This window comes from Oryctolagus cuniculus, chromosome 14, assembly GCF_051225735.1.
Source record: "Oryctolagus cuniculus isolate XC-2025 breed Fujian yellow rabbit chromosome 14, ASM5122573v1, whole genome shotgun sequence".
NCBI classification, from domain to species: domain Eukaryota; kingdom Metazoa; phylum Chordata; class Mammalia; order Lagomorpha; family Leporidae; genus Oryctolagus; species Oryctolagus cuniculus.
The window spans coordinates 10125070-10413427 of NC_142880.1; the positions used below are offsets into that span (position 1 = coordinate 10125070).

Here is a 288358-nt window from a genome sequence, read left to right on the forward strand (position 1 = left end):
AATATCGACATATAACACAAACATTGAACATTTTTATGGCAAATATCCTGACAAAAATGATATTTGCTATCTCAGCTCTATCACATCAGTAAAATTGGGAAAAATTCAAAGGTTAAAGAAACAGCTTATAATGTCCTGTATTACCAACATTCCCCTGAAAACTTATTTTTTGTGTCTGCCCTCTTAGTAATAGGATTTCCTCTTTTTGATCATATAAACCATAAACTAAAATATATTAAATAGAATCTTGTGACTTGAAAATAGCACTCAGAATTTATATATAAATTCTATGCTTGCAATGTAGGAAGATGTTGATTTCCAGAGATAGAATTTAAATAGAATAGTTACAGGTGCATGGTAGCCACTCCTCCAGTGTCTGTCATTTGCTCTGAATACTCTAAGCAGTCCCATCAGAAAGGGGGCCCATGACCTCTTCCAGGCAGCTTAAACGACAGGACATGTGCAGCTGAGACCTGAGACCCTAGGCAGAGTTGCTCCCTCCCAGCACGATGAGGCAGGGCCATTTCCTCTGAAGCCTTGTAGGCTGCCCAGACAGCACCCTCCTTCTTCTACACCATCAGCTTGCCCAGTACCCGCTCTGGGGCAGTGAGAAACTCTAACTGGAGCAGTATTTCATTACTGAGTATTTAATTCCCTGTCTGCCAAGTTTCCTTTCCTATTGGGTATAGGGCTTACTCTAGTCTAGTCACGGTACATATATCCTCTCTCTCCCTCTCTCTCTCTCTCTCTATCTATATATATATAGATAGATAGATAGATATAGATATATAGATAGATATAGATATATAAAACCTCTAAGAATTCCCTTTTTAAAAGGTTACTACACTTTATCAAGATAACTCAAGCCATTATTTGCTAATAGCATTACAGGGATGAGTTAAGTCTGTGCTTCTCACACTGAGCCACACATACCTGTGGTCGATGCAGTTTTGTGATGAGTACTTAAAGCCACAGGATAGACAAGTCACGTCTGCTAATGGTATCAAGTTGAACTGACAGTGAGGAACTGAAACTCTAGCCCACTGTGACCTTGCAGCACATATGATCTGCCCCTCTCACAGGTGTCGGATGCCATCCTTCCCTACTCCCTTCGGGTCTCCACTCAGTCGTCATTTCGTCAACACAGACTTTCCTGGCCACCCCATCACACTGTACATCTCCATCCTACACTTCCCAATCCTCATGTTGCATTTATGTTTCTCCTGTAACTATTATTGCAATTTAAAATAATTATACATTTATCACTGATCCTTATTGTCTGTATCTTCTAAAATGTAAGGTCTATGGGAAGATGCTAACTTTTTTACTGTAGAATGATACACAAAAGTATGGAGACTATTATAGTGAACCCAATTAACACTCAGCTTCAACAAATTTTAATATTTAGCCAATCTTATTCTCTCTATTTCTGTATAGTATTTTCCTTAATGTATCTTAAGGCAAATATTAAAAATAAGATTTCATGCTATTTTATCTGTAAATTCTTCAGTGTGTATCTAGAACTGCTAAGGCCAGATTTTATAGTTTTTAAAATCATCATACCACTATCACATCAAATTAACTCACTAATAATTCCTTCATATCAGTTATTCCCAGTTTGTATTCAACTTGTTCTAATTAGCTCAACAATGTCTACACACTTTCAATTTATTTGAATTGGGATTGTGGCAAATTCTACATGTCACATGTAGCTTTTTGCCTCTTTAAAGTTCTTCTTCCTCGCTACCTCCACCCTGTGCTATTGATTTTTTGGAAAAAAACTATAGATATTTGTCCTCCACTATGTCCCACCTAATAGAGGTGGCTCATTGCCTCTTTGAATTAACTTTCCTTAATTTTTTTATAATCTGGTTGTTATAGACAGAAGATTGATTAGATCAGGGTTCATTTTCACAGGCAAGAAAACTACAACATGGAACACAAAATGACTAGTGTCACACCTTTAGTGAAGCCAAGACACAACAGAGGGTTCTGGTGCCATCAGCCTGTTTCTCCCTTTACGAGTCTTCCTCCAAAGCTAAGCTACTGGTGGAGCATCCACTGATAAGAGCTGCCTGCATTAATTATTGCATGATACTACTCTTTTGTATTTCTTATCTGAAATTCATTTATACAAAGATATTTTTCCCACATTTACTACTTTTCAGGTAAAGTAAATGCCTTACTTTTTATTAATTATCTGAGTGATGAGTTGAGTAGAAATCAATACAATGGGGTCAGTTTGTTATTTTCCTTCTTGTCTCATCATGAACTCATACCTTTTATATATTTGCTGTGTTTTTAGAAAGGTTCTATTTATTATTTACTTAGTAAACTTATTCCTATTTGAAGTTTATTTATTTGAGAGGTAGAGAGAAGGAGAGTTCCCATTTGTTAATTGATTCCCCAAATTCCCCCAACAGCAGAAATGGACCAGGCCAACTCCAGGATCTGGGAACTCAATCCAGGCCTCCCACATGAGTGGTAGGAACACAGCGAGCTGCCTCCAGGGTCTGCACTAGCAGGAAGCTGGAGTCAGGAGTGGAACCAGGTATAAAACCCAAGTAACTTAAACACCTGCCCTTGTTATGTTTTAACCTAGTGTGGTCATTTACATTTTTGATGTTCAAGTTGTCTCAGGCCGAGGGAACGCCTCTCAAGTGGATTCTGTATCCAGTTAATATGATATACTGGTACTATTAGGTAGTTCCCATGCTTGCTGGCACACAAGGTTGTTCAGGCTAATCTTGAATATTTTCTGTTTTGTTTCTAGAATCAGCCACTTCTCCAGAAACAGATTTCTTGTAGTGAAATATTACATTTTTGGATGCCATCAGATTATCATAGTCTCTAAGCCTTTTCAAAAATCAAGCTAATAAAACTAGAGGCCTTTTTATTGAGGAGAGTAGAGGATAGAATCATGAATGCTTACTGATATTTCTAACTCAAATATAAAACTGCAGAGTGTTTTACTGTTTTATGCTTGTTTTCCTCATATATATAAACTCTTGGTTCCTGAATCACTAGCATTTTTAATATTTTATTTTACAGTATTCCTCAGGTTTCAATAACAATAACAATACACCTGACAGTAAGACCTCCTGTTGCAGTTTAAGGGATTTTAACATATTTATTTTCATCTAATTGAAAGGCAGAGAGAGAGAGAGACATATATACATAGAGAGAGAGAGAGGTGTCTTCCGTCTGCTGGTTCACTGCCCAAATGCCTGCAACAGTCACTGCTGGGCCAGGTCAAAGCCAAGAGCCAGAAACTAGAACTGGGTCTACCGAGTGGATGTCAGGGACCCACGCACCAGAGCCAAGGTGCATTAGCAGGAAGCTGGATCCAAAGCCCAGAAGCTGGGACTCAAACTGGCACCCCGGTACAGGATGCAGATGTTACAGTGGCAGCTTAGCAAACTGTGCCACAACAACCATCCCCAAGTGTTTTTCAAGCTCTTGTTCTCAGTATCTGCCAGACGTACACAGGCAAATGCTATTTTTTAAGATTTATTTTATTTATTTGAAAGATGGAGTTACAGAGAGAGAGAGAGGTCTTCCATCTGCTGGTTCACTCCCCAAATGGCCACAATGGCTGAAGCTGCACCAAATCCGAAGCCAGGAGCCAGGAGCTTTTTCTGGCTCCCACGTGGGTACATGGGCCCAAGGACTTGGGCCATCTTCTACTGCTTTCCCAAGCCATAGCAGAAAGCTGAATTAGAAGAGGAGCAGCTGGGACTAGAACCGGTGCCTATATGGGATGCCAGCGCTTCAGGCCAGGGTGTTAACCCGCTGCGCCACAGCTCCGGCCCCTGGCAAATGCTATTTTTAAAATCACTTGTTATGATTAGTTTTTCCATGTGGTTACTCTACCAATTTTTAAATGCCACATACTTTGTTTATTTATTCTTTTTAATTTTTAAAAAAATATTTTTTCTTTTTTACTTAATGTTTTTCATTGTGTGAAAATAAACTCAAAGCTTCATTACAAAATCCATTCAGTAAATTCCAACCTGGCTTCACCAGGTTTCCTCTCTGTCCTTGCAGGTAACAATTTTTAAATTTCTGGCTTATCCTTGCATTATTTATTCCCCAAAGTACAAGCAAGTATATAACTTGAATTTTCATATCTGCTTATTTAATTTTACTAAGCTGACTTTGCTTTTTTAACTTAGCAATACATGAGGTTTCAAAAAGCTCGTGGGAAAATGAAATAAATAGATGCACATTCACATTTTCCATGAAGTTTTTGAAGTACCCTCACACATACAGAGATACTGCAAATGCATGTACAGAAATGTTTGCCATTCCTTCCTGTGTACACGAAGCAGCACACTGAGTGGATGCCTTATGGTTTATTCAACCCTCCCTCTACTGATACACATTTAGGTTAATAGAATAGTATAGTATTTGCATTTATAGTACTTTACATTTTTATCAGTAGGATTCCATTCGATGAGATTTCTGGGTCAAAGGATAAACATACATATACATTTGTTAAATAAAGGATAGGGATTTTTTCCCCACTGTATTTTTTCTACTGTAGGACAGTATTGAACACATAGTTGTTTCTCAGTAGTTTTTAAAGTATGTATTTATTTATTTATTTGAACAGCATAGTGAAAACAAGACAGAGACAGAGACAAATTGGTGGGGCCGGGGGAGTAAAGGAGGAAGCGAGAGATCGTCCATTCACTGGTTCACTCCCTCAATGGCCGCAACAGCTGAGCCTGGCCCGGGCCAAAATCAAGAGCCAGGAACTCCATCCAGGACCCCCACGTGGATGGCAGGAGCCCAAGTACTTGGGCCATCTGCTACTGCTGTTGCAGGCACATTAGCAGGCAGCTGGATCAGAAGCGGAGCAGCCACAACTCAAACCATCACTCTGATATGGGATGCTGGTATTGCAAGCAGTGGCTTAACACATTAAGCCATAACACTGGCCCCAATAATTTATTGTTATTATTTATTCATTTATCTGAGAAAGAGTGTTCCCATCTCTTGGTTTGTTCACAGAACGCTCACAACTGCCAGGACTGGATCAGGACCAGGAGCAGATATTACATTTCAGGTCACACGTGTGGGTGACGGAAACCCAAGCCATTGCCACTGCCCCCAGGATCTTTGTTAGCAGGAACCTAGAGTAGGAAGCCAGAGCCAATAATCCAGCCCAAGTACTCTGATGTGGAATACAAGCATCTCATCTGGCATCGTAACAGCCAGGCTGAACACCCACCCCAGTCTCTCAATAGTTTTTATAACATTCATCAATTTTCTGATCATGAATAGATACAGTGTAGTCAGGTCTCAGATTTTTCTAAGAAAGACATGTAAAAGAAAAGTAGAGAAGTCAAAAGTACCTAGCTACTATCCATATGTGAACACAGACAGTACTTTAACATATTTACTCAAAGAAGGAAGTTAAAGAGAACGGACATTTAATGTTGCGTTTCCAGTTTCAAAGTCTCGAAGGTGTTCTAAATGTGACAGCCTTCTGAGAAAGACCTCACATGTGATGAGAGTTGATATTGATGGAGTGAATATCATTTATTCTAAATGCTTTAGCTGATTTTCCTATCCTATCAAAGAGCCATCTGGGAAATTTACTTGTAACTGTTTCAAGAAGCAGATACCAACTGCATTATGCTGTACATTGAGGTAAAAATCAGGTGGTATATAAAGAAAATACTCTGTTAAGTGTAAGTAACCAGCATGAACAAATTTTATCTTCTTCTCACTGAGCCAGTGTGTCATGAATAACCACTACTTAGTCCACCGAATATGTAGTTGGCCTAAGATGAAACACTGATATTCTCTTTTTTTAAGATTTTTTTTTTTATTTATTTGAAAGGCAGGTTACAGAGAGAGAGAGAAGGAGAGAGATCTTCCATCTGCTGGTTCACTTCCCAAATGACCACAACAGCTGGGCTTGGGCCAGGCCAAACCAGGAGCCAGAAGTTCTTCTGGTTCTCCCTAGTGGGTGGCAGGGACACAAACACTTGGGCCATTGTCTGCTGCTTTTCTCAGGCCATTAACAGGAAGCTGGAATGGAAGTGGAGCAGCTGGGAATAGAATCAGTGCCCCTATGGGATGCTGGCATGACAGGCAATAGTTTAGGCTGTTAGTGCTGGCCCCAAGACGCCAGGTTGTTTATAACAAATATATTTTTAAAATACTTACTTGACCTCAATAATTATAGGATCGTGTCTTAAGAGGCATGTGAGGATAGGAGACAAGGCCCTGCAATGTAGGAAGTTAACTGGAGGAATTAAAATGATGCCTGTGTGCAAAGCTCACACTCACAGGTTCTCATGAAAGAAGAGATGTAAAATCTGCTCCTCAGTTATGCCCAGACACTGGTTTGGAGTTTAATTGCAAAGTAACCACAAAGTCCAGGAAAACTCAAAGAAAAAGTAAGTAGATAATTAAATAACACTGTCTTGGAATATTAGGTCTGATCAACATTGCACATAAATATCAATTCATAGGTTGCCAATTAAAATCCAAAAGTTCCTTTTAGAAAATACAACAGTACTCCAAAATATGCTCCAAAAATTTAAAGACAGTTGAATATTAAAAAATCAATTAATAAGATGCGTTACATTTGAAAATTCTGGGACAGTGTCATGTGAGAATCTCTGTTAATATTAGAAAGTTCAACACAATTCGTATTATTCTTCTTATTAATGGAAATCTCAACAGAATTTATTATAAACTATAATCAGGGGCTGGCACTGTGGTGTAGCTGGTAAAGCCACCGCCTGCAGTGCCAGCATCCCACATGGGCACCGGTTCAAGTCCCGGCTGCTGCACTTCTGATCCAGCTCTCTGTTATGGCCTGGGAAAGCAGTAGAAGATAGCCCAAGTCCTTGGGCCCCTGCACCCATAGGAGGCTCCTGGCTTCAGAATGGCGCAGTTCCAACCATTGCAGCCAACTGGGGAGTGAACCAGCAGAAGAAAGACCTCTCTCTTTCTCTCTCTCTCTCTCTCTCTTTCTCTGTCTCTACTTCTCTCCCTGTGTAACTCCACCTTTCAAAGTAAAATAAATAATTCTTTAAAAAAAACGTATAATCAGAAAAAGGATTTAATGAGGTAGTGAGAAATCAATATATAGATATCAATAGTCTGCATTTATACAAACAATAACTTGATAGAAGACAAAAACAGAAGGCCCAATTTTAAATAACAACAAAAACATTTTAAAATTAGAAATAAACAGTTATGCCTAAAAAAGACCTTGAAATATAGCTTTATAAGTTTATAACATATTTTAAAGCATAAATACTCCTAAAAGATCAAAATGGATATTTGAATAAATAAAATATCATTTACTTGTTTTTACATAGAAAAACATCTTTATTAAGATACTCTATCTGAAATCATTCAGAAATTCAACCAGATCTCAATAAAATTCCAAGGAGATTTTTTAAAGAAGTGACCAAATTGATCCCAAAGTTTATATAAAAAAATAAATTCAAAAGCATGAATGCCCTGAAAACTTTTAAAGAGGCAATGAAGAGCAACTAGCCTTATCATATATTTAACTATATTATAAAGACTTGATTATTGGAAGTGTGTAGTAAAGCCATATAATTAGATAAGAGTTGAAACAGAGTAGAAAGTTTAGAAGTAAACTCAACTGTATATAAGAATCAGAGATAGGGGCTGGCGCCGTGGCTCACTTGGTTAATCCTCCACCTCTGGCGCTGGCATCCCATATGGGTGCTGAGTTCTAGTCCCGGTTGGGGCTCTGGATTCTGTGCTGGTCGCTCCTCTTCCAGTCCAGCTCTCTGCTGTGGCTCAAGAGGGCAGTGGAGGATGGCCCAAGTGCTTGGGCCCCTGCACCCACATGGGAGACCAGGAGGAGGCACCTGGCTCCTGGCTTCAGATCAGTGCAGCTCCAGCCAAAGCGGCCATTTGGGGGGGTGAACCAACGGAGGGAAGACCTTTCTCTCTGTCTCTCTCTCTCTGTCTAACCCTGTCTGTCAAAAAAAAAAAAAAAAAAAGAATCAGAGATAAAGGTGGATTTTTTAAATAAATGGTGTGAGAACAAGTGAGTAGCCAAGGTAAGGCAGCATCACACTAAGATAAATTTTCAGTGGATTTAAGATTTAAATGCAAAAGGTCACAAAAATGCAAGAAAAAAAAAGCAGATACATTTTTTCCTAACCTTGAAATAAAGGAAGCCTTTTAAACTATGGCTCAAATTTCAGAAGCCACTAAACATTTGTTATTCTCCATAAAAATTCTCTGCTATGAAAAGTGTCCAAGTCTAAAGAGAAACCACAAAATCAAGAAAAAGTACCTGCAACTCAGACCAGACCAAAAAATCAGGCAAAAAAAAATTAAAGTCAGGATGAGGCCAAAAATCTCCAATAAGGAGCCAGTGTTGTGGCAGAAGGTTAAATGTCGGCTGTACAACCTACATCCCATACAGGTATCGCTTCGGATCCCAGCTGCTCCACTTCTGATCCAGCTCCCTGCTATTGTGCGTAGGAAAGCAATGGAAGACGGCCCAAGTGCTTGGGTCCCTGCCACCTAAGTGGGAGACCTGGATAGAGTTCCAGGCTCCTGGCTTTTGCCTGGCCTATCCCTAGCTCTTGCAGCCACTTGGGGGAGTAAACCAGCAAATGGAAGATCTCTCTCTCTCCCTTTGTAACTCTGTCTTTCAAATAAATGAATCTTTTTTTAAAAAATCACAGTTTATTTATTTATTTTTTGACAGGCAGAGTGGACAGTGAGAGAGAGAGAGAGAGAGAGAGAGACAGAGAGAAAGGTCTTCCTTTGCTGTTGGTTCACCCCCCAATGGCTGCTGCGGCCGGCATGCTGCATCGCACTGATCTGAAGCCAGGAGCCAGGTGCTTCTCCTGGTCTCCCATGCGGGTGCAGGGCCCAAGCACTTGGGCCATCCTCCACTGCACTCCTGGGCCACAGCAGAGAGCTGGCCTGGAAGAGGAGCAACCGGGACAGAATCTGGCACCCCCACCGGGCCTAGAACCTAGGGTGCCGGCGCCGCAGGCAGAGGATTAGCCTAGTGAGCCGCGGTGCAGGCCACAGTTTAAAAGTGGTCAAATTGGTGAAAGACACCAGCAGACAACCCACAGAAAAATAAATAACATTTACCTTTAAACAGAAATATCTGTACATTGAAAAATATGACAAATAGAAAAATTCTGGAAGATTAAAATCTGTAATCATCCTAAAATTAATAAGAAAAGGATGAACAACTTTACAGAACACAGGGGCAAAATATGGGAATTGGCAGTTCATAGAAGAGTAAATATTAATTGCTGACTAGTGTATGAGAAAACATTCCACTTCAATACTAATGAGAAAAATGTCAATTAACCAATAAGACACCAATATACACTCACCAATTTGTCAAAAATTAAGTCATTGCTAAAATTGGAAATAAGCTAAACTTCCATCAACATAAGATGGATAAAAAATGTTATATATTCAAATGAAAGAGTAAAGCCATGAGAATAATGTTAGGTGAAAGTACAAATTTTCACAACAGTATATAAAATTTACAAACATGAAGTAATGCTAAGTATTGCTGTGAGACAGACATACACATATTAAGTTAGAAACCTAAGTGGGACCAATAAATGCAAATTTAGGACTCGGGAGGAAAAGTGGAGAAATGGGATTAAGAAACACAATTACAGAACATGGCAAATGCATAATTTTTTAAATTTCTCTGCACAGTCTTTGTATGTCAGAACTATTTCAGGACAAAATAAGAGTAGGAGGAGAGAACACAAGCCTTCTGAACTCGGGACAAAGCTCCATTACATCGCATCTCTGTAACTTACTCCCACGTGGCTGTGGCATCTGGACAAACCTATTTAACTTCCCCAAGCCTCACTTTTCTTATCACAGAATAAGGATAATGTTAATAGTAACGTATCCACTTCTTGACACTGTACAGCATTTAGTTATTAAGTAACATGTGCATGCACTACATGAGCATGATACTTCTCTGAATTATTTCAATAAAGTCCATAAGTTTATATAAGAGTACTTCATAAACTTTATAGAAAATGGAATTTTTTTAAAAAAAGGTTGACTTTGGTTTGTAAGGATGAATGCTGACTTATTTGGTGGTTAGAGTAGAATGTGCTGCCTTGAGAATCATTGGGCACCAATTGCTGCCATAGTATAAGCAATAATTCCATGTGTGTTATGCTCTTCATAATTATCACTTTGCTTGAACTTTGAAATGGCCTGATAATATATACAAAAAATTCAATTTCATGTTAATTGTATATGCATTCTCAAAGCATGCTTGGTTGCAGGAAATATACCCCATGCATGGATATCAAACTTTTTTGAAGCAAGATAAACAGCTTTTAATTCCATTGTCCACAAGCTTTCTAAGTGCATCTGAGTTTTCTGGGGCACAGCACTTGTTTTCTTCATTCCACCATGCTTTGCTTTTTTTTTTCTTTACAGACAATCTTTTTATTTTGCACTTCCTGTTTTTTAAATTTTAAACATAGAAGGGACAATTTCTAGGCAATCAGTGGAACAGCTGCTAGGGGAAAAAATAGAAATGAAATAACTAAATGATTGAAGCTTGACACTTAAAAGAATAATTTTACAGTTAACAGCTGTGTATCCCAGAAATAAAATATCTGATAAATACTTGATAAAGAACAAAAATTGCTACCTAATACTGAGAATTCATAGCTAGAGAACTGAGAACTATTGGGAAAAATAACAAAATATCAGTGTTGACAAATTTCCAAACAGGTTATAGTTATATGATAAGAAACAGAAAATAATTAATTCTTTTAAAGAGTCTAAATTATATGGCATTTGAAGCATAAATGAATACTGTGAAATATACTTTAGATCTCATTTTAAGCTTTTAAAATGTGTTTTGATTATTGAACAATAAATGTAGATCATGGTAAATGGCAACATTCTCCTTTATGTCTAAGAATCTTTTTTTTTTTTTTACAGGCAGAGTGGACAGTGAGAGAGAGAGACAGAGAGAAAGGTCTTCCTTTGCTGTTGGTTCACCCCCCAATGGCCACTGCGGCCGGCACACCGCGCTGATCTGATGGCAGGAGTCAGGTACTTATCCTGGTCTCCCATGGGGTGCAGGGCCCAAGCACTTGGGCCATCCTCCACTGCACTCCCTGGCCACAGCAGAGAGCTGGCCTGGAAGAGGGGCAACCGGGACAGAATCCGGCACCCTGACTGGGACTAGAACTCAGTGTGCCGGCGCTGCAAGGTGGAGGATTAGCCTAGTGAGCCGCGGCGCTGGCAAGAATCTGTCTTTTGCCCTTGTCCTCTCTTCTTGGTCTATGGACAGAGATCAGTCTGCATCACAAAAATGTTTGTCTTCCCTACAGAGTGTGCAGAAGCAGGGTAGCCTTCTGTGCGATCACAGTTCCTGAATTTGAGACACTGGGCAAGTTTTATATATATAATTTATATATATATATAAAATTAATTATTTGAAAGGCAGTTAGAGCAGAGGCAGAGAGAGATCTTCCATCCACTGGTTCATTCCCCAAATGGCCTCAATGCCTGGAGCTGGGCCAATTTGAAGCCAGGAACCAGGAACCAGGAGCCAGGAGCTTCTTCCGGGTCTCCCACATGGGTGCAGGGGCCCAAGGACTTGGGCCATCTTCTGCTGCTTTCCCAGGCCATAACAGAGAGCTGGATTGGAAGTGGAACAGCTGGGACTCAAACTGGAGCCCATATGGGATGCCGGCACTGCAGGTGATGGCTTCACCCACTACACCACAGGGCCTGCCCCGCTGAGCAAGTTTTTGTCTCTCTGAGCTATTGTGTGTGTTCTTTCTTTGTTTTTTTGTAAAATAAGAATTAAAGTGTGGTAATATTTTGAAGCATCATCCATATGCAAGACATCACTATTAATTTCAGGGTACATAATGAAATGGGTAGTAAAAGGACTGATTTCTAAGTAATTCTCCCAGGAAACAAAACAAACCCAGAGTCTATTTGGCTTCCTGTTCCTGTGTTTCCCATCTACAACCAAAAGCAGATGTATATGAAAATCTCCCTGTGGATTTCCTTAGCAGGTGTGTGCTTCACAGGTCATGTGGGTTGCATAAGCCCTCATCTATTCCTTATTCTTTTAGCAGGTATGAATTGAGTAGCGTTTGTACTTTTTATGTCTCAGGCACAGTACTAGGAGTTTGGAACACATCCATGAAGAAAACCAACAACAAAGCTCCTTGCCTTCCTGGAGTGTGACCTTGGTTTGAGCATGGAAGCCGGGGGAGGGGAGGAGGCCACAGACCATAAAGCATAAATACTGAAAATCATTAAGTTGCATTGTTACAGGATCATAGTGAAGTAGGGGGAAAAATAGTAGCGCATAGTCAAGGGATGGGGAGGGTCTTGGGGGAGGAATTTCAGCCGGGCTGCAAGGGGGGGTCTGCTTTTATTATCTAACGGGGGTCCTAATGAGAAAGGGACTTTTGAGCTAAGACTGGAAGAATGAGGGCATTGCTCACAGGCGTATCTGGAGAACATTTCGAAAAGGGGATTATCTAGTGCCACAGCCCCGAGGTGGAGCTTTCCTGGCACTGTTGGAAGACAGCAAACGGGCACTTATGTCTGGAGAGGAATGAGTCAGGACGAAGAGCAAGACAAGAGGTCAGAAAATCAAATTCCCTTCATCAGTTTGGAGTCTGCTTCATTGATTTAAACTTACATTTATCAGTTACAGCTTCTAGTGTGTTGCCAGGTTTGCACTAGGAAGGCTTTAGATTTTATTTTTTGAGAAATGTTAATAAAATATAACTAGTTAGACCAAGATCATTAAAAACCATATTTCAGGGGCCAGCACCATGGAGCAGCCCGTTAAGCTAGCTGCTGCTTATGATGCTGGCATCCCACATCAGTATCAGTTCATGTCCTGGCTGCGCTGCTTCTGATCCAGCTCCCTGCTAACGCTCCTGGGAAAGAAATGGAAGATGGCCCAAATGCTTGGGTCCCTGCCACCCATGTGGGATACCTGGATAGAGTTCCAGGCTCATGGCTGTCCAGCCCTGGACATTTTGGCCATTTGGGGAGTGAACCAACAAATGGAAGATCTCTCTCTCTCTCTCCCTCTCCCTCTCCCTCTCCCTCTCCCCCCTCCCTCCCTTCTTCCTCCACTCCCCTCCCTTACCTCCCGTTATCCTCCCTTCACTCTACCTTTCTAATAAAATAAATTAAATTAAATTCAAAAATATTTTAAGAACATCCGATCTTCAGGGAAGGAATTTTTTAAACAGATGTAATTATTTTTAGCACCTTCTGGAATGTATCACTACACTGTTTTATAGCATGTTTGGATAATAACTTGTTTATTCACTTTTTCCAAAATCTGGAATCAGATAAATCCTACATTCAGTTATTTTGCTCAGACTTCTAATTTTAAGTACTTGAATGTCAAAGTAACTTAAAGGAATGTTTTCAGAAGAATGAACAGCGAGAAAACAACACCCCCTAGTATGGCAGGTTTTTACCCATGCAAGCCTGTGTGTCACGGTGGGACTGAGAACAGGGGCTGCGAATTCTGTCCTAAGCAGGGCTGTTAATTGGTGCAGCTCTGAGAGGGGGTATGAGGCCTAGCAGCTCTCCATCCTCACCCAGCCTCTACCACTGAAGGATGACTGGTGCTTGCACCCCAACCCACCCTGACACACGTACACCACTCCTTTACTGGAAATATTGCCAGTGGGAGGGGTCGTCATCACTTTCCAGTGCCCTCCCCTCACTCAGGGCCCTTCTGCTTCATTCAGGAAAATCCAAGGATTGCACTAAGTGTGGGTCATCCTCTCTATACAGGCTCCCTTTGGATCAGGCAAGTGTGAACACTCAGCAAAATTTTCTTTTTAAAAACTATTTATTTATTTATTTGTAAGGAAATGGGGGGGGGGGACAGAGACAGACAGAAATCTTTTGTCCACTGGTTCACTCCCCAAATGCCCACAACAGGTCGAAGCCAAGAGCCAGGAACTCCATCCTGATCTCCCACATGAGTGCTGTATGCCCAAGTGCGTGAGCTATCACCTGTTGCTTCCTAGGTACATTACTGGGAAGCTGGATTGGAAGCAGAGCAGTCGGGACTCAAATTGGTGCTCCGATAGGGATAGCAGCATCGCGAGTGGCAGCTTAACCTGCTGGACCACAGTGCCAGCCCCTCAACACAGCTTTCTTCCGGCATTTTCTTTTTTTTTTTTTTTTTTTTTGACAGGCTGAGTTAGACAGTGTGAGAGAGAGAGACAGAGAGAAAGGACTTCCTTCCGTTGGTTCACCCCCCTAAATGATCACTACAGCTGGTGCCCTGCGCTGATCCAAAGCCAGGAGCCAGGTGCTTCCTCCTGGTCTCCCATGGGGTGCAGGGCCCAAGCACTTGGGCCATCCTCCACTGCCTTCCAGGGCCACGGCAGAGAGCAGGCCTGGAAGAGGGGCAACCGGGACAGAATCCAGCGCCCCGACCGGGCCTAGAACCCGGTGTGCCGGCGCCGCAGGGCTCCTAATGAGCCACGGTGCCAGCCTGCTTCTGGCAGTTTTCAAGATCAGCAAGAGTTCTTCTTTGACACCAAAAATCTTATGAATGAGTCAATTGATGATAATGGACAAAGATAACAAGTGAAGTATCCAGAGTCACCATAAGAAATTCATGAAAAATATTAGCAGATTTAACTATGTAATGAGTTTGTCTTTATAAAACTAAAAGACTTCCACATATCAAAAAATATCATAAATACCTACAGTACTGAAAGGAAATACAAGAAATGTGTTTTGGTGGTTGTCTCCACTGAGGGATTAATATTAAATCCTGACATAGCATACAAATTGCTGGTCAAAGTCTAAATTGCACGGCCTGTGAAAACAATTTACGGTACCTGTTAAGGACCTTACAATTTTCATGTCTTGTGGACAAAATGTCTGGCCTAGTGGTTAAGATGCTGGTTAAGACACCCCTAGCCTAACTTTGGAGTGTCTGTGCCTGATGACCAGCTCTAACTCCTGACCCCAGCTTCCCCCTAATGTAGACCCTGGGAGACAACAGCGATGGCTCAAAGAATTGGGTTCTTGCCACCTACATGAGAAACCCAGATTGTGTTCCCCACACCCAGCTTCAACCTGGCCCAGTCCCAGCTGTTGTGGTCATTTGGGCAGTGAAACAGCAGGTGCAAGCCCTCTCTGTCTCTTGCCCTGCCTTTCAAATAATAATAATTAAATAAATTTGTTTATTTGAGAGGTAGAGTACAGACAGAGAGAGGGAGAGGCAGAGAGAAGGTCTTCCATCCTCTGGTTCACTCTCCAAATGGCCGAAATGGCTGGAGCAGGGTTGATCCGAAGCCAGGAGCCAGGAGCTTCTTCCAGGTGTCCCACTAGTGTGCAGAGGCCCAAGCACTTGGACCATTTTTCACTGCTTTCCCAGGCATGGCAGGGGGCTGGATCAGAAGAGAAATGGCTAGGACACAAACCAGCACCCAGATGGGATGCCAGTACTGAGACGGAGGCTGAAGCACCAGCCTCAAATAAATAAATTTTTGTGACTTTTATCCCAGTAATCCATTTTTAATAAATAACCTAAAATGTAGAGAAGAATCATTTTGTAAAGTATGTTACTATTTTTTATAAAAGTGAAAAGATAGGAAATTTTAAAAACCCAAAATTAAGGGAACAGTAATAGTAGATTGTAGATCAATCACATGATGAAATTGTATCTAGCTGTAGATTTTTTAATGGCTAATGTGCTATGCTGAAGAAGTGAAATGATTATTTTTATTTAATTTTTAGAATGATCTTTTACAAGTCTCGAAAATATATGCTAAGATAGTAACAGTGATTCTCTTAAGGTATTGGAATTTAAGGCAATACTTATTTTCTACTTTAAACTTTTGGTTATTATCCTCAATAGACTAAATACAAAAAAAAATCAGGTTTGATTTTGAACAAACAGGATTGTAAGTGAAGAGGAAAGGGATAGACAGAGAGAAGGATAGGTTGTTTCTCTGCACCGGGGCCCCAAGCTAAACACCAAAAGAGTGGTGCCCAGGGCATCCAAAGCCATCACTAGGTCTTCACATGCTGCCGGCTGCAGCAGCCACAGTTGATGCCCCGTGGTCTGCTGTCGCGCCCTGCCCCTCCCACTGCTGGGACTGATTAATGACTTACACCTGCAGCCTCTCCAAACGCTTGCCCATGGTGGATTCAGGAGTACAAAAGCCAAACACCTTGCCTTAGGTGAGGATAACTTTATATGCCATTTAGCCTCCTTCATTCTCATGGGCCAGGCCAAGCTTGGACTTCCCTGGTCCAGGTTCTATTTCTTCCCTTTACATCTGGGGTTTTGGTGAAGAACACTCCCTCTGTGAATGAGCATCCCTGTCTCAGACTCTGTTTTTACTGGAACTGGCCAGAGACATCAACCACAAACAAGGCACACTGGAACACATTTTCTCTGGTATAGGTGAGCAGGCTGGGCAGATCTGATTATGATGTGAATTTCTGGCTCATGCCTGCAGAAGTGTGGTCATAAATACTCAGTGAACCTTATAGATACAGTGGTCCGGGGGTGCCTCAGAGGAGAGCTGTAATTTAGGCAGAGATGGGGAAGGACATTCCAGGAGAAGGAGAAGCACAGAACTCAGAAACGCAAGGGCTGTCTTGGCAGCATCTGAGTTTGCATAATGTCATACGCTTCCTCTTTTTCAAAATACATATTGATTTATTTGGAAGGCAGAGCAACAGAGAGGGAGGGAGAGGCAGGGAGAGATCTTCCAACTGCTGGTTCACTCCCCAAAGTGCCACAACAGCTGAGGCTGCGCCAGGCTGAAGCCAGGAGCCTGGAACTCCATCCAAGTCTCCCACATAGGTGGCAGAGTGCTTTCTCAGGCACATAAGCAGGGAACTAGATTAAAAGTGGAGCAGCCAGCACTCAAACTGGTACCTATATGGGAAGCTGGCATCGCAAGCGGCACCTTAACCCACTGCATTGTAATGGCAGCCCCAGAATGTGATATGCTTGTCTCTTGGGGACAGTAGGGAAACAGACAGGACCATATGGATTTCAGTGACAGCCGGCTGCCTTGCTCCTGCTCTTACTTCTCCATGGGCTGAGTTTCAGTTCCATGTGAAGATCTGGCTCTGCATTCTCCATGAATGGCGAGAGCCTCAAGTCTCTGTCCCTTCCCCCTCACTCTCGCTCCACACTTCCTCAACAGTTTCATCCACAATCATCTCTTCAGCTAAGGGTTGGGAATCCTTTATCCAAAGTACTTTGGACCAAAAATGTTTCAGAGTAGAATTTTTCAGATTTAGGAATTTTTTTTATTTAGTAAATATAAATTTCCAAAGTACAGTTAATGGATTACAATGGTTCCCCCCCATAATTTCCCTCCCACTCGCACCCCCCCATCTCCCGCTCCCTCTCCCATTCCATTCACATCAAGATTCATTTTCAATTATCTTTATATACAGAAGATCAATTTAGTATATATTAAGTAAAGATTTCATCAGTTTGCACCCACACAGAAACGCAAAGTGAAAAATACTGTTTCAGTACTAGTTATAGCATTACTTCACATTGGACAAGACATTAAGGACAGATCCCACATGAGGAGTAAGTACATAGTGACTCCTGTTGTTGACTTAACAATTTGACACTCTTGTTTAATAGGAATATTTGGAGAGACGTTACTGGGTAAGCACCCCAAATCTGAGAATTGGAAATCAGAAATGCTCTGAAGTTGAACAACTTTTCATTTGATTATTGCTTATAGCCTATACCTATTTTCCTGCTGTTCTATGGTATTTTTTACCTTTGTTAAACTGTTTAGTAGAGCCATTAAGCCTTGGACCATATTGTGGGCTTAAAAAAAAGTTATCCAAAAAATAATAAAATGTTAAGTAGAAAAAAATCCTCTGAACTGTTTCGAGCATTGTTCAGCGCTGAAAAGTCTCAGGTGTCGGAGCATGGTCTCAGGTTTGGATTTTGGATGTTTGGATTCAAGAGGCTCAGCCTGTACTCTATATAAACACACACTACCATGATCTGAATGTTTTGTGTTGCCCCAAATCCAAATGTTGAAACCTAATCCCCAGTGCAGTAGTCAACAGGTGGGGCTGTTGGAGGTGATTAGGTCACTAGGGGTCTACGCTCTTGGAAAGGATTAGTACCCTTAAGAAAGAAGCCCAAGGGAGCTTGCCCACCCCTTCTGGCATGTGAAGATACATTTGGAAGGAGTCTTTTATTTAATTAATTAATTTATTTATTTTTGGAAAGGCAGAGAGACAGAGAACTCACATTCATTGGTTTACTCTCCAAATGTCCACAGTGGCTAGGGCTGGGCCAAGCTGAAGTCAGAAGCCTAGAACTCAGTCTAGCTCTCTGACGTCAGGGGCAGGGACTCAGCTACTTGAGTCATGCACTTGCTGCCTTGCAGTGTACACAGTAGCAGGATGCTGGAATCAGAAGCAGAGCCAGGATTGGAACCCAGGCATTCTGATATGGGACACGGGCATCCCAAGCAGGATTTTAACTACTGTACCAAACATCACCCCTGGAAGGGCATTATCTTTGAAGTAGAGAATGAAGCTCATTCCCCAGACACCAAACTTGCTGATTTCTTGATCTTGGGTTTCCCAGCTTCCTGAACCATGAACAATAAGTCTCCATTATTTATAAATTTCCCAGTCCAAGATATTTGTTATAGCAACCTGAAAGGACTAATTAAAACCCGTACTCATATTCCTTCTTAGCACCAGGGTACATATGCAACAGCTCACTGGAAAATCACTCACCTTGCAGCATTTATCTCATTCAAAATTGACCTCAGCACTGCCCATACCTGCTCTACCTCCTAGATTTTCTGTCTTAGGAAAAAAAATAGCACCATCTATCTACCTGCAAAAGACAAAAACTCAAACATATCTTGTTTCTCTCTCTCTCTCTCTCTCTTTCTTATCAAGCTCAGCATCTCATAGCAAGTCAGTTACCAAGATAGTCCATTCTGCTGTCCCAAGGTTCTCAGAACTTCTTCCCTTGAATTTCCGTCTTCAGAAATTTATCATTTATTATCTAGCTGATTCCTCCTGATAGCCTTCTTACAGACTTTCATGCCTCAGTGTCGTCCTCCCTCAATTTATTCTCCATGGTATTCTCAGAAATAGATTTCTTTTTTTTTTTTTTTTTTTGACAGGCAGAGTGGACAGTGAGAGAGAGACAGAGAGAAAGGTCTTCCTTTGCCATTGGTTCACCCTCCAATGGCCACCGCGGCCGGTGCACCACCCTGATCTGATGGCAGGAGCCAGGTGCTCCTCCTGGTCTCCCATGGGGTGCAGGGCCCAAGCACTTGGGCCATCCTCCACTGCACTCCCTGGCCACAGCAGAGAGCTGGCCTGGAAGAGGGGCAACCGGGACAGAATCCGGCGCCCCGACCGGGACTAGAACCCAGTGCGCCAGCGCCGCAAGGCGGAGGATTAGCCTATTGAGCTGCGGCGCCGGCCAGAAATAGATTTCTAATGCAAAGAGGTGACCATCACACTCACAAATAAAGATTCTCAGAAGCCAATTACTTTTTGGCATAAAAATGACATCCCATTTGCAAGGCATTCGAAGTTTTCCCACTCTGATTTTGGCCGATTTGTTCAGGGTGATCTGCTGCTGCTTCCTTGCACACACTACATGGTCCTGGCAAGACTGAACCATTCATGGCACCCTGAATGTTCGAACTCTACATGTTTGCACTTTTTATGTACTATTCCTCTTAGGGGAGTGCTTTCCCCTGACTTGTCCTGCTTGGAAAAATATCTCAGACATCCCCACTGCCAGCTCAGTCATTACCTCCTTTGCAAAACTTTCTCTAGTTCTTACAGGCAGAGTTAGGTAATCCTTTCCTATTCCCTTATTATTTTGTAATACGCTAATGATAGCAGACCTCCTACTGGATTTGCTTTATTTGCATGGGTTTGTCCTTAAGAAACAAATACCCCAACAGCGAGACAAAGATTGTTCATCTCTGTAATCCCAGAGCCTAAGAGAATAGTTTCAGCCCACTGGAGTTTCAGGGAACGTGTGTTAAATTGATGAAACTCTATTTTGTCTGCATCAGCCATGCAACCCATAATGATTGTAAGACCATAGTTATCTCTCACCACCTCCCACTGCCTGCACGCCCATAGACAAAATGAGAATAATTCAATCCACTTTGCAGTTTAGCTAAATTAAAGTGTTTAAAATGAACTGGATTTGGGAATGTCTATTTGTACATATAGATAAAGCTATTGGCACAGTGAACTTACTGAATTACATCTCAGTACACCACCCTGGTTAGTATTGATGCAAAGATAAATGGTGAGACAAGAGAAAATATTTCAGGTCAGATTGAAGATTTCACATGAAGTTGTTACTGCTGGAAAAACAACAGATTCTGTATCAGATGGATCGCAGGAGATGTGTGGGACTGACACAATGTAGAATAAAAATTAGAATTAGGGGCGGGGAAATTCACACACACACTCAGCTTCAGTCCATTTTCTGTATTTTAAAAATAATTTTGACTAAGCTGTTTTAAAATCAGTCTGCTGAGTTTAAGCCTCCTAGCTCAGCTGAATTCATCCCAGGGCAATGAGAAAAAATTGCCGGCAAGATCGGCGGACGCTGCGGGAGGACCATTTTAAACTGTTATTTGGAAGCTGTTTGTACACAGAAGTCTTACAGTTGCATTTCACTTCAGCCAATTCCAGTCTTAGTGATTTACTCTAAGATGTGCCAGTCCTCAGTAAATTATATGAGAAGGGAACAATGTAATCGTTATTTACCCAAATTGTAATGCATCCCTGTCTTGCTCCAGGAGTGGAATTAAGTAAATAACTAGATGGAAGTGCTCATGGGTGAGACCTGGAACGCCTGCACAAGCCGCGTTTTATTTAGTGTTTGGGGTAGAAGGCAAGTTCAGTATCAAAGAAGTCAAACACTAGTGGAGGTGTTTTTGGAAAGTATAAAGAATTAAATCCACTTGATTCCTGAGTATTTCTTAATGTCAGGTAACTCTGCACAAAATACGAAGAAATCATACATGAAAAAATAAGCAGCTAAATAATAGGCAGGTTGGAGAAAAATCAACCTAAGCAACTCTAGCTATTTTGGAAGGAAAGGAAGGAAGGGGGAGGGAGGGAAGGAGGGAGGGAAGGAGGGAGGGAGGGAGTTGGGAAAAGACAAGGCAGTAGGTAGGGAGAAGGGAAGGGCGAGGGCAGAGGCAGGAAAGAATAAAGGAGAAGATGGAGGGAGAGGAGGTTGATTCCAAGTTTGAATATTTCAATAAACGTGCATAATAAGATTTAAGAAAAGTGGCAATACTCACAATGCAGCTTGCCCAGGTCATGCTGGCCTGAGGGAACAATTAGCACATTGTGTCAGAGTATGAAATGCCAACCTCCAACAGCAAAGCAGATGGCATCCTAGCCCCCAGGCCTCTCCTTCCTCCCTTCACTCATTCAACAAGCATCTATTGAGTATCATCCAAGAGCCAGCACTCTCCCAGCCACCACAGCTACAGAGGTAAGCAAAGTAGGCATCTGGGGGAGAAATGAAGCAAAACGCAAGGGAACTGTAGCTAGATCTGAGGAAGGGGAGTGAGCCTGACCCCTGGATGGCTCGCTGGCTTCCTGTCCGGAGACGCGACCTCTTGCTCCTGCAAGCACACCCGGCATTGCGGTGCCATCCACCATGTTGCCATCACCAGAGCTAAGCGGATGTCAGCATTTTACCCTTGAACTTCCAGAACTACTGCTAGGTAAAACCTCTTTTCTCTACCAGATTTTTCCAGGCTGGGGTATATCATTACAGTAACAAAAAACAGACCCTCATAGTGCCAATAGCTGTAGTAGTTCAACAGAGTTCTTCTATCCTGGGACTTTGCCTGCTTGTGTTAAAATGAAATGATGGGGGCCAGTAGTGTAGTGTAGCAGGTAAAGCTGCCGCCTGCAGTGCCAGCATCCCATATGGGTGCCGGTTCAAGACACGGCTGCTGCACTTCCTATCCAGCTCTCTGCTATGGCCTGGGAAAGCAGTAGAAGGTGGCCCAAGTGTTTGGGGCCCTGCACTCACATGGGAGACCAGGAAGAAGCTCCTGGCTCCTGGCTTTGGATCAGCACAACTCTAGCCATTGAGGCCATCTGGGGAGTGAACCAGCAAGTGGAAGACCTTTCTCTCTCTCTCTCTCTCTCTCTCTCTCTCTCTGCCTCTGCCTCTGCCTCTGCCTCTGCCTCTCTGTATCTCTGTCTTTCAAATAAATAAATAAATGTTTAAAATAAGTAAATAAAAAATGGAATGATGGTGATTTGATTCTAGGAAAATAAATGTATGTACAGTGTTGTTTTTAATTCTAGCAGAGCTGTATAATCTAATGCAAAAAACAACATGGTGTTAGAAAACACAGCTCCTAGTATCTTGAGCAAGTTAATTAACCTTAATGAACCTCAATTGTATCAACTGTAAAACAGAGTACCTCCCTCACAGAGTTGTTTGTGAGGGCGACGTAAATTAACACAGTTGAGGTGTGTGCCCAGGTAGCTGGCCCAGAGTGAGCATACTGCGAGTGTGAGTTCTCCTTCCCTCCTCCCCATCCCGTGCTTGGTCTTCTCACCAAAACTATTTCTGAGACATAATATTTCTGGGTTTGAAATTTTGTCTTACCAAGTACATTGGACATATTTTCAAATACTTTGGAATGAAAAGTTATTTTGCCGTTGTACTATTAAGTTCAAAGTATAGTTGTTTTGTATTTCCCTGAGCCATTTGATGTCTGTGAAGTAAATAATCTGGCTAAGGGCTTCTAAAACCCAATGTGACTAAAAAAGAAAAACAGAAAATATTTATGGAGCACACGGTTTTCCTATTCAGGGTCTCTGGATAACACCAGGGCTCCTGATCAGATTTCCAGACACAAAAGCCAGTGTTAAAATTGCTGCTCTGCTGTGTTCTCCCTCCAGAGCTAACCCGGGACAAAAGAACTGCCTCCTTCACACTCTCGCCTGCTCCTGAGGTCTCTGCCCCAAACTACAGCTCGCACACTGCTCTCTCTGTATTAAAGTCTTTCCAGCAGGTCCAGCACCATGGTGCTGTGGCTTAAGCAGCCACTTGCGATGTCCGCCACCCGTATTGGAGCTTCAGTTCAAGTCCCTGCTGTGCCACTGCTAATGCACCTGCAAATCAAGGATAGAGTTCCTGGCTTCTGGCTTTTGCCTGGCCTAGAACTGGCTGTGCAGCCGTTTCAGGAGTAAGCAAGTAGATAAAAGATCTTTTCCTCTCTGTCTCTCCTCTCTCTCGCTTGCTCTCGCTCTTGCTTTGCCTTTCAAATAAGTAAATCACTCTTTCAAAAAAAAAAAAAAAAAACACCATATTCTAACATCACGTGGAAAAATATTCACCAAAAAATCTGAAGTCCTTTCAGGGCCAAACATTTGGCAAAGCAATTAAGATTCTACTTAGGATGCCTGCATCCCTTATCAGAGTTCCTAGTTCAAGTCCTGACTACACTTTGGGTCCAGCTTCCTGGTAACATGTGCCATGGGAAGCAGCAGATGATGGCTCAAGTAGTTACATCCCCAACACCCAAGTGCTGGGTTTCTGGCTTCAGAACAGCCTGGCTCAGCCCTGGCTGTTGCGGATATTTACAGTGACCCTGCAGATGGAAGAGCTAGCGATCGGTCGATCGATCTATCATCTCTCTTTCCAAATAAATAAAATAACGAATAAATTAACAACTTGATCCAGAAAGTACATGATAAAAGAAGGCAGAACTAATTATAATGACTGCTTCTCTGGCTCCTACTTCAGTCAGAGTTTTAGATGTAGGAGCAGCCAGATTTTTTTTTTAACATCTTGTTTTATGCTGCAGTATGTTAATAAATGCTAGACCTAAAAACAGACTATCAACTATCATCTATCAATAATGTCTACATTTCAGTAGGGACATGTTCAGAATCTAGTTCTTCAATTCTGTTTCATTTCTTGATGAAATGCAATCATCTTTCCAGCAACTAATGGAATATACCCTCAGGCCTGGTGCCATCAGATGCATTTTAGAAAATTACTGTTTTATATGAACATTAATATGCTTATTTTAATTGATGAGTCTTATGTTAAATCATAAAAAGTAGATCTTTTAAAGAAGCTAGTGATGATGATATTTGCATTACAGTTTTTCAAAAAGTTACGATGTCATCAATGTTTAAATAAATCTTGTTGAGTGTCACATGTAAGGGACTCAGTTTTATCCTCTGAACTTGATTTAATTAAAAGAGATTAGGGCTGGAAGAAATTTCAGAGACTTTGGTTTTATTTTCTTTCAACTTTTTTTTTAAGATTTTTATTTATTTATTTGAGAGGTAGGGTTACAGACAGAGAGAGGGAAAAACAGAGAGAAAGGTCTTCCATCCACTTGTTCACTCCCTAAATGGCCTTCATGGGTAGAACTGGGCAGATCCAAAGCCAAGAGCCAGGAGCTTCTTCCAGGTCTCCCATGTGAGTGCAAGGCCCCAAACACTTGGGCCATCTTCTACTGCTTTCCCAGGCCACAGCAGAGAGCTGGATCAGAAGAGAAGCAGCCAGGACTCGAACCAGTGCCCATATGGGATGCCGGCACTGCAGGTGGGGGCTTTACCTGCAGCGGCCAGCACCAGCCCCAAGAGATTTTCTAATCCAATCTTTCACTATACTGATAGTGAAAGCTTTATTGATTTTCCCATGGCCAACAAGCCAAGGTAAGGGAGAGCCAGAGTCAGAACCTGAGCTTTCTGGTCTCTAGGTATCCCACCCTCCGTTCTTCATTATCACAGTGGTTTCTGGATTCTTCCTCTGTGCAAGCTTGGTTAAATAAAGAGTGAACATCTCATGGTCCCCTTCAGGGAAAAGTGGGGCTACTTAATAGTCTACAAGTGCAATGCTTAAAGAAATGAGTTGTATGTAATCAAATAGGCAAGGCAAGATGGAAACATTTGTTGAAATCCTGTCGGAAGACCAGCTTCTTCATCATGTTCCTTTTCCTCTTTAAGAAATAGAAGAAAAATATGCCCAAATTCTAAGTGTCTTGAGTTTCAGGAAAAATTCCCTATTAGTGAGTCAGACTTTTCAGAATAATGTTAGCAGAGGAAGTGACTGTCAATGCGTGGGTGAGGTTTTTTTTAGAAGTCATATGAAAAAAATAGCTCTTTAAGTACAGCTCTGAAACATTCTGCCCCCACTCTCTTCAAAGATTGCTTGGATGTCCAGGCTGCTGTGGATTAACTTAACTTCGTTTTCCTTCTGTTCTCTTGCTATTCACATGCCAAGATTAAACTCAAGAATTCTATGATCATTTTCTTCCAAAAGTCCATGTGCCTCAGCACGTCCCTGCCCTCGCCATTGCTTTTTCATTTGTCTGCAGGGTCCCTGTGCTCCTTCTCCACTGGACAGAATCTTAGGCATCCCTCAAACGCCTGATTCAATTCCACTTTGATAACCTACAAGCTTCTGATTAGTAACTACTCGCCATAGCATTCCATTGTGTCCTAAGAAATTAATCCAGTCTACGTTGTGTATGGTTTGCACAATTCAGATCTAGTTAGAGCCTTGGAAAATACCTGGTTTTCATATGTTCAGAGGCATGTCAAGTACAAGGAAATATAGAGTAAAAGTGATAAAGCCTTTGGTTTCAAGAAACTGTCTGATGTGTAGCATGCAACCTTACACAGCATTGCCCTGTACATGGGAGGCAGGGAATGGATGCAAGTTGTTTATTTGGGAAGTGAGGGGGTGGGGATAGAGAGACAGTAAAGCAAGGAAAACCCAAAGGGTACATTAGTAATGATCAGGTCTGCTCTGTGGGCAGCTGGCGCCCAGCCCTGCTGGAGACTCTCTGGGGAAGCCAGGTAGAACATGCCCTTCTGCAAAGAGGGAGTGAGGACTTAAATCTCTCAGCTGTGCCCTCCCTGTTTGCATGTTGCCTGGAGGGTGGATCTGGGGAGTCACTTCCGGCCTGCCCTGTGTGCAGGCCATGCAGGTAGCAACAGAAGGCCTTGGAGCTGGGAGCCAGGTATCTGAGGCAGGGTCTTGGCAGGTGATCTTCAGGGTGGGCCGGGAGGATGCAAACAGAGCAACAATATTGAGTTTACCTGGTGACATTGAACAAATCTAGTTGCTACTGAGCAAAATGTAAATTCTGAAGAAGTACTGAGTTTACTGTTTTATAAAAATCCAAGGTTTTTTAAAGGATATTTTCCTTACCAAAACAAAATATGTGCATCAGATTTGTTTTTCTGCCCAATACTTAGTTACAAAAAGATTTTGCTTTCATGAATAAATTAGACTGTTCTTGACACAGGCTACTCTCCAAGAGTAGGTTTGGAAAAGGTTTCTGGGTTTATTTTCCTCAAGAGTTTGTCTTTCATATCTTAAAAATAATACAGGCTGATTATAGACTATAAACTATAAAATACACAAGAAGAAATGAAAAGTAAAATTATTCATTGGCTTCAGGAACCACTGAGAATAATCCTGTTTGTTGGACTACTCATTTGCCTTAATAAGATTATTTACTGTCAATTGCTATTGTGGATAAGCTTGTTATGTTATTAAAGGACACAATTATTACCTGTCACTTTTTAAAGATTTATCTACTTATTTGAAAGAGTGACAAAGATGTACAGAGCAGGGAGGGGGGGGATTTCCGTCTACTAGTTCACTCTGCAAATGGCCACAGCAGCCAGGGTTGAGCCATGCCAAAGACAGGAGCCGGGAACTCCATACTGGTCTCCCACATGGGTGGAAGGCACCCAGAAACTTGGACCGTCTTCTGCTACTTTACTTTCCCAAGCACATTAGCAGGGAGCTGGATTGGAAGTGGAGCAGCTGGAATTGAAACCAGTACTCCATTATGGGATGTTAGCATCACAAGTCCTAACACCAGCCCCTGCCTCTCACTATTTAAAACTTAGATTCCTTTTCTTTTTAAAGAAACAGTAGTAATTTTTAAAAAAGATTTATGTATTTATTTGAAAGGCAGAGTTACAGAGAGGCAGAGGCAGAAAGAGAGAGAGAGATCTTCCATCTGCTGGTTCACTCCCCAAGTGGCCGCAGTGGTCAGAGCTAGGTTGATCCGAAGCCAGGAGCCAGGAGCTTCCTATAGATCTCCCACGGGGATGCAGTGGCCCAAGCACTTTGGCCATCTTCTTCTACTGCTTTTCCAAGCCACAGCAGAGGTGGATTATGTGGGACTTGAACAGGCAATCACATGGGATGCCGGCACTACAGGCGGGGGCTTTACCTGTCATGCCACAGCACCAGCCCCAGTAATTTTTTTTTACTTGAAAGCATACGTAGAGACAGAGACAGACAAAGATGTCCCATCCACTGGTTCACTCTCCAAATGCACACAACAGCTAGGACTTGACAGGCCAAAGTGGAGAACTGGAACTCAATCCAAGCCTATGTGGCTATCAGGGACCCAAGTACTTGAGCCTTCCGCTGCTGCCTCTCAGGGTCTGCATTTGCAGGAGGCTGGGACTTGAACCCATGCACTCTGATGTGGAATCCAAGTGTCCCAGGTGGCATTTTTTTAAAGGTATTTTATTTATTTATTTATTTAAGATGACAGACAGAAAGGGAGAGACAGAAAGAGAGGTCTTCCATCTGCTGGTTCACTCCTCAAATAACTACAATAGCTGGAGCTGGGCCAATTGGAAGCCAGGAGCCAGGAGCTTCTTCTAGGTCTCCCACGTGGGTGCAGGGGCACAAACACTTGGACCATCCTCCCATGTTTTCCCAGGCCATTGGCAAGGAGCTGGATTGCAAGTGGAGCAGCCAGGGCTAGAACCGGTGCCCATCTAGGATGCTGGTGCAGGCAGAGGCTTAACCTACTACTCCATACCACAGGCCCCAACCCAGGTAGCATCTTAACCACTATACAGAAAACAACCCAAAGATTTAAATTTCTTAGTCAGAATCATCATCCTAGAGAAAATATTGCAACTAATATTGGAGACGTGTAGAATTTTTACAGATACTGATTTTTATTGATTGTTAATTATCCTGTTTTTTGTAACAGAGCATGATCATGTTAAAATTTGCAACATGTGGGACTTCACCCCTGACCCAGGATTACAGGGAAGTTTTTGTGAATATTCTGTGGATTCTCAAAAAGGTTTTGTAGTCTCAGCTTTTTGAAAAATATGCTTTGGCTATATTCTGCATCCTAAATCTTGATTTCTAATTGATATATTACATCATTCTCTTGCATATACATTGATTAACCAAGCACTTTAATGATGTCCTATAACTATGCCAATTTGGGCAATGATGATGCTCTGGGAAGAGCTATAATTAGAATCTGCTCTCCTACTCATTACAAACTTGAAAGCATAAACTTTTCCTAAATGTCATCCAAAGCAAGTTGAGACAGATTTTGCCAGAAGGACAGCAAAGGAAACGTACTTCCAGAATTTACACATATCTACTCCCTTCAATTGCAATGTTCATATGAAGGATGCAGAGCTTTGTTTGAAGGATCTTTCCAGGAAAGCGTACTGTTCAATATTGGACCACAGATTCATAGCCCATTCTTCAAAGTTTGTCATAAGGCCAACTATATTCTTCCTGAAGTCCTTATGCTCTTTTAAAAAACAGTATTGAGAAATGAAATTTTTGTATAAAATAAGACGTTTAGTCATCATCAAAAGAGGACACAATGGACCCAGCCTTTTGGCTTGATGGGTTTAGCCTCCACCTGCAACCTTGGCATCCAGTATGAGAGCTAGCTTGTGTCTTGGCTTCTTCACTTCCAGTCCAGCTCGCTGCTAATGCTCCTCAGACGGCAGTGGAAGATGGCCTAAGGACTTTGACTTGTGCCCTGCCACCCATGTGGGAGACCTGAATGAAGCTCCTGGTCTCACTCAGGCTCAACACAGCTCCAGCCTTCGTGCCATTTAGGGAATGAACCAGTGGATTCTCTCTCTCTCTCTCTCTCTCTCTCTCTCTCTCTCTCTCTCTCTGGCTGTCCTTCTGCCTCTATAACACTACCTTCAGATAAATAACTGTCTTTTTATAAATATAGTTCATGGGAAATATGTATTGTTAAAAGGAAGACATACAACTTTTTTGGAAATCATTTGAAGCAAAGCCTCATTCTACTGAAGGTTGCATTATTGGTAGAACTGAAAGTTTACAGATCTAGAAAGGTCCTTTTTAGTATAAGAAAAAAAATATTAAGGAAGCATAATTAAAGGAAATACACTTGGATCCTAGTGAAATGCATCAACAGGTAAAGCCAAATAGTAAGAGAAAGCTGGCTTGTCAAGACAGCAGGTGAGTTGTGATGAAGATTCTTCAAGAAACAATGAGAGTCAGCTCTTATAAACGACTGCGACTTTCAATTCTATCTGGGAGGGAAATCTCTGTAAAACGACCTTGTGGGAGCTCTGACTACAAATCCGACCCTGCAGTCATTGCTTAGGGCCTACAGACAGAAAGCCCTATATCTGTTTTTTTTTTTTTTTTTTTTTAGATTTGTTTATTGTTTTGAAAGAAAGAGTTACAGAGAGGCAGAGGCAGAGAGAAAGAGAAGTCTTCCATCTCCAAATGGCTGCAACAGCAGGAGCTGGGCCAATCCGAAGCCAGCAGCCAGGAGCTTCTTCCAGGTCTCTCACGTAGGTAAAGGGGCCCAAGCACTTGGGCCATCTTCTACTCCTTTTCAGGCCATAGCAGAGAGCTGGGTCGGAAGTGGAGCAGCCAGGACTCGAACTGGTGCCCATATAGGATGCCAGCACTGTAGGAGGCTGCTTCACCCGCTAATCCACAGTGCCAACCCCCAAGGAAAGCCCAAATCTAATTTGGTTATCTTGACTTTGTCTGCTCTGTAAGTCACCAAAAGTGCTCCAATTTCCACCACCTTCACTCTCGGTCTTAATATTAGAAAATTCACTTCTCTGAGAAAAGTCTTTGCTCCCTGTTCAGATATCAAACTGAAAAATAGATATTTTGACAGTAACCTGTAGTTAGTCTGGGAACTGACTACTTTAATTTTTGCCAAAGATTTTTTTTGCACTCAGGATAATGATGATGGGTTATCCGATGACATTGCTTTGCAGGTTAAGACACTGGCTTCCTCCCGTGAAGAAGTTCATTACTAGAGACAATGATTTATAGATTAGGACATTCTGACTATTTTCTAATATTAACTCTAAATTGTGTTGTCAATGTTTGTGCTAGTTAGTAATCTGTACATTTGGGTGGTGTGGGAAAACATTTTCCCCAATTTCTTGCATATATATATATATATATACACACACACAAATGGTACACACACACACATATACATACCCCTTGCCACTGAAGGAAAAAAACAGCATTTTTCCCCTCAAGAGTACTGGCTGATTTTTTCAATAGTACAAAAAGCAAAGAAAGAGGTTAAGAGAACTGGTTTCAAAATAATCTTCCTGGAGCCAGGGTCGTGGCAACATGGAAAAAGCCACCACCTGCGATGCTGACACACCATTTGTTTGTCCCAGCTGCTCCACTTCTGATCCAGCTCCCTGCGAATGGCCTGGGAGAAGCAGCAGAAGATGGCCCAAGTGTTTGGGTCCCTGCCACCCATGTGGGAGACCTAAAAGAAGCTCCCGGCTCTTGGCTTCTGGCTTTGGCCAAGCACATCCGTGGGCTGCTGTGACCATCTGGGGAGTAAGCCAGTGGTGGGAAGGCTTCTCTCTCCCTCTCCCTCTCCATCTCCCTCATCTCTGTAATTCTTAAAAGTAAATACTTTTAAAACATACTATCTTTTCCATATTTTTACTATTACTATAGATTTAAGGAAGCTATATGATTCTCTTACTTCAACAACTAACTGTCTAAGCCGTGTGGCATTTAGGAAATAATTTCCTCAGCCTGGAATTACAAAAAAAAAAAAAAAAAAAAAAAGAAGAAGAAGAAGGTTGAAAGCATAGTTTGATTCAGATCTAAAATAAGCTTTAGAATTAGAGAAGTAAAAAAGACAAAAAGGTAATAATTAATGTTGCCAATTGCCTCAATCCAATTAGATAAATGTTTAAAGATTTGTTTGTTTGTTTGTTTTAGAGGCAGCGTTACAGAGAGGGGGAGAGATAGAGAGAGGAGAAAGATATTCCATTTGCTGGTTCATTCCCCAGATGGTGACAGGCAGGCACATGGATCTCCATCCTGGTCTCTCACGTGGGTGGCACAGGACCAAGCACCTGGGCCATCTTCTGCTGCCTTTCCCAGGCCATTGGCAGGGAGAAGGATCAGAAGTGGAGTAATCAGAACTCAAACCAGTGCTCAAATGGGACACTAGTATTGTAGACCAGTGGCTTAACCCACTGGGCCACAATGCAGGTCCAAATTAAACTTAAAACAGTCTGAATGCCTTCCCTTGCTCTACCTAAGATTTCAAGGGTTCTAAAATGCTATTGCTGTAACAACAATAATGGAATTCAGAGGAAGAGAATCCAAATTTGTTTCCTGAAATTGGGATGAAAGAATGGTCACGAATATTTCTACTTATGAGGAATAATATAAATAAAATAAGAGATATTAAATTTGGTTCTCAAGTTACATTCAGTGGTTTAGAATAAGTGCATTCTTACTGATTTTAAAGTTAACACTGTCGAGAATAATTTTTTTTTATTTATTTACTTTACAGGTAGAATTACAGACAGCTAGAGAGAGAGACAGAGAGAGAGGTCTTCCTTCCGTTGGTTCACCCCCCAAATGGCTGCACACTGTCACTGCGCCGAGCTGAAGCCAGGAGCCAGGTGCTTCCTCCTGGTCTCCCAAGCAGGTGCAGGCACTCAAGCACTTGGACCATCCTCCACTGCCCTCCTGGGCCACAGCAGAGAGCTGGACTGGAAGAGCAGCAACCGGGACTAGAACCAGGCGCCCATATGGGATGCCACGGCATCGCAGGCAGCGGATTAACCAAGTGAGCCACGGTGCCGGCCCCAAAATAATATTTTTAATTATTCATTTTATCCTTAAAAAATAATCTTCTGGGGCAGGTATATGGCACAGTGGTTAAGGAGTCCCTGGACACCTCATCCCGTATCAGGGTGCCTGGGTCCTAGTCTCAGCTCTGCTTCCAGTTGCAGCTTCCCACTGGTGCACACCCAGGAGACATCAGCTGATGGATCAAGTGGCTGAGTGCCGGCAACCCAAGTAAGAGACCTGCACTGAGTTCCTAACTCCTGGCTTGGGCTTGGCTGAGCCTCAGCTAGTAAACCAGTGCAGTATCTGTGTGTGTGTGTCTGCCCTTCAGATAAACTAAAAACAAATACAGACTTTTAAACTGAAATATTAATCTTTGGTGTGCACATTTTAGATCCTGGAGATCAAAAATCTAGTGAGTTAAATATTTTGACAAATGTATTGCATTCTGTGTTCCAGATTATTCTGCATCAGTTTTACTTGTAAAATTGTTTGATTTACTCTGTATTTCCAGAATACACTCAAGTTACTATGGATTATAAACATGTGTATTAGAAACAAAATGTCTTATGTGTAGTAGGGAACATTTCCGTAAGTCAGATACATTTAATCAAGAAATATTCACTGAGCATCCACCATGTCCCAGGCACAGGGTAGAACTCTATTTAGAGAATGTCTTCACATCATTAAGTGATTGGCTATAATACTTAAGTATGCTGTTTGTATATGCGTATAAAGAATATATGGATGGATATATTTATATAAATGTATGTATACACATATGCATTCCCAACATATTCTCTATTCATATGTACATAGTAAATATACATACAAAAATTCATTAGAACTTCAAGGAGTTTGTGGGAAAATTGAATTACATAATAAATTTATTTTAGAGGAAAAAGAGAGTCATGCATAATATTTTCATAATACACATTTTTACAACTTAAGGTCACTTGTGTATATACAAGTTTCTATATATAAATCTGTGTATATATAATATATATGTATATATAATATACATATATATATGGAGAGAGAGCGCATATGCCAAAATAAGTTTAAATTGAACACATTAAAATTGTTTAAATTTTTTTTATTTTTTTGACAGGCAGAGTGGACAGTGAGAGAGAGACAGAGAGAAAGGTCTTCCTTTGCTGTTGGTTCACCCTCCAATGGCCGCCGCGGCCAGTGTGCTGCAGCCAGTGCACCGCGCTGATCTGATGGCAGGAGCCAGGTGCCTCCTCCTGGTCTCCCATGGGGTGCAGGGCCCAAGCACCTGGACCATCCTCCACTGCACTCCCTGTCCACAGCAGAGAGCTGGCCTGGAAGAGGGGCAACCGGGACAGAATCCGGCACCCCGACTGGGACTAGAACCCAGTGTGCCGGCGCCGCAATGCGGAGGATTAGCCTAGTGAGCTGCGGCGCCAGCAAAATTGTTTAAATTTTATAATTTTTCTGGAGAAAACCTTTGTTGTATAATTCTTTCTAGGAATATAATGACCTACTGTAAAAAATGATTATTTTTCTATCACAAAGGTTTGTTGTTATGCAATGATTCCTTAAATGATAATATTAAATTCAGATATTATATTGATGACTTTATTATTATTTGAAAGGCAGAGTTAGAGGGAGAGTGAGATCTTCCATCCTCTGGTTCACTCCCCAAATGGCCACAAAGGCCAAGGCTGGTCCAAGCCAAAGCCAGGAGCAAGGAGCTCCTTCTGGGTCTCCCGCTTTAGTAGGGGCTCAACCACTTGCCCCATCTTCTTGCTTTCCCGGGCCATTAGCAGGGAGATGGATTGGAAGTGGAGCAGCGGGGACTCGTACCAGCCCCATCCACATGCTTCTATCATATGCAACAAATATAGAAAGAAAAGAACTACTTCTTAATATCCTGACAAATCTCAGTTCAGTTTTCCAGCAAATATTTATCCGATGTTTGCTCTGTGCCAGGAACTGCTGTAAGCTCTGGGAATGGAGCAGTCATCAAGACCAAGATCCTTCGCTTCCCAGAGCCTTCCTGTCACTATTTTACGTTGCTGTCAGTTTCTCACTTCTCCCTTACTACCTTCGTCATGAGTCCCTGTGACTGAATTTACTGCCTCTTTCATTCAGACTATATCCTTTCCTCCATGGATAGTTAACCGTGTATGGTAATGCAGGTCAACAGCTATGATTCAATACATTGTTAGAAGTCCTTAGTTGGTTGTCATAGAACTAAAATTATATTATGAACCTTAAAAATAATCAGCTGCTAGTGTAAAAAATTATTTTTCTATTGTAGATTTATTTTATAAATAGGTTTATAAACTTTATATAGCCATTACCAAGTATTTCACTTGCATAATATATAAATAAAAGAAACATTTATGACTCCAACACTATTATAGTAGCAGAAAAAAATGTCCAGTTATAGGACTAAGAGCTAGGAATTGCCTTTGATTTGAGCAGTGATAATTATGCTACCAACAACTAGAAAGAATACAGGCCAAACTTATAGCTATTTCTTACTTAAAGTGAATCATTACAGTTAACATTTTTTAAAACCCTGACTTCCCCAGCCCTGTGCATTAAAGAAATATCATCTTTAGTTTTCATGCTAAATCTCATTTTATTGAGGAGGGAACTGAGATGAAGGGGCTTTGAAGTGACCTAACCCAGACTGTAGAGCAAGATGGTGTTCAGGATGTACAGTTTCATTCGCTGTATCATTTGTCCCCAAACTGGTCCCTATTCAACCTAGGCCCACTAAATCACCCCTAGAAGTCGAGACATAAAGTCCAAAGCATAATGTATATTTCAGCTAACTGGAACAATGCATATAATTTGCGTTAGGATCTGAGCTAGAGTATAGCAATTTCCTTGGCTTTCAGTTTATTTAACTTTCATCACATTCATCCAAATAAGGAATGAGGCTGAAAACACAGATAATCACAACAAGCTCTCAGTCCTTGTTATTTTGCTATTAAAGAGGTTGCAGAAAAACAACCTTCTAACTTTCTCTTGAATTCTTTGCATTATGCAAACAGTTCCAGAAAATCCTATTCTATGATTAATGGGCCAAAGTAATACTAAAACACCAAGGTAATAATAAAAGCTAGAAACAATACTTGTAGGATCTGAAACCCATCGTAGCTGAGTGTAACAGTTCCCCAGTTGGCCCTCCTTGCCTTACTTAGCAAACCATACCTTTCCCGCAGTGCAGCTGTGACTGCAGAACCATCCACTCATTATCAAGTGAAAGTTTAGCATGACAGGATATGCAAAAGGGAAACAGGTTACATTTTTCCACTGTCACTGGCTTTTGGAGGTGATGCTCACACAAAATGTTTGTTTGGGGAGGTTTATGCTTGCAGTGTTTTTCTTAAGTCTGAGTGAAAACACATGTGGACAAATAATGCAGATGTAGTTCTCATTGAATTTTACATGCTACGTTTTGGTAATTAAAGGTAGAGGAAAGCTGGAATTTAGACTGGAAACATAAATACTTAAAAGAAATGGAAACCTTGTCAGTAGATTTTGCCATGGTATACCTTCAAGACGTTATTTTTGAAAGCTATTTGCTCTATTTTGTATGTAGCCTTTGATGAAGCTGCTTCAAAATGCGTGAGATTCTTTTAAATCATTTCCTCCACCCCTAGAATCTAACTTGACAGACACCAGCTAAACTAATCTAACCTGTTTTTCCAAATCGGGATCTACTGGGAAGCCAGCCAGCCAAGAAGAAATAACAACTGGGTAGAGTGGTAGAAACACAATCCCACGTGGCATAGCCAGGGAAAGCGTAGCTGAGGAAGGTCACTTTGATCTTGGTCAAAAGTAGCTGGAATTTGTGAGAACACTGAGTACCCAAGTCACCTTGTGACTAACAGTGGGGAAGGGAAAAGGATGATAAAAGATGTGTCTGGAAAGTGGCCTTATTTCAACTGTTTGGTGAGTCCTTTGGAGGTGTGGTCTGATTGAATGCCAAAAGCAACAGGAAGAATTTCTGAAAATATTTTGCCATCTCATACCTGAACGCTGGTGTACATGTATGATGGGACGGTGTCAGGATTAGCCTCTTGGTGGAGAGTAGTCCTGTTTAGGGAAAAAAAAAAAAAACACACACACACACACACAGGGGTAATAAAAGTAATGCCAGTACTAGAATTCCAGACTAAAATTAATGCAAACAAGGAATTGATTCTTTCAATTCCACTTTCTAATAAATATTGACATATGGACCTTGACTTAGAAAGAACATTTCCTTTTTTTTTTTTTTTTAAAGGAGATTTATTTATTTAAAAAAGCAGAGTTACAGAGAGGCAGAGGCAGAGAGAGGTCCTCCATCCACTGGTTCACGCCCCAAATGGCCACACAGCCAGAGCTGGGCCAATCCGAAACTAGGAGCCTGGAGCCTCCTCAGGGCCTCTTACATGGGTGCAGGGGCCTAAGGGCTTGGGCCATCTTCTGTGTCTTTCCCAGGCTCACTAGCAGGGAGTGAGATCAGAAGTGGAGCAGCTGGGACTTGAATCGGCGCCCCTATGAGATGCCAGCCCTGCAGGCAGTGGCTTTACCCACTACACCTCAGCACTAGCCCCAAAGTAATATTTCAATAAGCTTCCAAGAAAACAGCTTTCTGAAAAAATCTGAATATATATTCACATAAAGCTAAACTATGAAACCCTGCCAAAATAGCAGTTAACAAAACGAAGATTCCTTGCCTCCATTTAAAAGAGGTGAGGAATAATTATCTAAAAGAAGAGAAGATACATGATCTACTCAGGACCCAAGATTTTTCTACTATTTAATCCAAGATCTTTTTAATTCTGATGTTGATTTTCTCCTTGCCTTGCAATGAGATGAATTTAGAATTGTTACATGTAAATAGTAGGTAGATACCTATGTGTTAGATAAAGAATTTTAGAAAGGCTCCTCGGGCCTGCCCTGTGGCTCACTGGGTTAATCCTCCGCCTGCAGCGCCGGCATTTCACATGGGTGCCATGTTCTGGTCCCGTTGCTCTTCTTCCAGGCCAGCTCTCTGCTGTGGTCCGGGAGAGCAGTGGAGGATGGCTCAAGTGCTTGGGCCCTGCACCCACATGGGAGACCAGGAGAAGCACCTGGCTTCTGGCTTCGGATCAGCGCGGTGCACCGGCTGCAGCAGCCATTGAGGGATGAACCAACGGAAAAGGAAGACCTTTCTCTCTGTCTCTCTCTCTCTCACTGTCTAACTCTATCTGTCAAATAAATAAATAAATAAATAAAAGACTCCTCAAAATTTCTCCCACACTCTTAATATTCTGTATTATGGTTATCTCTTGGGTCATACAGTTAATAGGAATACTTAATGTTCCAGTGGGGGCTAGCCTCGTAAGCTCTTATGTTACTTTTCACTGGTGTTTATTCACCAATTGCATTTCACGGTAGCAGCTATGAGAGAGGAAATCTGATTGGAAGTAATATACATGGAAACTGTGATTAAAACAACAAGAAAGGAAGACACAAGTTGATTCCTAGGAAGGTGCAGCTGAACTGGCTGTCGTGGCCTCAGTTCACTGGGTGGCCTGGAGAATCCAGTAGACATTGGCTCCTTAGAAGAGATGAGAACAAGGAGCAGAGAAGTTACAGAAAGGGAGATAGAAGTCGTCCATAGTAAACTTAGCCTAGATGGTTGCTGTGCGCCTGGAGAGACACACCCCAAAATCCAGGGCACAAAATCCAACTGGCCTGAAGATATATTTCTAGCCAACAAGATTTGTCTTAATCTCACCTGCAGCATTACCAATGGTCTATATTGCAGATTTTATTGCTAAGGAAGACCCCAGAGATTATCTAACTCCAGCTGTTCAATTAGAGGATGTGGGAACTGAGGCCAGAAATGCTAAGTAATGTGCCCCAGGTTATCTAACAAACTAGTCACAGGGTCTCCTCCACTCAGCTAAGTCAGCCTTCCTGTTACCCCCAGCGCATGTCTACCAATCTCCACTCCCTTTCACTCCTTCTTCATCTTTTGCACCATCTTTTTATCATTGATACTGCAAAACTTTTTTTTCTGAAATTAACTCACTGGTTTTTACCACCATAAATAGAAAACCAAAATTGCTTGCCATAAATAGAAAGCAATAATAAATATAAGCACAGAAGAGTAAAAATAACAACATCGGCAGGGGTTGAACATCCTTAATATGACAATCTGAAATCCACAATGCTCCAAAATAGGAAACTTTTTGAACGCCAACGTGATGCTGCCAGTGGAAAGTTCCACACCTGACCTCATGCAGCGAGTCACAATCACACAGTCACACAACACACTGTTTACTCAGCAACCCCAGGGGAAACAAAACCACGAAGGGCAATGTCAATGTCAAGTGTGTATGCATGAATAAGTGCAAGAAAAGAAAATGATTGTCTATCAGCTGCAAACAAACTCAGGGTCAGGAGGGATGGCGAAGCTAAAAACCACAGATGGTCCCCATGGGTGACTGAGTTAGCAATGCCTTTGTTTTCTGATGGTTCTATGTGTACAGTCTTTGTTTCATGCATAAAGTTATTAAAAATGTTGTATCGGGGTGGGTGTTTGGTCGAGTGGGGAAGCTGCCAGTTGAGATGTGCATCCTAGCTTTGATACCCAGCTCTGCCCTCAATTCCAGCCTCCTGTTAATGCAGATTCTGGGAGGCAGCTGTGTTGGCTCAAGTATTTGGGTCCCTGCTTCCCACATGGGACACCTGGGCTGAATTCCTGGCTTCAGCCTGGCCAGTCTTGACTTGCTAGCATTTGGGAATTGAACCAATAAATAGAAGATCCCTGTACGAATGCCGGTTTGAGTCTTTCCATCTCACCCTCTCTCAAAAATACAAATCTTGGGGGTTGGCACTGCGCCATAGCAGTGGGTTAAACAGCCTTCTGCAGCTCCAGCATCCAATATGGGTACTGGTTCAAGTCCCGGCTACACCACTTGCAATCCAGCTCCTTGGGAAAGCAGCAGAGGGTGGCCCAAGTCCTTGAGCCCCTCTACCCACATGGGAGACCTGGAAGAAACTCCTGGCTTCTGGCTTCGGCCTGGCCCAGCTCTGGCCATTTGGAGAGGGAACCAGCAGAGAAAGATCACACTCTCTCTCTCTCTCTCTCTCTCTCTCTCTCTGTGTGTGTGTGTGTGTGTGTGTGTGTGTAATTCTGACTTATAAATAAATAAGTAAATCTTTAGAAAATATATATATTATTTAAAATTACTTTCAGGCTATGTGTATATGAACTGTGAATGAATTTCATGTTTAGGCTAGTCCATTCCCAAATATCTCAATATGTACATGAAAATATTCCAAAACCCAAAAAGATACAAAACACCTCTGCTCTGCTTCCATGCATTTCAGATATGGGATACTCAACCTGTGTATACTCCAGCCAGTATCTTTCCTGATGGAAGTCCTGTCCAAAATCTACTCCACCTTGTTACAATGTTGGATCAAAAATTCAGAGATAAATTAACACCAAATTGAAAGTATCTCTTTGATGAAATCAAAGGATTGAGAGTTGTGTGCAGAGAATATAACTTTGTCTTCATATGGTTCAATGTTTATTAATACCATTGTCCATCAACTTCACAAAATCATGCCTTGTGCCTCTTAATACCGTCTGGGATATTACTAGTGGTACATATATCATCTGAAATTGACAAACTGAGTTATATTATGCTTTATTAGTTGTTTAGTATTAAAGTTGATATAAGCTGTTTGTATTTTTAAATTCCATAGGATATTGCAAATTTAACTTCAGAGCCAAAATCAGATTATTTGATTTGAATGATGTAGTACTGACATAAAATTGTCTTAATTACAACCTGAAACAGATTTAGGAATCATAGCCTCTGGCTTGTTTGTGACTGTATGTGTCTTTAGTTAGGAATGGGATTGTATCTTCATTGATTTATGCCCTTCACATCACCTAGCACAGGGGAACCTGATCCAGGAGCCTTATTGTGCTCAGGTCATGGCTGCGGTCTGGGAAGAAAAATATACACATCCTATGCCCTCCGAGTCTGGTTTGGGTTCCGTATCCTACAGCAGGGAGCAGTGCAAGCTGTCAAATGATGAAATAGAGTAAAAATGTGTCTCAACAACTGAAATGTCTGAATATCCAAAACGATTTTAAATGAAAGAACAGTTACCACACAGAGAAGGTACTTTCTTCCAGTGACTTGAAAGATACTATCCTATTGAAAAGTGTTCAGGGGCCGGCACGGTGGCACAGCAGGTGAATCCTCCACCTGCAGCACCAGCATCCCATGTGGGCACCAGTTCTAGTCCCGGCTTCTCCTCTTCCAGGCCAGCTCTCTGCTGTGGCCCGGGAGGGCAGTGGAGGATGGCCCAGGTGCTTGGGCTCCCGTACCCGTGTGGGAGACTGGAAGTAGCTCCTGGCTCCTGGCTTCGGATCGCACACTCTGGCCATTGTGGCCATTTGGGGAGTGAACCAACAGACAGAAGACCTTTCTCTCTGTCTCTCCCTCTCACTGTTTATAACTCTGTCTCTCAAATAAATAAATAAAATCTTAAAAAAAATAAAACTATTCAGTAGATACTTTACTGTGGTTGAATGGATTCCAAATTCTTTTGCTGGAAACACAATCCTCAATCCAAGAGTGTGGTGGAGGTAGGGGTTTTGGAGGAGCTGTTTAGTTCATGAGAGCTGCACCCTGATTGGTATAAACTAGAATGAGCTGTACAATGAAATAGTTAGATTTATTCTTATAAATAATATGTCTCAGTAAACAGTCTCTTCAGTAATACATGATGTTAGGGGATTATGCTAGTTATGCTATTCCTACCATAGTTGTAGCTTTTGTTGCTACTTTGGAGAGATGGTAAAGAATACTTAAGGATATCATGTAAATGGAATGAATGAATGAATAAATAAATAAATAAGCTTACATATTACATATAAATGTGCATATACCCAAATATTAGAGAATATTTAAGAATATTTAGTCTTAAAACCAAGTAAATATTTGATTCCATATCTTAGATTATGTACTAGTTTTTTTCCTGGCATTTAGTATATTTGCTGCACAATTTCTTTTTTTGAAATATTTATTTATCTGAAAGACTTACAGAGAAGCAGAGGTAGAGAGAGATAGAGAAAGAGAGGATAGGAGGGAGGGAGGTCTTCCATCTGATGGTTCACTCCCCAGATGGCCTCAATGGCCAGAGCTGTGCTGATCTGAATCCAGTAGCCAGGAGCCTCCTCCCAGTCTCCCACATGGGTGCAGGGGTCCAAGGACTTGGGCCATCTTCTGCTGCTTTCCCAGGCCACAGCAGAGAACTGGATCAAAAGTAGAGCAGCTGGGACTAGAACCAGTGCCCAAATGGGATGCTGGCACTGCAGGTGGAAGCGGCTTTAGGTGCTATGCCACGGCGCTGACCCCCACAATTTTTAGAGTTGATTGTAAAACTGTGTTACCATCCTGCAATGGTCCTGTAGAATAAAACCCCTAAAAAAAATCAAGAAATCTGCCAGTGACTCTTTTTCTTTCTAGGTACTGTGCTTATCAGCCTGATTTTAATTTTTCTTTGCATCAAATATTCTATTTAAACCAATTGTCCTGTGTTTGAATTCCAAAGTTGAATAAACATCACTGTTATGCATAGATATCTAGAGGAACTTTCTTGAAGTGTGTTGTTCTGTTGTTTCCATCAGAATCAGCTGAGATGGTTGTTAAACAAGTAATTAGGCTCCACCACCTCAGTCCTTTTGTGGTAGACAGAATAATGGCTCCGTAAAGACGTCCACATCCTAATCCCCTAAACTATGGACTATGTTCTGTTACACAGCGAAGGAGAATTAAAGGTGCAGATGGAATTCACTCCGCTCGTCAGCTGTCCTGACAATGGGGCAGTCAACTTGGATTATCCAGATGGGCCCAGTGGAGCAGGAGGCCGAAGAGGGGAATCAGTGGGAGGAAAATGTGCCTGCGAAAGAGAAGCAGAGAGATGGAATGGCTGGCTTTGCAGGTGGAGAACAGGGTCCCTCTAGAAGCTGGCAACAGCATGGAAGCAGTCTCCCCTCCAGCCTCCACAGAGGAGTACAATCCTGTTAACAGTTTGGTTTGATCCTAATGAAACCGGTTTGGGCTTCTAGCCCCTAGAAAGGTAAGATGATGAATTTGTGTGGTGTAAGCCACTGAGTTTGTGTTAATTTACCACAAAGGTAATGAGAAACCAAAATACTTGGACGAGGGTACCCCCAAAATTATGAACTATGGAATTAAATGAAAAGTTGACTTGGGTGCAAATGTTTTTTAAACCTATGCTTTTAAGAGTTTTTTCATTGGGGCCAGCACTGTGGTGTAATGGGAAAAGCTGCTGCCTGAAGTGCCAGCATCCCATAAGGGAACCAGTTCTGGTCCCAGTTGCTCCACTTCCAGTCTAGCTCCCTGCTAATGCACCTGGGAAAGCAGTGAAGGATGGCCCAAATCCTTGGGCCCCTGCACCCATGTGGGAGATCTGGAAGAAGCTCCTGGCTTCTGGCTTTGGACTGGCTCAGCTGCAGCTGTCACAACCATTTGGGGAGTAAACTAGCAGTTGGAAGACTTCTCTATCTTGGCCTCTGCCTCTCCCTTCTATAACTCTGCCTTTCAAATAAATAAATAAATCTTAAAAAAAAAGAAAAAAACAAACAAGAATTACAGAATTACAGAGAGATAGGGAGATAGGGAGAGAGAGAGAGAGATCTTCTCTCCACTGGTTCATTCCCCAGATGGCCACAATGGCCAGCACTGGACCAAGCTGAAGACAGGAGCCAGGAGCTTTCCAATTCTCCCATGCAGGTAGCAGGAGCCCAAACACTTGGACCATCTTCTTTTTTCCCAGACCATTAGCAGGATGTTGGATCAGAAGTGGAGCAGCTAGGACATGAACCAGTGCCCATATTGGATGCTGGTGGTTTTACCTGTTACACCATCACACCAGCCCCTACGAGGATTATTAAATATTGTTTAAGGCATAAGACATTATGGAGTACCGATTCAACTGTTGTAGGATGTTTGTAGTTGTACATGTTTATGAGGTACTATGTGACGTTTTGGTAGCTGTATACATTGTGTAATGTCCATTCAGGGTAAATATATTAATGTCTTCAAACATTTAACACATCTTTATGGTAGTAACACCAAAACTCATATCATCTAGTTTGACTTTTATTTATAGAGAAGCACACAGTGTATGAATGTGACCTATAGTCACTGTTCTGAGCAGTGGAGCTCCAAAACATCGTACTTCAGCCTCTCTGTAACCTAGTGCCTGATATCAGCCTTTCTCTGTCCTTCCCACTTTCTCTCCCCAGCCTCTGGTAACAACCACTGTGTTTTAATTTATGTGAAATCACCTTTTGGTTTTTTGACTCCACGTATGAGTGAGATAATTTCATATTTGTCTTTCTGTGTCTGGCTTATTTCACTTCATGCAATGAACTCAAGTTCCGTCCATGTTATTGCAATTTCATCCTTCATTGTGGCTGAGTGGTATTCCATTGTGTCTGTGTACCACATTTTCTTTTCCACTAATCAGTGGGTAGATGCTTATGCTGTTTACATTTCCTGGCTATATTAATAGTGTTGCAATAAAAAGGGGTGCAGACATCTCCTTCACTGATTAACTTCATTTTCCTTGGATATATACCTAGATTTGGGGTTGTGGGATCATATCACATTAATTTTGAGAACCTCCATACTGTTTGCCATGAAGGATGTACTACTTGATATTCCCACCAACAGTATGTAACAGTTCCCTTTTTCCGTATATTCAGCAACACTTGTTATCTGTCATCTTTTTGATAATAGACATTCTAACTGGAGTGAGGTGATGTCTCGTTGTGGTTTTGATTTGCATTTCCCTAATGATTAGTGGTGTTCAAAATTTTTTTCATGTGTCTGTTGACCGTTTGTGTCTCCCTTTGGGAACTGTCTATTGAGATCTGTTGCCCATATTTTATTTGGAATTTTTTGGGTTTTTGCTGTTGAGTTGCTCTGAAAATTAACCACTTCTTAGTTGTATAGCTTGCGAATATTTTCTTCCGTTCTGTAGGCTGTCTCTTCACTCCATTGTTTCCTTTGGTGTGCAGAATCTCATTTGTTTGATTAAATCTCATTTGTCTATTTTTGCTTATGTGTCTTGTGCTTTTGGGGTTTGATCTTGAAAATCCTTTCCCATTCTGGTGTCTTCTTCCCTATGTTTTCTTCTAGCAGTTTCAGAGTTTCAGGACTTATATTCAGGTCTTTAATCCATATTCAGTTGATTTTTGTAGATGGTAAGTGATAGGTATCTAGTTTCATTGTTCTGCGTGTACATATCTAATTTTCCCAAGTACAATAAATTAAAGGACAGAAATATTAATGTTGGCTGTAATAGTTTAATGATGGTTAGAATAAATGGATTCTCAGTGATAGGTGGAATTGCACATATATGAAATAACAGTGAATAAAATATTTGGGAAAGCAAAGATACAATATTAATACCTAAAATATTACATTTTGGAGGACCACAAAACTAACTAGATTAACATATACCAGGAGCATTGATGGACTGATGAGAAGACGATGTTTATATTAGGGAATTTTGTAAAAATTACTGTAGAAGCTGAATATAGAGAGCTTTATATAAGCTAAGATTTTTTGGCTTAAATTATGAATAGATTGTTATTGAGTGAAATATTGTTTGGTGTTCCTAGGCATAGTTAATTGATAAAATTAGTCTTTAAGGAAAATTGATCCAAGTCCAGAGACTTTATACAAACTTATGTCTACAATTCCAAAGGCTGGGGTCACACACAAAAAAATGACAGATCCTGGATTATAGGTGAAGTTCCACGTGTCTGACTTAATCCATAGACACATACAGAAACATTTATGGATATATGTATATGCGTGAATTTGTGTACAGTACATAGACTCATATTTCCTTGCTTTGTTAATCAAGAGAGCCTAAAAGGAGTCATCCTCCAGCAACAGTGGGCATATCCAGTGCCCAAAACGTGATTGCTCAGACTATTCTCCAATAAAAGGAATTGGCAATTCTTGGAGAAATTATTGCTTCTATGTGGCAGTCTGATTGGCAGAATTATGGCCTCTCAAAACATGTCCACATCTGAATTCCCAAATCCTGAGTAAGTTATGTTAAATGGCAAAGGGGAATTAAGGTAGCAGATGGATTTGAGGTTGCTAACTGTTTTACTCTAATATAGGAGTATCCTGGATTTTCCAGATGGGCCCAATGTAATCACAAGGGTCCTTAAATGTGAATGAGCTGAACCAGGCAGACTGAAGCATGAGCGGGAACCAATGCCACATTGCTAGCTTAGAAAATGGAAGCATGGAGCTCTGAGCCAAGGATGCTAGCAGCCTCACAGGGGTGGGAACCATTTTTCTCCTGGGGCCATTTGGATTTTTAAAACATCATTTGCAGGTTGTGCAAAATTATCACCTTACCAGTTAGCCGGCTATAGATCTATTGAATTTTGAGTACCTTTCAAATAAAATTAACCCTAACCCTAACCCATTTTCCACAGGAAAATGGAATTTAAAAATGAGCTTGTTTTTGCAGCAAGAATTTTAAAATCCACGTGAAGTGGCCGCTCTGGTGTATCTGCAAGGCCATGTGGGGTGTGAGGGTCAGCAGGGCCACTGAAGTAGGCTGTGTCTAGCTGTCCTCTAGGAAGGTGGTCACCAGCAGGAAGTTGTTTAAGACAGATATTTGGCTCAATCACATGGAGGAGCTGGGGGAAGACGAGGAACTGTCAGAGGAAACTGAGCCCTGCTTCTGATGTGAGAAAGTCCAACATAAATTTCAGATGAATGCCAAGCAGCATAAAATTATAAAATTCATTTCAACACAACAACTGGATATAAAGTGGTATCCTGGGTAAGAATCTTTTTTTAAAAAAAAGATTTATTTATTTGAAAGACAGAGTTACAGAGAGAGGTAGAGACAGAGAGAGAGAGAGAGAGAGAGAGGTCTTCCATCTGCTGGTTCACTCCCCAAATGGCTATAACAGCTGGAGCTGAGCTGATCCAAAGCCAGGAGCTGTGAGCTTCTTCTAGGTCCCCACTATGGGTGTAGGGGCCCAAGGACTTGGGCCATCCTCTGCTGCTTTCCCAGGTGCATTAATAGGAAGCTGGATCCAAAGTGGAGCAGCTGGGACTTGAACTGGTGCCCATATGGGATGGCAGCGCTGCAGGCCAGAACTTTAACCTGATGTGCCACAGCATTGGCCCTCAGGTAAGATTCTGAAACAGCAAACACATCAGGTAAAAGCTAAGAAAGTCTGAGTGCAGTGTGGACTTTAGTTAGTAATCATCAAAATGGCTTCCTTAGTTGACCAAGGGTAGCATACTAATGTTAACAGGCTAGTGATCAGAGAAATAGAGTGTAGAGCATAAGAGAATTCTCTGCTCTATCTTTACAATTTTCTGTAAATCTTAAACTCTTCTGAAATAAAAAGTTTATTTTTAAAATGGCAGAGAAATGTTAGAAGAAGACAATTTCATGTAAGGTTTTAAAGGTGGTCTTGGGGTTAACTAGATAGAATAGATGAGAAAGTAATGAATGAGTCATAGACTATGCCAACATTTTAGGCATAGATGAATTTAACACAGCGACAGAGGAAAAAAAATGAGAGAGGAAGTTTGCTGGTGGTTGAGCAAATAATGAGTTTGTCTTAAACAAATTTGAGACAAAAATGGGTAATTCACGTGTAAATATAATCAACAGTTGGTGAGAATGAATTTAGCATTGGGTGAAAGCTCATGAATGGAACATGGGTGGGGATTTAATCATTCAGCCAGTAACTACTTAAGGAACAAGTACTACTAAGGGCTTGTGTGGCGAAAGGGAAGGGAGTATATACCAAAGAGCAAAGCAAAGTGTGCTTGTGCATCTCTCTACAGGTAACAACAGAAAACAGCAAAAACAGGCTTAAGTGAGACTTAGCTAGGAGTGTTAGAGAGAGGCACACTGTAATTGTCAGTATAAGACAATATAAGTAAAATCACTGTAAAATGGATGGTGAGTCTACCCCAAATAAATATGCTGAAGACTGAAAGTCCATTGTGGCTACAGTTGGAGGTGGGGCCCCTAAGAAAGTAATTAAATACAGTCATAGGTGTGGTGCTCTCAAACAATAGGATTAGTGTCCTTAAAAAATGAGGCACCAGGGTATACATTTGGCCTAGCAGTTAAAGACTCCAGTATCCCATACTGGAGTATCTGGGTTCAAGTCCTGCTCTACTCCTGATTCTAGATTTCTGCTAATGCACACCCTAGGAGGCAGCATGTGATGGCTCAAGTAGTTAAATCCATGCCACACACATGGGAGACCAGAGATTGAATTCTGGTTCGTGGGTTTGGCCCAGCCCAATCCTAGAGCATGAACCAATGGATCTAAGTACTTTATCTGTCTGTCTCTCTTTCAAATAAAAGTAATACAATAAAATAAAAAAAGAGACACCAGAAAGCTCAGTCTTCTCCAATCCCATCCCCATGTGCATGTACCAAGAACAAGCAAGAGTTGTATGAGGACATGTGCAGAAGGTGGCTTCTGTAATCCAGGAAGGAAATCGGTCAGAACCTTGATCTTGGACTTTCCAGCCTCCAGAATGTGAGGAAATAAATTTCTGTGTTCAAGCTACCCAGTCTTTTGCTATGGAAGCCTGAACTGGTTAATGCAGATAGTTACTAGAGGGTAAAAGGAGGAAATTTGAAAGGTCAGACAGAGTAATAATAAGAAAATCAAGATAATGCAGCATGAAGTGAAGAGAAAACAAGGCTTTATTCATAAACTTTTTTTAAGATTTATTTATTCACACACAGAGAGAAAGAGAGGCAGAAAGAGAAAGAGAGAGGTCTTCCATCTGCTGGTTCACTCCCCAATTGGCCACAACAGCCAGAGCTATGCCAGTCTGAAGCCAGGAGCTTCATCCAGGTCTTCCCATGGGTGCAGTGTTACAGAGGCCCAAGGAGTTGGGTCAGCTTCAACTTATTTCCTAGGCCATAGCAGCGAGCTGGATCAGAAGAGGAGCTGCCGAGACTAGAACCAGTGCCCATATGGGATGCCAGCACTGCATGCAGTGGCTTTACCCGCTATGCCAAAGCATCAGCCCCTGTTCATAAACATTTATTGAGAATTTATCTCATGCCAGACATTGTACTAGACTTCGAAGGTAGAATAGTAAGCAAGATACAACTTCTACCCATGTAAAACTTATATCCTGTGATGTGTCACAAAGCAGCAGCATTGGACAACCTAGCCAGATAGGGACAATGAGAAGTGCAATGAAGGGAGATTCAATGAAGAGTAATATTTTCAGCTAAGGAGTGTCCTGAGCAGTCAAAGGAGAACCCTTGGGAAGTAACGTAGACACTGAGGCCTGGCAGGGAAAGTGAGCTCCCTCTGCAAAATGCTGACAGAGGAGATTTACAGGCAAACGGACAAGTACAAATGCCACGGCATCAGGAAGCACTTGAGGAATCTGAGAAACACAAGAGGGATGCCAATTGGATCGGCATAAGGCAGTCAAGGGAGAATGAGATGGACAGGAGGTGATATTGTAGAATTTTGGAGCCGCATCATCCAGGCTTTGTAGGCCAGCATAAATACAGATTTTTCTTTTTAGGACAATGACAACCCATTGAATGAGTCTAAGGAACAGGTAGGTGACATGCCTGATTCAGATCTTTAAATGGTGATAACTGATTACTATGTGAAAAAATATTTTCAAGAAAATCAAGAAAAAAAAAAGATCGGTTGGGAAGTTCTTTCAAATTTAAAGAGATTATGGTGATTTAATTAGGATGGTGGCATATGGGTGTAGGGAAGTGGTGAAAGTTGAGATGCTTTTTGTTGTAGACATAAATGAACAGGGTGATGGATTGGCTGCAGGGAATTGAATCAAGAGAGGAATTAAAGCAGATGCCTGAGCTTTATTTGAGAAAATGGATGCATGATGGTGCCAAATACTGAGGAGAATAACAAAAGCCTAGGTTTGTGAAGAACATGAAAAACTCAATTTTGGACACTGGGATAGAAATCAATTTTGAAAGCTGCTGGCATTATTCATGGTGTTTAAATCCATTAGACTAAATGAGTGTTCTTAAGGGCAAAGTTCTGATAGCATTGAAGACAGAGCAAGCGCTGAGCCTTGGCAAAGAGATGGAAAAGGGGCATCAGTGAGCTAAGAGGAAAACCGGGAGAGGATAGTGTCCCAGGGCCAAGGGGAGAAGAGGTTTCCAGGAGGGTGTGGATTTCTGTGTCTGAGGCTGCCAAGGCCTCAGACGAGGTAAGAACAGAAGAGAGCTGGGCTTGGCAATGCAGAGGCTGTGGGAGGCCGTGACAAAGCGAGTTTCATGCAGAGAGAGGTAGAAATGGGAGCTAAATTAGAACGGGGTAAAAAATATGAATTGCAAGAAACAGAAATGATAGAATTAAGAATGTGTTCAAGGCACTTAATAGAAGGGTGAAAAGAAATAGGGTAGTATCTGAGGGGGAAAATGTGAGGTCACCAGAAGTGTGCTTTCTTTTTTGTTATTGTGTTCATGCTAGATATGCGGATAGGTATGATCCAGGAGGAAGGGTGCAAGTGATGTTGTCAGATAGGAGAGAGAAGTCCTAGTCCATAAGAAAACAAGAAGGGATTACAGTCCAAGAAAAGTAGAAGAGTTTGCACTTGGTAGAGACAAGGGATAATTCTTTCACTGAAACACACAGGGCACAGGTTCTGTTTAGTTAGATTTAGTGTGGGAACAGGAGGGAGTTTACCTTGATGCCTTCTATTTTCTTAGCTAAGCTCAGGGAAGAGATGTGAAGGGTGAAAGAAGGTTTTCAAATAGTCATCTGAGAGAGTGAAAAGTAAATTTACTGGGAAAACACAGGTGTGCTAGGCAGTGTTGAATGGCCAACTGAGGTATTTTGGTCATGAATTTCAAGTGTTATGAGTCTACCTTACTTTTTCCACCAATCTACAGCTCTTGGCAAGCAAACAAGGACGGGGTCAGTAGTTTGGAGACTACAATGGGGTTCAAGAACTGTAGCAATGGTGTGGACGGGTAATGAATGAGAAGACCAGCAGGTGATGGTCATATAATAGTATACTTAAAATGCTGGTCATTGCACTGACGGTGATAAGTTCCAGTGGCAAAGTGTGGGTTGAGGAAGAGAGTGAAAGAGGAGATGTCAAGGACTAGAGTGGCTAAAGCTTAGGGTATTTCATGGTTCTTGCAGTTGCTAAGAACAATGGCAAGAGTTAAAGGTGTACAGAAAGGCAATGAATCAGTTGTTGAAGGCTAAGTGAAGAAGGAGACATACGTAGGAAGATAGGAATTACCACAGAAAAGAAGTCGTAGGTAGTAAAACTAGACAGGAACCCTCAGAGTACCTGTCCAGCTAAGATTATAAGGATACTGTCCTAAAGACAACATAGCATGGCCCTAATAAGGAAAATATATGACTATTTTTAATTAATACCTGTGAAATAATATCTTGGAATCACATATTCTGATCAATCAGGATATTGAGCATATACTATAATTTTTTTACTTATAAATTATAAATACACTAGCATAAATATATACTTATTATAAAAGAAAATTTAAGGAATAAAATATATAACGTGAAATAGACTACATTTAAACTTATTTCAAATGATTATTAATGAGTATTTTTGCTTTTACTGGAAATTGAAAATGCTTTAATTTTAAAAACACTGATATAAACTTTATACTCAAGTGCCTTGAAGGTCCAGTACTATTTGGTTTATTTGAGTGTATGATTTAATACCTTTCCTAACTGAAAAAGACACATAAAAGCATTTTTATTCAAAGGAAAGAATTATATCATTATCTTTACCAAATTCTGGTACTCATTTTTAAGTACCATTTAATCAAGTATACAAAAATTTTCAATTTTTATATAGAAAATATCAGTTTATCCTGATTTCACTCAATTTTCCTGTAAACTAATCAAAAGGTGTAACATTCTGATGTAACGAGGAATTTATAACTTGCTGAAATTCTTTATTTGATATTATTTTGAATATTTTTGAGAAAAGAAAAAATGGCTTAAAATTAAACCATGGTTTCTTGGCTGTTATTGAAAGATATACCTCAAGAAGTAACCAAATCAGCCACGTCGAAAAGAATGAGTATTCCAGAAGCTTCTTCCAAAGAAAGCTTGAATGTGCTGACTCTCTTTGAGGTTCTTTTCATTTGCTGATCTGCTCCAGAGGATGGAAAAGCTCAATTCCAGACTTTACCATTCTGCTTTAGGAACAGAGGGAACCCTGAAGGGGGCTTTGTTTTTCCTTTGTACAGCTAATGGTCTATTTTTATGAATATAAGTATAAGGCAGTATTTTATGTAACAGTTCTTCCCATGCTTTAGGAATAGCCTATGAAATGTGTTTTCCAGTGATCATATTATTAATATTCTTCATCAATAGCTGAATGGAACAACTGTTTTCTCTGCTGAAAGAAAGCATTTATTTATTTGGTAGATTTAGAGTAAGTTAAGGATGGGTGTTTGTCATAGTGATTAATACTCTGCTTGGGACTCCTACATCTCATATCAGAGGGGGTTCAAGTCCTGACTCCATTCCTGATGCCAGGTGCCTGCTACTTTGCACCCTGGGAGGCAGCTGTGTGGTGAGTATTCAAGTGCCTGGGTCTCTGCCACACATTGTAGGGGACCAAGAGTGAGCTCTTGGCTTCCTCCTGGACCACTCCTGACTGTTGGGGGCATTTGGGGAGGAAACCTGCAAATGAGATGTCTTTCTCTCTCCCTGTCCCTCTCTCTCTCTTTCTCCCTTATCTCTCTCATTCTCTCTCTTTCTGCCTTTCTAATAAAATAAAATACAAATCAGAATAAGATTAGAATAGAAAATTAGAATAGAAAATTCCTTATGCAGATAATGGAGTTTTATAAGAAGTTCATCAAATCATTTTCAGCTGTATCACCTAAAGATGGAAATTATTTCGAAGCTTGTAATAGCCCATTAGGTGAGGAAAATAATTTCATAATTTGTAAAAATTAATTTTAGTAACTTCCTGGAAAGATAGAGGCAGTGCTTATTAAAGAAGGGATCTCTGTTTCTCTCTCTCTCTCAAACAGTATATGTTAATTTCCTATTCAGCATTAAAGTATAAATTATTCATTTTCAGATAAATTACTGTGTCAAGTAATTTACCATCTGTAACTAATTTTATCTTTTAACTATAGCTATTAATTTTTAGTCTCAGTTCAAACTACTTAGCATTATACTTTTTTAAATTTTATTTATTTATTTATTTTTTGACAGGCAGAGTGGACAGTGAGAGAGAGAGAGACAGAAAGGTCTTCCTTTTTCCATTGGTTCACCCCCCATTGGCCACTGTGGCTGGCATGCTGCCGCCAACGCACCGCACTGATCTGAAGCCAGGAGCCAGGTGCCTCTCCTGGTCTCCCATGTGGGTGCAGGGCCCAAGGACTTGGGCCATCCTCCACTGCACTCCCGGGCCACAGCAGAGAGCTGGACAGGAAGAGGAGCAACCGGGACAGAATCAGGTGCCCCGACCAGGACTAGAACCTGGGATGCCGGCGCCGCAGGCAGAGGATTAGCCTATTGAGCCGTGGTGCCGGCCTATACATGTTTTTATTTGAATTATATTTTCTCTGACAGATAGGAGTTATCTTCTGCCCAAATCATTTACATTTTTGCATTTAAACAGAAGTTTTCTATTTTATAGAAAATAGTACTCTTATTCTATAAATTTATATTTTCACAAGTATATGTAAAACGTACATTTTTGTAAAACCATAGAATTAATAAATTTTAATGTCTTTAATTCGTAACAAGTTTTACAGACATTTAGGGAATGTTTACTTCAAAAATAGGCAAAATTCTACCAGCTAGCTATTACCCCAAGGTCATCCTCAAAGATTAAGCGGATACTGTTCAAAGTTATAATTTAAATGTCCATTTTAATTAAGTGTATCAAAAACCTCAATGTCTAACTTGGAAATAATTGTATGTAAACAAATGATATTTCAATCACATCTTCTAATTAGAAGGGATATTGTAGAGATCATTTAAATTCTATTTGTCCACTTTACATCCTGGTACTCTAAAATGACCCCCATATATAGCCAATCATAACAGTATTTATATTATGTACTATGACATTTATAAAATAAACTTGTTTCAAACAAACCCTTCAGGGACGATTGTTTATAATTAGGTCACTGTCTTAGCATAGATTCTCCAGCAACCATGGCCTGGCAATGTCTTCTGTTCCCTTACCTTGTCATGGAGTCCAATCCCAGAGAAACACAAGTGAGAGAAAGAAGTGGGTGAGGCAGTGTGTCTTAGGACAAGTGCACCACCAACTTGCCACTGTGTGGTATCAAGCTCAACTGATTACGTGTTGACGGACTGCCTTCCAAGAGGCTGTATAAGTACCACATCTCTAGGTAGTCTGTAAAGGAGAAGAGAGAAGAATTTATCTGCCATTTCTGTTTTCCATTGGAAATAAGTAATATCCCTCTGGAAATGACTCTCGTGCACTTTCAAGTTAAGTCTGGATTATAAACAGATCCCATAGCCTCTTGTGATCCAGGGCTGCAGCAAGGCCTGGGGAGAAGTGAGACACAAAGCACGCGGGCTGTATGTAAGGTGTTTGTGAAACATAGATGAGTTTCATGTTTCAGCGTGGGTCCACTCCCAGGATATCTCATTATGTATATTTAACTATTGAAAAAACCTGAAACACTGCTTGTCCCAAGCATTTCGGATAAGAGACATTCAACCTGCACATTCTTCGGTTCAACCTATCAGTTACTGGTGACGATTCTGTGATCTTGCTTCAGTTGTCTATCTTTTCACCCAGGTAAAACCTACGTTTTTCCATCTCACTGTTTTAATTGCAATCTTGCTATTGTAGTTTTTGAAACATGACAGGTATGATAGTTAATTTTATGTGTCAACTTGGCTAGGTCATTGTCAAGCATTTGATCAACCATTCTAGATATTTCTGTAAAGGTATATCTTATTTTATTTCAAATATTTATTTTTTTATTTATGTAAAAGACAGAGTTACAGAGAGAGAACCATCTGCTGGTTCACTCCCCAAATGCCCACAACTGGACCAGGCCAAAGCAGGAGCCAGGAACTTCTTCCAGTCTCCCAAGTGAGTGCAGGGCCCAAGCACTTGTGCCATCTTCTACGGCTTTCCCAGGCACATTAACAAGGTGCTGGATCAGAAGTATAGCAGCCAGGTCTCAAACCCTTGCCCATATGGGATGCTGGCATTGCAGACAGCAGCTTAACCCATTATGACACAATGTTGGTCCCATCTGCAAGTATATTTTAGTTGAGATTAACTTAAATCTGCAAATATTGAGTAAAGCATATTTCTCTCTCTCTCTCTCTTCTGAAAAGATTCATTTATTTATTTGAAATTCAGAGTTACTGAATGGCAGAGGCAGAGAGAGAGTCTTCCATCTGCTGGTTCACTCCCCAAATGGCCACAACAGCCAGACATAGCTGTGCTGATCTGAAGCCAGGATCCAGGAGCTTCTTCCAGGCCTCCCATGTGGGTGCAGGGGCCCAAGGACAAGGGCCATCTTCCACTGCTTTCCCGGACCATAGCAGGAATAGCGCCCTGCTATTGGGAGTGGAGCAGGCAGGACTCAAACCAGCATCCATATGGGATGCCCGCACAGCAGGCGGCAGCTTTACCTGCTAAGTAACAGTGCCAGCACCAACATACTACTCTTTCTAATGCAGATAAACTTCATTCCATCAGTTGAAGGCCTATATAGAAAAATTACTGGCGTCCTTGAGCAAGAAGAAATTTGGCCAGCAGACTATCTCGCACTTCAAATACAGCCCTTCCGTACTCTCCAACCTGCTGCCCTACCTTGCAGAGTTGAGACCCAAACCTCCACAATAGTATGAGTCAACGCCTTAAAATAAACCTCTTTCTGTATACATACAAGGGTGCTTCCAAAAGTTGATGGGGAAAATGGAATAAAAGGATAAGATTCTTTTGGCGCAAAAGATCTTTGAAATCCATGAATAGTTCTTTTGTTATACACTTTTTTCCATGAGCTTTTTGAAGACTTCTCTCTCTCCATCTTCAGAATCTATATTTGATTTTGTTTGTTTTTACATTTTATTTGGAAGAGATAGACATACATAGAAAGGCCAAGAGAGATCTTCCGTCTGCTGGTTGACTTCTCAAATGTCCACAAACAACAGCCGGGGCTGAGCCAGGCCACAGCCAAGGTCAGGGACTCAACCTGAGTGTCCCACGTGGGTGGCAGATGTGCAAGTACTTGAGACATCACCTGCTGCCTTCCCAGAGTGTGCGTTAGCAGGAAGCTGGGTTGGAAAAATGCACTTGGATGTGGGATGTGTGAATCAGCTGCGGTACCAAATCCCCACCCATGAATACCTCTCATTTTTGCATCCTATTAATTCTGCTTCTCTAGAGAATGCTAACTAATACAACATTAGGTAAAAGTCTTTTCTCATTGTATCTTTCTCTCATTAATATTCCATGATTATTCTCAGACCAAATGAAATTAAAAGTTATAAAGTCCTAAGTAAATCCTACTGAGATTTTCAGTTGGCTAACATTACATTTGTATATTAATCTGTGAGTGATTTATATAGTTAGTGATTTTTTTTCATCCAGAAATGGTCTTTCTAGTGATTCAGAGCTCCATTTCTATTCCTTAAAACTTTGTATAACTTTCTTCCTAGAAATTGTATACATTTACAGGTCAACATTGCAGTGCAGTGGGTTAAGCAACTGCCTGTGACACTGGCATCCTGTATTGGTGCACAGGTTTGATCCCAGCTACTCTGCTTCCACTACAGCTCCCTGCTAAAACATTTGGGAAGGCAGCATATCATGGCCCAAGTACTTGGTGCCTGCCACCCTGTGGAAGACCAGGATGGAGTTCCAGGCTCCTGGCTTCGGCCTGGCTCAACCATGGCCATTGTGGCCATTTAGGGAGTGAACCAGCGGATGGATGATCTCTTTCTCTCCCTCGTTCTGTGTCACTTTGCCTTTCAAATAAATATAAATAAATCCTTTAAAAAAGTTGGCACTCAAAAAAAAAAAGAAAAAGAAATTGCATACATTCTCCTCCATACTCTTTTTGCCAATATCCAAATCATATTTATTTCAAAAGTACAGCTATGTACACATGATAATATGACACCCGTATACTCACAGTTCAGATGTACATGCATAAATATACTGCCATCCTTATTTTTGGTTTTTAGTTTTAAAAGATAGATATTACTTCAGTAGTTTTTCCCAAATTCCATTTCCCTCATGGTATTTCTAAAGTAATTGCTAGTCTAAAGTTTGTATTCCTTCTTGCACATGTTTGTAACCTAGCTAGATCGATATGGGGCCCTAAACCATATAAAAAATTGGTCCATATGTTTTAGAATCTGCATAAATGGTATCATATTACCCTTGTACAACTTTTTTTTATCTATATGTTTCTGAGAAGTGTCTATGTTGTACATAGATCTAGCTCACTCATTAGACTGATTAATACCATATTGTGGGGAGCAACTGGGAGCAACTCGGACTAGACTAAGTTACTGGAATTAAGACTTATTCTATGCATCTGCTCTCCCACAATATGGCGCTGAGAAGGGAGAAACAGCTTCTACACAGCTGCCTCCAGTTCCACCAATAAACTGTAGGACCTGCTCCTGATTGGAGGAGAGCAGCGTACTCGGCGTGTGGGTAGCAGAGTTGGGATTGGTGGAAGAGGACTATAAAGGAGGAGAGAGACAACATGCACCAGGAACATCTACCTGAAGGAACACCTGTGCAGCCCCCGAGAGAGCCGGCCGGCGGTGTGCCGCTCCCCCGCGGAAGTGGGGAATGTGGCAGGGGGAACCGCCCTTCCACGGAGGTGGAAGGGATGGTAGCCAACCAGGGAAGGACCAGCAGCCAACCCGGGAAGGACCAGCAGCCAACCCGGGAAGAACCAGCAGCAAACCCGGGGAGGGCCGAGCAGACGAAAGAACAACGCAGGGTCCTGTGTCGTTCCTCCACGAAGACGGGGAGCGACATAATGGTGCCGTGACTTGGATATGAAGCCTAGGCAGGGTTTAGTGTCGTTCCTCCATGAAGAGGGGGAGCGACATAATGGTGCCATGACTCAGATAGGAAACTTAGGAGGGAAGAAACGGGAAGAAGTGGAAAATACCGGAGAGAGAGAGACTAGCAAAGAGCCTAGGGAAAGCTGGACGAAAAAGGTGCCGGAAGGAGCTATTGAAAGCCTAGGCATAGACTCGGATACGGACTACAGGGGGAAGCTGGGAGAAATCTCTAAGGTCAAAAGCGAAAGTGAAAGCTAGGACAAACAGACTCGGATACGGACTGTGGGGAGAAGCCAGGAGAAATGAGGGAGGAATATTGTTGGAAGAAAACTTAGGGAAATATACCGGGTAGAGAAAAATGTTAGGGAGGATGAAGCCGCGAGTGCAGGCCGAGGCGGAGACGTAAGCCAGCTTGGAATTCTTTAAGTCAGCCCGGGGGGCAAAAGGTGAAAATCTGGAACCAGAGGCAGAGACATGGGCCACCAGGTTGGAATCCATCAGATTAGCCCGGGGAGCAAAAGACGGGAAGCCAAACCATAAGGCGGAGACGCATAAGCTAGGTTGAATTCGCCAGGTTAGCCCAGGGAACTTAGATTGAATGCTAGTGGCGGAAACGTAAGCTACGCTGTGTGACTCACGGAAGCCGCCGCGTGCAGAGAGAGCACGGGGCGTGAATAGATAGGGAACGTGGGGCTAGCGCGAGGCCGTGGTGCGCGCGCAAAGCCGGGAAGCCGCGCAGATGAGAGAAGCGCAGGCTGAAGCGGCGCAAAGCTGGGAAGCCGCCGTGGGGCGGCGAGGCACCGAGAAGCAGCCTCGGGGCGGGTGCCGGCGGGGCGAGGCGCTGGGAAGCCACGCAGAGCCGTGAAGCTGCCGCCGCGGGGCGAGGTGCCAAGAAGCAGCCTCAGGGCGGGTGCCGGGAAACCGCGGGGATAAGAGAAGTCGCGGGAAGTTTAGAAGTAAAATGAGAGAAATAGGAATGCTGGCAGATAGAAGTAAAATGGGAGAAATAGGAATGCCCGGAGATAGAGAAATAGAGAAAAATAAGGCCTCCCCTCAACATGGCAATGAGAGAGCTTGGATTTGGTCTGCCTGATTAGGGAGGTGGTGAGCACCTGAGGGCGGCTAGCAGCTTATGCGCCGCAGGTCACCGAAGACAGGCACGAATTAACACCAATAAGTCTCCCCACAATACAGCAATGAGAAGGCTTGGATTCGGTTTGCCTGATTGTTAGGGCTTGTAAGCACCTACAGGCAGTTCTAGCAGAGCAGAGCATGCGCTGCAGGGCACCGAACACAGGCATGCATCAGCGCCTAAAAACCTCCTCACAAAATGGCGAAGAGAGGACCCGGATTCGGTTTGCCTGATTGGTAGGCTTGTAAGCACCTGTGGGCAACTCTAGCGAGCAGAGCAGAGTGTGTGCCGTGGGGCACCGAAGACAGGCGCGTATCATCGCCAAAAATAAAAAGAAAGGGGGATCTGTGGGGAGCAACTGGGAGCAACTCGGACTAGACTAAGTTACTGGAATTAAGACTTATTCTATGCATCTGCTCTCCCACAATATGGTGCTGAGAAGGGAGAAACAGCTTCTACACAGCTGCCTCCAGTTCCACCAATAAACTGTAGGACCTGCTCCTGATTGGAGGAGAGCAGCGTACTCGGCGTGTGGGTAGCAGAGTTGGGATTGGTGGAAGAGGACTATAAAGGAGGAGAGAGACAACATGCACCAGGAACATCTACCTGAAGGAACACCTGTGCAGCCCCCGAGAGAGCCGGCCAGTGGTGTGCCGCTCCCCTGCAGAAGTGGGGAAAGTGGCCAGGGGGAACCGCCCTTCCACAGAGGTGGAAGGGTCGGTAGCCAACCCGGGAAGAACCAGCAGCAAACCCGGGGAGGGCCAAGCAGACGAAAGAACAGCGCAGGGTCCTGTGTCGTTCCTCCACGAAGAGGGGGAACGACACATATTGTTGTAGAAGTAGATAAAAGTTTATTATTTGTACCCTCATTAAGGGACAATCAGATTGTTCCTAGTGTTTGATGATGAATTTTGTGATGTGGGCCTGTGCATGTCTCCTTGTGCACATGTGTAAGGTCTCCTATAAGATATAGAAATAGAAATGAAAGTCCAGATTTTGAAGATGAATCATCTATATCAAATATTGACATTCTGCTTGCCAGTGTGCTTTTGTCAAATAGAATTGAACTTGGCTGCAAGAGTAAGAGGAGTTAACTACAGCAACGATGTATTTACAGTTCTCTTTGTTCATAACAACAGGATAGCCACATGATCCATACATCACATAAATCTCAAACCATCACTTTTAAGTGTAAACCAGGACAAAAGATAGACAGGGATAGAGACAGCAAAAGTTTTCACAGATACATATCCTGAGAAATCCTGAGAATTGCTCCTTATGGTTCATTGGCCAGGAAAGTGTCACATGGAACCACTCTTGGCAAGAAAGGCTAAGAGAGAGAGGACAAGAATGTCATGATTCATCATTAGGAAGTGAACACTTTTTGTTCTGGGCGGGATTCCACTTCAATTCTTTAGGAAGAAGGGGGCAGGGTGCATATTGGATAGGCTACTAACACTGCCTTTCTATCAGTGGTTTGTGTGTACGTGTGTGTTTGTGTGTGTGTGTGTTTTACTTGTTAATATTTAAGGATTTATTTTTCAGTCATATGAATTTTTAGAAACCTGTTATGTGTTATAGGTAAATGTATTTGTTTACATTTGTGTCTTCCTGACACTAAAATTTGGCTAAGCATTTTTTTTCTCATTGTTTATTGGCTTTTGAGTCACCTCTTCTGTCAACTGTCACTATGTTTTTGTCCTGTCTTGCAATTTCTCATCTGCTTGAGGAATCTTTTATGTAGTCTAGATGTGAGTTATTCTGTAATTTGCATTACATTGTAAATATTTTCTCCTAGTCTCTGGGGCTGTGTCCTCCCCAGATCTGTATGCTGAAATCCTAACCTGTAATGTGATGTTTTTGAAGTTGGGGTTTTGGAGAGGTGATCTGGCTGCAAGAGTAGAGCCCTCATGGAGAGGATTGGTGCCCTGGTGAAAGGGACTCAGGACAGCTGTCTTGCTGTTTCTTCCATGTGAGGACATGGCAAGGAGATGGCCATCTATGACACTGAACCTGCCAGCACCTTGACCTTGAATCATGAGAAATTAGCGCTTGCTGTTCAAGTCTTCCTAGCCTATGGTGCTTTTGTTACAGCAGCTTGATTAGACTAAGACCCTGTGACTTCTAATTTTGGTATCTTTTATACAATATATTTTTCATTTTATTGTAAAATCATCAACTTTTCTTTGGTAATTTATGCTATTCAGTCTGGTTTAAGAAATTTTTCCCTATTCTGAAGTCATAAATGCAATCTTGTTCTATAGATCTTCCTGTTGTGCTCATTATAGTTGAGATTTACTCATCTGGAACGTAGTGTGAGGCAGAAATTTTTTTTTTTTTTTTTTTTTTTTTGCCAATGTGACTAACCTTTTGCCCTACTGTCATCTATTGAGTAATTATTTTCTTTTGTCCCATATGCTAGCTTGGATATGGTTTGTATGTACCCCCTAAAGCTGCAAGTGCTGGAAGCTTGGTCCATAATGTGGCTATGTTGAGAGATTGTGAAACCTTTAGGAGCTGGTCTTAATTGGATGTCATTACATCACTGAGGGCACCGCCTTTGGAAGGCAGTAATGTAGCTATCTAGTGGCCCCACAAGAGCAAGTTATTATAAAAGAGAAGTCCTCACCTCTGAATCTCTCTCTGACTTCTCGTCTCATCGTGTGGTGTCTTCAGTCTCTTTTGTGTGGGTCCCCACCATGTGATGATGCAGCTGAAAGGCCAAAGGATGAGGACACCGGATCCTGGGCTTTTAGCCTCCATACCTGTGAGCTAAGTAAACCTCTTTTACTTGTAAAATATCCAGCATCTGGGATTTTCCTGCAGAAATTGAAATAGAGACTAACTCCACATCCCTGAATCATAATGCCATACTTGGCACATGCCAAGTTCTCATGGATGTGAGTCTGTTTCTGCCTCTGGCTTTTGCTTTATTGATCTATTAACTTAGTTCTGATCCAAAATAGAGTTTAGTAATATCACTATAGGCCATCAGTATCTGGCACGGCAATATTAATGAAACTGAATTATACATTATGTGGAAAAATACTAAGGCTGGCTTATAGGTATTCTGTTGAGGATTTCCCTTTTTATAATTTGCTCTTGAAGGGTCACTTGATAACTACATTAATGCCTTCCAAAGGCAGTGCCCCCAATGACGTAATGACATCCAACCTTGTTCTTGGATGTAGAAACTCCACTTACTTATCCCATTCTAGTTCTTTGGCTGTACCCATTATTGGACTCTCTATGTAAATAATCTTCAAATATTAAATATTTGATTATTTCTCTATGTGACTCTAATCTTTATTTTAGAAAGTCCAGAGAAATAATGGTAATTGCTGGAGACATTAAACATAAGGGCCTTTTCTTAATGTCAATGGGAATTTTATAAATCTTCAAACATAATTACTGGGATAAACAACATTTGATCATAAAATATCTTTAAAAATGCATGATTCAGGGCTGGTGTTGTTCCACAACAAGTTAAGCTGATGCCTGTGAGGCCAGCACCCCATTTCAAAGTGCCAGTTCGAACTCTGACTCCTCCGCTCTGATCCAGCTCCCTGCTAATGTGCCTGGGAAGGCAGCAGAAGATGCCCCAAATACTTGAGCCCCTGTACCCACGTAGGCACAAGCACCTGGCTTCAGCCTGGCCCAGCTCCAGCCATTGCAGCCATTTGGGAAGTGAACCAGCAAATGGAAGACCTCTGTCTCTCTCTCTCTCTCTCTCTCTCTCTTGCTTTCTTTCTCTCTCTCCCTCTCTCTCTCTGTCACTCCGTCTTTCAAATTAATAAAACAAATTGCTTGTCAACATTTTAAGATATTTGTATATAGACCCAGTAAGAAGATCAATCTATATTTTTTTCTTTCTATTAATTGTTTTTCCAGTTTAGGTATCTAGAATACATTGACTTCATAAAGGTAGCTAGAGAATTTCCCTCTTTTTCTGTGTTTTTTTTTTTTTTAAATCAAATTTTGTACAAAGGAGAGATTTTTTTCTGTGCTTTGAAACATTGGTGAAACCTGCAAAGAGCTTTCTGTACTTTCTGCCTTTGGGTAATTTTTGCCTATTGATTAAATTTTTCTCATTACTGTCTCCTCAGATACATGTTTATACTTATTGAGTGACTTTTGGTATTTAAATTTTTACAGAATTTTTTCTATTTCAGTTATTAAATTCATTTTTATAAAATTTTAACCTGTGATTTTCTTATGATTTTTAATATTTAAGGTCACACATGCCCATGTGGCTCTAACTCAACTGTATTAGAATTGAAAAATATATTTGAACTGTTACATGGGAAAAAAAAGGAAAAGGAACCTTCTGTTATCCTTTCACTTATTACCACATGGAGCATACACTCACCTCCCCAGAAAACACTACCTCGGTCTGTCCCAGTCAGGGCATTTGGTCCAAAGTCTATGATCTGCCAGTAATGGATTGTTTCATCCAATGTGTGACTATTTGGTTTCTCCTGAAATGGAATCCTATGAATTATGTATCAGGGACAGAACAACTACAACAAAAATGTGAATCAATAAGGAGAAGAATGAAAGGTATACAACAGTACCTAGTGCGTATCCATCTTCAGCAACAGATCTGAAAGTTACTGCAGGATGTATAGGGGATCTGAAAGGCCATGCATTGACAGCGTTAATGTGCCAGAGCTGCAGTGGCAAATGTCTCTTGGAAATCTTCCACTGGCTAAAACTCAGTTACATGTTCCCAATAAAATTATAAGAAGATGATGAAAGTATTTAAGTTGTGTGCCAAAAAGGAAGAGAAAATGGATATTGATGAGCCCTAACAGTTCTTGCTATTATGGTGAATTGATCCTTTTATCCTTAAGAAGTCAACCTCTTTAACCTTAATAATGATTTTTGCTATAATTGTTTTCTAACATTGATGTTGCTCTGTTGTATTTCCTTTGTTCCTTTGTTTAGATTATTATTGTACCTTTTTTCTCATATTACTTTCACTGATTTAAGATTATTATATTTTAGGCATGATTCTTGGAAAAAAATAAAGGCAAATATCCTGAAATTAGTTCTTTTCATCCAACCTGAGAATCTCAATTTTTCAGGTAAATATAATCCATTTTTATTTTTATATGTTTGGTGCCAAAAAAAACCCAAAATATCTCCAAAAGGAAAACCATCATTTAATGAAGATATTTCAAAAAAATACCACTTGCTTATCTTCCTAAAAATCATTGTTAAAGAATAGGATACTAGAAGTAATGACTATAAATAATAATAATAATAATTGATGATCATGCAGATAAATCTGATTAAACACTATAGAAAATAAATAGTGACTAATTTGGTGTTGCTTAAAAACAATTATAATTCAAAATACAATATAACTTAAAATAGCAATGGTGTATAAAGCATAAAATATTTCAAAGTACTTAAATTTTAATGGAATTACGTAGAAATATTGGAAGATAGAGGCTCCTGGAATAGTAGAAGAAAATTGTAGGAATGTTTTTAGATGAAATACTCTCTTTGTAGGGTACTGAATCTAACTAACCCTAGATAATATAATAAGGTAGGCTAAGAACTCTAACCAAAATGTATAGTGGCTCAAACCAAAAATGTATTTTTCTCACACACGAACAAACCAAGATGGCTACAGATTAGTGGATAGAGCTGGAAGGGATTATGTTCCTCACAGTTATTCAGAAACCTTGGCTCAAAGAGGTTTTTCTACCCTCTATCAATAGCTTCCAGGGTCACCCTAAGCCACAGCATCTAACGAATGAAAAATGTTTATCTGAGCACACTGAGCCTTTCTCAGTGAATAATATGATGTTGATATGTTTCAAAGTTAACATTATATGTGACAACACATATCAAAAATGATATTGATATGTGTCTCCTGCCATCATGTACTTTGAAGGGCACAGCATCCCTGCTGTAATGGATTACCAACAGTGCCTAACCTGAATGCAGTTATGAGGAAATACCTGAATAAAGTAAATTGAGGAACATTCTTTAAAATTACCTGACCAGCATTCTTCAGCAATACCAACAAATGTCATGAAAGAAAAAAATCTGAAAGTAAGGCATGAGGAACTCTCATAGATACCAAGAAAATGAGACATCTAAATGCAGTTTGTGATCCTGGACCAAATAAAAACAGTAGAGGGATGATTGATGGATTTGAATACAATCTGTAGATTAGTCAGTCATGAAATCTCAGCGTTAATTTCCTGCGTCCCAATTATCTTGAGGTTAAGATATTAACATTTGAACAAACTGAGTGAAAAATACAGAAATTCTTTGTAATATTTTATAACTTTTTTGTAACACTGAATTTTTTTCCAAAATGAGAATAAGTCAATAAGCAAGATATTATCATAGATTAAAATAAGGATTGGGAGCCGGCGCCGTGGCTCAATAGGCTAATCCTCCACCTTGCGGCGCCGGCACACCGGGTTCTAGTCCCGGTTGGGGCGCCGGATTCTGTCCCGGTTGCCCCTCTTCCAGGCCAGCTCTCTGCTATGGCCAGGGAGTGCAGTGGAGGATGGCCCAGGTCCTTGGGCCCTGCACCCCATGGGAGACCAGGAAAAGCACCTGGCTCCTGGCTCCTGCCAGGATCAGCGCGGTGCGCCGGCTGCAGCGGCGGCCATTGGAGGGTGAACCAGCGGCAAAGGAAGACCTTTCTCTCTCTGTCTCTCTCTCTCACTGTCCACTCTGCCTGTCAAAAAAAAAAAAAAAAAAAAAAAAAAAAAAAAAAATAAGGATTGGGAAACCCAGTCACCAGTAACAGTACCCTTCTTGTTCTTCATTCTTTACCTGACATATCATTAGATTAGCCACATGTGTGTGAATTTATTTATAACTAGGGTGCCTGCTGCCTTTTTTGGAGTGTCACTAACATATCTTGAAATGTAAATGTCTGACCCAAACCTCCTGCTATTTCAGGCATCAAGATCGCCAATCTGACTTCTTTCCTAACCCTTCAGTTATGCTCTAGTATTGCCCTCCAGCTCATTAGTGTGTGGAAAGAGAAGTCCAGTCTGGCTCCAAGCATTGACTACAGTGGAGCGGATTCACAGCCCAGGTGAGTTAAATTCAAAGCATGGAAGTTGAGTAATATTCTGGGCTCTCGTGTGCCTCTGGTTCTAACATCTCCAGCAAATCTTGACTGCTCCTCATCCAGGATTGTATTCAGTAGAGAGAAGTTTCAGCTGAGTTGGCCAGGGTCCTTTGAGTTAAAATACATAAAGCAGTTGAGGCTAGTTAGGGCCAGAGTGAGCTGGCGCTCTTGAGCACGAGATGACATTGGAACGTGCAGTTTTCTCCAGAAATGATACAGAAGGTCAGTGGTGAGGCAACAGTGACGTGCAGTGAGCTATAAGAAAAGAGTTAGCAATGTTCTCATTCATGAAGAGAGAAGAAAACTCTAAGGGTATTCTCTGGTGAGACACTACAGAAATTAGTTAAGGTTAGGCTAGCTACCGAGCAACTGTAATAAGTTGACCCAAAGTGAAAATGGTTCAAACACAACGGAAATATGTGTCTCTCATGCATAAATAGATCAAGACAGCTGAGGCTTTTTGAGTGACTTCCGTTTTCTTTTCTTTCTTTCTCTTTTCCTTTTTTCCTTCCTTCCTCCCTCCTACTCCCCCTTTCTTCCCTCTCTCCTTTGCCCCATCACAGTCCCCCAGGCTAAAGGGGTTCTATCAACTTTCGATTTTGTTTTGTTTTCTGTTTCTCCTCCTCCTTTCTCCTCTTCCTGCCCTTCTTCCTCCTCCTCTTCTCCCTCCTCCTCCTCCTTTTCTCTGTCAACTTCTATACAAACCTTCCAGAAATACCCCCAGGGTATAAATACCCAGCATGTGAAAGGTTCAGGATCTGACCTTAAAATGATCCCCAGCACTTTTTTTTTTTTTTTTTTTTTTTTTTTTTTTTTTTTGACAGGCAGAGTGGACAGTGAGAGAGAGAGACAGAGAGAAAGGTCTTCCTTTGCCGTTGGTTCACCCTCCAATGGCCGCCGCGGCCGGCGCGCTGCGGCCGGCGCACCGCGCTGATCCGATGGCAGGAGCCAGGAGCCAGGTGCTTTTCCTGGTCTCCCATGGGGTGCAGGGCCCAAGCACCTGGGCCATCCTCCACTGCACTCCCTGGCCACAGCAGAGGGCTGGCCTGGAAGAGGGGCAACCGGGACAGAATCCGGCGCCCCGACCGGGACTAGAACCCGGTGTGCCGGCGCCGCAAGGCGGAGGATTAGCCTAGTGAGCCGCGGCGCCGGCCCCCCAGCACTTTCCTATACATTCCTTTGCCTAGATTTTGTCAGAAGGACATATCTACCTGCAAGGACAGCTGGGAGACACTTAGAAGGTTGTCCAGAAATGAAGGAAAAACCGTCTAGCAAACAATGTGGTTAGCTTGTGCCAAAGACCTCCCCAACACATGCATTTTAAACAATTAAATTTTTATATTTCTACTTAGACTCAAGGAAAAGTTTAAGCGTGCATGCATCAGAGCCTTTGTCTTCTGAAAGACTACAGCTGTGCTCTGGATTATAGATGTCGGATATTCAGAGGCTTCAGTGGACTCCTACTCTGCCTAAGATATGTATGTGATTCAGAGGCGAGGAGGACAGACCCAGAAGGAGTAACAGTGCCCCTTCAGGGAGTTGTTCTCTGTTAAGACAAGAGCGGATCATTCAAGTGTGTTGGTGCCTACCTCAGACTGCAGGCCGACCTGCACTGGTTCCTCTTCACTGCCTTTGTGAAATGCACACTTCATATCCTTCCCCAGTCAGTTGGATGTTTGTGGGACCTATCTTGGGCATCGGAAATTCAACAAGAAGGATTCTCTTCTGTAAGGACGATCAGGTTTCCTTTGTTTCATGCTTGTGCCTTTTGATTGCTTTCAATAATACTTAGGAAAATAAAGCACAGAAATCCAGGCAAACGTGGAAGCAACTCACATCCGCACAGCTTTCAGAAAGGAGCTGAGGACAGGGTTTTAATGATGCTAATCTTAAACATTATCTTTATTTTTATTTATTTATTTGAAAGTCAGAATTACAGAGAAAGAGGTCTTCCATCTACTGGTTCACTTCCCAAATGGCTATAAGGGCAAGAGCTAAGCCAATCCCAAGCCAGGAGCCAGGAACTTCTTCCAGGTCTCCCACATGGGTGGAAGGGCCCAAGCACTTGGGCTGCCTTCCACTGCTTTCTCAGGCCACCATCAGGGAGCTGGATCAGAAGTGGAACGGCCGGTGCTAGAACCTATACCCATATAGGATAATGGTGATGCAGGTGGAGGCTTAACCTAGTGTGCCACAGAGCCAGCCCCTATCTTTATTTTTTTTTAAGACATTCATTTGAGGCTGGTGCTGCGGCTCACTTGGCTAATCCTCCGCCTGCAGTGCCGGCACCTCGGGTTCTAGTCCCGGTTGGGGCGCCGGTTCTGTCCTGGCTGCTCCTCTTCCAGTCCAGCTCTCTGCTGTGGCCCGGGAGAGCAGTGGAGGATGGCCCAAGTGCTTGGCCCCTGCACCCGCATGGGAGACCAGGAGGAAGCACCTGGCTCCTGGCTTCAGATCGGTGCAGCGCGCTGGCTGTGGCGGCCATTTGGGGAGTGAACCAACGGAAGGAAGACCTTTCTCTCTGTCTCTCTCTCTCACACTAACTCTGCCTGTAAAAAAAAAAAAAAAGACATTCATTTGAAAGGTAGAGTGAAAGACACACAGACAGACAGACAGACAGACCTTCCATCTGCTGGCTCATTCTCCAAATGGCTGCAAATGCTGGCCTGGACTGGGCCAGGCCAAAGCCAGGAGCCTGGTAGAGCAGCCAGGACTCAAACAGTACTCCAGTATGTGATGCTGGCTTTGGAAGCAGTGGTATAACTGCTGTGCTGCTGTGCTACAAACCCCCCACCCCCGAAACCATCCACCTCAGCATTATCTTTATAAATTAAATGCAGCATGCTGTATTAAGAATCTATTTTGGGACCAGCACTGTGGTGTAGAAGGCTAAGCCTCAGCCTGCAGCACTGAAATCCCCTATGGGCACTGGTTCAAGTCCCGGCTGATCCTCTTCCAATCCAGCTCTCTGCTTTGGCCTGGGAAACCAGTCAAAGATGGCCCAAGTCCTTGGGCCTTCTGCACCCATTGGGAGATCTGGAAGAAGCTCCTGGTTCCTGGTTTAGGATTGATTGGCTCAGCTCTGGTCCTTATGGCCATCTGGAGAGTTAACCAGTTGATGGAAGACCTTTTTCTCCCTCTCTCATAACTCTACCTCTCAAATAAATAAATAAACATAAAAAAGAAACTATCTTAATATATTAAGATGCTAACTAAAAACAAATTCATTTCTTCAAATGATCGGCACTCCCTCTGGACTGTTCCATTCTTTAGTTCAGAGTACACTAGATTCAGAATTAGCAGACTCAGTTCTTGTTCCTGCTCAGGCATTTAGCAATTCTGTGAATCATGGCAAGCTAATTTCTCTGTAGCACTTATTTATTCATATGTAGAATGGGGGTGACAGGAACTGCTTTGTCTTCCCAGGGTATCATGCAGTAGAAATGAAATGCGACATTCAACTGACAACTTTCTGAATCACTGATCAGATTACAGTTTCACACAAACACTAATGATCTTAAGATCAGAGTGGCAAAGATCCAGCCCAGGGTGTTTTCTTATTTCTGACATTACCTCATGCGCTTGGCCATGACTGTTGACCTTCAAGGCATTGTGCCAGAGATACCTTTTTGTGTTTTTATTCCGTTCCTGGTTTCCTGCTAGGATTTTTTTTTAACTTCTGTGTTTTATGCAAAATTTCATTCTTTAACAAATGCAATTCAGTTGATTGTGGCTTTTATTTTTTATGCAACTGAAGCCCATCATTTACGTGTTTATTTTGATACATTTTGAAATAGATTAAACCCAAAATGATTAAATAATTTTAAAAGACCAATAGATTCCCTCAAAAGTATTGCAAATATTCAAAAGGTATTGCAGAATAATAAAAACAGGAAATCCATTGCTGTATCTGAATTGTAAAAAAAATTTTTGGACAAAGTTCTGCTAATATGAAGAGGAAGTATTGTAGTGAAGGAAATAACCAAATTTCACCATATAGTTTATGGTAACAGATAGAAACATGTATGTAAATCTAATGACTTATTATGAGGTAAGGGAAAAAAATACGAAAAACATTGTGTTTTCCATGCCCGCTAGTGTGCCTTTCTTTTCAGATCATGGCTGCAGAGCTACTGATTTAGTCAGACTTTCCCTAGGAAGCAGCCACCATCTGCCTGATTAGCCTGTTTCCTTGGTATCCTGCCCATTCTAGCTATTTAAGTTTCTGCTCTATTTCAAGAAATGCACTCAGCAGGGGTGGTCACATCTGTTATCATTTGAAAGGAAGTATACTTATGCAAAAAACATAGAATAACACCTTGATATTTTGTTAACTATAAATGGAGGAAGGCTCTTTTCAAGGACCTTAGCTAAAATACTAACAGAAAAAAAAGGTATAATTCTTAATGTCCCTCTGAAATTCTGTGAATCTAAAATCAGAAGGATGTGTGTCATAACAGCTCAGACATTTTCATTATGTACACATTTATAAGCACAGAGAGAAAAAATGCCATCTGTTAAAAATAGTTAATTAAAAACTAACAAGGAATAATAGCAAATGCAAATGAGGTATATGGGAGTAGTCTGATGACTGTCTATATCTGGCTATCTCCTACAGTTCCTAATGATGAAATACTGCAAATAAACTACACATTTTTTTTTCCTTTAAGCTCTGTAGAATGTATGTGCTACAGGGGTTTGGATGTTTACCTGTGTTTTTGTCAATGTGTTCTGAGTAGTGAGACACAATAAATACCTCTAAGCTGGCCCTCCAAGATTCCCATCTCCTGATTAGCGCACTCCTTCTTCCATGTAGTCGAACATTAAGCTATATATTGCTGGGATGGAGTGTTACAGACATAATTGATGTCCCAAACTGTTGACCTCAAGAGAGGAAGGTCATTCTGGTAGACCTCACTGATCACACAAGTCTCTGAAAACTGAGTTGTCAAGGCAGGCATTGGGTGCAGTGGCTAAGATGCTACTTAGGATACCCACATCTCATATCAGAGCTTCTGGGTTCAAGGCCTGGCTTTCTCCCAGTTCTACCTTCCAACTAATGTACAGCCTGGGAGGCAGCAGGTGATGGCTCAAGTGGTTGGGTGCCTGCAACCCATGTGGGAGACCTGCATTAAATTCCTGTCTCCATCTTGGTCCAGTCCCAATCATTGTGGGTATCTGGAGAATAAACCAGTGAATGGGGGATTTCCCTCCCCCCCTATAAATAAAAAAATTTTTAAAGACTAAAAACAAAAACTGATGCTGACCCCAGAGGATATCAGAGAGATGCAAACTGACTATTCGAAAAGAGAACAGCTACACTGCAAAAAAGGCCACGTGGCAGGGAATGGTGGGCCACCTCTGGGAGCTGAGAGCAGCCCCCAGCTGATGGCCAGCAAGTCACTTTAGTGACTTCTTGTTCACAGGAGGAGGTCGCTGTATCTCCTCGAAAGACCTGAATAGAGCTCTTGGCTCCTGGCTTTGTCCTGGTCCTGTCCTGGCAGTTGCAGACGTTTGGGAAATGAAGCCGCCAAAGGAAGATCTCTGTCTCTTTTTCTGTTGTTCTGCCTTTAAATAATAAATAAATAAACTTTAAAAAAATAACAGAACAAAGCAGCCATAATGGCAGGAAATATTACTAGACACGAACATGTAAATTTTGTAATGACCAAAGTGTTAAACCAACAGGAAAATATTATAACTCTAAGTCTGAATGCACCCAATAATATAGCCTTAGAATATACAAATTAAAAATTGATAAAGTTGATGGGCTGGAGTTGTGACATAGTGGGTAAAGACACCATCTGTGGCATTGGCCTCCCATATGGGTGCTGGTTCATGTCCTGACTGCTCCACTTCTGATCCAGCTCCCTGCTAATGGTCTGGGAAAAGCAGAAGATGGCCCAAGTGCTTGGGCCCCTGTCACCCATGCAGGAGACATGGAAGAAACTCCTGGCTTCTGGCTTCAGCTTGGCCCAGCTCCAGCCATTGTTACCATCTAGGGATTGAAACAGTGGATGGAAGATAACCGGCCCCCACCCTCTGTAACTCTTTCAAATAAGTAAACAAATCTTTTAAAAAACTGAAAAAGTTCAAAGGAGAAATATACAAGGCCCAACATAATAGGATGCTTTAACAACCTCAAGAGTTAATAACTCTAATCAATACGATTAACAAACTTGAACACTTCATGCAACATCATGATACAAATCCCCTTAAGTACATATGCAATAAGAATAAATAAGAGGGGCCAGCACACTAGGTTAATCCTCTCTGCCTGCAGCACTGGCATCCCATGTGGGGGCCAGTTCTAGTCCCGGTTGCTCCTCTTCTGCTCCGGCTCTCTGCTGTGGCCTGGGAGGGCAGTGAGGATGGCCAGATGATTGGGCCCCTGCGCCTGCACAGGAGACCAGGAGGAGGCACCTGGCTCCTGGTTTTGGATCGGCACAGCTCCGGCCATTGCGGCCACTTGGGGGATGAACCAGCAGAGAGAGGACCTTTCTCTCTATCTCTCTCTCTCATTGTCTGTAGCTCTGCCTGTCAAATAAATAAATAAAATCTTAAAAAAAAAGAATAAATAAGAAACACAGGATCAGGAATAAATAAAACTCTCACTATTTATACGTGGAATTAATATTCAAAGGACTACATATGAAAATCAATTTCAGATGAATTGTAGAGCTAAATGTGAAAAGTTAGTTATGAAATTCTAGACAAAAACACAGAATATCTTCATACATTTGAAGTCTGATGAAATTTTTAATGGTATATAAAAGGTGACAAACTAAAAGAGAAAAAAGAGAATCTGTTCTACACTGAAGTTAACAAAAGACACCATTAGGAACAAAAGGGGTAGGTGAGCCTTGTGGGGCTGCAGGTTAAGCTGTTGCTTGGTATACCCACCTCCCTGCTAGAGTATGTGGTTAGAACCCTGACCATTCATGCTTCCAGTCCAGCTTCTCTGATAATTCTCCTGGGAAGCAGTGGATGACGAGTCAAGGACTTGGGTTCCTATCTCCCGGGAAGGAGATCTAGACATGGTTCTTGGGGCCTGGCTTTGGCCTGGCCCAGCCCTGGCGGTTGTGGGCATTTGGGGAATGAATCAGAGTTTGGAACATTCTGTGTCTCCCTCTCTCTCCATGTCTATGAGTCGCTCTATCTTTCAAATGAATAAATAAATCCTTTTTGAAAAAGAATAGAAAGACAAGCTGTAGGGTAGAAAAGCATATTTATTCCTTATATATTTACTAGTTCATATCCAGAATATACAAAGAATGCTTATAAACAGAAAGTATTTGACAGTCCAAGAGATGAGGACAAGGCATGAAAAAGCACTTCAAAAACGAGTATCTCCAAATAGCCAATAAACCTATGAAGAACCTGAGCAAGGTGATTGCTTGTCCAACTATTGCAAATTGATACCACTCTGTCTCACCTGCATCATTACAATTAAAAAGAATTAATATTAAGTGCTAGAGAAAACGTGGAGGAACTGGGACTCCTGTTTGCCACTGAGAGTGTTGATCAGAACAACCAGCTTAGAAAATGCTTTGGCAGCACCCTCTAATGCATCCACATAAGTTCAAGGAGCTTCACCCCCAGGTGTATACCCAAAAGAAATGTGTATGTATGTTCAACAAAGGACATGGGTTAGCATGGTTATAACAGCACTGTTTGTAATAGTCGGAAACTGGGAACAGCCAAATGTCCATCTACCATGGAATAAATTACTGTATATTCATACGATAGAATACTTTATGGCAGTAAAAGTAAATGAACTACAACAGAAATTAATCTCACAAATCCAATGTCAAAAAAAGAATCCATTCATCAAAGAGAATATTCAATATGATTCCACTTACATAAAATTCAAAAACAGGCAAAAGTTATCTCTGATGCCGGGCATGGTGGCTTGGGTCCGGCCACGGCAACAGGTCTGCTCCGCGCGATCCACGGGCTGCCTCTTCGCTGTTCCCAGACGAGGGGGAGATCCAAGCGAGCAGATTCTAAAAGAGTTCCCTGAGCTAAAGCTATCAAAGTCATGGACATCTCCGGGGCTGTGGGGCGACGTATGAGACCAAAATCGAGTCAGAAGGCTTTAAGATGAGAACCGTGCAGCAGCACCGAGAGTTAACCGGGTGCTCACAGAAGTAATCAAGGAGACGCGTGGCTCGTGGATATTCACCTGCGTCCCCAGACGCTGACCCCGCCCCGCCACGTGGACGCCCCGACCTACACCATGCTTTCCCACGCATTTGCCAAAACAAGGAATTGCTAATCCTCCACCTTGCGGCGCCGGCACACCGGGTTCTAGTCCCGGTCGGGGCGCCGGATTCTGTCCCGGTTGCCCCTCTTCCAGGCCAGCTCTCTGCTATGGCCAGGGAGTGCAGTGGAGGATGGCCCAGGTGCTTGGGCCCTGCACCCCATGGGAGACCAGGAAAAGCACCTGGCTCCTGGCTCCTGCCATCGGATCAGCGCGGTGCGCCGGCTGCAGCGGCGGCCATTGGAGGGTGAACCAACGGCAAAGGAAGACCTTTCTCTCTCTGTCTCTCTCTCTCACTGTCCACTCTGCCTATCAAAAAAAAAAAAAAAAAAAAAAAAAAAAAAAAAAAAAAAAAAAAAAAACAAGGAATTGATCTATTTTGCTCGTGGACATTTCATATTCTAATTATGGAAGACATGTTCTCTATTTAGATGTCAATTAAAGGCCACAGATATTGGAGAAAGAAAAAAAGCTAAACTAAAAGGCTATCCATATCAGCACCAAAAAAGTCTAAAAAAAAAAAAAAAAGAATAGCATTTCACTAACTTGTTGCTATGTATCTGGAATGCTGAATAAGTAAAAGTTAACATTTGAAAGATTGGTAAGCTTATTGTTAAACCTTAAGGTGAAAATAGATAAGCACTAAATAGCAATTTGAAATTGATAAGCATGCTAACACCATAACCTGGGTATCTTACTCTTTCACACTTAAACACACACATGGTTTTATCCCTTTGTAGTGCTAAAAATAATTACTTATAATTAATTAATATCTAAACAGGAGTTTGTATTTTAAATGTGCAACTAAATATGTTATCAACAGAATTATGAGTAACAAAGATTGAGGGAAAAGTTATGATCTACCAATGATAATTTTCTGAAAGGTGTTACAAAATATTTATTTTTTTATGTAGACTTATTGTTTGAGTTGCAGATTGAAAGAGAGAGGACAAAGAGACATCCCATCTGCGGTTTCACTCCCCAAATGCCCACAACAGCCAGCGCTGGGCCAGTCCAAATTTGGGATCCCAGATCTCAATCTGGGCCCCCCATTTTTGTGGCAAGGGCCCAAATATTTGAGCCATCACCTGTTGCCTTCATGGTGTGCATTAGTGGGAAGCTAGAATCAAGGGTTGAGCTGGAACTTGAAACCATTGAAACCAGGCACTCAGATGTGGGATACAAGCATCCTATATGGGATATTAAAGGCTGTATTCCTAGCCTTAAAAAATTTAATAACCCAAAAGCAAATTAGGTACCAACACATGCCACAGGCAATTAAGCCTAGGGTTTGAGTAGTGAGGAAGAAACAAATATATAAACTGAGTTCCTCCGTGTCTAAAAATTAAAAATTAGGATATGAGACAAATTTTGATATATAAGATATATAAGGATTATGGATTATAATACTGTTATACATTCCATGTTAATTTTATATTGTTGAAAAACAAAATTTCCCAAATTTAGCAATTTATTTATTTATTTATTTGACAGATAGAGTTAGACAGTGAGAGAGAGAGACAGAGAGAAAGGTCTTCCTTCTGTTGGTTCACCACCCAAAATGGCCACTAGGGCCAGAGCTATGCCAATCCGAAGCCAAGAGCTGGGTACTTCCTCCTGGTCTCCCATGCGGGTGCAGAGGCCCAAGCACTTGGGCCATCCTCCACTGCCCTCCCGGGCCACAGCAGAGAGCTGGACTAGAAGAGGAGCAACTGGGACTAGAACATGGCACCCATATGAAATGCCGACGCTGCAGGCGGAGGATTAACCAAGTGAGCCACGGCGCCGGGCCCCTAAATTTAGCAATTTTGAATTCAAAAGTTTATTATCACATGTCCCCTGGTTCAGGATCCCAGGCCCAAAGTAGCTGAGTTCTCTCCTTGCTGACATGCAGGTGTCAATTACAGCTATGATCCCCTCAGAGACTGTGCAGTCTTTGCAAGGTCACTGGCTGCTATCGGATTCATTTTCTTGCACTGTGGGACTGTGTTCCCAGGTTTCTTGCTGTCACCTGGGGCTGTTTGCAGCTTCTAGGGCCTGCCCACCAGTCCCTGCCACATTGTCTCCAGACCATGCAGTTCATCAAGAGAACTGCTTCCTGCAGTAGGCTCAGATGGACTCAGATAACCTAATGGAGTGAGAAACCCATCATTTTGTGGTTCTGCTTGTACTCAAGATAAGGGTATTCTGTAGGCTGTGTGCAACAGGAAGTTGATTTAGGGTCCTGCTAACCACAGGCACACTTTAGCCACATATCAGTTTGAATGCAAGGACCATTTAATTAATTTGCAAACCCACTGTGCCATGACATGATATCAGAATTGTAAAAGATGAATTAAAAGTTGAATGAGGAAACACTGTGATGGCTCAGTGTTGACAATTACAGAAATAAAAAGCAAACATAAACATATCAAGTTCACATTATGCAGCTAAAATGTAATATACAATTTTTTATTGTGGTTAGAACATTTAACCTGAGATTAAAATTTTCAAAGGCTGGCATTGTGGTACAGCAGGTTAAGCTGCCTTTTGTGATACCAGCATCCCATATAAGCACTAGTTCAAGGCCAGGCTAATATTAGGGCCTGGGAAAGCAGATAGAAGATGGCCCAAGCACTTGGGCCCTTGCCACCCACATGGGAGACCTGGATGGAGTTCCAGGTGCCTGACTTCTACCTGGCCCAGCCCCCAGCCATTGTGCCATTTGGGGAGTGAACCAGCATATGGAAGAATTCATTCATGCTCTCTCTCAGTAACTCTGCCTTTCAAATAAATAAACATTTTTAAAACAATTTTCAGTGCACAGTACAACATTGTTAACTGTAGGCACAACATTGCACAGCCGATTTCTACAACTTACTCATCTTACATAGCTGAAACTTCACACTTATTGAATAATATATGTGGTTCCTCAGCAAGCCCAGGGAGAAATGAAATTGAAAGATGTTTATTTTGGTGCAAAGAATTTTTAAATACAAGTATAGGTTTTTCATAATATGCATTTTTCAGGAACTTTTTGAAGACTCCTTGTAAAATTTAAAAATAGGTGAAAAACCATTATGATTACCAATATTTTAAATTTTATCATAAAATACCTTGCTATGAAAGATGTAACTCGGGGCTGGCGCCGTGGCTCAATTGGTTGATCCTCTGCCTGCGGCGCCAGCTTCCCATATGGGCACCGGTTCTAGTCCCGGTTGCTCCTCTTCTAGTCCAGCTCTCTGCTGTGGCCCGGGAAGGCAGTGGAGGATGGCCCAAGTGCTTGGCCCCTGCACCGGTGTGGGAGAACAGGAGGAAACACCTGGCTCCTGGCTCCTGACTTCGCTGGCACAGCACCAGCTTTGGCAGCCGTTTGGGGAGTGAACCAATGGAAGGAAGACCTTTCTCTCTGTCTCTCTCTCTCACTGTCTATAAGTCTACCTGTCAAATAAAAAAAAAAAGTAGAGTAAAGAAGAACACACTAGCTTCTCTTTAAGAAAAAAAAAAGATATAAGCCATGAAAGATATTTTTGAATTTTTCTAATAATTTACAAAAAAAGGAAACTCTAGAAATCATTTGCAAAAAGATATGATCTTGTAACTGATGTACCTGTGAAACACAAGCTTGTTTATGTTAAGTCATTGAACTTGCTCAATAACTATAAGCATTTTCATAACAGAAGGACTACAAAAAGGTTATGGAGAAATGGAATTAAGACAATGTAAATTTTCCATGAACTTTTTGAAGCCCTCTGGTCATTAAGAGCGTAAGTTGTATCCAGGGTTTCTAACAGGACATGGAATGTTTTCTTCTCTGGAACTACTGCTCCTTCCTAATTTGTTCATTTCTATACACGGCGTCATCCTCCTCCCAGTCACTAATAATAGAAACCTGAAAGTCATTCTCCATGCCCTTCCCTTCCTTATCCCCACAACAAATGGAGTCGCTAAGTCATACCGTTCACCTCGTTCACTGGATAAACATTTGCTGTCTTAAGGCATCATGCCAGGCCCTGAACTGCTGGTGTGTGGAAGTCATGGCCCTCAGGGCTGAGGACCCTGGTTTTACAAGGCCTCCCTTTATTTCCAGTCTTACTGGGCCTGCTTAGTGGGGAAAGCCTTTCCTCTCACATACTCTGCACAGTGCCGCCGGGTGAACGATTCATTCATTCGTTCGTTCGTTCAGTGATGGCTGTGTCAGGTGCTGCTCAAAATGCTAGGAGTGCAGCACCAAACAAGACGGCCAAAGCCCATCCCCTCAGGGAGGATGTGATTTAGTGCAAGAACGGAGACACATATGTAAAAGAATGTGTCATTCAATGTCTGGGAGTGCCAATTATCCTATAAAGTCTCTTAGACTATGTCTTTCATTCCCAACTTTGATTTGCTCCTCAGTGCTGGTAATAGAAGTCCCTGGCACTCACAGCCTTCCTTTATGTGCCTTTTACTCCCATGGTGCCTTCCTTTTACAATGTATTGCCTTTAGTTGGCCTGGCCTCCTCAGTACCTCCATTTATTGCTACCATGCCCATGCTTATCTTTTGAAAACTTATTTATATTTAATTGAGAGCAAGAGGGTGGGTGATCTTCCATTTGCTGGCTCACTCCTCAAATGCCCACAATAGCTGGAGTTGGGCCAGACCATAGCCAGGATCTGAGCCCTCATTCCAAGTCCCTTGTGTGAGTAACAAGGACTCAGCCACTTCCACCATCTGAGAGATCATTGTCTCTCAGGGTGCGACTTAACAGGAAACTAATCAGAAGCAAAACCAGGACTCAAATGCAGGTCTTTACATGTGGATACAGGTATCCCATGTAGCATCTTAATTGGTTACTGTATCAAATGCCTTCTTTTTTTTTTTTTTTTTAATTTTTTGACAGGCAGAGTAGACAGTGAGAGAGAGAGACAGAGAGAAAGGTCTTCCTTTGCCGTTGGTTCGCCCTCCAATGGCCGCCGCGGAGGGTGTGCTGCGGCCGGCGCATCGTGCTGATCCAATGGCAGGAGCCAGATGCTTATCCTGGTCTCCCATGGGGTGCAGGGCCCAAGCACTTGGGCCATCCTCCACTGCACTCCCTGGCCACAGCAGAGAGCTGGCCTGGAAGAGGGGCAACCGGGACAGACTCCGGTGCCCCGACCAGGACTAGAACCCGGTGTGCCGGCGCTGCAAGGCGGAGGATTAGCCTAGTGAGCTGCAGCACTGGCTCAAATGCCTTCTTTGTCTCCCCTCTTCTGGGGACAGTCCTCCCATCTACCTCATTCCACCCAACTTCAGTGGATCACTGTCCTCTTAGAGAGGCTGTAAAGTCATTCCTGTGTCAGCCTGAGGTCTACCCTATGTATTATCATAACCTGTATTTCAGGAAAAAAAAAAAAGTGTGTATTCTCTGGTCATCTAATCAGCTGCTCTTTTGCAATCTAGTATCTTCACAAGATCGCCGGGTCATTTAGGGCAAAAACTGTAGCTCTTGTGTCTCAATTTCTTCAACACTGATGTTTACAAAGATAGCAGATGAGTTTCCCTTCATTCAGAATTAATCTCCTGTCAAATATATAGTCCCTTGTGAAGCAGCAGGTTAAGCCACCACTTTGCAATGCCTGCATCCCATGCCAGAGTGCCATTTCTAGTCCTGACTATACTGCTTCCCATCCAGCTTCCCCCTAAATGCACCTGGGAAGGTAGTAGAAGATGTACTTGGGCCTCTGCCAGCCTTGTGAGACTCAGATGGAGTTCCTGACTTCTGGCTTTTGCCTGGCCATTAGAGCCATTTGGTGAGTGAACCACTAGATGGAAGATTCTCTCTCTCTCTCCCCCTTTCTCTCTCTCTCTCTCTTTCTCTCTCTGTGTGTGTGTATGTCCATGTCCCTCTCTCTGTGTTGCTCTGCCTTTTGAATATATAAGCCTTTAAAAGCACACATAGTTTCTTTAGTTAATAGTTACTCTCAGTTAAGCCATTTTATATATGACTTTTCCTCATTTAAAAGTAGAGTGCTTCATGTAAAGAAAAATTATAATCCACAATCACTAATACCAAAAATTACAAGTTCTTGAAAAAGATGTCCTAGCAGAAGTTCTACAGAAAGTCTATGAGCCAACATTGCAGCGCAGTGGGTTAAGTCACCACATGTGACATCAATATCCCATATGAACACCAGTTCACTCCAGGCTGCTCCACTCCTGATCCAGCTTCCTGCTAACAGGCTTGGGAAAGCAGCAAAAGATGGCCCAAGTGCTTTGGCCTCAGCACTCATCTGGGAGACCTGGATGTAGCTCCTGGCTCCTGGCATTGACCTGGCCCAGCCCCGGCCACTGCAGCCAATTGAGGAGTGAACCAGCAGATGGAAGACCTCTCTGTCTGCCTCTCCTTATCTCTTTCTATAACTCTGCCTTTCAAAGAAATAAATAAATCTTTAAAAAAATTTATAAAGAAAGTCTATAAAAATAACAAAACCTCTGTCTAGGCCGGTGCCGCAGCTCACTAGGCTAATCCTCTGCCTTGCGGCACCGGCACACCAGGTTCTAGTCCCGGTCGGGGCGCCAGATTCTGCCCCGGTTGCCCCTCTTCCAGGCCAGCTCTCTGCTATGGCCCGGGAGTGCAGTGGAGGATGGCCCAGGTCCTTGGGCCCTGCACCCCATGGGAGACCAGGAGAAGCACCTGGCTCCTGCCATCGGATCAGTGCGGTGCGCCAGCCGCAGCGCGCCGGCCGCGGTGGCCATTGGAGGGTGAGCCAACGGCAAAAGGAAACCTTTCTCTCTGTCTCTCTCTCTCCTGTCCACTCTGCCTGTCAAAAGAAAAAACAAACAACAACAAAAACAATAACAAAACCTCTGTCTAACCAATTTTTGTAATCTCTAGAGGGTGTCTTCCCATTTTGTTTCCTGCACCATGTTTTTGCCTCCACAGTCACTCACGCCATGAGAACTGTCTGTATTGCTCTGACCATGGCCCAGGCACCAGGCTCTGTGTGCCCTGTGTTCTGTGAACACTGTCTCCAAACCCCACTCTCCTCCTACAGTGGCCATCCTTGTCCCTATTTCATCCAAAGGAACACAGACTTACAGACATACATTGTACTATGGCAATCTAAACCCCAAAAACCTCTAACAAGACATGGCAAACATGGTTTGTAAAATGTAACAAGTTTTCTTCTAAATGCAGAACTGAGCTTGCAAAGAAGTAAAGGAAATCCCCAGAGGTGAAAGGTGAAGAGAAAACTAAAAACTGGAGCTAACATTGGGAACAGATGCTGGGACTGTCTAAGGCAGGCAAAGGAAGTGCCTATACAAGTCTATAAGCATAGACTTGTAAGGAGACAGACTTGATCCAGGAGTGGGGAAGAGGATTTACTTTTTAAAAATTATTGATTTATTTATATGAAAGACAAAGTGACAGAGAGACATCGAGAGAAAGATTGAGATCTTCCATCCACTGGTTCACTCCCCAAATGGTCACAACATCCAGGACTGAGCCAGGGCAAAGCCAAGACCCAGAAACTCCATCCAGGTCTCCCATGTGGTGCCAGGGACCCGAAATTTTGGGCCATCTTCAGCTGCTTTCGTGGGTGCATTAGCATGGAGCTGGATCAGAAGTAGAGTATCCAGGACTCAAACCTGTGCTCTGATATGGGACGTGGACATCACACAAGGTGGCTTAACCCACGCAACTCAACAGTGGCTCCAAGGGGGAGGTTTAGAACTAAGGCCCTCTACAAAAAGATGGACTCACTGGGATTCAATAAAAGGATGAAGCTGAAAGAAACGTACCTAGTGACACCAGGTGACAAGAAGGCTTGTCATCTCACTATGTTCTGGATCAGAAAACAAAGTTTTCTCTTAGAAATTGCCTCGGAACAGGATTCAAGTTTGAAAATGGAATTTTCATTCTCTTTGGGTTCTGTAAACCTGGAAATTCCCTGCCTTAATGCCAATTGCTTGCCTGTTAGGGGTCTAGGACATCCCTCCTTTCCCTGTATTTTTTTTTAAAGATTCATTTTATTTATTTGAAAGGCAGAGTTACAGAGGGAGAGAGGTCTTCCATCTACTGGTTCACTCCCAAAATGGTCACAATGACTGGGGCTGGCCTGGGCTGAAGCCAAGAGCCAGGTCTTCCACATGTGCAGGGGCCCAAGCACTTGGACCATCCTCCACTGCTTTCCCAGGTGCATTAGCAGGGAGTTGGATTGGAAGTAGAGCAGCCTGAACAGGAACTGGTGCCTATTTGGGAAGTTGGCACTGCAGGCCAGGCCTTTAACCTGCCACACCACAGCACCAGCCCCTGCCTGTAGGTTCTTTTTTTTTTTTTTTTTTAAGATTTATTTATTTTATTTGAAAGAGTTACACAGAGAGAGAAGGACAGGCAGACAGAGAGGTCTTCCATCTGCTGGTTCACTCTCCAAGTGGCCGCAATGGCCAGAGCTGTGCTGATCTGAAGCCAGGAGTCAGGAGCTTCCTCCGGTTTCCTACACGGGTGCAGGGGCCCAAGGACTTAGGCCATCTTCCACTGCTTTCCCAGACTTTAGCAGAGAGCTGGATAGGAAGTGGAGCAGCCCAAACAGGAACTGATGCCCATATGGCACTGCAGGCAGAAGCTTTACCCACTACACCACAGTGCTGGACCCCTAATAGTTTCTTTCTTTCTTTTTTTTTTTTATTTATTTAACAGGTAGAATTATAGACAGAGAGAGGGACAGAGAGAAAGGTCTTCCTTCCATTGGTTCACTCCCCAAATGGCCGCCATGGCCGGCGTTGCGTTGCGCTGCGCTGATCCGAAGCCAGGAAACAGGTGCTTCCTCCTGGTCTCCTATGCAGGTGCAGGGGCCCAAGCACTTGGGCCATCCTCCACTGCCTTCCCAGGCCACAGCAGAGAGCTGGACTTGAAGAGGAGCAACCGGGGCTAGAACTTGGCGCCCATATGGGATGCCGGCGCCACAGGTGGAGGATTAGCCAAGTGAGCCACAGCGCCAGCCCCTGTCTTTCTTTTTTTTTTTTTTTTAAGTTTTTATTTAATGATTATGTTTTTCATAGATACAACTTTAGGAATACAGTGGTTCTTTCCCCCATTCCCACCCTACCCCCCAACTCCCATCCCACCTCCCTCTCCCTCTCCCATCTCCTTCTCCCATCTCCTTCTTCACTATGGTTCATTTTTAGTTTGACTTTAAATACAGAGGACCAACTCCATGCTAAGCATAGACTTCCACAGTTTGCACCCGCACATACACAAAACATATAGAGTACAATTTGGGAACAAAATTTGCAATCAATTCTCATAGGGATGGAGGTCCTATAGGGGGGTAAGTGCACAGTGACTTCCGTTGTTCCTTTAACAATTAACACTCTTATTTATGACGTCAATGACCACCCAAGGCTCTTGCCTTTGGCTGCCAAGGCTATGGAAGCCTTCTGTGACCATTGACTCCTTCGGTATTTGGACACAGCCATAAGCAAAGTGGATGTTCCCTCCTCCCTTCCGAGAAGAGTACATCCTTCTTTGATGACACTTTCTTTCCACTGAGGTCTCACAGAGACCTCCGTGTAGGATATTTTTTGCCACAGAGTCTTGGCTTTCTATGCCTGAAATGCTCTCACAGGCCTTTCAGCCAGACCAGGAAGCCTCAACGGCTGATTCTGAGGTCAGGGTGTTATTTCCCCTGTAGATTCTTAACAATCAAGTTAGTAATACTCAAGGGGTCTTGCAGAAGCAGATATCAAATCACTCTAGGAAATGGCCCTGTGTATTCCTGGTAATATTCTTCAGTTTGAAATATATTTTCAACTGTTTTTATTGGTGATGATATAGTATGTCATCTTCTGTCATTTTACTCTTACATTATTTCTTATTTAATATGGGTGGGTTTTTTTTGTAGATAGTGCATAGTTGGACTTGCCTTTTGTTAATCTAACTTTTTCAATCTCTGCCTTTTCATTAGAATGTTTAAACTTGAAAGGGACCTTCTATAGATCTCTAGAACTCTCTAGGCAACTGTCTCCTACCTGATACTCTGGCCTGTAAACTTGATCTTCTGTGGCCTTTCCATTTTCTCAGTTCTACCTCTTCACCAACCACTGGCTCTTCCTGGATACACTTTCTCTGATGTGTTTCCTATCTCTCAGGGCTCATTATATTTTTAGATTAACGTCTGTTGCCTTTAAAAACTGTTGTTTCAACAGGAGTCACTGTGCACTTACTCCTCATGTAGGATCTCTGTCCTTAATGTGCTGTACATTGTGATTTAATGCTATAACTATTACTCAAACAGTATTTTTCACTTTGTGTCTCTATGTGGGTGCAAACTGTTGAAATCTTTACTTAATGTATACTAAACTGATCTTCTGTATATAAAGAAAATTGAAAATGAATCTTGATAAGAATGGAAGGGGAGAGAGAGCAGGAAAGGGGAGGGTTGTGGGTGGGAGGGAAGTCATGGGGGGGGGGGAGTCAATGTAATCCATAAGCTGTACTTTGGAAATCTATATTCATTAAATAAAAGTTAAAAAAAACAAAACTGTTGTTTCACACATGTCATTGAGATTTTTAGTGGTTTCTGGGGGAGGGAGAGTAAATCCAGTCCCTATTCTTCCAAGTTGCATACATTCAGAAATATAAACTATTTAACAAGGATACTGCATGCAGGATTCCCACAGAAAAAGTTCTTGTTAGAATGTACTTACAATCCAAAACTATAAAACACATGGTAGTCCATCATAAGCCAAAGTCAACGAGTTTAGACCTCTAAGAAGTACAGAGAATGTAATTATTAGATATTGAAAGCAAAGTAAGTTCATTTCAAATAATGAAAGTTATAGAAAGAAATAGGGGGAAAAAAACCATGACATTCTTAAATAGTATTAGGCAATCTTGGCAAAAATCCCAGATAGAATTTTTAGAACTAAGAAATACATTCATTGAAGTTAAATATGTAAATGTTCACTAAGTTTCATTTGCCTAAGATCATGCAGCTTTTATGTGGTAGATCTAGAACACAACTGCTGTTCTAGTAGAAGCAATGCCTGTGATTTTTGCATTGTACTGTTCCTTGAATTCAGTGGACAATTGAATGAATCAGGAGGGCATTCCATATACAATATCTTCTGACATTCTTTTGATTTAAATTTAATGCTTGAGTTATTGAAATTGAAATTGGAGACCTTAAGGAGCAGCATTAACCTTTATGTTTGGACTAGCTTAGATAAAGTTCATTTTATAGAACTAAAATCTGAATAAAACTCAGCCCACTTTATTTCAACCTCAGACCACTGTCAACTTGGAAACTCATCTAAAATAAATACAGATATGAACCTAAAAGCAACTCAAGCATGTTCTTATCACCTTTTGAAAATCTACAAAATTTTTTACAATTTTGCTTTCCCCAGAATTCTATCAAAATAAAACAACCATAATGAAACACAATGTCCCTCCCCACTTTGATTCTGTTTTTTCCCTCTGATATTTTCCTTCTTCTTTTGCCACCTCTGTATTAATATGAAGCATCACATTCTTACCCAAGTTACTATCATTTGAGCCTTTTTTTCCAGTGGGATCAGGTGAAGAGAATAAACATGAATTATCTTTTGATCTGAATCACCAAAAAGAGGGATCTCATTGGGAACAAAGCATACATTCCCCAAAATGTTTCCTCTTTTTCTTTTAATTAACTTTTTTAAAAAGATTTATTTTATTTATTTGAAAGGCAGAGTTACAGAAAGAGAAAGGGAGAGGCAGAGGGAGAGGGAGGAAGAGAAAGAGAGAGGGAGAGAAAGAGAGAGGGAGGGAGGGAGGGAGGGAGGGAGAGAGAAATGTCTTCCATGTGCTGATCACTCCCGAAATGGCTTCAACAGCCAAGGCTGGGCCAGGGCTGGGCCATACCAAACCCAGGAGACAGGAACTTCTTCTGGGTCTCTCAGACAGGTGCAGGGGCCCAAACACTTGGACCATCCTCTACTGCTTTCCAAGGAGCATTAGCAGGGATCTGGACCAGCATGGGATGCCAGTTTGCATGGAGCAGCTTAACCCATTACACAACAATGCCAGCCCCTTTAATTAACATTTTTGCAGAAGTGAATCCTAATGAAAACAAAGTTATGATTAGAAAATTCAGAATGAGAACTCAATCCAAATGAGACTTTGATGAACATCAAACTTTTCAGTCTTCGCTGCATTCAAGTGAAAGAATATTTGAAGCTTGGTGTTGAAATGGATGTCAGAGGTTGGTGTGCTTACTTATTTGCTGTTGTCCTTACTAATTTAAATGTGATACTGTTTTAATTGTAAAACCTAAAGCAGTTCAAAGCTGTAATGCAGAGAAAGACTCTTTGTTCACAAAGGGAATGAGCAAGAGCTGCAAAGCCATGACATAATGTCCTACACAGTGGGGCGTGCTTTTGTCTCACCACAGCCAGCCCCATTCTGAGTGTTGTGATGCAACTTCAGGCTACTGGGAAGGCATTGTGTTACCAGGACTATTTTGAAGATGCCTTTATGTCCATCTTGGATTATCTTCCATTCAGGCTTCTCCTTCTTTTTGGTTACATAAAGATTATTTCTAAATGCTTGGGAAATGGTAACTTTTTATTTCCAGTTTGATTTTTTGATGAGTTTATTAATACACTAGATTCTCAGAGTCACAGAAAATACATGATAATTACTACCAAGCAATTCTCATCAAATTTTCATGTTAATGTGAATTAATACAGAGAACAAACTCAATGTATTTCATAAATACAGTTCTAAGAATATAATGATACTTCTTTCATCCCCCCACCTCTCTCCCCTCTTCTCCCTCCCTCCCTCCCTCCTTCTCTCTCTCTCTCTCTTTCTTTCTGTCTCTCTGTCTCTTCCTCTCTTTCTTACTTCCTTAATTTTTGGGATAACATTTTTAATTTACATTATAGTCAAATATTTAATGATCCACAAAATAATGAGTTCAACAAATAAAAAGTAAAAAGACCCTAAGTGGGGCTGGCCCAATGGCGCAGTAGGTTAATCCTCCACCTATGGTGCTGGTTCTAGTCCTGGCTGCCCCTCTTCCAATCCAGCTCTCTGTTGTGGCCTGGGAAAGCAGTGGAAGATGGCCCAAGTGCTTGAGCCCCTGCACTCGTGTGGGAGACCGGGAAAAGCACCTGCCTCTTGGCTTCAGATCAAGGCAGCTCCGGCCTTTGCAACCATCTGGGGGGTGAACCAACAGAGGGAAGACCTTTCTCTCTGTCTCTCCCTCTCACTGTCTATAACTCTACCTCTTAAATAAATAAATAAATAAAATCTTTAAAAAAAAAGACCATAAGTTCTAGAATTTAGAAAAGGGCTATAAACAATAATCAAATGAAAAGATGTTCATTTCACTCATATACAGTAAATTGTAAAATAATCACATAATATTTATGTGATGTTTTTCTTTTTGAGTCTGGCTGATTTCAGTTAGCATAATGATCTCCAGTTGCATCCATCTTGTTGCAAATGTCAGGATTGCATTCTTTCTTATGGTTGAGTAATATTCCATTGTGTATATATACCACATTTTCTTTATCCAATCCATTGTTTGATTTGAACTCATCACTTGGGGGTGAGCACTGCTCACTTCTTGATGGAAAGACCTACTGTATCTTCGAAGGATCTTTATAAAAATAAGCTACAAAGGACCATTGATGTTTAAAATATTACCCTTTTCATTATGGAACTTAGAAAGTAGAAGGAATAGGATGATGAACCCCCATATGCCATCTCGCAGCTTTGACAATATATGTTGCCAGCTTTATAAAAAAATTATCTTTCTTCACATCTCTTTGATAAGGGTGCATATTTTTTTAGAGAAGATCTTCCTGTAACCTCAGATTCCTATTCTGGAGCATACCTGCAAGCAGTATTTCATTGCTATGTGTAGGGAAATCATGATTTATCCAGAGAAAGAGGAGACACATGAAATATATCTCTTTACAGAGAAGCAGAAAGTGATCCCTCCCTGTGTTAAAAAAGTATATATATTTAACTACAGAAGGCCTCTGTTTAACTTTTTAAAAAGACTTATTTATTTATTTGAAAGACAGAGTTACAGAGAAGCAGAGGCAGAGACAGAGAGAAATCTTCCATCTGGTGGTTCACTCCCCAAAGAGTTGCAATGGCCAGAGCTGGGCGGATCTGAGGCCAGAAGCCAGGAGCTTCTTCCCGGTCTCCCACATGGGTACAGGGACCCAAGGACTTGGGCCATCTTCCACTGCTTTCCCAGGCCACAGCAGGGAGCTGGATTGGAAGAGGGGCAGCCGGGACTAGAATCAGCACCCATATGGGATACTGGCACTTTTGAGAAGTTTAACTCTCTTTAACTTTTGAGAAGTTGTGCTGCCAGAAATCTCTCTAATATACAAGAAAAATTTTCAACAAAATCTTCTGTCAATCATATTTCACAAATATTCATGGAAGTTTCTCTTTTTTTCCCTTGGTATTTTCATCCAAAGTGGATGTTTGAATGCAGTAGAGGAAGGGAGAAGTATTTTAAGCTGTTTGTTCCTTCCTTTTTTTAAATGTAGATTGATTTATTTATTTGAAAGTCAGAGTTACAGAAAGGGAGACCTAGAAAGAGAGAGAATCTCCCATCTGCTGATTCATTCCCCAGATGGCTGCAACAGCTAGGGCTGGGCCAGGCCCAAGACAGAAGCTGGGAGTTCCTTCCAGGTCTCCCACATAGGTAGCAAGGGTCAAACTGGTTGTTCTTGGTTTCTCATTATCCAAACATTTAAGTATAAGAGAAGTGTTCCCTGGATGCCAAAGATAACTAGAATATGAAAATCATAATGTTATGTCCTTTCTTTAATAATACCACACTGCTGAAAGTTGAGGATTTTTTATTTTTAAAGCTGTGAAACTGTATAATGGGAGAAAACACAAAGGCAATGCTAAGTTGAAAGGAGGAAGTTTTATTTAGGAAAAAAAGAGGTAGGTAACAACCTTATTCTTTTGTCTTGTTTTCTTTTTTCTTTTTTTTTTTTTTTTTGGATTTATTTCTTTGAAAGTCAGAGTCACAGAGAAAGAGAAAAAGTGAGAGGAGAGAGAGAGAGAGATCTTCCATTCTCTGGTACACTCCCCAGTGGCCACAACAGCCAGGGCTGACCCAGGCCAAAGCCCAGAGCCAGGACTTCTTCTGGATCTCCTACATAGGTGCAGGGGCCCGGGCATTTGGGTGATCTGCTGCTGCTTTCCTGGGCACATAAGTAGGGACCTCAATTAGAAGTGGAGCAGCTGGGACTGGAACGGGCGCCCACACGGGATGCCAGTGTCACAGCCAGTGGCTTAACTTGCTACGACACAATGCTGGCCTTGACCTCACTTTTTACACCAAAATAATCCTAGATGAATCAGAGATGTGAACAACATAAAAACCAAAACCAAACAAAAACAAAAACAAAAACAAAAACAAAACAAACAAAAAAACACCAGAAGATAACTTGGGAAAATTCTAAAAATAGTCTTGTAATGGAAATGAAGAAGGCATTTTTAACTATGACTCAAATCTTGAAGCCATAAAAGACTCCAGCTGGGTGGCATGACCATGTTCAGTTGCAAAGGTGGCTGAGAAAAGCTCAGTTAGCAAGGGAGGAGGGAGGAGGATTGTGGGTAAACAACTCCCAGGATCTGCCGTAAAGACTGTCCATTCCCTGAATTCCTCCCTCTTGTCATAGCATTGCTTGATTTTATTTTCTGATGCTGTATTTTAATTGTGTAATTAAAAATGAATGCTAATATGTCAAAGCCTGTACTCAAAAACTGTAAAATATTTGCTACTAAAAAATATAAGGCTTCTAAAGCTTTTAGAAGTATATAACTTACTTTTTAATGATTTATTTATTTTTGAAAGAATTACAGAGAGAGAGAGAGATAGAGAGTTCATACATCCATCTGCTGGTTCACTCCCCAAATGGATACAGTAGCTGGGGCTGGGCCAGGCAGAAATCAGGAGCCAAGAACTCCATCCAGATCTCCTGCTTGGGCAGCAGGGCTCCAGGCACTTGGACCATCTTCCTTCCCAGGCACATTAGCAGGGAGCTGGATCGTAAGTGGAACAGCCAGGAATAGGACTAACATCCCAGGCAGTGTCTTAACCCGCTGTGCCACAGCACTGGCCCAGAAATACGTAACTTCTAAGTACTGTTGTTATAACATGGAAAATGGATTAGTCTTGTGCAATTATAGAATGCATGCTTATATAGTCTATATAAAATGAAAGAAAATTTTAATATTTATCAACTTATCAAAAAAGAAAAATAAATTAAAAAAATTGTTGTAAGGGACAACAAATTATTTTTAGATGAAAGGAATTATAGAGTTTTATTCTTTTAGTAAATATCAGAACTTTTATTCATATTAGATGGGCCCTATAATATGAAGATTTTTATAGCTGTGAAATAAAAAGAAAATAAATATAACCACATAATCTTTTAATAGTAATTTAATTAGATGAATCTATTGCTGTGATACTGTGATGATTGGCTTGGTAGAACAAAAAAGCCAAATAGATTTATATAGCTTAAGAATGAAGATTGTGTAAACAGCATATTATGTATTACTTCAGTCAGAAGGCTCAGGAAATAAGAACATCAATACATAATGCACTTTAGAAACTTCTGGCCAAAGTCATCTTATACGTTGGTTAATGCCAAGTCTTACATGACTGATTATTTCACTTGAGGAAAGCACAATTCTAAATGAGTCAGGCTATGTGCATAAGTCATATATTTTTAGCTGACTAGGAAAATGCCACTGTATTTTTCAACTTCCTATATTTGTTTTGATTTTTCAAACCCAAAATATTTAATGTGGTTCAAACATTTCAAAAGTGTATCAAAACTTAACGAATAACCTTGCTATCAACTAAGACTTAAAAAATATTCATACCAATTGACAAAGCACAAATATGCAAACTCTCATCTTTGTCAGATTCATTAATAGAGCCATTGGAGAAATGGCAAAACTGAAAATATAAAAATCAATTCTAATACTTCAGTCAAAAAGAACTAAGGATATCCATCTTGAAACAAAAACCTAATTATCTATGCTCTATTGATAAATCAAAAAATTTTGATAGTACTTGCTGTGTCTAGAATCTAGATAATTCAGATTCTAAAACTTTGGTAGTCAACCCAGGATACTATAACTAATTACCATAGTAGGATGGTAGTCCAACACTAGGGTGACAGAAGGACCAGGTTCTGGAGAACCTGATAGTACACAGCTAATTTCTCATTGTTTTCTCCCATGGTAGGAAGCAGAAAAGGAAGCATGCTTGTTTGTGACTATTATAAGACCACTAATCTCATTCATGAGGGATCTGTCTTCTTCTTTTTTTTTTAAAAGATTTATTTTATTTATTTGGAAGACAGAGTTACAGAGAGAGGTAGAGACAGAGAGAGAGGTCTTCCGTCTGCTGGTTCACTCCCTAGATGGCTGCGACAGCTGATCCAAAGCCAGGAGCCAGGAACTTCTTCTGGGTCTCCCACGTGGGTGCAGGGGCCCAAGGACTTAGACCATTTTCTACTGCTGTCCCAGGCCACAGCAGAGAGCTGGATCAGAAAAGGAGCAGCCAGGACCAAAACCAGCGCCCATATGGGATGCCAGTGCTTCAGGCCAGGGCTTTAACCCTCTGTGCCACAGCGCCAGCCCAGATCTGTCTTCTTGACCTCATCAGACCCCAGTTACCTTCCCAAAGGCCTCGCCTCATCCTCACACTGCTTCAACACAGGTATTTAAGAGAGTCAAATACATGCAGTCCATGAGCTAAGTCTTCTTTCTTCAGTACTAATTCATAATCTTATGGAATGTATCTCATTATTTCCAAAGTATTCAGGTATTTTTAGGGCTCTATATTTTCTGTAGAAACATGATCTAGGGCCAATGTGAGGAAGTCACATTTCTAATAAAGGGAACTGCTTTCTAACATTTACAGCTAATGAATGCCAAATGCAATGGACACCAACTACACTAAAATGTTCAGTTCTCAGTAAGACACAGAGGAGTTTCTATAAAAGTACTTTGCCTCGGGTAGAATTTGTACTAGGTGAACTTCAGTGTCCTTTTCAGGATCTAACACTTCATGCTCATCCTTAGAGTTTTGTTTTCATTCTGGTCTTCCTTATTCAATGATCTTCAGCAGATGCTTGTTTGCATTAGAATAAAATCCAAATGCCTCTTACTAGCTTGAAAAATGGCCATAAATTTGTTCTCATAACTTCTTGTTCCTTTCCAAATACAAACTCTCTGTTCTAGTAAAGTTGGCTTTTTATTCTCTACCACCAAAAATGTTCACCTTGCCTCCTCACCTTTTCTTAACTGCTTGCCTAGGGAGTCTAATCCTCCTTTCACTGTTAGTATGGGTGGGCATTTGGTGACCACTTGGAATGACCACATCCTCTGTCTTAGTACTTGAATTCAAGTCCTCGCTATTCCCATTCAGCCTCCTGCCCACGTGCATCTTGGGAGGCAGGAGTGATTTCTCAAGTACATGGGTCCTTGCCACCCATGTGAAGAAACCAGATTGAGTTCAAGGCTCCTAGGTGTGGAGTGGCTCAGCCTGGTTGTTGCAGGCATTTGAGGAGTGACTTGACTTGGTGGACGGAAAATCTATCTATTCCCTGTCACTCTGCCTTTCATATATAATGAAAGAGAGAGGAAAAAAAAAATTAATGGTGAAATCTAATAGAAGTTCAAAGAAAAACTTTGCCCTTTTCTTCCGGGACACAAACTGCTCAACTCTTTTAAATTGGCACTGCAGGGGCAGGTGTGTAGCCTACCAGTTAAGATGCTTGTTAGGATGGCCCCGGGATGTTACCATAAGTGCACAACATCCTCTCAACAAGACTTTTTCTCTATGCCAAATAATTTGTTGAGCTCTTACTTTTCCCCACTATTTCCTTATTTTGCATCCTCATAAAAAACTTATGAGGCTAGGTGTTGCAGCTGACCGTTGGACCGCTGTGACTCACCATTCTGGTATACTGCTACAGCATCTGTGTTCTGCAACTATTCCTCTGAAATTGTTCTCTGCTGTGATAGAGGGAAATACTGAATCCAAAAGAAGCCTTCAGCAAAGACAGAGGGAGAATAAACATTCCAGCCACTTTCCTCCTCATATGGGACTTTTACATGGTCCCCCATAGTATCCCCATGAGACTGAGCCCCACCATATGGGACTTTTACATGGTCCCCCATAGTGTCCCATGAGACTGAGCCCCATCATATGGAACTTTTACATGGTCCCCCATAGTTTCCCCATGAGCCTGAGCCCCACCATATGGGACTTTTACATGGTCCCCCATAGTGTCCCCATGAGACTGAGCCCCACCATATGGGACTTTTACATGGTCCCCCATAGTGTCCCCACCAGATCAAGCACCACCATATGGAACTTTTACATGGTCTCCCATAGTGTCCCCATGAGACTGAGCCCCACCATATGGGACTTTTACATGGTCCCCCATAGTGTCCCCATCAGATCAAGCACCACCATATGGGACTTCTACATGGTCTCCCATAGTGTCCCATGAGACTGAGCCCCACCATATGGGACTTTTACATGGTCCCCCATAGTGTCCCATGAGACTGAGCCCCACCATATGGGACTTTTACATGGTCTCCCATAGTGTCCCCATGAGACTAAGCCCCACCATATGGGACTTTTACATGGTCCCCCATAGTGTCCCCATCAGATCAAGCACCACCATATGGGACTTTTACATGGTCTCCCATAGTGTCCCATGAGACTGAGCCCCACCATATGGGACTTTTACATGGTCCCCCATAGTGTCCCATGAGACTGAGCCCCACCATATGGGACTTTTACATGGTCCCCCATAGTGTCCTCATGAGACTGAGCCCCACCATACGGGACTTTTACATGGTCTCCCATAGTGTCCCATGAGACTGAGCCCCACCATATGGAACTTTTACATGGTCCCCCATAGTGTCCCCATGAGATCAAGCACCACCCCCACCCCAGCTTTTAACATTTAGCGACACAGCCTCTCTTGGCTTCCTTCCCTTCCCTGTCTCACTTCCTCTTTCCAAAACTGGAGCTTCTTAGGATCACCTCCCAAATCAACACTTTGAAATTACTTCTAAGGGAACCCGGTATAGGCCAGATAGGTACTGCTAGCCATGCATATAACAAATGGGAAAACAGACTTAGAGAAGTTAAGGAACTTGGCCAGAATTCCAGAGCTAGAAGGGGCAGAGATGAGATTCAGACAGTCTGTCACAGCCTCCCACGTTTTGGGCTGAGTTACTGGGTCTGTGTTATTACACCATCACTCTTGTGTGTGTACTTGGCAAAGACTCTGTTAGGTGACTACAAATATCATGCAGATTTTTATTAATTATTCTCTCCCTAACATATCTCAGTGTTAAGTGTTGCATTTATTTATGTGGCTACTTGAGCAAATGTTTGCCTGTCTTCATATCACTAAGAGGAAAGACCATGGTTACTGTGGCTCATCCTCTCTCTGGCTCTTCATAAATAGTTGTAAGCGGAAGCAAAGTCGTGGCAACCAGGTAGAGAGATGTGCAGAAAGGGATGACTGGCATTGGGGGTACAGTCAGAATCAGCGGAAGCAGTGACAGGGTACTTGAGTCAGGAAAATTGTGCAATGACTGAAGGAGATAATATGACCCCATTCTTCAGACATGACCACAGATGTGTCTGTTTGTTCCCGCGAGCTGCCTCTGGATGCTGAACCATGAAAGATATTACAGTTCCACATGACACTAGACATTTTTATTGTGAAACAGTTTTCTTGTCATGCCTTACTTCCCCATGAAACCTTACAATAAAGCTTTATAACTTGAGGTGAATTGACTTTATCTTTGGAACTCAAAAAGTCTTACTGGGCTATCAATAAAGGATAATAGTCATACTTCCAGTTATAATAATAAATCAATCACAAGAAAACTGTGGGGAGCAACTGGGAGCAACTCGGACTAGACTAAGTTACTGGAATTAAGACTTATTCTATGCATCTGCTCTCCCACAATATGGCGCTGGGAGAGGAGGAAACAGCTTCTACACAGCTGCCTCCAGTTCAACCAATAAACTGTAGGACCTGCTCCTGATTGGAGGAGAGCAGCGTACTCGGCGTGTGGGTAGCAGAGTTGGGATTGGTGGAAGAGGACTATAAAGGAGGAGAGAGACAACATGCACCAGGAACATCTATCTGAAGGAACACCTGAGCAGCCCCCGAGAGAGCCGGCCGGCGGTGTGCCACTCCCCCGCGGAAGTGGGGAAAGTGGCAGGGGGAACCGCCCTTCCACGGAGGTGGAAGGGACGGTAGCCAACCCGGGAAGAACCAGCAGCAAACCTGGGGAGGGCCGAGCAGACAAAAGAACAGCGCAGGGTCCTGTGTCATTCCTCCGCGAAGAGGGGGAGCGACAAAAACACTTTGAAAACTTTAAGATTTTCAACAAGTATGAGGCATGACTTTTTAAAAACCAAAAAAATTTATGTTATTTATTTGAAAGACAGAGTTACAGAGAAAGAGGGAGAAGACAGAGAGAAAGAGATCCCCAACCTGCTTGTTCATTCCCAAAATGGCTGCAGCAGCTGAGCTGAGCCAGGAGCCTGGAACTCCGCCTGGGTCTCCCCCGTGGTTGGCAGGGAGACACTTCCAATCCAGTTCCCTGCTAATGTGCCTGGGAAAGCAGCAGAGGATGGCCCAACTCCTTGGGCCCCTGCACCCATGTGGGAGACTTGGAAGAGACTCCCAGCTTCGGACTGGCTCAGCTCCAGCTATTGCGGCCATTTGGAAAGTGAACTAGCAGATGGAAGACCTCTCTCCCTGCCTCCACCTCTCTCTATAACTCTGTCTTTCAAATAAATAAAATAAATTTTTAAAAAAGAAAAAATGTTAAGTCTCAAAAATAAAGAAGGATGCTTGGGCTGTAAATCAATAAATAAAATAAACCCACGGTAAACCAAAAATAAGGACATGATAAATGGTAAGAACTTCATAAAGCTAAATTTATATATATAAGAAAATTTATATATATATATATAAAGGACTTTCCTTTTTTTTTTTCTGAAATGATTTCCGTCCCTTCTCTTTTCTTCCTCTCTGCCTGCCTATTTTGCAGTGCTCTTTCCTTTTATAAAATATAGTGGCAGGAAATGGTAGTTACAGAAACAGAAAAACTCCTCACTTCACAAAATTGGGAAATTCATAGCAATTCAATAGCATCTTAATTTTTCTTGAAATTCAGAAATCTGGAATCTCTTGCTTATATGTTACCATATGAGTATGGCATGTTACATTTCACTTTTTAAACAATTACATAAAAAATGAATAAAAATTTGAGAAATAAAAAGTTAACAGGCCAAGTTGAAGTTTTCAAAACATCATGTGAATCAAGACATAATTATAGTTAGAAATATCTTAGAAACTATTTTTAGTTTAGTGAAGTTACATCACTCATAATGCTTTTGAAGTATGTAAAGCTCATACCTTGTTTATCTATAATTATCTCTACTCAAGACTCTACTTAACCCTTTCATTGCATAGTCATTTTAAGGACCATTAAAAAGCACTGTGTATTCAATGTACTTGCTGAATTTGGAGGTGAAGAGGTTACCAGATCACTCTCAGGTAGACCATGGAATGTAAGCTGAGAGACTTTGCAGGACCCCTGAGGTGAAAAGGCCCAATTCAGTTGGATTTTGGCTTGTGTTTCAAGTGGTGTTTAAAATGTTGCTGGCATGTGCAAAGAAGGGAGTGTAATAGTGAAGGAACTATGAACTAGGTAGGGTCCCAGGCCTGAAAGCATTCTACTTCCTTTTTTCTTTTACTTCTACCATGGGGCACTATAATGCAATGGAACCAAGGCATACAAAGGTAAATACATAAATGTTGCTGTTTAGAAGAAAATAATTGGGCCTGGTGTTGTAGTGCACCAGGTAAAGCCGCACCTGTGACACCAGTATTCCATATGGGTACCAGTTCCCGTGCTGGCTGCTTCACTTCTGATCCAGTTTCCTGCTGATGGCCTGAGAGAGCAGCAGCAGATGGCTCAAGTGCATGGGCCTCTTCCACCCACTGGGAGACCAAGATGAAGCTCCTGCTTTGTGGCGCCTGGCTCTGACCTGGCCATTGCCACCATCTGGGGAATGAACCAGCAGATGGAAGATCACTCTCTCTCTCTCCATCTCTGTAACTCTGACTTTTAAAATAAATGACTAAGTCTTTTTAAACAAAAAAAGAAGAAAATAATAAGGAAAGATACAGTGTAGAAATAATGGAGAAAATTTCCAATAAAGAAGAAGCAATCTGCAAAATGACAAAATAGGGATAACCTAAATAATAATAATGTAGTTTTCTACTCTTTAATCTTTCAAAAGAAGGGGTATTTAGATCTGACTCTTCTAAGCCTCTTCAGCCATATTTAAGTTTAAATGTTCCAAGAGAGCTCCTGATAATTTTCTTTGAAGTTTGTTTTACAGCCTCAGAGATCAGACTATTCTTTGGTTTCTCTGTGGTGTTTATAATTTTCATAAATCTTATTTAGCTTTTATACCACATACTGTAATCTCTACAGAGCTGCTTACTTTTTAATCAAAATATTTCCTTTAACCTGCATCTCCTCAGTGTTATCTTTTCCAAAGATCTTCCTAATAAGGAGATTTGTGCTCTGGAGGCTTTTAAGATGAGGTCAATGCAGCAAGGGTATTAGAAGTAAAGGCTTCTTTTCATAACTGTGGGGTCTATGAAGCCTTTTGACACTAATGAGATAAACTTGGATGCTGATTTGTGTAGCTGAGTAGTACATACTATGATACGGAACACAATTTGGAATTCTTCAAACACAGCTATTAATTCTTAACCCTTTGAAGCTCTTTATTTTTTTTTTATGTTTTTATTTTTTTTTTACAGGCAGAGTGGACAGTGAGAGAGACAGGGAGAAAGGTCTTCCTTTTTCCGTTGGTTCACCCTCCAACGGCCACTGCGGCCGGCACGCTGCGGCTGGTGCACCGTGCTGATCCAAAGCCAGGTGCCTCTCCTGGTCTCCCATGCGGGTGCAGGGCCCAAGGACTTGGGCCATCCTGCACTGCACTCCCGGGCCACAGCAGAGAGCTGGACTGGAAGAGGAGCAACCGGGACAGAATCCGGTGCCCCGACTGGGACTAGAACCTGGTGTGCTGGCGCTGCAGGCAGAGGATTAGCCTAGTGAGCTGCGGCGCCGGCCTGAAGCTCTTCAAAATTGTGCTCATGGTTATGTTACTGAGTCAGAATTCCTTCCCACCTACATACGATATCAAAACTGCAGAATACTTTGGATGTACTAAAGTCATGTATGAGGGTCCAATAAAATCAGAATGATAAAATTCATTTTCTTAAATTTCTAGTTTTTCATTCACAATTTTTTTGTCCAGCATTCTTCAGTCATCATTCAATACATTTCAATATCTTCAGTTCTTTTTTTAAAATCACAGATATAATTATTTTACTAAAGTTAAAAGCTATTTTGAATTTTCCTTTTTTGTATTTTCTTGCTTTTCAGTTCAACATTATCTATGAATGTAATCAACATTATTTTTGTTATCTGACATTACATAAGATCATACCTAACACTAAATCCTGCAGATGCCTCACCCTAGGTATTTCATAGTTTGTTTTACTAACTTGTTCTTCAGTCTTTAATTCCTGAAACTTCAAGAAGTGTATTTACATCAGGAAATACAGGAGCTTGAAAGAAAATTAAGGGCAGACATGGAAGTGAAAACTGAGGGAGAAATAATAACAAAGAAAGACAAGAGGAGACAATAAATGAGAGGACAGTAAATCAATATAGGCAGGAAAAAAAGGGAAAAGACAAAAATAAAGGAAGTAGAAACATTAATCCTTTTGGGGAAAAACACAAAGTCATCAAAGATAGAAGGCTCATTTGAGATTCAGGAAGTACATAAACAAAAGTAAAAGTTCAATGTCTAAATATGTCTAATACTGTTAACAGGAATATATAAAATATCCAAAAATGTCTCAAAAATATGTGATAGTATCTTTGGATGAAAAAGAGAGTACCAAGTCTAAGGTTAACAATCAACTAGATAAGGTACTGGTACTATTTACAAATGTATGCTATTTGAGAGACAGTTCCAATCCGTGAGGAGGACAGAGATTTGCTTAAAGCAGCGTTGAGGATGCTTAATGACTCAGGGAGGAGTAGGACAGACCACATTCTGAGGGGTCTTCAAAAAGTTCATGGAAAGCACTTATCATGAAAAAACTATATATGGAATGCAAATTTTTTGCACCAAATAAACTTACTGTTCAATCCCATTTTCTGTGAAATTTTTGAAGTACTTTCTTATTTGCAGCAATTTTGTAGAAACATACACCTAAAAGTAACTAGAAGTAATCAGTGTATAATTGGTGTAGACTTTATTAAATATTGGCCTGTAAGTGCTAAAGAATTTCCAAAATAGGAGGTAATTCTGTGTTTGAGCTGGACCAGGGCTCTCAGGGAAATGCGGACGGTGATACGGCGTGTGGGCACTTGGCGATGTTCGGGGACAGCCAAGAGCTGGCAGCTATCTGCCAGCCCAAATGTCCTGCCTGCAAGGACCTATGGTGGTGCTTGAGAGACGTTCTGGAGGACCAGTGGCTAACATCCTGTAGGCTTTTAGGACGGGTTATATGAGGACTTGCTGGGGACGCTGTTGTTGGGGTTTTTACGTTGGGTAGTGGGCAGAGTAGGTGCTTTGATGGTCTAGTCTAACTCTGAGGGAGTAAGTTTAAAAGGGAAATGAACTCTTCCCAGGTGCCCAAGTCTTAGAAGTGATCTACCTTAAGAACGCCTCCATTCTGCTCTTTCCTAACCTCCTTTCCAGAATGGCTGTTTAGCAATCCATATCTCTTACTCACCCACCTAATGAATAATGCGCTCTTTCTTTCAGAACCTTTTTAAGGTATTGCATACCTCCTTCTTGATTAGCATACTGTAGTACACTGGTTCTCAAACTTAGGTGGACCATCACCTGGAGTGCTCATTACAACAGGTTACTGCAGTTTCTGAATCAGAAAGTCTGGAGCGTCTGCATTTGTAACCAGTTCTTAGGACACTGCTGGTCTGAGTCCGCTCTGAGAACTCCAGCTCTTGTGACTGATCCATCTGGAGTGGTGCACTGCCTAACATGTGAGCACCATGCAGAGGTCTGCTTCTTAATCCAGTTGCTTGTCGTCACTGCCTGGGTAAATACACCTATGCAAACTTACAGAGGAGAATGGCTTGCTTGCACGTCCCCATCTCCTTTAGTCATCTTTCCCTTTTCCCTGGATTTCTATTACAGCTCCTTGCCTTCCCCAGTATGCTGCTTTGTCAGTTAGATCATCCTTAGCCGAGAAAATAGTGACCTGAAAGAACAATATCCAACGATATTCAGTGTTGAGATCCACCCCAACTCAGAACAATTTTTGAATCGAAAAAGGCAAGCTGCCAACCCATTGGTTTCAAACAATGGGAATAATTCCTGCGTGTCTGTGAATGCATCTAGTCGGCCCTTCACATCTGAGGAATTAACTAACTCTGGGAAACATTTTACAAGCATGCATCTGTACCAAAAATGTCATTTTGATTCTTGTTATTTCCAAAACAATACAGTATAACGGCTATTTACATGCATTTACACTGTGTTAGTTATTGCAAGGAATCCAGAGAGGAGTTGGTGTACATGGAGGGTGTGCTTATGTGCAAACGCTACACCACTTTATTAAAAAAAAAAAAAAAAAAAAAAAGGGATTCGAGCATCCTGAGAGCCTGGTATCCCGTGGTGGAGGCCCTGGGACCAGTTCCCCAGGGATACTTTTAAAGAGAACACAAAACCCCTCCTTGTGCGCTTTAAGGGTGAGGTCCAGGCTATTACTGTTGAACACCCTGGACAAGGGGCTTGTGCAGGCGCTCCGCCCCGGGCTCCGGCACTTCTCACACCTCCTCACCGTCCACCTGGACGGGCGCCGGCACGGGGCGGCGGACACCGCGCTCCACACCACGACCGCCTGCCCGCACGGCTCCCGGCACCCGCGGCGCTTTCCCGAGTTCCGGGACTGCCGCCTTGGAGCTGACCTGCCAGTGCGGCAGTCGCCGTGCGGTCACTGCGCCCCACACCCGCGCTGCGCTGACCTTCGCCGCGCGCCCGCCCGCCCCGTCGGGCCTCCGCGCCGCCGCTTTTCGTCACCGTCAGCGAGCGCGGCAGTGGCTCCGGTGGGCTCTTCCTTCCGCTCCATGCTCTTCCAGCTCCTCTCGCCTCCCGGGGTTTCATGTCAGCCTGCCACACACACACACAGACACACACACACGCACACACACGCGCGCGCGCGCGCGGCCGGGCCAGGCCGCCGCGCCGCCTCCGCCCCTCGCGGGCCGCTTCCCGCCCCGCCCGCCCCGCGCGGCCGCGCCTGCGCAGAAGCCGCCCTCCGCCTCCGCCGCCCTTCCTCTCCCCGCCGCTCCTCCCCGGCCCCGCCCTCCTTTCTCTCTCTCTCTCTCTCTCCCTCCCGGTCTGTCTCGGGTTTCACTACCCGAGCGCTGCAGGTAGCGAGCAGCGCCGCGGTTTCCTCGCCACCCCGCCCCTCCCGCCTCCCCTGCCCACCCCTCCCCGCGCCGGGCTGGTGGAGGATGCAGCGGCTGCCGGGGCTGCGTCCCAGGCAGCGGCCCCGGCGGCGGCGGCTGCGGTGGGGGTGGCCGGAACTCGGGTGGTGAGCGAGCGGCGGCGGCTGAGGGAGCGGCGGCCGCCTCGGCCGCTTCCCCCGGGCTTCCCTTCCTCCCGAGCGCAGGAAGTTTTCCGCGTCCGTGCATGTGTGTGCGCGTGAGTGTGGGTGTGCGAGGCGAGCCCGGGGCGGCGTTTGTGCCGGCGCTGGGCTTTTTTTGCCCACTTGGCGCTCCGTAACGCAGGCGGCTCCGCGAGTCTGGGCTGTGGCCCGGGGAGGGGGCGCGGCGGCGGCGGCGGCGGCGGCGGCGGGCTCTCTCCTTTTGTTGTTGTTTCCTCCGCCTGGGGAGCTGAAGGGGGGACGCGCCTGGGTGGGGCGGCTCGGAGCCCGGGCCTGCTGGCCCCCGGGGCTCCCGGGCGGGCCGCGCAGGCTGAGCGCAGCGGGCTTCAACATGATGGCCGCCGAGGCCGGCAGTGAGGAGGGCGGCCCGGTGGCTGCCGGAGCCGGAGGCGGCGGCGGCGGCGGCGGCGCGGCCGCGGGCTCCGGTGCCGCCTACCCGGTGGTGTGTCGCGTGAAGCTCCCCGCGGCCGCCGCCCCCTGCCCCGGGCTGGTGGAGGCCGGGGCGCTGGGTGGCGGGGCCGCTGTGGGGTCGGGGTTCCTGGGGGCCGGGTCCGTGGCGGGGGCCCTGGGGGGCGCGGGACTGACAGGGGGAGGCGCTGCTGGACCTAGTGGGGACATGGCCCTCCCCAAGGGGACCCCCTTGCTGCCGGCCGAGACCCTCGGGCCGGGCGGCGGCTTCCCGCCTCTGCCGCCGCCGCCGCCGCCTCTGCTGCCCCCGCTGGGTGCGGGTCTGGGCACGGTGGACGAAGGGGACTCCCTGGATGGACCAGAGTACGAGGAGGAAGAGGTGGCCATCCCGCTGACGGCGCCGCCGACTAACCAGTAAGTGGGCTGTGCGGTTGCGGGCTTGGGGGAAGACGCACCTTGTTCTCTGGCGGCTGTGATTTGTTGTGCAGAGTTGGTGGAGCTGCGGGTGTCGCGCGTAGGGATTTAACTGGAGCGCTCCTCTTCCCGACAGGCGGGCTCCCGGGGCGTCTTTGTGTGTTCATGGCTCCTCTGGGAAGATGTAGTTTTTAAGATGGGACGCATGGGAAAAGTGTGTGTCCAGTGAGAACCGGATATGGTTGTGTGCCCTGCAAATGGGTGCCCCAGGATTCGCCAAGCCTGCCCGGAGCCAAGGCAGTCGCAGTGTACATGGACTTGTGTGTGTGTGCGCCCTGATGAGTTAGTGTGTAGGGATAGCGTGGAGAGAAAACAATCCATTGACCAGAATGCTTTGCTTTTGTGGCACCGACTTCTCCAACTTCTGTCTACGAAGGCAGAGTGATGCAGCGAAGTGTTGATCCCTTAGGCGAACGTGGGTCCGGGAGAAAGAAGAGTTGTGAGAGTTAGGCGTGTGATGAAGGACTCAGGTTCTGAGCTGGTAACGTGTTTCGTAGACTGACTTGGTTGATGGACCTGTAATGCTTTTGTAGTTCAGACGCTCGAAGTACAGTCTTCATGCGAAACAGATTTTAACGGCGCTTCGCTTCAGAATTTTTGTTGGTGGCCAATACGGTCTTCTATTTGAAATTAATTTTGACATTTAGAATATGCAGGGCATGACTTTTTAAATATAACTTAAATGTTGGAACAGGAAGGGACACTAGTAGGCAAAACGTGATCTGTCACATCAGTCTTAAATGATGTTTAGGATTTCAGCAGCCTTGGTGAGCATCAGGAAAAAAACATTTGGTTGGTATGTGGATGGATGGTCACTCTGGACAAGCCAAAGGTGTTTTTTGTTTTGTTTTGTTTTGTTTTTAATACTTTGGAGGATTTAGAAAGACTTTAAAAAGTGATGAGGAGGGCTTGCAGCTGTGGTGTAACAGGTAAAGCTGCCACCTGCAGCAACAGCATTTCACATGAGCCTGGTTGGAAACCCAGGTGCTTCACTTCCAATCCAGGTCCCTGCTAATAACCTGGGAAAGCAGTGGAGAATGGCCCAAGTCCTTGGGTCCCTGCACCTACATCGGAGACCTGGAGGAGGCTCTTGGCTCCTGGCTTCTGCCTGGCCCTTGTGGCCATATGGGATATGGGGAGTGAACCATTGGATGGAAGATTCTCTAGCTCTGTGTCCCCCCCCCCCCCCCCCGCAATTCTGATTTTCAAAATGAATCTTAAGAAAAAAGTAATTAGGAAAATTAGGAAAAGATGCTGTATTACTGACACATTAATTTTTTTGTTTGATTTTATTCCAAGTTATTTCATGTGTGTGTCTTGCAGATTTCTTGGGAATGTTAAAAATTGGTTTTTTAGTGCTACTTGCACACCTTCGAGTCTTTTTTGGAAAAAATGACAGGTAAATATTATGTGCACACTTAATATTAAGTACTTATTGCTAAGGTTTTAATAAACTGTAATTTTTCATATTAAAAGAATCTAGTCTTATACCAGTTCATAACTGAATTGATTTAGGCCTATTTAGGATATTGTAGTTCAAAAAATTTTTTAATAGATTGTTATCTAGAGCAATTTTAGCTTACAGCAGAATTGAGTGGAAAGCAGAGTGTTCTTGTTAAATTTTTAATAATAAAGATGAGTGTGTACTTAGGAAAATATGGATTTGTGAGAAGTCTGTTCAGTGAGATTTTCATCATTTTTTTGTATTTAGGAGTAAGAATAAAACTTGTACGTCTGTGTATATGACAGTTGTTGATGTTCTAAAAGTACCCTCCATGTCTAAGTATGCTTTTAAAATATACTACTTAGAAGTGCAAATTTCCTTTTTTTTTTTAATCTTAGATGTCAATCTAGAGTTACTGGAGGCAATATAGTATAGTGGTTCAGTGTGCAAATTCTCAAGTTAGACAAGAGTTGAATTGGAATCATGACTCTCAAATAAATAAAATTTTTAAAGCAATTTACAAATATTTAATTGCAAGGCAGAGTTACAGAGAGAGAGAAAGAGAGACAGAATCTTCCATCTGCTGGTTCACTCCCCAAATGACCGGGGCTGGGCCAGGCTGAAGCTAGGAGCCTGGAACTGCATCCAGGTCTTCCACATAGATGTCGGGGCCCACCTCCTGGGCTGTCTTCGCTGCTTTCCCAGGTGCATTAGCAGGGAGCTGGATCAAAAGTGGAGCTACCAGAACATCAATCAGTGTTCTGCAGTGGCTTAACACTATGTCATAACACCATTGTGCCACAAGCATGATGAATTATATTTCTAATTTTCACTTGATAAGAGCTTCCAGCAGTAGGTTAAACCATCTTAAAGGGAAAATTCAATTATTCTCTATAAATGGAAAAAGCCTTAATAATTTGGCTAAATAATAACCTGTCTTCTGTAAAAGTAGGAATGGGGAACCTTATTAAAACGGGAAGGGGGTGAGAATTGTAGAGATTAGTTTTAGACACAGTGGTTGCTGACCAGAACTTGGGTATTTTTTGTTTATTTGTATGAGTAGAGCAGTATAGTCCCTGCTTCAAAGGTTACAATGAGTCAGATGCCCTCTTTGTCAATCAGTCCCTCTTCCAGGGGAGTTTTAGATATATTAGGAAGTTAAATACATTAATTAATTGATTCAGGTTAGATTAAGGTAAATCTCATGAGTGAGGGTCAAACCATAGCATTGTGAGGTTTAAATGGATAAGAAATGGGTGCAATTAGAAAGCAGGTATCCTTTTCTTACTGCTGATTTTATTTTCTGAATAAGAGGTTATTGGTTCCAATTCTCTTTGGTTATGATTCCATCAGGTCAAAAAGAATTATGAGTATAGTGAATATAAACACTTTGGCCTTAGTGAAGAGTCTGTTCTGCTGGACTCTTAATTATTTAGCTGTGATCTGGAGGGAGATTGAATGCAGTGCCTGAAGCACAGCCAAAGGCTAGGACTGGTCTTGCTCATAGATTAGCCACACTGGAGAATGCAGGCAGACATTATTAGCAGAAATGTAAAGAAAAAGAACAGCCTTAGATTAGGAAGAAAAGAAAAATAAAGAAGGGGTCTTTCTGGTTGCTTTGCTCCTATCTCTTCGCCATTAGGAAAATGAGCAGGATGCCTTTAAGAACACTCAACACTCAAATACCTTTGAGAGAAAATATTTAGAATAATAATGATAATTTATTTCCACTGTAAATTATTGGTTCCTAGCAATTATTGGTAGCCTAGCAAGAGCTATTCTGATTGGATTACATATATTGTTTTGGGTATCTTTTGTTATGTAGTAAAACACTCAATTGCCAAAACAATAGCAGTCATTTATTTGGTCTTGATTCTAAAATTTGGACAGGGTGTAATGGAGACTGCTCCATGTGTCTTTGCTTGACTGTAACATCCCAAGGTGTTTTCTTTTTTTGTTTGTTTCATTTTTAAAAGATTTATTATTTATTTGAAAGAGTTACAGAGAGAGAAAGGTCTTCTATCTGCTGGTTCACTCCCCAGATGGTCCCAACTGCTTGGGCTGATCAGGAACCAGGAACTTCATCCCAGTTTCCCACATGGATGGCGGGAGCCCAAGCACTTTGGTCATCTGCTGCTGCTTTCCCGGGGCCATTGATAGGAAGCTGGATTGGAAGTGGAACAGCCAAGACAAAAAGGGGATGCCAGTGCTGGAGGCAGTGGCTTCCCCTGCTGTGCCACAGCGCCAGCCCCCAAAGGTGGCTTCTTAGTTTAGAATTCAGCTTCCCTTCCCTGCTCCCTCCTGGTAGCTGCTCCACTTCAAGAAGCTTGGGCTTCTTCATAGCGTGGCAGCTGGGTTCCAGAGACTTACAAGGTGCCCAGCCTCGTTGTTCCTCATGCTTGCTCATGTTTCATCATGCTCAGTGCTAGTCACATGATCCAGCACAAAATAAGAATGGCAGGGAACTCTAAAATGGGATATGTGTTTGCATGTGAGCTTTCTTGAGGGTACCAAAGAATTGTGTACCACATATTGCTCATTGACCTGTAATTTCACATAACACCAGAATATTAGTGGTGAGGGGTAGGGCATAGGAGAAAGGGTAGATACGTATAAATTATTACTTTAGGTCAAACAGGATAGATTGTCTTTATTATGATTTTACTATGATTTATTTTATTGTATTTTTGAAGATTTATATGTTTATTTGAAAGGCAGAGTTACAGAGAGGCAGAGGCAGAGAGAGAGAGAAAGAAAGGTAGGTCTTCCATCCACTGGTTCACTCCCCAAATTGCCGCAATGGCTGGAGTTGGGCCGATTGGAAACCAGAAGGCTGGAGCTTCTTTGAGGTCTCCCACGAGGGTGCAGGGGCCCAGGGACTTGGCCCATGTTCTGCTGCTGTCCCAGGCATGACAGAGAGCTAGATCAGAAGTGGAGCAGCTGGTACTCAAACTGGTGACCATATGGGATGTTGGCACTGCAGGCAATGGCTTTACCTGCTACTCCACAGCACCGGCCCCTTGTTATATGATTTAAATATCCCCACAGTAGGTGTTGCTTTTTGGCTACCATTATCTTAATTTTAAACCAAAAATATTGAATATTTGGGAGTTGGTTGTGGTGCATTGTTTGAATATATGGGTATTTCTGTGATAGGCATGTAAATTTGAAATCACAGACAACGCATTTGAGTTTGGGTCCAAGTTAAAAAAAAAGTGAGATGTTAGATATGATGTAATGTTTCTAATTGTAATCCATTGTATCTAATCTAATAAGTTGGTAGTAAGTACAGTTTATTTCTCTGTGTTCTTGTCACATCATAACAGAATTTTGTGTGTGATTTGAGTATTTTTTGAGTACATGATTTAGTGAATAAAACAATGACCATTAAAAGGGACAAAAAGAACCATAAAAGAATGTATAATCTAGTTGGAAGATGAGCATCAATCAGAGAGAAATAAAACCTACAGATACATTATATAGCTAAGTTCTTCAAGTTTGGAGGATAGTCATGGAAGAGTTGACAGAATGGAAGTAAATGAAAGGGTGGTATTGAGATTTCATTCCAAAATCTTCATATTGGAGTTTTACAGAGAAAAAAGTTTGATTGGCTTTTGTGGCATTGGTATTTGATATTTTAGTCATAAGATGATATGCATGTACATAGAGAATTTTAGAGTTAGGAGAAATCTTCTCATTGCCAAGGTACAGAAGCAAACTTATGAGAGTGACTTAAAGTGTCTTGTAGTATGGGAACAGAACCCTGTTCTCGTAAATTTTCAGATACATTTAAATTTAGATAATCTTTAACACTTTTTTGTAAAGATTTATTTATTTTTTTGAAAGAGTTACACAGACAGAAGGGAGCTTCTTCCTGGTTCCATGTGGGTGCAGGAACCCAATTACTTGGGCCATCTTCTGCTTTTCAAGACCACAGCAGAGAGCGGAATCCGAAGAGGAGCAGCCGGGACTTGAACCGGTGCCCATATGGGATGCCAGCGCTGCAGGCTGCGACTTTAACCCGCTGTGCCACAGCACCGGCCCCAGCACGTTTTGTTTTTAGAGGAGACTTGAAGCAAGGGACCAGAATATTTACTAATCATGTGTTACATGTAAGGTACTTTACATAGGTTATTTAATTTTTAATTATATTCATTTTTATTGTAGAAAAAAATGAGTAATATAGCTGGATTTCTAATGCAAGTTGAGTTTCCCTTATCTGAAATGCTTGGAACAAGAGTTTCTTAGATATTGGAAGGTTGCATAGGCTTTAATGGTTGTTCATCCCTGATCCAACAACCTGTACTATGCTTTCTCCTTTTTTCTTACCCCTTTCCTGTATATAAAACGCACACATGAACACGCACACGTGGATAAATTGAATTAAAAGCTACATTTTATTTGGTGTAAAAAAGTATTTTTTTTTTTTTTAAGATTTTATTTATTTGAGAGGTAGGGTTACAGACAGCGAAGGAGAGACAAGAGGAAGGTCTTCCATTTGCTGATTCACTCCCCAGATGGCCGGAACTAGGCTGATCCGAAGCCAGTAGCCAAGAACTTCTTTGGGTCTCCCACATGGGTGGAGGGACCCAAGCACTTAGGCCATCTTCTACTGCTTTCCCAGGCTATAGCAGAGACCTGGATCAGAAGAGGAGTGGCCTGGACTAGAACCGTTGCCCATATGAGATGCCAGCACCGCAGGTGGAGGCTTAGTCCCACTGCGTCATAGTGCTGGCCTAGTCCAAAAAAGTTTTGAAGTATGTGCATGGTTTTTTCATAATACACATCCATGAACTTTAAAAGGCTCCTTGTATATGTGTACCATACAAAACAATATAATGTGCAGCTGGCAGTTCCTAGATGTTGTCAATTGGATTATGTATCCTACAGTTTACAGGTTGAAGCCTAACCTCTGAAGTGTTTGTATTTGGAAATAGAGTCTTAAAAGAGGTAAGTAAGGTTAAATGAAGTGATAAAGGTGGTTTAGGAATCCAGTAGGACTCATACCCTTGGAGGAAGAATAGAGACCCGTAGTGCAGAGAGAAGATCATGTGTGAACACAGTGAGAAGGCTGTTTGTTTTCTGTAAACCAAGAGGAGAAGCCTGACCAGAAACCAACCCTGCTAGCACCTTGATGTTTTGATTTCTAACTTCCAGAGCTGAGAAATTTAATTACTGTTGTTTAAGCCACCTAAGCTGTGTTTTGTTTTGATGACCTGAATTGATGACACACAGGTAACTCAATCTTTAAAAGTGGATTTGAATGATTTCAGAGCAGATTAAATGTGTATTTACTCCTTGAGATACATGATTCTCATTTCTTTTAGTTCTTGTTTTTCACTGCATGGAAGATCAGCTGTCTTCTTTCTTTGTTGTTCAGTGACTTGCATCTCTTTTGATTATATCTATGTTGAAAGACGGAAAGCATATTTAAATGCATTTCTGATTACTATAGTGTGGAAGACTCCTTTGCCATGACCATGGTAACCCTGAAAAATCCTGTGGATGATATTACTCCAGCAAATGTTCTGTATTTGTGTATTCATTGGTATTAACACTTAGTGTTACTATTATTTTTATTCTTACTTTATAAAGATTTATTTATTTGAAAGGCAAAGAAGAGAGGGAGGAGGAGGGGGATAGGAACGGGGACGGAGACGGAAACCTAACCACTTAGGCTTTCACCTGCTGCCTTGTAGGATCTTCGATAACTGGAAGCTGAAATTGGAAGCTGTAGTCAAGATTTGAACCCAAGGCACTCCGATGTGGGATGCAGGCATCTTAACTGCTAGGCTACACACCTGTCCTTTAATTGAGTTTTAAGGCAGCTGATAAAGCATGGATATAGTGGCAACTCCTAATCGCTGGGTTAAATAGTGACCATAGTAGGGCTTTATGAATATTTTACTGCTTTTTAGTCCTACTTGACTAAGAAAGTTAATTGACGTATATAGGGTGGAATTGCTATTGTACTTAATAATCCTGGAGCACTGCAGTGCTTATTGCTGGTGTCAAGAGGAATACAATTTTGATGAGATTTTAGTAGTTCTTTGGAATCATGTAAGAATTCCCTGTATTTATTATTGCTGGCAATTAAAGAGGAGAATTAACCATGTGGTTTTTTTTATATATTTGTTTTTAGTTATTGCATAAATTTGATTACTTTCTCATGGATTTTGGAAGAAAGGAACACAAATCTCAGACTGACCTGAGACAGCATCCTCTAGTTACTATGAGAATAACTACATTCCTCTTCTGTGATCACTGGGATCAGCATCTTTTTTTATCATGAAGCCATTTTTGAAGTAATAATGAAAGTGAATAGGAGATAACTAATATTTCTTTACACTGTCATTTCACTTTATTCTTTAAAAATGTTGTTTAATAAATTGTTAGTACTGTACTGTTTATTCTTTCACACTGCTGTAACATTTTTTATCTCTGAATTTTGTTTCTTCTGTGAGTAATGCTTTTCCTATATTGGTTACATGACAAACTAGCATTCATTCTTCTGAATACAGCTGAAATACTACTGGAGGGTGATATATTATGAAAAAAATAAAGGTTTCTTCTCAAACAATGACAGTAATCTCATCAAGCAAACTTGTGCAGAAGTGTTTCTTAGACAAGTAAACCAGAATGTCTCAATTAAATAAACATGATAGATTATAGAAACATTGTGGTTAGCAAGACCTGACAGTAACCTGCTGGGTGATTACTGACATTTAAATAATGGGGATTGTAGCAAAAGATAAAGTATAGTCCTGTGGATTCAGAACATGGAGACTCATTAAGGGATAGTTTGTTAGTGATTAAGTTGAAGTAAGTGATATGTATTAGTTCAAAGATGAAACCTGTTTGTTTCTGGTACAGTTATTTCCTTTTCATTATGTAAATATTTTCATAAAATATATGAATTTTCCATATCCTTTTGTTCAGAATGCATGTCCAATAAACAAACTCCCGCACAAATTTTTATGTTGAAAAATTTGAAATCTGCAGAAATGTTGTAATACTGTACCAGATAACCTAAATGTCCTTTGCCTTTTTTTTTTTTTTAAGATTTATTTATTTGAAATTCAGAGTTACACAGAAAAGGAGAGGCAGGAGGCAGAGAGAGAGAGAGGTCTTCCATCTGCTGATTCACTCCCCAATTGGCCGCAATGGCTGGAGCTGTGCCCATCTGAAGCCAGGAGTCTCCTCGAGGTTTCCCACGCGAGTGCAGGGGCCCAAGGACTTGGGCCATCTTCTACTGCTTTCCCAGGCCATAGCAGAGAACTGGATTGAAAGTGGAGCAGCTGGGACTTGAACTGGAGCCCATATGGGATGCCAGCACTGCAGGCGACGGCTTTACCCACTACGCCGCGGCACCAGCCCCATTTTTTTTTTCCTTTCTCTTTTTATACACATATATATTTTTGCCAAACTGCTTGGATGTTAGATGAGGATACCTGTCCTTTCTCTTAAATACTTTATTGTGTATTTCCTAGTAATAAAGGCAATAGTCTACATAGCAAAATACAATGAATTTGATGTTTAATATTGTTCTCATCAGTTTTCCCTATCCTGTTGTTTTTATCTTTAAAACTTTTTTAAAATTTTATTTTCAGTTTTAGCTAAAAGAGATTGATGGAGAGAGATATTCATCTGCTGGTTCACTCTCCAAATGTTCACAACCACCAGGGCTGGGCTAGGCTGAAGCCCTGTCTCCCATAGTGTGGCAGGGACCCAAGTGTTTGAGCCATCATCTTCTGCTTCCCAGGTGTGCATTGCAGGAACCTGGATCAAAAGCAGAATATCCAGAACTTGGGGTCATCGCCGTGGTGCAACGGGTTAGAGCAGCAGCATGCCTTATGGGTGCCAGTTTGAGTCCCTGCAGCTCCACTTCTGACCCAGCTCTCTGCTATGGGCTGGGAAAGCAATGGAAGATTGTCCCAGTGCTTGGCACCCTGCACCCATGTGGAGGACCTGGGAAGAGGCTGCTGACTCCCGGCTTCAGATCAGCTCAGCTCTGGCTGTTGCAGTCATTCGGGGAGTGAACCAGCAGATGGAAGACCTCTCTCTTCTCTGGCTCTACCTCTCTCTGTAACTCTGTCCTTCAAATAAATAAAATAAATCTTAAAAAAAAAAATATCCAGAACCTGAACCAGGCATTCCGATGTAAGGTGGGGGAGTCCTGAGTGATGACTTCACTACTGTTCAAATGACCACCCCTAGTTGCATGGCCCTTTAATGTCCTTGAATCTAGGACATTTCTTCTGACATTTTATTTTCTCTTATGATACTAGCATTTTTTTTTTTTTTTAAGAATCCAGGACAGTTGTTTTGGATAATATGTTTCAATTTGTGTTTGATTGTTTTTTGTAATTAGATTCAAGTTAGTCATTCATGGCCGAAATTTAGGTCAGTAGTTTTTGGTACATTAGATACAAGTCACGTGAAATCTGTTGTCCTGATGTGATATACATAAGTTTGAACTTGGTTAAGGAGGGTTTCACTAGATTTTGCTATTTTAAGGGTACTTTTCCCTTTGTAGCTAATAAATAATAAGTACTGAGTTGTTTTAGTATACGTTGATGGTTTTTATTGGCCTGAATCAATTGTTATCTCCTTGTAATGATGTTATTAAAAGGTGGTTTTATTTTCCTATTTGTCAATCCTTTGAAATTTATTAGCATCCTCCATTACACCGCCTTAAGATTACTGTTGCCTTCTCACTTAGCAAGCATGGTTGAGATTAAACTGGATAGAGATACATACAGGCCTTTTTTTTTTTCTTGTTGATAAGTTGTCCTTGTGGTTCTGCATTAATCACTTGTTAGCTTTGTGTGAATGTATCAGCCACTGTTAGTACAGTCATGTCTTCAAACTTGACTGACTAAAGTTTGGGTTGTATATCTTGGAGCAGTTATCCTGGCTACTGCTACTTAATGAAGTGTCTTGGTAGCCAACAAGTTAATTGGCTTGTTCTGGACGAAACCCTTCTGACTAGCAACTTATCCTTTTGTTTTACTCTTCCACACTGAGATTTTTGAGACAGTGAGGGCAAACAAGGATGCAAAATTAGAAAAAATGTTGGATTTAATGGTGAGGTGATACATAGCTGATGGAAATGCAATTTCAATAAAATGGTGAATACTTCTAGGTAGTCCTAAAAAGAATTTATTTTACCCAAATCACTTTTTTTTTAAATTAATGAATTTTATATTTAGGTCAGTTTTAAGTTCACAGCAAAAGTTAAGAGAAAGAGTTCCTTGTACCCTTATCCATAAAACTTTTCCCACAATTGACGACCAGCACAATAGTATGTGTGTTGAAATTGAGTCTGCGTTGGTATATTATCATCTCCCAAAGTTCATGGTTTACATTGGGAGTTTTTTCAATTTATTTGTTTATTGGGAAGTCAGAGTTAGAGAGAAGGGGAGAGAGAGAGAGAGAGAGATGGAGCGAGGGAGGGAGAGAGGGAGATATTCATCCACTGGTTCACTCCCCAGATGGCCAGGGTGAAGCCAGGAGCCAGTAGCTTCTTCTAGGTCTCCCACATAGGTGGCAGGTGCCCAAGTGCTTGGGCCGTATTCTACTGCTTTCCCAGGCCATTAGCAGGGAGCTGGATGGAAGTGGAATAGCCAAGACACCAAATGCTTGGCGCCCATGTGGGATGCTGGCATTATAGTCAGCAGCTTTACGTCATAGTACCGTCCCTGGGGTTTATTCTAGCTGTTGCACATTCTATGGATTTGGACAAATGTGCAGTGACACGTTTTCCCCATTGCAGTTTCACACAGAATAGTTCTACTGCCCTAAAAATCCTCTGTACTCTGCCTTTTCATCCTTCCTTCCCCTGTAACCCCTGGCAACCACTCATCTTTTTACTGTATCCCGGGATTTGCCCTTTACAGAATGTCAAATAGATGGAATCTTATAGTATGTGGCCTTTTCAGATTGGCTTCTTTCACTGAGCAGCATGCATTTAAGAATCTTCCATGTCTTAATGGCTTGATACCCAATTTCTTTTTTTTCTTTTCTTTCTTTCTTTCTTTTTTTTTTTTTTTTTTTGACAGGCAGAGTGGACAGTGAGAGAGAGAGACAGAGAGAAAGGTCTTCCTTTTTTGCCGTTGGTTCACCCTCCAATGGCCGCCGCGGCCAGCGCACCATGCTGATCCAGTGGCAGGAGCTAGGTGCTTCTCCTGGTCTCCCTTGGGGTGCAGGGCCCAAACACTTGGGCCATCCTCCACTGCACTCCCTGGCCACAGCAGAGAGCTGGCCTGGAAGAGGGGCAACCGGGACAGAATCCGGCGCCCTGACCGGGACTAGAACCCGGTGTGCCGGCGCTGCAAGGCGGAGGATTAGCCTAGTGAGCTGTGGCGCCGGCTGCCAATTTCTTTTTAACTCTGAATAATATTCCATTGTTTAAGTGTATCATAGTTTATTTATTCAAGTACTGAAGAACATTTTGGTTGTTTCCAAGTTTTGAAAGAAAACTGTAAACATTCATGTTCAGGGTTTTATATGGACTTTTTTTAAAGATCGATTTATTTGAAAGAGTTATAGGGGGATTGGCAAAGAGAGAGCAGGATCCATCTTCGATTTGCTGGCTCACTCCCCAAATGGCCTGAACAGCCAGGGCTGGTCCAGGCCAAAGCCAGGAGCTTAGAGCTTCATCCATGTCTCCCAGGTGGGTACAGGGGCCCAAGCACTTGGGCCATCCTCCACTGCTTTCCCAGGCACGTTAGCAGGCAGCTGGACTGGAAGTTGATCAACTGGTACTTAAATAGGTGCCCATGTGGGATGCTGGCACTGTGGGTGGTGGCAGCACCAGCCCATAGATTTTTTAATTCATTTGGGTAAGTACAAAGGAGCTTGGTTGCTGGATAGTGTAGTAAGAGTATGTTTAGAGCCGGTGCCGCAGCTCACTAGGCTAATCCTCCTCCTTGTGGCGCCGGCACACCGGGTTCTAGTCCCGGTTGGGGCACCGGATTCTGTCCCAGTTGCCCCTCTTCCAGGCCAGCTCTCTGCTGTGGCCAGGGAGTACAGTGGAGGATGGCCCAAGTGCTTGGGCCCTGCACCCCATGGGAGACCAGGATAAGTACCTGGCTCCTGCCATCGGATCAGCGCGATGTGCCGGCCGCAGCGCGCCAGCCGCAGCGGCCATTGGAGGGTGAACCAACGGCAAAAAGGAAGACCTTTCTCTCTGTCTCTCTCTCACTGTCCACTCTGCCTGTCAAGAAAAAAAAGAAAAGTTTAGTTTTTAAAAGAAGCCATCAAAACTATCTTCAAAAGTGTACCATTTTGCATGCTCAGCAGTAGTGAGTTAAGAGTTCTGTTGCGCCACATCTTCTCCAACATCTTGTATTTTCAATGTTTTGGAGTTTTGTCTGTTCTAGTTTTTTTTTTTTTTTTTTTTTCCTTTTACACTTCATTTCTGTAGTGTCTGTGATACTGAATGTCTTTCGTGTGCTTATTTACCATCTATGTATCATATTTGGTGAGGTGTCTTTTAAATATTTTTAATCAGGTTGTTTGCTCTCTTATTGTTTAAGAGTTCTTTGTATATTTTGTGTAACAGTCAGTTATTATGTGTTTGTGTGCATTTTTTCTCCTGGTCTGTGGCTTGTCTTATCCTCTTGACAGTCTTTTGCATAGCAGAAGTTTTTAATAAAGTCTGATTTATCCATCTATTTGTGTGTCTCTATGTGTGTTTGTATTGTTTCTAAGAAGTCATTGCCATGCCCAAGGGCATTTAATATTTCTAATATTCTGGAAATTTTATAGTTTTGAATATTACCTTTAGGTTTGCTTTAAATTAATTTTTGTGAAAGTTGTGAATTTCTAGATTCTTTAATTTTTTTTGCATGTGAATAATCTATAGAGCTCCATTGATTGAGAAGACTCTCTTTGCTCTGCTGAATTGCATTTGTTCCTTTGTCAAAGGTCAGTTAATTATATTTATTTTGGTCTGTTTGTGGGTATCTGTTTCCTTGATTTTTTTGTTGCTTTGCCAGTACCTCACTGTCTTGATTACTGTGTATAGTAAGTCTCTTTTGCCTCCCTCCTATAAACTCGAGAGTGACTTTGTTGATATCCACAAAATGACTTCCTGTGATATTGAGTGGGATTGTGTTGAAACTGTACATCAAGTTGGGAGGAGCTGGCGTCTTTACTGAGTCTTTATATCGTGATCATGAAGTAATCTTCATTTATTTATTTCTTTCATCAGATTTTAGTTTTCCCCATATAGATCTTGTATATATTTTGTTAGATTTGTACCTCAGCATTCTATTTAAGTGGTTGTGTTTTTCATTTCAAATCCCAGTTGCTTGTTTCTGGTGTATACAGGAAAGCCATTGACTCTTATATTCTGGAACCTTGCTGTTACCACTTATTAGGTCCATGAGGTGAGTTTTGTTTTTTTTGTCTTTTTTTTTTTTTTTTTAAGATTTTTAATGTAGACAGTTATTTCATCAGAGAATGAAGATACTTTTATTCTTCTTTTTCACTTTCTCTGTTAGGGATTAGAGGATGACGTCAAAAAGCAGTGCTGAAAGCAGGTGTTCTTGCCTTGTTCCCCAGATTATTTGGTAACTTAAGGGTTTTACTATAAGTTTTTTATAGATTTTTTTTATCAGCTTGAAGAAATTCCTTTCTGTTCTAGTGTACTGATTATTTTAATCATCAGTGAGTAAAAATATTTGTCAGATGGTTTTTCTGTATCTGCTGATACATCATGGGACTTTTCATCTTCAGCCTGTGGATCTGGCTGGTCATGTTAATTGATTTTTTTAATGTTGGGATAGCCTGGATAAATCCCACTTGATTGTTGTATTTAATTCTTTCTATACTTTCTTGAATTTGCTTTGCTAATATTGTGTTCATGAGAGTTATTTGTATTTACATATACTGTTTTTGTCTGGTGTTATTAAGGCAATGCTGACCTAATAGAATTAGTTGAAAAGTATTCTTTCTGTTTCTGCCTTCTGAAAGAGCCTTCAGAGAATTGATACAGTTTCTTTTTTTTCTTTTTGTTTCAACCAATTTTTATTTACAAAATATAAATCTCTTCAAAAAGATACATTCCTTCATTTACTCAAAGGTAAAAAGTCTTATTAAACAGAAACAAAGCCTAAATATCATCACTTATATTTAAACAGAAATACAGATCATTGAAAGTATATGAATATAGAACACAAAATGTAGTTATATAAATGAGGCTATTTTTAAGTTTCTTTACCACATTTTAACCATTGAACAAATTGTACTTAGATTAACAATAATAAAAATGTAAAAAATTAAATTTAGATATAAAAATATGGAACAACAACAACAAAAGAGCAGGAAGTATCATCATTACCAATTAAACAAATTTGAAGACACTCATATTTTCTGAGGCATATCAAAATGCCTGCAGCAAAAGTTGCATTCATTTGAGAGGTATCAATACACGTTTAGTGCTGAGACTATTTGTAGCACTTACAGTATATACGAAGCATTAAACTTCTATGGTTCACATTTGAGAAACACAGATTTAAGCTTTATGTTACAACTTGCCAATATAACATTATAGGTAATGCAGTACAATTACTCATGTCATATTTTTTCTTCTGAAACTCAATAAGCAAGTTATCATTTAAGCACATGGAATAATGCCATGTCTTCTTCCTTATAATAGTAAATTTAAAAATCCGAATACATTGTTGATACAGTTTCTTCCTTAAATATTTAGTAGAGTTAACTAGTGAACATCTCTGGGCCTGATGCTTTTGGGTTTGAAAGTAATTAATTACTGATTCAATTTAAAGTAAATATAATTTTGTTCAGATGAACTATTATCCTGTATGTGAGTTTTGGCAGATTAAGTCTTTCATGTAGTTGGTCCCTTTCATCTAGGTTATAAAATTTGTGACTATAAAGTTATGGATAATATTTGTTTATTGTCCTATTAATGTACATGAATCTTTAATCATGTAACCTCTATTTCTGCTATCAGAAATGAACAGAAATTTTAACAATTTTATTGATCTTTGCAAGTGACTAGCTTTTGGTTTGGTTAACTTTCTCTGATCTCCTGTCTCTAATTTCATTGTTTTCTGCTATAGCTTTTATATTTCTTTGGCTTACTTTGGATTTAATTTGCTCTTATTTTTCAGTTTCCTAAGGTGAAGCTTAGATAACTGATCCTTTTTTCTAATATGTGATTCAACTATAGATTCATTTCTAAGTCTTTCTTTTGCTGTATCCTGCAGCTGTTAAGTTGCATTTTCATTTAGTTCAGATTTTTTTTTTTTTTTTTTTTTGACAGGCAGAGTGGACAGTGAGAGTGACAGAGAGAAAAGTCTTTCTTTTACATTGGTTCACCCCCCCAATGGCTGCTGCGGCCGGTGCACCACGCTGATCTGAAGCCAGGAGCCAGGTGCTTCTCCTGGTTTCCCATGCGGGTGCCCCTGGCCCACAGCAGAGAGCTGGAATGGAAAAGGAGCTACCGGGACAGAATCCGGCACCCCGACCAGGACTAGAACCCCAGGTGCCGGCGCCGCAGGCGGAGAATTATCCTATTGAGCCGCGGTGCCGGCCTAGTTCAGATTTTTTTTAAGATTTATTTATTTTATTTATGAAAGACAGAGTTACAGAGAGAGATCTTCTGCCCACTGGGTCACTTGCCGGATGGCTACAACGGCCACAGCTGTTCCACAGTAGAGCCAGGAATTTCTTCCTGGTCTACTGCATGGGTGCAGGAGCTCAAGCGCTTGGGCCATTTGCCACTGCTTTCCCAGGCATGTTAGCAGGGAGCTGGATTGGAAGTGGAGCAGCTGGGAGTTGAACTGGCATTCATATGCCATATGGGATACTGGCACTGCAGGTGATGGCTTAACCCACTACGCCACAGTGCTGGCCCCAGTTCAGAATATTTTTAAATTACTTTGGAATTTCTTCTTTTACCTGTGTGTTATTTAGTAAATGGGATGTATAGTTTTCATGTATTTTTGGATTTTCCAACTATTTTTTATTGATTCCTAGTTTAATCCCATTGTATAATAATAGCATATATAGTGTGATTTCCATGTTTTTAAATTTAAGATGTGTTTTATGACTCAGAATGTGGTCTATGTTGGTGAACGTTCTGTGTGATCTTGAAAAGAATATGCAAACTGTTATAGCTGAACGAGGTGGTATATAGGTGTCAGTTATATCCAATTGATTGATAGTGCTGTTAAGTTCAACTGTATCTTTATTGACTTTTTGCCTGCTGGATCATTCCATTTCTGATAGAGGCATGTTAAAGACTCAGTTGTAGTTGTGCATTCTTGCTGTTTTTTCTTTTTTGTTTTTTCTTCCTCCTGTGATTGTACTCTGTTGTTAGAAACATATACATTAAAGATTGTTGTATTTTCTTGTGATATTGACTCCTTTATCATCTTGTAATACTTCCTCATTATTCCTAACAGTTTTCCTTGCTCTTGAAATTTTCTCTGCAATTAAGACAGTTACCCATAGTGCTTTATTTTGGTTAGTGTTAACATGGTATATCTTTCTCCATCCCAGTATTTTTAATTGTGTATGTTTTTATGTTAAAAATGAGCTTCTTGCTTACATACTTCGGCTTTGTTTTCTGATGTGCTGTGTACGTAGACTGTCGACATTTAAGTGATTATTTCTGCAGGTAATTATTTGCCATCTTTATTAACTGTTTTTGATTTGTTTCCCTTTTTCTTTGTAAAGATTTTATCTTCCACACTTTGTGAACTTTGAGTTTTTTAAAAGATTTATTTATTTATTTATTGGAAAGGCAGAGTTAGAGAGAGGGATTTTCCATCCATTGGTTCACTCCCCAAATGGCCACAGCATGCAGTGCTGGGCCAGATTGAAGCCAGGAGCCAAGAGCTTCTTCAGGGTCTCCCAAGTGAGTTCAGGGGCCCAAACCCTTGGGCTATCCTCAGTTGCTTTCCCAGGTGCTTTAACAGGGAGCTTACATCCAGAATGGAGCAGCTGGGACCCAAACTGGCACCCGTATGGGATGCTGGCACTGCAGATGGTGGCTTAAATGCTGTACCATAGCACTAGCCCTAGCATTTTGATTTTAATTGAGCATTTTATATGACTCCATTTTTTTTCTCATTTTTGTAGCGTATCAGTTAAACCTTTAAAAAAAAACTTGGTGTGTTTGCCTTGGGATTTGTAATATATGTTTACAATTTACCCAGGTGCTTGCTTGCTCTCTATCTCTCTTTTTTCTTTCTTTCTTTCTGATTTATTTTATTTTTATTTGAAAGAGAGGGAGAGACAGAGAGAGCAAGATCTTCATACTCTGATTCAATCTACAAATGGCTGGGGTTGGGTCAGGCCGAAGCTAGGAGCCAGGAGCTTCATCTCGGTCTCTCATGTGGGTGCAGGAATGTAAGCACTTGGGCTGTCTTCTGCTGCTTTCTCAGGCACATTAGCAGAGAGCTGGATTAGTAGTGGAGCATCGGGACTCGAACTGGTGCCCAGATGTGATGCTGGCATTGCAGGCAGTGGTTTTACCTGCTGTGCTAAAATGCTGGTACTCAGTATTTATTTTCGAATAATATTATGATGCTTGATGGGTATTACAGGTTCTTCATAGTAACAGTTTTCCTGATTGCTTGTTCCTGTCCTTTGTATCTGCTCTCTTTCAGTCTAAATACACAAAATTAGATGCATCGTTGCTGGTATTTTGAACAGATTGTTACCTAGTATCAATCTAGAAAAAGAAAAACGACAATTTCTATTTTGTCTTCATGTATTCATTCTTCAGTGTTTTCTTTATGTAAATCACAGTTTTTGACTTAAAACATTTTCTTTCTCTCTGATGGACTGCTTCAAACATTTTGCAAGGTAGATCTACTGATAGCAAATTCCTTTCATTTTTACTTAATAATGTCTTTATTTCTCCTTTATGTTTGAAGGATAGTTTCACAAGGTACACAATTTTAGGTTGGTGATATTTTTTTTCCTCTCACCATTTTCTATTGTGTGGTTTCTGAGAAGCTAGGTGAATTTGTAATCTTTGGCCCTCTATAGATAGGTAAGGTGTGCTTTGTCTCAGGCTTCATTCGAGATTTTCTTCATTTCTTTTTTATTTTAAGAAATTTATTTTTAATTTTTTTGAAAGCCCACAGCAATAGAGAAATCTTCTATCTGCTGTTTCACTCCCCAAATGCTTCAACGATTGGAGCTGGAGCAGGACAATTCCAGAAGCCCAGAATCTGGGTTTTTCACTTGGGTGACAGGGACCCTAGTTTTTGGGCCATCACCTGCAGCCTCCCAGGGTGGGCATTAGCAGGAAGCTGGAATTGAAGCAGAGCCTGAACCCAGTTAATCTGATGGAGGATATGGGCAACCCCTAATTGCTGTGCCAAACATCTGCCCCCAATTTTTTTCTTCATGTTTGGTTTTCTGAAGTTTGAATATGATATACCTAATTGTATATCTTGTTTTTGGCATCTTTATCTTGGGTTTTGTAAGTTTCATAGGCCCAGGACTCAGTGTCTGACATTAATTTGGTGGAATTGTTAGTCATTATTTAAAATACTTGTTTTGTTCTTTCCTTCTGGTGTTCTCATTATATAAAAATTAACTTTGTAGTTCTATAGTTATTGGATGTTCTGGTTTTTTTTTTCAGTCTTTTTTAAAATTAATTTTCAGTTTTGGTAAATAATTTATTGTGGTATCTGTTCTCATGCTCATTCTTTCCTCAGTTGACTCCACTCTACTAATGAACTCTTCATTTCCATTACAGTGGTTTTTAGTTCTAGCTCTTTTTTATCTTCCTTAGAAGTTTCATCTCTGCTTACATTATCCATGTTGTCTACCTTTTTCATTGAAGCATTAAGTCATTAGTTTATTAAAATTCCTAGTCTGATAATTCCCAGATTCCTGCTATATCTGTTTCTGATGCTTGCCCTACATCTTAAAACAGATTTTTTTTTTTTTTGAAAGATATACACAGTATACTGGGTAAAAGGACATGTTGTAAGCAGGGCTTTAGTAATGTAGTGGTCAGGGAACCATTCTGTACATGGGTGACTACTCTGTATTTTGGTGAGCCTGTGTCTCTGAACTGTGAACTCCAGTAGTGCTTCTCAATCCCCTACCGATTCCCTTCCCCCTTAGGTGGATATAAGGGGCTGGAGTTACATATTTCTCTTACCCCAATTGGGTTAGGCTCTGATAAATTAATTTCTCCTGAAGGCAGACCTAGTTAAGAGGATCAGAAAGCTCTGATGTATTTCAAAGTTGTTTCTTTTGCTCTCCCTCTGCTCAGGGTATTTTTCTCTGATATTTATTGTGGGGACTTGGTAGAGTTCTTAGTGGTTAAATTCAAAACATATCAGGACGTACCTATGACTGGGTCTCTGTACAGCTTTTAACTCTCAGATTTGTCCTCACTGAGTCTTCAGCAATTTTTAAATTACGGTTTAGGCTTTGCTCCCATGGCACTGGTTCCCAGGGAGGTTTTTCTTGTGGGTTTCTGCTCTGGTGAGTTGTGATTTTTTTATGTCCACCTATTAGGCCATCCATTTTGGGTTTGACCAATGGCTTCACTTCTCTGAAAGATCTAGGAAGAGTTGATAATTTTTCAGCTTGTTCAGCTTTTTATTTGTTAGGATGGAATGATGATTTCTAGTCACCTTATATTCTAGAAGGAAACTGGAAGTGACTTAAAGCAGTTTAATGGTTTTAAGTTTAAAGGAGTTGAAAGGAGATTGGTTTGTGGCAATTTGAGGCTGACTCCTTTAAGAGAATAAGTAGAGTGGAGACCAAACTAGGGGAACAGTTTTTTCAAAATAGCAAAATGATGACGTTTGATAGAATGTTTTTATCAATAATGATCATTAAACTTGGGTTTCTTTTTATTTTAGTATTATTGAAAAGTGATACTGTATTTATAATAATTGTTGACCTGTTTCATCAAAAACATTGAGAATTAAGGTAGGCATTTTATCAGAAGAAAGCAATTTTGAACAAATAGAGGGAATTACTAGCCGTTCAATAGGGGTCAGCTCTTTTATAAGCCTATTAAAACATTTCCTTAAATTGTGAGCAGTGTTGTTCAATTAAAGGAGTTAGTGTTCTTTGACCTTTATGCTGGTTAAGTGATTTGGAACGTCTGCATTTTGTGTCTGTGCTCTTGGAAATTTTGAATGCACCGTTAGCACGGGAGTCTTTAAACAACTTTTTTGTTTACTTTGCTTTTCCTAAACTTAAGTGCTCAGTGAATATTCTTTGCAGGGTGCATTTTGGAAAACATAGTAGGCAGCAAGGTTTCTGTCTACCTGGTGCTTACAGTGGAAGTACTCGTGGTCCACAGGAAGAACCCATAGTTTAGGCTTTGGAAAACCTGACTTTGTGGTTTTAATGCTTTTAGCGAATCATTATATCAGAAACATTACTTATGTTTCTCATGATTCAGTATTTCCATTTGTGAAATAATGTGTAACATCTTTCATTTTAAAATCCACAGTGATGCCAATGTTTTATAATTATCAAAAAGGGATTTAATAAAGTACTTACATGGCCGGCACCATGGCTCACTTGGCTAATCCTCTACCTGCGGCGCTGGCACCCCGGGTTCTAGTCCCGGTTGGGGCACTGGGTACTAGTCCTGGTTGCTCCTCTTCCAGTCCAGCTCTCTGCTGTGGCCTGGGAGGGCAGCGGAGGATGGCCCAAGTGTTTGGGTCCCTGCACCCGCATGGGAGACTGGGAGGAATCACCCGGCTCCTGGCTTCGGATTGGCCCAGCGCCGGCTGTAACAGCCATTAGGAGAGTGAACCAACAGAAGGAAGACCTTTCTATCTGTCTGTCTCTCACTGTCTATAACTCTGTCAAATTAAAAAAAAAAAAGTACTTACATAGATGTCTTCAGAAACTTCACAGAAAATGTATATTATGAAAAAACTGCATGGATTCAGATTTCTTTGTCCTTAAACAAGCATATCTTTTACTTCTCTTTTCCATAAATATTTTCAAGTACCCTTATATATAAGGTTTGTATGTAGTTCTTTTAAATTATATATATTTAATTATATATATCACAATATTCTGATATACAGACAAGTAAATTAGCATAGCCATCATCTCACGTACTGAATGTTCATATGTGGGGGGGGGTGCTGAGAATACCTAAGTATTTCAGAATGCTTCATGAATTTGCACATATCCTTGTACAAGGGCTGTGCTAATCATCTCTATATCGTTCCCATCTTCTTGTATGTCCTTTTTTTTTAAGATTTATTTTTATTTATTTGAAAGAGTCAGAGAGAGAGAGAGAATTCTTTCATCCACTGGTTTACTCCCCAAATAGCCACAATGGCCGGAGCGGGCTAATCCAGAGCCAGGAGCTTCTTCTGGGTCTCTCACATGGGTGCAGGGGCCCAAGGACTTGAGCCATCCTCTGCTGCTTTCCCAGGCACATTAGATTGAACCTGGGTTGGAAGTGGAGCAGCCAGGACTTGAACCCGCATCCATATGAAATGCCGGTGCTGCAGACCAGGTCTTTAACCTGCTGCGCCACAGTGCTGATGCCATCTTATATGTGCTTTCAAAACTAGCATTGTGTATGGTTCCTATAGAAAAAGAGGAACATTTGACACCCACATTCTGATGGTTGGTGATAATGATATGAATTGTCACAGGAACCAGGAACCTATTTAAATGTTGAAAATTAGTGAATGGCATGTTAACATGAAATAGAGGTACCAGTGTCTAGAAGTTATGCTATGTTCTTATTATTTTTGTTATTGTTTTGACACACAATAATATGTGGCCAGGAAGAGATGACCAATAAAACAAGAATAAGTAGATATTTTAGTGTTGTTTGTTTATTACAATTGAGAGGGATAGGAGGCAACTTCCCTAGTCAGGAAGCTATCTGATTAATGCAGAAATATGATAGAAAATATTTGGATAAAATCACATCCAGTTGTTTCTTCCTTTTTTTTTTTTTTTGACAGGCAGAGTGGATAGAGAGAGAGACAGAGAGAAAGGTCTTCCTTTTGCCGTTGGTTCACCCTCCAATGGCCGCCGCGGCTGGCGCGCTGCGGCCGGCGCCTGCACTGATCCGAAGGCAGGAGCCAGGTGCTTCTCCTATATCCAGTTGTTTCTAAAATAATATCTGCAATTATAGTTGTTTTATTCTAAGGATATTAGTGATGAGTTCTAGAGTAATGCCTGTAATAATTTTAAATGGAAAAACTTTTGATATAAAGAGAAACTAACATACTCAGTTTTTTTATTACTAGAAAAGTTCAAAAGATGATGAATATGAGTAAATATTTAGATGAATACCAAATTAACAGAAAAAAGAAAAAATGTTGACAGAATCCTGATAGGCATAACAATGCACATGCCAGAGAGGCAGAAGCATGGATTATTGTCACAGCTCTGATCTCAGTGGGCATGAAGTGTTAGTCATAGAAAAACAGAACTGATGAGACAGGGCTAGGGTCTGGCTCTGTCACACATTGACTCAGCAGCTATAACTGACCACAGAGTTTTAGGTTTTTGGGCTGAGTACCTGTGAATTTGCAGGACTTACCACAGTCTTGGCCTGTACAAACATTTGGCAGTGCTGAGGGTTAAGGGAAGTTAAGACTAGATGATGTAATAGATGAGGAGGAGGCTAACAGCTGGACAGTGTACTGTTTGGGAGGTATCTAGTAGGGATATAACTTTGCCTAATAGTTTTTATACACATACTATTGTATATATACATATATACACAGTATGTATACAAGAGGACTCCAAAATGTTTGTGGAAAATGAATTATAAGACAAAAATGGAAAACATAAACCTGATTTCTCATCGTAAGCTCTGTGAAGTTTAAGACACTTTCCTAAGCGATGATACGAGGCGTCTGTTGCATCCCTAAAGAACTGAGGGTCCTTGAAATTTCATCATGTTGATACAGTCTATTTAATGTTATTAACAGAATAGCTAGTGTTTGACCTAGAGGTTAAAAGGTCTGTATCCCATATTTGAGTGCCTTTGTTTGATACCTGCTTCTAGCTACTGATTCTAGCTTCCTGATGATATAGATCCCAAAAGGCATCAGTGATCGCCCAAGTACTTGGATCTCTACCCCCACATAGGTTGAATTCCTGACTCCTGGCTTCAATCCCAGATAGGGGCTGTTGTGGGCATTTTGGGGGAGAATGTCGATGGGCTCTGTCTCTCTCTTTGCTTCTCAAACAAAAAATGAGCTAAATAATTCAGTCATTTGGTTAAAAAAATAGAAACATTATTACCCGAGGAAAAATATGTGGCCTTTAAAGTTTTTCTTTAAGAATAGGAAATGAAAAGAAGGCGCCAAGTAGGGCTGTAAAGTCGCTGTCTAATGACTTCTCATCAAAATTCTCATAGTACTGCCCTTGTTTGAGGAGTATTGTTGGAGAGAGAAGGACTTTTGATTTTCATTTCTGGCTGCTTCTGTGCTGAAGTTTTGGCTAACTTTCTCAAACCACTCTCATGATAAACAGGTGTTACTCTTTTTTGGACCCCAAAAAGTCAACAAGCAAGCTTTGAGCAGCCCTGAAACTATTGCCATTTCGTTTTCCCTGTATTGCTTTCGGTTTGACTGGACTGCTCCCTGCTCTTGGTAGCCATTGCTTTGATTGTGCTTTGTTTTCCACATTGTACTAGTAAACCAATGTTTCATCTCCTATTATATTTCTTTGAAAAAATGTTGAAAATTTCCATTGAAAATTCTGCTCTTGTCAGCAGCTGCACTGGGTATAGCAGTTTTGGTACTCATTAAGAAGAAGGTTTGTTCCACTTTAAATTATCAGCCAGATTTGTGTAAGTGGAACCATTTGAGATGACTGTGGTGTTGGCTTTTCTTTGTACTGTTAATCATCAGTCCTTTTCAGTTCCAGCACAAACAGGATTAAACTGTTTCCTGGAAGATAGATGTGGGTGGTCTTTGCTTGTGGATTTTATCTTTAACATGATCTTGTCTCCCCCACCCCTCCGACTTTTTAAGATTTATTTATTGGAAAGGCAGAGTTACAGAGAGGCAGAGAGAGACATGTGGGTGGCAGGGGCCCAAGCACTTGGGCCATTTCCAGGTGCACTAGCAAGGAGCTGGATCAGAAGTGCAGCAGTTGGCACTGAACTGGTGCCCATATGGGCTGCCAGCATCACTGGAGGCTCTTTCATTCAGTGTACCACAATGCAAGCCATTGACATTTTTAAACCTGCTCTCCTTTCGTGTTGAAAGGACTGCTTCATGAATAAAGTTTTTTCTGCATTTAGAAATATTTTTTTACTTAAGCATGCTTTTTATTGAAATATACAACAGAAAGAATAGTATCAGAAGTGTTGAACTCAATTAATTTTAACAAGTGGATGTAATCCATACTTAAGAAACTGTATGTCCTTTTGTACCTGCTTCCAGTCTAATGCCCATACCACCTCTCTCAAGATTAGACAAATCCTAACTCCCTCCCTCCCTCTCTCTTTCTCTCTCTCTCTCTCCTTGATTTAGTTATTTATTTGAAAGGCAGAGTTCAGAGAGAGGAAGTGTGGGGAGCAGCTCGGACTAGACTGTTACTGGAATTAAGACTTATTCTATGCACCTGCTCTCCCACAATATGGCGCTGAGAAGGGAAACAGCTTCTACACAGCTGCCTCCAGTTCAACCAATAAACTGTAGGACTTGCTCCTGATTGGAGGAGAGCAGCGTACTCGGAGTGTGGGCAGCCGAGTTGGGATTGGCAGAGGAGGACTATAAAGGAGGAGAGAGACGGCATGCACCAGGAACATCTAAGGGGAACATCTAAGGGGAACACCTGTGCAGCCCCCGAGAGAGCCGGCCGGCAGTGTGCCGCTCCCCTGCGGAAGTGGGGAAAGCGGCCAGGGGGAACCGCCCTTCCACGGAGGTGGAAGGGACAGTAGCCAACCCGGGAAGAACCAGCAGCAAACCCGGGGAGGGCCGAGCAGACGAAAGAACAGCGCAGGGTCCTGTGTCGTTCCTCCACGAAGCGGGGGAGCGACAAGGAAGAGAAAGATCTTCCATGCACTGCTTCATTCCCCAAACAGTGGCCAGAGCTGGGTGGATCAGGAGCTTCTTCCAGGTCTTCCACGTGGGTTCAGGGACCCAAGCACTAGAGCCATCCTCTGCTGCTTTCCTAGGTGCATTAGCAGGGAGTTGAATCAGAAATGGAGCAGCTGGTACTGGAACTGGCACCCTTTTGGAATGATGGCACTGTAGTTGGTGGCTTTGCCGGCTATGCCACAGCTCTGGCCCAAAACCCCTAACTTCTTATACCATAGATTACTCTTGACTTTTTGAATTTCATGTAAATTATACAATAATACCCTTTTGTGTTACTTCATTAACTTTGTGTGTTTATCCATGTTGTTACATGAGGTAGTATATCTCATTTTCATTGCTTGTAGTGTTAAAAGTGTCTATACCAAAGTGCACTATCCTCTCTGTTAGTGATGAATGTGACATTTAGATTGTGTCTAGTTTTGTCTGTTACAAAGATCATTACTGTAGATTCTTTTGTAGGGAATTTTGACATACATACATGAACATATGTTACATACCCAGGATAATGCTTTCTGGATCACAGGATGTTCATTTGATAAGTATAAATAATACATAGTTTTGCAAAATGTTTGGACCAGTTTACATTCTGAATAGCAGAGTTTGAGAATTCCACTTGCTCTAAAGTTCTTGCCAGCAGTTGGTGGTGTTTACTGTCTTCATTGTGGTGGTTTTGGTGTGTAGATAGTGAGATAGCCCTTGTGGTTTTAAATTGTGTTTTTCTTATGAGATGAATGATGAAGATATGTCTTTTCATGTTTATTAGCCATTTGAATAATCTGCCCCCTAAAGTGGAGTGGATATTGATGTCTTTTGCGCAGTTTTCTTTTTGTCTTCATATTGATTTCTGGGTGTTTTATATCCTGAAAGGGAGCCTTTTGATGGATTATTTCGTACAAATGCCTTCAATTTTGTATGCTGCTTGCATTTTCCAGATTTTCCACTTTTTCAGTGCCTTTTTTTTTTTTGTGAACAAAATTTTATTACAACAGTTTTTGCCTGCATGGCTGGTGCTTTTTTGGATCAGGTTTAAGGAATCTTTGCCTCCCCCAAGAATAAAAATATATTTGTGTATTTTGTTCTCTAGGAGATTTAGTGTTTTGTTTTTCACTTTTTTTTTTTTTTTTTTAAGATTTATTTGTTATTTGAAAGACAGAGCTAGAGAGAGAAGTCTTCTATACACTGGTTCACTCCCCAAATGGCTGTGACAGCTAGAGATGGACTGATCCAAAGCCAGGAGCCTGGAGCTTCTTCCAGGTCTCCCGCACGTGTACAGGGGCACAAGGATTTGGGCCATCTTTCACTGCTTTCCCAGGTCATAGCAGAGAGCTGAATTTGGAAGTGGAGCAGCTGGGACTGGAATCAGTGCCCAAAATGGGATGCTGGCATTACCTGCTCTGTCACAGCACTGGGCTCTGTCTTTCACTTTTAGATGTAACTTCGATATGGAATTTAATTTTGTGTATGGCTCAAGGAAGAGGTCAGGATTAATTTTTTAAAAATAAGGATATCCTGTTGATCCATTTCCATCAACTATAAAAAAAAGCTGCCTTTTTCACATTCACCATTGTTATGAATGAGTGGTAATATATGTGTGTCTGTTAACATCTCAAGTCTGCCCTAGTGGTTCTTGATCTTTGCAATAACTCTTGATGATAGCATAATAAATCATTCATTTTTAGGAGGTCCCTTTTTATTGTTGAAACTGATAATCTGTGGCATTTGTCTTCATTTGTTTAGCCTTGTTAGATCTATCAATTTATTAGTTTTTCTAAGAACCAACTTTTGATTTTTTTCCTGAAGTTTTGCTACATATTTGCTTTTGATTTCATAAATTTGGCTGTATTTTCTGCATTTTCAGATTTAACTTTGTTATTTTTTTAATTACTTGACATAGAAAATTGTTTTCTGTCTTTTTTAAGTGTTTAAGGCTACACATTTAAGTATACCTTCAGTTACACATCATAAATTGTTATATGACCTGTCTGCATTCTGATTTATTTTTTGAATTAGGAGCTATTAAAAAGCATAAGACTTAATTCCCAAATAATTGGGAACTTTTGAAGTATTTTAGTTGGAGGATGGTCAGTGATTTCTTGATTAATTCCATTGAAGCCAGAGAATATAATCTGAATGATTTGAATCCTTTGAAGTGCGTCTTGGGTTTTGATTCACCATGTGGTCAGTTTTGGGTAAATGTTCCATGTTGACTAAAAAGGGATTTGTGTATTCTTGTTGGTTGCAGTTTTCTTTATAAGTCAGCTATTTTAATCAGTCTTAGTTATATGTTTCAGTTATATGTTTCATATGTTGATGATTTTCTTTTGTCTGTCTACTTTTATCAACTATTGAGAAGTGTCTAAGGTTTCCCACCCTACTATGATTATGGATTTATCTATTTTTATCTATGTAGAACTCTATATAATTCTATTTTTGCTTTATATATGGTGGTGTTACATTATTGGTTATATGCATATTTAGAATTAACTTCAATTTTCGATGAATAGATCCTTTACTATTATGAAATTCGCCTTATTTTCCCTATTAATATTTCTTACATGACATCAGTTTTCTTTAGATTAGTGCGAGTGTGGTATCTTTTTTTGTGTTCTTAAGATGCAGCTCTTATAAGTAGATTTTATAGTTTTTTTTTTTTTTTTTAATACAGGCAGAGTTAGAGACAGAGAGAAAGGTCTTCCTTTTTTCCATTGGTTCACCCCTGAAATGGCCGCTACAGCTGGCGCTGTGCCGATCTGAAGCCAGGAGCTTCAGAGGTGCCTCCTCCTGGTCTCCCACATGGGCGCAGGACCCAAGCACTTGGGCCATCCTCCACTGCCTTCCCGGGCCACAGCAGAGAGCTGGACTGGAAGAGGAGCAACCGGGACAGAATCTGGCGCCCCAACCGGGACTAGAACCTGGGGTGCTGGCGCCGTAGGTGGAAGATTAGCCAAGTGAGCTGTGGCACCGGCCGATTTTATAGTTTTTACACAGCCTTACAGTTTTGGTGTTTTATTGGTTGTCTAGAGATTATAGTATGTGTCATTGCCTTATTAGGGTCTACTGACATTATTTACTTTTATCACTTCCCTGATGGAGTTAAGAACTTAAACATTGACTCAGCTTAACCCTTCTTCTTTTTAAATATTTGTCCTGCATTTTCATTGTACATATACTTTATTTTTTTCAACTTTTATTTACTATAAATTTCCAAAGTACAACTTTTGGATAATTGAGGCTTTTCCCCCCATAACCTCTCTCCTAACTGCAACCATCCCATCTCCCACTCTCTCTCCCATCCCATTCTTCATCAAGATTCATTTTCAGTTTTCTTTATATACAAAAGATCAACTTAGTATACACTAAGTAAAGATTTCAACAGACTGCACCCACACAGACACACAAAGTATAGAATACTGTTTGAGTAGTAGTTTTACTGTTAATTTGCATAGTACAACACATTAAGGACAGAGGTCCCTACATGGGGAGCAGATGCACGGTGCCTCCCGTTGTTGATTTAACAATTGACGCTCTTATTTATGATGTCAGTAATTACCTGAGGCTCTTGTCATGAATTGCCAAAGCTATGGAAGCCTCTTGAGTTTGCCAACTCCGATCTTATTTAGGCCATAGTCAAAGGCCATAGTCAAAGTGGAAGTTCTCTCCTCCCTTCAGAGAAAGGTACCTCCTTGTTTGATGACCTGTTCTTTCCACTGGGATCTCACTCGCGGAGATCTTTCATTTAGGTCATTTTTTTTTTTTTTTTTTTTTTTTTTTTTTTTTTGCCAGAGTGTCTTGGCTTTCCATGCCTGAAATACTCTCATGGGCTCTTCAGCCAGATCTGAATGCCTTAAGGGCTGATTCTGAGGCCAGAGTGCTGTTTAGGACATCTGCCATTCTATGGGTCTGCTGTGTATCTTACTTCCCATGTAGGATCATTCTCTCCTTTTTAATTCTGTCAATTATTATTTGCAGACACTGGTCTTATTTATGTAATCCCGTTGACACTTAATCCTATCTTTTTGATCAATTATGAACTGAAATTGATCACTTGGACTAGTGAGATGGCATTGGTACATGCCACCTTGATGGGATTGAACTGGAATCCCCTGGCACGTTTCTAGCTCTGCCATTAGGGGTAAGTCCAAGTGAGCATGTGCCGAACTTGCATAAACTTTAATACTCATGAGATGCTATTATTGATTTTTATAATCGGTATGTATTTAGATTTACCCATGTACTAAAGCTATTTAAAAAGTTAATGGACAGTGCACAATATGAGAAAACTATACGTGGATTTAAAAATGTTTTAAATCAAGTAAGCAATATTTTATTTACTTTTATTTTTCCATGAATTTTTAAAAATAGTCTTATTTTTACCCTTTCTGATGCGCTTCACTTAGACTGCGTTTCCATCTTCTGTAATACCATTTTTCTTTTGCATATGGACTGTTTAATTTTTATTTTTTGCAAACATCTATCAATTTACCTTCTGTGTATCTGAAAACATACTCGTTTTTGAAGAATATTGTCTCTGCATAAGATTCTGAGTTCTGATATATTTCCTTTCGGAAATGTGAAGAGATTCCATTCTTTCTGGTTTCCAGTATGGCTGTTGGAAAGTCAGCAAAGATTTTTATTGCTGTTTCTTTGAAGATAATGTCTTTATGTTGTGCTGTTAAGGTTTAGTCTTATGTTTGATATTTTAGCATCTTTACTATGATGCGCCTCAATGTTTTTTTCCCCATCTTCCTTCCCTTGTACTTCTCCTCCCCTACCTCTTCTTCCTCTTTCTCCTTTCCTCCTTCCTCTTTGATAACATCTTATCTGGTATATGTTGAATATTTGGGGGTTAATATTTTTCATTTGGTTTGGAAAATTCTTAGCCATTTTCTCTTCAGTTTTTTTTTTTTTTTTTTTTTAAGATTTTATTTACTTATTTGACAGTTACAGATAGTGAGAGGGAGAGACAGAGAGAAAGGTCTTCTGTCTGCTGGTTCACTCGCCAAATGGCCGTGACGGCCAGAGCGGGGCCAATCCGAAGCCTGGAGCTTCTTCTGGGTTTCCCACATGGGTGCAGGGGTCCAAGCACTTGGACCATGTTCTACTGCTTTCCCAGGCCACTGCAGAAAGCTGGATCAGAAGAGGAGCAGCCAGGGTGTGGGTGCTGCAGGGAGAGGATTAACCTACTGCGCCACAGTGCTGTCCCCTCTAAAGTGTTTTCGCTCTAATCTTTCTTACCTCCTTTCTGGGACTCCATACACACATTAACAGGTTTTTTTTTTTTTTTTTGACAGGCAGAGTGAACAATGAGAGAGAGAGAGACAGAGAGAAAGGTCTTCCTTTTTGCCGTTGGTTCACCCTCCAATGGCCGCCGCGGCCAGCGCACTGCTGCCGGCGCATGGCGCTGATCCGATGGCAGGAGCCAGGTACTTATCCTGGTCTCCCATGGGGTGCAGGGCTCAAGCACTTGGGTCATCCTCCAGTGCACTCCCTGGCCACAGCAGAGAGCTGGCCTGGAAGAGGGGCAACCGGGACAGAATCCGGAGCCCCGACCGGGACTAGAACCTGGTGTGCTGGCGCCGCAAGGCGGAGGATTAGCCCAGTGAGCTGCGGCGCCGGCCTGCATTAACAGTTTTTAAACATCAAATGGTATCATTCATCCTTTATGCTATTATCTGTATTCTGTTTACTTTCTTTTCATGCTTCAGTAAGTGTTTTTCCTATGAAAACTTTCAAATTGTTATTTGTTTTAAAATATGCCTTATTTGCTGTTATTTTAGTTTTAATTTTGTGAATTTGATTTAGACACTTGAATTTATGGTTAAATTTCATCTTTATACTTGTCTTATAGTCTCTTTAGAAATTATTATTTTAAGGTCTCTGCCAATAATTTTAAAATTTATTAAGCTGTGGCTCTCAAATCCATAATCATAGTTAAATTTGACAATACAAAACACTTTGATACCAAAGTCTCTTCCTCTTTCTCTTCCTTAAATTTTCTACTTTTCTCCCTCAGATTTCACGGCACCTGATTTCATGTATCATAAGCCCCACTTTCTTCATATCTCTCTTCTCTGAGCTTTCTAGACATGTTCTACACAAACTAAGCTTTGGGAACATGGGAGTAAGGAAATTTGCATGATCCTTGCTGTATCTGTTTTTAGTCCTCCTGTGCCACTGCATCTCTGTTGGGGAGCTTCCTACCTATAAGCTGTCAAAGCAGATATAAAGCTGTTTTCTGTTAACTTCTAAACTCATTTAATTTTCTTTTCTTTCCTGTGGGAAAGGAGCTTTGCAAAGTGAAGTTACTCTGTAGTGCTAGAGAATCTGAGTTTCTGGGAAAAAGTACCTGAGGGTGCTACTTGTATACTAAAAATTTGTGCTACCTTTAATTGTGCTTTTATTGCTGCTCTGTTGAGCCTTTTGTTCCTGTCTTATATATTTCTAATACATATTCCCCTAAGTGCTCTTCCTTGGTATTTTAACATGCTTAAATTGTACTTCCTTCCTCATCAATGGCCTTGATTACTACTTTTTGAGAGAGCTGAATATATGGGTCTGCATTTTCAAGTTGATGAATCAGTTTGCTTATCTGTGACCTTATGAGATTAGTTATTTGAAGTTCCTTCCCTCTGATAATTTTTTTCTCAAAACAACTACTTTTTATCCTGAAACTGTGTATGCGTTTTACCCTCCCAAGATTGCATAGTCATATCTTTACCTATTTTCTCTTAAAACTTTATTTAGGAGGCAGAGAGAGCAAGCATGAGAGAAAATGAAAGCTTGCTGCCTCTAATCCCAGGTTCACTCCCCAAGTGCCTACAGCAGTGCTGGGGCTGGAACAAGTCAAACCTGGGAACTAGGAACTCCATCCAGGTCTCCCATGTGGGTGGTAGGAACCCATTCAATCCAGGGCCTGCATTAGCAGGAGGTTGGAGTTAGGAATTTAGGACAGGAACTCTCCTGGGATGTAGGATCCCAGGTAGTTTTCTGTTCCCTACATCCTAATACTTTCCATACTAAGTTGAATTGTTCTGTATTGTTCATTGGATCATAATGTTTCAAGTGTGTTGTTCAGTATTTTTACCATGTAGTTCCGTATTATTACTTAATAATAGCCCCAAAGCTCAAGAATAGTGATGCTGGCAATTCAGATACCCAAAGAGAAGCCATCAAAGTATAGAAACCAACACAAGAAAAAGAATTGCTTGCAACGGCAAAAGGAAGACCTTTCACTCTGTCTCTCTCCCTGGCATGTGTTTTGTTAAAGGTGGACTCAATATATGTAAACGTTTTCTTTAACCTTCAGATTCAGTGACTTAAAGATATACCTGAAAATAGAGGTTGAAAAATGTTGCATTAAGTAGCTGCTGAATTAGCATACCTTCCAAAGCGGTAGGTTGAGCATTGACCTTCCCCAATCGCCTCCAACCCCTTTAAATTTATTTTTTTTCTTTTAAAGCAAAGGATTGCTCAAGGCAGCTTACATTTATGTGAAAAAATGCATTGGACTAGGTGGCCACAAGTAATTTTGTTGTCCTGTCTTCATGCAGTGAGGGGATGGCACAGTAGTTATTGAAGTTCTAAAAAAGGCCTGTTTTGAGGCTTGAAAGTACACAGATGAGAGAGATTGATGATATGATATAGGAATTGATGTTGGCCTTTTGCTAGTAAGTATTAATTATGCTTTCCTTCTCTTCCTTTCATCACATTTAGGTAATGCATAACATTTTTGAAGAGGTGTGGTGGTTATTATTTTTCCTTATCCTTTATTTATTTATATATTTATTTATTTTGTTTTCTAAGGTGTAGTGCTTTGGTGTGAACACCATAATCTTGGTTGATTGCATGTTAGTATAGAATTTTGTTTATAAACTCATGAAAGTGCTGTGTTCATTCCTGCCTTTTATATGTTGTCTTTGACCTGATTTAATTTGGGTGGATAAAACATAAGACAGTACTGTTTCTTTAGAAATACTCCCTCCAAACTGAAACCTATTTTGGACTTTGTAAATGCATTACCTATTACAAAAGGGAATAGTAATTCTGTTCTTTAACTGATTTGATGTGAGGTTTATAAAGTCCTTCGACACAAACTTGCCTGTTCACACATACACCTTTTTTTCTCTTTTTAAAATTTACTTATTTATTTGAAAGTTGGAGTTACACAGAGAGAGAAGGAGAGGCAGAGAGAGAGAGAGAAAGAGAAAGAGAAAGGGAGAGGTGAATCTGCTGGTTCACTTCCCAGTTGGCCGTAAGGGACGGAGCTGTGCCAATCAGAAGCCAGGAGCTTCCGGGTCTCCCACACAGGTGCAGGGGCCCAAAGACCTGGGCCATCTTCTGCTGCTTTCCCAGACCATAGCAGAGAGCTGGATCGGAAGTGGAACAGCCGGGACTCGAATTGGCACCCATATGGGATGCCAGCACTGCAGGCGGCAGCTTTACCTGCTGTGCCACAGCGCTGGCCCCCACACATATACTCTTGATACCTGCCTAAGCATACAAATAAATCTGATAATATGCAACATACATATAACATGTTTCTCTGAAATTTAAGTGATAGTTTCAGGTATCCTGTACCTACTTTGCTCAGCTTTGTGATTGTTCAAGTAAGTTTACTGGTGACTAGATTTTAGTCTCTATGCATAGATACATAGAGTCACTTAGTTTAAATGACAGGGCCTTAAATACTCAAACCTTTTTGCTGCTGCTTCCCCAGGCACATTAGCAGGTTGCTGAATTTGAAGTGGAGCGGCTGGGACTTGAACTGGCACTTGATATGATAGGCCAGCAGTGCAAGTGGCAGTTTAATTCATTGCACTAAAAAGCCGTCCCCTTCTGGTGCTCCCGTTGTTGTTGCTTCTGCTTCTTCTTTTTAAAAGATTTATATTTATTTGGAAGTCAGAGTTAGAGATGTTTCATCCTCTCATTTACCTCTGAGATGGCAGCATCTGCTGGGGCTGGGCCAGGCCAAAGCTAGGAGCCAGGAGCTGCTTCCCAGTCGCCCATGTGGGTCAGGGGTCCAAATACTTAGACCATCTTCTGCTGCTTTCCCAGGCATGTTAGCAGGGAGCTGGGTTGCAAATGGACAGCCACCTCATGAACTGGTGACCAAATGGGTTGTCTGCGTTGGAGGCAGCAGCCTTACCTGCTATGCCACAATGCCAGTTCCTGTCCCCTGCTTCTAGGGGCCTGGAAGTGCATCTGGGTCTCCCACCTGGGTGGCAGGGACCCGAGTACTTGGGCCGTTTGCTGCTGCTTTTGTAAGGTTTGTTAGCAAGGAGCAGGGTTGGAAGAAGAGCAGCAGGACTTGAAACTGATGCTCTGACTAGTGTTGGAAGTGGCAGCTTTAATCCTCTCCACTGTATTGCCCCACCAGTTACTGTTAACCATTATATTGTATAGCCATGCAGTATCTTTTAAGTTTTCTAAGAAGTTTGGAAGTAGTTTTTAATTTACTTAGAGGTTGAGACAGATTGTATTACCTATTTTTACAAGTGATAGTAATGACATAAAAAATGTAGACTTGGCTATAGGTAGAGAGAATTTTGATACTAAACCTTGTTCTTTTTATTAGTCTGCTTAGTCTTTTGAGCAAGTTTAGGGGTTGTCACTGTCAGCTAGGGAGATTTCTGATACTGAGCCTTGGTCTTCTGATGATTTACTTAGTCTCTTTTGAACAAGTTTAGGGGTGTCATTATAGCCATCCTTCTCTGAGTTCTATTTAGCCTAACTTATTTTCATATTCTTTTATATATATGTAACAGGCCTCAAAAATCAACACTTCTTATCTGGACATTGAAATAAGTATTTTTATTTTGCTTTCGGATTTTATTAACAAGGAAGTCAAATTAGATAAATTGTACAGTCTTTTTAAACATTATGTTTTGTGATTAAATATTTCTTTCTTCATGTAATGAGCACTTTTTAAACTTGCTTTTGTGTGCCAGATATAGGTTGTGACTTAAAATTGTCACAAATGTAAGCAGATTTACAAAATTTAACTTAGGTGATTTGGCTCGTTTTATTCATTCATTTTAATTTTTATTTTATTTTTTAAAAGATTTATTTATTTGAAATGGAGCTTTTTGGCTCCATTGTAATCTTATAGTACTATATATGTATATACATTCCCTCTGTCGTTGTCCAAAATGTCCTTCTGACTATATGGAACACACATGCACTTCTTTTTTTTTTTTTTTTTAAGATTTATTTATTTATTTTGAAAGTCAGAGTTACACACACACACAGAGGTCTTCCATCTGCTGGTTCACTCCCCAGTTGGTCATAATGGCCAGAGCTGCTCCAGTCCGGAGCCAGGAGCTTCTTCTGGGTCTCCCATACGGGTGCAGGGTCCCAAGGACTTGGGCCATCTTCCACCACTTTTCCAGCCATAACAGAGAGATGGATCGGAAGTGGAGTAGCCGGGACTTGAACTGGTGCCCATATGGGATGCTGGCGCTTCAGGCCATGGCATTAATCCCGCTATGCCATAGCGCTAGCCCCGATTTATTATAATTTTTAAATTTATTTCTTTGAAAGGCAGAGACAGTCTGGTTTACTCCTCACATGCCTATAACAACTGGAGCTGGGCTGATCCTAAGCCAGAAACGTGGATCTCCATCTGAGTCTTTCACATGGATGCCAGGGACCCAAGTACTTGAGCCATCACCTGTTACCTCCCACAATACACATTAGCAGGAAGTTGGAATCAGAGCAGAGTAGGGGCTCAAACCCAGGCACTCTGATAAGAAATGGGGTATCCTAAGTAGCATGTTAACTGCTGCATTAAATGCCAACCCCGAGGTCACTGTTATTAAGTAATCTCATGTCATGTTCAAAATTTAATCATATCTCTAATACGATACACTTTTGTTCCTTTGATGTTTCCTTTTTTATTATTTATTTTATATTTTATTTTTTTAAAGATTTATTTACTTTACTTTGAAAGTCAGAGTTACACAGAGAGAGGGAGAGAGGTCTTCCATCCGATGGTTCACTCCCCAATTGGCCGCAAAGGCTGGAACCCCGCCGATCTGAAGCCAGGATCTTCCTCCAGGTCTTCCCATGCGGGTGCAGGTGCCCAAGGACTTGGGCCATCTTCCACTGCTATCCCAGGCAACAGCAGAGAACTGGATCGGAAATGGAGCAGCCAGGACTAGAACCGGCGAACATATGGCATGCCGGCGCTTCAGGCCAGGGCGTTAACCCACTGAGCCACAGAGCCGGCCCCAAAGATTTTTTTTTAATTTGAAAGGCAGAGTTAGAGATCAGGATCGAGATCGAGATCTGCTGATTCACTCCACAAATGGCCACAGTGGTCTGAGCTGGGTAGATCCAAAGCCAGAGGCTAGGAGGAGCTTTTCTGGGTCTCCATGTGGGTGCAAGGGCCCAAGTACTTGGACCATTTTTTGCTTTCTCCAGGCACATTAGCAGGGAGCTGGATTGGAAGTGGAGTGGCCAGGACTCAAGCCACACCTGTGTGGGATACTGGTGCTGCAGGCAGTAGCTTTACCTGCTACTCCACAGTGCTGGTCCCTTGATGTGTTCTTAATACATTTGATAAAGTATCTGAATTTCTAGTTTTTTTTTTTTTTTTTGCACAGTTAGAGAGAGAGAGAGAAAGAGAAAGGTCTTCCTTCTGTTGGTTCACCCACCAAATGGCTGCCACAGCTGGAGCTGCACCAATCCGAAGCCAGGAGCCAGATGCTTCCTCCTGGTCTCCCATGCGGGTGCAGGCACCCAAGCACTTGGGCCATCCTCCATTGCCCTCCTAGGCCACAGCAGAGAGCTGGACTGGAAGAGGAGCAACCAGGACTAGAACCCGGCACCCATATGGGATGCCAGTGCCGCAGGCAGAGGATTAACCAAGTGAGCCACGGCGCTGGCCCTGTAGTTTATTTTTAAAAACTTACTTGAGAACAGTCACCAGCAAAATTGGGATTTGACTATAAAGACTTAGAGTAATATGGAGTTGAATAACTACATGTTTTATGTTTTCATTCATCATTTCTTTGTAGCTGCTGCTATAGCTTTGTAGGGGAAGAAAGTGTGGCTTTTTTTTTTTTTTAAGCTGAACATTGGGTCAACAAATAATCTATTATGAAAATGTCCACTTTGAAGAAGTGTCAGATCTTTGTAATTAGGTGTGTATTTTGAGAAGCCATATTCCATGTTGTTTTATGTCAAAAATGAAAAAATTATTTTACAGACATTAGAAAATTAAGGTAGGCAGCCTTTTTTTTTGGTTACGGAGGTTAAATAGAATATGTGATTCTGTGGAGCTGCTGTTTTAGGGACTCTTAATTTGTTATGTTTATAAAAAACATAGGTTTTAAAAAGACAGGTTGAGAAACACTGTTTTTGTCAAGAACTAAGAATTTAATACACAGTTATTCTTAAGTGTTAAAAATTAACTGAAATGTGATCCCTGTTAAACATAAGAGTGGGAATAAGAGAGGGAAGAGATGTATAATTTGGGACATGCTCAAGCTGACTTGCCCCAAATGGTAGAGTTAAAAACATACCAGGGGATTCCAATTCAATCCCATCAAGGTGGCATGTACCAATGCCATCTCACTAGTCCAAGTGATCAATTTGAGTTCACAATTGATCATAATGAAAGGACTAAGAGTCAAAGGGAGCACATAAACAAGTCTAGTACCTGCTAACACTAACCGATGGAATAAATAAAGGGGAGAGTGATCCAACATGGGAAGTGAGATACTCAGCAGACTCATAGAATGGCAGATGTCCTAAATAGCACTCTGGCCTCAGAATCAGCCCTAAAGGCACTCGGATCTGGCTGAAAAGCCCATGAGAGTATTTCAGGCATGGAAAGCCAAGACACTCTGGCAAAAGATCTCTGCGAGTGAGATCCCAGTGGAAAGAACAGGTCTTCAAAGAAGGAGGTACCTTTCTCTGAAGGGAGGAGAGAACCTCCACTTTGACTATGACCTTGTCTAAACAAGATAAGAATCGGAGAACTCAGAGGGCTTCCATAGCCTTGGAAACTCATGACCGGAGCATAGGGAGACTACTGATGCCATAGACAGGAGTGTCAATTGGTAAAGTCAACAACAAGAGTCACTGTGCACTTACTCCTCATGTAGGATCTCTGTCCTTGATGTGCTGTGTATTGAGATTTAATGCTATAACGAGTACTCAAACAATATATTTCACTTTGTGTTTTTATGGGGGTGCAAACTGTTGAAATCTTTACTTAATGTATACTAAACTGATCCTCTGTTAAAAAAAAAAAGAAAGAAAGAAAGAAATTATCAACTCCCAACTCGACTCTCACTGGGATTAAACATGACAATAGGTCTGATCTGATTTCATCATCATTTTAAAAAAAAATCATCTATTATTTCTCACTTTATGTTTCTGTGTGAGAGCAAACTGTTGAAATCCTTACTTAATGTATACTAAGCTGATCTTCTGTATATTAAGATAATCGAAAATGAATCTTGATGTGAATGGAAGGGGAGAGGGAGTGGGAAAGGGGAGGGTAGTGGGTGGGAGGGACGGTATGTGGGGGAAGCCATTGTAATCCATAAATCGTACTTTGGAAATTTATATTCATTAAATAAAAGTTAAAAAAAACATTAAGCCCATTAAAGTTAATGTGTTACCACAGGGAAAAAAAAAAGAATTAAGGTTTAATTGATGTGGAAATAAATCTGTGAATTGTGTTAATCAAATTATGTGACATTGGATTTATTTGATTAATTTGCAAAACATCTGTTTTAGCTGTATATTGTGATGCTATCTGTAATTGAAATGGTCATTTTATGCTATAATTCTAATGATTTTCCAAAATTACAGTTTAGAAAAGCCAGTGATGCCTGTTTAATTGAAGAGCTTTTTCTTCTTTAACAGTAGCTTTAAAAATGTAGATATAGATACATTGAAAATATTCTTTTTAAGTTCTTAAAAACATTTATTTGAAAGAGTTAAAGGGAGACACACACCACCCACCCCAGAGGTTTGACAGAGAAAGAGAGATCTTCCACCAACTGTTTCACTTCCCAGATGGCCAGGCAATGTTCAGGGATGAGCTAAATGGAAAACAGGAGCTTCATCCAAGTCTCACACATGGGTGGCAGGAGCCGGTTTCAAACACTTGGGCCGTCTCCCACAGCTTTCCCCTGGCCATTAACAGGGAACTAGATCAAAAGTAGAGCAGCCGGGATACAAACCAGAGCCCATATGGGATGCTGGTGCCACAGACAGCAGCTTTACCTGTTAAGCCACAGTGCTGGTCCCTGAAAATATTCTTGATATTATGATTCACCTGATAGCTTGAAGTAAACAATAAAGAGAATTACAAAAATCAGTTTTAATTAAGGCATTGATTTTTTTTTTCCAAGTACATCTAGAGGCTTGTAACAGTTGAAATGTTTGAACACTTTTTTGAAGATCAGATCAACTACATATAGTCTTATAAGCTGATTATTTGATAAAATAAAAATCAATAATTATTTTACTTTATGTTTGAAGCTTATGAGCTTTTGGGAAGAGAACGAGGAATTACTAATACTCAGGAAATAGTTTTTTAGATTGATGTCTGTCTTGACGATTACCATTTTTTTTTAATGATTACCATTTTTAAGGTACTAAAATGTTACAGAAAATACATAGTCATGAAAAGTAAAAGCCACAAATAAGTATATATTATAAATTTTATCATAAAATAGCAGTTGTATAACGATTCTCGCACCTTTCTTCTTCATCTCATGGTGACCTCACAAGATGGCGATCAAATAAAATCTTTTAATCCTGCCATTTTGTGCAAAACACAGCACAAATTTAACAAATATCAAGTATACAAAGAATAGGAACTTGCTTAAAAGTTTTTAATTTTGACTTTGTTAGATGCATACATCTGCTTGGGTTAGCTCCACATGTTTCATATTCTCAGGGTATCTCAGAGTCTCACAACCAAATAAAAACTAGTCTTGAATTTTAAAATTTTATTGGAAAATGTCATTAAATTTTAGTTCCTTATGGAACTTCACTGGTCTCTAAATTTTCAGATAAAATAAAAAACCCAGAAGCAAGTTAAATTTATTTGACACTCATCTCAAAGATAATGGTTCAACTGATGAGGATTTTAGAGGAATACTGTATTTATCATTCTTTCTCTTCTCCAATACTAATGGTTTTCCTATTAAGTTAAAATGAAGTTCCATGATTAAGTTTTTTATTTCTTATTTTCATTATTACATACAGACCTTTAAGTAGGCTGATTTTTTTAAAACATTTATTTATTTATTTGAAAGGCAGAGTTACACAGGGTGTAACTACTTCTATCTTTTTCCCCCTAGGTGGTATCATGGAAAGAGAGAGAAAAGGAAGGGAGGGGTGTCTTCCATCCACTGGTTCACTCGCCAGATGGCCGCAATGGCCTGAGCTGGGCTAATCTGAAGCCAGGAGCCTGGAGCTTCTTCCAGGTCTGCCACTCGGGTGCGGGGGCCCAAGCACTTAGGCCGCCTTCCACTGCTCTCCCAGCCCATAGCAGAGAGCTGGATTGGAAGTGGCACAGCCAGGATGCTGGCACTGCAGACCGGGGCTTTAACGCGCTGCGCCATGGTGCCAGCCCCTCAATAGGTTGATTTTTTTTTTTTTTTTTTTTTGATAGGCAGAGTTGGACAGTGAGAGAGAGAGGCAGAGAGAAATGTCTTCCTTTTTTCGTTGGTTCACCCCCCAAGTGGCTGCAATGCCGGCCGACCATTGTGGCCGGTGCGCTGAGCCCATCTGAAGCCAGGAGCCAGATGCTGCCTCTTGGTCTCCTATGCGGGTGCAGGGCCCAAGGACCTGGGCCATCCTGCACTGCCCTCCCTGGCCACAGCAGAGAGCTGGACTGGAAGAGGAGCAACCAGGACAGAATCTAGCTCTCCAATCGGGACTAGAACCTGGGGTGCTGGCACCACCGGCGGAGGATTAGCCTAGTGAGCCGCGGCACTGGCCAGTAGGTTGATTTTTTTAAGACAACCAAACATAATTCAAGATACTTTAAGTTTTTAATAAAGAAGGGAAAGAATAATAAGCTTTTTTCCAGCAAACTTACAGAATCAGCTATAGTCATATAATAGTGTTATCATTGGCTTATATTAATATATATTTAAGTCAACAATATATATATTTCTGAAGGTTTCATGTCAGAAACAAGTATCTTTAACTTTTGAGAAAGTATCAAAGCATAAAAATACTTCATAACAATTGCTTTGTAGATTTATTACCATCCTCATATGACATTGTCATTCTAAGTGTGCTTTTGTTTTTATTAGTTCCTGAGGCCTTTATAGGCATAGTTTGGTAGCATGGAATAAAACATTTTCTCCCAGGTTCCTTGTGCTTTGTTATGTCAAGTTTCGATTCCTTAATCTTTAGAATGGTAAAAAAATTAATCATTCATTTCCATTTATCCATGCTATTGTTATTTTTAAGTAAGGATGATTGGAGTAAGTATTTGTACTTTAAACAGATAGACAATCCTGGAAGTGGAGATGGGAGAAGTTCAGATATGAGTGGATTGGACAAAGGCTTTTACAACAAATTAAAAACTGAGTAAAAGGATAGTTTTGAAGACTGAGAAGTAGTTAAAATAATTGAGTTAAAACTGTAATAACTGAGAGTAAAATGTAACTGCTTAAATTACCTGTAGGCTTTTAAAACCTAGGAGTATGTTTTTCAACTACTTCTAATTATATGTTTTTCAGTCCACATAGTTAATTTTTTGAGCGCTATTTTTATTCTTATCTTTTATCTTTTTCCCCCTAGGTGGTATCATGGAAAACTTGATAGAACTATAGCAGAAGAACGCCTCAGGCAGGCGGGGAAGGCTGGCAGCTACCTTATAAGAGAGAGTGATCGGAGGCCTGGCTCCTTTGTACTTTCATTTCTTAGCCAGACAAACGTTGTCAATCATTTTAGGTAAGTCTTTATTCCTGTTTTAAGGCTGGACAGTTTAGCTATTTTGATGTAGTACTCATAAATTTACGTGCTTTCAAGGAAAGTAAATGATCCAGTGACATTTAAATAATAGAGAAACCTGTCTTCAAGTAAATAATTTTCATAATACTTTTAGATGGCAGAATAGGAAAATATAGGAAACACTATTTAAAAATAAAGGTTTGAACCTTTAATTCTTTTTATTATTCTTTTTTTTTTTTTTTTTTTGAAAGGCAGAGTTACAGAGAAGCAGGGGCAGAGGGAGAGAGAGAGAGGTCTTCCATCCACGAGTTCATTCTCCAAATGGCCACAATGGCTGGAGCTAGGCTAATCTGAAGCCAGGAGCCTGGAGCTTCCTCCAGGTCTCCCATTTGGGTGCAGGGCCACAAGGACTTGGGCCATCCTCCACTGCTTTCCCAGGCCATAGAAGAGAACTGGATCGGACCGGTGCCCGTGGGACTCTGGCACTGCAGGTGGTAGCTTTACCTGCTACACCACAGCACCTGCCCTGAGCCTTTAATTCTTAGATTCACTATTCTGAAACTTTGCAGTCACTTCAATGAATGGTCATGTTGATTTTCAAGTGTAGATAGTATAGTTTGAATATAAATATTTTTATATTTATCATATCCTAGTTCATTTTTATGGGACAAAGGAAGAAAACCATGTAGAACCTATATTGTTGATAAAGTATATACCTTTGATTTTTAGATTTTAAAATAAGCTTTAAGAGCATATCATATACTTACATATGTGTGAAATTGTTACATTTTGTGGATCTGTGATCTACTTTTGGCCAGAGAGAACTTACTTGAAATAGCTAATTCAATCTCAAATATGGAAAGTAAAGAGAGGTATCTGAGGCTGAATTTTTCAACCAATTGATTGCATTATATAGAGGTTTGTAGGTCTCATGAAGCATAATAAATACATACACAATTTAATATTGAATTTCTTATGTCATTAAATTCACATATAAAAGAAATAGTCTCATGTATTTTTGCCCATGATAAAGATATTGAGTACTACCTTAATATAGGAATATAGGTACAAAGGAAAAGATGGTGAATATTAATGGATTTATAATTTCTTGATGAAATTTAGTCTTAAACTGGCTTAAAGACTTTATGTAGTGATATGTTTTTTTTCCTGTCCAAATAGGATTATTGCCATGTGTGGAGATTACTACATTGGTGGAAGACGTTTTTCTTCACTGTCAGACCTAATAGGTTATTACAGTCATGTTTCTTGTTTACTTAAAGGAGAAAAATTACTTTATCCAGTTGCACCACCAGAGGCAAGTAAAACTTGGATGAAATATCTTTGAGAACTTTGTTTTTTCATTTTAATAATGGGTTTAGTGCTTATTAAATTTATTTGTTATGTTTATTGTAATTCAAGAAGTATGTATTGCATTAAATTCTTGTGGTTGTAATGTCACTTTAAACAAAGCTAGTAACATCTTTGAAAAAAGGAAAAGTAATTTTTATGTAATTTTGTATTTAAGTAGGCAGATTTTAAAAATATTAATACTGTGTAGTAATAGCCTACCAAATATATTTGAATGTCTGTGGAGTAATTACTGAGTTCATATGCTAATCCTGAAGATGCTGCAGAGAAAGGTTAATTTATGTATCCTATGTGGTTTATTTAAAATTAAATGTTCATTCATATTACCTGTTAAAAACATTCTGGTTATACTTTAAAAAGAATTTCTTTAACAACAAGCAGCAGGTATTTCTGGCCTCTGGGTATTTAGATGCTCAGTAAAAATTAATTTGAATGATGATTCCAGGGAGGTTATAAAATATTGGCTTTAACTTTGTGTGGACCTACTTCTTTCCACGTAAAGACAAAAAGACTATCCTTTGTAAATCTTTCTTTAATTGTTTTTTAATTGTTTCTAGCCAGTAGAAGATAGAAGGCGTGTGCGAGCCATTCTGCCTTACACAAAAGTACCAGACACTGATGAAATAAGGTATTTTATAGTATATTCTCATGTATAAGCATTGAAATAGGCAGTTGAAAGAGCTAGACTTTGAAGGATGTGTTAGTCTTAGAAATTCAGAAAATAGCCTCCAGGAAGGTAATCCTGGATCTGTTATTCTTACCATCCTGGGTTGGCTTATCTGTTCAGATTGTGAATAAAGATCTGTTGGAGAAATAGTTTAGCTTTTGTTACACTGCCTGTAAACCAAGTAAGGCAAGTTTTCTTCTACCTTTACTCATTTTAATTTGTATTACCAAGTGACAGTTATGCCACAGCTATAAATGATGCTGAGATGATAATTAGCCTTCTGTTTTACATAAGGGGTGGATAATTTTAAATGATAGAATATTATAGAATTATAGAATGTGATATCTTGTTTTTCGTTTATGTAATTTGATTTCTTATATAAATGATAGTCAAATTTTTATACTTTCTGTAAGCCATTTAATGTTGCCAGAATGTTTCTTACCTTAAATATGGAAGATTGCTTTTGAATAATGACTGATTCTCCTCCGCCTTGTGGCGCCGGCACACCGGGTTCTAGTCCCGGTCAGTCGGGGCGCCGGATTCTGTCCCGGTTGCCCCTCTTCCAGGCCAGCTCTCTGCTGTGGCCAGGGAATGCACTGGAGGATGGCCCAAGTACTTGGGCCCTGCACCCCATGGGAGACCAGGATAAGTACCTGGCTCCTGCCATCGGATCAGCGCGGTGCGCCGGCCACAGCACGCTGGCCACGGTGGCCATTGGAGGGTGAACGAACAGCAAAAGTAAGACCTTTCTCTCTGTCTCTCTCTCTCTCACTGTCCACTCTGCCTATCCAAAAAAAAAAAAAAAAAATTACTGATTCTGAGTTGCTCTTTGAAATCACTGGGAGCATTCAAAATATAGTGGAAAATCTTACATTGCACTAAAAATTTCTGGAAATATGGTATTAAGAAAACAGGATAGGTATTTGATCTCTAATAGGAATTCCATTTGTATGTAGTTCTAAAAGTCTTGAGTTCTATTTAAACATACCTTTTGTCTTTTAAGTTGGAAAGACCATTAAAAGAAAGCAAAAAAATATATATCTAATAAATGAGAATGGTGGTGAACTAAAAATTCAGGAATTGTAGATACTTTGTAAATTCCAAGTGGGATCATCTAGGACAGCAGTTCTTGAAGTATGATCCATGTAACTCTGGAATTTAATATCTGTTTCAGATGGCCCATGTATAAAGGTCTTTCAAAAAGGTCATGAAAATGTGCATCATCTTTAGTAATATTTGTTTGTTTTTTTCTCTATTTATTTGAGAGGCAGAAAGAAAAAGAAAACTGCTTTCTGCTTGCTTACTCACCAAATGCCCGCAACAGCCAGGGCTGGGCTGGGCCACAGTTAGGAGCCAGAAAGCAATCCCAGTCTCCCATGTGGATGGCAGGAACGCAAATACTCCAACCTTCACTTGCTGCCTTTTGTGATCTGTTTGGTAGGGAGCTAGAGCCAGGAATTGAACCCAGACACTACAATGCGGAAGGCATCTTAACTACTGGGCTGGACACGCGCTCCAGCATCATCATTTAATTCCCTCTTTCCATGAATTTCTTGAAGTTCACTCAGAGTTCTCCAGAGACTGTGAGAAACTGTTTCACATAATTATGTAAGTTGAGAAGTCCTGTGGTCTGCTTCCTGCAAGCTGGAGACCTAGAAAGCCATTGGTGTAATACAGTCTGGGCCCAAAAGCCTATCAGGAAAGTAGGTGTAACCCCGTGTGAAGGCAGGGGAAGGAGAGATGAAGTGTCCCAGCTCAACCAGGGAGCAAAGAAAGGGGCAGAATTCTCTTTCCTACAAATTTATTCTCTTCAGACTCGCCCTGGATTGGATGATGCCCACCCACACTGAGAGGGCAGGATATTTTATATATGCCCACTTATTAAAATGCTGATACTACTCTGAACTACCTTCATAGATAAATGCAGAAGTATTTATTCTGGGTACTGTGTGACACAGTTTGACACATAGAATTAACCACCACAATCCTTGTGATCAGAAGTACTTCCATAATTATACTAAAACATCATTTACCTTTTCCACTGTGATTTTTACAGTGATGGTACAAATGTAGTGGATGGTAAAACTACTGGTAGTTAAGTAAAAATCAAGGTGGATGGCACTAGGTTGTATAGTATTCTTCATTGCCACAGACTTGCAAGTAATCAAAAATAGTTGCACCTAAGAATGTTCTTGGGGCCAGCATTGTGGCACAGCAGGTCAAGCTGCCACCTGCCACACCGATTACTATAATTAGAGCACCAGTTGAGTCCCAGTGGTTCCGCTTCCTATCCTGCTCCCTGCTGATATGCCTCGGAAGGTAGTGGAAGATGACTAACGTACTTGTTACCCTTGCCACCGATATGGGAGACCAGGATGTAGTTCCCTGCTTCAGCCTCCCAGCCCTGACCATTACCACCGTTTGGGGAGTGAACTAGCAGATAGAAGATCTTTCTTCCTCTTCCCCCTCCCTCTCCTTCTCCCTCTTTCCCCTGCCTCTTCCTCTCCTCCTCCCTCTCTTTCCCTCCCTTTCTGTGTCACCCTGTCTTTCAAAATAAGGTAGAGAAAATGGTTATGCTATTAAATTTCAACCATCAACTATACACATTTTTAATATTCTGTTAGATGAAATGGGAAGTACACTTCTGTGTTGCAAAGTACAATGTCTTGAGTTCAACCAATCTGCTTTTATGCATACTGTTTTTACTTGAGAGAATGACTGACAGGCAAGCTGTTATTCAGACTCCAGTTTTGACATCTTTTTTCGAAAAGCAATGTGAGAGTGTTATGTCAAGAAAATAACTGACAGTATTGGTTGCCAATGACAAAATGTGAGTTTGCAAGCAAAAATTCAAATTTAGGAAACCTTGCATCAGCCATCAAGAGTTTGACAACTCCAAAACAATGGCTTTCTATTGAGATCGGTGTTGATATTAAAGAATGAGATGTTTTGATAGTGTATCATTTGTTAACTGGGGCATATGCACTGCTCAGTGAAGCTGTATTTTCTTTTTCATTTTAAGATTTACTTATTTATTTATGTTTTTAAGATTTATTTATTTGAAAGAGTTACACAGAGAGAGGAGAGGCAGAGAGAGGGCTTCAATTCACTGGTATACTCCCCAATTGACCACAATGGCCGGAGTTGTACCTATCCGGAGCCAGGAGCTTCTTCTGGGTCTCCCATACTGGTGCAGGAGCCCAAGCGCTTGGGCCATCTTCTCCTTTCCCAGGCCACAAGAGAGCTGGATCAGAAGTGGAGCAGCCAGACTCGAACTGGCTCCCATATGGGATGCCGGCACTGCGGGTGGTGGCTTTACCTGCTATGCCACAAAACCAGCCCCAAGATTTATTTATTTATTTGAAAGGCAGAGTTACAGAGAGGCAGAAGCAGAGAGAAAGAGGGGTCTTTGATCTGCTGGTTTACTCCCCAAGTGGCTGCAACAGCCAGAGGTTGGTGGTTGCAAAGCCAGGAGCCAGGAGCTTCTTCCAGGTCTTCCACATGGGTGCAGGGGCCCAAGGGCTTGGGCCATCTTCTACTGCTATCCCAGGCGATAGCAGAAAGTTGGAAGTGGATCAGCCGGGACTCGAACTGGCGCCCATATTGGATGCCAGTGCTGCATGTGGCAGTTTTATCCGCTAAGCGACAGTGCCGGCCCCTGAAACTGTGTTCTCTAAATGTTCAATGCAGGATGTTAGAAAATTCTGTGCAGTTAAGATATCCAGAGTGCAAAATAGACCAATTGATGTCATTTGAATGCATAAAGTTCACTGACACATAGCTTTAGATACCACATTATAACTAAGCTATAAGATAAAGTAACACTTGTGTTAGTGTAATATAGAATATTTATATTTGGTACAATACCAGGGAATATCTGTAATTATCTGAAAAGGTTATTAAAATACTCTTTTCATAGGTACTTATTTATGTGAAGCCAGATTTTCTTTGTACCCTTTAAGCAAAAAATGATGTAGTAACAGACTGAGTGCTGGAACAGATGTGAGAATCTGTCCATTTTCAGTTGGAAGCAGACATTAGAGACTTGCAGACATGTATAGTAGTATTCTTGATAAACTTTTAAAAGTTATAATGAATACTCATGTAGTTTATGTAATGAGATATATAATATGGTAATTAGTAAATGTTTAAAAACATTTGTTTTAAATTCTAATGTGAATAAATGTCAGTAGATATGCAAGATAAATAAGAGCCATTTAAGATATCAATTGTTAAGAATATAGATGGGCCGGCGCCGCGGCTCACTAGGCTAATCCTCCGCCTAGCGGCGCCGGCACACCGGGTTCTAGTCCCGGTCAGTCAGGGCGCCGGATTCTGTCCCGGTTGCCCCTCTTCCAGGCCAGCTCTCTGCTGTGGCCAGGGAGTGCAGTGGAGGATGGCCCAGGTACTTGGGCCCTGCACCCCATGGGAGACCAGGAAAAGCACCTGACTCCTGGCTCCTGCCATCGGATCAGCGCGGTGCGCTGGCCGCAGCGCGCTGGCCGCGGCGGCCATTGGAGGGTGAACCAACGGCAAAGGAAGACCTTTCTCTCTGTCTCTCTCTCTCACTGTCCACTCTGCCTGTCTGCCTGTCCAAAAAAAAAAAAAAATATATATATATATATAGATAGATAGATGAGTCTTGAGACCCAACAAAAGCAGAAGTGATGATCTAAGAAGATGGTAATTCAAACAAATTAGAATTTATAACTTTTAATTTGCTAATATAAATTTGTATGGTGTTAGAATTTTTTGAAAAATTTGTGCATACCTGTGAAATATTTTAAAAGGTAAAAATATCTGAAAATTAATGTGATTTAATAAAGTACTTTAACCTCTTTTGGGGAAATGCAAAATAGTACAAAAGAATCTTATGGGTTATGTTGTTGGTGCTAGTAATCTTTTTTTTAGAAGTTTTTTGTTTTTGTACCATAAAACGTTGGCATAGCAATAGTAACAGAACTTGAAATTTAAAGACTACTTTTAGTCAAGAAATTGCACCATTTTACATTTTCAGTTCTTGTTTATATATTCTGATTTTACACTCAAGATTTTTTTTTTAATGTGCTCATTTGGATGATTTTAGAAAAGAATAATTTCAATAGTTAAAGAATAATGTGTACTGCCATTCAGTTAGTGCAGCAGTGGCCACCTTTTAGAAGAGTTGTATAACTAAGTTTCTTGTGATGTTTTGTGATCATCCAGTACAGAGGAAAGTTTTGTACACAACTTGTTTTCTGAATCTTGTCTAAGAAACAAACTTGGAATAGTATAAAGAAACTTTTAAGAATGTGAGAATAGATTTACTTAATGGAAGTTGTTTGTAGGGACTGGTGCCGTGGCTCACTTGGTTAATCCTCTGCCTTGTGGCGCCAGCATCCCATAAGGGCACCGGGTTCTAGTCCCGGTTGCTGCTCTTCCAGTCCAGCTCTCTGCTGTGGCCTGGGAGGGCAGTGGAGGATGGCCCAGGTGCTTGGGCCCTGCACCCCATGGGAGACCAGGAAGAAGCACCTGGCTCCTGGCTTAGGACTATAATCACCTACATTTTCCCAGTATCATATTTGTGCTTATGGAATACAACTACTCAGAACTCCATGATTAACATTTTTTATTTTAATAACTTCATAATTGATGTCTTTAGTTTCTTAAAAGGAGATATGTTCATTGTTCATAATGAATTAGAAGATGGATGGATGTGGGTTACAAATCTAAGAACAGACGAGCAAGGCCTTATTGTTGAAGACCTAGTGGAAGAGGTGGTAAGTTTGTTCTTTTCAACTCAAAATTCTAAATATTTTTTAAAAGAATCAAACTTCTTCATAATCATGGAAATTACTTACGTATGATTTCTTTTATGGAAGACTTTATAAGTACAGGAAATTTTTCCTTAAGAAATCTTTACTTCTAGGAAATGCTATTTTTTGTAAAGAAAGTAGCCAAGCCAATTTGTTAAAATATGTACCTGCCAATTTTCAGAAAGGTTTTGTGAGTTTCTGAATTAAAAATGTCTTAAAAATTTGTTTATTTTTGTAGTTTTTTATCACTCTCCTATTCTTACTCAAATGAAATTACTTAAGACTGATCATGGTTTGGTTTCAAATAGTTTAGCTATCAAATATATGTATAATTTTTCAGTAACCTTGGAAAAATTCAAGTACATTACACATTTATTACCACACACGGTTTTTTTGTTTTGTTTCTTAAGATTTATTTATTTGAGAGTTTGAGTTACAGAAAGAGAGGGAGGGAGGGAGGGAGGGAGAGAGAGACACAAAGAAAGGTATTCTGTCCACTGGTTCCACAGAGAGAGAGAGAGATACGAAGAAAGGTATTCTGTCCAATGGTTCCCCAAATGGCTGAAATAGCCAAGATTGGCCTGTCTGAACCCAGGAGCTTCTTCCATGTCTCCTACCTGGGTGCAGCATTTGGGCCATTTTCCACTGCTTTCCCAGGCCGTTAACCTAGAGCTAGATCGGAAGAGGAGCAGCTAGGTTTCAAACTGGCTCCCATATGGGATGTTGGTACCACAGGCAGAGGCTTAGCATACTACACCACAGTACCGGCCTCCACAAATTGTTCTGTATTTTCAGTATTCTTTTGTTACCATCATATAATGTGTTATTAGTCATGTTATCACACTGTAAAAATTACCATATATGTGCATTTTTAAATAACAAGTGAGCATTCAGTGTTCACTACCACTAAGATATGCCAGACATTATAATTTCGGAAGTCATGCTTTCCTTTCCGATTTATCTAGCAAGATAGATGGCTTTCTGTTCTTTTATAACCCTCGAACCTACTGATTTTAAATTATGCTGTGGACCTTGTAACATTCAGAAACCCATACTCTGATTTGCTCCAGAAAGATGGTAGTGGAGAATATTTTTCTTTAGAATTAATCATCTTGTGTGCATATCCTGGCAACCAGATTTTGGTGTACAAAAGTAAAATATAGAGAAAAGATGGAAGGAGTTGAGGAAATGGTGTGATATATTCCGCACTCATAGTCACATGGTAGAAGAATGGGGATTAGAACAGCTAATCCCTAAATTAGTATTCTGTATCCTAATAGTGGGAGAAATACTTATTCCATATAGGCAAAAAATATTCAAACTGAGGCATTGGGGCTGGCACTGTGGTGTAGTGAGTAAAGCCGCCACCTGCAGTGCCGGCATCCCATATGGTTGCTGGTTCAAGTCCTGGCTGTTCCACTTCTTGTCCAACTCTCTGCCATGGCCTGGGAAAGCAGTAGAAGATGATGTAAGTGCCTGGGCTCCTGCACCCATGTGGGAGATAGAGAAGAAGTTCCTGGCTCCTGGGTTTGAATCGGTGCAGCTCCAGCTGTTGTGGCCAACTGGGGAGTGAACCAATGGATGGAAGACCTCTTTGTCTGTCTTTCTCTCTGCTTCTCCTTCTTTCCCTTGTAACTCTGACTTTCAAATAAATAAATAGATCTTTAAAAAAAAAAAAAGAAACTGAGGCATCTTTCTGCCTATGTTGATTTTCCTACAACATTTTTTAAAAAAAAATTATTATATTTTATTTGAAAGGCAGAGTTACATAGAGAGATATTCTACAGAATTTCTTAAACTTCAATGTTGGGTTTCCATCTCCCTGCTGTATATCACCCTCTTCTAGATGATTTAAAGGAATTGTAGTGTCGTTGAACTATCCTTGAGCTGTTGGAATTCTAAATCAGATATAACAAGATAAACTGTAATAAAGATAATTGAAAAGTACCCAGTGTTGGTAGAAAAATAAGATACAAACCCAGTCTAAGATAAGGAGACATGAAAAAGCAAAGGGTTATCACCTCAGTAGGAATAAGCAATGTGGAATTGCTGCTAAAAATGAATATAGTCATAGTTTGTGGAATATAGCCATACTTAGTGGAAGAATTCCAAGTTAGAATTATAAACCAGTATTATTATAATTTTAGAATTAGAATTAGAATTCATTGGAAGGTTGTCAGTTCCTTTTGGGTTGGAAAGCCATTTGGACCTTATCTACATTGTGAGCATGTTCCAAGCATTGTGTTAATGGTTGGGTTTAAGGAATTTCCCACATTAAAATTCAGATTATTGTTTTTAAAGCACATTTATACTTTTATGTCTTAACGTTAGAATATATGCTCTCTGAGAGGAGATTTTATTTACTGATGTCTCCCCATTGCTTTGAACAGTATCTGCATTAGTAGGCATTCAGTAAATGTTTGTAGCGTGAATATCTCTGTACCTGTATTTCCTCTTCTTTGATATTCTTGTCATGTCAAATTTTATTCATCTTTATCAACTCAGTTGAGGTGTCACCCCTTCTTTGACAGAGGTTTTATGCTTTTGTAGATTCTCAGGTTAAACTGTGTCCTCCTGTGTTTATAGAGCACTTTGTTCTGTATTCCATTGCATCATATAACATTAATTTTTGTGTCAATAAGAGGTGAATTCCTTTTGGGCTATTCATTTATAAAAATGCTATTCACTTATTAAAAAATATATATATATTTATTTGAAAGGCAGAGTGACAGGGAGAGAAGGACAGAGAGACAGAAATCTTCCATCTGCTGGTTCACTCCCCAGATGGCCGAAATAGTCAGGTCTGGGCCAGGCTGAAGTCAAGAACCAGGAACTCAGTCAAAGTCAACCATAGGTGTCAAGAGCCCAAGCACTTGGGCCATCATCAGCTGCCTTCCCTGCACATTAGCAGAGACTGGATTGGAAGCAGAGCAGCCAGCACTCGAACCAGCATTCTGATAGGGGATGCCAACTTTACATATTGCATGCACCTTATCCCACTGCCTCACAATGCGGCCCTTCTATTCATTTTATTGTTGTTGCTTTAGCATACTGCCTTGGGTATGGTGATTGGATCTTAGTTTGATTAGGTATTTAAATGAGTGAGGACAAAATTGAGAGAATTAAATCCATGTATGCTTAGACTATTTTTCTCTTCTTTCCTTATTGTGTATTCAGTGAAAATTCAGTGTCAGGTATTATGTTAGGATTGCAGTTCAGTAGAGACTTCAGTGAAAATTATGCATCCAGCATTGTGCTAGTTCTTATAGCTGTTGCCTGTGGTGGTGAATGTTAACTAAGACTTAAGGCTAAGACCTTAAGATGTTTGTAGCCACTGTGTAGTATGAATAACACTAGTGTATCTGAAAAATAGGAGTACAGATTAAGTAAAGTTCAAAAGATAATAAGATATATTTTATATACTCATTTTTTAGGAGTTCCACAAAAGAAAATAGTCTGTAGTGGTAGAAAAATGTAGGGAAGCAAAATAGATAGTTATATATGGCTTTCTATAGGTATATAAAGACCGTTGATAACATCAGACAAGCAACATAGACTTGAATTTTTTGGTAAAGGACTTTCATTGCAGAAGGAAGAATTTGTAGGCAGCAGGGAGATAATCAAAGTTTAGTTTTAAAAATCTGGTTTTATTCTATTTGATTTTTCAAAATGCAGGACAAAGCTGCAGTGATGAATCCAGACGGGAATTGGGGTTGAGAGTGGGACACAGAGGTTTTAATAAAAGTAGATTAATAGTTAATTATATAAAATACTGTCTTAATGTCTTCCCTTTAGGGTCGGGAAGAAGATCCACATGAAGGCAAAATGTAAGTTTGTGTTAATTTTAAAAGGGGAAAACCATATATATAGAGAGACAGACAGACACAGGGAGGGAGAGTAAACGTTCTAATGAGAAAACTTCAGCCGAACATATTTTTAGATCTATTCTTGATTGGATTAATTTTTTTTTTTTTTTAATTCATTGAGGGAATGATGTCTAAGTATTTTCTCAGGGGCTAGGTAATAAGGTCTTATTTTTAAATAACAGGTGATGATCTAAAATTTGTACAAAAACTTGTATTACCAAACTAAAGACTTTCTGTTAAATATTACATTAATATTATTAATGTCACAGTTTCAAATTTTTCTTTGTTTTCTTTTTATCATTATTTTTCTTTTATTGTAGGTGTACATTTTATAAATTTTATAGTTCAGTGTTTTGTTGGTGGTGGTCAGAGTAATTTTCTCCAAGATCATTTGCTATTTCAGCAAGATTCTACGAAGTTTTTCTATTCATACTGATTTTGATTATGTAAGATTTCTTTTAAAGATCTTAACTGCTAATCTCAATTCTTATTCATATTATTTTAATAGACTATTCGTCTTCTAATACCTTTTCATTAGAGCTTTTAAAAGTTAGTTTTCTGTCATTCTATAGGTGGATTATATGAGGTATATTCTAAGTACATTTTTATATTATTCCTTGTAGCTAAAAATAGACTGCAGTCAATGACAGTGTACTTTGTTGATTGTATTAGTTTTGAAGTGTTTCCACTAGAAAGTCTGCCTATTGTAAGGTAACTGTTCTGTGTAGTTGATATGTACAAGAATGTGAAATCTTGATTTTTAAGAGAAAATCTAAATCTAGATTTTTGTTATTTTAAACACTAGTGTAGGTTCATTTTATTTTAAATATTGGTCAAATGTCAGTATTTAAAAGTACATCCAGTTTTCTCATAGTGTAATGTATAAATCCCACTTTCACTGGGGCATCTTTTATTTAATGCCATTTTCATTCTTCCATTTTCTTAATGTTATAATCTTCACTCATTTCATGCTTAGCATAAGCAAAGTTAGCCTTGCTCATTTATTTGATGTGTGTGTGTGCTTCCTTTAATTTCTTAAGGTGGTGCTATGGCAGTGAAGTGTCTTAAATTCCCAGGTGTTTTCGGTAACATATATGAATGCCTTTTGAAATTAAGTGGATGGTATAACTGGTTGAGTTTCTTTCTTACTCTGTTTCCATTATTTGGTACCAAGTCCTATGATTTTATCTCCTAAAATATTTAATGTATGTATGTGTAACCTCTTCTTTGTCTTAAGTAATAAACATATTCTAATTCAGGCTTTTTTAAAATAACTTTCTACAAGGTTCTGATATAGCAATATCTCTAAGTTGGTCTGTATTAACTCTCCAGTCCTCTCAGATTCTTTCTTCTACTAGCTCATAATTGATTGTATCTCTTTCTCACCTAAAATCCTTAGCTGATTCTCTGTTGTTATCTTAGTAGAGCCTGAAGAGACATCTGTGACCTAGTTCTTATCCTTTCCTAGTCCTATCCCTTGTCATTTCTGTTTTTATACCCGCCATCTTGGAGGTCTTCAAATGCACACTATACTGTTGTGTTCCTTTATACTACTGCTCAAGCTCTGTTTCCTGGGCCAGAGTCCCCAACTCTTTCAGACTTCAAGACTTAGCTTATTGTCACTCCTCCCATTGTAACTCTTCCTCCATCTTCTCCTCTGTACATACTGGAGTTGGTGCTTTTCTGTCTGTGTATCTGTCATCACAGTTACTGAGTTTTCTAAGTCATTTTTACAGTTACACACTGTTTGTTTTTTTTTTTTCCTAGCTAGAGTAGGGTCTGCTTAAGAATAAAGTGTCATGTTTTTAATCACAGTGTCAAACAGTGTGCTAAAAAGAGAGAAATATTGTATAGGAATAAATCTAATGAATGAAACTCTTAATCTCTTTAGAAAATGATACTACAGTTTTTAAGCTAAAAATCTTGTTAATTTCTACCTCCTCCCATCTGTTGCTTCTTTAGCCTCCTCTTTGAATTCTCTTTTTTTCTGTAGCTTTAAACTCCTCTTTGGAGTTCATCTAGTGCACTCTGCCCCAGAATATAGAAATCCTGTTGTGGCATTTGTACTAAGTAGTCAATTTACCTGTACTAAAATGAAATATGGAGCGCCACTACATTTTAAGGCAGTCAAGATTGCTTTAGTCGCCATAGTTTTCTTTTAAAATCTTCATAATTTGCACTGGGAGCAGCACAGAAACCGAATTAGTGAGTTAATGTTGGAATGAGATTTAAGAGAGAATTTGTAAGTTTAACTTTTCATTATGTAAGAAGGTAAAGCTGAAGTTGACTTTTCATACTTTTACCTGTAATAGTGTGGATAACTTAAAACTTGTAACATTAGATTTTTGTTAATATTACAAGGATATTTGTATTTTTAATAGAAAACTTTTATTTAATAAATATAAATTTCAAAAGTATTAGTTTTTATTATTTTTAATAGAAAACTATATTAGACTTTAAAATACCTTTCTGTTGTAGTCTTTTATGTACTTTCAATCCTGTGCTGAAATTCATTATTTGAAATAAGTGTAGATGCTAAGAAGAGGCAGCAAGGTGGTAGAGGTGATCGGGAAGTGTCAGGTTGTGTTAATCAGTATGGTAGATAAGCCACAGGTAAATAAGAGGAGATTTTAAATCCTTTGATGACTAATCATTACTTTTTTCTTTAAAAGAGATGCTATTTTCTTTGAAGGTAAATTCTAAATAATTCAGTTAAATCAAATGATGCCATTTACAATAATAACTGAATTCTTAATTTTTTTAAAATAAAGATTTATTTCTTTGAAAAGGCAGAGTTTACAGAGGGAGGGAGAGACAGAGACAGAGATCTTCCCATCCACTGGTTCACTCCACAAATGGCCACAGAGGCCAGGGCTGGGCCAGGTTGAAGACAGAAGCCTGGAACTTCACCTCCGGGTTCAGGAGACCAAGTACTTGGGACATATCTTCAACTGCCTTCCCAAGTGCTTTAGCAGGGAGCTTGAAAAGTGGCGCAGCTAGGACACTTACTGGTGCCCATATGGGATGTAGGCACCACAATGCCAGCCCCTATATCTTTACTTTAAAAATACATACTATAAAATACTTTACTAGTTTGATAGGCTATTGGTTCAGATAGAATTAGAAACAGTCCTTTTCTTTCAATGCTTAATGTTGGTATTAACTCATTGTCATCACAAAATTTTACCTTTAGGCTTTCAAAAAGTATGCATAAATCTCATATTATTTGAGAAAATAACTTACTGTATGTTATAAGAAATTTTCCTTTGAGGGAAATATGACAAAAATTAATTAACATCATATTTTCTGGGTGGTTCTGGTTTGGGTTTTACCTGTACTTAGCCTTGTGCCCCTGCCCGCCCCGCTGCCTAAATTCCCAAAAAGAAAAAAAGGGCTAACTGTGAAGCAAGCATATAGTCAGTACAGGATTGAAAATTCATAGCTATTTTTACGTTGATTATTACTTTGGAAATTGTAGTTTATGTGTATAGGTCTAGGGTTTTTTTTTTATATTGAAATGAGTGTAATATGTTTATAAAATGTAACAAATGTTATGGGAATTAGATAATTTGATCAGTTGCATTTATTTTATTGTCAGTTTGAATTAAATTTGTTCGTTATTTAGTTCTGATCATATGATAACATAATAGATTTTGATTTATATATCTAATTTGTTATCTTTTTAAGATGGTTCCACGGGAAGATTTCCAAACAAGAAGCTTATAATTTACTAATGACAGGTACTTCTATGTTCACTTGCCTTTTCTAATGTTTTTATTTAAAAGAATAAAAAAATGAGTTAGCCATTTATCATATAATGTGTTTTGTCTTTACTGTTCAGTTAATGTTTATGGATATTTTAATTTCTTGCCAGATTCTGACAAGCTGCTGTTTTTTGTTATAGTTTTTAGTTGCAGCATACACATGGCATAAAACAAAGGGTATTTGTCTTCTAATCCAGGCCCTGTCTCTTTCCTTACGTGTAAACTTGATGACAGTTTTCTTCTGTATGTTTCTAGAGATGTTCTGTGTCTGTGTATCTCTATTCCTCACTCCTACACACGCACACAGTTACAACAATGTGCATCATATTTTATGTTAGGATATATGTTGGGAGATCAGTGCATAACTGCAGATGCATAGTTTTATTATTCTTTTTAATGGCCATATACTTTCCATTACAATAAAAACTAGTCTCTCAGCCCCTCATGGAGTGATAATGTGTTATTTTGATTGTCAGTTAACTATAGCAGGCCAATGTTCTTGTATTTGTGTACTTGTAGAATTATATAATTGAGTCTTATTTAAAATGTACTAATTTTAACATTTCCCAAAACCTGTTATTATAATGAAAATTTAAAAATTAAAAGTAAAAATTGACTGGTATTGTGGATTTGTTACTTAAAAACCATCCTGGCCGGCGCCGCGGCTCACTAGGCTAATCCTCTGCCTTGCGGCGCCGGCACACCGGGTTCTAGTCCTGGTCGGGGCGCCAGATTCTGTCCCGGTTGCCCCTCTTCCAGGCCAGCTCTCTGCTGTGGCCAGGGAGTACAGTGGAGGATGGCCCAAGTGCTTGGTCCCTGCACCCCATGGGAGACCAGGATAAGTACCTGGCTTCTGCCATCAGATCAGCACAGTGCGTTGGCCGCGGCAGCCATTGGAGAGTGAACCAACTGCAAAGGAAGACCTTTCTCTCTGTCTGTCTCTCTCACTGTCCACTCTGCCTATCCAAAAAAAAAAAAAAAAAAAAAAATCCTAACATCATTTATTCTTGCTAAATATTTAAGGGTGAATTACGTACCAAATAGTTTTTCAGTAAATTGTATTTTAGAAAGATTTGAAACAAGGTTAACCTGTGTTATGTAATTTAGCAGTCTTAGTTCTTTAAAAATGACTAGTTTCATAATTTCTGTATTTGCTGAAATAAATTAGCATGGTGAATAATCCATTGATTATTAAAGATGAGGTCTGAATTGTTGTTGTAGACCATAAGGCAATGTACTTTTAAACAATAATTTGCTTTTTTGGAAGATTTGAGGTAGTTTTTGGAGTGTGTAATTTTACTACTAATCTAATCTATATTAAATAGGTTCGAAACATAAAAAACATAGTAATTCTATATGATAGTCATAGAGACCAATTGCTAAGCCAAAATTACAACTTTCAAAGTGGGATCAAAAATACTTATTTTAATGAATTTGTTGAATTTTGGAGAGTAGTAAAAACTTAATTCACTTGAGGCTCTAGTTTTAGACATATAAAGCTGGAAGGGGGATATCCTTAAGTTTTTTATGTTACTTTGTTTTTTATCTTGGTCTGTGTTATTTTGAGAATCTAGCAGGATTTTCTTCCCTGAAAAATACACTTAAGCACTTGCAGCCACATTTTTATGAATAATTTATATCTTCCATTTTAGAAGAAATATGATTTGTTTTATCAACTAAGAAACACATTCATTTCTTTTCAATTGTGTATTAAGATTGGAAGATTCACTTTAAGGAGGATTCTTTTTTCAGTTCTTTTTGTCAAAAATGATCTTGATAGCAGGTGCATTGGCTAGATGAATAACACTATTAGTAAATTACAAAAATTATATCTTATTCTGTGTGTTCACTATGGGGTTCCAAAAACAGTAAAGTCCTGTTTTTTCCTATGTCTTTAAGATTCAAACAGAAAAACATCTCCATATTAAATCACTGCCAATTGAAAATATCAAAATTCTTAATATGAATATATTTATTGTGATAATTTGCTTCTTATCTTTACAGGATCATGCCTGTTGAATGAAATACAGTGCATGTATATTGATTTTGATAGTTCCACAAATATTTCAGTTATTTTCAATTCACCTTTGTAAGCTTTATGGTACTGTTCTCTTTACTAGCCATTATTTTCAAATTATTAATTGAATATATTGATAAAGTAATAAGTCTGTCCTAAACAAAAGTGATTTTAATTTTTAGGGCCTTTTTATTAAGGAATTTACAAATAGAATGTGGCAGTTTCGGCCAATGCCTGTTAAATATAGTTGCTCTTCTTTCCAAGTTATGAAAGGTATGGATGTTGTTGACCAGAAGTAATTGCTGCAAAATTTTTGATTTGCATTTTTATGTAATGAAGCTGGTATGATAGATCAGAGATACAGCAGACAAGCAAGATGGGTACTTGTGAATCATAAACCAGAAAATATGAAAAAAGTGTTTTTAAAGAGCAGTTATTGGTGAAAATTTGCATGTGTATGACTTTGAATGCACTTTGTAATTACTATTTAACTCCTTTTCATTTTAATTTGATAATTAGGAAATAAAACTAACAGTTTAATTTTTACAGTTGGCCAAGTCTGCAGTTTTCTTGTGAGGCCCTCAGATAATACTCCTGGGGATTATTCACTGTATTTTCGCACCAATGAAAATATTCAGCGATTTAAAATATGTCCAACACCAAACAATCAGTTTATGATGGGAGGCCGATATTATAACAGGTAAATCATAAGAAATTTATAGTTAGCTTTTACTTTTGCAAAAAAAAATAGTTGAAATATTGATAACTATAGTATAATGGATTCAAAATTACGTAAAATTTCCTATTTAAAAATAACACTTTTAATATAATTAGTAGTGTTAAACATGACTATAAATTAATGACTTTTACTTTGCGTCCTTCCAAAATTCATGATTTAAAAAATTATATATGCTAATTAAATATATGCTAATATACTGACCTGGATATTCTTCCAAGTCTGTTATTTTTAGACTTTTTATTCCCTGGATATGATCGCCTTATAAAGCTCAAGTGTATTGTTTCTAGTTTTAAAAGTAAATTTCTTTTTTAAGAAAGGTCAAAATTATGTGACTCTGGTGCTGGGAAAATGGCAGTTTTTTCAGTTGTTTTGGAAATAAATGCTCCCATTTCAACATTAATGTCAGTAATAATTCCCAGGAAAGATAAACCTTTGTGATTACCACTTATTATTTTGATAAAGTTACGGAAAGTAAGATTATTCAGTACATCTGACACTACCATTCTCTGCTATTCTATCTCATTTCCTCTCCCTCCCTCCCTACTTTACCTGCTGTTCATGTTTTTTATGACTTAACTGCATCTGATACAACAGCAAAATGTATAAATTTTCTCATAAGAATTCTTAGTTTACCTGAATTCTACTTGCTAAATAAGTGTCACTTTTCAGTTCTTCATTCTCAGTATCTCAGAAGTGATCTTATTCCTGTCCCCAAAAGGTAGACTTAAAATAATTTCTTCAGTTTATAGTGACTCTTAAGTATGGTTTTGTTGTCATAACTGCTCACTGGAGGTGTATGGGAAATTGGAATCTCTGACTCATCTATTCTGACCTAAAAACCTATATTAGAACTTTGTTGTTTTTCTAAAATGATGTGACTCTTAGAATCACTTATTCTATTTATTTGTTCACATTATACCCTTTTAAAAAAGACTTGATAATTCTTGGTAACAGAGTTTATATATATATATATATATATTTAAAATATTGCAGTTTTTATGAGACAAATTATATGAATGTAGTAATTTTTATTTTAACAGCATTGGTGACATCATAGATCATTATAGAAAAGAGCAGATTGTTGAAGGGTATTATCTTAAGGAACCTGTACCAATGCAGGTCAGTGTTTTCGTTGTTTTGTTTTTTTCACAATGAACACCCTTTAGTTTTTAAATACATTCTAGTGGTTGTTATGTTTATGCACACATTCATGTAGTGAAAATTGAATAAAGCTTAAAACTTCAGATTATTCAGGTTCTTTCAGAATATTAATTTTAAGAGAATCTCTTAGTTTTTGTATATGTTGATTCTAGATAATTAGGAGTCTTTGGTGGCTTTTTGAGAATAAAACTATTGTCAAGTTGCACTAAGTCAAGGAATGAGTTTGCTGGAGGCAAAATTGGAAGCTACAGGGATAAATCACAGCCAAGCTTATCTAGGTAAGCTTGGTAAGTAAAGAAAGAAATAAAAACTAATTATAGAAGAGCATTAGGGCCAAAAGAGTTTTAAACTGAGCTCTCCCTCCCCCCTTTTAATTGCCTATAGTAGTGTGGTGAAAGAGTTTGAGAATGTCTGCATCCTCTGAGTAAAGAGGAAGGTGAAGAGGAGGGTGGCAGTGGGGCTGGGGTCAGGAGAATGGGTGGCAGCAGTACCTGATGTACAAGATCCTGGAGAAAATAAGAAGTGAATGTAATCCCGAACATCAGAGGAAAGATTGTCCTAGAACAGGACTGCTCCTTTAGTATTGGTTGCTTCATGCACAGGGTGATTGACCCTCATTTCCTCCTCATTGTGCTTTCTGAAGTGTGTCAGGGAAAGGGTGTAGCAGGGATCAGGAAAAGGTGATTCAAGAGTATACTCATGTAGAAAATGAAGGTACTGATATCCCAAGGATAAAAAGAATCGTAAAAGAGGTTTTGGGTGCCCAGCTAAAGTTGTACAGTAATGTGTAATGTCTGTGGTTTTCAATTTTTGTCATGTTAAAAAGTTAGCTTTAGGTGGTTATATCTACTACCCATTGCAGTTACTGAAAGAGAAATCATTATTCTGAAAATAAATATAAATGCAAGAGTCATCACAATTCTGTCACATTTTTAAATATCTTCATTTCCTCATGCTTTTCTAGTAGAATGTAAGGTCTATGGGCAGAGATTTTTGTTTGCTTTGAACTGTTTTACCCCAAACAGTACTTGATATTAAGTATTCAATAAATCTTAATTGAATGAATGACTCTCTGCTCTCCAACAATAAGGCACCCACTTATTGGTTTACATTGCAGTGTGTACCTTCCTGTCTCTTATTCTGTATCCAAATTCTGCTTGTTAGAAATCCATCTCAAGTTTCACTTCCTGGTTGACAGCTTCCTAATAATTATAGTTAATGCAGATGAGGCATTTTTGTTGGCAGTTCTGGGTGATCTTGGCTGCTCACTATTCTAATTACTACATAAGGAAAACCTACTTAGAAAAAGAAAAGCATCAAAATATTGCAGTATGTACTTTCTACAGAGCAGTGTTGTAGGTTTTTTTTTTATTAGGAGTCAGAAGAGCCTTTATCTCCAGGTGACAGATTGTGCCACAGGTTACCATTGCTATGTCCCTAATTTTTAATTACATCCCTAATCCATTGGCTGTTTGAGTTAGTCACAGTTTCGTTTCATAAGTTTGTTAATGTTACTTTTCCACAAATTAAATCATATAATTTCTCATCCTGAATTCTAATTATATATTTTTATAGTTATAAAAAAAATAAATGGCATGTTTTTAACTTTTTAACTGTATGTAAGTGGAACAGATTTCGTATATACAGTTTTAGGAACACAGTACTTCTCACTCTAACCTCCCTCATTCCCACCATCCCTTTCTTATTTTTCTTTTAATTTATGCAGTGACATATTTTTAGTTTACTTTATAATCACAAGCTTAATCTCCCATTAAGTAAAGAAGTCAACAGGTAGTAAGGAGAAAAAACATGCTCGTTAGGAGTATGGACAAGGGCTATAAACAATAATCAAATCTCAAAATGTCGGTTTAATTCCTATAGATTATCTTTTTTTGTAGTCTGTATATTAGTCACCACAAATCAGAGAAAACACATATTTGTCTTTGGGACTGGCTAATTTCACTAAACATAATAGCCTCAAGTTGTATCCTTTTTGTTGTGAGAGACAATAAAAATGATTCTTTTTTTTTTTCATTTTTTTTTTTTTTGTGGCTAGGTAGTATTCCACCATGGACATACCACATTTTCTTTATGCAATTATCCAGTCATCAGTTGATAGACATCTGGGTTGATTCCATATCTTAGCTATTGTGAATTGAACTGTTATAATCTGGGGGCTACAGATAACTCATATCATAATTTAATTTCCTTTAGGTAAATTCCAATGAGTAGGGCTGCTGGGTCATATAGATGTTTTCAGATTTTGAGGAATCTCCCTGCTGTATTCCATAATGGTTGTATTAGTTTACATTCCCACCAACAGTGTATCAGGGTGCCCTTTTTTCCCCATCTCTGTCCTTTTTAAAATTTTATTTTTGTTTCATTGGAAAAGCAGAGAGGGAGAGACAGACACAGAAAGATCTATCTGCTGGTTCACTCCCCAAATGCTGCCAACTGCCAAAGCTGGATCAGGCTGAAGCCAGGACCCCCATGAGTGGCAGGGCCCCAGGTACTTGTACTGTTATCTGGTGCCTCCCAGAGTGTGATTGGAATCAGACCCAGGCACTGTGAGATGAGGGCATCCCAAGTGGCTTCTTAAGTCACTATGCCACATGCCTGACATCTAGTAAACTTTTAATAGATAAGATCACTTTAAGAATTACCTCAAATACTTTGTGTCTTAGTGTAACAACAAGTTGTTTCATAACCGAACAAACTTCAAATTGTTCTTTGCAAATGTGCTATCCAATGCATTGAATATCTAAAAAATAAATAATTATAAAGTAATTTGTTTATACAGAACCTGTGTAGTAGTACTTGTAGTGTGCATTTTGAGTCTGGAGTGAAAATAGGTTACAGTAGCGAGTCAAAATACTCGCTAGCCTTCCAGCAGCATTCTACTGTGTTTTTTTTGGAGAACAGACAAACTGATTATTTATCGAAGTAATACCACTCCTCTGAGGTGACCCGTGTCCTCAGCTTCAGGTAGGAACGTGACCAGAAACAGCAGAGATCCAGCAAGGTCGGCTTACTTCCTGAAACTGACACTTCTTGCAGCAAACAGGAGCAGCCTGTGGAGACCAAACACCCTACAGTAAAAACAACTGACACTTTTTAGGGCTATAATTATGCACTTCTAAAATATATATTATTCTAATTTTTTGACAACTTGATGAGGTTGACACTATAATTATGACTATTTTACAGATACGGAGACAGAACAAAGAGGTTGAGTAAATTCCTTTAGGCATTGAGTCATCCCTGACTGGACTCTCCTTCCCTCCCCTTCCCCACCCCTCCTTTTCTCCCTTCAAAATGTATCTGGAAATGTATGTCGTTCCCCTTCTAAATGCATCTGGAAATTTGGAATATGAACACCAACTGAAGCTGACTCATCTCCCTGCTTCTTCCTTTGTGCCTTATACCTCACGGCAATTAGAGGGTTCCCTTTAAAAACGAGTCAGGTCATGTCATTCCTCTGTTGAATATTGAAGATGTTTTACATTTCATTCAGAGGAAAACAAAAGCCTTTCAGGGCAATCCCATTAGTTGCATGAATTCTTTTCTTTGTACTATTCCTCTCATTCTTTCCATGCCTTTTTTTTTTTTTTTTTCTTTTTTAAACTGTGCCAGGTTGTTTTTTTCTTTGGGATCTTTGTATTTGTTGAGTCTGCCCAAAATGATTTTCTACCAGGTATCTGCTTGTGTAACTCTCTCATCTTGGTGTTTTTGTTTAGAAGTTAGCTTCACAATGAGACTTACCTAGATGGCTTATTCAAGACTGCAACATGCTATACCTTGCAAGGCATTTACCAGCTTCTAACCTATAATAGAATTTACTTTATTTTCTCTTTCGCTGGCTAGCATATGAGTGTACTTCTAAAAGTTCATGTAATCTAGAGTTAAAAGATACGTGTACTTTGGTACATAAATATTTCAAATCCATGCATGATATTTTCAACATACACTTTCCTGAACTTTTTGAAGCGTAAGTTCCTTGAGGATAAGGATCTTTGTTTTGTTACCTGATGTATCTCAAAAACTAGAATAGAGTCTGGCACTCAGGAAACATTTATTGAATCAGTTTATTAAATGGAGTTTTCTTAGCCACAATTAACATCTAAAGTCAGGCTTCAGGAACCTGTATAGCTAACTTCTGAGCTACCTTGGAGAGGCACTGATAAAACCTAAGACCTCCCTGTCCAAAACTGTTGAGAGCAGGGAAGATAAATAATGTATAAGAAAAGTGTTCTCTCTAATCATCTAGTGATTGACTAACACTAGGAAGGTAAAGATGTCTTGTTTATATTGTTCTCTAATACATTGGACTCATTCAGTTCTTATAGGTCAGTATAACAGCCCCATCTTTATTTTTGAAGAGCTATATATATTATCTTGAAATCACATATTTAGATCCAAATATTCGTATAGTAATATATCTTAAGGGACAAAATACAATTATGCCCCATTCTGCAACTAATACTAAGTACTGTCTTTCAATCTTGAAGTAAGAATTGGTGCTTTGTAACTAACAAGTCTGTATGGCCAGCAACATGGCCATCACCATTTGCTATCTAGATCCTATGTAACCTTTTAAATTTTTTATACTCTTAAGTCATTTTACAAATGACTTGTAGAAGACTAAAGGGCTAATCCGAAAACACCTTTAATAGGAAATGTAATCAGAATTTAAATGTAGAAAACCCCAATTTTTGTTCTGTATTTTCCAGGACATAAAAGGCTTACATCCTTGAAATGGACATACCTGGAGACACACTCTTAGTTTAAATGCTGCCTCCATGTTTGAGTCACATCTCTCATGCTGTACTTATTCTGCTGCTTCTTGCACTGTCACTGTCAAAATGCAATACCAGATCTGGGTTATGATTCTTGTTCTTGTATCATCAAAATGCAGTACGTTTGAAAACTTCAGTGGCTCATACTGTTGCTGGAGAGTACAGTCTTCCTGAGTCCATAAGCATAAAGCATTTTTATGTTTAGATTTATAAATATCAATTAGAACTTTTAAATTTCTACGTTTTCCTTCAGTCGCCTTTTATAAAAACCATTTTCAGCACTTGTCCAGTTACAAATGATGCTAAGTAAATTTTGATGCCCAACCAGAAATTTAAAGAATACTCGGATTACTTTTCTGCAAAGCTGGATAATGATGATGTCCTTTCTATTGAATGACCAACTAGATCAGACTATTATATTTCCTGCCTTTCCCTGAGTAATGAAATGGTTCACTCAGTGATTGTTGCATTTAGAAATTCATTGAGTGCATTATCAGCTGGAGGACTGTAGCCTGAGTTGTGCTCATCGAAGTCCATTTTGCCATCACAGTAGAATCTAGAGTGTTGCTCGTTATTTGCATTCACGTTCTGATTCTTCTAATAGTTGTCAGACATCTTACTTAGCTCTCTCTTTTACCATCATGAGCAGAAAATTAAGAGTTCTAAATTGTTAGCTGTTTTGTGAAAGCTAATAAAATACAACAAAGATGGCTTTTAATTATTTTTGGTAAGGTGCTGCAATACTTGGCAACACAGTAAAAATACCAAATGGTGATGCAGTGGAGATGACTAATTTCACTATTTGCATCATACTCCAGACCAGGAGTTGGCAACATTTTTCTGTCAAGGACCAGATATTAAATATTTTATGTTCTGTGGGCCTTTCAATCTCTGTCTCAAGTATACTTCCGCCTATGTAGTTAAAAGCGATCCCAGACGATATTTAAAGGAATGAGCAGTAAAAATTACGTGCAAAAACAGGTAGTGAGCTGGACTAAAAGGCATAAAATACTAACCCTTACAGATGTTCTGAACTGCCCAAAAGATAAACAAAAAAAGTAAAAATAAGTGCAGTGGACACTGAAAGTAGAATTGAATATTGATTCTGTGGAGGCACTCTTTCCTTTTCCTGACATCTTTTTGTTAATTGAGGGATTTGGCAATTAATGCCAGTTCTGCTACAATATGGAATATGCGTTTCTAAAAGTCAGCATTATACAGATTCAAGCAATAAAAGCCAGCAGGGCCTGTGGGAAAAGTGGGGTTAGAGAGATAACAGTCGGAAACTTTACCAGTTGACGAGAAAGATTGGGACACCATTTGTAGATGGCTGGTTACAGCTTTCAACACATTTGGTTAAATGAGGGAACTGTTGGGCCTTTCAGGTGGCTGCAGTTTCAGTCTTCCTTTATCTCATTCCAGTTGGGTGTAGTATTCTATAGTCACTGTTTCCAGTTATGATAGGACAAACTAAAGCTTTTAAAATCATAGTATTTGCTGTAAAATATACCAAAACTGACTTTTTGGAAATGGCTTATTGGTTGTTCATGGGACATGTTCTAGGGAAATGGTAAAGAAATCAGAATTTCTTTGGAAAGTGAAGGCTTTTAATTTATATGTTATTGTATGTCTAGATTTTAGTATTAAAGATACTTTATGTGGCTTTTTAATTGGTAATTGGTAATTTAATTTCCGTTAAGATTTAAAGAATAACTCTAAAATAAGAAATTTGAAGATAAGATCATAAATTTCTTAGATGTTTGCTACATTTCCATCAAGAATTCATAAAATAATTTTAATAATTTTAAAAATTCAGGATCAAGAACAAGTACTCAATGATTCAGTAGATGGCAAGGAAATCTACAATACAATTCGTCGTAAAACAAAAGATGCCTTTTATAAAAATATTGTTAAGAAAGGCTATCTTCTGAAAAAGGGTGAGTAAACCTTAAAACTGAGAATTTAACTTCATTGTTTTACCAATGACACAGCTGATAGAGGGACATTGTAAATATGAAGGCTTAAACTTTGGTATGTATTTAGTGAGTTGTGTTGACATGAATTATTAGTAGTTGACACTTGCTTAGAGCTTATGGTGTTAGCATTCTTCAGAATTTAGTTTATCCACATTAAGTCCTCATTTCCACCAGAACCTTAGGGAACGAACTTGTATGTTGCCATGTATGCCCTTAAACTTGAAGGTGGCTTCTAGGCTAGGTGTTTTGATTCTTTGCCCTGTTCCCTTGAGCCCCTTTTCCCATTTTTTTTTTTTTTTTAAGAGAAATTCCTTATGGCACTCAACACATTCATGGTGTTGCTGTTTTCATAGATTTGCCTCAATTTGACATTAAGACACACTGGGAAGTTGGGTGGGTGTCTGATAGAAGAATTTTTTCCTTAAGACTGCAAAAGAATTATTCCAAAATAAGTATTTTGGAGATTTGATTACAATGAAATCTCTGAAGATACAGTTAAGGTAACCTTGTTATTTATTCTGTGACTCATTAAAACAGTATAACAAGTATTTTCCCATTATACAAGGATTGGTGCATTGTTTAAGCTTGGAATTAAAATTTGAAGTATATACAGTTTTTGGCGGGGACAACAGTAATTTTTATGTTTCTAATATGTACAGGTTCACACATTATTGTTTGGCTAAGAGAAAACAATTTGTTTTTAAACAGGCAAAGGAAAACGCTGGAAAAATTTATATTTTATCTTAGAGGGCAGTGATGCCCAACTTATTTATTTTGAAAGTGAAAAGCGAGCTACAAAACCAAAAGGATTAATAGATCTCAGTGTATGTTCTGTCTACGTTGTGCACGATAGTCTCTTTGGAAGGTAAGAATTGGTTTCTGTTTCCCTTTTTGGAATTATTTTATAATAAAATAATATGGTCAGATCATTTAAAATAGCAGATCAACTTAGAGTATCCTAAAACATCTTCCAGAAATTTCAGACGTACTTTTGAGGGTAATTTTTGTCTTCCTTGTCTATTTTAATTGTGAAAATTGTTCTCCACTGTATTATGTTGAAATCTTTGAATGACATTTCTTATGGTGACTTGACCTATCTAGCAGATTTCCTCCTTGTCTTCACCAATGAGATTTTAGCGACTCACTGAGTCTTACCACTTTTTCTCTAATTCTTATCACATTGTCTTGTTAATGCAGTATGTTTGATAGTACTGTGTACAAGCAGTACTATTAACTCTCTATGGTATGTTCCTAAGAAACTTGACATTAAAAAGCAATTGCAATATGAAAATAAAAAATGGACTATTTCAGATTTGAAGTACAAAGGTTTTTTTTCTCTTACATTGATTTGAGAATTTTTTTAAAAATATTAAGTTTGTAATCTAAATTCTGAAATCCGAGATAAATTCAGCTTTTGTCATTTATCATTTACTGTGGGGTGGCATTTCTACTTGGCAAGTCTAGGTCTTATCATGTGAAAGTTATGTAATATATCTACAGAAATGCCTATAAAGCATGCCACCTAGTCATTTTTTTTCCCTGAGTGGTTTGAGGAGATTATGTTAATACCACTTGTGATATCATGGGTAGTCAGTTATTTTAATTGGTCAAATATATTTGAAGTGATGAATAAAAAATTTTCTTTACAGCAGGTTTTTTTTTTAATCTTAGCATTTATATTGTGAATTTTTTATTATAGAAAGAATTTCATAAATTCATTTGTCCTTGATATCATCTTTTTTGCCTGAACACTCCCTAAAATCTCATAAAAAGAGTTACCCTAGAAAGCTTTTGTTTTGGGTTGGGTGAGAATGGGGTTTCCTCAAGGTTTTTTTTTCCCCCTATGCCTTAGTGCAGCCAACACCCCCCCCCCCCCCCCCCCACTATTAAGTTTTTGGTTGCCTGAGTAGCCAGGGAATCAGACTGCTCTGATAGATTGAAGCCATTTGGTGCCCAGCTATGTAGCTGGAATGGATCTCACAAGTAGTGAACCTGCAGTAGTTATGGGTGACATGACTGTTGGACATACAGCAACATTCTTCATCACCAAATATAGTTTATTAAGTGATAAAAATAGTTAAAACAATGAAAGAGGGATGAGGTTTGGGAGCCAAGTTTATTGAATTAAGTAATCGTACCAGAATATCCCTGTAAGACTGGTTGCAGGAGCCCTAGTGGTCACAAAAATGCAAAGATATTAACTCCCTTATATAACATTTGCATATAATCTGTATACATCCTCTTGTCTACTTTTTAAATAATTTTTCAAAGATTTATTTATTTACTTGAAAGAGTTAGGCAGAAAGAGAGAGAGAAGTCTTCCAACTGCTGGTTCACTCCCCATACGGCCGCAATAGTGGGGCTGGGCTGATATGAAGCCAGGAACTTCTTAGGGTCTCCCACACGGGTACAGGGGCCCAAGCACTTGGGCCATCTTCTACTGCTTTCCCAGGCCATGGCAGAGAGCTGGATCTGAAGTGGAGAGCAGCCAGGGCCCAAATTGGTGCCCATATGGGATGCCGGCACTGCAGGCAGCAGCTTTACCCGCTATGCCACAGCGCCAGCCTCCCTCTTATATACTTTAAGTAATCTGTACGTCACTTAAAATACCTAATAAAATGTACATTTGTGTTTTATATTAAAACTTTAATTTCTTATTTGAGAGACACATAAGAGAGAGACACCTAGACAGAGACCTCCCTTCTTCTGGTTCACTCCCCAAATGCCCACATGGCTTGGGACAGAAGATGAGGGAGAAATCAGGAGATGGAAGCTGAATCCTGGTTTCAGGAACCCAACCACTTGAGCCGTCACCACTGTGTCTCAGGGTCTACATCAGATTGAAGCTGGAAGATGTCAAATGCAAACACTGCCGTGTGGGATGCAGGTGTCCTGACTCGTGGCTAAAGCACTGGCCAAATGCCCATTCTGCTTGTAGTTTTTTTTTTTTTTTAAGATTATTTATTTTGCTTGAAAGTCGGAGTTACACAGGAGAGGAGAGGCAGAGACAGAGAAGTCTTCCATCCAATGGTTCACTCCCCAATTGGTCGCAATGGCCGGAATTGTGCTGATCCGAAGCCAGGAGCCAGGAACAACTTCTGGGTCTCCCACGTGGGTGCAGGGGCCCAAAGACTTGGGCCATCCTCTACTGCTATCCCAAGCCACAGCAGAGAGCCGGATGGGAAGTGGAGCAGCCAGGTCTCGAACCAGTGCCCATACGGGTTGCCTGTGCTTCAGGCCAGGGTGTTAACCCGCTGCGCCACAGTGCCAGCCCCTGCTTGTAGTTCTTAGACTGGATTATTTAGGGACTGACGATGAGAAAAATGTCTGTACATGCTCAGTACAATTGTAAATCTTTTTGAAATAGTTTCCATTGAGGTTGTTTGAATACATGGATTCTGAACCCCCAGATTTAGGAGGTTGATTGTAATATGAAAAAATGGCTCTTGAGATGAGTCTTAGAAGATGGGTATGAATTTATTTGCATAGTTGAACAGAGCTTCCCTAGTAATGTGCCATGAATCTTTGTAGCTGTCCTTTGAGACACTGGTGGTTGTAAAATGTTATTGTACTAAAAATATTAAAACAAGTCTTTTTACATTTCAGTAACTGTGACACTTGAAATTATACAGCTCCCTCTATAAGCTATTTTAATTATGTATTGGGAAAGAGGATTAGTGCATAATAGCTGCAGAAAAAAAGCTCTAGTGGCCATACTTCAATCCCTCTTTCTTGTTAAATCATGCAGTTACTCTCACTTTATTCACAATTTTTTTGTGAATCACCAATGAAGTCTCGAGTTCATGCATAAATTTAGTTTCACTTTGTTTTCTACATTCTTTCTATTGAAATGGAAGTTAAAATTGTTTTCATTATTGTTGTGAAATATATAAGGGAGTCTGGAAAAGAACCTAGCTAATTTAGGGTTTTTTTCTTCATTGTTACTTCTTTATAATGGGGTTTAATATACAATTTATTTTTGTACCATAAACGAGTTTGCTCATTTTTGCACTGGAAAGTCAATAGATTCACAAGATAAAAGCAGTAGTCTTAAAGTTAAAAAAACAAATTATACCACTTACTAAGAAAATGTAATGAACTTAGATTATTGAACCCAGTAAATCTTGTCTTGCCCAGCTCAAGTATTTTATTAGCATAAAAGTTAATAAGTCAGTGGCACAAGACACATCATTCTGATGCCATACCACTGAACACCTTCTTCTCAAGAAGAATGTCAACTGTAAACTCCCAAGTGATAAGCAGTTTGGTCTCTCCCCACTTCTTTTTTTTACAGATCTGTCTATAGAATCGGATTAGATCTGGAAAGCTTGTTAGGAATCAGTAAGCTGAAGGTGATGCAAAAATGCCTCTCACAAAATTGGGAAGAATTGCATGTTTTACCAGTTGGGAATTGCCAACACTCTGATTTTCCAATAAATAAATAAATCTTAAAAAAAAGCAAAGTAATAGAAGAGATACCACTTTTGTCAAGTATTAGGTAGTATTCAGATAGTATTATCCGTAAGTGCATTCATTTTAGTGAATCCAAATGACAGACTGTATTTATACCCAGACACTACATTTTCACTGCAAACTGATGAAAATGCAGAAATTAGAGAAACACTTGGAAGAAGAGTGTTAGTCACTCAAAGAGAAACCACAACTATTTAGGATAAAGTTTTCTAGATAGTAAATGAATCCTTTGAAACAAAGTTGGGTCTATGGAAATGCTATTTAAAATTACGATTCGTGATGAGGCTTCATGACAGGAGCAGCTAATACATTCAGAGCAGAAGCTGAACCTTGGAAAAGAAAGGTTAAAATGATTGACCAGTAGTACTTCTTATTTGGATAATATGAATCTTCTAATAAGTTCGAGAAAAAGCTTTAGCATTATTGACATGTTCTATGAGAACAGGTGCAATTAGATTGAAAATATCTTTTTGCACTATCAAAAGATTGGACCACAGTATACTTGACAGAGAACTGCTAGAGTTAAAAGAAGATCTCGTTCTTTTGAAGTACAATTTAAAGAGATTAAGTTATCCCTATCCTAGTTACTGCAAGAGTTTCAAATTATGTGTCATAAAATGCAAACATCAGGGCACAAAAGCAGATTGTGAATAAATGCTGTTATCTTTTTTTTATTGTGTTATCACATACATGGTAGGCATTAAATATTTCATGCTGTGTATAAGTATGGAATGCAGTACACCGACCTGTAGCATATATGAAGTTTAAGGGGAAAGTCATCGACAGTCTTTGGCAGTGATTTGATGTGCTTGCCGCGCCAGCTACTGACACAGTGTTGGACGGCACTGCTTTGTGTGGCTGCTCTTCTGCATGACTCTAGTTGCACAGATGTCCAGTTTTTCCAGATTATTTTCAGCAGTATTAAAAAGTCTGTAAGGGCCGTGTTGCTTTGTATTAGACATTTAATGCCACTTTACTTAAAACATTAACCATTTCAGAAGCACAAGTTGAAAGATCTTTTGGTGATGGAATTATTCTAGTGAATATTCATGGGAATTTCTATACCTCAATTTTTCCTAGATCTTTACTTCGGCAGTATTTATTTATTGTTTCACATTCATTGATGAAGGATATTTTGCTAGACATTAAATTTTACATTGGCAGTAATTTTCCTTGACCATTTTGAAGGTCGTTGTCTGCGTTCCAGCATATTCCTTGTCATTCTCATGTCCTCCTTTGAGGGGTAATGGATTTTTTTTTTTCCTTAGAGGTCATGTAATTCCTCTTTCTTTGGATGCTTTGAAATGTTTCCTTATATTAGAATTTCAGCACTAAAATGAAGATGTGCCAAATGTAAAATAAAAAAAAAATTTATCATAGTGTTTATAGAGCTTTTTCAACCCAAGACCTGATATTTTCTGTTTCAGAATTGTTGGTGTTTTTTAACCAGGGCTTCTGCCACACTGTCCTGTCTTCAAGATTGCTGTTAAACTTGTTGCTCCTTTTCACTGTATCAGTGTGCCTGTTACTGCCTTTGTTGTTTTTTCCCCTCTTTGCGTTTCAAGCTAGATATTTCCTTCTGATCTTTCAGTTAAATCAACTCATTAATATCTGAAATTACATTTTTGATCGTTTTCCATTTGATCATTTTTTAATGCAAACCCAGTTTTCTGTGTAAAATTTATTGCTATCTGCTTTAATTGTAGTTATTTGGATTGCATGAATATCTTTTTTTTTTTGTTTATTTTCCTGTTAAAGTCATTTGAGTCTGGGTCCTAGAATGCACAGAAGTTTGACTGAATGGTGGACAATGAGTATAAAAATGGTGGAAGCCATGGATAATGTTGCTGCCTCCAGAAAGGATTGTTCTTTTTACAGATGGAATAGGGGTGAGGGTCGGGTTAGGTATGATGAAGGCTGTCCTATTTAAGTTTTGCCGTAATTACAGAAGCATGAGCCCTGAAGGGTTCTCAGCTGAAAGATAGTTTTTTTTCAAAGGTTTATTTATTTTATTTGAAAGAGTTACGGAGAGAGGAGAGACAGAGAAAGAGTTACAGAGAGAGGAGAGACAGAGAGAAATCTCCTACCTGCTGGTTCACTCCTTAAGTAGCCACAACGACCAGGGCTGGGCCAGGCTAGAGCCAGGGGCTTCATTCGGGTCGCCTATGTGGGTGCAGGGGCTGAAGGCTTGGACCATGCACCACTGCTTTCCCAGGCCATAGCAGAGAGCTGGATCGAAAGTGATGCAGCCGGGAATCAAACTGGTGCCTAACTGGGATGCCAGCATTGCAGGTGGCAGCTGAACACACTACGCCATGGCCATGACACTGGCCCTGAAAGCTTTTTCTTTGAAGACTCTGAACTCTTTCTCTCTCAACTGTGAGACTGCTGGATTTCCTGGTTAGTGTTTTTTTTTTTTCTTTTTTTTTTTTTTTTCTTGACAGGCAGAGTGGACAGTGAGAGAGAGAGACAGAGAGAAAGGTCTTCCTTTGCCGTTGGTTCACCCTCCAATGGCTGCCGTGGCCGGCGCGCTGCAGCCGGTGCACCGCGCTGATCCGATGGCAGGAGCCAGGTGCTTCTCCTGGTCTCCCATGGGGTGCAGGGCCCAAGCACCTGGGCCATCCTCCACTGCACTCCCTGGCCACAGCAGAGAGCTGGCCAGGAAGAGGGGCAACCAGGACAGAATCCGGCGCCCTGACTGGGACTAGAACCCGGTGTGCCGGCGCTGCAAGGCGGAGGATTAGCCTAGTGAGCCACAGTGCCGGCCCTGGTTAGTGTTTTTAGTCTTTTAGCTGCTGCTTTCTGCTTGGCATCTTAGCTTCCCTACACAGCTTAGGGGTTGGCAAATGCCTTAAAAGGAAACCTGAAGAGAATGTTGGGTTTATTACTCAGTATGATTGTGGCTCCCCAAGGCTTTTTGCATTGGGTATTCTCCAGTGCTTTCAAGCTACTGTTTTTGTCTAGTCAGGAGGGTTAGTCTGATATAGACCAATTTCAGAATCTAAAGTTGCCAATTTATATTTTCTATTATATACATGTGTTGAACTGCAGCTAATGTGCTATGTCCTCTTAACATTAAAACTAAGATAAACCCTTTGTTGAAAACAGCAAATAGAAATAACATTTGAGTTCCTTACTAAACATTATATAAATATCTGCAAGGGTAGCTGGAAGACAGTGTGTCTTCAAAAAGATATAAATTACTACCTAATATTGTACTTACATGCCAAATTATTTATAGTGGTGTATAATAATAAAGGAGAGCCAGAACTATATTTGCTATACACCACTGTCAGATCATTAAACTTGTGACAAGCTTATATGTAGGGGGAATATTCTGTCTCCATTTTGACAGATAAGGATAAAGGATGGATTAGTAAAAAACTTTAAAACTATAAAATGAGAGTCATCCACAATCTATTTAGAGATAATACAAACATTTTTGGCCTGAGAACATCTCTAGTCTTTGTCGATTAGCTACTTCAATTTCATTTATAACTCTTCTGTTTCTCTAATATCTTTTAAAATCAGTATATGCAATGCTTTTTTAAAAAAGATATATTTTATTTATTTTGAAAGACAGTTACAGAGAGAGGTAGAGACAGAAAGAGGTCTTCCATCTGCTGGTTCACTCCCCAGATGGCTGCAACAGCTGGAGCTGCACCAATCAGAAGCCGGGAGCTTCTTCCGGGTCTCCCACGTGGGTGTATAGGCCCAAGTCCTTGGGCCATCTTCTGCTGCTTTCCCAGGCCATAGCAGAGAGCTGGATTAAGAGGAGCAGCTGGCACACGAATCGGCACCTATATGGGATGCAGGCGCTTCAGACCAGGGCTTTAACCTGCTGCGCCACAGCGCCGGCCCCTAAAATTTTTTAAAATTTATACTTTGATAGGGTGATAAGATTTCAATGGTCCTGACATGAAAATCTTCTAAAATGTGTGCAGCTAACATCTTACAGTTAGTATAATGGAAGATTTTTCTCTAAAAATCAAGGTAATCCTACATAAATAATGTATTGCACTTATTTTAAAGGTTGGTGCAAATGTTTTGATTTTTTTTGTTAAGCATCTTAGTAACTGTTTTGTTTTTTATAGGCCAAACTGTTTTCAGATAGTGGTTCAGCACTTTAGTGAAGAACATTACATCTTTTACTTTGCGGGAGAAACTCCAGAGCAAGCAGAGGTAAGATAAATGTTTCCTAAACTACTATAAAGTTTACACTAACCCATGTTTGCTTACTAACTAGAATAGAAAACTGTTACATTGAAAATAAAGTGATAAAAAGGCCCAAAATCTAATCTTTTTTTTTATTTTAAAGAAAGAGAACTTTCATATGTAAGAAACATTTTTTTCCACTTAAGGTGGTATTTGGGTGAAATAACTACTTTAATATAAATTTCATTTTGGGGCTAATTAACGGCCACTCGTTGGTGTAATTACCATAAATTTAGAGACAGTATATATATCAAAGCAATGTTTTGTAATTAAAAGTGTTTAACATTCTGTTACTTTATTGGAGCACGAATAAATTGCAGTGTTCTGAGAATAGAAATGGCAGCCTAGGGAAGGTAAGAACTATTGAATTTGGGAAAAAAAAATGATTGAAAACCAGATAGTTTTTTAAAATGCTGTGCTATTTCTTTTAGGATTGGATGAAAGGTCTACAGGCATTTTGCAATTTACGGAAAAGTAGTCCAGGGGCATCTAATAAACGTCTTCGTCAGGTGAAATTTCATTTTCTTAATTTGTAATTGTCACACTATGCACTACCACTTTGCTCTTTGTATTTTTTTTTTTTTTAATTTGAGCTAGTATGAGCAACATTTTTGGGGAAGAAATTTTTATCTTCTCACACATTTTAAAGGCACACTATCACTTGCTTCAAAAACAGTAAAATCGTTAATACTTTATAAGAGAGAATGTTTGTTAAATCTTCTGGTTCTTAGTCTTTAATGCCAACTTCTGAATAAAAACGCACTGTACTTCCACTTAAAATAATAATGCCAAACTGGAAACAACAGAGACTATTCTATTGGGCAATTTCCTTCCAAAAATTGTTTTGCCTATATCTAATGGAACTAAAGGTACTTACTGGAAAGGTCATCTGATTTATAGTACTAATCCCAATAAACTTTTGGCTGTTGGTTTCTGTTTTAATTGTGTTTGAAACCTACCATGTATGCTGGCGCCGCTGCTCAATAGGCTAATCTTCCACCTAGCGGCGCCGGCACACCGGGTTCTAGTCCCGGTTGGGGCGCCGGATTCTTTCCCAGTTGCCCCTCTGCCAGGCCAGCTCTCTGCTGTGGCCCAGGAAGGCAGTGGAGGATGGCCCAAGTGCTTGGGTCCTGCACCCCATGGGAGACCAGGATAAGTACCTGGCTCCTGCCTTCGGATCAGCATGGTGCGCTGGCCGCAGCGCGCCAGCTGTGGCAACCATTGGAGGGTGAACCAATGGCAAAAGGAAGACCTTTCTCTCTGTCTCTCTCACTGTCCACTCTGCCTGTCAAAAAAAATAAAAATAAAAATAAAATAAAAGAAACCTACCATGTAACTTTTAGGTAATACGCAATCTTATTTGAAACTGTAACATGTCCTATACTTTTCATTTGTGAAAAGTTAAACTAGACTTATTTTTCCTACGTATATAAAGATGACTTTATAACCTTATTTCTTGGCTTATTTTGTACTTATATAATACACTTAGAGTAACCCCTAGATTATTGGAGTAAATTAGGCAAATTTCAACATTTGTGGGGTTTTGAGGAAAGTTTAATACAGTATGCATATATGACTTAAGTGATTCCTATTCTTCTCACAGACACTTCCAATAATTTGTGAATTTAACATGTTGTTCTACTGGGAGTGGATAAAGGTTAAAATTTGTTTAATTAAATAGTCCCTATAACCAGAGATCTGGCCCTTCTTCCAAGGATATTTAAGTATACCTATAAACAGCAAATATTTTCATAATATAATATAATGTTTTATAAACTGGGAGAAACCAGGTTGAATTTTTGCAGAGAACAAGTTGTGTCTTGGATGAAAGTTTAGCCATAAAATTACTTTTGTATCTATTATCTCCTGAGCTGCTTTTATGTGCCAAGTATTTTCTTAGATGGTGCACATATCCTGTTTCTGATCCTTGGATCAGTCTACAGTGTAGACTCTATACTCATTAGAAGGCTGATCCAGGTCTTAAACTCTTTTGCTGTGGAATTTCCTTTAACAGTGATTGAAATCTTCCAGATAAACATAACATAGCACAGGATTTTGATTCAAGTCGTGATGGTTGTTTACTGAAGAATCCTTTTCTCTATATCATTTTCTCTATATCATTGTTTTAGGATAGAAAAAGGGACATTTCACTATGCCAGCAGGAATAAGTAACAGGAATAACTTGAGAAATAAAACTGCATATTTTAAGTCAGAAAAATTATTTTAAATGACTTTATTGTGTGTCACACAAAAAGGGGGGAAAATATAAGCAAAAATCAGATTTCCTGAAAGGAAAACAAATTATTAGAAGCTTTTATAGTGATTGCTTTTGAATTTTAATGCATAATTCTTGAAATAAAGGAATAATAACTTTTTTGTATGTACTTTTGTATTTTTTAGGTCAGCAGCCTTGTTTTACATATTGAAGAGGCCCATAAACTCCCAGTAAAACACTTTACTAATCCATATTGTAACATCTATCTGAATAGTGTCCAGGTAGCAAAAACTCATGCGAGGGAAGGGCAAAACCCAGTATGGTCAGAAGAGTTTGTCTTTGAGTAAGTCTTATTTTATTGTGACATTACATAATTTTCTTTTACCACATTGCATTCATTGCATTTTCTTTTCTCTTCTGGTTCTCTGTGTATGTAAGCTGTTAAAATAGAATACCAAGTGTAGGTGTTTTATTAACACATAATTTGTTTTCAGTTGTATGTTTACCTTTATTAGTGATACACTATCCGTGCCCTTGCTTGTTCACCTATTAGTACAAAGTAGTGTAACTGAAAAGTCTAGAAACATTGACTAGTCCACACATACAAGGTGTTTACTAGGGTTTCTAGGATTTAAGTTGAATAAATTATTAATTTAGAAGTTTAAAGTTGGTGAGGAAGGTGTATAAGTTGCTTGTCTGTGTTCTTGTTTATGAAATTAAAAAAAATGTTGTAAATCTAGTTTTAAATCCAGCACACTTTTTTTTTTTTTTTAAACATAAATAGGGGGCTTGATACCAGAACTATTAAGTACTTCAAGTAGTTTAATACCAGAACATCGAACATTTTGTTAATTCTTTTTCTTTCTTCTTGTTTTAGCGATCTTCCTCCTGACATCAATAGATTTGAAATAACTCTTAGTAATAAAACAAAGAAAAGCAAAGATCCTGATATCTGTAAGTTGATACAGAAATTCTTTCTAAAGTTAAAAGGCATGCTTTAAATAGTTTTAAAGGAACTACAGCTTAAGATGGAAATAAAAAAAAGCACCAGTGTAAAATTTGAGAATTTTTCTCTGTTACATTTTAAGTACCTAAGAAAAAAAGACCAAAATGGCTAAACTACAGATACTGTGAACTTGGTCCCCTAAAAATAACTTAAGCATTCTTCCCTCCCCAGTAAATAGGAAGAATAAGAAAATGGTAACTGTGGTCATCTTTCTATCAGGTTTCTTTCCATTCCAGCTTTCAAATTTTTATATTTTTTTTACTTTCCTGTTTTAGCATAATAAAAAGTAATCTGTTTTTAAAAATTTCTTTAAACTACAGTGTGCTATTTATTGAATTCTGGTAATCAGGTGCTCCCAATTCTTTCTCTAAGCAGCACACCTCTTCCCAGCCCGCTGCTAAGGCAGTTGGCAGTGGGATTTTAGCAGCTCACATCAGGCTGAACTAGGTTAATACCTTCTTAAAACTCAGCTTAGTGAAGGAAGCGATATACATAGACCAAATACATTAAGCAAGATCAAAGCCTGAATTTTTCTCCATAAGTAATGTTTATTCTGTAATTTCGATGCTGTTTAAATGTTTAACATTTTTAAAGTCATTTCTCATGACTTTTATGATAAAATCCAACTCTCTAAGTAATGACAGAAGCAAGACCACACCCTCTGTCTGGACTGGTTTTTCCCCCTCTACCGTTTTCTTAGCTATACTTCCAGATCTTGCTACAAGTCATCTCAAGGGTTACCAATTGGGAATGGATTTCTAGCTGTCTGGGCTGAATCAGATATGATTCTTCTGAACTGCAAGAGCATTAACCACTGGTGTAGCACTTAGCACCCAGTACTAGCACACAGCTGGTAATCAGTAAATGAAGTAGCAACTCACTATCCAACTTCTGATATTCTTAACGTTCCTCTAAAAGAAAGGATTGACACTATAGAGACTGTGAGCATCAGGAAATTTTACTTGTGTGACTAAGTAAAATGTTTTCTTCTTAGTAAGCATTTGTTTTTCTTTCAAAGTATTTATGCGTTGCCAGTTAAGCCGCTTACAGAAGGGGCATGCCACCGATGAATGGTTTTTGCTCAGCTCCCATATACCGTTAAAAGGTATTGAACCAGGATCCTTGCGTGTTCGAGCACGATATTCTATGGAAAAAATCATGCCAGAGGAAGAGTACAGTGAATTTAAAGAGGTATTAAGTATTTACTGGTCTAATCACTTTTGGTGGAATATTTTTAACAGAAATATTTTAGTTAATATAATAGCTATTAAGTTAAATATTGTAATTTCATAGCTTAGTGGTATACTGATAGCCAGAGGAGGTAAAAAATATTGCAGTAGGTTAATTTTGGTCTTAAAGGACTAGAAATATGTACACTTCAAGCTCATTCTATTTATTTTAAATTTTATTGGTTTGTTTTCATTTAATGTGAAAGGCAGAGACAAACAGGGATCTTCCGTCTGCTGGTCCACTTCCCAAATCCCCACAGTAGTCATTGCTGGGCTAGGCCACAGCTGGAAACTCCATGTGGGTCCCTGGGTGTGGCTGGCAGTGACCCAAGTACTTGAGCCATCATCTGCTTCCTCCCAGGGTGTGTGTTAGCAGCAAGCTGGATTGGAAGTAGAGAAGTCAGGATATAAAGCAGCCATTCGGACATGGGATGCAGGCATCCCAAAGAATGACTTGTTTGCGATGTCAAATGTATGGCCTTATTTTTAATAAAGTATTCATTGCAACGTATTTCTAAGTGTAAAATTAGGAAAACATATTTCATGTTTCTGTGAGAATGGTAAATGCTATAAGTACTTTTAAGTAGTCTTTCTGGTGTCATTTTTAGCTTATACTGCAAAAGGAGCTTCATGTAGTCTACGCGTTATCACATGTGTGTGGACAAGACAGAACACTACTGGCTAGCATCTTGCTGAGGATTTTTCTTCATGAAAAGCTTGAATCATTGTTGTTATGTACACTAAATGACAGAGAAATAAGCATGGAAGGTATAGTATTGGTGTTAGTATGATACTTTTAAAATTAGTTACATTTCATTATCAAGCCTACATGGATTTTCTTTGAATATATTAAAATTACATCATAATGCAAAATGTTATTCAAGATAACTTAAATCAGATAGCTGTGTTTCATGCCAATCAGTTAATTTGTACTGGAGTTTTATTTTTGGAAATTAAAAATTGCAGTTGGGATATCATTTCTGATTCTTTGGTTAGTAAGGAGCTGGTATTTGACAAAGTTACAGACAGACAGAAAGAAAGGTCTTCCTTTCGTTGGTTCAACCCCCCCCCCCCCAAATGGCCGCTTTGGCCAGCGCTGTGCCGATCTGAAGCCAGGGGCCAGGGGCCAGGTGCTTCCTCCCGGTCTCCCATGCTGGTGCAGGGGTCACTGCCTTCCCAGGCCACAGCAGAGAGCTGAACTGGAAGAGGAGCAACTAGGACTAGAACCGGCGCCCATATGGGATGCCAACACCATAGGTGGAGGATTAACCAAGTGAGCCACGGTGCGGGCCCTGGAGCTGGTATTTCTAATGTATGTTTTAGTCATGACAGATTAGTATTGGAAACTATAAAACGTGATTTCTCTGCCTAGGCCAGTGGCCCATGAGGCTTAATTATTATTAGTTTGGTTCCTTTTTTTTTTTTTTTAATACTAATTCATTGCAAAGGAGGTTTTATCAGCTGTTTTATTTCTAGCTTCTGCAGACAGTTCCTAGGTTACTGGATACAAAATAGCTTACACATATGCCAGAATAATCCATTTATCTCCAGCACTTTGATTCAGGAACAGTCCTCATGTGTAGGATCTCCAAAAAATTATAAAGTATAGAATTATTTTCTCTTATACATGAAAAATGTAAAAATAGTATAGGTGTCAAGGATTAGATAAAACAGTGGTGCCTATTTTATACTGAAATTGTTTCTCCTAACATTATTTATGCCTTATTAAAAATTTATTGAAAAAGAATACCCATATTTTAGGCCAGTCAACTGACTACTGAAATTATCTTTTTGGGAATTAACTCAATTTTTTTGAGGACTGGGATCAGTGAGCAAGCAATCAGGCTCGTTTCATTTTATCATTAACTGGCTAACTGTTCATGTGAACATGTTAATACCCTTTGCTGTTATGATCAAATCAGGCAATCCATATGAAAGTCTTAAGAGTTTAATATAAATGCAAGATGTCTTTATAGTCAGTACCACAGTGCCGCAGGTAAAAAGTACATTTGAATGACTGTTGAGGGAAAATGAATTTATTTATCAGTGTGCCACATGAATGCAGCCCTTTGCAAATAATCTTGTAATATAAATATTTGTATAGATGAAGCCACTACCCTGTTTCGAGCCACAACCCTTGCAAGCACCTTGATGGAGCAGTACATGAAAGCCACAGCTACACAGTTTGTTCATCATGCTTTGAAAGACTCTATTTTAAAAATAATGGAAAGTAAGCAGTCTTGTGAGGTAAGAACATAGTGTTTTAAACATTTCTGGGAAAAGCATATTTCAGTAGGCAATACTTCATATAGTTAAAGGAAAATAGTGACTTTTTAAATTTATTCATCAGAATAGTTGCATCTTCTATAAATGTGCTTATAACTTTTTGGCCAAGCAAGCTTCTTAAAAACACGTATTTTATCTTGGGATTAGAAAACCTACAGCTGTGTCAGAAACTAAATGTTCTGTCATTTCTCTTAGTAATGATCCTCTGTTCACAAAGTGTGCACAACATACAGAGGGACTTCTGCTGCAAGGCTTATGCATTGCTTCCGAGCACTCGTCCTGGAAGGGTTTTTTGGGGAAAGTGAGCGAAATTGTAAGATTTTCCACAGGAGCAAATCAAAGGATCTTTTTAGGATTAATTATTAAGGCTTCAGTGTAAATTCATAAGCCATTAAGATAGAGTGGAATTGTACTTATATTCTGTCATTTTGATGGTAGAACTATAACAGAAGATAGTAAATGAGTTTAGTAGATCTGATGCAAACTTTTTAAAGTAAGGAATTACTTTTGATTATGTACACTGGGAGCTGTCAAATGCTAATTCTTTAAAATTGTCAGTTCTTACTAATAAAGTGAGGATTATTTGATATTGGAAAATAGGGATAAATGTAGAGTTGTAAGAAGTAAGAAGGTTGACACAGTCTGTATGGAGTCTCTGGTCTTTGGAAGGAGGCTAGGGCATTCATATATACTGCCTGGATGTTAATGCCTCTTAGGTGTCTGGGGTTACTGGAGAAGCTTTGAGAAAGGTTCATAATTCTGTCTAAGGTATTTGGTATGTTATTAGTTACTAAATTAAGTCTGAATCAGTTAAGGTTTTCACTTGAGTCATTTTTTTCCCTTCAAATAATTAGAATTAAATAATCACTGCTTATAAGTTGGAACGAATGGTAAAAACCCCTGTAGGAGTTTCATGAAGTACTTTAAAAGTGTTGCCTTGATTCATTTGTATTATCACTGCCAAAATGCATTTATATTGATTTATTCCTTTTCTTAGTTAAGTCCATCAAAGTTAGAAAAAAATGAAGATGTGAACACTAATTTAGCACATCTATTGAACATACTTTCAGAGCTTGTGGAGAAAATATTCATGGCTTCAGAAATACTTCCACCGTAAGTGGTGAAATTTTCATTTGACAAAAAATTCTGTACCCATGTTTTGAATAAGTCCTATTTCTGAACTATGTGAGAACTTTTCTGTGTTAATGCTTTTTAATCTTTACATGGTAAATTAAGTTTTAAGGAAAGCAGTGACTTAAACCAGACCGACCAGCATATGTGGTTTATATTGTAGCCTGGGGAATGAATAAAGAGGCTTATAGTCTCAGATCTGAGATCACAGAAAACATGTTTACTCTGTATTTGAATTCTTACTCAAGTGTACATCAGATTATCACTCAATATCTGCTTGAAGGCCTCCAGTGTTAGTGAACAGACTTGATCAGGTAGATAAAATCTTTTCCTTCACAACTTGTTCCATGTTAGTTTCTGTTTATCTTCTTCCTAGAAGTTGGACAAAAACAGTAAAAGGTCTCCCAAAATAAGTGTCAAGGAGATAGTTAAAAACTAAGTTTACCTTACTTCTTGGTAAATGTCTCTCCTTACTTTTGGCAAAATACTTTAGAAGTGGCCATTTGGATTAAAGTGTTAAATTATGTAAATCAAGCTTTGGCTGCCATGAGATCAGAATTTTTATTTGCTTTCCTTTTTGAGATGATTGTGTTATTTTGGCAGGACACTGAGATATATTTATGGGTGTTTACAGAAATCTGTTCAGCACAAGTGGCCTACAAATACTACCATGAGAACAAGAGTTGTTAGGTAAGGCTTATCAATTCATTTGTTCTATCACTGCATGTAGTGTGCACCAGTATGAGTCAAATGAATTAACTGAAAATTCTAAGGGTAACACTACAAAATCAAGGCCTTTTTCTTTCTTTTTTTTTTAATGTCAAAGTCCTGTTGAGGGGCCATCTAACTCAGAAATACTCAGCTGCCTTTTTCAAAGTTATTAGGAGACATTTAGCTACTTTTACATTTTATACAGACCTGAATGCTTGTCAGTTAAGTCTTACTGAATGAGGTTAAAAGCTAAATACAAAATCTGTAGCTTACTTCATGTAGTACCCTCTGTATACGCAGTATGCGTGACTGATTTCATAGTAAAAAGGAAGAACACTGAGTCACTTAGACATTAATTTGCTTGAAACACGACCTGTAACTGGTTAGTCTCCCGTCAGAGCCTCTAGTTCTGAAACTGTGCTTCAGTATGTTCACTGTGCAATTATTACGAACTGCTTTGGCAACTCATGGAATTTATAAAAAGACTTGATTATTATTCTTTTTCTTACTCTTCCAATAAGGAAGCAGACCTGGAGAGGGTAAATAATTTGTCTAAGATTATGTATAGGGAAAGTCAGTGGCGGAAGCAGAGCTAAAGGAGACCTTCTGAAACTCAATCCAATATCCATAACATTGTTGCAGGCTTTTGTTAAGCATACCCTAACCAGTTGAAGATAACTGGAAGCATAGTGCAAAAGTCTCAGAGAATGTAACTGTTTTCTAATGATTTATTATATGGAATATATACTGCCAGTCATGTTATCTGAGAAAACCTAGAGGAAACCACTAAAGATGCCAGTATGTACCATGAGTTTTGAAAATGTGTGTTAATCTTGCCTCCAACCTATATTCTGTCAAGGGGCTTCTAATCCTAGCAGGTAAAAATCTCCTGGTTAATTATGATATAAATATTTAAGAAGTGTAGATTTGGTTTTTCTTGGCTTTCATGATGATGGGGGGAACAGAAAACAATTATAAGCATAGTGTTTCAGCACAGTTAAGAGGTTTGCAGAATAACATACTTAAGTATCAAAATGCTTAAAGAATTATGTGATTGCCATGAATATAAATGCTGTTTGAAAAGTAACATACTCAGGTTTTTATGATATTAAAATATGTGCCACTTGGCTAACTAACTTTTTATTAGCAAATGCAGAGAATTTGGGCTATCGAATCAGAGAAGAAAGACTAACAATTATGTTAGACTCTAGAAGGAATTTTATTAAGTATGGTGGAATAATACTTCAGATGTAGTAAATCAAAGGTTGATTTTTGGAATGTTACTCAAGTTACATGCCTATAAAAGGTACTCCTGTAGTATTCCAGAAATGTTTGATTCCTAAGGATGCCGCTTCCCTAAGTATAGAATGTAATAGTAGCCTAAAATAACTGAGTATTAAATTCCCTTTTCATGTAATATCTGTAGTTCTCTAAAACTTTTTTTTTTTACCTGGTATTCAGTGGTTTTGTATTCCTGCGGCTTATCTGTCCTGCGATTCTGAATCCTCGGATGTTTAATATCATCTCAGGTAATCTTTACAAGTTTTGATTAAAAGAAGCAATTTCATGTTATTTAAGATGAATAATCACTTTTTAAATGTATTGCAAATGATCAAATTCTAAGACTTGGTTTAAAACATTCTAAAGTACTCTTCCCTTTTCTTCCTCCTTCATTATTAGCTTTTGTGTAGTCTGAAACCTGACCTGGCAAGATTCAATGCATTCCATTTTTTATCTACCTCTTTGTATCCAAAAATCTTAGGATGATATTTTAAGAGTTTGTAACTTGGCTTTTCAAGGTGGCAAACTCTCTGTAATTAGCCCATGCAAAACTACTCAAGCTGGAGCTACTTGAAGATCAAAATAAAATTCCATGTACAGGTGCAGGAGTGTTGTGTGTGTATCTATAGACAATGTGATGTTCATTGGCCATTTTAAACTCCAGTAAACGTGATGTGGTATGTTTGTGACATTGAATACAATGATGAGTTACCATTAATATCTTTTATTGCTACTTAACGGGCTCAAGCATTTCATCAGCTAAGAATTAAAGATCATTTGGAGAGATGTACCTGAATGTTGGACTCTGAACCACTATTCCATAGTATTTAGTTTAGTGCCTTAAGACAGTATAATCCAAAATCAGGCAGCCAGGTCATTTCTAAACTTCAGAGTCTGTATTTAATAGCCACAATACTTTGCATTTCTATCCTATCTACATTATGTAAATGTTTATTAAATTGCATGTTTTTCTCCTCCACATAAAGGTGTCAAAAATCTCTTTGTTCTTAAGCTTTGATACCACCACCTAGTTTTTAGAGGACCCTTTTCATAAAGCTAAAGTACTAATAAATATATTGAGGTTTTCATGTGTAGCTCTGCTTTTTCTCAAAAACTTAAGAGTTACTGAATTACTAACAGCAGTAACCGGTAAATACATAATGGTTTATTTGCAAGTGCCTTTGCAGTCTGTGTCAGTAGCTGTGGCCAATTCTCCTACAGATTCACCATCTCCTATTGCTGCAAGAACACTGATATTAGTGGCCAAGTCTGTGCAGAATTTAGCAAATCTTGTGGAATTTGGAGCTAAGGTAAAAACATCTTGATACTTTATGAATCAAACTGTGATACAGAAATATAGCTTAAATAATTTTACAAAACAGTGTATACCTTATAAAGATTCTGTTTCACTTGCTATGTTTTAATATTTGGACTTTCTATTTTTAACAAATGAACTTAAAAGCTTTCATTTTTAGCCAACAGAGAAGATTATATTCTCCCTTTTAAATATAAAGACCAATGAGCAAGATTTAAAATGTAACTTTATTTCACTGTAAACATTAAAAGAAAAATGTATTCGGGAGCAGTCACTGTTACTAAGTGATCACATTATCAAGCATAATGCGGTAGACACCTTAGTTCATCCTTCTAGCAAGCCTAGTACTGGCAACAGAGCAGACCAAATCATCTCCACCTTCTGCTAAATGGGTGGGGTCTTTGTCTTCACCCCACCTTATGAGGAAGATAACCTGAAGGGCTACAGGAAGCCAGTTGCTTCCTGAAAGTTCTTTCCAACAGTGTATCTCCTGATCAAATCCTCCATGAAGATGCCGAGTATCACCTGTGAAGGCAGTCCACTTCTTGCTGATTTTGCCACACCCACACTTGCAAATCAGTTCATTGACCTTAAAAGATACAGGTATCACCATGCACTATATGGTTCCATCTCCTCAGCCTGTGTGAAAGGGGTTCTAAAATACCCACATGTGATCACATTTCAGATTGAACAATTGTTGCTTGTATGGTTGAGATCATACTGTCACCCCTTACCATATTTCGTAGGTTTGGAGCAAAATTTAAGCTTTTGCAATGTATTTGCTCCCTACAGCCTTATCAAAACTCAGTGGGTATTCTTTCTTATTTTTGGAATTGCCTATTGAGGCCCTTATGTCATGGACTTTTAAGAGTTGCATTAGTATTCCTATTTTATAGCGCATTTCTTTCAGTAGGCTTAGGATTTTGAGTATAATGAGCAGCTTACTAGTATGATTTGGCTTTAGAATTTATCTGAATCTTGTGGCAGGTTATGAATAATGTGTTTTCATTTTGAGGTTTTATCACACTATATTTTCATTCCTTATAACCTTTGCTGTATTCTAACCTGTGGCTTGGGCCCGTTTGTTTTGGTGCTGGGCAAGTAATAGCTTTTCCATTATTTTTGAATGAATGTATGTGTAAGCAGTTTGTGTCTGCCAGACTCTGTTGTGATGTGTGTTTTGAGCCAGGATTTCTCCTTCTTTGATTAAAAATAATCGAGTTCCTCAGTGTAGCTGCCCGCTTATACTAGAACATAACTCAGTGCATGATGAAATTAATTCTCAGGACCGTGGGCTCTGCTGATGGACATCAGTTTCATGAAAATCCTTGCCATGTGTATGGTTCTCACTAGAGATTGATGTTTGTTTCCTAAGTGTAAACTTTTCTTCTAGGAGCCATATATGGAAGGTGTCAATCCATTCATCAAAAGCAACAAACACCGCATGATCATGTTTTTAGATGAACTTGGGGTAGGTATATAATTGTCAAAAAAATGTGAGACCTATTTAGAAAGATTTTACACGCACAACTGAAAATCCTATTTGTCTGCCTTCTTATTATGGCTTTTGGACTACATCTGCCATGTGTTTCTGCCTGGCCTTACACTATCTTTCAAGCTTTGTCTCTATTGTGATATGCTCATGCCTATTAGCACCTTTAACTTTGCTGCTGCTTTCTGGGTTTTGAAACAACATGGATGATCCACAAATGGGAGCAGGTTACATAATGCTCGAGTGGAGAATGAGTAGCCTTTGGCTTCTCCCAAGTATGTGGACTTGGTGTTGTGCTACATTCAGTGTGAATATTTATGCCTCATTGGGGCCTGATAAGTTATAAGATAGCCCTACCTAGTTTTATAATTTCTGATTGAATGCTGTCATCTAATGAACCCTATCTTTACACTGGCTGCCAACTGATAAGGATTCTGTAGAAAAGATTGAAGCACTGAGTTATTTGATTTCCTAGTAAATTTTCTTAAATAGTAACAATTCAGTATACAAATAGAGAAAACAGCAAAGTAGTATAGGGAAGTAAACTTGGGCAAGGGTAGGAGAATTTAAGTCAGCTGTAGGCAGCAATTTGATTTTGTGGGTTAAGCCAAGCCTTGAGAAGCTGGCATCCCCTCTCAGAGCAGTGGCAGGTCCTGGCACCTACACACTACTGTAATGTGCCTAGGAATATTGTAGAAGGTGGCTCCCCCCTTGGGGGAGCCCTGGATGCATTTCTGGCTGTTGCAGCCATTTCGAGAGTAAACCAGTCAATGGACAGTCTATTGCATGCATAGCTCCATACTTATCATTTGTCTCTTAATTTCTAAATTGTTATAATAGTGATTCCTAGCAAATATCAAAAATGTATTAGAAAAAAGTAGCTACTCAGTGACAAGAGTAACCGGGGGGGGGGGGGTGAAAGAAGAGCTATTACTTCCAACTGTATAGAGTTTACAGATCTGAAACTTAGGTATTTTATTCAGTCTTGGGGCTGACCATTCTCCTGCCCCCTGTATACCTGTGGTCTCTAAGTCTGTGCTGCTATGGTTGGCTTACTTTGTCTGTAAACTGTCTGAAAGCAAATACTGCAGTATTTATATCTAACCCTTTCGTCATTCCAGTTGTTTTACAAAGAATGCATACAAATATTGTCACCATTAGGGAGTGAAAGGATTGGGAATTATACAAAAATACTTGTAAGTTATTTCATAAAACTAATCCAAAGATACCTCATTTCCACATAGCAATTATTTTAAATGTAGTCCACAGCTAATTTCAAAACTGTCATGACGTTCCTGCTTTTATGCTAAATGCTATACTCTTAATATAGTCTAAGAATTTTAAGCATAGTAGCATTTAATCCAGTTTAGCAGTTATTATTTCTTATGTTAGAAACTGTAAAGGTCTTTACACAAGAGACTAAATGCAGTCTTATGATTCCCTTAAAGAACGTACCTGAACTTCCAGACACTACAGAGCATTCTAGAACTGATCTATCCCGCGATTTAGCAGCATTGCACGAGATTTGTGTGGCTCACTCCGATGAACTGCGAACACTCAGCAATGAGCGTGGTGCACAGCAGGTAGGGGGTTGCCTTTATTCACACTGTTTCATTAACACTTAGGCAGAGTGTCAGCACCACACTCCCTAAGGTAACCGTTGATAAGAATCTGACTCAGAAGATCACAAAGATGATACTGCACACATCTTGCTCTGGAGTCTAATAAAACATTAGTTCTAGTGGACAAGAGTAGTGCATTCATGCACATGTACAATATAGGATATTTTTTTCTTCCAGTTTGGCCAGTTCCTGTATGTGAGAGACAGAAAATGACTTTCCAAGAGATTCTCAAAGTTGATACGTATTTCTAACTCCATGTCTAGAATAAAATCTTAGTGAACACGATCATTGCACTGGCGGCCCACTGGCAAGGATTCTTCTGTAGAAGAGGTTGAAAACACTGAGTGATTCTAAAATCCTGTTTTTCTTCTTAGATTAAGATGGTTTCAGATATTAATTCCTTACATTATTTTCAGCCAAAATGATGAATGCTAAATAAATGTCAACAAAAATATTCAGTTAAGGACTAAAGCTTTCACTAACACTTTTCAAATCTCTGACCAAGTTCTCATTTTATTTTTCTGTCTAGCATGTACTGAAAAAACTCCTGGCTATCACAGAACTGCTTCAACAAAAACAAAACCAGTATACAAAAACCAATGATGTCAGGTAGCAGCCTTCACCCCAGTGTTCTGCATGGATTCAGCATGTCAATTCACGTCAGTATAACGTCTCTTTTGCTCTTGCCAAAAAAACAGCACACCTTTCCACATTCCAGTGATGTGTGAACTATGCAAACAGAACCCAAGATGCTGCTGGTGAGTAACTGTGCCAGCAACTTGGTAAGCTACTGGTGCAGGGTATCTGCACCCTTTCCACATTTACCAACCTCTGAGCCTTGGTGTACAGACCACCATACACAAAATGCTATGACTGCATACTGAACTTGGAACATATATTTTCCGTACATCCAATTGCCAAAGTTCTGCTGTCTCTTGGAAAAGACAAGCTATGGACTCTGCTGACGAGATTTAGAGTATAACTGGATTGCAGACTGTTCTCACTGTACCTTCTTCCTGATTAGGAATATGACCATTTGACTGTTCAATGACTTTATTTGTATTTACAGTTTCCAGAGTTTGCCATTATAATCGGAACAATCTTTGCTGTATACTTTTTTAAAATACTGTGCTATTTCTCTTGCTGAAACTGTTAAAAGAAAATATATAAGAATGGATCTATTGCTCATCAGCTTTATTTTTTAAACATACCACTTATTTTGTTGGAATTGTCAAATGCTTTTGTTAAATGTTTACAACAGTAAATAGTTTGAATTCAATAAATAGTATTGGTCATTGTACTGATCAACGCATGTTATCCATTCAGCCATTTTGCAATTTACCTATTTCCTTTATGCAAAAAAAAAATCTATCATGCTTTTGTGCTACCCTTTTTTCATGCAGACAGCCTCATCAGCCATTTAACAACTGATCCATCATCTCTGAATTAGATTACTTGGATATTTAGTTTGTATAGTTTTATTTACTTCTGTATGTGTACTTTTGTGAAGTGCTTACAAGGGCTAAGTTAAAATAAAACCAAGGGATATCTTGTATACATTTACTTCTATCTAAACATAAGCATTTCATTTCTTTCTCCCTTAAGGGCAGTCCAAGTTTTAGCACTGAAGGACTACCCAGGGAGAAGAAACTTCAGAATTTTCGATACTAGGGTTGCTTTAAAAACGATTCCATGGATTCACTCTCTATATAAGGCAACAATTCCTAACCTATCATACTTGTGCAGGGGAGATGCAGCAAACAAAAAGTAGGACAGAATATCATTCACTAAAAATCAAAGTAGTTGAGGTTTTAGGAAAAGCAGTTCCCCTGTTAAATACCGAGTTTATTCCATTCCTCTGATGCATAAAATACAGGGGAAAAACATTAATAACCAATCACAAAACTACGCTCAGCATAGTGTTGGCTGTAAAGAGCAATCCTGTCGTTGGAATAGCTTCAAGCATTCCACCACATCCCTCGCCCCTTTTCCTCACAGGATGGAAAGGATATGGACTGTCAGTTATCTCCTAAGATGTTTCTGACACCAAGCAAAAAGGACCTAACTCTACTTCCAAGCATTGGTTCCCTTCCACTAATCACACCTTGGTCTTCACCCATTATCAACCATCTGATGCCTTTTATTACAGCACCCTGCTCTTTACATTTTAGAAACATTCTGTTTTAAGTTAGATGGGGAATTTTGTCACTTACCTTTGTGGGCCCTGCAGTAACTAGCTGACCATCTGACAGACTGTATTTCTTGAGTTTTCATCAGTGGGGCCGAGTGGGAGGTGTCTGGAAGGAAAAAGGAGGTGGACTGAACATCTGTTCCTTCTGGAGCCCAGCGGCACAGCTGCTTGCCTAGACTGCACTGAGGGTTTCAACCTTCAGCTTCTTTCCCTCTGCTCTCATGATCTACCCTCTCATTCCAACGTAAGAAGGAAACCAACCAACCCCTTCACCCCCAAATCCCAAATCCCAAAACACTGAAGCCTAAATCATAGAAAATGACACATGAATATGCATATAAGGTCTACCTTCAAATACCAAGATGTGATTAAAATGCTACCTACCCTCATGGAAATTGCAAGCACGGAGTCCAAGGTGTGTTTTCTTTCAGACCATTTAAGAAGATTCAGGGCAGCAAAGTTCCTTAGAATTCCTTCAAGCCAGTTTTCCAGGAAAAAAATTGTTCCCGTATACAACAGCCACAATTTGGTTCTAACTATAATAGCTACCATTTATTGAATGCTTACTAAATGCCAGCAGTATTCTAATTGATTCCATGAGTAAACTGGGAAACTAGCCCACAGAGGTTTAATGACCTACGAAGGTCACATGGTACAGCAGAGGCAGCCTGGATTCATAGGCAGATAATATATTTCACATCAACTCACTTCAATATGATTTTTACTGAGAAACCCATTCAAACATGTTCTCCAGTAACTGAAGAAAACATATCAAATGTTCATTACCTAGAATGGCCAGCTTTCAGAGCCACGTAGCAACTGAAATACATTGTGCACTTCAATAGCAATGTGGATACCAGGGCATCGGAAGTCATTTAAGTTCCTGAAGGGCAAAACACATTCCTTACCAGCTTTGAAACTCTACGTGGTTTTGGTTTCTCTGGTGCCTTTTCCAAAAAGGATGGGGTTGCCTGTCAGATTCTGTATGAAATACAGGCAAATAAACTGCGACTTCAGTTTGCCTACCAGAGAGACTAATTTGACATTAGTCATGGTAGGGCAAGAATATCCAAACCTGGTATTATTCTGGGTTTATTTTATTCTGGGTTTATTTTACACAAAGCTGCCATAAAGGGTAAACAATTTAAATAACAGAAAAGATTGGATTTTTCACAATGAACTTTTTAAATGCAGTTAAAATCCAGATATGCTTCCTATTTCTGCTGATTAGTTAGCAGTGACAAATCAACTTTAAAGGGCTAGAGGGAATCTACGAGGTCGTCATCAGTCCATTCTTCCTAAGAAGGAAAAAAAAAATTGAGATATACTTAACATTACAGCATAACCAGTATTGTTTACTAAGGTTCCTCTTTTTAAGCAAAGTCTCATTACCTATGCTGATTACAGAAGAGAAATAAATTAGGAAAATCTGAAGTAGTTCAAACTTACAGTAGTATTGGCATGGTCTCATCTGACTGCCTCAATGAGGAATCAAAGTCACAGGCCTGACCTTTAGTTATTTATCTCTTGAGTTTCCAGGTACAATTTTTAAAAGGGGGGCAAAGGAAAAAACCTTAGAGAATAAGAAATAAAGCAAAAATTGGGCATTTACGTGTATCCCTGCCCTCTTCTGTGAAAACAGGACTGATTCTTTATCAAGTAACCACTGTACTTTACTGAGAAAACCCCCTTTCCTAATGGACAATGTACATTAAAAAGCATGCAAAAAATGAAGACTTTAAAAAGCCACACTTTTGTAATGCCTGTACTTCAGAACAATAAATCTTAAGAGGAAACAGACTTGACTGTTCATCTTTGGAGTAAACATACCTCCTCCTGTTTGGCTTTCTTTGAGATATAATCATCTTCTTCATAGCCTTTTCTCTTCTTCCTGGAGTGAATCAACCATCAATAAGCAGCAATCCAGTACTGGTAATAGTAACTATTTAGAAATGAACTAGCAAGGGCATATGCATTACTGTGTATCTAGTGTAGAACAAGCATGGATACATTGACAGATACAAAGAGTTATGAATAGGAAGGCAACATTTTTCAAGTCAATCTTTCAATGCAGAACCCAGAGGGGTTCCTGCCAACCCTAGATTTCCCAGCTCCCAGCTTTGGTGCCCTGGCATCTGGGGAGTGAACCAGTGGATAGAGAGCTGTGTCTCTACATTTCAAATACAACAAGAGCAATAACAACAAAGACATTTAACAAACATTAACGATTTGATAGGCAAAAAATGACTACACACAGGAATTCAATCTGTCATATTTCAAGTAACTAGGAAAACCATGAAATAGTCCAAAATGAGCTACGATGAAAGTTAATAGTTAAAGTTTGCTCTATCTTTAATCCACATCATTCACAAATATTCTGAGTGTTTTAACAGTTAAACAAAAGGCAAAATAAATACTGGTTACTTTAGGGTGAAAAAAATCACATGAATATGTAAAAGTATAAGGCCAAAGATTCTATCAAAAAGTGTAACAGCTGTATCATATTTAAGAAGATGAATATACAGATTCTATAAAGTACTACAAATGAAAAGAATGCTGGAGAATCATTAAGAGTTCTAAATAAACACTACGGAAGAAATACAAAGAACCACTTAACATGGAAACATAGTAAACCAAGAAACACGAAATTAAATTACCATAGTGACAATACTCTTTCCACCCAGACTGACGAGTTACTAAATACTCATCACACTAAATGTTGTACAGTATGAGAATATGAATGCAAAGAAAATGAACTTTTCTGATACACACACCCCTACAGGAAAAGTTGGGGCAGGTGAACACGGATATAAAACTTAACGAATTCTTGGCAGAAATCTGTTTTTGTTTTTTTTTTTTTTCAGAGGAAACTTAGGTTTTATCCATATTCCACTAACAATGCAGTAATTACAGGAAAAGAAAAGAACATTAAAGATTAAGGAAAACAAGTATTTTGTCCTAAAGTGGTACTACTCATTAGTGTCTGGTCTATGAACTATTTCCAGTCTGCAGTGAGATCAATACTAGAGACACTGTGTGTTTAGAAATTTTTATAACAGCTTAACAGATACCTTCATGGTTGTTGAGTCTAATAAAGTTTGGGCATCTATTTCTATGCCTTTAATTTCACTTTTCTAGTAATTCATTTTTACTGTATTTTACAGAAGTAGATGTCGCTAGTCCCCCCCCCCCCCCAAAGCCCTTCACAGACATCTGAGAAGTGCCCCGCAAGTACTCATAGATATGTGGATACAAAGCAGAAGGTAACTTGGAGGTAAACTCTAGCAATCAAAAATTCTGAATCATGGTCCTGTCAGTGACCTAGCTACCAAGGTAGCATGAACGGTCCAAAGGTCTAATCCAGGGGTTGATAAAGTTTTTTCTTTAAAGGGGCTGGGAATTATATTTTAGGCCTTGGAGGCCATAATCAATTTCTGTCACAACCACTCAACTTTTCTACCATGGCACAGTTGCTCATATGAGGGAGCATCAGGAAGTTCATGAGCAATGGAAGAATTAAATGGTAAGTTTATTTTGGTGTAGAAATTTTGAAATCCATGTACTCGTTATAATATGCATTTTCCGTGAAACTTTGGAAGAACTCCCACATGTAAATTACTAGGTATACCTTGTTCCTGCAACACTGTCTTTCTGAGGAAGGCAGGTAAGAGGTCAGATTTGGCCTGTAGGCCTAAGTAACCAACCTCTGTTCTTAGCCCATTTCAAGATCACCATGAAAATAACATGATGAGTTCTATGATACTTTTATTCATTGAAGTCCACTTTTCTTTACTTCTCACTATATTTCTTTTACCCAGGAGTAAAATTTACCACTTCAACTTTCATACTAAGTCATACTTTGCAGTTACAGCTATAACAACAAATAGTCCTTTATTTTGCACACTTGGTGTATCCTAGATACTACCCTCCTGTGATTGTACAGCTAACATGTACCTGATCTGAAGACCCTGAATGTTTCTTGCTTCTCAAACACATCCTGTAGCAGATTCATCAACTGTAGAGATCCAACTGTCATAAATGCATCTCACTCTCATTAAGTCTTCCAAACAAAACTTTACAACAATTTATGTGAGGCAAAGAGAGAGCTCTCTTCTGCTGCTTTTCACTCCCCAAATGCCCACAAGAGCTAGGACTAGGTAGGTGAGCCAAAGCTAGAGCTAGGAAGAACTTTAGAATCAGAATGTGTTCTTCAGGAAATAGAAAATGTCAGTTTCAGCATTCCTATTACCTACCCTAATCTCTAACTGCTTAAATTAAGAGATTAAGTGGATCCTTCAATTTGCAAAGCATGAAATGCAAATTCTACAGTGATTTCTACTTTTGGCTCTATCAATTCAGAAACATTTCAGATGGTCCTGTTGCAAGACAAAATCTAATAGCACAATTTCCTTACCAATCCTGTCTTCAGCACAACGTCTGTCACTGAAAGCAACTATGCCAATTTCCTACTGTAGCTAACAGAAATTAGTCTGGACCAGTATACTAGTTCCTCACACCAGATACCAGACTCGCTAAGAGACCAAAGATGAAAAGGGCAGCACAAAGTTGAGGGATGCCCAAGATTCAGAAAGGATAGGGCACAGCCTGTAAGCCAAAGAACACATGCGTCACAGCATTGTCAGAAGAGCATGATGAGATCCAAACTATCATCCTGGATTTAACACTGTTAGAAATAGCCACCTAATAAAAATCTGACTTAATGCGTCCAGTTTCCCTAGATGAACCTATATTTTAAGTACTAGGTGGAATGGGTAACACTGGCACTTCTACTTACGTAATTACATTCAGTGCAAGCTCAGCTGAGTGGCATCGTTCCAACTTCTGTTTCAGAACAGCAACTTCTTCAGGTCTGGGTGGTTCATACTTTTTTACTAAGTTTCTCATGCCTATATGGAGGGTTTAAATAGGGGTTAAAAAGGGTTTAAATAGAATAATAGTTGAACAATATAAAGCCCTGTTCTCATAGTAAGGGAGCTGAATAATAATCTCCCATCTCTTATAGGAAACAAGAAGAAAAAACACTTAAAATTCTTAACAGTATTTGTATCATTCTTCGTTAAAATCCCCCAAACACCATACTTTTAATTCCAAGAATTATAGCTGTCTGCTGTTTAGCCCATATCATGTACAGCATAAACATAAGTTTACTATTTAATATAGCAGGTGTCGTTTTTTTGGTGGGTGGGCATTTTACTATGGTCACTTCTTACAGTTTTGAGGCTTTAAAAAAAAAAAACAAAACCCTTAAATGATTGAGAATATGCTTTGTTCCTTTGCACCCTCAGTATTTATAACAGTCTGTGGTACAGATATAGTAGGCCAAGAGTTTACAAGGAAACTTGTCAACATACAAAGGGGATGCTTAGTGAAAACCCAAGGGTGATCCTGTGCTTTAACTCAACGAAGACTACATTAAACGCAAACTAGCTCATCAGTAACTTTACAATTGCAGAAACATGCTTTAGCTCATCTTGCTACACAACTACACTACACCTAGGATTCATTAGCAGATGGGGTAGGCATTACAGTGCAGTAGGTTAGGTTACCACTTGGGCTGCCAACTTCCCACATAAGTGTGCTGGTTGGAATCTCACACCTCCACTTCCAACCCAGCTTCCTGCTAATGCATCTTGAGGGGCAGCTGATGAGGACTTTAGTATTTGGGCTTCGGCCACCCAAAGGGGGGATGCAGATGGGAGTTCTGGCTACTGGCTTCAGCCTGGCCCAACTCCAGCTGTTGCAGACATTTGAGGAGTGAACCAGTAGATGCAAGATTTTTCTTTTTTTTCTACCTTCTTTCTCCTTTTCTCTAGAGAGAAAATAAACTTAAAAAATTTTTTTTAAAGATCTATGATGAGAATGATCAGAGATTTGGATTAGCCAGCCATGTGTTCCTAATGACTTATTTCATAATGCCTATAATGCAAATAAAGCAGTGTTTAACTGAATTAACACCTATAACTGCACATCTATAGGATAATACCTGTGTTATAAAAAACTGAATTATTAAAACATTCTTTTATGAAGGATGATTCTTATTTTCTATCAAAAAAGCAAAATAAAGGTTATAGGAAATCAGTAATAAAGATGTAAGCAATAAAATGAGTATGGTGAATTCTCTTTTAGGACCTCTTCTATCTACTAAATCCTAAGATCCTAATAGCTATGGCCAAACCACAATTAGCTTTCAAAGTGAACCCCCTAGTGGTTTAACTGAAGGCCTACAGTTACCGATTCATAGACCACAAATCACCATGCTCAATGAGAAAAGGCCTCAAGATCAATCAAGAAAATCAAGACAATCAAGACTTAACACCTATGTCCTTAAGAATCTTAAGTTTTAAAATATAATACATTCAAAATGTATACCTATTTACTGTCATCTAAGATCAATATCTTTAATTTTCTATTGAGTTTTTCAATACTTATATTTAAAACTTAATTAACAATAGGCACAAAAAGGTTTGGGCACACAAACACATGACTTTTAACCCTAAGAGCAGGCTGGCAGCCATGAGCATTCAGAGAGCCATGGGCGAGCAGGAGATACAGAGAAGACTGGCAGTTTCATCTGGGCAGTGAAGCGCAGACACTACTCAACCTTTAAGGCAGTTTCTTAACCCCGACTCCAAAAATAAAGTGGGCTAGATTCCTTTCCTGGGGCGGCCATTACAAAGCATTATAAGCTTGGTGGCCTAACACAACACTTCTGGAGCTCTGGAGTCTGAAATGTTTCACTGAGCCAAAGGAAGATGGTGGGGCCACACTCTCTTGCAGTCTTAGGGGAGAATTCTTTCTTTGCCTCTTCCAGTTTTGGCGGCCGCTGGTGTCCTGTGGTTTACTGTGACATCACTGCGATTTTCAAAGCCAGCATCTTTCCCGTCTGTAACTGTCTCCTCCATGTCAAATCGTCCTCCTTCTCTCATCAGGATGCTTGCATTTAGTCCTCACCTCAATAATCAAGGTTTATGTCATCATCTCAGACTCCTTAGGTTATCTGCAAAACCTCCTCAGCTCTTGTTTGTTCTGCCACATGAAGTACCATTCACAGGTTCTGGGGGCGAGGACACGGACACTGTTGAGGGAGCACTGTTCAGCCCAGCGGCAGGCCCTGTGCCTTGCAGAGTGCTCAGCGTTGCTCTGACCTCTGCCCTACCAGATAGATGCCTAGAGCAGCCATTGCCACGCTCTAAGCTGACATCCAGAATGTCTCCAGACACTGCAGTGTGACAGCCTTTTTACTTTCAACGGACAAGAGAACTAGCAAATGACTAGGTCAAACTAGTTTATCTACAGAAGTTCCAAAATAAAACATTACCCTTAGTTTGGTTCCCTTCAGATGTGTTCAGTGCCCATTTCATATACATGCAGACCCTTTAACATCACCCTGTTTTTACTCACTGAAACTGCTCAGAATCTGCTCCAATCTCCTGAAATGCTGAAATGGTCATTATGTAAGAAAGTCATGTGGAGAAGTGTGGTTTTACTTACTTTTCATTATATCCAGTAACTGGGACAAGCAAGTTCTGTTCTCTCTCAGCATCAGACTCTCTGATAAGTAACTGATAAAGAAAGGAAAAGGATTTACTCTATTGAAAATACGCAGCATATTGAGAAAAAATGACAAATGAGTTTCTTCCATGTTCATTTCTTCAATGGCAGTTTTAAAATGAACTCATTTTAAAAGCATCTGAACTCTGTTAAAGTATTATCTATAACTCTCACAGTATTAAGGATTTATCACCTTACATTAGGAGATATTATAAAATTTAAATAAGTTGACTTTAAGTAAGTTTTCAGAGGAATAGCAATACAACACCAATAATAGCCAATACTATAATAAAACTGTTTAAATTAGAAACCCTTTAAATCTAACCTCATTTTATGGATGAGGAATCTGAGTTAAGGGAATAGATAAATCTTGACTTCTTAACTTGCCCAAAGCCATCAAGGTTGGAAGTAGTAGAGGTGGAATCTGGCACTTGTTGGCAATTTCTCTCTCCTTAATATCAAGGCTGGTTGTCTACAGTTGCACTTCCTGGGACTTAACAGGCACTCAAATATCTAGCCTCTCACCCCAAGCTGTATAAAGCTATTATGTTCTATCTGTACCAAATTCAAATCAAAGGTAATAACATTTTTCCATAGATATAATGTAAAGCTCAATGACCTGTTTTTCTCAGGACCGCTGAAAGCAGTATAAAAATTTCTGTATTTAAATGTTTAGCTATTTTAAGGTTTTATCACTGTTAAATACCAAGTGAACAGATTCTCAAAGCACTAGTCATCTTTCAAACATGAATGCAAAAATTTTTTTTCTCTTGGGTGAAATAAAGTTACAAAAATATCAAAAAAATTTTTGTTGCTCTTTTAAACTATCCAGATTATTTAAATTTCATTACAAAGTTTTGACAGTTTATCACCTATTCAAAGAATTGCTTTTGGCTATGAAAACCAGTAACTACCCTGACAATTATGAATTTCTAAGTAATTCAAAATAAATAAGCTTTTAGCTTTTCCTTTTTCTCCCTAAACTTCTGTCATTTTCATTTCTATTTTGTCTTTAAAGATTTATTTTTTCATGTGAAAAGCAGACAGAGATTGAGCAGTCGATCTTCCATCCACCGGTTTGTACCCCGAATGGTCACAACAGCTAGGGTTAGGCCAAGCTGAAGCCAAGAGGCAGAACTCCATCTGGATCTCTCAGCTGCATGGCAGGGAACTCAAGCTCTTCAGCCATCATCCACTGCTTCTCTGTGCATTAGCAGGAAGCTGACTTGGAAGCAGATCAGTGCGGGGAGTTGGGGCTTGCACTAGCACTCTAGCACCAGAGGGGGTCCCAAGCCATGGCTTACCCCCTACAACAAACTCTCCATCTTTACTTGTCTTTATTCCTTTTTTTTTCTTTTTAAAGCAAAACAACAACATGATTGTTCCTAAGAATTAAATGACCGGATTCTTCATCAAGTTTGAGCTTGCAACTCAGTCTCAACTTTGATTTAGAATTTTCATATTTCAGTTAAAAAAATAAATAGGCAGCATTATCACTGCTGAGAATTAAAGTTACAAGTCCACAAGTAAGAATAACCAAGAAATAACAAAACATCCTCCAGCTAATAATCTGCTGCAACATTTAGAATATAACCGCAGCACAGGGCTTCCCCTTTCTGAAATCAGCAAAAAATGTAAATGCAATACTCATACACCCCAAAGGCTGACCTACAAGTCAGTTGTAAACCAAAAATCATTGTGAAGCATTTCCCTAAAGGAAATAATGCCCACATGTCCACAGTGGTGCAGAATGCTACAAGGGCCTCTTTAATTCGCAATTAGCCCAAGGTACTACAATTTCAGTTTTGGGTATCTGGTAGGATAAGTGAATTTCTAAGATGTAAACATCAGTTCAAATCTGGCCCTGAGGATACTTCCTCCCACTGTGACTAAGTAACTAAAATCGCACCACAGGACAATGCATCTACACTGCACATTATCAACCAAAAGTTTGGTGATGTGAACTGTGGAAAAGCGTGCTTTTTCTCATTACAGACTGGAAGCTGCATATCTAAATTTCACAGACATCAATTATTCACGTGGCTATCTTTACTAACCAGGGCAGGGATTTTGTGTCCTCTTCATTATTTAAAAACAATTTTTTTTTATTTGAGAGGTGGAGACAGAAAGATAAACATAGACACAGAGCAGACAGAGCTTTAATCTGCTAGTTAGCTCTCCAAATGCCCACAGCGGTCAGGACCAGGTTGGGCTGGGATAAAGCCAGAATTCAACCCAGGTCTACCAAGTGGGTGGCAGCAGCCCAGTTACTGAGTCACCACTGCTGCCTCTCGGGGTCTGCAACAGCAGGAAGGAGAGCCAGGAACCAGAGTCGGGCATCAAAGTGAGACCCTCCGCTATGGACACAAGATCTTAGCTGGCATCTTGAACACTATGCCAAACACCTGTATCTGCTTCATTCTTACGTTCCTAAACTGTAGTGCGACGCAGAGTACAGGAAACACACAAATAGTACATAGCACACGTCATGTTTGCTTAGCAAATGCAAATTAAGTATATATTTATATGCAATTGGTGAGCTATGTTTGTAAAGAGTTATACCACAAATATTATACAGCAAGCACACACTCCCGCATCTTGGATGCACATGTGGTTTGAGAGTCATAGCTGTTTGTATCTTAGAAAAGCAACCTACTGCATAAACTACAAAATGTGATGCCAAGACAGCTTCCTGTATTCAGGAATATTAATATTTCTGCAAAGAATTCTAACAATATTTCCATTAACTGCCAGAAAAATTAAACTACATCTTTCTTATCTATTGTCACTTTCACAGAATTTGAAATTACAGAGAAATGATTATAAACTTGCAGAAGTTATTTACAAAATTTTATCAACTCCTGTATTTAGCCATGTCCAGCTGAATGATTTCACAAATGAAGTAAAAAAAGTCAAAGGTCATAAACAAAAAAATTAAATACATCAAGAAAAAATTGGTTTGATGTGCTAACCTGTGTTTCAGGTAGTTACAAATCTAATAACAGTAATACAGAAAAAATATTAAAAGCTGTGTAAAAGATACTGTTCTAAGAACCAAGTGATTTTAAGAGCCTGGTTCTCTATGAACATTTATATTAACCACTATCAGCTTATGATTCAATTGCAATTCTTTTGCACTCCCTCTGAAGCATTATTCATTCAGCACACTTACTGAGTGCCATGTGTCACACACACTAAGCAGGGAACAATGATAAAACAAGGCACATATTTGCTTAGCAGTTCATAAAACTTGTAAATACAGTCTTTCGAGGATCACTTGTTTTAGTTCTGCATTAGTCATACATGTATGTATCCTCTTGGTGCAACGCTACTTTGCTTTGTTTTTAATAATGTTCTTTCCGCACCAACCTTCCCAGCCACATAGGATATAAAGCACTCGAGTCACAAAAGATGGCAGCTGACTAAGGAGCTCCAGCTGCTGTTCTGGAACTCAGTGCCTGGGTGGTAAGCCCCAGCTGAGCTGGTTCCCATGGTCCTGGTCACGCCTGCAGACAGAGCGTCTGGAGCTTCGGCCGGGCAGCATCAGCAGTGCTGCACAGGCACAGCACTGGGCAGTGAGCCCCGTTCCGCAGCACGGCAAACAGCACAGGAATTATAGGACAGACACAGAAGCCAGACTGCAGACACTAACTCTTTACTGTGCAGACAATGTTCTTCTCCAAAAAGCATCAAGAACTTCAAGGAGCTCTCACCTACAGAGCAAACCACGGTGCCAGAGCCAACCAACTAGGAACTGAAATTTCTTTTTTGACAGGCAGAGTGGACAGTGAGAGAGAGAGACAGAGAAAGGTCTTCCTTTTCCATTGGTTCACCCCCCAATGACTGCCACGGTGATCCGAAGGCAGGAGCCAGGTGCTTCTCCTGGTCTCCCATGGGGTGCAGGGCCCAAGTACTTGGGCCATCCTCCACTGCACTCCCGGGCCACAGCAGAGAGCTGACCTGGAAGAGGGGCAACCGGGATAGAATCTGGCGCCCCGACCGGGACTAGAACCCGGTGTGCCGGCGCCGCAAGGCAGAGGATTAGCCTAGTGAGCCACGGTGCCGGCAGGAACTGAAATTTCTAAATGCTTAAATGATGATTTAAAAATAGCTGTTTTAAGGAAACTCAAAATTCAAGAGAACAGAGAAATGATGCAATATTCTAATGGGAAGATTTAACAGAATGACAGAAGTAATTAAAAAAAATCAAAGAGTATACGAGGGACCGGCACTGTGGCATGGTAGGTTAATTTCTGGCTGTGGTGCCAGCATCCCATTTGAGTATCAGTTCCAGTCCTGGCTGTTCCTCTTCTGACCCAGCTCTCTGCTAGGCCTGGGAAAGCAGTGGAAGACGGCCCAAGTCATTGGGCCCCTGCACCCACATGGAAGACCTGGAAGAAGTTCCTGGCTCTTGGCTTCAGATTGGCTAGCTCCAGCTGTTGCAGCAACTGGGGAGTGAACCAGCAGATGGAAGACCGTTCTGTCTCTCCCTCTCACTCTCTGTAATTCTACCTCTGAAATAAAATCTTTATAAAAAAAAAAAAAGTATCAAACATGTACCCCATGTTTATTGCAGCTCAATTCACAACAGCTAAGATATGGAATCAATCCAGGCATCTATTAACTGATGACTAAAGACAATGTGTATATACACACTATGGAATACTACTCAGTAATAAAGAATGAAATCCTGTTTTTTTGCAACAAAATAGATGCATCTAGAAACCATATGCTTACTGAAAAAAAGCCAGTCCCACAAAGATAAACATGTTTACCTTGATTTGTGGTAATTAATATACAGAGTACAAAAAAATTAATATTCATGCGTGAAACTGACATTCTGAGATTTGATTATTATTTATAGCCCTTGTTTCCACCCCTGAGGAACAGTGGATTTTCTACTTAATACTTCAATTCTTTACTTAGTGGAGGGTTAAGCTTGTGATTATAAAATAAACTGCTAGGTCACTGTAAAAATTAAAAGAAAATAATAAGAAAGGAGGGAAGGTGGGAGTATGGGTGGGAAGTATCATTCAGCTCTTAAACCTACATGAGAAAAAATGTCTGACTATGCCAGCAAAACATCTGCAAAGGATGCTACTATCTCTGCTCATGATGTACTACCATATTGTATTCTATTTTTACAAGACTCATAATTTAAAGTACAAAAAGGCCGGTGCCATGGCTCACTAGGCTAATCCTCCGCCTTGCGGCACTGGCACACCAGGTTCTAGTCCCGGTCGGGGCGCCAGATTCTGTCCCGGTTGCCCCTCTTCCAGGCCAGCTCTCTGCTGTGGCCAGGGAGTGCAGTGGAGAATGGCCCAAGTGCTTGGGCTCTGCACCCCATGGGAGACCAAGATAAGTACCTGGCTCCTGCCATCGGATCAGCGCCGGCCGCGGCAGCCATTGGAGGGTGAACCAACGGCAAAGGAAGACCTTTCTCTCTGTCTCTCTCTCTCACTGTCCACTCTGCCTGTCAAAAAAAAAAAAAAAAAAAAAAAAAAAAATAATAAAATAAAATAAAGTACAAAGAAATACTTTCAATACTCTCAACGTTTTCTAAATGAGGTCGTTCCTTCTCTGGCCAATATCCTCATTTCATCCATTTATTAATAATTTATAAATGTACTTCTGGAAAAAATCAAGAGATAAAAAAAAACAAGAGATAAAAAAATCAACAGAAAAATATACCAAATGAAATATAAAATGTGACAGAAGGCATCAACAGGTAATCACGTGGGTTCTTCATGGTGCTGCCTAGCTATGCCGCTGAGAGGACCCGGTGGAGCTTCCTGAGCTACTGGAAGCTACAAGGATCCCACAGGGACACCTTGGAAGCTGGGAAATCGATATATTGAGGGTTCCAAGATGGTGGAATAGCGACAAGATGTTCTGAATCACGTGGGGCAAAATTAATTTGAAGAAGGGTAGAAACTGCACACCTGATATAAAGCCATGGGGAATTCGCACTGGGTAACCCAGAGAGAACAACAGAGGTGGTCCTGGTCCACACCACAAGAGCAAATAAGGAAAAAAGCTGGTCCCATGGACCAGGTGAGAGGGGAAGGAAGACCTTTTTCTCACTAACTCTGCCTGTCAAAAAAGTAAATCTAAATCATACCATGCATCTTCTTGGACCACAATGTAATGAAGTTGGTAATCAACAATTCAAGAATCCCCAGAACATATGCAAACACATGGAAACTGAACAACATGCTCCTGAATGAACAGTGGGTCATTGAAGAAATCAAAAAACAAATCAAAAAATTTCTAGAAAACAATGAAGATAATACATCAAACTATAACAGGATACGGCAAAAGCAGTGTTAAGAGAAAAGTTTATAGTAACTGGAGCCTACATCAAGAAATTGGAAAGGTACCAATTAAACGAGCTGTCAATGCATCTCAAGTACCTAGAAAAGCAACAGCAAACCAAGCCCCAAACTAGAAGCAGAACATAAATACAGAACAACATCAAAGTCAATAAAATACAAAAGACCAGCAAAACAAAGAGCTGGTATTTTTTTTTGGAAAAAAAAATTAACACACCACTGGACCACCTAAACAAAAAAAGGAGGGAGAAGACCTACATTAACAAAATCAGAGATGAGAGGAAACGTAACAGACACCACAGAAATAAAACAAATCATCAGAAATTACTATAAAGAACTGTATGCCAACAAAACAGGAAACCTAAAAGAAATGGACAGATTCCGGGGCACATATGACCTATCTAAATTGAGCCATGAAGACAAAGAAAACCTACACAGACCAATAACCAAGACAGCTTTTGAATCAGTAGACTCTCTGAACCAAGAAAAGCCCAGGACCAGGTGGCTTTACCACTTAATTCTACCAAACATTTAAGAAACAGCTAGCTCCAATTTATCTCAAGCTATTCAAAACAATTCAAAGGAGGGAATCCTCCCAAATTCTTTCTATGAAGCCAGCCTCACCTTGATTCCTAAACCTGAGGAATACTCAACAGAAAAGAGAACTACAGACCAATTTCCCTGATGAACATAGATGCAAAAATCTTCAAAATACTAGCCAATCAAATCTAACAACATATCAGAAAGATCATCCACTTAAACCAAGTGAGATTTATTCCTGGTATGCAGGGATAGTTCAACATTTGCAAATCCATCAATGTGATACACTACATTAACAAACTAAAGAATAAGGGGCTGGCACTATGGCATAGCGAGTTAAAGCCCTGGCCTAAAGTGCCAGCATCCCATATGGGTGCCAGTTCTAGTCCCAGTTGCTCTTTTTTCCAATCCAGCTCTCTGCTATGGCCTGAGAAAGCAGTAGAAGATGGCCCAAGTCCTTGGGCCCCTGCACCCATGTGGGAAACATGGAAGAAGCACCTGGCTCAGGATCGGTGAAGCTCTGGCCGTTGTGGCCTTCTGGGGAGTGAACCGGCGGATAGAAGACCTCTCTCTTTGTCTCTGCCTCTCTCTGTAACTCTTTCAAATAAATAAAATAAATCTTAAAAACAAACTGAAGAATAAAAACCATATGATTATCTCAACAGATGCAGAGAAAGCATCTGACAAATTACAACACTCCTTCATCATGAAAACTTTAAGCAAACTGGGAATAGAAGGAACATTTCTCAAAACAAGCCAATTTATGACAAACCCACAGCCAGCATCCTGTTGAATGGGGAAAAGTTGGAACCAACCCCACTGAGATCAGGAACCAGACAAGGGTATCCTCTCTCACCACTGCTTTTCAATACAGTCCTGGAAATTCTAGCCAGAACCATTAGACAAGGAAAAGAAATCAAGGGGATACAAATTGAGAAAGAGGAAGTCAAACTACCCCTATTCACAGCTGACATGATCCTATACGTAGGGGATGCAAAAGACTCCACTAAGAGACTATTGGAACTCATAGAAGAGCTTGGAAATGCAGCAGGATATAAAATCAACACACAAAAATCAACAGCTTTTGTATATGTAGACATTGCCACAGATGTTTAAAGAGCTTCTAACATCAATTCCATTCAAACAGCTACCAAAATCAAATAGCTTGTAATAAATTTTACCAAGGACGTCAAAGATCTCTACAATGAGAATTATAAAACATTAAAGAAACAGAAGAAACAGAAAAATGGAAAAATCTTCCATCAATGTGATACCAATCAAAATACCAAAGATATTCTTCTCAGATATAGAAAAAATGATGTTGAAATTCATATGGAAACACAGAAGAACCAGAATAGCTAAAGCAATCATATACCAAAAACAAAGCCGGAGGCATGACAATATCAGATTTAAAGACCCACTACAGGTCTGTAATAATCCAAGCAGCCTGGTAATGGTACAAAAACAGATGGACAAATGGAACAGAACAGAAACACCCTAAATCAATCCAAGCATCTACAACAGACTTGTCTTTGACAAAGGAGCTAAAATCAACCCCTGGAGCAAGGACAGTCTTCAACAAACGGTACGGGGAAAACTGGATCACCACATGCAGAGGCATGAATCAAGACCTTCACCTGACACGTTTCACCAAAATCTACTCAAAATGAACTGAAGACCTAAATGTACGACCTGACCCCATCGAATTGTTAGAGAACATTGCAGAAACCCTACAAGACATCAGCATAGACAGAGTTCTTGGAAAAGACAGCAGAGGCACAATCAAAGCCAAAATCAACAAATGGGATTACATTAAATTGTGAAGATTCTGCACAGCAAAAGAAACCATCAGCAAGGTGAAGAGACAGCTGACAGAATGGGAGAAAATATTTGCAAACTATACAACTGATGAAGGATTAATATCCAGAATATATAAAGAGATCATCAAGAAACTCAACAATAAAGGAATAACCAACCCAGTTAAGAAATGGGCAAGGGATTTAAAGAAGCATTTTCCAAAGGAGGAAATAGAAATAGCCAACAGACTCATGAAAAATGCTCAGGATCACTAGCTGTAACAGAAATGCAGATCAAAACCACAACGGAAGCTCACTTGGCTAATCCTCCGCCTGTGGTGCTGGTACCCTGGGTTCTAGTCCCGGTTGCTCCTCTTCTAGTCCAGCTCTCTGCTGTGGTCTGGGAAAGCAGTGGAAGATGGCCCAAGTGCTTGGACCCTGCACTCGCATGGGAAACCAGGAGGAAGCGCCTTGCTCCTGGCTTTGGATCCGCAGCGCACCAGCCGTGGAAGCCATTTGGGAGTGAACCAATGGAAAAAAGAAGACCTTTCTCTCTGTCTCTAACTCTGCCTGTCCAAAAAAAAAAAAAAAAGAAGCATATGCATAGAAAGAAATGAGAAAAAACTTCTCAGACCTCAAGAAATATACAACTAGCCATGTACAAGGAAGGTCAATGGTCAGCATTCACATTCAACCAACCCAGTCTATCCCCAGACATACTATAATCAAGTTCTCCAAGGTTTAAGATGAAGAGTGGATTCTCAAAGCTCCAAGAGATAAGAAGTAAACAACAAAGAGATCCCAACATGCCTGCCTAGGAGGAAGTGAGAGGAGACTCTCACAGAACTACAGCAGAAAAACTGGCAGCCAAGAAGACTGTATCAAGCAAAGTTATCCTTTAGATATGAGGGAGAGATAAAGGCATTTGCAAACAAAAGCTGAGACATTTATCATCACCAGACCTAGGTTAAGAGAAACAAACATTAAAGGGAATTGTTAAACTAAGCTATTAACAAGTAAGGAAAAAATACCAGAAGGCAGCAAATTCACTTGGTAAGATTACCTATACCAAAACATGGTATATAAATCATTTATATCTTTGCTGTGAAGACTAAAAACAAACACAATTACTACACCAAAATGTTAAGAGACAGGTAATATGGAAAGAAGTCAAATGTAACAACAAAAACTCATAATGTGGAATAGAATGGAGCTTTACTAATATTTCATATCTCTGTTTTTTATCTGTTTCCTTTTCCATCTTTAAAATCAATACTATATCGCTTCTCAGCCTTCTGGCTAAGATCAAGTGTAAAATCAATGTTATAATTTCAAGACTGCCTGTTAGGGTCAAAAGATATTTTTCATTTAAATCTTGAGGTAACCACAAAGCAAAACCTATACATTCACTGACTTATGAAAGATAATCACCATGAAAAGAAAGTACACCACTGGAGAAAATCATTTACCTACAGATTACATTTCATGGATAAAGAAAGGAAGGTTCTACAATAAAAATGCAGAATTCTTAAAACAGCAGTACTAAGACCTGTTCTATCAATAATTACCTTAAATATCAACAGGCCTCTATATCAGGGTGAGAAATGTCTGGCCCAAGGGCAAAAACTTAAGGCCCTGCCAGGTTAACCAAGGGCAAGACTCAAAATTCCATAAACATATGGCAGTCTAATGTTTAAGTTGGTACTGTGATATGGCCCACAGATGTTATAAATGTCCAGATGACCCTTGGCAGAAAAAAGGATCCCTATGTCTGCGTATAACAAGATACTCAATGCAAATGAAACTGAAAAGAAGGCGGAGTAGCCATACTTCTTTTAGATAAAGTATACTGTAAATAAAAAGCAGTAAGAGAAATCAGGAAGGTCACTGTACAATGATAAAGCTTTCAATCTTGCAAGAAGAAATAACTCTTGTAAATACATACGAACCCAATACTGGAGCAATTAAATCCATAAAGCAATTACTAACATTGGAGAGAGACAGACTGTGATACAACAATAGTATGAGGATTTAACACTCCAATTTCAGATATGGACAGATCACCCACCTACCCCCTGCAAAAACAAAAACAAAAACAGAAGCATTAAATTACAGCCTAGATTAACTGGACCTTACCCAGAATGAATCATGAAGAAATGGAATACCTACACAGATCAGTAACAGGTAGAAACTGAACCAGTAATAAAAAATCTTGCAGCAAACAAAACGCCCACGGGGTTGGTGGTATGCCCAGTGGCATAAACCAGTTTACAACACTGCGGCATTCTATCTTGGAATGCCTGTTCCAGGTCCCCAGTTCCTCTGCTTTGATTCACCTTCCTGCAAAGAAAGGCAGCAAAAGACCCAACAGCTTGAGTCCCCGCCACCCAACTGGGAGACTAGGATGGAGTACCTGATCCTGGCCTGGACCAGATCTGGCTGTTGCACCCATTTGGGAAGTGAACCAGAGGATGGGAGATCTGTCACACTGCCTTTCAAATAAATAATATAAAAGAGAGAGAGAGAGAGAGAGAGAGAGAGAGAGAGAGAGAGAGAGAGAGGAAAAAAAAAGGGGGGGGGATGAAAAAGAAAAACCCAGGACCAGATGGATGGCTTCACTGCTGATTTCTACCAAAAGAAATAATGCCAATTCTTCTTGAAGTATTTGAAAAAAATACAACAAAGAATTCTTCCAAGTTGAGGCCACGCAGCCAGCATTATGGAAACCAGACAAGGACAGAACCAAAAAACAAAGATGGAGCGAGTGTTGTGGCGTAGCAGGTGAAGCTGTTGCCTGTAACACCAACATACCATATAGACACTAGTTTGAGTCCGAGTTGTTCTACTTCTGATCCAGCTCCCTGCTAATATGCCTAGGAAAGCAGTGGAAGATGGCCAAGTGCTTGGGCCTCTCTACCTCCACGGAAGACCTCTAAGAAGCTCCCGGCTTCCACCTGGCCCAGCAGCAGCTGCTACAGCCATTTGGTGAGTGTTTGAGAGGATGGAAGAGCTCTCTCTCTCTCAGTAACTCTATCTTTCAAATATATTTGTTTTAAAGCTACAGATCAATATCCTTGCTAAAGAAACAAAACTCCAACAAAATACCAGGGAACTGAATCCAACAGCACATTAAAAAGATCATTCAGGGCAGGCGCTGTAGTTCAGCAGGTTAAGCTGCCACCTGCACTGCTGGTATCCCATATGGGCACAGGTCCAGGTCCTGGCTGCTACACTTCCAATCTAGCTCCTTGCTAATGCTCCTGGGAAAGTAGTAGAGAATGGCCCAAGTGCTTGGGTCCCTGACCCATGTGGCAGACCTGGATGAAGTTCCTGGTTCCTGGCTTCAGCATAGCCCAGCCCTGGCTCTTGTGGCCATTTGGGGAATGAAACAGTAGATCCACGATCTGTATCTTTCCCTCTAACTGCCTCTCAAATAAACAAGACTTTAAAAAACAAAATAAAATAATGATCTTGATATTAAAAAAAATCATTCACCATGATCAAGTGTGATTTGTTCCAGTAATGCAAGGATGGCTCAACATACGCACATAAATAAATGTAATACAGCACATCAACACAATGAAGGACAAAAATTGTATCATCTTAAAAGGTGCAGTAAAGTAATCTGATAAGACTCAATATCACTTCATGATAAAAACCCAGGCCAAATTAGGTATAGAAGGCACATACCTCAACATAATAAAGGCCATATAACAAGTCAACAGAAAAGGTGAAGAATTCCTTGCTAGATTTGGAACGAGACAAGGGACAAGACAACTTTTATTCAACCTAGTACTGGAAGTCCAAGTAGAGCAAATAGGCAAGATAAAGAAATGACGGGTATCCAAAATGCAAAAGGAGGAAGTCACTTCGGGTTTTACTTCTATATGTAAAACCCGAAGGAGTCACCAAAAGTTGTCATACACAAATCTGGCAAAGTTGCATGGCAGAAAGTTAACGTACATCAGTAGCTCTGTTATACACCAATAGTGAAAGCAATCTCATTTCCACTAGCTACCAAAAAAAAAAAAAAAAAAAAAAAAAAGAAAGAAAGAAAAAAAAGAAAAGAAAGTCTGGGAATAAGTTTAGCCATAAATGTCAAAGATATCTATAATAAAATTATACATCACTTGTAACAGGAACAGAAGGGGCTACAGAATAATGGAATGTATGTAATGACTCGCACAGGTCATCTACAAGTTCATGGAACGCAGGCTGTGCCTCCTGCCTGAGGGGTCTGGTCTCTCTGCAGCTGTGATAGAAATCACAGCCTCTGCTAATTCCAGCCTCTTCCTTCTAACACGTTGTCTCCAAGTCACAGACCCTGACAGACCAGTAAATACTATTCACTGAGTTGCTTCCAGCTTCTGCTATAGAAGGTCCAGGCCATAGCAGACTTGACTGCAGGCAGGAGGGAACCATAAGCCAGAGTTAAATGGTGGCTAAGTTGGAGGAAAATGATGGAATTTGAGGGGGCTCAATAGTGAAGTCTGTATCTTGCTTCTCAAATTCCACACTAGCTTCGCTTCCTCACCAGGGACCACCAACCAGGTCCCTGTAAGCTTTGTGGTGCCTGAGGGAATCACTGTGCCATTTTACACACTCTTCATTTAACCTTCACCAACCATAAAATTTAAGTAGGTGTCCTTAACGTCACAGATGGTAAATCAAAGTAATTCACTTAAGCAGAGCCGAAGCTGGAGGCTAGATGGAAGACCCTGATCCCATGCTCTCCCTGTCAGTGCTTGGCACAGTACAGGCTGGCAGGACATAATGTTGTGTAGACACTTCTTTCTACACATGTGGTCAGCCAAGACGAAAAGCTTCTACCAGAAAGCGAGTAGAAGAGGCAGCCAGGGAAGAGGTTGGGATTTACGGCTCTCAGAGTCTTCATGGTCTAAATGCTAAATCCCTAAGCAGCACTGGCTTGGTACTGTCAAACTGGATACCCAATGGATTCTCCACACTGACACTTCTTTCTCTTAGTTGGGGCTCATCTCTACCTTTTTGTCTTTGTAGGACAAGTGTTCCCAGAGCTTCAGAGCAGATGCAGCCAAGATGCCATCCCCCATTAACTGCCAGAGCTACAGCCTTAACAACAAAAAGGGACCGCTCTATTTCCACATGCTGGTCCTGCTCCTGTTCCCCCACCACGCATCCCATCCACAGCCTCCAGACAGCTCACTCAGTGCTTTCCTTCCCACCACTTTCCAGAGGTCTCCACTCTACTCCAATCCTCCCACTCTCTCAAGTGCTTCCTCCTCCTGCCAAAACAAACTTTACTGCACCAAAACGAAAACAAACAAACAAACAAAAAAAAAACAACTATTTATGTACAGATACAAAGACAAAAAACAAAAACAAAAACAAAATAATGGAATGGACATCCCATGTTTTGGAAAAACCATTATCATACCGTGCAGAGTGATTTACAGATTAAATGTTATCCTTATAAAAATTCCAATGACTAGAAAAACTCTACTAGAAGTTTTACAGAACCACAAAAGACCCTGAATAGCTAAAATAACATTGAGTAAAGAAAATAAAGTAGGAGGCATTACACTTCCTGACTGTAAAATCTATTACAAAGCTACAGTAATCAAAATAGCATGGTACTGGCATAAAACGAAATCCACAGACCAATGGAGCAGAATAGAACCCTAGGAGTAAATTCATATCTCTACTGCCAACTGTTTTTTTTTTTTAACAGGATGGTATTTTTATAAACACTGGTGGATAATAAGTTTATTATCTAATAACTGGAGAATTACAAAAATGGCTAAAATCAAGTTATAGGAAAGACTAACTGCATCACCTCTGGTGGCTTTAGGGAGAAAATATTTTTTTTTTCTTTTTCAATCTTCTAAAGGCTCCTTGCATCGTTGGCCCAGGGGCCCAGTCATCCATTTTCCAAGCTAGCAATGTGGGGTTGGTTCCCTTTCATGCTTCCATCTCTCTGGATCACCTCTTTTACATTTAAGAACCTTTCTTATTCTACTGGACACATGGTAAATACATGGTAAATCTCCCTAAATTAGGGTCAGCTGGTTAGCAACCTTAGCTCTACCTGCTACCTTAATTCTCCTGTCCTTTAACACAACTTACTCAGGATTTGGGAATTCTCATGTGGAATTATTTTGGGATGTGGCAATTTCACTGACCAAACTGTCACACAGACTCAATGATTTTCTCCAAAGATTCTCAGTTCCTTTTATTGGAGAACAGTCTGAGCAATCAAGATTTGGGCACTGAATATGCCCACTGCTGCTGGGGTATGGTTCCTTTTAGCTTCTCTAAACTAACGAAGGAAATAGAACTATATATATTGTACACCAATTCATACATATCCATGAATATTTATTTACCTGTGGATTAAGCCAGACAGATGGTGTCTTCATCTATAATCTAGGATCTTTGATTTTTTTGTGATTCCAGCTTTAGTCACTGTAAGCGTAAGTTACTGTAATGTCTCTGGACTGAGTGGTCCCCTTAACTCATGTCAATTTTCCTTAAAGGCTAGCTAGCAAGTAACTATGCTTAGGAACACCAAAGAGTATTTCACTCAACAACTTCAGCCGGCGCCACAGCTTACTTGGCTAATCCTCTGTGCCGGCACCCAGGGTTCTAGTCCCGGTTGGGGCGCCGGTTCTGTCCTGGTTGCTCCTCTTCCAGTCCAGCTCTCTGCTGTGGCCTGGGAAGGCAGTGGAGGATGGCCCAAGTTCTTGGGCCCTGCACCTGCAGGGGAGACCAGGAGGAAGCACCTGGCTCCTGGCTTCAGATCGGCCGGTCGTAGCGGCCATTTGGGGGGGGGGGGGGGTGAATCAACAGAGGGAAGACCCTTCTCTCTCTCTCACTAACTCTGCCTGTCAAAAAAACAAAAACAAAAACAAAAACAAAAACAACAACAACAAAAAACTTCATAATGTAGGCAAAAAAGCCTTTGGCTTAAAGCACTCTATAATCAGCTTCTACGGTAACCACGCAACATTAGATGCCAGAATTCCCTACCCTGTCCAATGTCTTCTCACCATTCTCCTACTGCATGCTAATTTAGTTTAGTGGTCCTCCAAAAAATGTAACATATTAGATCTTCATATTCTGTCTTTGTTTTTCTAAATATTTTATTCTCTAATATTTCATGTATGTCAAATTCTACTTATCACTGAGAATCATTTATTCTCACCATCATTAAACTACTCCAGCCAACACTAACCTATATTCTACTTGGGAAAACTGGATATCCATATGCAGAAAAATCAAACAGAATAACCATCTCTTACCATGCACAAATATCAACTCAATATGGATTAAAGATAAACCTAAGACCTGAAATTTAGAGACCATTAGAGGAAAACACTTCAGAACATTAGAAGAGGCAAAGATTCTATGGATCAGACCCCAAAAGCACAAGAACTAAGAGTAAAAATAGACAAATAGGATTTCATCAAACCAAGGCATTTTTTGCACAGCAAAGGAAACAATCAGAGTGAAGAGGCAGCCTATAGATGGAATATCTGCAAGCTGTATACTTGATAAGGAATTAATACTCAGAATGTTTAAAACTAAAAACAAAAAAAACCCACCATAGAATTAAAAAAATGGGCAGTAGTTCTAAACAGACATTTTTCAAGGGAAAACACAGAAATGGCCAACGGGTATATGAAAAAATGCTCAGTATCATTCATCAGGGAAACACAAATAAAAACCACATTGAGAAAGCCAGTTAGATTGGCTGTTACTAAAAGCTAAAACGTAACAACTGTTGGCAAGGATATGAAGAGCTGCACTGTTATTGGGATATAAATTAACACAGCTATTGTGGAAAACAGTATGGAGGTTACACAAAAACTAAAAATAGAACTACCACATGACCCAACAATCCTACTTTTGGGTATATATCCAATGGAAACAAAAGCCCATTTATTGTAGAGATACCTGCACCCCCATGTTTATTGCAGGACTATTACAACAGCCCAGAAATGGAACTTAAAGGCCCATCCACTGACGAACTGATTTTAAAAAAATGTGGCACACACAGATGATGGAATATTATGCAGTCCTAAAAAACGAATAAAATCTTTTCATCTGCAACATGGATGGAGGTGGAGGTCCCTATGTTAAATCAAATGAGCCAAAAACAGAAAGACAAGTATCACATGATTTCATTCACATGGGATTTCACAGAAGTAAAATATACAACTGCGGTTACCAGAGGCTGCAGAGCGAAGTAGGGAGGAACTGAGAAAGGTTGATTGATAGGCACTAGGTTATGGCTATATGGTAAGAACTTTGCACAGTAGGTCGAACATAAATAATCTTAATTTTCTATATATTTATCTATTAAAAAAAAGGCAGGATTTTTGGGTCTTTCCACCTGGAAGAAATGTTAAATTTGTGAAATGTGAAAGGATAAAATACATTTACCCCTGAATGGACACTGCACAAAAATTCCATGATACATACAATTTTTATGTCTTAAATTTTTTAACATAAAAATTTAAGAAACTGTTTTACAATTCAGATTTCATAAAGAAAACATGCTGACTGAATCTGATCTAAGGTAAAACACAAATACCTTTCCATAGTAATTCCAGCCCGGGAGGCACTAGATAAAATGGCAGTCAGGGCAATTTGGGAAGGAGTGTATAAAAGGTAAGCATCCGTCAGTGCAATTCTATTAAGAAAGTCATCAGCTGTTTTCCTCAACATCTCTGGGTTCTCCAACATGGGATAGCGAGTCTAGAAAAAGAGTTGGCAAGTATCATCATTTCTGGGAGTTTAATCGACAAACAACAGCTCAACACTATATTATTCCGGAAACACTAGTGCAGGAGATTTTTATAAATGTAACTCCTTTTCCTATACCCAAAAGACAACCTTACAATATAAGATTGTTTTGTAGGCATATTCACCATGTAGCAAAATTGCAATCATTAAGTTATGAATATTTTATTTAATAATCTGTCCTCTTTGATACTACCCTTTAACTCATGGTTTTCAAATTTTTCTGAACACAATGCAGAACAAGAAGTGTATGCTTTAAGATAATGTATCTGAAGCTGCCAGCAGAGCAGTATCTCACACTATACTCAGTTTATGTTACTCCCTTCTCTTTGTACTTTCCACCTGAGGAGGAAGGGAAGGGGAGGCACTGGGACATTCTGCTGGTGTAAACTGATGTATTCCCAAATAAATGCTTCCCAGGCAATCAAGATGGTTCAGATGTAAGGCCACACTTCAGAACCTCAGCCCCATCTCACTTTATCATAAAAATCCCTCTATTTAAAAGTTTACTTTTGCAAAGAGGTAAATGGAAATCAATCTTGGTTTGATAAAAAAACTTTAGAATCAACTGTCTAGTTACATCCAGTATCCCCAAATGCCTAATCTCTGATATGACAAATTCAGACACTCCACTCTGACCATAAATGTCCCTTTTTCCAAACATTTTTGCTCAGTTACTTAATGTTTGTTCTCCCTCCTCAGAACCTTTGGTCAGTTATCCCTCTACTTGCCCCCACTTAACTACTGTCCTCTGGTCCTCATTTTTCTCCTGAATTCTCTGCCCCAATATGCTGCCAACACATTTCTGGCAAAACTTTAGACAGACAGACAGATGTATGTTGTCTTTGCAACTACATTCAGATTTCTGGGTACTGTCAGAGAAAACCACGTGACCAAAAGGTTTGACCATGTTACTTCAACTCATGTTTAAGGAGCTCAGCAAGTCATTTAACACTGCCAAGCAATGATGTTTTCACAGAAAATCTGGTCTCCCTTTTTCCCAGTGACTATGGTAAACATTTTCAATTGTTTCAATGTCATTGATGATTCCAAGACACTGCATCACTCTCAGAAAACAATGTCCATTCCTAACAAAGAAAAACGTGACTTCCTGTCACCAACACCCCTCAACACTTTCAGCTTTCCCTCTATTACAAGAAACAGTTACTATGCCCTCGAAGCTCATTCTCCAATACCAACCCCTAATTCCAAAGAAAATGAACTATATATTACCATTTTTCCTTTACTAGCTCCCTGCTTCAACACTGAAATACTCATTGGTCTTTGAAATGAAATGAAAAAAACAAAAACCCTCCCTTCCCTCTACTTCCAGCAGTGTCCCCACCTTCTCAACCTTTCCATCTTTTTCTTCCCCAACTTCAAGGAAGGTTTTGAATCCCAGTTATATGTACAATCATGTACCACACAGACGCACCAGTCAACAATGGACCGCATATAGAACAGTGGTCCCAAGCACCGTTTAGTGACACAGCGCTTGGCGTTACATGTTTGTGGAGATCCTGGTGTAGACGAATCTACTGCACTGCCAGTCACATAAAAGTACATACAACTATGAACGGTATACTTGAGAAAGAAAAATGAATGACCACGTCACTGCTCATTTACTATTTACTTCGTCATTATTTCGAAGTGTACTCATATATGCAAGAAGAGCTAACTAAAGCCTTATCAGGCAGGTCCCTCAGAAGGCACTGTTGTTACAGCAGAGCACAGCTCCATGAGTTTAGTGTCCCCTGAAGACCTCCAGGTGTGACAAGATGTGGATTCAGAAGATAGTGCTACTGAGCACCCTGACCCTGTGTAAGCCTAACGTGTGTCTAACAGCCAAGCTTTAAAAGCTGGCAGTAGTACTTAGGTTTCCGTGAGTACACTCTAACCACGAGAGTGGGGAAACTAGCTGCTGAGGGCCGTCTGGATAGTTAGCACTCACAGGACATACAAAACTATCAACCTAAAAATTAGCCTGCTACCAATTTACTGAATTTCAAGTACTTGAAATTGGCTGCCAGACCAAGACTCTGCAGGCTCTCTGTTCCCCACCCCTGCTGTGGATTTGCACACAGTGAAATTACCTAACCATGATTTTCACAGACTGTATCCCCATTGTTTAGTGAGGCATGACTGCTTTTTTTCTCACTTTCCATTTATTCCCCCAAACAGCACTAATCTGCTTTCTGCCTCCACACTCCAGAGACCAATTTCTGCAAGATCACAAGTGACGTCTGGTTCTAAATCCAGCAAACAAGACCATTTTATTGCGCTCTGCCTGAACTGAGTGGCAGAGCTGCCCATGCTCATCTTTTAAAGTTCTCCACTTTGCTTGTCAAACAAATCCTACTTCTGCAAATATTCAACAGCCTTACTGGCTTCTTTATTTCTCTACTGGCCTGTAACCAAGCCACTCTAAATCCTCCCGGACAGTGACCTGCAGTCTCTATGTCTAGCTTGGTCACCTCCTCTGACCTCCACATCCAAATGATGTCCTGCAGGTAAGGCAAATTCCTTCATCATCAAGCAATCTCTCCTGCGCCAATGTTTCCTTGAGCTGTGAAGTGCACTACTATCTAACTTGGATGCTCAAGGTCAGAAATTCAGAGTCTTACTCTAGTCTCACTCTCTGTATGCCATCAATCCTCACATTCCTTTGATTCCACAAAGGAGCTGAGATGCCCAGTTAAGCTCTCGTTGTACTCACTGCCACTTAATAAGTAAAGCCAATCACTACCTTTTGTCTGAACTTGTCTAACAGCACTGTTATCCTATCACCCAGTCTAATTTGTTCTTCACATTAAGCCTGACCCATACATACGAGCAATAAATACAACCCAACACAATCTAAAGCTGCAAACTCAATCATGCCACTTGATGAACTTAAACTTTTCACTGGCTTCCTTTGCTTTATTCAAAGTCTTCCAGCATCTGTCTCTGGAGTCTGGACTCTGCTTGCCACTCAGACAACAGCTCTCCGGGATACCTGTCACCCTGTATCTCTAGACTACATTTAGGTTCTTAAAGGCATCAGAGTTTCTTGATCTGAGCCTTTGACCAGGAAGGTCCCTCTTACCTGGATGCTCTTCCCTAACCTAATTCTTATCCTTGCTCTGAATTTCACTTTAAATGATCCTTTCTGACTACCTAACTTCTTTCAGGGCCAAACAACTTAGACTGCCTTTGACTTGCTTCTATTTTTGATGCCTACTTACTGACTCTAGTTCACTCAGTATCAAACAGAATTAGCAATCTTTTAAGTTGAAAATTAAGGTCTTTTTGTGAGTCTTTCAATCACCCAGCCTAGATCTGTGTCAACATACTTCAGGTTAGAGGAGTAACCTTCACTGCTTAAAAGCATTCATTATGCTGGCTGAACTAGGACTTGCAGATCACTAAAGAGAAACTCCGCAAGTCTCACCCAAAAACAGAATTAACAAGCTCTCCAGGTAATTCAGATGCACCCAAAAGTTTACAATCTAGAGGTCTGAGCCAGAACTCAGTTTACATCCATGTTGTAACATTACAGGTCTTAAAGTTTTGGATTTGGGGGGAAGAGGAGGAGTAATGAACAACACCAAAGAAGTACACTGTACTAGTTTACTTTTCAGCAGCAAGTTTACCTTTAAATCAATGAGGAAGCCCTCAAACGGTCTGTAAGGATTGTGGACAATAAGGTGGAAATTAAGTTGCTGTATAAGCAGTAGTTCATATTCCAAAATCTGTTCTAGTGCCTTTTCCTGTCCAAGAGGACTCTCCCGAAGATTTCCAACAAACTGAGGACTAGATACATTGAATTCATCCACTTTGCAGGCCAAAAACACACATGTAAGCCTAAAGGAAAAAAATAAGGGGAGGAGAGATAGGAGTAAGTAGAAGGACAGGTACATACAGTGAGAAATATCTAAATTTCTAGAAGTACTTTCTAAAATGGCATATTAACAAATGACTGTGCTAGACAATGAAGGAAATATTTTTAAAGAGTAGTTCCTGCTCACATTTTTATTATGAAACAGTAAACAAACTATAAAATTAGGTTGAACCACCTAATTTATCCATAGCATTCAACCATCATTGGCTCAATGGCAATTATACAGGTATAGTTCAACTGCACCTTGGAAAAACAAAATAACTAAATACTTTGCATGAGATATAGACAACATAATAGTTAAAAATATAAGAATATACACATTGCACCTTAATAGTAATGGAACAAAAGAAGGTCAAAGGACTACTGCTGAATGCTCTCGGTGGGAAGTCTCCAAGTGTAGACAGGAGATCATTAGTTAAGGGAGAAGCTTGTCAAACTCATGTGGCCACTGCCTTAAGTTTAGAGCAGGAAACCAGTAATAAAGTCACTGGAAAAATCAATATACTGAAAGTAAAACCAAGGGCCTAACCTTGACTGGTGGAAACCAGAATAAAAACAAAAACAAGCGGGAAAACGGAATTGGCAGCAAGCTCTTTGATGAACTGCACATTAATTTCATCTTTAATTATAACCATAGTGCTCAGCATAGAGCAGAAAGAAAACTAGACCTTTGTTCAACTAAAATCAGTATGAAGCTATAGGATCTGTAAAGTGACTGAACGTGGAGAGGAGTTTCTGAGCAACTGGGAGAACAAAAGTATCACTAACAAGATATAGCAAGTTTGAGAAAAATAAATTTGAATGTGGACAGGATGAAGTTCAAATGCCATCAGTATTACATGAGGTACAGGTAATCAAGGATCTTAAGTTCTGAGTGGACAAAAGAATGCAAACCTAAATTATCCTTTAGAAGGTCAGTTCTCACACAGCCTCCCACACAAATATACATACACATACACATTACACACACACTCACACAGTACTCAAACAGCATTAAAGTCTTTAGTGAAAATAACAAATGAGAGGTTTAAACTCACATGATTATCCGGGGGTGATATTCCATTACTGAGTTATTAAGATAAAAACGCTTGAAATACATACAAGCTGTCCCCTGAGATAAAAAAAAAAATACATATCTATATTATTCTATTCACATGTTACATGTTTCTTTGTAATGGTTCAGTGTACAAATACCAATACCTGTTAATTCTTTAATCAAAATAAACTGTGCTGAAAAATGAAAGAAACAGAGCCAAAGACATTTTCTACCAGTTATTTGCTCTTTCCCAGCCCACCCTCAGCTATCTTCCCTATGGTCCCTGGATTTTAAAAATGTTATGTATTTTATAATTCACATCAACAAAAAATTTTTTTAATTAGAAAACCAAAAGAATACAAATGTGCCAATCCTGAAAAAATACTAGCAACAGTTGTGGTATTAAGTCTTCTCTGTAAATGTACTTCAGATGTGTCATATAACCATGATCACTGTCACAGAACCACAAAATGTGCACCTACCATTTACTGAACGCCAGACTCTGCCAAGCAGAAAACTATCATCCTACTTCAATTCTTATACAGCCTGGTGCAGTACTAGTATATCCATAGAGATGGAAACTGAGTATCAACAAGGCTGAACTCACACATCTAATAAGGGACAGGGCTGGATTCAACTAAGACTTGTATGTACTTTCAATCATTAAATCACTTGGCTAGAATCAGTGACAATAACCTCTTACTTATTTTATCGTAGAAAAAAAGTATTTCACTTAAATTATTTATCATTTTATCACTTTATATGAAACAAAATTCTTCAATCATAAATAAATGTGTTGGATAAATTCCCAAAAAAATTTCACTCAAGGAATCTGTTTTTTCATCCAAAATGACCACTCATCAGCATAGCAGGTAAAGCCACCACCTGCAGTGCCGGTATCCTATATAGGCGCCGGTTCAAGTCCTGGATGCTCTACTTCAGATCTATCTCTCTGCTGTGGCCTGGGAAAGCAGTAGCAGCTGGCCCAAGTCCTTGGGCCCCTGCACACATGTGGGAGACCTGGAGGAAGCTCCTGGCTTCAGATCAGCACAGCTCCGGCCGTTGTGGCCACTTGGGGAGTGAACCAGCAGATGGAAGACCTCTCTCTGCTTCTACTTCTCCTTTCTGTGTAACTCTTTCAAATAAATCAATTAATCTCAAAAAAAAAAAAAAAAAAGACAACTGAAACCAAATACTTCATTTTGCAGTTCTCTTAGAACAAAACAGAACCAAACATGGAGAAAGATACAAATCAAGTTTATCTAAAATTCTTAAATCTTTGCTCTCTCAGATAAAAGCTTGGTAAACTACAAAAACACTATAAATAGTTTTGTTCTTAACTTTTCCAATATACTTCAATTTTTTTCAACTACAGAGATACTGAAAGTTGTTCGCTACTGGGACATGAAGTTATTTACTCTAAAACTTAAGATTTTCACATTTGATCTTTATAATAAATGGGTAATAAGCAAAGTAAAACTATTTCCCACACCCTCTCTACTTCTCCACTCTGGTTTTTCACTCTTTAGGAGTTAAATTTTTTTTTAAAGATTTATTTGAAAGAGAACGATAGAAAATCTTCCATCTGCTGGTTCACTCCTCAGATAGCTGCAACAGCCAGAGCTGGGCCAGGACAAAGCCAGGAGCTTCATCTGGGTCCCCCACTTAGGCTGGGAGGGTCCCAAGCAAATGAGCTATCTTCTGTTGCTTTCCCCAGGGCATTATGAACTGGATTGGAGGTGGAGCAACTGGGACCCAAACCAGCACCCATAGGGGATGCCAGGGATGTAGGTGGTGGCTTTATACACTATTGCTCGATGCCAGCTCTTATCTTTCAGTTTTTTAGTTTCAGCTACCTAGTTTTCCTTATCATTGTTGACCCTGGCAAATAAAAAAACAAGGTCCTGAAAACCATGTACCTCAATCAATCATAAGAATTTTCAAAACCAAAGATAAACCTGCAGCATTTCCACTAATTAAGAAAAAAAAAAAAACACCTTATGAGGACCAGTATTGTGTCACAGGGGGCTAAGCCACAGCTTGCAACAGCTGTAGCTTACAACACTGCCATCCCATTTAGGAGTATCAGTTCCCGTCCTGGCTGCTCTAATATATCTATGTGTGTGTGTATAAGATTTATTTATTTGAAAGGCAGAATTAGAGAAAGAGGGAGAGATGGGGATCTTACATCTTCTGGTTTACTCCCCAAATACCTGCAACAGCCGAAGCTGGGCCAAACCGAAGCCAGGAGTGTCTTCCAGGTCTCCCACATGGGTGCAAGGGCCCAAAGACTTGGGCCACCTTTTGTTGCTTTCCCAGGTACATTAGCCGGGACCTGGATCAGAAGTGGAGCAAACAGGATTTGAACTGGCACCCACATGGGATGCCGGCGACACAGGCGGTGGCTTTAACCCGATACACCACAACACTGGCCCCTGCTCTGCTTTCGATCTAGCTTCCTACTAATGCACTTGGTAAAGCAGCAGATGATGGTCCAAGTATTTGGGACCCTGCCACCCATGTGGGGGACCTGGGCAGAGTTTCTAGCTCCTGCCTTCAGCCTGCCCCAGCCCAGGTTATTGTGGGTATTTGTGGGGTGAACCAGTGGATGGAAGATCTTCTGCCTTCTGAATAAATAAATAAATCTTAAAAAAATCTTGTCAGGGCCGTTGTTGTGGCTTAGCAGGTAAAAGCTGCTACCAGCAATGCTGGAATCTTATTCTGACCCGGCTCCTGGCTGATGACTTGCGAAAAGCAGTGGAGGATGATCCAAGTGGGTCCCGATTACCCATGTGCAAGACTTGTATGAAGCTTCTGGCTTTGGCCTGGTCCAACCTAGGCCACTGGGGCCATCTGGGGAGTGAAGCAGCGGATGGACATCTCTGCCTGTCTCTCCAAGTCTGCCTTTCCAACAAATAAATCTTAAAAACCAATCTGTGGCATGAATTTCAGCTGCAGCATATGATTACAACTGATAAATGAACACAGTATTTCAAACAGGTACCTTTGAAAAAGCACTGGTCTGCGTTCTGGTTCCAGTTCTACTGTTCACTAGTGAACAACTGGAAAGCAATTTGATTTTTTATTCTTCTATTGAATGAGCTGTCACTGCCTGTCTACTAGACCTCTAGGCTCTTTTGACTATGAAATGTGACTAAGAAATACTTTGCAAGACACAATACAGTAATTCATAATTTTTGGCCTTTATTGAAAAATATACAGCAAAAACTGAACAATTAAAACCAAGGTAAATTTTTGAGCAGTCAACAGAAAATTTATTAGATTTCAAAGAGGTCAGATTTCATAAGTCACTAAAAGGACATTAAACTCCAAAGCCACCATAACTTACCACAACAGACCTTGGCATTGTTGGCTTAAACACGGAACAGAATTCCAGTAATCTTTTCTCATAGTATTTGCAGAGTGTCATTTCTTCGTGAGGCTCAAGAAACACTGGATCATTTGGAAGAACCTTTTGATCAAAAATCAGAGCACAGGTTCAGTGAATTAAATACCGTCAAAGCCTTCTCTTACTACATTTAGCTTTCCTCTCGAACAAACACAAATACACCACGCCTCATTTTCTCTTTAGACTCGCTCATCATAAACAAAACAGCTTCAGGAAAACATGTCAGAGTGTATGTGGTCATTTCAATGCCTCAGACTGTCAGCTGAACTTCATGAAGCCAAGTCCGTGCATACGTATGCTAACAGATCTGATGCCATCGATTATAAATCGAAAAGCACACGGTCTTCCAGTGGTTGGCAAACTTCCAGCATCTCTCTGTCCGTCAACCATCATGTCACACAGCTGCGACAGGAAACAGTAAGCACCTTCACTACTTCTGCTGTTGTAAGCTACCCAGTCCTGGGCACTTTATTTTAAAAGTAGCGCTCGATCGTTAGCACAGGTGCAACACAGTGATAGCAAACACACGTGAGTTAGAGCAGCTCAGTACCAACAGGTCTGGCGCATGGGACCCTTGCTGGAGTGAGGCGTGTGCTGGGTGGGTGGGGGGTGGGGTAGGGGTGGAGCTGACGGATTAAAGCCGGCGGGGACCCCTAACGGAAGGGATGTGGCTATGGGGCCGTGGGCAGTCTTCAACTGGCTGGGCTCAGGGTCTCCTCTCTGCCTCGCCTGACGCGCTCCCCTCCAGGCTGCCTGAGATCGCCTTCCAGAACCAAGATCCCAGAAAGTTAATTTCCCGCTGGAATTTCTGCAAGGTTTCCCGTCTTTTCAGTACAGATTCCAAGTCCCTCGCCTGCCCTCCCCAGCCCCTGCGACCACCCCTCCCCCCCTCCGCAGCAGCAGCCACACACCTCGCACCGCCCGGCAACTTCTCGCCGCCCACTTTTCACCCGCGCGATCTCCCGCACCCTGCACCCGGGGGAAAAGCCTTCCCCGCCATCCCCTCGGGGCGAGTGGAAGGCGCCCGCCCGCGCGCTCTCAGCGTGCTACGAGCACTAGTTACTCGTCTGCCTCCCGACGCGGGGACTGCGCTGGCTCGACTCGGACCCCGGCAAGGCGCCCGCCCACTTGTCCAACACCCGCACGCACACCCGCGCCGCCGAGGCAGAGGCCGCGGGGGGCGCCCGGGGAGCTCCCGCCGCCGACCAGGCTGAGAGCCGCGCACCGCACCGGCCCCTCGCCCCTCGAGGGGAATCTCACCTTCCCGTTCGCCACCGCTTTGCATTTGAATTTGCGGTTGGCGTCGGCCCGCAGTCGGCCCAGCTGCTCCTCACTGGCGAAAGTCCAGTGCCTTTTCTGGCTGCTGTTGTGGTACATGGCGAAGTCCGAGCCCGAGCGCGGCGGGATCGCGGAAGCCGAGAGTGCGCCAGGCCGGCGGCGCGCGCGCTGACGTCACGATCACGTGCCGAGCCCTGCGCGGAGCAACCTGGGAGGGCGGGATGCGGCGCGGCTCCTGCGACGCACGTGGGCGGGGCCGCGGGCTTTCCCGCCCCCTCGGGTCAGGGAGCTGGGGACTGCGCGTTGGCCCTTGTAGCCGGTGCTTAAGGAAGCCTGGTCCGAGGGCACCCGAAGGGGACGAGGCGTGAGGGGAGGAGTAGGCTGAGGGAGATTCCCGAGGGAGGGTGACCGTGTTGAAGGGGAAGGTGTTTGAGGAGAGGCGGGGCACCGCCGAGGGAGCCGCGAAGTCGGCAGCCATCTTGCGTCCTTGAGGCCTGCAGCGGAGGCGTTCGTGGGTGTTTGGCGGGAGAGCCGAGGACACCAGTGTCCTGGGAGCCCTGTCACCATCCGAGAGCAGAACAGGGCTGGCCGACCGGAGCAGTGCACGTGGGACGCTGCCGTCTTGCCACTAGTGGGGCCTCGTCTGTCCGCCTCCCCTGCCTTCCTGTGGGTAACGCTTGCGCCCGCTTCCAGTTCCTCTCGGGAGCCGGGAGTCCTGGTGGTTGCGGGGTTCTCCTGAGATTCTCATCTTCGTAAAGGACTCTGGGGAGTCTTAACGATAACTACCGTCACAGAGGTTTACAGCTTCCAAAATTGCACTTGAGGTACAAAATCCGTATTAGTTAAGTCTTTGCCAGTTCTGTTTGTCGCATTTAAGGAAACCTAGTTCTGTGTATCAAAGCCCCCAGGAAAATTTCATCCAAAAATCAGATGATGATGACGAGACACGGAGTTTAGGTCTTGAAACGTCCACAGGGGTGAAAGCAGGTGGAAGATGACTTTACTCTGCTTTCTATGAAAATGTCTTACAAATTTAAGAAAGGGGGAGCCCCCCCCCTTTTTGGTGCAGTTGTGGTTTGCTACGGTTTTAGAATTCCTTAAATTTTATCATTTGTGGTTGATCATTTTGGAGATCCGTGCCATCGAACATGTGTCCGTAGTCTAGACCAGTGCATTGCTAAAAAGTAGGGAAGAGGGAAGAAGACGTGATGATGCTGAAGAGGACATGGCGGTCTGAGTCCAATGCACTATGGACAACTAAGAGCTGGTGGAGATGGAGAAAGAAGAACTTACAAGGAAGAAAGAAAAAGGTACAAAAGGCAGGCAGGGAGAGAAGTAATCCAGATAAGTAGAGTATGTGTGTGCAATCTTGGGTTTGTGGCAGTTCTGTGCATCATTTCAGTGGCTTTTGTTCTTCTGTGAGCTATTTGACAACTCCTTCGTTTTAAATAGAAGCAGCTACAAACGGGCATTTGGCAGAGTTGGCAGACTATGATTTCCACAGGGATCTAAGTCAAATTGTTGAGTGTCATGGTTCATTTAGGAAGATAAATATGAAAAACCTGGTGTTCCTGGTCTATTTTTTAAACCTTAAACAAATCGTAGTCTAAGAAAATTAACTGTCTTTTTCAGGTATAGTAGGAATTGGGCTGTATCCAAGCATCTGTGGAATAAAGTTGGTGATAGGCTAATGTTAAGGCTTGTGTACAATTCTTAATAAAGTGAGCAGGCTGGATGCGGCATTAGTCACTTAGCCTGAGTGATATTTTTTTACTATTCACTCCATTGAGCACCAGTTTATTTCTTTTCTACTTCTCTAATTGAAGGCAGAGTGGGGACTTAGAACTTGGTGCCTTTACCTATTTGCATTCTGAGTTCCAACTAAAAAGTAGTATTACTCTGAATTATTGCAGCAGGGCTGGAGCTTGAAATACGATCCAGGTCTCCCACATCGGTAGCTGCAATCCAATTACTTGAGCCATCATACTACCTCCCAGGATATGCACTGGTGGGAAGCTGTCAGGAGACAGATTTAGGAATTAAACCCAACATTTTTATATAGGATGCAGGAATGCAGACATTCCAGTTGTCAGGGAAAACACCCATTCCCTATCCCAATATTTTCAAAGTACAATTTCCATGCTTCTAAATGAGACTCTAAATGAGATTTGAATTAGCAGGAAGATTTGCACAGGGTTTTTAATGTCAAGTTGAGTCATGTGTGTAATGAGTAAAAAATTTTAAGAGTAAAATGATTAGAGTTGCATCACTTTATTCTGGAAATTATTTGACTGTCTTGATAAAGAGTCCTTTACAAAATCCTCATTAAAAGAAAATAGAATGAAGGGATAAATTCCATAGTGATACTCAATATCTGTGCTCAGATTAGCTGGATGTGATGTTGGATTATGAAATGAATGTTTCATCATGCTCCTAGGTAGAGCAATACATAGTGTAGCATCTTTATCATGTAACATATGCAATGTGATGGTAATACATTATATATTTTGATGTGAAATTTGAAGCATGGCTTAGAAATCATTGTTGATAAAAATTTTAGGTTTTTCTAAAGATTAACATTAGGTGAGGAAGTTTTTGCGAACATAAAATTATTCAGCCTTTCAAAGGCCTACAAGTTGGATGCAGTGGTGGCATTACAAGGCCCTGAAAGGGTGGGCATTTGACCTGCTCCACATTGGTGTGCTTAGGTTTGAGTCCTGGCTTCTGCTCTTGACTCCACTTTCCTGGTAATACAGACCCTTGGAGGCACCAGTGATGGATCAGGTAATTGGGTCCCTATCGCCCATGTGGGAGATCTCGATTGTGCTCCTGAGTCTTGGCTTCAGGTCTAGCCCTGCACCAGACATTGTGGGCATTTGGAAAGGGAACAAATGGAAAGAAACTCTCTCCTGCCTCCCTGAATCTCTGCCTCTCAAATAAATTAACAAAAAAAAAAAAAAAACAAAACATGATGGAATAAGGACATCGGCCTCAGCCATTCTCTCTCATTGCCCAAAACAGATAAACACTGGAATGTATTTCTTGCCCCTGAAACTCAACTGGGTCTCATGCCCTATTGATTTCATACCCCACCCCTTACAGCCACCTGAAAGACCAGTTGCACGAATTCCCCTCTGCCTGCTGAACCCCCTACCCCACCCCCATCCCCAGACCTCCTAAAATATAAAAAGGCCCGGCCCCTGGAGTCTGGCCTCCTGCTACTTGTTCCTTAAGTATGCACGTGGGCAGTTGGTCACCCACCTCTACAGATTTATTTTCTCTGAATAAATTCAGTCTGGCTGTAAATTCGTACATTGCTTCCTCTCTATTCTGTGCCTCTTTTCCTAACAAAACTTGCTGGCACTTGACATGGTGATTAAAATATCAGTTAAGACACTTGCATCCCACATCGGAGTAACTGGGTTTAATGGCTGGTTCTAGCTCTGACTCCAAGTTCCTGCTTTTTTTGCAGACCTTGGGAGAAAATGGTGATGCCTCAGTAATTGTGTTCCTGCCACCTAATATGGGAGACCTGGATTCTTTTCCAGGCTCCAGCTTTGACCTGTCCCCGTCTCAGCAATCATGGGCATATGGGGAGTGAACCAGCACATGATAATTCCTCCTGTCTCAAAAAAAAAAAAAAAAAAAAAAAAAAAAAGTCACAACAACAAAAAAACCACAGAGATCCAATCTGGTCAAGCTGATGTGGAACTCTTATATATAAATCATTCCTAACGAGTTCAACTCTCATATTCATTATACCCATTTAGAGAGTTTGTTAAAGCAGACTGATGATTTTCTCATTAAGCCAGTGTTGGGCAGACTGAAAGGTGTGTTTTTCTAATTGATTCCCAGTAGTGCTGGGAACATGGGCCACACTTAAAGAAGCACTGGGTAAACGATCTTTACAGCTTGTGTAATGGGGAGCCTTTATCCCATTCTGTTAGGCTGATTGAAAGAAATCATGCTTTTATTACTTGCTACCCTTAGAAAAGGAAGATGCTAGGGGATGGCACCATGGTGTAGCGGGTTAATGCCCTGGCCTGAAGCGCTGGCATCCCATATGGGTGCCAGTTCGAGTCCTGGCTGCTCCACTTCCAATCCAGCTCTCTGCTATGACCTGGGAGAGCAGCAGAGGATGGTCCAAGTGCTTGGGCCCCTGCACCCACATGGGAGACCCAGAAGAAGCTCCTGGCTCTGGCGCAGCTCCGGCCTTTGCGGCCAATTGGGGAGTGAACCAGTGGATAGAAGATCTTTCTCTCTCTCTCTCTGCCTCTCCTCTCTGTGTAACCCCTTCAAGTAAATAAATCTTTTTTAAAAAAGAAAAGGAAGATGCTAAATCATTTGTTGGCCTCACATACATGATATGACCACAGTGAAGTTTAATGCACATTTTAAAAAAACTGATGAGCACATTCTGGCTGGCTACAAGTAGTGAAGAAAGAAATTCATAAACTCATTGTCCCACAGTTGGACTAAAACACCCTTTGATTATAGAGCAATAAAAGCCATCAGGCTCTTTAGTTATTTGTTATTTTAGAATCTAGCATTTAGGTGATAAAAATAATTAAAAACAGTAACTTATTTCAGTTCCTCTATTGACTGCTTATGTTCTAGGATATGGGTCAGCAAATTGTGGCTCACAGATCTAATCCAACCAGTGGTTGTTTTCTGTGTGGTCTGCAAGCTAAGAATGGTTTTTATGATTTTAAATGGTTTTAAAAGTTCAAAAACAATAATATTTCATGGCATGTGAAAAATGGAGACTATATGAAAATCAAATTTTGCTGTTCATAATTATATTAAGATTCTCCAGAGAAACAAAACCAATAGGATAATACAAATAGAAGTAATATATAATATTATATATTGGAATTGGCTTATATGCTTGGCTGATGCAGTTATAGAGGCCGAGAAATCCTATGAACTACTACTGCCGTCTAGCTAGAGATCCAAGAATGTTGGTAGTGTATGTTCTAGTCCAAACGCAGGATTAGATCAATGCCCAATCTTAAAGAGGTACAGGGGCAGGGGTTATGACACAATGGGTTAAGCCACCACTTGAGATGCCCACATTGCATATCACAGTGCCTGGGATGGAGTCTTGCCTCCACTTCCAATCCAGCTTCCTGATAATACACACCTTGGGAGGCAGCAGATGATGACTCAAGTACTTGCATCCCTGTCACCCATATGAGAAACGCTGACAGAGTTCCTGGCTTCAGCCTGACTATTGCAAGCATTTAGATAGCAAGCAAGTGGAAGATCTCCCCCCCCCCCCACTCTCCCACCCATTGTTCTGCCTTTCAAATAAATAAACAAACAAGAGGTGTGGAGTGCCAGTTTTTCTTTACTGAACCCTTTGTGCCATTTAGACATTGAACAGATTGGGTGACGCCTGCTCGTGTTGGGGAGGGCAAACTGCTTCACTCAGCCTAGTGATGTCAAGCTTGATCTTCTTAGGCAGCTTTTCCTTGCCACACCAAAATAACTAAGAAAGCAAACATTATAGAGAAAAGTGTTATTTGGCTCATAGTTTTGCAGGTGTGGATCCAAGATTGGGTGTCCCCATTGGTTTAGCCTCTGATGCAGGTGGCCACAATGAAGCTTGGAGCACAGGTAGAGGATGGACAGGATGACCAACTGGGAAGCAGACACAGGGACTGGGCCCAAGTCAGGCTTTTATAACTAGTCCTCTAACAAGAACTGACTTACGAGGGTGCACCCCCCATGACCTCATGCCCATCCAAGAGGCCCACTTCCTAAATACCATAACTTCATTAAGTGTCCATTCACTTAGTACCATTAACTTAGAACTTTGTGATCTGAAGGCCTACATGAGTTCAGGAGCCAAATCATGTTCAAACTCTAGCATCCATAAACAACACCTCATAGACAAGCCCAGAACTGTGTTCAGTCAATACCTCGATATCACACATCCTGGCAAATTTGACCCATAAAGTTAACAATTACAAGCCCCTTTATCAACTTGGCAGCTACAGACATTTTCTTAGCTCCCATTTTATCGCCAAATAGACACAATAATAAGGTCATAATTCCACTTTAACGTGACACAGATGTCCAACATACAACTGAACATTTGCTAGCCCCTTCTCCAGAAAAGGCAAAATCCTTGAATGATGTTTACTCTTCTTGACATCTCATAACTCAAATACTTAAATACCAATACCTAATATATGATAAGCCAATACATCTTATATTGCTTGATAAAGATATTTACATATAAGGAAATATCTGTATATATCTGTGTGTATATGTACCTCAAATGTATTCATAACAAAATAAAGAGCAACTCTCTTAACAGTTACAATCCTCATTTCTGTAACTGGCCCTGTGATTGTAACATGCTCGCTAGTACTTTCTTCCACTATCCATTCTGTATTTCCTTTTCCTGTAGTAGCAGTTCAGTTTGTTGTTCACCTAGTGGAGTGACACACATCTTCACTCCTGCAGGGCCTGGGACATTAGTAGCCCTGCCTAGATTAGGTTGATGTAATTTTCCGTTGTTCTTAGTTACTAAGGTGTGGCGTACAGCATCTCCTGCACTTCAGACATGATCATTCTTAACCTGCACTGTGGTATTGCAATCCACTTTCTCCTTAGTAATCCTGCTCAGTCATGAAGGCTTCATGCTAATTCTCTTCATTGCCTGTTAATCAGAGGTGTAATGAGTTCAAAGCAGCCAGGCAGATGTGTTATCTTCCAGTTCAACAGAATCATTGTGTCCCCTGGTAGTAGCATTCTCCCTTTGGAACTAAGACCTCCAAGGCAGCAGAGCATAAGGTCATAGGGGCAGGAATCAGAAATTCTCTATCTGGTCACTATTAATAATGGTGAGAGGTACTACTCCTATTTCCACCCCCTGATGGCTGGACCTGTGAATCCTTGCTATGGAACAAGCAGATCACATATTACAGGCTGATTTAGAGCAGGAACAACCTTCTGAAAAGTCTTGCCCCAACATTTCAAAGTGTTGCCACCTAGCTGGTACTGTGACTGAGTCCTCAAAAAGCCACCCCAATATCCTGTCACACACAATGCTTCAGGATGTTGGGGAACATGGAACCAATAAATTCTCTGAGCATGGGCCTATTACCATACTTTAGGGTGAAGTAAACTTCTTGATGAGAAGCAATGCTATGCAGAATGCTGTGCCAGTAGATTAGTCATTGGGTAAATCCATGGGTCATAGTTTTGGCAGATACATTGCATGCAGGTAAGGCAAATTCATTTCTGGGGTACTAAGGCTCTCAGTGCCCACTATAAGGTCTAGTTCACAGAGAAGAGCTATCACAAAGCCTTTCAAAGATGCAAGGGTGCTGACATTGAGGCTCACTAGCTAATCCTTCACCTGTGGTGCCGGCACTCCGGGTTCTAGTCCCGGTTGGGGTGCTGGTTCTGTCCCGGTTGCTCCTCTTCCAGTCCAGCTCTCTGCTGTGGCCCTGGAAGGCAGTGGAGGATGGCCCAAGTCCTTGGGCCCTGCACCCGCATGGAGACCAGGAGGAAGCACCTGACTCCTGGCTTCGGATCGGCACAGTGCGCAGGCCAAAGCGGCCATTTGAGGGGTGAGCCAACGGAAGGAAGACCTTTGTCTAACTCTGCCTGCCTAAAAGATGCAAGGGTTCCCTTTACATACCTGTTTCTGATGGATAAAGGCTGTGTTTCTGGTCTCTTCTACAGTGGGTGAATAGGACCTAACTGACTAATCCACTCTCATATTCCAAGATCCCTAGGCCTTTGAATTGTTTCCTCTACATTAATCCAAGGCAGCTCACTCACTATGGACCATGGAACCTGTTTCAGTCAGTCGAACTGTTACTTCCTTTTCTAACTTTTTTTTTTTTTTTTGGACAGGCAGAGTTAGACAGTGAGAAAGAGAGACAGAGTGAAAGGTCTTCCTTCTTTTGGTTCACCCCCCAAATGGCTGCTACGGCTGGCTGCGCTGATCTGCAGCCAGGAGCTTCCTTCTGGTCTCCCATATGGGTGCAGGGCCCAAGGACTAGGGCCATCCTCCACTGCCTTCCCGGGTCACAGCAGAGAGCTGGACTGGAAGAGGAGCAACCGGGACAGAACTGGCGCCCCAACCAGGACTAGAACCGGGAGTGCTGGCACTGCAGGCGGAGGATTAGCCTAGTGAGCCACGGCGCCGGCCGCCTTTTCTAACTTTCTAAACTGTACCTTTAAACCCACAATCTCTGCGTGGTGAACCCCTATCAATAAATTTGGCCCAAATCCCTTCTGCTTACTTTGAACCCATTCTCACATTTAGTTCCTCAATTTTTGTCTATGTCAATTAGAAAACCTAAGTAACTCTCTTGGAAGGTAGCATACAAACCCAAGGTCACACTTTGCACCTCACCTATCAACGTATTGAGCAATAGGTCCAGAAGAAAAGGGGAGAAAGATCTGGGGGAGAATCTGCATTCATTTGCTTGGCAGCTGCTTCAGAGAAAAATCAGTAGTTTCTCCAGGCAATGCAGTTAATCTGATACAATTCGTGGTGGGGAGGTCTCTTCTGCTGGCAGCAACTCATCAGAATTTCGCAGCTCAATGTCCCTGGCTCTATCTGTGTCTTCCCACCCATCCCCATCCCAACTTAAAGGTTCTCCTTCTTTCTGGGTCAACTCCCTCGCCTTCACAGTAGACAGCCTGAAAGGCTGAGAATTCAACTTGAGTTGTAATGAGGATGAGATTCTGCATTTGACTTTTCAGTCTTCCCAGCCCCTGAAGCCTCAGGAGATGAAGGTCTTCCTCAGGCACACATAGAGCTTTCAGACCATGTATGTGGTGTTGGAGCTGAGAATCTGAATCCCTGAGTTCATCCTTCTTCCATCACCTTGTCCAGCAACACTGGAGCAACCAGCCACCTCATTAAATTGACTAGTTTAAAAAAAAAAAAAAGTCAAAAGTATATTCACAGCTACCCAGCTCCTGGCTTCTCGTAAGTAATTGATTAGGAGTATCCCATGCAGTCATACTTCATATAATTCTATTACTAACCCATGCCATGGACTTTCAGTGCGTATCTACATATATAATAAGGAACCCGCTCACACAATTATGGGAGCTGAGAGATCCTGTAATCTGTGCTGGCCTTTTGCAACCTGGAGACCCAAGAAGCTGATAGTGTAGTTTCAGTGTAACTCTGAAGAGGCCAGTGAAACTGGGGAACCCATGGTGCAGGTTCCAGCGTGAGTTTGAAGTCCTGAGAAGCAGGACAGTCGATGATGTAATTTCAAGTCCTAGTGCAGGAGAAGAAAACAGCCCGGCAGAGAGAAAAAAATTCTCCTTTTTCCCTGCCATTTGTTCCATTCAGGCCACCAAAGGATTGACTAAGTCTCACTCACACTGGGGAGGGTAACCTGCTTCATTCACAGTCTACTCATTGAAATGTTCATCTCATTCAGAGACATCTTCATAGACACACCCAGAACAACATTCAATCAAGTATCCCAGTCAGGTTGACCCATAAAGTAACCTCCTCAGGAAGGAATTTTTATTGAAACTGAGCCACATTCATATATTATCACCTGTGCCTGCTTTCACACTACAGCCGCATAGCTGAGTGTTTCAGACTGACATCACCTGTCCATCAAAGCCTAAACTACTTACAGTCTGGCTTTTTACAGGGAAAAAAACAACTTTGCCCACTATTATTATAAGAGAGAGCTCCCACAATCACCCAGAGAATCTTGCTAACATGTGGATTCTGATTAAGGAGGTCAGAGTCAAGATTCCCCACCTCTGTAGTGCTCCTGGATGAGGTCAATGCTGCTAGACTGTAAAGCACATTTGATTTCTCAGTGTCTGTCCTTGTCACAGTGCACGACAGCAGAGCCTTAAACCCCTGCCTATACAAAGTTCTTTTAGTATTAGTTCTGGGCATTCTAGAAACATGAACTAATGAACTATTCTTACACATTGCATTTACTTTGTTTCACTCCTCTGCTTTTTAAAAACTATGTTCCGTGTTGCTTTCTTGTTTAAAACTTTACTTTTTTTTTCCCCTAAATTTCAGAGGGAGACAGAAAAACACACAAAGAAGGCTCCCAGCTTCTGCTTCACTCCCCAAATGCCTCACACTGACTGGGACTGGTTCAGTCCAAACCTAGGAGCTTGGAACTCAATCCAGATCTCCCACAAGGGTAGCAGGAACCCAATTACTTGAGCCATCGCTGTGACTTCCCAGGGTCAGCATTAGCAGGGTACTGAAGTCAGAAGCTGAACCAAGTATTATTCTCAGGTATTTCAACATGGGACATAAGCATCTTAATGACCAGGTCAAATGCCCATCCCTGTTTTATCTGTGTCTGCCTTTACCTCAAAAGACTTAAACTCTCTCAAAGTAAGGGGTCTTGTTTTTAGACCAAATAATACCTTATATATTGCAAAATATTTATTAAGTTAATTACTGTTCCAAGTGTAGAAAAGACATTTTTTATCAACAGGATATCATCACAAGAAGGAGGTAATATTCTTATCCATTGACACATTTTTAGAACTAATTTGTGTTCTTTATTTTTAAAGTTTTATTTTTATTTATTATTTGAAAGAGTTACAGAGAGAGCTAGAGACAGGGAGAGAGGTTTTCCATCTGCTGGTTCACTCCCCAGATGGCCGCAATGGCTGGAACTGCGCCAATACGAAGCTAGGAGCCAGGAGCTTCTTCTGGGTCTCCCAGGCGGGTGTGGGGGCCCAAGGACTTGGGCCATCCTCTACTGCTTTCTCAGGCCATAGCAGAGAGCTGGATCAGAAGAGGAGCAGCCGGGACTAGAACTGGCACCCATATGGGATGCCGGCGCTTCAGGCCAGGGCTTTAACCCGCTGTGCCACAACACTGGCCCCTATGTTCTTTGTTTAAATAAATTCTGAAACATTTCAGCAGTAAGGATTATGTTTCTTCTAGAACAAAACCATATTGAATAAAAATATAAGTCTTTGGATTGATATATTAAATCAAATCAGAGCATAGACTTGAAATTTAAGCTTTATTCAAGCCTTGAAATGAAAAGTACACCTTAATTATGAACTGAAAAACTGCTTATTGTGAAAATTGTCTGGAGGCTGGAGAATTAGAAATGTAATGTTAATTTCACTAGTTTAATCATCTCATTTTCAGAATTTGCTTGAAGAGATATTGATAAATTGCAATAGCCAATCATGTATAAAAGTTTATAGACTTTGAAAATGCTTTATTTTGCCATTAAGAAGTATACTTTCCAGCTTTTGAAGAGAATTATATGGAATGTTAATAAGAGAAACTTCTGCAGTCATAAAAATTAGTCAATTTATTTTATTCTTATCAATTTAAAATTTCTACTTGAATTATTTCAGTATATCCCCAGAATAAGGATGGCATGATTTTAATACTACTTTCAAAGAATCTTACAAATAAATATAAAGGGCAGTTAATGTTTGGCCTTTTAGAAGTCCTTGAAGCACCACTTTTAATCTTTTACCCAAAATATCTGTGGCTATTTTACTAGTCAATACATTTTGAATTTAGTGGATACAAGTAAATCCCTTTTCCATAAATGTTATACCCAAGGAAAAATTATATAGAATAATTCATTTGTAAAGAATCCTATCAGGTTTGAATAAGTATTTGAAATCTAAGTATTTTCAGGTGTCAATATGTTTTTCTCATAATCAACACATTGTTTTTGGCTTTTGAGTTTATTTATGCTAATATTCTTGTGTAACAGCAACCAGGATCAGAGGCAAAAAAGCAGTCAACCGACTGACTTGGTGCATCACCATTTGTCCACACGGTGGAGCCATGTGGCTAGAACCTGGAGACACCCGTTTTATTATCCTTATTGTTTTGAAATAATTCATGGTAAATCCAACCAATCAAATTTCTTCTTCCTGCACCCAGTTTGCCATGATACTATTAGTGCAGTTCCTTATTATCTCCCCCCTGAGCATAGTGCGATCTTGTTCCATTCAGATCCATATTCTACAGCAGTGGTTCTCCTACCTTATCTGCAGCTTACAATCACTTGGGCTGTTTTGGAAACCCCTAGGCTGGGGGCCTTACTTCAGGCTAATTGAACAGGTATCTTTCAAAGGTGGTGCCTTGGCACTGGTTTATTTAAGAACTCCACAGGTGGTGCTTTCCTAAAAGTAAGGTTGTAATCCAATGCATCATTTTACTACTCTAGATACCTTTTTCAATAATAAATACTCATACTATTCCTCCAGGAAAAATCAGCCACTGGGGGCCAGCACAGTGATGTAGTGGGTAAAGCTGCAGCCTGCAGTGCCAGCATCCCTTATGAGTGCTTATTCAAGTCCCGGCTGCTCCACTTCCAATCCAGTTCTCTGCTATGGGGAAAGCAGCAGAAGATGGCCCAAGTCCTTGGGCCCCTGCACCCATGTGAGAGACCTGGAAGAAGCTCCTGGCTTCAGATGGGAGCAGCTTGGGCAGTTGTGGTCATCTGGGGAGTGAACCAGTGGATGGAAGACTCTGTCTCTCTTTTTTTCTCTAACTCTGCCTTTTGAATAAATAAAAATAAATCTTAAAAATATCAGTCATCGGCTCCCAACAGCTTTAGTTTGAGTAACTCCTCTGCCAAGGCAAACAATCCTTTCAGCATCTCACCTTTGCCTTTCCAGCAGTATCATCACCATCTCCCACCTCCAACATCCAGAGACCCAGCCTACAGAATGACGTGTAGGCGCCTAAGCTCATTAGGACTGTTAATACCTCCAGACTTATGCCAGTGTCCCTAAAAAGTAATACAGTAGGCATTAATTAATGTTTTTCTGATGACTAATCGAATAATGTAAAGTGGCATCTTCTTATTTAGGCATTGATATTTACTTCTGTCAAACAACTCACAAGTATTTGCTTACCTATTTGTGGCTTAGCATTCAGAATGTGACATCAAATCAGCCAAGAAATGCTAAGTATATTCTGCAGAAAACACTTTGTTCTGCCAACTTATTCAACTCAAGTTGAAGCTCCCTTAGAAATAGCTGCCTCTATGTTGAACGTCTTCTTAAACTAAAATTTTTTTTTAAGATTTATTGATGAAGAATGGGATGGGAGAGGGAATGGGAGTTGGGATGGTTGTGGGTGGAATGGAGGTTATGGGGGGAAAAGCTGCTATAATCCAAAAGTTGTACTTTGGAAATTTATATTTATTAAATAAAAGTTGAAAAAAAAGAAATTTAAATGAGAAATAAAAAGATTTATTTGAAAGGCAGAGGGAGGGAGGGAGAGAGAGAAAGGCAGAGAATTTTCCATCCACTGGTTCACTCCCTAAATGGCAGCAGTGGCTGGGGTTGGGCCAGGTTGAAGCCAGGAGCCAGGAGCTCTATCTCACGTGAGTGGTAGGGGCCCCAGCACTTGGATCATCTTCCGCTGCTTTCCCAGGTGCATTAGTAAGGGAGCTGGATCAAAAGTGGTACAGCTGGGACTCAAACTAGTGCTTATATGTGATGCCAGCCTTAATTGGCAGCTTAACCCACTGAGTCACAAAGCAGACTCCTCAACCTAAATTTCTTAACTCTAACATTTCTGTTTAAATCAACAGAAAATGAACTGTTGCACATGGGTTATGTTGCAAATATTAGTTTTACAAAACATGACTTGATCCTTATACTCATTGGCTAATCGCTTGGAAAATTTTGTCTCATTGTAGTTCTTATCCTACAAATCACATGAGCCTAAATGAATGCAATTTTCCAGGCTGGCTGTCCTTGAAGAGAAAGTAGTGTGATTTTAGTCAGCTCCATCTTTTCCTTTAGGCACAGCCAGCACAGCGTCCAGGAGCCTCCATGCTTTCAGACGCTCATCAACATGTTTTAGTATCTTCTCAACTAGAAAAAAAAGAAATAAGCCTTTGATCAAAGAAAACATTTTGATATGAATTAGCAATAAACTCATGTTTATTGCTAACACCATGATAAAATACAATTTGTAATTATTTGATTAATATTTTACATTTTTAAAATTTTTGTCCATGAGGACAAAATGTTTGATGTCGGGCAGTCATGTGGAACTTATTTTCAGGGGAACTAGGGAGGGGCCTTCCAGCTCTAAAATATCTCCTCACATGTGGCTGCCGGGCAACACAGTGCTGACAGCAGCTGCTATTTATTTTCTGACCCATCAATATCTATTCCAATATAGTCCTCATTCCCTCCAACTGACCCCTGGAGAAGTGCAGGGTATTCGCATGTCACACACTGTAAAATGCCCAAATCATCACTTCAAACCGATTTTTCACACTGTCAGGTAGCTTTCTTATAACTGAGTGAGTCACTTGGCAAGTGAAATTACTGTTCTTGAACAAATACATCTTTTTGAGAGAGAGAGGTCTTCCATCTGCTGGTTCACTCCCCAGATGGCTGCAATGGCCAGATCTGTGCCAATCTCAAGCCAGGAGCCAGGAGTTTCTTCCAGGTCTCCCATGTGGGTGTGGGGGCCCCAGGACTTGGGCCATCTTCTACTGCTTTCCCAGGCCATAGCAGAGAGCCAGATTGGAAGTGGAGCAGCTGGGACTTGAACTGGGGCTCACATGGGATGCCACCACTGCAGGCCCTGGTTTTACCCACTATGCCACAGTGCTGGCCCTAAACAAATACATCTTAATGTGCTAATACAAAGGTGCCAATATTAAAAATGGGTAAGGTCGCACAAATAATACTGTCCTGCTATGTACACTTGATAGTCTCAGGAATAGTCTTTTTTTTTTCTTTTTTTGACAGGCAGAGTGGACAGTGAGAGAGAGAGAGACAGAGAGAAAGGTCTTCCTTTGCCGTTGGTTCACCCTCCAATGGCCGCCACGGCCAGCGCACTGTGGCCGGCGCACCGCGCTGATCCGAAGCCAGGAGCCAGGTGCTTCTCCTGGTCTCCATGCAGGTGCAGGGCCCAAGCACTTGGGCCATCCTCCACTGCACTCCTGGGCCACAGCAGAGAGATGGCCTGGAAGAGGGGCAACCGGGACAGAATCCGGCACCCCGACCGGGACTAGAACCCAGTGTGCTGGCGCCGCAAGGCAGAGGATTAGCCTATTGAGCCACGGCGCCAGGCAGGAATAGTCTTTTTAAATATACTCTAGTGAAAGAAGTTGCCATAGTTTAAATTTATTACAATAAATGTTTTTCAAAGTGTTAATCATTGCAAACAGCTCACATTTAGCTGAACACATTTGACGTCAAAATCCATGATTAGTATTGCATATAAATATCATCCATATTCTAAACAAGAGATTTTGCCTTTCTAATGTAAATTTAAACATGCTGCTGAATCAATTAGCAAATTTCTGAGACACTGAATAGGCTTAATATAATTCATTATTAAAGATGAATAAACTCTGCTGCTTTTATTGGTTATACGAGGGGATCTCCTTTTGGTGGTAGGAATATTTTAGGGTTGATGATCCTTGAGGACTACAATGTGTTTAGAATGCATTTCTTGGATATAAGAACATCTTTTTCCTGTCATCTCTGTGCTATACTCTGAAGTATTAACAGGTTCTTAGACATGTGGATTCAGCCCCTCAAAATGCCATGTAATTTGTGTTATAGAGTAACAATTCATCTTTTCTTACAAAAAGTAAATCAATGGTATTGATATGGTTAGTTCAGAATTGTAAAGGATAAACCAGACTCGTAGTTGTTTGATCTGATATTTCTTCACTTGATTTGCCTGGCAACTTTCCTTTTTTTCTGAGCCTAACACACTCTCTTTAGTAAATGTCTCCAGTCATAGTCCACTGCGCTATAGTGATCAGTCCAAGGAGTGGGCACCTGACGTATGTCATGTCCAACTCCTTCCTAAGAATTTAAACCTAAGTGAGAGGAACGAGCCCTTTTCTCCAGTAGTGAAAACGTGAGGACCTTAATCCACTGTTAGCCAGTGGCAGCAGTTCAGCCTTGGATTGAGGGCTACCAGAGGGCACCAAAGAAAAGACGACCATAAACAGTCCTGAGCAGAGTGTTCACAGCTCCAGATCCAGTTCTGGAGGTCTGTGAAAACTTTTTGCCATTCTTGGTCTTGGTTGTTCTTACTGAGCTCATCTAGTGTCCTTTGAATATATGTGCAATACATTCACCTTCTCCTTTGACATCCTCCTCGTCCAAAGCTTAAATCCATATATACCTCTAAGTTGAATGTTGTAAAATATTCACTAAGTGATGAACTTCAGACATGTTGGTAATGAATTGGAAAAAAAAATTGAGGTTAAGAGGCTTTTAGGATTAAGTAGATATTCTATACTAAACATTTGACCCATCCCTGGAATATAACAAATAAAAGCTAGAATTATTATTTTTCATTATTATCTTTTATGATCCCTTGTATATACATGCTTTGAAAACTCTAACAATGAATAAACATGATTCTTGGTTTCACAACTAAGCCAACTTGGATATATTTTCTGTTTATCAGTATAAGTAGGCGTTCAGATAATGAGAACCAAGGCCCATTCCTAGTGCATGCTGAGTTAAAAAAAAAGATTTTTTTTTTAAACAGGCTCCTATGTATGTGGTTAATCTGACTTTAAAATGTGTTATGAAATTCACAGACCCACATGAGTTATAGTATATATAAAATTTATAAAAATGAATAGAAAATTTTATGCATTTATTTTCTAATCAATGGATCTGAAACTTCTTTGTAATATCTGCCAAGAACTGTGAAGATTTTGAGTTTACCCTAGAAGCACTCTAGCCAGTTAGTTTGCTACTATTTTAAGGATTCTGGCAAAAGACAGGAGACATCTGGCTCGGAGACAAAGAACTTAATTGCTCATTGCACAGCAAGCAACAGTGAGCATCAGTGTATTTGCATCGGTTCTCCTTGCCAAGTCTCACAGTCTGATGAGATGGGCCAAGAGAACATTTGTACATGCACTGGGTTGCAATAGATGAGAGGAGCCAAGGATAAAGGGTATAGGACTTTTTGAGTAAACTACAAAAAATGTTGTACAGACCATTTAGTACCTCCCTCCATCCCTGTAATCATTTTGACCTACTTACTACCTCTGTGACTAGTTCCAGAAGCTAATCAGTATTGAGATGTATGAAATTTTTAATCAGGCATACAGAACAAGAATGTGCAGTGGGCCGGTGCCGCGGCTCACTAGGCTAATCCTCCGCCTTGTGGCGCCGGCACACTGGGTTCTAGTCCCGGTCGGGGCACCGGATTCTGTCCCGGTTGCCCCTCTTCCAGGCCAGCTCTCTGCTGTGGCCAGGGAGTGCAGTGGAGGATGGCCCAAGTGCTTGGGCCCTGCACCCCATGGGAGACCAGGAGAAGCACCTGGCTTCTGCCATTGGATCAGCGCGGTGCACCCGGCCGCAGCGCGCCGGCCGTGGCGGCCATTGGAGGGTGAACCAACGGCAAAGGAAGACCTTTCTCTCTGTCTCTCTCTCTCTCACTGTCCACTCTGCCTGTCAAAAAAAAAAAAAAAAAAAAGAATGTGCAGTGTTGCTCAGAATAACATGGTACTACCCCCTTGATCCATGGCAAGACTGGATACTAACTCAAAGCTCTCAGAGTAAATGAGTAGGACTGAACCCAGGAGGCTGCTGAGTACATAGCATGGAGCCTGAACTAGGGACAGGTGACTGCCCCACTGGTCAGTGGCCAAGGGTGTCTGGGCTAAAGCACACCTTGTAGTGTAGAACAAAGGTAGCCCTGTGGTCAGAAAAGAAATGATTGAGAGCCCATGCATTAGCCCATATACAGAGATCAAACCCTTGGTTCAGGTGTGCATTCTTCGCAGCCCAAGTCTGGAACTTTTTTTTTTTTTTTTTTATGGCTAACAGTGTTGACAACTGTCTGCTGCTATTGATGCCATTCTAATAACCCAACCTTGTGTGGTACTGACAAAAAATGTGATGCTACACATTGGGAGTTATCTTTCAGTCTGCCCTTCTGGAATAGGAGTCAGCCAGGGTGTCCTAGGATAAGCCCATCAGCATGAACCCCAAGGCTTCTGGGGCATTTGGTTGAATGCTGCAACAGGAATAGGATCACACTTCGCTGAAATGCAGAAATGAGGAATGAATGCCTTGTGGTTAATAATTTAAGCTCAGGAAGTCTTACTTGGATGGCATTGCTGGGCCTGTCCACTGCGAGACATAATTAGTAGGCCTTAGAAAATGTAGAGGAAGACACTCTAAAGAATGACATCCTTATAGCACTGGAAATATGCAACCCTGTGACCTATGATCTGAATGTTTGGAGCCATCCCCACCTCAATACCCAGATTGAAACCTAATGCACAATGTGATCTCCCTAAGAGGTGGGTCCTTTTAGGGGACAACTAGGTCATGAGGGCATCTCATAATCCATATAAGGGATTACTTCTCTGATGTAAGAGCTCCTGGGGGGCTTGTTCTGTCTCTCACCATGTGAGGACACAGCTGGATGGTGCCTTCTATGAGGGACAGGCTATCACCAGACATTGACTAGGCTGGTGCTTTTGTCTTAGACTTCCCAATCTCCCGAACCACGGGAAAGAAGTGTTTGTGGTTTAAAAGCCAAGTCAGTGGCGTTTTATTTAGCAACCCAGTCATACTGAGACAATGTGCATCCTGCAGCCACCATTGTAATATTGCAATTCCAGCAATTTTTTCTAAGTGTTTTGTAAACACTTAGAGTTGAAAATCAGTTTGTTTATTCTTTGCTCTATTTCCTCTTTCAAAACATTTTACCACTCTGAATTTCATTAATTAAAAATGTTACTTTTATACTATCAATAATTTCCCCCCAAGAATCTGATATTATATTTATTTGTGGAATCTATGTCATATGTGGAATCTATGTCATTGCCTGAAACTACACTCAAAAATAGTTTTGATGTTTTTCTCATTTATTTATTTTATCTCATTTATTTACTTCTCAGGTATTTAACAATTATATTTTCTAATTCTGTATGGGTGGCTCAGCTAATCTGCAGTTGTTCATTAAAATAATTCTGTGGTTGACAAGTATAATGTCCATACCACAGATGTATTATTCTGCTAAGCTGCTAGAACCACTTATATTTTTGTCATGGTCTTCTGTAGTCATATCCCTTTTTTAATTTGCTCCTTACATGAAGCTAAAAGGTATACAAAAGCCACATAAATAGCTGCCTTTGGCAGGTGAGGAAACCAAGGTAAGCAATATAGATTGTTCAAGGTTGTATATTTGGTGTGACAGCCACAGAGCTGGGCTCACTGGACCTCTCATCTGGTGCTCTTGTGCTTGCAGTGAATACCATGTGCTTTCCCCTGGCACACCTGTCATGATTAAGATAGTATTTATTCTGAGTCTTCTTCAGTGTTCACCCAGTCAAAAAAGATAACATGTCATTTTTCTTTCTTTCTTGATGCCTCTCCTGCTTCAAGGGAATAGAATTTTAATATTCAATAGTGAATATTAAAAACATCTATTCAACATGATATATGACAAGAAATCTATATTCCTGTATTCAGAGTTGCACTGTTTCCCAACATTCTGATCTATGTGTCAATGCATAGAACACAATGGGTCCTCCTGCCAGTCACCTTTTAATTCCCTCAGTTTCACTGTTTCTTAGGACTGCCATCAGGAGAATTTGCTACATGTTATTCTGGAGGCTCCCATGTCTCTTTTTTAATCCTAAAAGAAAACCAAAAAGGTTTAGTGTCATTTTATGGCTTGCCACTGATAAAACTCTGTTACATATTAAAAAAAAAAGTGATTCTGTCATATCCTGCCCCTTAGGTTGTAGCAGGATTTCCTGTCAGGTCCCAAGAAACTGACAAGTTCATTCTGGTCACTTGGGTTTGAAGACCAACATTATACAGTTAGAGGATAGCACTGCATCATGGGAAACACCAAGAGTCCGGGATAGACTCTTAATTGCTGCTTACTACTTGTGTGACGTGGTCCAGTCACTTGCTTAAACCACATTTATACTTACATACATGTTTTTAAGAGAAATTTTCCCAAATGAAAAACCATCGCATTTTCTTCTTATACTGACTTGAAATATTTTTATATTACTTTATTATCCAAATTTCCAAGCTTCTAATGATGATCTTGTGGTAGCCCATGTTCATCTTTAGAGGCATTTTAAAGAAGTAAGTTTTCAGAGTAGAAATTCAAAGTTCTATGCTATTTCCTATTTTTAAAAGATTTATTTTTTTTGAAAGAAATACAAAGAGAAAGAGGAGAGAGAGAATCTTCCATCTGCTGGTCCATTCCCCACATGGCTGCAGTTGAAGCCAGGAACCTCTTCTGGGTCTTCCACGTGGGTGTAGGGGCCCAGAGACTTGGGTCATCTTCCACTGCTTTCCCAGGCACATCAATGAGGAGTTGGATTAGAAATGGAGCAACCAGGACTCAAACCAGCATCTATATAGGATGCTGGCACTGCAAATAGAGGCTTAACCTTCTATGCTACAATGCCAGCCTTGTTATTTCTTGATATTTTATCATCAAAAAGGGAAAGAAAAAAGAACTTTCATTTAAAAATATTTTTCACAGTATCTAATGTAGTACACATGAAGAAGAAACATGGCTGACAGTGCCATACATTGGAAAAAATAGATGCCAGATCTTACTGTTCCTATTTTTGTTTTAATATCACTTTCATGTACTTCAGCCCCCTCAGGAAAATGGTGCTATTTCCCAAAGTCCTCTGCAGAGGCTATGTGTGGTGAAAGGGCTGAAAATCCAAACTGTCTCCATGGCCCTATTTCTTGGTTACTTCTCCATCACAAGCACCAGAAACAATATGAAGTTTGTATCTGGATGTGTTTAAGTACTGAAGAAAACTAAAAGCAAGGGAGTAAGACCTGCAGCTGAGTATGTTAGCCATGGCTCCCGTCCAGTGAAGCAGCAGAGTTGCCATGAGTTTCCACCGTTCCTGCAGGGCCCCAGTTCCTGACCCCATTCCATCTCCAGATCTCTTAGATTATCTCCTTGCCAATCTCTGTCTACTTTGAGAAACGCTATTGCTTTCCCACAAAAGTTAATCACCCTCCATAATCTATTTCCCTCCCTTATCGAAGTATATTCTAACTTAGATTTTAGAATAACCCCTTGGGACCGCAAGAAGAACAGCTCATATCTATTACTTGCAACTCAACTCCCATGGGAATGTCTAGAATGGGTGTTGTGTTTACAATCCTGGTCTCAAAATCTCACCAAGGATGTGAGTTGCACATGAACATGTATAATCTCAGTGTGCAGTGAACAGCTATCGGATCACACACATACACGCATCTCTCCCCTGGGAAAATATTGATGTTCATAGACAGGAAAGGGTAAATTCATAAGGAAGAAGAGAAATAATTTCCTTTCCTTCACTATAACTTTCCACATAATAACCATGCCAAACTTTGCATGATGGTTAATTCTTTACATTTACTCCCTCCCCTCTTCTCTTTAAGTTGAAGACAGAGTTACCAAGGGGGAGGAGAATAAAGAGAAAGAGAAAGAGAGAAAGAGAGAGAGAGAGAGATCTCTTTCATTCACTGGTGTACTTCCCAGATGGCCACAACAGCCAGGGCTGGACCAGGCAGAAGCCAAGAGCCAGGGACTTCATCTGGGATTTGCAGATGGGTGGCAGAGGCCCAACCACTCAAATCATCTTCTGCTGCTTTCTCAGGCACATTAACAGGGAGCTGGATCAGAAGTGGATTTGGATCAGAAGTGGACACAAACCTGCACCTATATGGGATGCCAGTGTCACAGGTGGTAGCTTAACCTGAATGGCACGATGCCAGCTGCTGCTTGCCCATTTCTAAATTGTTTCTCTTAAGGCTACTGGGTATAAGTAAGTAATTTGTTCAAGGAGTTCTTCATGACTGATTCCAGAAGTGTAAATGAAAAGCCAAAACATGGTCATTATAGCTCTTAAAGAACCTATAAACCTCTTTCTGGTCTTGGTGGGGGTGGGAGGGTAGATGGTGGTAAGAAGCAAGGGACAGGGAAAATGATTTCATTTTTCTAGATAATGATCAGAGGAATGAGTTTCTTTGGAATAACATTTGCACTAACAGCCAAATTAAATTTGTTTTCGTTAAGGAACATTAGAAGGTGAAGACTCTTAGAGCACCTGACAGTCTCAAATAAGCACTCAATTAGATTTTAAAGTTTGGCTGTGAAACTAGAACTTACTTAACACAAATGTAGCAAAGTACTGGACCAACTAAATTCATTTTATTAAAGGATAAACTTTTGTTTAGTGATAAATTACCAAAATAATAATAAATACATTGTTTGGAACTATGTAAGCCTAGAGATTATGAATCTGCTGTATTGAAGAATATTTTCTATTCTTATAATCTTTCTTTTTATGGAAATATTACCATTTAATTTATGACATGCAAAAACATGGAAAGAGCAAGAGCACTGACTAGCTGACAAATGTCACGGCAAAAATAGGATGTAATTATAGCTTCAGATGATGTCTAATTTTCCCAAAGCAAGTAACACAAATCTCTGAAATCAGGCCACATGAAATCTAAATTTTATATGTGGATAGAGTGATATAAAGTTACTTTGATACTATATCATCCATTAGATATTTTTGAAAATGTAACATAAAATATGCCTTAGTTGGAGATTTTCACTTTTATATTGGATGAAGGCTAGATAGAAATTTCAATTTTTTTTACTAGTCTATTGATTTTGAATTTGTATTTCTATCACTTTCAGTGTTTAACTGTGTACATATTTTATCATCTCTTTTCTTGCATTAATTTTGTGTGTGAAAAACTCTGGCTTGCAGTGATATATATCAATACTACATATAATTTTGAGTTTTTCATATGGGGTTTTCAAATTTTAACTTTTTGGTCTAACAGTTTCCATAATCCAGGCAGATGCTATTTAAATGGGCTGGGCTTATTTCTGAGTTGGAATGGTTTGTGTTTCTACTGCAAAGTAGATCACTCACATAGATACAGCTTATATAAAGGGACAACATACTGAAATCAAATGTCTGTTCAAGCCTCTACCCTCCCTGTTGGTTAAGGCAGTCAATTACCACATGAGAAATGCCTGTGTGAGTGTCTGCATGTGGTCAGAGTTCAACACTGCCATGTTTGAGGAACTGGCATTTTCACCCCCACATAATTGTGAAGTAATGATTTTGAGGGACTGCAGTAGTTTTCCACCTAAGTGTCATCTAGGGAGCTTCAACATATCCCCATGCTTAGCTATACCCTCAGCCAATCAAGTCAGAAACTTCCATGTGGGACTCAGGTGTCAATTTTTTCCCCAACATTTTGAAAAAAATATCAAGCATACAGGACTTATAAGAGTAAATCAACACCTCCATCCCTCCAAACATTTACTTTAGCTCTCTGTTTACATAAGCATTACTGTGTTTTTTTATTCTGAAATATTTGAGGATAACTTACTCACATTATGAAATTTTATCCCTAAATTTTTCTGCCTGAAACTCTTAAAGAACAAGGATATTCTTCAATATACAGTATGCAACTATTGCACTCAGGAAATTTAACAACAGTAACATTACTATCAGTCTGTGCTCAGAATGCTCCATTTGCTCAACCATGCCATTCGTAGCTTTTTTTAAAAAAATTTATTTATTTGAAAGTTAGAGTTACACAGAGAGACAAGGAGAGACAGAAAGATCTTCTATCCACTGGTTCACTCCCCAAATGGCTGCAATAGCCTGACCTGCACCAACCCGAAGCCAGGAGCCAGGAGCTTCTTCCACGTCTCCCACAAGGGTGCTGGGCCCAAGGACTTTGGCCATCTTCTACTGCTTTCTCAGGTCATAGCAGAGAGCTGGATCAGAAGTGGAGCAGCTGGGCTTGAACTGGCCCCTATATGGGATGCCAACACTGCAGGCAGCGGCTTCACCTGCTATGCCACAGAGCTGGCCCCCATAGATCTTTTTTGTAAATTGAGATTTGGTCAAAGATTTCATATTGTGCTGTATTTGCCTTGTCTCTTTTTTCTTGTCCCTTTTTATTAAAAATTATCACCTTTAATTTTAAGATTTCTTTCATTAATGTGATATAAATGCTGATAATGATACTATAATTCATATAGTACTTTAGATTTTTTTCACATTGTTAATCTTTTTACCTGACAAAGTATATGTATTTTTCATGTACAATAAATTTTGAAGCATGTACACATTGTGGAATGACTCTACAGAGATAATTAACGTATGCCCTGCCTCACATACTCTTGATGTGCTATAAGAACACTTAGATCTACTCTCTTAGGGGCAGGCATGTGGTGCAGCAGTTAGGACACTGCCTGAGACTGCGGCATCCTATATTGGAGTGCCCACTTAGAGTCCTGGGTCTCTTTCCTGTTTATGAACACTCTTAGAGACAGTAGGTGATGACTTAAGCATCTGGGTTCTGTCACCCTTGTGGGAGACCTGGATTGGGTTCTGAGCTCCTGGTTTTTGGCCTGGCCCAGTCCTGGATGTTGTATTTGGGAAGTGAACTACTGAATGGAATATCTTTGCTTCTGCTTTTGCTGTCTCTCTGCCTTTCAAGTAAATAAGAAGGGAAAAAATTAGGGAAGGATTAGGATGGCAAAATAAAAAAGGATCTCTTAGTGGTTTTCAAGAATGCAACACATGGTTATTAGCTATGATCACCATGTTGCAGATCATCTCTTGAACTTACTCCTTCTCTCCAGCTGAAATTTTGTGTCCTTTCACCAGCATTTCCCTCAAGCCCCTCCCACTCAGTTCCTGGTAAACCCCGTTCTACTCTCAGTTCAACTTTAAAAAATTCCATATAGAAATAAGGTCATACAATATTTGGCTTTCTAACTTATTTCACCTAACGTAATGATGCTCCCCCTACCCCCCGCTCTGGGTTCATACATTTCCTTCTTTTTATATAGCTGGGTAGCAAGTATTCCATTGCGTACATATACCACATTCTAAAATTCATTCATTTGCTGTTGGTTATTTAGGGTAATTTCACATGTTGTCCATTATAAATAATGCTGTGGTGAACATGGGAGTTCAGACAACTCTTTGACTTATTGATGTCATCTCTTTTGGATATATAGCCTGCAGTGAGATAGCTAGATCATATGGTAGTTCCACTTTTTAAATGCTTTAGGAAACTCCATTTTAGGAAACAAAATTTGTTTTCAACAATGGCTGTACCAGTTTATACTGTCATCAATAGTTTGCATATTCTCTACCTCCTTGCCAACGTTTTTTTTTTTTTTTGTAACAACCATTCTAACAGATGTGAGATATTTCATTATTTTAATTTGTGTTTCCCTCACGATTAGTGATGGTGAGCATTTTTTTCATATATCTCTTAGACACTTGTGTGCCTTATTTTGAGAAATACCTAACCAGATCTTTTCTCCTAGTGCGGAACCTACAGACAAACTGTGTGAGCTGAGACAGCAAACAGGGTTTGTTTAGAGGTCACTCCAGACTTCACTGCAGTGGCACGTTTCAAGGTCCTGTATTATAGACTAGAGAAGCTGGGTTGTCCCTGACAAAATAGGGATTAGAAAATCTCACCTTCTGTCTCAGACTCTTTAAGTAGATTACTTCCTGTGCAGAGGAAGTCACAAGGTACCATAGCATTGAACATTCGTTACTTTAGTCACTTTATATTTTTACTGCTACATAACGATCGTTCTGATTTATGTGATGTTTCAGATCATATGGTGGTATAATGTTCTGATGAGGGTAATTAGCGTAACTGTCATTGAAAACATTTATCATTGTGTTGACCTTGTCCATTTTTTTTTTTTTTTTGACAGGCAGAGTGGACAGTGAGAGAGAGAGACAGAGAGAAAGGTCTTCCTTTGCCGTTGGTTCACCCTCCAGTGGCCGCTGCGGCCGGCATACCGCGCTGATCCGATGGCAGGAGCCAGGATCCAGGTGCTTTTCCTGGTCTCCCATGGGGTCCAGGGCCCAAGCACCTGGGCCATCCTCCACTGCACTCCCTGGCCACAGCAGAGAGCTGGCCTGGAAGAGGGGCAAACGGGACAGAATCCGGCGCCCCAACCGGGATTGGAACCCCGTGTGCTGGCGCCGCTAGGCGGAAGATTAGCCTAGTGAGCTGCGGCGCCGGCCAGACCTTGTCCATTTTTAACTGCTTTGTTTTCATTTTTTCTATTGAGTTGTTGGGTTTCATTCTATATTTTGCATATTATCTTCTTATAAGCTGTATGGTTTGCAATTTTTTTCTCATTGCATAGGTTTTCTCTTTACTCATGATTGTTTCCTTTGCTTTTAAGTTTGATATAATCTCATGTCTATTTTCACTTTGAAAACTTTACTTTTTATGTATTTACTTGAGAGAGAGAGACAGAGAGTTCCAATCCTCTGGCTTTCTTCTTACATGCCTGCAATGTCCCTGGCTAGGGTTGAAGCTGGGAAGTGGGGATTCAATCCAGGTCTGCCATGCAGGTGTCAGGAATGCAATTACTTGAGCCATAGCCACTGCCTCTCAGAGTCTGCATAGCAAGAAGATGGAATCAGGAGCAAGCATATATATATATATATATATATATATATATATATATAGGCAGTATGGACAGATTAACATTAATTCTTCTAATTCACAGTCATGGAATGTCTTTTCATTTATTTGTGTCTTCAGATTTTTTAAATAACATAGTTTTTATTATAGTCTTTAATTATAGTTGTTAGTGTAGTCTTTCTCCTTAACTACATTCATGTTTTTCATAGCTAGTGTGAGTAGAATTATTTTCTTGATTTCCTTTTCAGATTATTTGCTTTAGTGAATAGAAATGTTACTGACTTTTGCATTTTGGCTTTGTATCCTATAACTTTACTGAATTCATTTATTGGTTCCAACAGTTTCCTGGTGGAATCTTTTGGGGTTTTTAATGTATAAGAACATTTCGTCAGTAAACAGGATGAATTTAACTTCTTTCTTTCCGAGTTAGATGCCTCTATATTCCTTTCTCTCATCTGGTTGCTCAACCTTCACCTTCCAGTACTATATTGAACAGAAGTGGCAAAACATTCAATTTTTCACCATTGAACATAGTGTTAGCTTTCAGCTTGTCATATATAGCCTTTAGTGTGGTGAGATAGATTTATTTGATATCCTATTTGTTTGTTGACAGCTTTTGTCATGATTGATGTTGAATTTTGTCAAATGCTTTTCCTGCATGTATTGAGATGATCCTATGGTTTTGGTTCTTCATTCTGTGAATGTGTATACCACATTTATAGATTTCTGTATGTTGAAACATCCTTGTAGCCCTAGAATAAATCTCACTTTTGGGAATTTTGGAGAAAATGGGTTTTATAAAAGGGTCTTCACTATAAAAACACTTTTTAAACTTCTCTCATTGGAATCCATATGGGTACAAAATTCTCATGAAACTTTAAAAAAAAAAAAAGACCCTGATCATATGTCTGTCCTACATATTGGTGTTCTATCACCTTTCACCTTTCAGGTATAGGAGCAATTCCTTGGCATAGCATGCTATGTCTTTATTTACTCTTTACTTTGCTATGGTTTTCAGACCCTATTGTTAAGTAAAAATCTGATGTATTGAAACGAAGCAATAAAGATGGAAGGTTGTCGCTCCCCGTCTTCGTGGAGGAACGACACAGGACCCTGCGCTGTTCTTTCGTCTGCTCGGCCCTCCCCGGGTTTGCTGCTGGTTCTTTCCAGGTTGGCTACCGTCCCTTCCACCTCCGTGGAAGGGCGGTTCCCCCTGCCACATTCCCCACTTCCGCGGGGGAGCAGCACACTGCCGGCCGGCTCTCTCGGGGGCTGCACAGGTGTTCCTTCAGATGTTCCCCTTAGATGTTCCTGGTGCATGTTGTCTCTCTCCTCCTTTATAGTCCTCTTCCACCAATCCCAACTCGGCTGCCCACACGCCGAGTACGCTGCTCTCCTCCAATCAGGAGCAGGTCCCATAGTCTATTGGTTGAACTGGAGGCAGCTGTGTAGAAGCTGTTTCTCCCTTCTCAGCGCCATATTGTGGGAGAGCAGATGCATAGAATTAAGTCTTAATTCCAGTAACTTAGTCTAGTCCGAGTTGCTCCCCACAGAAGGTGAAATCCAAGAGAGGTGAACAAGATTCACATAGAGCATAGTTTTTCAGGGACTTATGGCTAGAAATGCATCTTTGGTGGTCACAATACCTGCGGTTTATCATGCCATGAGGCAGGAGAAAAGGAGTTTGTAGCTGTAACGCAACTCAATTTTCTCAAGAAATATTGACATTTCAGGCATCAGATATGAGACATTCTGGGCACAAAATGGCAGATTATCTTGATGACTTTGCCTATCCTAGAGGATCTGGGTTGACTTTTAGGATCAACAAAGAAAAAGGTGTTGGTTATGACCATTATGGCTACAGTTATGTTAGGCTGGATTCCTATACCAACCAGGTTGCACCCCAGGCTCTAGCCATTTGGAATTAGTCTTTGTTGTAGTAATGGTACTCTGGCGTAAGAGATCTGAATGATGTGAATCTGAAGTGATGTGACCTCACTCATTTAATGGATGAGCTTCTCAGCTTTCTGAATGAAGCTCCCTTTTGTTGGCATCAATTCACTAAGCAGAGATGATCATTCCCACTGTTTCTCCTCCATAATTGACCTTTCTGTATGGTATGTGTAGATATGCTTCTATTAGGACACTTACACTGGGCTTATTTATTTTTTCCCATGGTGTCTTCCTTTTGGGGTTGCAAGCTGCTTAAGGAAGCTTTCTTAACCATTTAATAATCTATTTCTGAGCCTGTGTTTACACATAGTCAGTGCTTCATAAATATCTTACAAATAAATGCATAGCAGATCCAATTACTTTGATAGGTATGGAAACTTAGATTTCAACGAAGCATTAGATTAATACTTCAGTTCTCCAAAACAGTATTTCTCATGCTGCAGCCAGAGGTTTGGCTGTATTCTGATATCAGTTATTATTTTAATATTTTAATTTTGAATGATTATTTCTGAAACAAACTGCTTAACCCCATCCAAAACAATACTATGATATCATGTTTCTGATGTGATATTTTATTTTGCAGTGTATATTAAAATATATCATAACAATTAAAGATTTTAAAACAGTTTGCAAAATTGGCTGTCTGAAATCAACTTTTATGTTCCCAGTAGTACATTTATTATTCTTTTGGAAACCTTCTCAAGTATAAAGCTTAAGAAATTCTTAAAAATACATAGTTCCTGCACATTTTGTGGCTACAAAGTAGATTTTATGACATTTGAGCTTAGAAAACCAACAAAAATTTATAGGCCAAATGAGTCTCCTTTTGTTGATACTTAACATTAGATTCAAGAGATATATTGCTTTACCAACATTTTTACTGGGCCATCACATTTTTATTAGCCTTATCCACTCCTTCTAATATCACAATCATGTTTCTCTAGTGGCAGGGAAAATCATCCAGATGTTGCCAAATCAGTTAATCAAACCATTCAGTCAATGAGAACTCACAGTCATATAGATGTATGTATGTTAGTTCATGCTCAGAATACATAAAATTATAGGCTCCTCACTACAAGGAATATAGGTCTTTAGTGAGATATATGATTTATAATAATTACTTTGAACCAAATGATTAAATATTAAGCATAACATACAAAGAGAATGTAGGCATTTATAGTAGGTTAACATAACTACTTTCAGCTAGGTAAACCAAGGAAGCCTTCTTTATGGAGGTGATATTTCTGTTGAGAATTATGTATGATGGATATTTAGATAGAACATTGACATAGTGTACTACAATGAATAAGCAAAAAGTATGCAGTGGGTTGTGCATAGATGCAATTTCTTGATTCATTTATTTACTCAGCCATTTAATTGTGAGTTAACCAACTAAATATTGAACACCTGGTAACAGGTATATGCACCAGGTGCTCAAGAAATCTGTGGAGATAAAATGGTAAATGTAAATGGTCATAGTCTCTGCCATCATGGAGTTACAATGCAGCAGGGAGTGTGGAACTTGACCTCAGAGGCTTATGGACTGTGTTACAGTTTTACATTTTTTTTTTAAGATTTATTCATTTATTTGAAAGGCAGAGCAATGGGAGTTTTGGGGGAAGGAAGGGTGAGAGAAAGATCCGTTTACTCTCCAATTGGCCACAACAGCCAAGTTTGGGTCAGGCTGAACCAGTACCTCCCTTCTGGTCTTCCAAATGGTGTTGGAGTCCAAAGTACTTTGGCCACCTTCTGTTGCCTTCCTTGTCACATTACAGGAAGCCAGGTCAGAAGTGGAGTAATCAGGACTGGAACCGGTACTCTGATACTGGATTCTGTCATTGCAAGGGGCAGCTTAACCTACTGTGCTATAATGCAGGCCCCCAAAGAATTTTGTCTTTATTGTCAGAGCAATGAGAAATAATTGAAGGAATTTAAGCTATGTGGTGACAAGGTCCGATTTGTGTTTTAAAACTAATTCTAGCTGCAGTATGGAAAATGGATTGGATGATGATTATAGTGGATATGGTTCTTTGGAGGTAAGCATAGAATAAAATCAAAAGGTGATGGACAGTATTCTAGACCAAGACTATTGCAATGGAAGTAGAGATAACCAGAAAGAGGAATGAATTCAGGAGGTACAACCTACATGACTTGGTGATACATTGAATCTGTGAAGTAAACATGAAGAAACCTTAAGGATAACTTCCAGGTCTCTTACTTGTACAACCAAATGGATACTAGTCATGTCAACTGATAGGAAAAGAAGAACAGGAAAAAAAAAAAAGAGATTATGAGTTCAATGTGGCTAGATTCTACCGAAAGTGTCTTTGAGGCGTTCCGCAGATGACTTAAATAGTCTGGAATGAGGCAGTATATACATTTTTGAATTATCTAGTGTGTCTTGCTGTGTTCTTCAAGATTAAGATGCTGATTGGAGTTAGGCAGAATGAGGTTTATGGGTCAGCAGTGTAAGGGTTGATGATTCCTACAAGATATGGGGGTTTGGGCATGGAATGTTTTCAGACCACAATGTTGTTCTGACAGGAAAGAGCCAGCACTGGGCAAAAAGAGCCTCAAACTGTGTTGCAGGCTGGACAAAGTCCTGGCCCACTCAACAGTGAACCGCAGATCAAAAACTGACCATTAGAGGGCTCCCTCATTAGGCAGGCCCTGGTACCATTCAGTCATTGGCTGGGTGCTGGCCAGGGGAAAAGGTCTAGGCTGAGGCACTAGTGAGTCTGGAAGGAACTGCAGCTGGAGGCTGTCCCTTAACAGCCCTTCTCACTGCTGAACAGCAAGTTCTTTCTTGAAGGGAGATCTGAGCGATGGACTTTCCTGGTTGTCGCATGGAGTACAGGCATTAATGCAAGACATGAATGAGCAGGAGGTGCCCTAGTAGAAAATTAAATGTGAGAAGGTGTTTGAAGAAGCATTCATTAAAGTTTGGCTGTATTTAGGTGAAAATTGGGAAATTTATGTTAAAATCATGTTTGAATTGTCATGATGTCAAGAAATCTGATTAGTAATTGAGCCAATTTAGAAAAATCAATCCAGTGTAGTAATATCATAAACTGTAAAACAAACAATGGAGAAAACAGGACAAAAGCAGAAAGTGGGAGGAAAATGATTTAGCAGGAACAAGTTGTTTCAAAAATCACAACATAAAATCCTAAAAAAAGAGTGGAAGAAGTAAGGCTCTCAACTTTCTACTTGACAATGAAAGATGAAAACAGAGTCAGCTTTGTGATTCTCGTGTCCACAAGACAAATATAAATCAATTATATCAGAAAAACGAATTTTCTTTCCGATACTGAGAGGAGGAATGGCCAATGTGTGCACATTAAGAGCACGGCACACAGAGTAATCAGCAATGTCCATGTAGTCATCTTACAGCAAACACTGGGAGGAGTTGAGTGACCCTAATTCTTAAATTTCCCCCCAGGTTGATTACTGCAGTTCTGAGAAGGAACCTAATGATGATTCTGTAACGGACTTAAGTAAATTTAGAGGGGAAAAATGGACTGGATATGAAATAGATAACCCAATAGTAGATTAGGATTGAGATTCTCATGAAATCTGAGAACCCTGAAACAAAGACATGACTCAGAGTAGGAGGTGAGCAAACTTTTAAACTTACATAAGTCCCTCTGTTACTAAAGCAAATTGATAATCTTGTCAAGGAGTAGATTTTGCTTGTGATTTATGCAAAAAAGATCTTCTTGCCTGAAACATTCCGTGCCATTGCCCACAGCTGCAGACTTTTCAGCATTGAAAAAATTTGAAGCTGCTAATGAACTGAGGATGTAGGTCTTAAAAGAAAATATTTAAAAGGAAAACTCTTAATCTCAGTGAAATATTCATAGCACATCTAATTAGAGGTTTTTCCCTTTAAATTTTTCTATTTGTTGAAATTTAATAATTGTATGTATTTTTAGGGTACAGTGTGATATTTCAATACAGGAATACACCATGTATTTGTCAATTTAGGGTCATTATCATTTCAATCTCTGTGTCACTTCTTTATGTTTGAAGATTTTGGCTCATCTCTTCTAGTTCTTCATAAAACATATAATACATTCTTGTGAACTAGCTCATAGCACTATGCTATGAAACACTAGAACTTATTCCTTCTACCTAACTTCTTTGGTACTTGCTATCCAATCTCCCACTGCCACCTTCCACACTCTTCCTAGGTTCTAGTAATTACTCATCTACCTCCACATCATTTTTTTTAAAGTTTCTATATTGGAGAGAAAATATGGAGTATTTTTCTTTCTGCTTCTGGTTTATTTAACTTAACTTAATGTCCTCTAGATCCATCTATTAGCTGTGAATAACAGGATTTCATTCTTTTTTTATGGCTGAAAATTAGTCTTATATATACACGACATTGTTTTTATCTATTCATTTGTTGATGGACACCTAGGTTGAGTCCCTATCTTGGCTGTGGTAAATGGTGATGCAATGAACATGAGAGTGCAGCTTCTCTTTCACATGACAATTTCATTTCCTTTGATTATATAAGTAGAATTGGGAGAATTGGACCATATGAAAGATCTATTGTTAGTTTTTTGGAGAACGTCCATTCTGTTCTCCACAATAGATGTACTAACTCACATTTTGCAAACAGTGCAAAGAGTTCCATTTTCTCCAAATCCTCATCAGCACTAGTTAGTTTTTGTCTTTTTTATGACAGCCATTCTAGGTGATATCTTATTGCAGTTTCGATTTGCATTCCTTTATGGCAAATGTTATTGAGCATATTTTCATGAGTTCATTGATCATTTGTATTTAGTCTTTTGAGATATGCCTATTAAGATTATTTTCTCAATGTTTAGTTGGTTCTTTGTTGAGTTTTACTTTTTTTTATATATTCTGAATATTGATCCATTTCAGGTGAGTTTCTGGTAAATATTTTCTTCCACTCTGTTTATTGTCTGTTTACTCTGTTGACTGTTTCTTTTGCTTTTGCAGAAGAATGCATGACAGAGATTTTGTCAGTTTCTGTTGCTTGTGCTTTGGAGTCTATCCAAAGAACCATTGCTGATGCCAATGTCTTGAAGTGTTTCGTCCATGTTGTCTTCTAGCAGTTTCATAATTTCAGATCTCGCATTTAGATATTTTGTTTCATTTTGAGTTGATTTTTTTGTATAGCCTGGGAGGTGGGGTAGGGGGTAGTTTTAATCTTTTGCATATTTTTATATCTTTGCTGGGTTTATGGCAAAGCTTATGTGGCTTGCAGCTCTCAGTGTCCATGAAGGGCACAGAGGGGAAGCCACTCTAACAGCCTTGGAGGGCGAGTTGCTCACAGCGGTAGAGGTGGTGCAATTGTGCTTGGTGTCAACGCGGTACCTATGCAGCAGCCTGGCTGGGGGAGGGGGTACGTGGTGAACTGGATTCCTCTTTGCAGCAGTGCAATGCTCTGCACTCCCCAACAGATCCTTAACTGGGGCCTAGAAAGCTGCAGGATCCCCCAGCAGCAATAACTCGAGTGGTCCTTGGTGCCAATATTGGCTATTGGCCTTCCGTTTACCTCTTGCTCATGGAGAGGACTTGTCCAGGTTCAGACTGGTCCACACTGTGGGCACTGGTTCCCTTCCTCACCCAAAGTTTGGGAGTCTGTGTCCCCATTTCTTTGTTTCATCTGCACTGTATCACCCATTCTGTCCAGAATATTCTAGCTGTAAAGTATCTGTTTGTCCTTCATTTTTGATCCATTTTTTTGTGGGAGGGAAGTGTTTCTGGTGCCTCTAGTCAGCATCTTGCCAGAACTCCAAAACATCGAGTTGCCAAGCTTAATCTGCGAGGTCCTCATAGAGTCTTCTATGTTTAAGGTTTACTCTGTTAAGTTTTCCTTGTATGGTGGTTTAAAACTTGTCAATAAACTCTGAATCTCTTTTCAAGAAGTGGATCTTAATTCTCCTCATTGTGGGATTTAATGATTGGACTAAAACAAAAATGATGATATTTTTAGGGAATATTCTTTTTATATTATTATACTCAAGTTTTATCCATTTATGATACAGTATTATTAGCAAGATTTAATAAATCTTTTAAGCAATTTTTTAGGTTTAATGCTTTTATTTTTAGATGTATACATTTTTTTTTTTTTGACAGGCAGAGTGGACAATGAGAGAGAGAGACAGAGAGAAAGGTCTTCCTTTGCCATTGGTTCACCCCCCAATGGCCGCCACAGCCGGCGTGCTGCAGCCGGCACAGGAACCAGGTGCCAAGAACCAGGTGCCTCTCCTGGTCTCCCATGCGGGTGCAGGGCCCAAGGACTTGGGCTATCCTCCACTGCATTCCTGGGCCATAGCAAAGAGCTGGCCTGGAAGAGGGGCAACCGGGACAGAATCTGGTGCCCTGACTGGGACTAGAACCCGGTGCCAGCGCCACAGGCAGAGGATTAGCCTATTGAGCCGTGGCGCCAGCCAGATGTATACATTCTTAAAAATATCAATTAATATAATTGTGGTGAATATCATGTTATGTGGCAGAAAGGTATGGCCAAACTCTGCAGTTTTTTGCCATCTAAACTTGGACAAATTTTCCATCATGACTGGCCTTCAGTTTCCTTCTCTATAAATGGGATAATATAATATACTTCATAATTTGTGTAGGACATATAAAAATCATTCCTGATATCTTTTAAGTTCTTAACAGATGGTGAGAAAAATGATTAGATTCAGGGGATATGTTTAAAGGATTCATTTTCTTTAAATACATTCCAAAATAATATTTCTTAAAATAATTTTTGGTAAATTTAGTCAACTCAGCAGTCAATTTTGATGGTTATTAATTGATTTTAGTAGATGTATTTTCTGTGAATTTCTTTGCTGTTGTTGGTGATTCTCTATTTATGTATTTGTGATTGTGCTTTAAAATTTTATTTCTCAAAAAGTCATGTCCTAGATGCCACACTTGATTATGTAACAACTATTTTGAAAGGCAGTAATTAGTAGAAAACTTTCAAAATGTGGTATTTAACACACACATTTAGAAATCTGATTCACCCAACAAGCTGAGAAAACTTCTGTGATATTTTCTATCTTTAATTGTAAAATCAAATGTTAAGAACATATTTTTATATTTTAAAAATTGCTTATGAAATTTCAGAAATAGATATGGAAGTATAAGTTTTAAGTACAGTGCAGGAAGTTGTTGAAGGAAAAATATAAACTCTGAGCGTGCTAAGAACAGTTCAGAGTCACCAGAGCATATCATGGCTTCCCAATCCTATGCATTGTTTTCTAATAATATTCAGTGAAAACTTCCCATCGGATCATTCTTTAAGCTACAGGAATGGAAATGCAGTGTCTGCCTTGTTTGGTTTTGGTGTAGCCCAGTGAAGACTAGATATTCTACAGCCAATTTTGCATTCAGAAATATTCCTAAAGATGAGAAAGCCACATTCAAAAATGGTGCTCAGCACATCATCCAGCCGGTTCTGCTGATTTCTAATCAGGGCATTTGGGCCTTGCCAGGGGCTCCATAACATAGTCCAACCTTCAGCTGAGGCCATCTAAGGGAAATTTAAATTTTTTTCAGACTTTAAAGGGCCTGATAAAACCATCTATTTGCTAAGACTACTTACTACAGCCAAATCATCCAAGGTACCCATGTACTGAAGAAACTATTTAGCTTGTTGAAAGATCACTTGGAAAGAGGCTACCTCGAAAGAAGGCAAAATGTAAAAGGGGAAGCTGGAGGAAGCTCTCAGGTTAGCTAACTTCAGTTGTGGCTCAAGCTAAGGCCGAGTGGGCAAGGACAACCTTCTATACATTGAACAGGAGAAAAGGCAATTTGAGTGTTACATATAAATATGATGCTGCTATATTCTTCCAACTTACAAAATTGTTCTTTTTCTTTTCCCTGTTTTTTAGAGGAAAAATTGGGTTTGAGAAATTTCATCCCAAGAAATTCATAGCTGAATATCAGATATTCACTATTATGAACATTGCTCATGCAACAGATCTCAAGGGTTTAGCTTTGCAATGCTGTAGCATTTCAGAACACCTTGAACAGGGATTCAAGACTCCTCTCGCTCTCATGTTCCCTCACCCATTGTCCACTGTGCCTCCTCCATTCCTCACATGGAGTTTTCCAGAGACTTTGTCATTTCCCACTGCATTCAGCCTCCTGTGAACTGAACTTCATCCTTGGCTTTTTAAAGTTTATTTTAATTTTTATTTAGGTATGTGTATCAGATAAAAGTTTAGTCTCATAACTTAAAGATACGTACTTACTTATATATTATGCTGTGAACCTAGTTAACCCATTGTTACAAATCCTTTTGGTTCCTGAACTTGCCTTTGTTTCCTCCCTTAAGGCTTTGTGCAGAATATAGCTGCATCCACTGTGTGTGGGCACAGTCACAGGTGAGACTAGAGAGACCTTTGCCTCGGTTACTGTTGATGATCAGGGGCATTCAGCACCATAAAATGTTGTTCAGACATAAATGGAAATAAAAACTATTTGTGTTTTTTATGTGGCTTTTTACATAAAGTAAATTTCACATCTGTGTAAATACAAATACTAAAAGGCACACTTAATTACTTAGGCACAGTCAAGTCCTCCTTGATATCATCAATACCCAGGTTCCAATTTCCACTCCTTAGAATACTTCTCCATTGTTCAGATTTGGCTTTTACTGGTTCCTTTAGGACTTGCCAGTGTGGGCTTAGCCTCCTCCTTTCCCCTCTCCCTTCTCTCTGAGAAATGCACTTTCACTGGGGAATGAGGACAGGCAAGAGTACAAATTCTACGAAACAATTCTTGTCTCATTGGATATCCACCAAGGCAAAAAATTATTTCATTATACATGCAGTCTGATCAAATAGTACTATTTCTGTGCACTGTTGACTGATAGTGAACCAATCAAATAAACTGCAAGTTAATTCAAGAATTTGGAACTCATAAATAGTTGGCCTACCACATGGTAGATACTTCATAATGGCTTTCAGAACTGAACTACTAAATTGTATGTGTGCTTTGGCCCCTCTGATAAAATAAAGTCATGCTCATATTTGGAATATTATGGGTGTAAGAAAGACAAGATCATGAAAGGCTGAGTCTGTACATCAGATTATGGAGCACTTTTTGCATGGATGACCCTGTCTTTGGCACTGGGGTGCTAAGGCTGCGGTTTGGAGAGCACCCATGGGGCACTTTGATACCACTTGCTTCCGATTTTCTCTCCACTCTGGCATGGTGGACCAAGTATCTTCTACATTGCATGGGTATTGGATTTTCATTAGACTTGCAGCTAACTCCTCACATTATCAGGAAGGGAATTTTCTATTTAGTCTTGAGTCACAGGGCAGAGTATTTACTTAGAAAAATGGAATTAAAACAAGTATGATCTATAATAATTTATTATTTTATTCTTAATTCATGTTTTACAAGAAATTAACATTATAGTTAATGATTCTGTGTAAAAGGTAAGCTTCTAAGTTTTATAAAAATGAACTCCTCTGAAAAAAATGTACATAATCCTTAAAAGATTTAGATTTCTCTCAGAGATCATTAACACATTTTTAAAGTCTCAAAACTGATGGCATAAACAGGTTAAAAAGTAAGTTTCACAGCACAGGGAGCAGAATTCAAAAGTGTCTTCAATTTTGTAACACAGCCCAGAAAGGCAGGTAGGAATAGTGAATGGATTTTGCTTTTCAAGGATATAGAACTTCAGACAACTTGCTTCTGTTTCCATGTAGTCAGTAGAGAAGTTGTTATTAGGTTTGGGGGGGGGGGCATTCTAAGTGCTTGTCTTCTGGGACTGCATAGCAGGGCTGAACAAAGCCCCTTTTGTGTTGGCATGATGTCCCACGGTGGTCTTCATAGGCACTCTTCAGAGTAGCCATGGTCAAGGATTACCCTTGATTATCATTCCAAAAGAAAGCACAAGCAAGACCACCAAGTCTCATGTGGTATGGTTCATAAAAGAATTAAGCAAACAGACTGTGCTGAGTAGTCTTTGAACGTTGTCTCATATCAAGCTGTACCCATTTGTTCACTTGATTGCTAATAAGCATCCTTGGGTTGTGGTTCTCTTGGAACAGTGCAAGATATTTTATTTTGCAGCCTTGTAACTGAATCGGTTGCATAATGATCTGCTGGGGCCACAACTGTTTAATATTGCCAGCTGGCTCTGGAATTTGGTAGACAATGTTGACCCTTTACAGCCACTGTCTTGTATGTTCACTTCAATTTGACATGTTTATGTGTGCATGGAGTAAATACCAGAATAACAGACCAAAACCAAAATTAATATAGGAACTGACTTTTTGATATCTTCTACATAGTTGAGAGTAGAACTTTCTTTTTAACTATATTCATTCAGGGTTAGTTACTGTGTATTATGTTCCAAGGTTTTGTTTGTTTTGTAAAACCAGTCTGGGTCCTGAATGAGTTGTTAAGATGTCCAGAAGGGAATGACTATTGGATTTGTAAGAAAAGTTGCCTTTGTGGCCTGAGGTGCTTTGACCAGCATATGCCAGCTTTCTTTATTCTTTCATGATGCCCTTGGTGGGCTATCTTCTATTCTGTATCTCAGCCTGGCCCTAGGACCTAGAGGGTCTCAGTCCTCCTTAGCTTGGTTCTCAGGATCTACTCCCACAAAGTCACTGGACCGGTCATACTGTCAGCCCGTGACTCCAGCTCTCAGAAAGATGAGGGCTCCATTTCCAACCCAGCATGCCCCGAGAGGCTGCTCTGCCAGGCCCTGTCCTGTCCAGGCCTCACACATTGCTTCTCCTCTGCAATAACAGATGTGACTTGGAAATTGGTGTTTTTGCATCTTCTATGTGTGAATGCAGTACTGTGGAGCCACTAGCACATGCGCAGACAGCAGTTTTTAGGGGATTGGCTCTGGTTTTCACTTCTCAGAAGTCACTACGGTGTAGATTTTCTGAGAAATGTTGTGTACAGCAGGATAATGTGCTGGTTTTTGTCCCTTTTGTTTCCTCTTCTTATGCCATGCTGTGATGTTGCTCTCCTCAAGAGGCGATGATACCAGATAGTGGGATGGACAGGCTGAACACAAGGATTAGAAGGAAGTGGTTTCCCTAGCAACAATAACCGTGTAAGGAGAGCCACACTACTTATTCACTGCTCATGTCTCTTTCCCTCTGGTTTAAATAACACAGATGGAGAATCTGAATGCTAAGTGTCTGATTCTGAATCATTTCTAGTGGGTGGAATTACAGCAAACAAGCATGGTCTAAAAGGAATTTGGGAATCTGAAGAGTGTGCAATATACTTTCTATGTTCGGAGGCGCCTCCAAAGCCATCTTTCTCCTATTATCTGTGTGTCCTTGCTTTTGTACTGTTCATTAGATGATGCTGGGAAGTAATGTCTGCTTTCAAAGACAAAGAGGTAAAGAACTTAAGACAGCCAGAGTTCTAATAATAATGGTAAGACAGACTCCCATTATGTCTTTAACATTTAAAAATTATTCTTTGTACAGCACCGGCTAAAAAACAACTTGTGGATTAAGTGCTGTGAGAAGAAAAGGAAGCATGTCCCTTTAATTTAATAGTTGTGTTTCACTTATCTATGGCGATTGTATTTTAAAGACTTTGAGCTACTTTTTGAATTCTTCATTTGTTATATGGGTGTTCTGAATGTGCAGCATTCTGTAACATTGCTGTGATTATCAGACATTGAAGGTTGCAGTGGAAGTGGCACCTGAGGTGGCTCCCCTACTTTGCTGCTCAGCACTTTAGTGTTTGTATGCATCTTGTACCACACAACATGATTTTGCCATGCAAAGATTGCAGACAACCCAAGTGAAAAAATTGTCATGAGATCCAAAAACAATTATTGATGGAAGAAAACTCTTGGCAAACTATTACCTCTTAAACATGGACCCATCTTTGAAAAATCAGCCCTTGTCCATTGTTTCCTTAAATTTCCTAATCCAGAATATTGAATAGTTGCATATTTCTGATTTCAGCAAAACTAGGTCAAGGTGAGAACAATGTTGCACAAAAGTAATATGTGAGTTACAAAGCAAGCCACCCATATATGTCATTTAAAGTTTTTGTTATGGGGACCAGCACTGTAGTGCAGCAGGTTAACGCCCTGGTCTGAAGTGCTGGTGTGCCCCTATGGGCTCCAGTTTGAGTCCCGGCTGCTCCACTTCCGATTCAGCTCTCTGCTATGGCCTGGGAAAGCAGTAGAAGATGGCCCAAGTCCTTGGGCCCCTGCACCCACGTGGGAAACCTGGAAGAAGCTCCTGGCTCCTGGCTTCGGATCGACATAGCTCCGGCCATTGCAGCCAGCCAACTGGGGAGTGAACCATCGAATGGAAGACCTTTTTCTCTGCCTCTCCTCTCTGTCTAACTCTTTCAGATAAATAAACAAATCTTTAAAAAAAAAAAAAGCTTTTGTTATGATCTGGTTTATCTTTAGATAATATAAATCTTTCACCTTTTAAAGTGTTTATTAGTCATATTTATACAAGAAGAAATAAACAGGCAAAATAATGTTTACCTTACTTGCACAAATATTTCTAAAATATCATTGTCACATATAATCATTGTAAAATTATTAATGCGATGCTTTCAGTTGCTTTTTTAACATCAACCTCCAACATATGACTTGTATTTTACATTTCATCTCTCTTGGTTTGGACTAGCCATATTTCAAGTGCTCCATAGCTGCGTTTGACTAGTGGCTACCATTTTGGACAGCATGGACCTAGAATTAAAATATCATTAAAAGCATTTGGTTCAGTTCTGTAAAAAGTTAAGATGCTGATCCTGTAGAAATACTGTTCTGGTAAATAAGGTTCAAAAAAAATCTGTCTTTTTGAGATGTCTGGTAAAATTTATAGTCTGACAATGTTTTCTAGATTCAATATTAGGTCCTTTAGAAAAAAATTTTTAAGTGTTCATAAAAACATATCCAAAGTTCTCTCCATAAACTGAAATTAAGCTGGGACAATATGATGATGTCTAGTGATAGGTACTAGAAAGAAGTAGCAAGCTTAGTAATTCTGTTCATCTCGTAAGATCTTCCTGGAAACATTCTCAGCAGATTTAGCACATCAGGTTGCTGTATTAGCATAATAGAATCATGACTATTCTACAGAAGCTGGCTCTTTGCTTTCTTTGCAGTCATCATTTTTGGAATGTAAAGGTAAGTTGTGTGGCTTCAGAGTGACTAAACTGAGGAAACCTTAAGTTTTTCAAAAGGGGGTTTTATTCCAGTCTCCTTGATTAGACAGACTCTTGCCTTCTCTGAATGACATTACAGAGAAGAAAAAGAAAAAAGAAGGGTATGCGTGGGTTAGCTCTGTCAGCTGGCGAAGTCCATCAAGTTTCTCTTTGTCCCAATTTCCTGTAGAATTCTCTTTCAGAAGCACTGATTGGCAAGAATTGCCACTTAGTTTTTAAAAATTTCTATGGATGAAAGTATCGTAATTTCAAAAATATCTGGAATAAGAAAATATTTAAGAAAAAACCTGAAATTCAAATTTCAAGCAAGTGTCCCTTTCTTAAGTGTTTCATTTGGAGGCCGATTCCTCATCATTTATGAATCTGTCAACTCTGATAGGATTGAACTTGATATTCCAAGGATCTATTCTTATTTGGTAACCTGAGCAAATCCAATGGTCAGTCATTAACAATAACCAATTTGTGAATTAAAGTGAAAAAATATCGAAGACAAAGTGGACCAAAGGAACTCGACTTTTTCACGTGTCAGGATTAAAGTGGTCTGCGAGATACAGAAAGAAGTAACATCGAATAACTTATGGCAGCTTCGGGTACAGATGCATCAGTTTTTGTAACTTTTTGAGCCAATAAATATCAGAACTCCCTACATACAAAACTATTCTTCTAAGGTACACTAGAAACTCAGAGACAAGTCAGAGGTGCATTCTGCATTTAAGTGTGTGTGTGTGTGTGTGTGTATGGGTCATACAGAGCTAAAGCGCCTCCAGAAGTGTCAGAGACCTGAGGGAGGATTTACTTCCAAGGGCATGGATGGTGGAATAAGAAAAAGAGCAGTTTCGAGCTGTTCCGTGGTCATTGAGGAGTATTTAGTCTCTACAACTATAGGAAACAGCATATAGATAGAGAAAACACTAACCAAAGCATGACTCTTGAGGGCGTACGGGAAAATTTTAAATCAGAGGTGGTGATAGATGTCTATGCATTTTGCAAAGGTTATATTCTAAATGGGAAGATGTTTTACATCATTAATTATGGTAATTTTCTGTAGCTTTGCAACATCAGTTCAGACTCACCTATTTAAGGAATCTCTGGATCCTGGTAAAAACAAATTCTATTTGCTTGCTTTTCAAGTGTTGCACTGACACAGATTAAAATTGTTTAACTTATTCATTGGTTTGTCAACACTGATGTTAGTCACTGAATGTTTTAGCCAGAGAAGAGAGAAATATTACATGGAAAAAAGAGGTTAGAATAGTATGATATCAATTGATATTATCATCAGTGAAGCAGTAGAGAATTTTGGCTTTGTATTTTATATTTGATATTTTATGTATAAAATCAGATATACAGTTTTCTTTGTGATATATTACTTGTAAGTTTAGCTTAAACCCCTCTTCCGAAATCTGGAAAGTGTTCACTTGATTTTATTATCATTATTCTAAGGCTCAATTATTTGTAATTCAAAACTTGTAACCTTTTGGCAGTTTCACTGCTTGGAAACCAGACAGCAATCAATTAAGTACTGATTTATTTAAAATTTGTTTTCTTTGCAGGTGTCATGGATTTGGTATTGGAGAGTTGTGTGGTGTCCCTAATACCATCACTTCCCTGCCATAGGTAATAGGCAGTGGGCTAACACACTGCTTGCTAGGGCATCGTGAGCAGTGCACAGACTGTCTTTAGGTGGGCGAGACATGTGTCGTTAGCAGATCCCTTTGGGGCACCATATCCTTCCCCTCAGCCTGCCTTTGTCTGGAACCAGAGGCTAAGGCAGACGGGCACCTATGCAGGGTGCCATAGCCCCACTTCAAACGCCCTATCACATTTCTCTGCTTTTATAGTTGAAGCTGTTCGCAAGCACAGGACCATTCTGGAGCAGGGGAGTGAGGCTTTCAAAAATGTCATTTACAACAATGCAATTCTATTGCATTCATTTGCTGGGGCTGCCATAACAAAATGACACAGCAGGGTGGTTCTCACAGCTCTGGAAAATGAGGTCTGAGATTAAGGTGGCACCAGGTTTCATGTCTCCTGAGGCCCTTTCGATAGCAGGATTCCCACTCTGTCTTCACACAGGCTTTCCTGGGTGTGTGTCTGTGTCCCACTCACCCTTCTAAGGGCATCAGTCACATTGCATTAGGTCACACCACGTGGGCTTATTCTAACCTCATTCTTTCTCTGAAGACCCTGTTTTGCAAATACATCCATGCTCCAAGATTCTTGTGGTTATGACTTCAACATCTGAATTTTAGGGGAAGGGCATACTTTAGCCCATAATGTACATTTGTTTTTAGATACAAAATACTTGATACATATAAGTCATAAACAATGAAAAAACATTTCAGTTTAACATTTAGAACATAGTAAATACTGTTGCCAACACGTGTTCTTTCTTGACAAAGTAAATGCTGTCCTGAATTTCATTTATCAATTACTTACTTTTTTATATGCTAATTACATGTGACTGTGTACATAAGTTCACATGAATGTATAGTTTGAGTATTATGAAAAGAGGAGGAAGCATGTGACTCCTGGCTTCGGATCGGCTTAGCTCCGGCCGTAGTGGCCATTTGGAGGTGAACCAACAGAGGGAAGACATTTCTCTGTCTCTCTCTCTCTCTCACTGCCTTACTCTGTCAAGTAAATAAAAAATATGTGTCCAAGATTCACCCACACTGAAGCAACTAAGTATAGTTCACTCATTCTACTGTTGTGTAGTTTCATCAGGTGGCTACTATGCGGATATATGTGTTTTAATTCTCCTGTTGATAGAAATTTAGCTTGTTTAGGTTTTTTTCTGTTACTATGTTGCTCTTTCTTATATATATCTCCTTCATATATGTATATATATGTAAGAGTTGCTCCATTCCCAAGGAAATTCCTGGTTTGTTGAGAATATGATTAATCACAAATTCACAATTCAAAAATTATTTTCCAAAGGAGTAGTGCCAATTTGTGTTCACATCAACAGTGTCTACAATTCCTTGATGATTTTTTTTTTGACAGGCAGAGTGGACAGTGAGAGAGAGAGAGAGAGACAGAGAGAAAGGTTTTCCTTTGCGGTTGGTTCACCCTCCAATGGCCGCAACGGCCAGCGCACTGTGGCCGGCGCACCGCGCTGATCCGATGGCAGGAGCCAGGTGCTTCTCCTGGTCTCCCATGGGGTGCAGGGTCCAAGCACTTGGGCCATCCTCCACTGCCTTCCCGGGCCATAGCAGAGAGCTGGCCTGGAAGGGGGACAACTGGGACAGAATCCGGCGCCCCGACTGGGACTAGAACCCGGTGTGCCGGCGCCGCTAGGCGGAGGATTAGCCTAGTGAGCCACAGCGCTGGCCTTCCTTGATGATTTTTATTGTAGACAATACATGGTATTGTTAGGTTTGTAAGTTATGCCAATATAGGAAGCACCAAAAATTATCAAATTATATTTTTAATTTACGTTTTTTCTGACAATAACTGTTAATGAGTCTTTTATATTTATGAGTCACTTGTTTGGATTACTTTTTACTTACTTTGTATGTTTACTGATAAACAGACTCTTAATAAGTATGATTCATCTTTTATGAGTTTTTGTGAATTTCTTAAAAACTTTCCTACCCTGAGAACGTGGATCTTTTTATTCCTTCAGTAATGGACTTTTAGGTACGGTAGGGGGCAAGGACTTAATCACACATTTCTTCCACATGGGTAATCAGGTGTCCTATGAATATTAAAATAAAGTTATCAACACTCTTCGGCATCTATTGCTAAATATTCCAATTAGCATGGAAACTTCAGAGAGAGGAGATGTATGTAAGCAGCCGGGTGGGTGGAAGATGACTGGCACAGGAAGGTTTCAGTTCTTTTGAGTGAAATACAGCACATATTGGCATCTTCATCAAACAACAGGAAAGGAGATGAGTGATTTCCGTTGCAGAGCCAAACACCTTTTGGAAGGGAGAGGGGAAAAAGAAAGGAAAAAAGCTAAAGGGATGTCTCATTACAGTGAACACAATGAAATTAGCCCACGTTAGAATCATGTATAGTGTGCAGGACATTCACAGGCATGGATAGCCATCTGACCTTTACTTTAGTATGCATATGTCTTCAGACTGTTAGTTGTCATCTACTTTAATTCCATTGTCTTGTCATACATTTATATAATTTTGAGAAGTGAAAATCATGAGTTGGAAAGAAAACTATAGTTATAGTTCAGGTTGGACATGTGAGAGTTGTAGATCTATAACCAAATAAAAAAAGGATATATTTTTTAAAAATTGTTTATCAGTGCAGACTGGACTATTCTTTATATGCTGAATGTATTGAAATATGAACTGCTAGCATGTGATGTGAAAGAATGCATTTTGAAAATTTTATTCTGTATGCCTATACCAAGAAGGAAGGGAAGGTTAAGCCCAAAGATAATTTCTTCTATCATATTCCTAGCATGAGTGGATTTCCTCTTTTAAAGCTTATCAGTTTGCTTCAGTGTGGAAAACATAAGCAATAAAATATTTCTTTCTTGATAAACAAGTTGAACTTCCTCACCTTTAGTAAGCATGAATGGTATTTTTTTGGCTACTGAAAGATAATAGTTCAAGAATGGCATAAAAGACCAACCAAAAAAATGTACATGCTTAGCTTCACTAGATTCTTTTATAGTTGATAAAATGTTACAAAACTCACAAGCTATGATCCATGTATTTATGACTTGAGGTTCTTTAACTTTATTTTCTCTGGTGGAAAAAAAATGACAATAGCTATAACAATTTGTCTTAGGGATTGCATTTTCATTTCTTCACAAAGATGTTTCATCTAGTATGTAGGTTACAACACTTGGCTGCCAGGAAATTATTCTCAGACTATCAGCAAAAGCCACTTTTCCTGTGTAGATATGCATCAGTAGTTTGGCGCTCTGAAGGGAGTTTCTTCCTTTCTTCATTATAACGAAATTATTCTCCAGTGGCTAAGATGCCATAGTTTCTTAGGTTTATGAAGTTGTGTTCAAATTGTCTCTTAATTTTTTGTATTCCTAAAACTTGACTTTCTTAACACTGTTGCTATATTGGGTGATAGACCAAAATCACAAAGTGAGGAGAAATATTTATATAGGTAAATTTAAGAATAGCGTGGAAAGAAAGAGAATGTTATCAGCAAAAATTTATGTAATAAAAATTATAAGAAGCATTAAAGTTTTTTAAACCTTACTTTTTTCTTTTGAAAGACAGACAACAGAGAGAGAGGTAGATTAAGGAGAGATCCCCATATACTGGTTTACACTCAACTGTCTGCAACAGCTGGCAGTGGACCAGGCTGAAGTCAGGAGCCAGGAACACAGTCTAGGTCTCCTGTGTGGGTGGCAGGGACCCAAGTCCTTGTGCCATCACCTGATGCCTCCTGCCGTGCATATTGGTAGGAAGCTGGAATTGGAAGTGGAGCCAGGATTCGTTCCAGGTGCTGCAATAGAGGATGTGGGTGTCTGAAGCACCATCTTAACCTCTGTGCCAAACACCTGCCCTAAATAAAAGTTAAAAGTATTCTCAGAACCCTACTTCTAAAATTTCTTTTGTTCTGACTAATTATAAAACTTTCCAATTTTATTGAAGTCTAATTTATGTAAAATGAATGCACTCATTTTAATGAAATATTTGATGCATTTTGATAAATCTATTTACACGCATGGAACCAGCATAGAACATGTCCAACATCCCCAAAGATTACCTTGTGCTCTTCCCTTGTCAAACTCTACCCTGATTCTGACTCCAGGCATCCAGTGATGCTTCTGTCCCTGCAGATTAGATTTTCCTATATTGGAGTTTCATATAAAAATCAAAAGGTATGTACTCTTTTCTATCTAAAATCCTCAACTCATCATGCATTATTTTCAATATATACTCAGTTGGCTGTGCATATCAGAAGTCTGTCTCTTCTCAGTGCTAAGTCATAGTCCACTTTATGGGTACCATAATTCTTTCTTTTTAAAGATTTATTTGAAAGGCAGAGTTACAGAGACATAGGGAGAGAGGGAGGAAGAGAGGGAGAGAGGAAGACAGATCTGCCATCACTGGTTCTCTCCCCAGATGGCCACAGTGGCTGGGGCTAGGCCAAGCCAAGCCAGGAGCCAGAAACTTCATCTGGGCTTCCTGTGTGGATGGCATGGGCACAAGAAACTGGGCCATCTTCTGCTGCTTTTCCCATGCCATTTAGCAGAGAGCTGGATCGGAAGTGTAGCAGTCAGTACACAAACCAGTACCCACATGGGATGCCTGCTATGCTACAACACCAGTTCCCATAATTTTTTTTAATTCACTTACCTGTTGATAGCCAGTGAGTTGTTCTGGTTAGGAGTTATCATGAATAAATCTGTTTTGAAATTGCATGAGCAAATCTCTGTCTGGATCTGATTTTTGTTGCTCTCGGGTAAACACCTATGAATTTGAGTTGTGATCAGTATATGTTTAACCTTCAAGAAGCTGTCAAGCTGTTTCCCACAGTGGCGGCCACATCATACATCCCACCGGCAATGCACTGGAATTCCTGTATCTCTATTTCCTAACTCACACTTAGTATTTTACCAATATCAAAGCATTTTACCCATTTTCATGTGTCTGTGGTTGTTTCACATTATTTTTCTAAGTTGTATTTCATTAATAACAATTGAATGTATTTTTATTTTATTTGTCAACCATCTTGTGTGGCGTTTTTGTTAAAACCTTTGTCTAATTGTAATTATACTGCTAATTTTCTTATTATTGCGTTTTAACAATTTTGGATCATTTGCGTATTCTGTAAGTACCCAGTCCTTAGTTGAGCGTATTTATTATAAATATTTTCTCTCAGTTTGTGACCAGCATTTTTTTGGTAATTGTGTCTCTCTTACACAGGAAGTTTTGCATTTTGGTGAGATCCAATCATTTTTTCTTTTATGGTTTGAATATTTGTCATTTATAAGAAAGTTTAAAGGTCCAATTGGCTTTTAAGCAATTCTGAATGGGCAGCGTCCTACTTACTTAGGATGGATAAGTAATCTACTGAGCTGAAAAAAGGGGGTGGGCCTTTTAGGCAGAAAAAGGCTGAAGAAAGCAGAAATAAGGTTCCCAAAGTAGATTGGTCATTTCAAAATTATATTCCTGACAGGGTTTAAACAGAGTAGACTTCCTTAACATGTCAGCTCAAATAAACAGGGCTTCTTATAACAGATTGCTTGTATTTCCAGTTTCTTTGAAAAGAAACCCATTTTTTTAAGAAAACTTTTATTTCATAAATATAAATTTCCAAAGTACAACTTTTGGATTATAGTGGTTTTTTACCTCCATAACCACCTTCCCACCTCAAACCATCCCATCTCCTACTTCCTCTCCCATCTCATTCTTAAGATTCAGACAAAGTATAGAGTACTGTTTGAGTAATAGTTTTACCATTAATTTGCATAGTACAGCACATTAAGGACAGAGATCCTACATGGGGAGTAAGTGCACAGTGACTCCTGTTGTTGATTTAACAATTGACACTCTTATTTATGACATCAATAATCATCGAGGCTCTTGTCATGAGCTGCCAAGGCTATGGAAGCCTTTTGAGTTCACAAACTCTGACCTTATTTAGACAAGGCCATAATCAAAGTGGAAGTTCTCTCCTCCCTTCAGAGAAAGGTACCTCCTTCTTTGACTGCCCCTTCTTTCCACTGGGGTCTCACTCACAGAGATCTTTCATTTAGGTCTTTTTTTTTCCCACAGAGTCTTGGCTTTCCATGCCTGAGAAACTCTCATGGGCTTTTTAGCCAGATCTGAATGCCGTAAGGGCTGATTCTGAGGCCAGAGTGCTGTCCAGTACATCTGCCATTTTATGAGTCTGTTGTATATCCTGCTTCCCATGTTGGGTCATTCTCTCCTTTTTAATTCTAGCAATTATTATTAGCAGACACTGGTCTTATTTATGTGATTCCTTTGACACTTAGTCCTATCTTTATGATCAATTATAAACTTAAACGGATCAATTTGATCAATTATGAACTTTAACTAATAAGATGGTATTGGTACATGCCAACTTAATGGGATTTGGAGTCCCTTGGCGCATTTCTAGCTCTACCGTTAGGGGTAAGTCCAAGTGAGCATGTGCCAAATTGTACTTCACCTCCCTCTCTTATTGCCACTCTTATTTTTAACAGGGATCAATTTTCAGTTAACTTTAAACACCTGAGAATAATTGGGTGTTAAAGAGTTCAACCAATGGTATTAAGTAGAAAAATACTAAAAAGAATAAAATAGTAAGCTGTTCCTTGACAGTCATCACAAGGACTGACCAAGTCAGTTTCTCATAGTGTCACTTTCACTTCTACAGGTTTCCTTTTTGGTGCTTAGTTGTCACCGATCAGGGAGAACTTATGATATTTGCCCCTTTGGAACTGGCTTATTTCACTCAACATGAAGTTTTCCAGATGGAAAGGAACCCATTTTAAAGTCCAATTTTTTTTTTGACAGGCAGAGTGGACAGTGAGAGAGAGAGAGACAGAGAGAAAGGTCTTCCTTTGCCGTTGGTTCACCCTCCAATGGCCGCCGCGGCCAGCGCGCTGCGGCCGGCATACCGCGCTGATCCGATGGCAGGAGCCAGGTGCTTCTCTTGGTCTCCCATGCGGGTGCAGGGCCCAAGGACTTGGGCCATCCTCCACTGCACTCCCTGGCCATAGCAGAGAGCTGGCCTGGAAGAGGGGCAAACGGGACAGAATCCGGCACCCCGACCGGGACTAGAACCCGGTGTGCCTGCGCCGCAAGGCGGAAGATTAGCCTAGTGAGCCGCGGCGCCGGCCTAAAGTCCAATTTGACTATGTGGAACCTGGCACAAGTGAATGCATTGTTTGTTCCAGTCTGTTGGTGCCTAATGCAGGAGCTCAGTAAGGACCTTGACCTCTCATACATGTTGTTTTCTATTTCTAATGAACTGTGTGTACCGTAAGACAGAGGTAAAGGTTTATTTTCCTTCCTTTGCAGTGATCTAGTTGTTACACCAATTGTTTAAAGTTATCTTTTCCTCATTGATTTACTATCATATCTCACTGAAAATTAGTGTGTAGTTATTTGCTAGATAACCTTCCAGGCCTCCAGCATGGCTGGTAGGGCCCCAAACACTTGCACCATCTTCCACAGCTTTTCCTAGCCCACAAACAGGGAGCTAGATCCAAAGTGGAGCAGCCAGGACAAGAAGTGGTGCCCTTACGGGATGCTGGCATCGCAGGTGGCAGCTTTACCTGCTATGCCACGACGTGGGTCCCAATTTCTGGACTCTATATTCCACTCTATAGATCCTTTTGTCTCGATGCCAAATCCTGCACTACTTTGGTTACTGTATCTTTACAATAAGCTTTTTTTTTTTTTTTTTTTTTTTTTTTTTTTGGACAGGCAGAGTGGACAGTGAGAGAGAGAGACAGAGAGAGAAAGGTCTTCCTTTTGCCGTTGGATCACCCTCCAATGGCCGCCGCTGCAGCCGGCGCACCGCGCTGATCCGATGGCAGGAGCCAGGATCCAGGTGCTTTTTTTCCTGGTCTCCCATGGGGTGCAGGGCCCAAGCACCTGGGCCATCCTCCACTGCACTCCCTGGCCACAGCAGAGAGCTGGCCTGGAAGAGGGGCAACCGGGACAGAATCCGGCGCCCCAACCGGGACTAGAACCCGGTGTGCCGGCGCCGCAAGGTGGAGGATTAGCCTATTGAGCCACGGCGCCGGCTGCAATAAGCTTTTCAATCGAGTAGTGCAAGTCCTTCAAAATTGCTTTTTATAAAAGGTTTTGGCGGTAGGCATTTAACCTAGTAGTTAAGGCTCTGGTTGAGATGTCTATGTTTGATTCTCTGCTCTGACTCTGAACTCTCGCTTCTGGCTAATGTAGACCCTGAAAGGCTGCATGATGGCTCAGGTAATTGGATTCCTGCCACTCATGCGCTCCTGGCTCACGGCTTCAGTCTCTGCCTAACTCCACTGGGTGTTTGGAGAATGAATCAGCAGATGACAGCTCACTCTATATATCTCTATGTCTGTCTCTCAAATTTAAAATATTAAAAAAAGTTTGTTTTGATTCTTTGCATTCCCATATAAATTTTATAGTTAGTCTGTCAATTTTAACAAAAAGCCTATGGGGACTTTGATTAGAATTGTATTAAATCTATGGATCAAGGCTGACCAATGGGAATATAATATTTAAAGTTTTCAGATAAACACACTATAAAAGTAAAAGAAAAAAACCCAGAACTGTAAATTTTAAAAATCTATTTTTACCCTAATATAATATTGCAATTTCAACTTGTAATCAATATAAAAATATTGATGTGATATTTTAAATTCTTTTTGGCACCAAGTCATTGAAATATTGTATATATTTACATTTATAACACATCTTAATCCTGAATATCATATTGGATAAAATAACTACAGATTAACTTGGTAGAGAAGTGACAAATTAATAACATTCTTATATGTACACATTTTAAAAATGCTTTATTTAGTTTCAACAGCTTTTCGTATATTGACCTTTCACATAATTATAAAAATTATTCCCACATTCAGTCTATTTGGGGACCTTTTGGCTTCTTGGATCTAGATGAATTTTATCTTCAGATGTGGGATGTTTTCACACATTATTTCTTGAGAGCTTTCTGTTCTTTTATTTTTCCCTCTTTCCCTAGGATTCCCATAATAAATTCTGCTGGGTCACTCAATGGTCTCCCTTAAGTCCTGTAGGCTTTATTCATTTTTTTTCATCCTTTTTTTTTCCTGTTCTGATTAGATAATTTCAAAAGACCTGTCTTCTAGTTCACTGATTTTTTTCTTCTGTTTAAGTCTGGTATTTGCATTATCCAGTTCCGATATTTTGGTTTTGTTCTTTCTATCTACTGAATATCTGATTTTGCTCACATATTATTTTATTTATATCATTTCATTGTCCATCTATGTTATCTGGTTCAATAGCTTTTTTTTTTTTTTGACAGGCAGAGTGGACAGTGAGAGAGAGAGAGAGACAGAGAGAGAGGTCTTCCTTTTTGCCGTTGGTTCACCCTCCAATAGCCGCCGCGGCCGGCACGCTGCGGCCGGCGCACCGCGCTGATCCGATGGCAGGAGCCAGGTGCTTCTCCTGGTCTCCCATGGGGTGCAGGGCCCAAGCACTTGGGCCATCCTCCACTGCACTCCCTGGCCATAGCAGAGAGCTGGCCTGGAGGAGGGGCAACCGGGACAGAATCTGGCGCCCCGACCGGGACTAGAACCCAGTGTGCCAGCGCCGCAAGGCAGAGGATTAGCCTAGTGAGCCACGGCGCCGGCTCAATAGCTTCTTAAAAATAATTATGATGAGCTTTTTGTCAGGCAATTTGTAGAACTCCATTTCCTTGGACTCAGTTACCATGGCTTTTATTTATTATTTTTTTTTTTTTGTGGGGTCAAATTTCCCTGGTTCTTTATGTTGTCAACTTCTGGAATTTTTGTGATGGCTTTGACAGGGAAAGTCCTTTAGCAGTCAGCCTGTATGGAGATTTTTAGGGTCTCTCAAACCTTTTGTTATGAATGAACACACACTCCTCTTGCTCTCTCTAGAGGGAGAATTCTCAGGATATGGTGAGACTTTCATTCAGTGTGTAGGGCAATGTCATGTGGCTATGCCCAGGAAATGTCTTGAAAGATCTGAGCACCGGGTGAAAGCTGTACTTCGCTGCATCCCTCTTGATAGAGCAGTTTCAAGGTTTTGTGCTTTTTCCCAACCCTTTGAAATTGAGCCCACTTCTGAGATCTAAAATTTACACATTCTTGGACAAAGTGTATTGGTGCCAGCTCCAATGGTGTGTAGAACATAAGCTTCTAAGATCCATAGGTTGGCTGAATGCTTGGGTCAACACCCAGGCTAGTGGCTGTGTACCATATGTTTACCAGCTGGCTGGTTAAATCCACAGGGAAGTTGTTGAGATTTGTGGGCTGGTTGACATGAGCACCTGGCCATTTCCTTTGTTCTTACTTACCCCTACGTGTCCTAATTATGATGATTTCCTCAGTGTCCTAGGTGAAGTGAGGTGATAGAGAGGAAGGCCTCTTGGGAAGCAGCTCAAAGTCTAGGGAAATTGGATGCTCTCTTCACTATCATTCCCCCTGTAGGAGGAATCAACAGTGTGCTGAGGGTTCTTTCTTGGCTCTGACCTGTGCCAGCTTGTGCAGGAATGATATGAGTGAAGTGAAACTGTTCTTATCTTTACAGTGCAGCAGCTGCGCTAAGATTTTGTGCTGCATGAGCGTCCTGGAACTTTCCACATGCATTTCAGAGCTCTCAAAATTTTTGTGTTCATGGATGACAGTTGGATTGGTATGTCTCTAGGACTTCCTATTCTGTCATCTTGATGACATTGATCCTTCACCTTAATTTCTGCAACTTACTGTAAATAAGATCATTCTCAACCTTTTCTTCTTTCAATACTTCAAATCCGACATTATTTTTTTCCTCTGATAATTTTTATGTTTTCTGATGAGAAGTCTGTTATAAACCTGGCTCAGACAGGATTCACAGAGCTTTCTTAGATAACTCTGTCATGTTGAACTTCCAGACACAATAATTCTATACTGTGTGCTGCTTCCCGGGTCACTAATAACGTTCCAACTATGTAGAATTCCACAAGATATTTGTATTTAATGCTGTCTCCTAGAAAACTAACTTCCATGAGAGAAGGCTGTAAGCCATTTATCTTTGTCAGTAGTAAACTCCTGAAGCCAGCACTGTGGTGTAGCAGGTAAAGTCACTGCCTACAGTGTTGGCATCCCATATGAGCGCTGGTTCGAGTCCTGGCTGCTCCATTTCCGATTCATCTCTCTGCCATGGCCTGGGAAAGCAGTGGAAGATGGCTCAAGTCCTTGGGCCCCTGCACCCGCGTGGGAGACCCAGAGGAAGCTCCTGGCTCCTGGCTTCAGATCAGCCCAGCTCTAGCTGTTGCAGTGATTTGGGGAGTGAACCAGTGGATAGAAGAAACCTCTCCTCCCTCCGCCCCACCTCTCTGTAACTGCCTTTCAAATAAATAAATATAAAAAAAAATAGCGAACCCCCAGTAACTGTTTTAAATTAACAAGTTTCTTCACACTTACGATTCTGGGATATCTTAGTTCTATCTACTCTAAGTACCTAAATTCAGTTAGCTGAGATTTCATCATAGATACCACTTTGGAGTATGCTGTGTGTACCATACACTGTAAGAATCAGGTGAGCTATGCATTATCATCTCTATTTTACATATAAAGAAATAGAAATTAAGGAAATTACAAAATTGCCTGAAGGTATATGGTACTAGTATGTGGCACAACCAGGATTCAGATTATGTGGGAAAACCTCATGATCTGAACATCTTCATGAATGTCAACTCCCTCTTGGGACTGATCACTGGGGGTAGTTATTACTTTGTTATAACAATATGTACTCTGTGTGTGTTGCATATAATCTATGCTTAAATGTAAATTTTTCTTTCTTTTCAAAAAGTTTCCTGCTCATCAGAAACCACTAGGTTTCTTGAAAAATATTAAGCTTTCAGGAGTTCCACAGTAATTTAAATATCTTGTAGTTTCAAGTGACAAAAAAAAAAAAACAACCTCTAACCAATTAACTTATGCAAGTATGAAGAATTCATTGTCTCATACTACCAGTGCATGGAAAATAAAAGGGTGGAACCGGACACAGATCACTAGATTGACGGAGTTTATGCAATCAGATTTCTTTTCTCTTATTGACTCTTGGCTATGATTCTTTCTGCATGAGATTATTTTCCTATTCCAAATGATTTTTTTCCATACTTGGCAACATAGCTCTGGACACGCTAGACTAAACCCTTTCATCTACTCAAGAGCCAAAAAGGGAGATCCTGACACTCGCAATTATATTCTGCTAAGATGTCCTCTGGTCCAGCTTGAATCACCTATTTCGTATTTGAACATCAGTGTAGGCTTTAGAATTGGGTGATAAATTGGGCTCAAGATGAGACAGGAGCTCACCCAACTTTTGGCTAGAATAGTAGCATATAAATGGCAGTCACCAGTAGAAACACATGACTGGGATGAGAAGAAAGGGAATTCCACAAAGGAAAGGAACATCAATGGTAGATTAATGTCATGGGAGACAGGTCGCTGGTTTAACAGAACAACTCTGTTCATTGTACCCTGTGAGGATTACTAGATGTTAGGATTTTGGTAGGTTCATCTTGTTTAAGCTTTTTTTAGGGTTCAAAGAGACAAGGAGGCAACTAGTTAAGGCAGAAAGGCCTTTTATTGCAGATAGGACACCATGGTAGAATTAAGTTTTATGCTCAGACAATGAGCAGGTGTCTGAGAAGAGATTCAGCCCACCATGCAGGAGGCAACAGCCTATTTATGCTTTTTGTTGGGTGGGGAACATGCGGATGTGCAGAAACCTACACACTGCAATGAAGTAGGTTTGAATGAGCAAAAGACCACTTGTCTACGATGTATGATCTTGTCAGTTTGATATGTTCAGGGCACGTGGGTAGCTCTAAGAGCCAGAGTGCCAGCAGGCTCTTGGGCTGTAAAGTGCCATCTTGACATTCTCGGGGTCATTCTAACTGGGGTTCAGCTTGCCAGGTGTGAAGTTAACTATTTGTGTCCCAAATGACCTAGCAAATTCTGACTCTTCTTGCTTAAAAAAATTAAGATTTAAATACATTCAGGTGTTTAATTGAATGGTTATCCACTTTCTTCTTGGAGATCTAACTACATTGGTGATAGAAGAAATGGAGTTACAAGCACTTTTGATTCTATTGGTAAACTCAGATATTCTCGGAGAGTTAGAAGGTCTGGCTCAGTTTGTCAATACATAGATTTTAGGGACAAAGACTATTTGATTTAGAACATTCATATTTGAGATAAACCACATGAGCCATTATCTCCCTCATAGCCCTGACTGTTAATGAACAATTTAATACATTATCCCTCTTAGTAGTTTTTTTGTCTGTTCTACTTAATATGACTGGTTTAATTCTGTAATTAATACACAGTTATTCTTAAGTGTTAAAAATTAACTGAAATGTCATCCCTGTTAAACATAAGAGTGGGAATAAGAGAGGGAAGAGATGTATAATTTGGGACATGCTCAAGCTGACTTGCCCCAAATGGTAGAGTTAAAAACATAACAGGGGATTCCAATTCAATCCCATCAGGGTGGCATGTACCAATGCCATCTCACTATTCCAAGTGATCAATTTCAGTTCACAATTGATCATAATGAAAGGACTAAGAGTCAAAGGGAGCACATAAACAAGTCTAGTACCTGCTAACACTAACCAATGGAATAAATAAAGGGGAGAGTGATCCAACATGGGAAGTGAGATACTCAGCAGACTCATAGAATGGCAGATGTCCTAAATAGCACTCTGGCCTCAGAATCAGCCCTAAAGGCATTCGGATCTGGCTGAAAAGCCCATGAGAGTATTTCAGGCATGGAAAGCCAAGACACTCTGGCAAAAGATCTCTGCGAGTGAGATCCCAGTGGAAAGAACAGGTCATCAAAGAAGGAGGTACCTTTCTCTGAAGGGAGGAGAGAACCTCCACTTTGACTATGACCTTGTCTAAACAAGATAAGAGTCAGAGAACTCAGAGGGCTTCCATAGCCTTGGAAACTCATGACTGGAGCATAGGGAGACTACTGATGCCATAGACAGGAGTGTCAATTTGTAAAGTCAACAACAGGAGTCACTGTGCACTTACTCCTCATGTAGGATCTCTGTCCTTAATGTGCTGTGTATTGAGATTTAATGCTATAACGAGTACTCAAACAATATATTTCACTTTGTGTTTCTATGGGGGTGCAAACTGTTGAAATCTTTACTTAATGTATACTAAACTGATCCTCTGTAAAAAAAAAAAAAAAGAAATTATCAACTCCCAACTTGACTCTCACTGGGATTAAACATGACAATAGGTCTGATCTGATTTCATCATCATTTAAAAAAAATCATCTATTATTTTTCACTGTATGTTTCTGTGTGGGAGCAAACTGTTGAAATCCTTACTTAATGTATACTAAGCTGATCTTCTGTATATTAAGATAATTGAAAATGAATCTTGATGTGAATGGAAGGGGAGAGGGAGTGGGAAAGGGGAGGGTAGTGGGTGGGAGGGACGGTATGTGGG

General features: G+C 40.2%; 2 protein-coding genes, 2 long non-coding RNA genes and 1 other non-coding gene across 7 annotated transcripts; 1 reads left to right on the plus strand and 4 right to left on the minus strand.

Moving 5' to 3' along the window:
• Positions 1–44325: 44325 nt before the first annotated feature.
• Positions 44326–102346, minus strand: LOC149122237 (uncharacterized). Its single transcript, XR_016220452.1, has 3 exons — positions 102220–102346; positions 53259–53433; positions 44326–46218 (listed from the first exon to the last, which is right to left on the minus strand). It is a non-coding gene; the product is annotated as an uncharacterized LOC149122237 (long non-coding RNA).
• Positions 101123–195118, plus strand: RASA1 (RAS p21 protein activator 1). Of its 2 annotated transcripts, none has more exons than XR_011381862.2 (25): positions 101123–102178; positions 144533–144685; positions 145865–146004; positions 146615–146681; positions 152362–152479; positions 156311–156342; positions 160069–160121; positions 162712–162862; positions 163942–164020; positions 170675–170795; positions 171543–171699; positions 179402–179489; positions 179954–180031; positions 181923–182080; positions 182615–182691; positions 183762–183934; positions 184581–184740; positions 186077–186219; positions 187256–187371; positions 188024–188079; positions 189562–189629; positions 190603–190691; positions 192090–192167; positions 193637–193771; positions 194340–195118. XR_011381862.2 is itself a non-coding variant. In XM_070056402.2 (25 exons), the coding sequence occupies exons 1-25, from the start codon at positions 101688–101690 to the stop codon at positions 194421–194423; spliced, it is 3096 nt and encodes a 1031-aa protein (XP_069912503.1). In that variant the 5' UTR covers positions 101123–101687; the 3' UTR covers positions 194424–195118. The 2 variants fall into 2 exon arrangements, 1 of the variants encoding a protein (XP_069912503.1); XM_070056402.2 differs by having other exon boundaries at positions 187993–188079.
• Positions 123822–123926, minus strand: LOC127492924 (U6 spliceosomal RNA). Its single transcript, XR_007922740.1, has one exon. It is a non-coding gene; the product is annotated as a U6 spliceosomal RNA (small nuclear RNA).
• On the minus strand, positions 187590–196118 carry LOC138845133 (uncharacterized). Its single transcript, XR_011381863.1, has 2 exons — positions 196024–196118; positions 187590–187761 (listed from the first exon to the last, which is right to left on the minus strand). It is a non-coding gene; the product is annotated as an uncharacterized LOC138845133 (long non-coding RNA).
• A 408-nt stretch (positions 196119–196526) lies between these two features.
• Positions 196527–230865, minus strand: CCNH (cyclin H). 2 transcript variants are annotated; one of them, XM_002713905.6, is made up of 9 exons: positions 230611–230865; positions 229291–229413; positions 225943–226016; positions 224658–224868; positions 220817–220980; positions 203514–203584; positions 200797–200908; positions 197832–197892; positions 196527–197299 (listed from the first exon to the last, which is right to left on the minus strand). In XM_002713905.6, the coding sequence occupies exons 1-9, from the start codon at positions 230725–230727 to the stop codon at positions 197261–197263; spliced, it is 972 nt and encodes a 323-aa protein (XP_002713951.1). In that variant the 5' UTR covers positions 230728–230865; the 3' UTR covers positions 196527–197260. The 2 variants fall into 2 exon arrangements, with proteins under 2 accessions (XP_002713951.1, XP_089169117.1); XM_089312991.1 differs by having other exon boundaries at positions 229301–229413; positions 230611–230833.
• Between the last annotated feature and the right edge of the window lie 57493 nt (positions 230866–288358).

Bases quoted from the DNA above. Each gene is read 5' to 3' on its own strand.
- RASA1 (XM_070056402.2), top strand. From the start codon at position 101,688: ATGATGGCCGCCGAGGCCGGCAGTGAGGAGGGCGGCCCGGTGGCTGCC. The intron at 144,686-145,864 runs GTAAGTCTTTAT...CTGTCCAAATAG, and splicing joins AACGTTGTCAATCATTTTAG to GATTATTGCCATGTGTGGAG. The intron at 192,168-193,636 runs GTAGGTATATAA...ATTCCCTTAAAG, and splicing joins TGTTTTTAGATGAACTTGGG to AACGTACCTGAACTTCCAGA.
- CCNH (XM_002713905.6), bottom strand. From the start codon at position 230,727: ATGTACCACAACAGCAGCCAGAAAAGGCACTGGACTTTCGCCAGTGAG. The intron at 229,414-230,610 runs GTGAGATTCCCC...TTTGATCAAAAG, and splicing joins AAGCGGTGGCGAACGGGAAG to GTTCTTCCAAATGATCCAGT. The intron at 197,300-197,831 runs GTATGTTTACTC...TTTCCTTCTTAG, and splicing joins AGAAAGCCAAACAGGAGGAG to GAAGAATGGACTGATGACGA.